The sequence below is a fragment of the Anser brachyrhynchus genome (assembly GCF_964034855.1).
Source record: "Anser brachyrhynchus genome assembly, chromosome: 3".
Taxonomy (NCBI): domain Eukaryota; kingdom Metazoa; phylum Chordata; class Aves; order Anseriformes; family Anatidae; genus Anser; species Anser brachyrhynchus.
The window spans coordinates 112993142-113281499 of NC_137696.1; the positions used below are offsets into that span (position 1 = coordinate 112993142).

Here is a 288358-nt window from a genome sequence, read left to right on the forward strand (position 1 = left end):
TATACATTTCTGGTACCAAAACATACAGAAGGTTTATATGCCACTATGGAAAGGTAAGACTGAAGTAAGTCTGTTTCTCAGGTAATGAAATCATCTTTTATTTCATCTTCTTTTTCATAAGGATAGGTGTTGCCCTGAATCTCTCTAGGCATTTGATGGACAATAAAAAGGAACTTTTTTTCCATAAGCATCAGCACTTCTAACTACTTCATTAAATTAAACATGTTTCTCACAACCCTTCTTTATTTCCCTAACAACCTGTCCAAAGTCATGTAAATCAAGGCCACAGCAATCTGATATGAAAAATAGCTGCTAATTCAGAAGAACTGAGGCAGGTTATTCCCTGCATGTGACACAGCTCGGGGTGTGAGAACATGAGGGCTCTGGCATCAGATTTTAAAAGCTCTGGTTTTAAAAGCCATCCTGTCAAGACAGCACGTACTTGAATAAAAATGACACTCATCCAAGTCTGCAATCAATGTGTCTCCTGTCCTGTCTACTGGGATAGATGATTTGTCCCAGTAAGTCTGAAAAGTTCTCATGGATGTACATGAACTTATGTTACAAATAAGGCTGGGGAAAGGTTGAAGAGAACACATACTGTGTTTCCTTAGCTAACTTATGCAAACCTCTTGTTTCTACCAGGAAAACCTTTTTGAGTGTGGACACTCACTACACAGCCATCCTATCCATTAACATTCTCACCCTGGCTTGGAATTTTCTTCTGTACTAACCATCAAAGAGGTGCAAAGTTGAACTAGCTGTTGTGCTGAGGTGCCCAGTTGACTGGGGAGAAAGCCTGGAGAGTGTCATGTCAAGGAGACAGATAGACATCTGAGGCCGCTGCCTCCTTACCCCCAGATGTGAACACACCACTTGCAGCCATTCAGCACAATCTGCTGTGCTACTCAGCATTTTCTTCCTACTCCACCAAACCAATTAACTAGTAACTGCTTTTGTTCCTCTCGCATCATACATATGGTTCTACAACTATTCCACAATACTCAGTGAGTCCCCGGGGTTTTCGTTTTTGCTATTTTTTTTTAATTATTTTGGTTGTAAGGCTCTGTCACAGCCTGCCTGTGATGAGACCCAGCAGCACATCAGACGCGATCTCTCCATGTAGTGCGAAGTGTGCACACCGTATGCAGAGCATCTTTCCCCCTTTGGCAGAGTATTTACTTCCAATGCTCTGTACACACAACAGGTGACACTATTTTCAGCGTAATAAAAATGAAGTAACCACAGATAACTTGGTAGTGTACATGAGTTCAGAGTGCAGGAAGAGGTGTGTTTGTATCCAATAGTCACAAAGATCCCCAAAGATGCCTGTGACCTCTTTTAGGTAGTTTCATCTCTGACATTGTCAACACCAAAGTCCTTCTTGCCACATTTTTATGTTTCTGATCATATTGAAAAAAACAAATGTAGAAACATGTTCATATAAGGCAAAACCATGACTTGCTTAAAACTATAATTTCTCTAGTTTCCAGCAGAAGGCCTGGATTCTGCAAGCACCGCCAAAAGGGTGCTTTTTTAATCAAAATTCACCTGTAAGAAGCCAAAATCTGAACTGTGACTTCTTGGCCACACAAATTCTAATTGCTCCTTCTTGGAAGATGCAATTTATTCACCAAAAGCGGACTGAGGTTGTAGGGGGAACCAGGAGAGAAGGTGGTATTTATAAAGGGTTAACCACACCAATTTCTTCTGCTTCCTGTGACTCTTTCCAATCTGTTGACAAGCAAAATTAAATAAATGAATAAATAAATAAAATCAAAGGCATGCTCCCCTGCAATATCTGCTTATCTAGTGCTTATGGATTTTTGAGGAAAGAAAAGGGGATATTGAATAGATGTACTGTTTTCTCTTGCAAGTGCTGAACTTTTGAATCCCATATTTTCCACATTGCATGGAGTTGCTCAGATAATAAACCATCATAATTGACATAGGAATATATATACAAATCATGACTGTCCATAATTAGTAAGGGCTTCAGTCTGGCTTCAAAATACTATGTTTAAATTAACTAAATGATTTTCAATGCACTTCAACTACATTGTTCTATAGGGGGGCAGAAATAGAGGCAATATGCAGAAACTTACAGAGCTCCACATAAGTAGAGCAAGAATTAGAATTAAAGGAGCCTGTGTCCAGGTCCTATACTATGTCTACTGCATAATCCCTTAAGAAAAAAAAAAAAAAAAAAAAAAAAAGGATGTTGTGGAAGCTGAGAAAGCTCTAGTGGATCCAAGTTGTCAGTGTTAAGCTATTGCTGGGGGGAAGCGAATCTCACACTACATCTTTCTGAAAACAAAATTAATTTCAGTGAATAAACATAGATTCAAAAAGCAGTCAGACAGATCTATCTCATCAGAATAGCACACAACTCCAACTTTCCAATCAAAAGGGAGTTCAGAGGAATAGTAAGGAAATCCCCAAAAATACAGCAGGGTGTATCTGTGCTATGTTTCCTCTCCTCCAGTCTGTGATCACTCCCCCTTGGGTAACGGCCACCCATCACTAGCTGCAGAGTTCTTTGCACTCCTTGAGCTAAGCCATGCTCACATCCTCAATCTTGGTTATTTATAGCCTCCCAACCTGACAGAAGTTTTCAGTCTACCTCAAACCTGGAAAACTTCTAAATTGGTCACATTTTTTAGACAGTTTTCAGGTTTTCTCCTTTAAACTCCTCTCCACAGACAAGCTCATACAATTTGTTTAGCAAGACTTGTTCACAACAATTGGTTTTCTGTTGTTTTACGCAGATACATCTGAGGATTCCCTCAAAGAGCCTGTGACTACAAAACTGTGTGTTGGAAATGCACAACTAAAACCGTAAAAGCACACAGATTTGTACAATTGAGTTGCTGAATCTTTTTATAGGTCACTGGGTAACATGAGAGGAGAATCAAGTTTGACTTGTGGATACAAGGATGGTTTTGTTGTTGGTGGTGGTGGTGGCTTTTGCTGTTGTTGGTGGTTTGGTTTTTTTTGCTTAGAGGAGAGCAGTAACATTTTTTTTCTCTTTGCTTAGTGAAAATTTCTGAGTTAGATACTGAAGAGATATCTGCCCTCACACACTTTTATGGCATCTCAAAAAAATTGAGTGATGCTAAAGCTGTTAACACTACCTATGCTTCAGCCACTTCCAGTCTTTCGTTTCACTGCTTGCACAAATACAGAAGCATACCTTATTATAAATCGTAACATATTGAATGTTCACAAATGCCAAGCTTATCTTCAGAGAAGGCAAAGGAATTAAAGGGTGTTGGTTTTGTCTTTTTGTTGTTGTTGTTTTGCTTTATTGTTGTTGTTTTTGCTTTTTGCTTTTTGTTTTGTTGTTGTTGTTGCTTTTTTGTTTGTTTGTTTGTTTTTTCTAATTTTTTCCTAAGGAAAGCCCAAGGCATGATGACTATACAATGAAATGTATGGGCGACATTAAAGAACAATTTTTAATGGTCTTATCTGACCTAATAAAAATCAGTTTACTGGTCATCAAAAATCTCAGTAAAAAATGAAGGGAAAAATTCTTGATTCAAAATCATGGCCTCATTCCAACAGGTGGAGAAAAGCAAATTGGAAAACACCAGAAACTTTACTAAATGTTACTTTCATATTAAGAGTGATCAGAATTGATCCCTCAGTCTCACTCACTTTCTTTTAAAGTATGCAGACTCTCATTTCTTCTTGTACAACACATATAAATTCAGTATATTTACAGTTTATAAGAGAAAAAAAAATCTACAAATTTATAAGCATATTTAAAAACTGAGGACTAGTGTTCTTCTCTGTCCCAGATAGTTTTGTGAAGCTAAACAGGAGACAAATTTTAAACAAAAGAAAACAAAAGTTTTTATAAAGCTGTTTGTCTTAATGATAATATTTCACTTGGAGAATTCTTACAGTTTAATGTTGTTGTAAATTCAATCAACATAATTCATTTTGGAAAGTAATTTTTAAGTAAAGCTTATATTCGTTTTAAAGAATTATAATGATTAAAATCATCCAAACAGCCCTTTTCAATGAAAAATTTTCAATTTCAATTAATTAGTATTTCATGCTAGGTTGAAAATGTGGTTCAGCTAGCTTTATCTGGGTCCTGTTTAAATTTCAAAAATCTCCTACTAAGCCATCTTAAAATTTCCAGTTTCCCATGTAGTTTGTCTCTATGGCTTTCTCTTATAACTTGATTCTTCATATTCTGACACCAGGTTTTATGGTATGTTTTTGTTGTTTGGTTGTGTTGTATTTTTTCCTCTTTGTTTGACTGGCAAAAATGTTCCCTGTAGCTAAAATCTACTTTTGATGTTATCGGGGCTACAAATTGTGTGTGCATTTATGTTTCTTTAGTCACATAATTTTATATATTTCATTTTTTGAAATTATAAAACTAGTTACAAATAAAATGTAGAATAGGTTAGTTATGTTTTAATAGTGTCAGCTTTTCTTTTGTATTTTGTCTGTGAAAAATAATGAAACAAACACATATAAACAAGTTGATGCCATGGTCGTCAATGTCCTTACAATACTATGGTTTTGTTGGCAACAATATAATGGGCCTTAATCCACTGGATTTTTACCTCTAGAAACCAAGGGACCTAAGCAGAAGATTTATTTTCTCCTTGAATTCTTACTGGTTATTTCTCTTCATTAGACATTCAGATTCCTCTGTGATGAGAGGCATAAAACTAAGACAGATGAGCAGACAAAGATAACTGTATAATTCAATACAATTTCTGCTCAAAACCTCATCTCAAAGTAATAAGGACTTTACTTTCAGCGAAATAATGGAAGTATTTTAATGGAAGTAGTTAAGAGGTTTAACAGACCACCCTCTATTTGTCTACTCTTAGTTATTTAAACTTTTTATTTACAGGAATAGTTATTTATCAAGTTTCCTGAAAGGCAGAGGAAGAACCAAAGAAATGTGAATGTGCTTAGATCATAAGAAATAATTGGATTATGTTTGAGTTATCACCTAAAGCCTGTAATTGCAAAGATAACAGCAAAGCACAACTAATGAGATGAGATTACTAAATAGTCATAGTTGACTTCTATTTTCTTCCCAGGCAAAGGGACTGGACTTGCACACAAGCACTTTCAAAGCAATTAAATGCTTGTGATATCAGCTGCAAGGTCGCCTCCCCAAACCAGCAGCACTTTTACCAGCATCCAGCAAACCGCTAATAAGAATCAGGAATGAAACAGCTGGGGGCTGCAGAATCATGTTGCCATGGAAACCACTGCAGGTGTGTGGTTCAAGGAATAATAAACCCCAGATTTTTAGAGTTTAGAAAAAAAAAAAAAAAGAAGAAAGAAAGGAAAAGAAGACACAGACTGAAATAAATATCACAAACCAAGGGCATTGCAAGCATTTTTGAAAGGAGGAGAGAATAGCATTGTTAAATGTGATCTGTCAGAAAGAACGTTACAGGAGACAAAGGGATTTAGCTAAAAGATACCTTGGTGTATAAAGTATGCCAGAAAAAGGAAGAAGAGAACAGAACTAAACAAAAGAAGAATACAAACTCCAGAGGTCACTGAAACAGAAGTAGAATCTATTACAGGTCACTGAGTTTAGAAGAAACACCAGAAGGAAAAGAACAGTTCAAAAATTGATGTGGGAATCAGGACCTCTTGGATTTCATAATCTAGTTCTAGTTCTCTTGAGCCAAAAATCACTTGAACATCAAGTCTCTCCCTCGTATAACACACAGAGTATCCTTCCCAGAATTAGCACTCATTCAACTCCACATCTCAACATGTGTTGAGATAAATTCATCTCAACATATGTTGATGGATCCAATTTTCAAAGATATTTGAAGTCCTGAAACTCATTGAATTTGCTCAGCTCCTGTAGCTCTTTGAATTTGCTTAGCTTCTGAGCAGGATGAGCGCTTAGTTCACATTCATATCAGTGGAACCAGGCACCTCATATTCATCTTGCCTGTCTGAGGACTACTGGCACCCTGAATTTTCTTTACAGTCTAGTGAAGGGGACTTGTAGTTCTAAGACTGAGCCAACCAAGATTTGAATTGTTTTCTGTCTCTCAAGTGGCTCTAAAGGATGCAATATCAATGCCATTTTTATTAAGACTGTGTTTATACATGTAGTTTCCTATTTGTAGATTTTATAAATAAAAGGAAAAATGCTGTCCAGAGATGTAGAGCAATCCCACTCCAGGCTCACAATACTCATGCAAAAGAGGAGTAGAATTATCAGAAGATCATGACATTTGCAAAGGAGTTCTAATGCCATGCATAATGATGGACTCTCTACCAGATACCCACATACTGCTTTGCAATAAATTGACCTCCACAGAGCAGGGAGAGATTAAGGTTGTTTGCAAGACTCAAAAAGTGTATGGACAGAGAGATCTGGCTTATATGGACAATTCAGATTCCCTAAAAGCATTTAGCAAGATTATCCGTAAACAGTTCTTAAAAAAAAAAAAAATACAAAAACTAATTTTCTCATTGATTAGCTTCTCAACATAAGGGCTCATCTTTGCAGTTTAGGAACTTATGATAGGATGTTTACTTTTCCCTGAACGATCTAAGCGAGATCATAATAATTATAATTCTGATAATTATAATCAAATAATCAGATTCAGATTACTAACATTATGAATGTTAAAAGCTGCATAAGAACATCATTATATTGAGCAATTGCTGATAAAATGAGTTTTGAGAAATGTAAAGCAATTCGTCCACTCATAGTGATGGAATTTAAGTGAGATATTACTAAACAGGAAAAAAGATTCCATTAGGAAGCAGCAGAACTGGCAATATGAAAAGAAGAGGAAAAAGAAAAAAAGAAAAAAAGAGGGAGAGAGAAAGAAAAAAAGAGAAAAAATAAGAAAAAAAAGGAAAAAGAAAGAAAAGAAAAAAATAAGAAAAAGAAAAGAAAAAAACGACAATCCGAGATACCCCAAGGGCAGAGCTTTGGATTACTTGTGTGACACAGGGAAAAAAAAAAAAAAAAAAGATCAGTAAGTGAAAAGGAAAGTGGGGAGCAAAAAAAGCAAGAGAAGTAATTTTGTGAGACCAAAAAAAAGAAAAAGGAAAAAAGAAAATTAAAAAAAAGGGAAGAAAGAAAACAGAGATAACATTCATTACCAAAGGACAGAAAATCACAGATGATGAAAAGAACTGAAATATTTGGTGTCTTTTTGCTACAATTTTCCTAAGATTAAACATGACTAGATACTCAACACAATTAGCATTTCTAAGTGACAATAGTAAAACAGGCCAAAACAATGAAAGACTTCATTAAAGATAAGTGAGAAACTGAGATACAGTCAAGACAGCTAAGCCTCATGAAAATTTATATTAGGTATTTAAGAAACAAGCCAAAGCAAACTCCAAATCTATATTCAAGAGCCCAAGAAAGATAAGAGATTTTCCAGAGAAAAAGTAATCACAGTAACTAGCTTTAAAAGAAAATAAAAGAAAAAAAAATCCAGCAATCACCAGGGAAGTGAAGATTAAACTCTGGTATCTGAAAGAAAGTTGAAAAAATATTAAATTATTTTGTAAGCTACTTGATATTAACATGGCAAAAAATATAAAAATGGATTGTCCAAAACACATGGCATCGCACTAATCAAATTTACTTCCCTGACAGGGCTATTGGACTAGTGTGAAGTACTTTAACATATATGCCTTGCCTTTAGGAATGCTTCTTAATGCCACTTAACATTTACATAGAAAAACTAGGGAAATATCATTTAGGTGAAGTTAATAATAGGTGCTTGCACAACCAATTGAAAATAATAAGAAAAGAACATATTCTGAGAATAGTTATCAGTAGTTACTTTTAGCCTGGAAAGGTAGGAGATGAAATGGAAGATCTGTCATAGGTCTTGAATTACATTCTTACTTTGCAGTAGCGATATGGTTGATAGACCAGAAACAATTTGTGGATGCTACAATGCTGCAAATGCCTTAAAGATTTTCAAGGACATTCTCTTAAAGCCTCTTATCGAAGAAGTGCCTTGAAATGTTTTTTGTTTGTCTGTTTGTTTGTTTGTTGTTGTTGTTGTTTAAAAAAAAAGGTACATTTGAGAAAAAAAAAAAGGTGCAAATACAAAAATGGGAATAACTGTTTACACAATACTACCGTAGAAATGTAGCTGGGGCTACAATAAACCACAAACAAAATGAGTTGAGAACATGAGATGGTTTTCAAAAGAGCAAAAGTAATTCTGGAATGAAGGTAGAGGAACACTGAATGAAGGCCATGAAAAGTAACTATAACATTCTGCAAAGTACTGACAAGGCCCTAACTATGGTACAATATTTCAAATAAAATTGACAAAATCGAAAGAGGGTGTTCCAAAAAGGAAAAAAAAAAGATAAAAGAACTGAGAAAAAAACAAATATTTTCTTAAGCTGGAGATCTTTTTAAATCATTTTCAAAATGTAAAAGATCATAAGGAAACAAAACTGTGATATTCTCCAAGATGCTAAGAGTTAATTTGAGAAACGGATATTTTTCTATTACATTTTTAGGAAAATTACATAAAACAAAACTTTTCAATAAAATGAGAGTGAAGTAGTAGGACTGATTTTCTGTGGAGAGTGTCAAGATAAGACACTTCTAAGAACAGATTAAAAACTCTGACAGATATCCCTGTCTGGGTATAAATAATGCTGCTTCAACTCTAGGGATAGACAAAATGATTATATTTGCCTTTATTTTGTGCTTTATGTATTCTTAAAATATGTACAGGATTCCATGGATGCTCAGTCATTGAAATCGTCTACAAAATAAATAGGAATTATGTGATCAATAGCATGACATTGCAGCATCTCCACATGCAAAAACATATTCCTTGCAACACTTTCTCATATTCCATGCCGGCTACTCATGTTTTCCAGTGCTGGTGTCACTGGAAAAAGGCCGAAGTAAAGAAGATACGACTGTCAGTCTGAAGCAAATATAGCTTTTGGTATTAACTTGCTGATGGCTGCATCTTAGAACCTGCTACAGCTTATAATTTGGCCACCACTATTATTGTCAAATCACTACTTGAAACAGAATGGCAAGGTAAATATCCCATAATGCAGAGACTGTTTTCTATCTGTTGTCACTGGTTTGACTTTCTTGGTATTGAAGATGTTTGACCTGGCTTCTGCTTCAGGTAACTATTGTGATAAACATGGATTAATTTCTGCTGGGAATCTATTTATTCAATATGTTTGCAATTGCTTGCTTACAAGAGGCTGATAGATATTTTTAAAATAATGATCTTTAAGAGCAAGAATTGGCTATTTGCTAAATGCATCAGACTTTGAGTTCTTCCCACATTAACTCTGAAAATAGCACAGCAGAAGGGTGGCAACAGATACTGTGCATCACTTCTTTTGGAGATAAAAAGAGCATTGTTTAAAACTTGGATTTGAAGTCACAGAAAATAATGTCTCAAAGTCCAGGAGTAGCTATGAAGAAAAAGCTCAATTAGCAGAGACAGATGAATCTTAGAGTTCAGGATACATAAGCATAAACTGATACTTGACAAAACTTGTACTGATTAAAATTTGTAGAAGATATTAAAACAAGTAGCAAAAGATTTTCCCCACATTTTGCAAAAGCAACCAAGGCAAACAGAGGAAACTTTGTACTTGAAATAGGGCTACAGTGTTTCTAGCAAGACAATGATTAAGAATATGCAAGGAATGTAGGATACCTAATAAGATTAGAAAAATGCAGATATATGCATTTGAACCAGACAAAAATGCAGTGAACTCTCTGCCCTGCCCTCATACCAAGGGTCTGGCTTTACTTTCTTCATTGCAGAAACGTGACAGAGCTAGAATGGGCTTTTATATTCAGTATCAAGGTTTTTTAATCATTTCTCCCATGTAAATTAATTCCTTCTTAGGGATAAGCTTTTAGCTGTCTACAAAAACAACAGAGAACTGGTTTAAAATAAAATAAAAATAAAAATCAAGCATGTCAGTTTTGGCTTTCATAGAGTACAGGACTTTGTAACATTTCTGTTTTGGAAGGAATTAACAATTGAAGAGATGGAAGACATAAAAATTGTTTTTATATCAGTAGTTATTTAAGTGAGATTAATGCATTCCTTTGCTGAGTAACAGTTGGACATAAGCAACATAATCTCTAGCCCACTATTGCCATTTCTAGTAACAGCCCACATGTTTTGCACTGACTTTTCAAGGCTTCAGGACTGAGACTTTTTCACTTCCTTTGTTTGAACTTACCTTGACCTGCATGGAGCTTTGTTTAAGTTTGCTTAGCTGTAACAGCATTTTTGTAACAAGCAGCATACCTATATCTAATTTTGTTGTTTTTTTGTTTTGTTTTGCTTTGCTTATCTCTGTACTGTATAACCGTAGTTTTAAATAGATGGTAGAAACAAGCAGTTGTTCTGTGTGAAGTGATACATTTATGACTAAGACAAGGACATAGTGTGGAGGAATATAGGCCTGGTGTGAGAGCAGAGGCCTTGAAAAGCAGGGACATGAGTCGTGGTGAAGCAAATTGGCATGGGATAGTCAAAGATGGGGCACAAGCTGACGGTGGATATGCTTTCTGCCTACTTTTTAGAAAACCAACCAGGTAAGAGGCTGCCTAATCGTGATACTGCAGAGCTAAGCAGGAACTGACTTTAACCAATAAACCACAACAGTGGCCCTACAAAAAATCCTATACCTAAGCATGGGCTGATCCTTCATCCAGGAATCCAGAGGAAGGTCCAAGGTGAAAAAATTGTCAGAGGAGAACTTTTGGAGCCCACCCTTTCCTTTGGAAGACCCCTCCAGCCACACGCTAGCTGCAGATCTAGGTTTTTCTCTCTCCCAGCCTGAACTCAAACCTTAACCCCTACATAGGCAAGGACTGATTCTCTGTCCAAAGAATCTGTTGGCCCAGCTGAAAAATCTCAGTGGAGAAATCTCCCAGCCGTCAACATGTTCCTTCAAAAGCTCCCTGGAGCCTCACTGTTACCAAGCTCCAGGCTTTGTCTCTCTCCTAACCACGCTCTTGACCACCAGCATACCCAAGGCTGGGCTGAGCCTCAGTTGTGGATTCTCAGGTGGTCCAAATGGAGAAGGCCTTGCTGAGGCCCTACTCTCTGCATAGGACCGTTCAGACCTGTGAACGAGAAACTCAAAAAAACATCAGATCTTGGTGGGAAAGAACAAGTCAGGACATTTTGTAAACTTCCACCTACCCACAGGAACAGTGAACACTATGCCCACCCTTTTAAGGGAATGAGCTTTACCTCATCTTTTTTAACATTGGCAACCAATGTAAACAGGGCCGAGCAGGCGCCATCACTTCAAACAGGTCAAGGAAAATCACTGTAAGGATTTAGTTCCAGGCCAGAAAGAAATCATTGCCAAATCAAAACACAGATCTAATGAACCCATGTAAGATCATCTAATTATTGGCAGATTATTTCACAGCATTCTCTCAGGTTGATTCATAAAGTAGTCACAAACACTCCTTAGAATACAAGCCATGAATTCATGGCAGTGGGGTTTGAAGCTCTTTTCAGTAATTTTATTCTAAACAACTGTACTTGGCATTCTTTGCTGCTGTTCACAGTGTTATCTACCTATGTATCCCAGATTCTGATGTTTTTCTATCACTGTTTTGTCTTCCACTTAAAAAAAAAAAAAAAAGCTTTAGTCAGATAGACCAGGAGCAAAACAATAACATGCACTGAAGTGATTAATTAAAAAACAAAACACGACAACAACAAAAAATCTGGCAGCCTAAAAAAAGTAACAGGATTTGATAAGCTGTCTGTAATGGAATGAGGAGAATAAAACTCATGCATAAAAATAGTCACTGAATGTGGTGTTTTTACTCAGGTGGGCGGTCGAGCTCCACCACAACCGCTCCCTCACTCTCCCTCCTCAAAGAGGAACGGGGAGAAAATACGATGAAAAGGGGTCAAGGGTTGAGATAACGATGGGGAGCTCGCACAGTAATTATCGTGATGGGCAAACCAGACTCAGCACAAGGAGATAGTAAGATTTACTGCCTATTACTAACAAGTTAGAGAAGTAAGAAACAAAGGAAAGAAACCAAAAACACCTTCCCCCCATCCACACTCTTCCACCTCCTCCCCCCTGAGTGGCGTGGGGAAGGGGGGAATGGGGGCTATGGTCAGTCTATAGCGCTTCTTCTCTGTTGCTCCTTCTCAGTCACTCTTGTTCCCTGTGCTGTGGGGTCCCTCCCACGGGATGCAGTCCTTGCTGAACTGATCCGGCGTGGGCTGTCCACAGGCAGTAGCTCTTCAAGAACTGCTCCAGATATGGGTCTGTACTGTGGGGTCCATCCCTCAGGAACAAACTGCTCCAACCTGGATCCCCCACGGGCAGCAGCTCCTGCCAGGTCACCTGCTCCTGCGTGGTCTCCTCTCCACAGGCTGCAGGTCCGGCCCGGTATCTGCTCCGGCAGGGGTCTTCCACAGGCCGCAGTCTCCGTCGGTGCAGGTCCACCTGCTCCACCGTGGTCTCCTCCACGGGCTGCAGGGTGGAACTCTGCTCCACCGTGGTACTCCATGGGCTGCAGGGGGACAGCCTGCTTCACCATGGTCCTCACCACAGGCCGCAGGGGACTTCTGCTCCGGCGCCTGGAGCACCTCTCCCCCTCCTTCTGCACTGACCTTGGTGCCTGCAAGGCTGTTCCTCACCCCTCTCACTCTCCCAGCTGTTTGTGTAGCAGCGTGTTTTTTTTTTTTTTTTTTCCCTGTCTTAAATATGCTCTCACAGAGGCGCAAAACAACATCACTTATTGGCTCAGCTCTGGACAGCAGTGGGGCCCTTACCTAACATAGGGCAGCTTCTAGATCCTTCTCACAGAAGCCACCCCTATGGCCCCCTGCTACCAAAACCTTGCCACGTAAACCCACTACACTGAAATATTCCAAATAAGCAAAATCAGTAAAAATCTGAACATGTCTGATACATGGCAATATCTCAAACAGGAAACATTCATCCATTTAATTTTTCATTACAAATGGCTGGAATAGCTCTAAAAAGAGCACTTTATTTCATTTTTTTCAGTCACAAAACATTTGAAGCCCTCAGCCAGTTTACATGGATGCTACAGTTAGAAGACAAAGCAGAACTAGGGTAGGCAGCCAAAAAAAAAAGTAACCATACAACTACTCTGAAATTAAAGGCAATTTTTACACAAAAATAACTTAATTTTCTCCAATCCGTCTTCTCTATGCTTTATGCACTAAATTCTTTAAAAGAGGTAGAAAGACCAGCCAAAGGGGCTGTTCTCTTCTAGCACATCTCTCAAGGGAGCAGTCACATCCTGGCTGAAGGCACATTTCCTAGTGGCTCTGCTCTAAAAGAGAGCAGCAGGCTGGCCCTGCATCAAAGTCCCTGAATATCTGTGGACAGCCACCTTCTTTTTACTTATAAACTCCACAAATAGGAAGATGCATGCATAAATATAGTCTTAAAAAAAAAAAAAAAAAAAAAAAAAGATACTGCATCTTCCAGAGTCCTTGGAGAAAAAGAATATAATTCATATCTTGGTTAGTTCTGCTATTTTTGTTAAAGCTACATATCCCCTTCACTGAAGTGTAGGATTAAGTCCTTTCTCAGATGATATTTCAAAAAGTGACTAACAAAGATAAATTTCCGGTTACAGTTTTGAGAGAGTGACTCTAGTTTACTACCAAAAATTAAGCAATCTGAAATGTCAGAAATTGTGACTGTCCATCTCTGTGGATAAAGGAGTGGTAACAAGTGTTAACATTTTTCAACCCAGTAAGGAAAAATTAGACTGAAAGAGAACCAGCAACCATAATGTCCTCCTTCATTTGCCCCACAGTTTGTTTTTTAAAGTTCACCACACAATCCACTAACTGCAAAGAACAGGCAAGTGAAATTTCATCCCATAAGGTCAACATCTCAAAGTTACAAATGTATTGAGCAATGCAAACTGATTTGCAGCTTTTAAGAGCTAGAAAAGCTGCCGGCTCCAAGAACTGAAAGCTAAGACTCTTGGCATCAAACACCCCCAAAGTGTTATTTCCCATACCAACACTAGTCTCTGGTAGAAGGGAGAGCTCTCAGGTTAAACCAATCTCAACAGCAAAGTAGAGCTTTGAGATGTTGGCTGCCCACCACCACCTCCCATGCAAGGTTGGGCAACTCTTCTCAGTAATCTTCAGTGGCAGCTCTGTAAGCGCCAGAGGATGTGTTATTCAGACTTACCCTAAGAATGCCAGGAATTATACTACTCTTTTCCCTGCAGTTATGGTGCTGTTTTATCAAGGTGTGCTCCTCTGGTTAAGCCTTTGTAGATTTGAAATTTTGTGGAGTTAGAGAAATAGCAGAGAGGTGTTTAGGATTACAAAATCCAGCTTGCTGATTTTTATTCTTCTGCAGATTTAGTCCTTAATTATTGAATTGTGATTAAAACCAGAAGCTGAAAATAGTAGCTGTAATAACTAACATAGTAATGAAAGGAAGCCTTCTCAAATAAATTAGATGTTGGTACCAATTGGTACTCTCTGTGATCTATAGGACAATAGATCAGTGTTATTACGAGACAGGAAGAATATTTACTCCATGCTGTCAAAGGCCTCTCCCAACTGCATAGAACAGTATTTAAACCCTTGCTAAAAATCATATGCCACAAAATGGCATGAAAAATTGACAAGAAGGATGCAGAACATTGCCAGTGTTTTAGGTTACAGCAATAGCAGAGAATTTAACACTGGGAGTTGATTCTGCTCTCTGTTCCGTTCCACTATTAATAAACCTCCGGACCTTGCGCCTTTTCCAAAAGGTGTTGGGTACACTGAGATCAGCGAGCACCTGAATGAACAAGGAAACACTTTGGAAAGTGATTCCTGTATTTCAGGTCTGAAATTTAACAGGTTGAGCTGCAGCTCTGGGTATATAAGAGCCTTTCAGTCTTCAGAGGCATTACTCTACAGTAAAGCCAAAACTGAAACATTGGCACAAGCAAGACCTGTAATCTCTTTCCTTATATCTCTGACATTTTTACTTAAGAGCAAAGAAGAAAAAAAAAAAAAAACTTTCTAAGTGAATAATGCTCGTCACATTTAAAGCAGGATCTTGCAGTACGAAGAAGTTATCACAAACACCAACTATTTTTAGAGGCCTTGTGTGGGCAACTAAATTGTATTTTATTAGCCTTTCATGGAATTAGATGTAAACATGTTGTGTTAAAAAGTTCCTGCAGTTAGAAAAGTGCTAAATGCAAAAGTTATGTTTCTTCACCCTTCTTTTATTCAATGCTACCAATTTTATGTATAAATATGATTACAGAATATTAAGAAGAAGAAAAAAATAAAAATGGAACTACTCTTTCTAGCTTCAGACAGGACTGATGGCTTTAATGGACCTCTGCAAAATACTCTCATGATTCAGAGATAAGTCTCTCTCCTTTTTTTTTTCCTTTTTTTTTTTTTTTTATATGCTTAAAGCTAACAGTGTTAAGCCTCCATTTCTTTTGGATGAAAGAGTCAGATTGCTCAGATCCAGGACATAAGGAGAGCACTGACATTTAATCAGATGTGGTCTGTCCTCCCTAGCTTGTAGTATTTTCCCCTGCTAATTGGCACTTAAGACCAATCTTTTGTTTGAGCAAAGAATCATTAGCTAAAAGTGGTGAAAGAAAGAAACCCAATTTGACAAACAAAATTAAAAGGACATCTTCAGCTTGGTATGGTACATGTTGGTAAGGCCAGGCAAATGCTTGGCAGAATTTATGCAAATGTGATGCATATGTTACTGTGATGTGCTCATTACTTACTTTCTCTAATCACATTGTCTTTAACACATAGTGTTAAAATTATGTTGCAGGGTACAGTGCTTCCCAGTTTGAGTCTTTACTGGGCCTCCAAAGACTACCGCCATAATAAATACTGCCCTCTACATATCAAATTATCTGAAGGAATCAACAGCTTATTTGTAGAGCTGTAATTACAAACAGTTGGTGACTTACAGCCCCTTTAATTCATTTACCTGAATTGCTCTTCTCCATAAGCAGGATACTACTCTCATTCCTCTCCAGACCAAACTCTTCAAATTCCTGAATTGTGTGTGTTATAGTATTTTAGAAAATCCCACAGCTAGAGTGTGATCTGTTTGGTGTGCTTGTACCCATTGTTCTTCCGTCATTATGAGCGAGAAAAAAAAAAGAAAAATTTAAATATTTACCTGGGAGTTTCCTTCCTCTGGAGATCTACCAAGTCATTGAAGAGATGCAGGTTACACCTGGAGATATGAAGTTAACAACAACCTAATACTTAAATCGTCAACCATCTTGAATAATGAACCATCTCAAACTGGACCTTACTTCATGTGTGTCATCTCTCACAATCACTTGGTGTTTGGTTTTTTTTTGGCACTTACGTCCAACAGTGTAATAAATTGCCAAAAACTGACAAAATGCATCTTAAAGAGGAATGTTTTTGCTAAGGAACAGCTGCAGCAATTACAGCTCCAAAGTCCAAATTGGCCTAGGTTAGGTTTTGCTTCACTTTTCTCTACAATGTCTTTATTAGGAATAACGTTTAAAACAGCACTGTGACAAACATTCATTAAGCACTTAAATGAATGGAACCAGTCACATCATCACTTGCAGAATTGTGCCTTAAACTGCAGTCCCAGTCCCCTTTGACAATTACACGGGATACTGCCTATATATCACAGGCATACTGTTGAAAGCTGCGTTCAGATACTGTTGTGCCTTGTTTCCTCTGCTGCCAGAACCAGCGCAGATGGTACTACCAGATTAATTAAAATCACCCCCCGGTTTCATGCGCAGTTTGCGTTCTGTATTGTTCTCCCATTTAGACTAAACTCCTTCTGCTTATTTGTTTTCAAGCATTACTTTTTATTTTTAAACAGCATACATCTGCTTTGCTCATTAGAATAAATATTTTACATGCACATTATGCAGATAAAGACTCTTGCAGGAAGAGACTGCCAAGCAGTTTTCTGTATCTGGATTGCAAATGATGTTGGGCTATAAATCAGAGCTTGTGTAAGGCTGGTTGCACCGCTCCTGTGCCTCGTAAGTGAGGGTAGGCCAGGAGAACATCCAGTGCCACGGTATCAGCACAGCCTGGCAGAAGATGCTGATTTTAGAGGGAGAGGAATATAAGGGAAGTGGACAATGCAGTTTTAATGTAATCACATTTTTTATGCTAAGGTTTATATATACTGACTTTCACTGCTAAGCCTTATTTCCTCAGGTATTGCTACTAATCATTTCCTTCTTTTTCCTCATAAATAGTGCACCAGGACTAATTTCTTTTATTATCTCTGTTTTGAGAAAAGAGCCTGGCTAGCACCAACTACTGCCAAGGAACATTTCGGCATCTTGTGTCTTCAGAAGAATGAATCTGCTCAATACTCAGCTTTGCTGGAGCTAGGCATGCTGATCAGTGACTGAAACAGATATTTCTGCTTCTAAGGCTATTTCAGTAACAACCACATATAAATTGATTGTACATTAAATATATATATATATATATATATCACTGCCATGTATCTGCTATTGATAAGTGGTAAAGGAAGAGGTGTTTGGTGGTGAAGTGGCTGTGCAACATGGAAGCTGTTAGGGTCTCTGACAGCTGCTTCTGTTAGCAGCTTCAGAAAGTACATACAGACTCTTTTTAGGTAGAAATGCTGACCAGCTTGTCGGATCTAGCTATGACTGAGTTGGGCATACCTCAGAGTTTATCTTCTGTTTGCACAGCTTAGTGTATTCTACGAAGGTTCAGTCAATAAGGAAAAATAGCACAGTCATTAGCATGAGGACCAAGCCATCCTCTTTGTTAGCTGATCGCAAAGCTAGTGAAGAAAAAAGACAGATAAAATTTATCACTATAAGAAGAAATCAAAGTAAATAAGATTTTCATGTTTCTGAAGGTCACAGTAGTCAGAGAGATTTAGAGAAGGATTTTTTCCTATGAGTTCTTTGCTGTTTTAATTACCTACTGAAGATACTAGTTGTAGATAAGAAAAACAACTCTACTGAGCTCTAAGGAAAGATGAGGCCCAGCAGCTGCATTGCTAAAGGCTTCCTGCTCTGCCAGCTCATTGACTGGAAACTCTGCACTGCATCTCCACCAAGGGCAACAGAACCACTGAGGACAGGCAGATGAAAGTTTAGGGAAGCGAGCTCTTGTGGAGAATGGAGCCATTTAACCAAGCTAAAAGAGCCTGCCTCTGGCCATCAGTAGGACCTTCATCTCCTCTCCTGCTTTTATACACGTGCCTCATCTTCAGCAAAATGAGCCAGCTGCTTTCAAATACAGGCAGATGTTGAAGAGAATCAGGTTTACTATTTTGTGTCTACAAAAGGGGGCTAATAGTAAAGGTGTCAAAGCGTGCTGATGGAGACATGCTTTTTGAGGAAGAATGACAGCTGGATGAAAACCTGTCGAAAGTCTTTATGAAACCTGCTGGTTGGGTGATACAGTGGTAAATGGTCCCCAGTTTGTAACTGCAGGATAATGTACACAAGTAAAAAATAATCTTAAAATAAGCTGTAAAAACATATAATCTCAGATGACTGTAGAATGAGAGCTCAGGGCCACAATGAACAATCCTATGCAAACTCTACCTCAGATGTTCAGTAACAGTCAATCAGATTGAAAAACATTTTCATGCCACTATATGAAACTTTGGAGTGTCTGTAACATTCAATAAAAATATATATACAAACTGAATATAAAAATTATACAGAAATAAAGAGGAGGACCAAAGGGCATGTAGAAATGAGTTAAGTACACTAGGACAGTACATTGGAAAAGACACAACTGAGTATGTTAGAAGTCTATAAAAACAGGGTGAAGAGCCATTTGGTTTTTCACTTTTTTTTTTCTTTTTTCTTTTTTGAACTAGAGGCATCATTTGGAACAAATGAAAGTGTATAAAAGGAGGTGGCTCTTCCACTAGAGAGGTTTATGACAAGCTGAGTATAGAGATCATGAGACAGTTTTGGGAAAAAAAAAAAGCCATAACACCACGGAAATGAGACAAGCCTCAGGGCTTTACTAAAACTGTGTACGTTCTTTAAAATGCGAGAACGTAGAAACCTGCAAATTTTTAAGCAGCAAGTGTGACACACATGGTGGGCAATGATGCAATAATAAATCTGTTTTTAAAGACAAAACTTCTAGTTTTGTGTTCATTCCCTTCCTTCAGAATCTATCATCAGTCAGTATGATAAACCAGTAAGCTGGTAGATGTTACTTGCTGTGTTTTGCAGCGAAATGTAACCCTAGCAAAATCCTTGCCTTGGCTCCCATTTCTACTTCCTTCAATTGTTGTGGCCCCATTGATGTTGCCCTGCTCCGGATGTGTTCTCCAGCTAGTTTTTTTGCTCAGGTCCTACCCACTGACAGGTGAAAGCAGGCAAAATCTTCATTTCCTATGTGGTTTACCATCATCCTGTGCTTCTGCAAAAGCAACACATTCACACATTCTTTGGGAGACCTGGCAGGCCAGAAATCTGCCTTCATTCCCAGAAACAAATGGCCCAAGGTGTCACCTAGAGCCCTGTTTTGTTGTAATAGTTAACTGCATGCCCCTTTGTGAAACTTGACCTTGCACAGCGTACTTGCCCAGATTGCTGTGTTTTGAAGGGAAAGTAGAGATAAATAAAGCAAGCTTGAAAAATGATCATGTTTTTTAAGTGTACGAGTTTTACCCCTGTGATGAAGGTATCCATATTCTATGGCCATCCTCACAATGTCTTTTCACAGTGCAGAACGCCAAAAACAATAAATCACAGAAGGAAACTAAATGAATCAAATGTGGCCAACCCAGCCACTGAATTGCGCTATTGTTTATAAATACAGAAGTGACCCCTCTGTAGCTGGTTGCAGTGACATAATGGCTCCACTTATGACTTTCAGCAGAGAAAGAAATTGTGAACAGTCATCTTTCTTGAATCTAGTTCTCCTTACACCCAAGGAAGGTGATAGATTTTGCTGCTTTGGTGCAACAAACCAGCAGCAAAAAGCTCCTTGAAGATGCAAACACTATCAGTGCTTTTCAGGGAAAAAAGGATTAATTGCGTTTGAAAGCATTGCTCCTAGAAATACAACTGAACTCTTTATTCACGTATTTTTGTCAGCATAAGCATCTCCAAGTTTAGATTTGCACAAAAATAAAAATTACAAAATAAAACTGACTCTCAAGTGCCAGTTCAACTCTTTTGTGTTGTGTTGGTTTTACTTTGTGTTAAATACAGTTAATACCAAGGTGATTTTCTTAACTAAATGAAAAAATAATCCCCAAAACAAAACAGTATTTGCTAGTGTATCTTGGTCACTCCCAGAGCCTCAAATGTAAAAAATTTGCTCTATCATACAAAAGATATAAAAAAGCTAGCACTGGGATACATGTATCCTTGTTATGTGCCTCTTCTTTCATCTATTTTTTAATTTCTATTTTATTTTGGAAGATATACGAATATAGGCTAATCAGTTTTGGATGTATATACTAAAACTGTTCATTACTGATGCAAGTTTTGAATACAGAATAAGTCAGGAGTAGCTCTGTCTAGAAGGAAAACATTTATCATGGATTTTTAACACCAGCAAAACAGAACACAGACAGAAGATCAATAACACTCATTAGAGCTTTATCTACAGCTCAGCTCTGAAGTGACACTAAACACTAACTTTTCATGATCCTGAAAGAGAATAGTCAGAAAATCCAGCTACAAACTTACTGACTAACCTGAAAACAAAACAGACCAAAAAAGAAAACATCATTAAATATAGAAATATCTTCTGTGGAATAATTCAAGGTTTTCTTGCTGGAGATATGTCTTGCAGTTTGTCTGCATCTGCTGATTTCCGGTTACATTTCATTTTCTAAGTTTTTCCTTTCTTTTCTCTGCAATTCCAATATACTGTGCTGTGCTATTTTGAGGCTCTTGGGACTGTTAGTGTAAGAGAACGAAATTAAAGCAATATACCTGAATTATATACATTTGAATTTAATATATATATATTAGGTACATGGATGAGATAACCTTCCTTAAAACACCGAAGGACAGCTGTGACCAGCAAGTTCAAAAAAGTTAACAATCTCAAGAGTTAAAGCACTATTAAATATCTCATTAGGAATGCTAAAGTAAGGTGGCAAGGCAAACATCTGAGCAATTTTCACAGTCTGTTCACACTGATACAACAAAACAGATCCCAAGTCAAAGATGATGGTAATAAGTGTCGGTTGTGGTTCCACAAATATATCATCATCCATTACTAAATCCTCAAGCCTAGGAGAGAACTCAGTAATATAAATTTGTTACAAAACAGTTACTTTAAGCTCTTAACCCACTCCTTTCCTTTCTTTAATGATTCAAGCTGACATTTAGGAAAAAGAGATTTAGAAACTACTCAGTATAGTCAGCTCATTACTACATTGCACAATGAAGGGCCTGGCTACTCTAAAAATAAGAAAGTTCAGAATCAGATGTTATTGCTGAAACACAGAGCAACCACATCTGAACTGGCTCCTTCTATTACCATTAGGATTTGCTTTAACTCCTGTAGAGTGTTCTGGAACCCAAGAGAGATTATTTATTAGCAGGGTGGCAACCTGACCCTGGGCTCCCTTTGCAGATTACTACAGTCCTATTTGCCAGGATTTAAATCTTTCCACAGCACTGAGTATGGAGACACTCAGGTCATTAGCTGAATGTCAGCCCTGGCCAGCACTGGAGGAGATTAACTCAGTCCTGCCCGAGACCCAGGCAGTGCCAGGCAGGTGGGCATTGGCCGTAACGCTCAATTTTAGTTCTGAGATCCCTCTGCTGGCTTGATCTCTCAGCACTTATCTCCATGTCCTGTGAAGGCCTGGACCTGAGCTAGGCTTGGAAACAGTAAAATATACTGGCACTTTGCATCTACACTGAATTTGGACTACTACAAGTATTAACTGAATTCATCACTAGTGTCTGTAGTGCAGGCGTGGTACATCCATTTAAGTCACCTATGAACTGCAATCTCACTGCACTAAGAGGTGGCTTGTTGTTTTTTTTCCAGTTCTTCTTTTGAATTTTGTTTGTTTTTAGGGGAGCAGGCTATGGAGGACCCCATAGTGGCATTCCAATACCTACAAGAAGGCTATCCAGCCAATGGTGCCAGGCTCATCACAACGTGCATGGTGGGAGGAGAGACAACTGCCAGGTGCTGAAACAAGACAGGTTTAACCAAGAAGGTATTATGTAAAAAGCTTTTCAACATGGGGACACAGCCTGCCTGGGGTAGAGTTGCACAGTTTCCATCCTTAGAGGTTTTCAGACTTGATTGAATAAAGCCCTGAGTGACCTGCTCTGACATTAAACTAACACTCTTTCAATGAGGAGGTCGAACCCCTAGAATGCACTTCCAACGTGTGTTATACTATGATCCTACAGTGTTTAAAGTTTCTGTGCATTATTACATCAAAATTAGATCTGAACACAAAATTAGGGAAAAGATTTACAGATTAATTTTAACAAGAAATTTCTATTAACACATGGAACTTCAAAACCTTCTGATAGTACAGACAATGTAATAAACAGACAATGCCCTTGATTAAAAAAAAAAAAAAAAACAGAAAACAAATCAGAAATCTTTTGACTTACTAAGACAGAAAGGCATTTGGAAATTGTCATGTCTTGGAAATATTTGAAAAGTGCATTCATAATAGGTATAAATAAACATTGAAAATTTGAGATAGGGCTTCCCAATTGTAGAGAAAAATACCTCTGAGTCTAAAACAGTCCACAAGCATAGAAAATTTCTGCTTGTCCCTATGAATAAACATCACTAAGAAGAGAAAGGAATTTCAGAAAAAAAGTGGCTAAAGAAAATATTTAGCTATCTATAAGAAGGAGAAAAAGAGAGACAATAAATGCAAAATATTTTACTGATTGCAAACAAAAGCTGTGGCAACAACATTGCACAATACTAAATTTTAAGGTTTTGAAATTCTCAGAAATTAATTTTCATTCTGATTTTTTGTTCCATATATCTTTGTATTTTTACATTAGTTTTACATTATGACAAAAAGTAAATTACTTACAGAAATTAAGACAAATTGTATATAACCTGTCAGATTATTAATGTTTTATTTACATGTCAATGTAATCATTTAATGTTCTTCTCCTTTATGAAAACTTTAATCATATTCAATGTTTTGCTAGTATGTAACAGAATTACACTGTCCACACCAATATATATATTTTTAAACATTACAAGTATATAGGAATTCACTGTTAGTGTGCTGTTTGAATTTTCTGCAAAATGTAGGTAATGATAGCTAACTTTGTTACTTCACTGGAACAACAAATTCTCCCTTTTGTAGATGATCTCCAGAAGAAAGACAGAAATCTATAAATCCAACATTTTCAGATCCAATGCTGAATAGCCTGGAGAGCAGTAGTAAAAGTCCTGAGTGCAGGATGAGTTCCGCGATGAGACATCAAGAGAGACCCCGCCTCTGCACTGAACCCTGCTTCTTTAAGTTGTTTTGCTATTTCCTCTACATCCCAGCCTCCTTCTTCCTGGTTAGCCAGCAAGTGGTCAATAAGGTGAGGGTAGAAGGCAGTAGATATGCACTTTACCACTAACTTGGCATTGAGGAGCAAGGAAAGTAGTTCAGCATCACAACTGGAATCATCAACCTACGAAGAATGAAAAATCCATAGTAATTAAAAATGAATTACCCGATACATCCATCAACCAGAACATGCCATGACTGGTCTGTCTGCACAGTGTGACCTTGAAAGCAAGATGATATAGTACTTTGAATGGATTAATAACAATGATACATACTTGCTATATTTCAGAATATGTAAAGATGCATCTTTAGCAGTCTCTTGCTTTAGTGTAAATATTTGACCTGCATGAAGTTAAGGAATAAGAATGTTTAATAACGGAGCTAGAATTATATGAAAAGCTTTATCCAGTTTTCACAGGTTCTCAGTCCCCAGTGCTGAATGGACCACACCACTTACCTCCATATCAAAAAGGACACCCTGAGGAAGGTCAGAGCAGAACACGTTTTGGTCATTTTCATTAATACGCTATATTATATTCTATACTGACAACATTCCCAGACTCAAACAGATTTTCCAGAGTTTCAGCACTCACAAGGACTAGATTTTCAGAATACAATCTATTTTAAAGAAGATTTGGTGCACACAGTTGCTATTTCTGTGAGACACCCCAGATGCCTCAGAAGAAAAGGAGGCTATCTGATACATGAGAGCACATATTCTCTTGAAAATCTGGTCTATGGCTTTACAAATAACATTGCAGAACACATTAAATTCTACTTCAGTTCATTTTGGAAGTCTTATATAAATCTTTTCTAGGTTCCTTGAAATGCAGTGCTTTGATCAGTTTAGGTGTCATATCACTTCAAGAAGTACAATAAAACAATGCATGTAACACAAAAAGGGCCAAAGAAGTGGTGGACAGTAGTCAATATGACTGCATCCTATCAACTAACAAATAAAGTAATTAAATCCCTGTTTTACAAAGCAACTCTTCTGTTTTAAAGAAGTCTCTGTCTAGCTTTAGTTTCATTTTCTATAACAATGATGCATTGTCTTACATACATACCAGCAAGTAATAAAAATCCTGTGATTCGGTACCACTCAAAGACCAATTCAGCTAGAGCTGTTGACTAACCACAGGGCACAACACTGACACTTGACAGTTGAATTTAAGCAATTTTCAATCTAATTATTATCACAAAGCACTTAATCCCGATACCTTTCAGGACATGTAAAATTTCCTTGCCTCTATTTCAGTCCAAGCTAAAACAGCACAGAGCTTTGCTTCCTCTTGTTCATGTGTAAGAGGCAGCACCCACCACTTGCCCCCACCTTTACCACGAGCACATTGTAACAGGCACTTCTTGCTTATAACCCAGTTCTCGCTTCCATGAAGTTTTCACTACCATTGCTCAGTGAGATGTAACTATCAATTTGCAATACATTTTGCAGTATTTATTAGAAAGATTAAACATCACTATGATCTACCAGTTCAGAAAACCAAAATTCCTGTTAAATATCTTTCTTACTCAGACGCATACACTGTGAGGTCATGCACACCGGTTAACATGGACTGTCTAATGTGGGAAACTACTCTCTCCAGTTTCCCTATACACGTAGTCAAAGAAACAGGATACTTAAGGCATAAGTCAGAACAGATAGGTAGCTTCCCCTTGAATGATTGGCAATCCCAAGTTTTGGCACTTATTTAGAGGAATCAATATTACATTTACATATGGAGGAACAGCATTTATAAGGAACTATCAGGTAGTTCTTTGTATGAAAGTAGATCTGAATCTGAGAATGAGAAATCTGCCCCTAACTTCAGAAGAAAGAGCTTCCTTTGAAGTAATGACAAATTCTTTTAGAAGAAAGGCCTTTATTGTATCTAAATAATTTTAGACTAATGAATATATGTTTCTATTCTGCGAAAGCATGATGACTGAAAGCATACATGTGATAAGAAACAAAATTATGTGTTGCTCAGTTTTGGAAAAGACAACATTCCACACAACATCAAATATAATTAAAAAAGGAAAAAGACAACACATGAAATACCATAGCATGAAAAAATACTATACTTTATCAAGCACAAAGCCTCAGATAAAAGATGCCAGGTGAGGCTATTCTCCCAAAAACTGTTTATCATCTTTAATTAATGTAATTAATTAATACATGATTATTCCTTATAGTTTACAATTTTCACTTCCTTTCAAACTTCAGAAGTTTTCCAGAAAAACAGAATGGCTTTGTCATGGCTCAAATCTTAAACAATTTCCTCCAAGACTTCAGCATTCTCACGATTAGTTACATAACTCCTTACAGTTTACAAAGCTAAAATGCAATGGCGCACAGCAGTTCTAGAGCCAGTATTCAGAATGGTTCTAACAACTGTAGGGTTGTGCACGCTTCAGGTTGTCCACTCTAAGTCTTTCATTATTTAAAAGTTCCTCTGAATTGTTTCATGTTAATTACTGAGATGCTTTCCTTCTGAAGACAATAAAATTCCTGGCGTTGGCATCATGTAGCAATAAGCAGTTGCAGTAAGTGCAATAGGCCATTATCGAAACAACTCTCATCTCTTCTGAAATGGGAGGCTGGAGGGGTATTCTGCCCCACTTCTGAGCTCCATATGCTCTATTCTTGACCAGCACACAGGATGCAACTTTACCCAGCGCTTTAGTATTTAATTTTATGGACATAAAGCACAAACAATAATTACAGTAATGAGATTAACAGCAGATGGGAGGTCTGATTTAAATTACTTTTTTTTAGGCTATTATTCAGTTAATGAAAAGTCCTATAGATTAGTGCAATTTCATATGCCAAAAACCTACAAATCAGAGAGAGGCAAGTCTGAACCTAATATACCTTTTTCAGCATAAAACCATTAATCGTCTGAGCTACACTATGGATATAAAGATGTCCACGTGCAATGCAGAGGCAGAGCAATGCATCTGTACTCACACATGAACAAGATCATTGTGTCTTTATACACAACAAAAGAGCATACAAAACACTCTCCGTTGTGTCTGGCAGTCCACACTTAAGATTGAATAGTCCAGTAAGTTTAAACTGATTAACATTTACAATCGTCTGACTCTTCAAGGCTGTCTGAAAATCTGGTCTGAAAGGGGAAGCCTTTGCAATGTATTTGTCTCCAGGTGACTGTAAACACAAGAAGGCAACAGCACAGAAAGCCAGCCATAACCTGGGCTGCATCAAAAGCAGCGTGGCCAGCAGGGCAAGGGAGGTGATTCTCCTCCTCTACTCTGCTCTCGTGAAACCCCACCTGGCGTGTTTGGCTCCGGAGTCCCCAGCACAAGAAGGACGTGGACATACTAGAACAAGTCCAGAGGAGAGCCATGAGGATGGTCAGAGGACTGGAGCCTCTCTCCTATGAAGACAGGTTGAGGGATTTGGGGTTGTTCAGCCTGGAGAAGAGAAGGCTCCAGGGAGACCTTCCAATACCTAAAGGGGGCCTACAAGAAAGATGAGGAGGGACTCTGTCGGGGAATGTGGTGATAGGACAAGGGTAATAACTATAAACTAAAAGAGTGGAGATTCAGATTAGGTATTAGGAAGAAATTCTTCACTCTCAGGGCAGTGAGGCACTGGCACAGGTTGCCCAGAGAAGCTGTGGATGCCCCATCCCTGGAGGTGTTCAAGGCCAGGCTGGATGGGGCTTTGGGCAACCTGGTCTGGTGGGAGGTGTCCCTGCCACGGGAGGGGGCTGGAATTAGATGAACTTTAAGGTCCCTTTCAACCCACACCATTCTATGATTTTATGATCCTATGAAATCAGATCCTTTGAACACATTTCCTGGGGCCAAGGCCACTGCCTGTTCTGCACTGCTTTGGTAAATCTAAGCGGTGCCTGACAGGAGTGGGAGGAATGCAGAGAAGCCAAGGTTTAATGAGAAATGTGTATAAAAATAGGCGGCAAAAACTTGACTATATGTTTTTATCACTTTTATAACTCCAGATCATGCCAGTATTTAAATAAAAAAAATGCGCTCATGGAAATTACTTACCAAACCTATGCAAAGACTGTCAGTGAATTAATGTGTATTTTAAAATCTCAATTAATACAGCTTGTATACTGAGCAACCATACTTTGATATAACTATAAAAATATGATTTAAAAAAATCAATTTATATACACTCTATATTTAAAATTATTTTAAATCAGAACAAACACTAATGCAAACATTGCTTTAAAATATAGACACAACATATATTTAAAAGTAAAAATATATTATAGAATCATAGAATCATTAAGGTTGAAAAAGACCTTCAAGATCATCTGATCCAACCATCCCATTACCACCAATATCACCCACTAAACCATGTCCCTAAGCACCATGTTCAACCTTTCCTTAAACACCCCCAGGGACAGTGATGCCACCACCTCCCTGGGCAACCCGTCCCAATGCCTGACTGCTCTTTCTGAGAAGAAATGTATACTAATTTCCAGCCTAAACCTCCCCTGGCACAATTTGAGGCCATTTCCTCTATAGAGTTTATAATATGGTGTTTGCTCAAGAATTCAAAATCTAGGACTCTTCCACCTAAAAAAGCAGCAGCTTAGATGGTATAAGCAGATTATCAACATCATTAGAGTATATGGGGACTGATTAAACATTCCCTCATAAAACAAGAATTATGAAGCATCAAGTGAAGCTAACAGAATCGGATTCAGAGTAAATAAAAGAAAATAGCTTTTTATTACACTGTTGAATTCTTTGGCAAATGATACTGCACAATGTAAAAGCTCATCCATGTTTAAAGGGGAAACTGGGCAAAACTGAGAAAGAAAACCACTAGCAGTTACTTAGCACACAAATACATACAGCCAAAAATAACTGGAAGCTGCGAGAGCAACCCAGAACAAGAAGATGTACGTTTCCCCTATTCTTACTCTTCACTAGACTTGTGATTATTCCCCCTGTTGGAGTCAGGACACTAGTCCCTATGGACTTCTGACTCTCAAAATTTTAAATTTTTACACATAAATTCATAACAACCTTAGAGGCTATTTTTGTTTGCTAACCATTTTGACCGTATCTGAAATGTTCTATGAATTGGCACACATTGGCTGCAAGAAAATACACCTAGAATACACACCAAATATTTGTCTGTGGTAAACACAGAGTCTTAAGTTTTTTACTGTCTTTTCTTTTTCAAACTAACCCTTTTGACAAGACTTGTAAACAAGAGAGTAAACCCAGTTAAGGCAATTACTAAAAAGTAACCTTACCATCCTAATCCTAGTGTTAAAAATCTGTTTTTTGTTTGTTTGTTTGTTTGTTTGTTTGTTTTCTGGACAGTGAGCAAAGGAGGGTCTTATTAATGAATTGCTTCTGATCTGCAGAAAGGCATATGCATGCCCTTACCATCCCAACAACCTAAATTAATCTTAAAACACTGGTTCCAGCCGGTTATAGCCAATTCCCCATAAATGCTATTCCAGTGATGTGGAATGCAGCTGACTGCAGTTTAAGTCTCACAGGTGCAGGCATCTTCTGCAAAATGAATTCACAGCCACTTTCCATCTTGTGTGAGCATGTGAATAAACCATAAACAACAACGATGACAAACTCACAGTATATACGATGGAGAAAAATCACTGCATCTATCTAGACTTCCATGCTGAGGGTGCTAAATTTTTCAGTAACGTAAAATCTTTTACTTTTGGAAGGCTTAAATTGGAGATGTTTTACTTTTTCATATCCATTTCTCCTTCAGCAGGATTTGATGGTGCCGATTTAGTGTGATGCCCACACACACACTGTGCGTATGTACAAGGAAAAGAACTAATGGGGATACTTATGCTAAGGAGAGGAAATCCTGACTTTTTTCCTTGACACGGGTACCTATTTAGGTATTGGCTGATATCTACATTAAAGATGTAGGCATTCAAGTGCTACCTCTGATGACTAGCTCACTTCAGACTGACGATCAATGCAGTTCCCAGCTACAGAGGTGCATATTCATCTAAGAAGCCAGAGACCACATAGAAAGAGGATTGCAACAGATGCACTCATCATTTCTGCCACTGCAGTGCTACAGCAATCTGCTTCGAACAGGGTTTGTACATTTTATCAAATGTCTCTTTAATGCAAAATTTATAAAAGAGTCTGCATCTGCTGATGAAAAATCACATCCCAGCAGGGCTGCCCTCAACAAGCACAGAAGTGAGGACCACGTGCGCTCCTTCCTCCACAAGTCTTAATTTCTTTCTGCATATCCTCAGCAGGAGCGGGAGGAGCCTCATCCCAGACTCTTAGGGAGGACACATTCAAGCTGTTTCTGAAACACCCTTGGCAAATGATCTGAAAAAGAAGCAGTCGTACAACCTGTATTTACCCCCTACGCTGACTGCAGTATTTCTGAATCACAATGTCAGTTTGTGTCTTACGCTGAACTTGGTGTTGTCAGTGTATAATTAGGAAGGTTTAAGCGTGCCTGCCTGGGGCTTTGCCAACAGCACAAATGATGTTACCAACTGCAAATGCGCTCAGGCTCGAGGCCCTCAGCTCCACCAAGACAGCAGCTCCCCTGGGCAAGCAGAGGCAGGGAGTCTGCAAGTTTTAAACAACCTTTTGTGCTAAATAGGTATGTGAAAATCAGCTTTACCAAAGGTGACAGCTCTTTTGACATACTAGGAATAGCAACTTGAGGCATCTAAAGAAGCTTTACTGGTAAATCAGGGAGGATTCTAAAAATTTGAGTGACCATAAATGAAAAACAATAATGTGGCTCCACTCTCCAGGACCAACACTACATCTCATGTAAGTATCCAGTATTTCTACTGGTTGCTATTACAGCGTACATGGATATTGTACCTATATTTGATAGTACGTAGCATATTTGAAAGAAATCTCTCTGTAGTGATGACTTCAGATAAGCAAGAGCAGGTCAGAAGGTTCCCTTTGCCTGCTTCAGTAAAGGACAAGTCAGAGTCTGGGCAATTCCCTGTTCATATTTTTTATGTCTAGAGACATAAAAAGAGTCTAGAGGGTCTGGTACTAGCAACAGGAAATGTGTCATCCATAACTTACGCATTACCAAACCCATGCACTATGAAATATGGATACTAATGGAAAAATAAGAGCTGTTGATAACATAACAGCTAAAAAGAACTGAACTGGCCATTTGCTTGAGTATTAGCTCTACACTACTAGTGGAGGTAAAAATGCTTTTCATTTTGTTCCTGGATGGAGTCTGTATGGCTACAGGACAAATAAGTAAGGGGGTAAGAAAATGAAGAGACCTAAAAACAACTAGACAAGTAAAGGACAGACAGATTACTGTTAGGTTATAAATGCATAATTTTACAAGGTTTCTTTTAAAAGGTAAGCCACACACAGTGAGCAGCCATACATGGAACAAGACTGTGGAGAAATAACTGGAAATTAATTTCACACATTCTTCATGATTTTTCATATTGCATTTTTCAATAAACCATTTTGTAAAGGTAGTCTTAGCACGTCAACATTGAAAATACAGGATATAAACTGAAATAAAATATTATTTTAGATTAACTAAAAATATTTTCTACTCCTACGTCAACTTCCATTTTACCTACCAACAGGTAGCAGAACACTTAGTTTCTCCGTCAGAAGTAAAAATATCAGTCTTGATCTATGAAAGATAATCAAGTGAATCGCCAACCCTTCTCAAAAATAAAAAATAATCTGACTCTTAAGGGCAAAGTCTAAATCCCACTGGCAATAATAAGCTTATTTAAGTAAACTTTTTACATTTTTTTTTAATTTTCACACACCACAGAGAAAAAACAGATACTTCTGTAATCCAAAAGAGGTAAATGGCAGTTTATAAGAAGATGCACAATAAAGAGATGTCTGCAATTTCAAAAAAGCTTACACAAAATCCTGGTTGTTTTATTACAGGCAAAAGCTATACAATTCTTAGTATCAGCACTTCAGCATCATCCTTTTAACTGTAAACATCCATAAAGCTGTCAGCAACATACAACAAATGGCTAACTAATACATCGTATCAGCAAGCAAGTGCTGTATTTTTCTCACAGCCATATCTGTGAGTTGTTTTAACACTATGTCGGGGAATCAATAGCTATGATTTCCCTTTGCCAGATGTTATTTGTCCTTTCCCTGTTTAATGTAACCAGAAATGGGCTTCCTATGAAAAATTTATTAAAAATTCTACAAGAAGCATTAACACTGCTATTACTGTTGCTAAAAAGCAAAAAGTATGCATACAAAATTATACTGAATAAACATTGACATAGCTAAGCAGTATACGCACTTTTAGTTGGTAAACTACCAACTAGCGTAATCATAAGAGATGCATATAAATCAAGGAGTAAGAGATAATTTCTCAACCATCCAAGAAACCACCATGCTCTCAAATGTAGCATGGCACTCTTCTGTGCTAGTTGCTTTTCTAACACTGGTGGTGAATCTCACATTCAAGGTACTGGCTAAACACTATGCCTGACGGAATGAAATCAAGTTACATTTTCATTGACTTAAGATGAAATACTAGACCAAAGCTAAATGCACTGAAAATTCTAGGTTACGGAGCACTGGTGTAGAAGTATATGCTCAAATTAATACTGATTTTGGAAGAAAAAGTAGGAACAGTTTTTCAAACTGCCTCTCACATAAGAAGGCCAAAAAGAACATTATTTTAGGAATGCACAGGTGTAGTAAGTGTTTTATATTAGTAAGAAGTTAATATGGTTCCTGGCCCTAAAACTTCAATATAATATAATCAACCTAGACTGTAGAAAATTAAAAGCCACAACACACTGGAAAGAAAAGGCCAGTTAAGATAGCAATACAATTAGCAGCCATTCAGAAAGTGCTACTGCACAGCACTGGGCTTTAAAAGTAGTTAAATAAAATGTACTTGGACATAAATTCCTGCTGGGAAGCTTGAGAGCTAATCACTAACTCAGCAGCTTTCATCTGTTAACAAAAAAGTCAATTTTAAAAGGTTAACAGAACATATAGATGAGAAAGTGCATGCATATATCAGATCTCCAGCTCCTTTTCTATAAGATCATCTTGTTTAAAAACAGTTACAAAAATTGTTTTGCAGACAAAAATCTACAACTGTAGGTGTAAAAATAAAACTATTGACATGCTAACAATAATCCACTGTTTTGGTGGTTAATATTTAGAAAGGTATCTTTTGTGGAAAAGTCAGAAATGTTGTGTTTCATTTGTATAAAAAACTGGGAATAGGAACACCTTCATAAAAACCTGTGGTTATTTCCTTAGAACAACAGCCTCAACTAGGAAATACTTACAATTTGTACTGGATGTTAATTATGATATTCAGATTTTGAAACAAGAAGACGTGTATTACACGTAACATGCCCTGCTACCTTCCTTGCAAATACTTTGAATGTCCATTTATGTTCCACAAAGCTAGTGCTCCATCCGTTTCAATAACAGTACTTTTGAAGGTAAATTAGCAACATCTGAGATGAAGCCAATACTTCCAGATTCATTGTTTCTCTGACAGGTTCTGAAGGCCCCCTGAAGGGGAAGCAGATAAAACCAAGAGAGGATGAGAGACTTACAGCAGAATCCTGGGAAAATCAGGATCGCTTTTCTTTCCATATCTTTCCTAGGAAAACAGGGGATAGTGTCAAACTACGTGGTTGGACTGCACTGTTTGTTGTAACCAGAGAATCTGAAAAACTTGTTGCAACACATATAACTGGAACAGAGAGCCTGATGGAGAAGGCTCCTTCAGAAACGGAGGAAAGTTTGCATACTTTTAATCTCAGAAAAAAGTTACATTTTCAATCTGCATTCCAACATACTGCATTTTTAAAGCTTTTGCATTTTGAGGATGCTTATTTTTAAAACATGTACAAGTTTTCATTTCTGTTTCTGTAAAGGCAGTTTTATTTTGAAGTAGCATACTGGAAATTTAACCTCAATTATTCGTTTATATTGCAATACGCAACTAAGAGCTCCCTAAGAGACAGTACGGAATTCAAAAATATTAGAGAAGTGGTTTTCCTAAATAAATAAATATTATATGGGGACCTTCGATACAGTTATCCAGCAAGAAAGAAAAGCCATTTATTCTCTTTTGCAGTAAGTAGACAGCTATACTGCACAACCATGGCTAACAAAATCCAAGGAAGTCTTTCAGGTTGTACATAGAATCATAGAACATCCCAAGTTGGAAGGGACCTAGAAGGATCATCAAGTCCAACTCCTGGCACCACACAGGTCTACCCAAAAGTTTAGACCATGTGACTAAGTGCACAGTCCAATTGCTTCTTAAATTCAGACAGGCTTGGTGCAGTGACTGCTTCACTGGGTAGCCTCTTCCAGTGTGCAACCACCGTTTCGGTGAAGAACCTCTTCCTGATGTCCAGCTTAAACTTCCCCTGCCTCAGCTTAACACTGTTCCCGTGGGTCCTGTCACTGGTGATAACGGAGAATAGGTCATCTGCCTCTCCACTCCCCCTCGCAAGGAAGTTGTAGACTGCGATGAGGTCCCCCCTCAGCCTCCTCTTCTCCAGGCTGAACAGGCCAAGTGACCCCAGCCGCTCCTCATATGTCTTCCCCTCTAGGCCCTTCACCATCTTCGTCGCCCTCCTCTGGACACTCTCCAACAGTTTAATGTCCTTTTTGTACTGTGGTGCCCAGAACTGCACACAGGACTCGAGGTGAGGCCGCACCAGCGCAGAGTAGAGCAGGACAATCACTTCCCTCGACCGACTAGCAATGCCGTGCTTGATGCATCCCAGGATACGGTTGGCCCTCCTGGCTGCCAGGGCACACTGCTGGCTCATATTCAACTTGCTGTCAACCACAACACCCAGATCCCTCTCTGCGGGGCTGCTCTCCAGCATCTCGTCACCCAGTCTGTACGTATAGCCAGGGTTGCCCCATCCCACGTGCAGGACCCGGCACTTGCTTTTGTTAAACTTCATGTGGTTGGTGATCGCCCAGCTCTCCAATCTCTCCAGATCTCTCTGCAAGGCCTTTCCACCCTCATCCGAGTCCACAACTCCTCCAAGTTTGGTGTCGTCGGCAAATTTGCTCAAAACACCTTCTAGTCCTACATCCAAATAATTTATAAAGACATTGAAGAGGACTGGCCCTAAAATGGAGCCTTGAGGGACCCCACTAGTGACCATCCGCCAGCCAGATGTGGCCCCATTTACCACAACCCTTTGAGCCCTGCCCGTCAGCCAATTGCTCACCCATCGCATGATGGTTTTGTTTAGCTGTATGCTGGACATTTTGTCCAGTAGGATCCTATGGGAAACCGTGTCAAAAGCTTTGCTGAAGTCCAAAAAGATCACATCAGCTGGTTTCCCTTGATCAACTAGATGGGTGATCTTATCATAAAAGGAAATCAAATTTGTTAGGCAGGACCTACCCCTCATGATCCCCTGTTGGCTGGGACCAATGACTGCATTGTCCCCCAGGTGTACTTCAATAACTTCAAGGATCATCTTCTCCATAATTTTACCAGGCACTGATGTGAGACTGACAGGCCTGTAATTGCTAGGGTCTTCTTTCTTACCCTTCTTGAAAATTGGCACATTTGCCAGCTTCCAGTCCACTGGGACCTCTCCAGATTCCCAAGATCATTGAAAAAGAATTGAGAGAGGTCCCGCGATGACACCAGCCAGCTCTTTAAGCACCCTGGGATGAATCCCATCCGGACCCACGGACTTGTATGGATCCAGGTGGAGCAGCAAATCCCGCACACATTCAGGGTCGGTTGGGAGTTTGTCATTCCCACCGTCATGATCCTCCAGCTCAGGACACCCTGGGTCCCGAAGCCCATCATCAGTGTTGAAGACGGAGGCCAAGAAGGCGTTAAACGTCTCTGCTTTGCCTATGTCATTGTCTGTGAGGAGACCTTCCCCATCTAGTAGTGGACCTATGTTTTCTTTGGTTCTCCTTTTTCTGTTCACATATCTAAAAAAACCTTGTTTACTGTCTCTCACAGACACGGCCAGCTTCAGCTCTAGCTGGGCTTTGGCCACAAGAATTTTCTCCCTACAAACACGAACAGCATCCCTGTATTCCTTCCTCGTCGCCTGACCCTCCTTCCAGCAGCCGTACACTTTCTTTTTTCGCCTAAGCTCCAGTAGAACTTCCCTGGTCAGCCAGACCGGCCTTCTGCCCCGCTTGCCTAACTTCCGATACTTTGGAATCACCTGATCTTGTGCTTTTAGGAGGCAGTGCTTAAAGACTGATCAGCACTGATGGATGCCAATGTCTTCAAAAGCAGTTTCCCAGGGGACCAGTCTGAAGTCTGCCTTCCCCATATCCAGGGCTGAAGTTTTGGTGGCAGTTTTCCTTCTGTCACCGTAAATTCTAAACTCAACCACTTCATGGTCACTATGACCGAGACAGCCGCCAATTGCCACGTCTCCCACAAGACCCTCTCTGTTCTCCAGCAGCAGATCTAGGAGGGCACCTTTCCTAGCTGTCTCTCTTAGCACCTGCACCAAGAAGTTATCATCTAGGTGCTTTATGAACCTCCTGGACTTGCTCGTGTCAGCCATGTGGTGATCCCAGTTGACATCTGGCAAGTTGAAATCCCCCATTAGGACAAGGAGAGTTGATCTTGAGGCATCTCTTAGTTCTGCAAAGAAAAATTCATCGGTGTTGTTGTCCTGGCCAGGTGGTCTATAATGGACTCCCACAACGACATCCCCTTTATTTGTTCGTCCCTTAATCCTTACCCAGAGGCTCTCAATTTTGCCGTCACCAACTTGAAGTTCCACACAGTCCAGCCCATGCTTCACATACATTGCCACCCCGCCACCTCGCCTACCCTGCCTGTCCCTCTTGAAGAGCCTGTAACCATCTATTGCAACACACCAGCCACAGGACTCATCCCACCAGCTTTCGCTTATGCCGATGATGTCGTAGCTGCGGGACTGGGCCAAGACTTCTAGCTCATCCATTTTATTCCTCATACTGTGTGCGTTTGTGTAGAAGCACTTCAAATGCACCTCCCTACATGCAGCACCTTGTGTAGCTGACCGAAGGGTCTCACTAGCACACAGTCCCTCTGATTCTAGCGCACCATCCCTTAGCTCATCACCGGCGTGCCTGGTTTACATGCACAAAAGTTAATTTAAAGTTAGAAGTTTTAAACCCATCTCAGTTTTCACGAGACCAAAAACAAAAACACACACAAAACATGCTAACAAACAAACGAACAAGTGATTTTTCTTTCTAGGAGACTAGCTTTCGTGATTTTAGGCCTTACTTCTTAACTGACAAGTAAATATATGGGGGGGAAAAAAACAGTTGCACTGTTTTTTTTTACTGCATAAAAAACAGTAACTTTCTACAACAATTGAAAATACATAGTAATGTATAGCAGTTCTTGTCCAAATAAGAGATAGTATTTAGCTTTTTTTCCTCCAGAAACTCTGTTGCAGTGTCAAGTAAAAACATGTTTAGAATCACCTAAAATCCCCAAACATACATGTATTTCATCCCTTCTACAAAACAAAAAATTTGTTAGCAGCTTACAATGTGTATATGAACAATGCCAAGTTTGTCAGAAACACGCTAACTCATTTGTACTTTTATCACTTACAAAAAAATAATAAAGTGCAAGAATAGACACACCGAGATAACAATCGACTTCATATAACACAGTCGTTTCTTTTCCATCACATTGACTTACAATAGCACACTAGGTAATTTAAAGAAAATGCTGTCAATTTTAATCACCGCAAGTATATAGAAAAGATCTTACAAGCCCTGTGTTACTGCTCACTGTACACAATAGCTGTGGAAAATCTTAATAATGATAAGGGTCTCGATAGTCTCTGCTTACTAATATGAAGATAAAAGAGCTAATTTATCACCTTAAACTCTGAAAGCTGATTAATTCAACTGCTCATACCTTAGCAACAGTTGTTATCTGCTCCAGTGCCACAGCATGAAGATCTTGATCTTTGCTTTCCACCAGCAGTTTCAGGGATGGCAGCAAGAGGGACTGGTTAAGCAGCAACAGACATAATTCTTTTATACACTGAAAATAAAAGTAAACTCATTCAGCAAGATCTCTGGAGATATTAGCATCATCACTCAAACTAAAATTTATGAAAATTCTGTGTCAAATGAAGAATGAAAACCTAACTTCTAAAACAAATGAAGTCCCTGATGGAAATAAGTCTTTGGAAACTTGAACAGATAAATTTAAAAAAGATGTGGAATACAGGGTTATAAGTCGAGTCTTTGTTACATTAAGATGAGGCACTGAATCACCATTACAACCCAGAGTTTCACTGAAAGAGAAACAAAGCAATCACAGCCCTCTCTGGGACTCATATATTTGTGCTTAGTGAAATACTGCAAAACACGGAAAGAAGTTTAACAGACACCTGTGATACTTCTGTAACTCAGTTATACAATCATAAATGTGGAACAAAACAAAGAGGAAATAACAGTACATACCGAAGTGCAACACCATAAAGCTGTGTTTCAAAACCATTTCAAACTTTATACAAACTTTTACACGTGATGAAAGCATAGTAATTTACCTTTCCCTCTTTCATATAACTTCTCATTTTTATAATAAAGCACAAATTTAGCATCATAAAGCTGATGCAGTAAAAAAGGACATCTTTAAAAAAAAAAAAAAAAACTATGTGTTGCCAAATGGCAATGATTTATTTATACATCAAAAAGCATTTAGACTAACAAACTGTTATACATCAGATGATGACTTCCCCTATCTTTTTTTTTTCCAAGGATTTTGTTCTAACAGCCACTTTCCACTGAGATCCAGCAGACATGTCCTGTGTTCGGGACAACTTACACCAAGTGCTTTGGGTATTATGTAGCACTGTCACCTTGCAAATGGCATCCAAATCTTCCAGGGGCTCTTTGTTTCACTGCAACACTTAGAAAAACATCAATTGCCAAAGGATCTCATCAGCTAAATATTACTTTGAGGGAACGCAAACCACTTTTAGAGATCTTTTGAAATCTAATGGTAAGTATAACAATTTGAAGACTGAAATACAACCACACTTTTAGCAGCATGGTTTTAATTTCCAGGCTTTTAGAGTCACAGCTACTATTCAAAGACGTTAAAGGTTTCGACAGTCATGTACTGCACAATCACCTGGCCTCACTTGGTATAGGAAGCTACCTAGCTGCACTTTGCTCAGCCTCTTCTAAATGTATACCTTCAAGAAACAGCAGTGAGCAGGATAAATTATACTGCACTGAGCTCTGCATCACTCATGCAATGCTTGTTCTCTTACCCAGATTTGTTCCTTTAAACCTATATTCTGCTGCTACTGATGATTAATGTTTTCAGTAAGGGATCAAGGAATAAGAATATAGGATCAAGGAATAAGAAGATTAAATAAATACACTAAAACTTTGATCAGTCACATGCTCATTAAACTTTTGATAATTTCATATTGTACTGTATTTCTTTTGAGCAGTATGCTTGACATACCAGCAAACCTACTGAATACAAAGTTAGAGATCACTCGCTCTACAAGTCTCCTTTTCTTGAAAAGGTGTATCCATGGCAATAAATGCAGCTTATGTTCAGAAAAATAATTTCTGAGTCATAAGATACACAACCTGAACAAAACAGCAATTTTACCATACTTGGTAACATTTTCTGCCTGAAAGCCCCTCAAAACTAAGTGGAGAAGCACTGCCATAAGAAATAAGCCGTAACTATAAAAAGGCTCTAAAAGAACCCCAAATCATATTTTTTGGTTGTGTGAGGAAGGAAAGCAAACTAGGTACAGTACAAGTTTAAAGCAACAGGTCGAGGAGACCAATGGTGCAGATGTTGAATCTATTTGCTATCTCATTGCACTTCTTTAAAATAAAGAAAATTCTACCACTCAGCAAGCAAATGCAATAATACAGATATTAACTTTCTTATTTTCAAAGCAATAACATTTAACTCAGATGACATGCTACTGTTTTGTTTGCTTCTTAGATGCTCCAAGATTATGCCTTAGTACTGGTTATACATTCTAATGGGATATTTTCTAAAGCAATCTGCTTTGTTTGTAACAGAGGCATAAAGGCCTCAACAAAAGAAAATGCTTAGCTATTCAATTAACTTAGGTTTACCTTACACTAGCAGATTTTTAAGCCAAAGGTCATTAGATTTCAGGTAGTTACCAGTCATATGACTTGAGTAACTCTGTGCCTCATAGGAGACAGAAGATATCCAGTCTTACCTACAAAAAATGTTCAAATATAGATAATCCATCATTTCTCTCTAAGGAGAAGTATATTCCAACAATTGTTATGTTTCTTTTTATGCATTTCTTTGTAAATCAAAAGAGCATTTTATTAGCTTCTGTTCCCTCTAAGAATACCCATAGAACACAATCAAATCAGCCTCTCCATCTCTGATAAGGTAATATACTGCACTCTTTCAGTCTTACCCTTTCAGGTTCATCTGTACACTAACTATTGTAAGGCTCTCTCTTTTGCCCCTCTTTTTGCAGCATCCTCTCAAAACGCAGCTATGCTAACAGGGCATTATATACTCACTAGACCACTGGTTGTTTATGTAGACGCCCTTTTTATCCACTAATCTGCACTTGATCTCCCTAACCTTCTGGTAAGACTGCACTGCCTCTGTTTTCCTGGTACTCTTACGACATGACATCATGATTAATGACATACTGCTATGCAAAAGCCAGTAATGAAAAGTCAAAAAAACGAAGCATCTTTCTTGCTTTAATTCTTATTAAAAGATCTCAACCAAATGAACAAAAATAGTTGACAATTACGAAGGGTGAAACTTCAGCATTGAAAATTCAGTCTAGAATTAATAATAAATATTATTTTTTCTGGGACTGAAGAATTCATCCCAAAGGACCTACAGAAATCAAGTTAAGAGATATCACTCTTGAGAAAAAGACTAATTTCAGAAGACTGATAAAGAGAAATGCAGCCTGTCCTTTAGACGTGACATAAAGAATGTACAAAAAAAGATGTACAAGAGGGAAATGAATTGTAGACCTCTCAGACATCAAGTCCATGAAAACCATCAAAACATACAATGAAAAATCAAAGAAAAAATAATGTACACGAAAATCTTCCTACAGGTCCTAGCAACAGGTATCATACTTAGGAATAAAGCAATCACTGTGGTATACTTTGAACTCAGCAAGATTTCAAAAATGTCACATGAAACACTGTCAGAGAACCTAGGGAAATAAGGTGCAGGACAGTGTGGTCCAACTTGCAAACCCTTGCAGTGGCCTTCACCCCTTACTCCAACTGAAGTGACAGAGCAATGTGCCAAACACAGAAAACTGTCCAAATAGTAAAACCATCTCCTCCTATGTCTCACACAAATGACTGCACTGCTGCCTTGGGCAGGAATTGGAAATCCAACCTATGCAGCAAGCCAACACTCTGAGCACTTCTGAAGAGCAACACAAGCAACTTTTATCTCTGCAATAGCACTGGAAAGCGCTCTAGTATCTGTCCGCCTGCCATGAGAGGCTGTGCTTCGAGGTGATGTGATGTTACCTGTGAGAGGGACAAGGAAAGTCCTAAATCAAAATCCGTATTACCATGATGTAGTTGAAACTTCTGTAAAGAAACATTTGCTTCTTAACTAGTTATGCAGCTATTGATGGTTCACTGTAACACAAGTGAGGCATATCAAATGAATTTCATAGCAGTCTGCTTTGGGTCCACTATTATTCAGTGTTTTCATGGATGGCTTGAATGGCTGGATAATGAGTACAAACAGTATTGTGTCAAGAGACTCAAAGGGCAGCATTTAAATTCAAAATTACCTGAACAAAATGATCAGAGACAACTGTGAATGAAGAAAAACATACAAAGTAAATTCACATATAAAAAGCATGAATAACTAGCTGCAAAAATAGAAAAAAAAAAAGAAAATCAACTGACTGCTGCATTATTCTACAAGATAAGCATCTTATGGCCACCAGGACCCCAGAGATTACAAATAAGAGACCAGATGCAGAGACTAGATTCTCCTATTTAAGTGTTTATGTTAACTGACACTTGACCTATAGGTTGACAGAAAAACACGAGATATTCAGAGGAGTTGCACTTTAACACTTACTAGGGGGAAGAAGAATTTGCCCCTTTCTAAAGAGATTTATCAGTCAGTGCAGGAGATGTCAGATAGTCCAAACAGATGTGCATTCCAAGCAAGTAAAACAATGCTTATTTCAACAAAGAGGAATGAAAAAGTCCATCCACTGAATAATGCAAATAAAACCAACCAAACAAAAAATCCACATATATAGATACAAAGATTAAATCTATGCAACTCCCCAGAAAACATTAAAAAAGATCTTGGCTGTAAACAAAACTAGAAAGACCAGCAGGAGGAAAAATAAAGAAAAAAAGAGTGCTTTCTGATGAAATCTACATCTAAGGAAAGTTTTTCTAGGCCATCATGACTTGAAGATAAATGTTATTTTTCCATCACAACTTTTGCATTTCAGAATGGCTAATGTTATCCATGGTAATAAAATGTTTTTAGAATTCCATTATTCTAGGTCTCTCTTAATCGATTTCAATCAATAATCAATTTATTGAAATATGAAGTCATCTAAATAGGTTATTTGTCAGCAATCAGGTTTTCATCTTATTTAGCCACGCAAGGTCAACCCTCTAATTTGTACACTTAAGTATACAGTACTTAAGCACTGTAGCTGTGTGTATAAATAAGTTACTTAATTTACCCATGTCATTCCCCATCTTCCCAAAAAGAGACTTAAACCAGTACAGCCTGTATGTATAGGTAACAGTACAATCAAACATCATGGTGCAACTTCTGTTGCTGTACAACGTTCTAGCCAAAAAAAGCATGTTAAATTGGTAAAGCTAGTCTGGTCCTCAAACATTAAACAACTTCTACTAGTAATAAATCTTTATACTGCATCTGTATATTCACACCCATAGGTAGAATTCTTCCAGCACTCTGTACCTTTAAAAAACAAGGCACCTCCAACTAAAGCTGCCAATCAACATCAAAACAGTGAGTAAATAAGGGTCTTGTTATGGAATTCAGGAAAAAGTTCACTTAATTAAGAAAGGTGAGAAAATCAGAACCCATTCTTGAGCAGAACTCTTGGTAAACTGACTGCTATAAGATGATGACCTTCAGTGAGATTTGTCTTCCTTGTTCACTAATGTCAGTTAGTCTACTTTGGCAAGGGTTGACTACTCCTATGCATGTGTAAGATCATGCTATGATGCAGCATTCAATCCTGTAACGAAAAGCTACGTACGCTTAATGCCAGTCCCAAAGTTATAGAAACCTGTCTTCAACCAAAAGTTTTGGTGAAGTGAGTGAATTAATAAATGCATGCACCCTTTCAGATTACTGACACCTGGAGTTGTGTTTTACACAGATTTTGAACCGAAATCAGTCTAACTATTGAAAAAAAAAGCACAGCCCACACCCATCCACCTATTTTAAACAGAATGTGTCTTTTCTGCTCTGCTTCTGGTCTTAACATCAGCTGTTTTCTACAGCAAAGACTGTGATTGTGTGAAGAAGATTGTAAGCGATTAACGAGCCTACTAAAATATGCACAGGACTACTCTAAAGTTGTGTGAAGTTTATTAAGCATTTCTCAAGCCTGTCTTGATTAGTATACAATATTTATGTACAAAACGCTTCAATAATTGTAGAGATGCTTGTATGGAAGTACACTTACACAGTAGAGCAAGGCAGAATATCACACAGTTATTACAAAGTAATTGCTTATATATAAATTTTTATCGCCAACACATTTTCAAGGATTCCTCACTAAACCTCTATATATTTATAAGAGAGAAAATTACTCACTATTTAATGAACAGCTTTTGCCATACTGATTTCAGTGGCAATGCATTATTAAACCCTTTCTACAAATACTTCAAAGAATTTACACTGGAACAGGCCTCTAAAGGTCATATAATCTAACTAGCTCCTAATTCAAAGCCAGCCTGACAAGATCAAATTGCCCATGACGTGATCCAGCCAAGTTCTGAATATTTCCAAGGATGAAGAATCCATGTCTTCTCTAGGCAATCGCGTATTCCAGTGTTTCACCACTTTAGCAGAGAAAAATTTTTCCTTGTAGATAAACAATTTTGATGTTGCAAGTTGTCTCTCTTGCCTTTTGTTTAATCACTAAAAAGAAATTGGCTCTGTCTCCTCTACATGTTTTCTCTTCCACATACTTAAAAACAGCAATATGATCTCCCGCTGCCATCTCTTCTTAAGATGGAATTCTCTCAGCCTCTCTGTATGTATTGTGTATCAGCACCCTAATCATCCTACTGGCTCTCCACTGGACTTGATCCAGTATGGCAACATTATCTTGCACTAGGACCCCAAAACAGGACTCATATCCATGACAGTCAACATTAAAACTTACCTCAACAGGGAGCATGTGCTTAGTGTCATACAAAGAACGGCAGATTTTCAAAATTTCATTTCCTGTGCTCTCCTTTTCCTCAGCTGGGCATCTCTGTAGCATAGCAGTCCCCAGTTTCACCCAAGGATTACCATCTGTGCACAATCTGCTCACAGAAAAAAAAAAATTGTTTATATGTATATATGTGTGTGTACATATATGAATATACACACAAAATTTTCTGAAGTTTGTGCACATGTATGAGAATTAAAGTATGATCTCATGAAACAGAGAGGAAAAAGTTTTGAGACAAGTTACTATCCTGATGCCATCCTTCTTTCAATGCAACAAAGTTATTAAAAGTATTTTGAATTATGACATACTGTTATCTGAGGAATCACACACCAGATAAAGACTGATTAAAGTGGAACACCACAGGAAAAACATCTCCTTCCTTTGTACAAGCTAATTTCCCAAGCAAAATGGTATTGAGGGAGTGGTGACATGAAACCAGAATTCCTGATTTTCTTAGCTTTGATCATATTCTAACACCATCTGTCTCTCAAGTACCCTTCTAGTTTCTCTGTGGAGAAAAAACTTACAAGACTCAAATTTTAATTTTCAGGTCCAACAAGCACAAACAAAAATAAACATCTAAAAAATACATCTATCTTTTTCTATAAAACCCATTTTATAGCCCGTACAAACAGTGCTGTAGAGAGAAATTATATGCAACTGTACTTCTCCATTAGTAGATACGGATGTAGATACTTTTTATTATGATCATTATTATTATTATATTTAAAGTGTCCTTTCTATTTCATATAGAAGTTAGAATCCTAGAATCACCTGGGTTGGAAAAGGCCTTCAAGACCACGAAGTTCAGCCACCATGACCTATTGAGTCCCATCACTAAACCATGTCCCTTAGTGTCATGTCTACACATCATAAATACCTCCAGGGATGAGGACTCCACCACATACCCTGGGAATCCTATTCTAATGCTTGGTCACTCTCTCCATGAAGAAATCCTTCCTAAATCCAATCTAAACCTCTCCTGGCACAACTTGAGATCACTTCCTCACATCCTATCACTCATCATGTGAGAAAAGAGAACAACACCATCCTTGCTGCAACCTCCTTTCAGGTAGTTGTAGAGAGCAATGAGCTCTCCCCTCAGCCTCCTCTTCTCCAGACTAAACAGTCCCAGTTCCCTCAGCTTCGTTTCTCATCAATGCACATGCTCGATCAACGTAATATCCTTGTAGCAAGGGACCCAAAAATGAATACAGCTTCATCTGCTATCACCATTACATGGTCAGCCTTAAAAAGAAGGCAGACAGTAGGCATACGTAAATTATATCATGCATGCTGGCAAAGGCGACATTTACTATAAAATTTAATTGCTGGAACATTTCTTGGCCTACAGCTGCTATTTGCTACATCATGGAGATGCCTGGCTACTTTTGCTAGTGATAGGTGTACTTGCTAGGACTGGACGTACTGATAGAAATGGGCAGCAGATTGGAGCTTTTAAATGAGAGCGTGAAGTGTAACACTGGAACACATCCACACTGCCATTTTGCTAATTTGAGTTTAGTTAATGCATTTCAATACACTTCTACAATGGGCTAAAATCACACTTAACAGTGTAGATCAAGACCACATAAAGCCACAGTAACACAACCATTATATTCATCTGTGCATACGCAAAGGAAGGCACAAAAGGTGGTTTAAAAAAAGCCTCCATCAATTTCTGGTCATTAATCAACATCCCAAAAAAAGCAGGATATATTTTTATTGTATTTTGTTTGAAGAGGTGAAGAAAAAAATCACTGGAAGAGAAAATCTGGCAGGTTGGTCTTACAGTTCACTGTAAATTAAGATACTTGTCCAGCACAAGTGGAAAGGAGCAGTAAAGTGCTTTGAAAGTGCTGCTTTTCAATGGTATTATTTAGCACCAATTGTTGAAAGTAACATAATAACTACAGCAGCAAATGGAGTCTGTTAAAAAAAATCAGTTGGGCTGACACATAACAAAGAGTAGGTCTGACAATTTGGTAGAGGACAACTGCTAATACCTACTATTTCATACATATATAAGCTCTCTCCTGTTCAGCTTCCACTTTCGAAAGTACATACTGTAAACAAATAAAACCAGCTCCACTGGAAGCTGACATTATATTCTAACACGAACACCAGACAGAGATGCTAAGAGCAGGTAAGTTTGAATGCAAACTAAATAGAAGTTGTGATTTTCATTCTTTTTGACAACTTAATTGAGCCTTTCCATCAGTCACAGTCACTGAACAAACTGCTGCCAGGAGTCTAGCTGGGAGCAGCACAGCTCCTCCTCCTCGCCTTCCAACCTGATGGGTTGGACCCAAAGAAGCCAACTTATCTGACAGGCAAAGCATGATGCACTTGATCTACGAATCCCCAGTAAGGTCAGAGGAAGGAAAAAAAAAACAATATGCAACTCCATCTTTGCCACTGGCTAAATTAATAGCTCCTGCTATGTGATCCATCTTTTGCTTAGAGGCATGGAGAGTCATCATGAATTTCCATTTTTATAGCTGCTGCCTCCAGAGTACATTAAGAAAACCTAGAAGAATTTTCCATTAGAAGAAGAAAACAAAAATCACACTTCAAAGCACATTTAGAAGTAGTTACGAAGAAACAGAACAGTTAGAAAAGTTAGAAATAACCACAAAGACGCAAGGCCATCCAATAAATAAACCTGCAAATGGCACGACTTAAGTTAAGCATCAGATATACACTTTACATATATAAATCTCTTCTGACATATAATTGTGATTTCTGATAATTATAATTTTCCTTATGATTATTTGACCTTCTGTGGTCTGCTAACAAATAGACATCATCTGCCACCTCTACATAAAAACAAGATTCAGTCACCAAAAAATCTGACAACTGTAAGTAGAATTCAGTTTTCTTCTTTCATGAATTTTTATTTTTATTTATGGTTAAATACGTCAATTACTTTTTCCATGCTGAGAACTTTTTCACAGACTTGCAATAAGGGCATTGTTTTCCTGCACCAAACCAAAAATATCTTTAGAGGGACATTTTGCATTAAGAAAAAAAAAAATGAACTAAGCTATTGAGCCCCTAAAATCATGTCTTTTTGAGTTCCAAAACACCTTATCAATATTTAAAATGAATATAAAAAATGCCTTTTGAATGTAGGTAGCAAGTTCCAAAGGACTGCAGAGCTTCAGGTACTGTCAATCTTTTTCTTCCCTTTTTTTTATTGTCTTTATGAAGTGCTTAAAATGACATCTGAATATGAGACACCTAGACAGAAAAGCATGCATGAATAACATGGGTTTAAACACCAATTCTTAAAAAATGTATATGTTTCTGAGTACTGACTGGAACAACCAAGTCATCTTCAGTGGTTCCTCACAGTCAACATGGCATATTATGACATGAAGAGAACCATATCTGCAGGTAAATAATGACTATTCTTCTGTCAGAGTGTTTTGAAATACAATAAATAAATAAATAAATAAACAAAGACTGATCTTTGTCAGTCTTTTTTTAAATTCGAATTTAAAAAAAAAAGAGTAAAGGCTACTAAGAAAAAAAACCCCAAGCTTCAGTTCTTTTACTTCTCCTTCTTTTTGAGCCTTTAAAAAATATTTTTTTTTTCTAGTTTTATATTCAATTATAAGTTTTAGATATTTACTGCTAGGCTGAAAAAAAAAAATTTAAGTATTCAGATGACTAAGAGTAAAATTCCCCCGTTCCTGCACATATCATTACATTCGAAATAAACAATCAGTTAGCATCAAAGGCCTTTTTTTTTGCAGCAGAACAAGAACAAGTAAGTAAAGATTGAACAAAACCCTAATACGTACAGCTAAACAATTGGCTTAATTGCTTATAGTTCTCTCCTTTACTCAACAATTTCTTCATACAATTTGCTTTAAAAAATGGGATTGCTGAATAACTCACTGTTGAAAGAGTTCCTGCTTTATGCCAACTGAGCTACCAAGGTAGGTTTTTCTGCAACACAGTTTCAGGAACATTTATAAAAAGAAAATCTTGTAAGGGTACCTGAACACTACTGACATGAAATATGCAACAGAGATAAAAGAGAGAATTTATGAGTAATGCAAGAAGAGAAGACACCAGAACAGAGCAGAGATTGCTAGCAGCCTTGCCAAAAATGCAGAGATAAGCATATGATAATGACTGTCAATGACAATAGTGAAAGAGAGGAGAGAGGGCTCAGATAAAGAAGGCAGAAAGTAAAGATTTTGTTGTTGCTGGTTTTGATTGCTGCTGAACATCATACTTACAAAACACCCTCTGTTTCTTGGCTGGCATGAATTACCCCAGGATTTAAAAGCAAAATAATTCAAATTAATAAATAAAATTCAAAATAATGAAAATGAAATGTAAGCTATTCCCAGCCGACTATAACAAGGAGTTGCTTGGTAAGAATTCAGAAAATGAATGCCCTCTCATATTGAAGGATACTAAAGAGAGCTGTAGCTGACTTTTTAAAGCCAATCATGCTTGAGGTAGGAGGACTGAGGGTGGAATGAGGACGACACTTCATTTCTGGAGCATTATTAACTATTGATGTGTTGAGTTCACACAAATTCATTCTGATGACAGCGCACTTACTATGAATGCCAAAAATCTGTTTGTTTCTGCACACCAAATATATTATTTCTTCAGACAAAAAGATACACATTTTATACTTTTACTTTTAAAAACTAATTTATTTTTTAGCCTAGATTTTCATTTAGCTTAAGTTCTTGTACTGTTTGTCCATTAGACTTCTTAAAAAACAACACAAATAAACAAAAACACTTCTCCCCTAAAAAACAAAACTCCAAAACATAGATGACTGAGCCTAAACAACTAAGTGGGGGGAAAGATAATTTACAACAATCATAATTATGATCATGCTGACTACTATTAAAATACCAGGCACGTTCCTTGAAAGCACTAGAAATGAGTAAGAAAGGAGGACTTTGAAGCCTGCAGATACAGGATTTCTAAAGCACTTAGCCTTGCAAGTATTGTTAATAACAGAAACAAAACAGATATTAACAGAAAAGCAATGAGAGTATAAACACAAAGACCTCAGGAGAGAGCAAACTGTCCCACCTTTGATAAATTTTTCTACTGGGACAACTTCTAGCAGGAGAGGGAAAATTGAACAAAACCACCACCACAAAGAAACACAAAGAAACTAGAGATACATCATTCCTGATGAGAAAAAAACAAGGAGGGTTAGGAGGGGAGGGGTGGGCAGGAAAACATCATCTCTGTCTCTTCTTTCAAGATGCAACCTCAATTCCCTTCTCCTCAAGAAAAACACTGCTAAAGCAGGGAAGAGAACAGACTGCAAGGTCTTTCCTACTCCTCTAGCTAGCAGAGAAAGCTGAAGAATAAAGCAACAGTGGTAACTGCAACCTGTGACCCCCACCTTTAAAAAAAACAACAACAAAAACCACAACAACCAAACATGAAAAATTTGTTTTCATTACTACTAACATAATCAAATTTATTTTAATTTTTGGTTGTCTAGAGTTTTAGGCAAACTCAAAGAAATCTAGAAATCTGAACTACTCTTTATTTCCCTGTAAACAGTGAAAGCGAATTTAGTGCTGAGCTCAGGAAAACTTCCTGAGCCTGCACTGTAAATCATGTTATGGAATCATGAGTCAGAGATTCTCCATGAAATCAGTAAGGGTAGCTACTACTAGTGAAAGAGAAGGGAGCAATTTCTCCTGAAGGATTTCCAATGCCTCATAGCAAAGACAAAGCAGTGAAGAAAGACACCAAAGTTCAATTGATAACAGAAATTATTTTTAAAAAAGTAAAAATAAAAATGAAAATCTAATCACAGGATAAATTTTCAGTTTGTTCCTTAAGACTTTATGCTAAGACACAAGCCAGTCAGTCTCTCCTCAATCTCTGGTAAAGAGATGAAGCAAATCTTCCTAGAAGCATTTCCAAGAATATGAAGGCAAGCAGGTGACTGAGATTAGTCAACATGGATTTAAAATGTGTAAATCATGCCTGACCAACCTGATAGCCTTCTACAATAAAATGACTGGATGATAGTTGATGTTACATACCTTCATTCAACAATACTTTCAGCCCTCATAATACCATGACTGACAAACTGATGAAGTGTGGGCTAGGTAAGTGGACAGAGAAGTAGACTCAAAACTGGTTTCGATCATCCAGGATCAAAGGGTTGTTATCAGTGGCACAAAGTCCTGTTGGAGACCGGTGACCTGCGGTGCACCCCTGGGGTTGGTACTGGGGCCAATACTCTAACTTCTTCATTGAAGACCAGAATGATGATGAGACAGAGAGAACCCTCCGAAAGCTTGCAGAAAAAAAAATAGTTACTTTTCTAGTTACAAAACTAGAAAATAGTGGGTGATACACAGGTTGGTTGTGCTGCCATTCAGAAGGACCTTAAGAGGAGTAACGAGCTTTCTGTGGTTTATCTCTGTCCAGCAAAGGGAAATCCCAAGTTCCGTACCTTGGGAGGAATAACCAGCAGTACAGGCTGGGCCAACCAGCTGGAAGGGAGCTTGGCAGAAAAGGACTTGAGGGCCCTGATGGACAAGGTGACAATAAGCCAGAAACACACCCTCATACCAAAAAAGGCCACCAGCATCCTGGGCTGCATAAGCATTGCCATCAGGTCAAGGAAAGTGCTCCTTCCTCTCCACTCGTCATTAAGCGAGACAAATCTGGAGTGCTGCATTTAGTTGTGGGCTCCACAGTACAAAAGTGACATGAGCATAGTCGAGGCAAATAACAGAAGTTCTCTTGCCCCTTATCTTAGCTACGTTGATTTCTTTATGTCAGAATTGAGATTATGCATGTGTCTTGTAGCTACATTGCTTTAGATCCTAAGTGACTTACAATACGGGTGTTCAAAGTATTTTGTACAAGTTTTCAGACTTCCAAGATCTCGGAACTAAGATGCATCCTACCTCTGAAATTTAATCCACTGTTAGTTGTGAATACAAATAATATTTAATCATTATTTTGTTTTCTCTTTTTCACTTGACAAAGAGTCTGAAGAAACACAACACCAAGTGGGAGATAAAATTAAATAATTTTTATGTTTTTCTCCTGTCATAGAACAGTAAACAAGAACTGTCTATTTATAAGTGTTCTGCTTTCACAAAATCTTCAGACTGTCTGTTCAGCCCAAGGAGAAAAAATTTTGCTAATCGTTTTGCAGCAATATTTCACTTTACCCTGTGCTCCATAAGTTATGTTTTTTTTGTGTTTTTTTTTTTTTTAATCTAAACAATACCTTGAACAAAGTTTGACAGTTCCCCACACACCGGAAGGCATCAAATTTTTCAGATACAATTAAAAGAAATAAAAAGGAAAAATGGAATATGAATTTGTGACAGATCATACAGCAATGCTTGTAATTCACAATGCACTGAAGAAAATATTTAGTTCATAAAACTGTCATATAGGATTTAGATTAATTTTCATCCAGAAATCACAAACAAAATGCAGGCTTGAAGGTGAATAACCTTTACAGATTAGATTCTAATGGACTCGTTCTCTGTAAGTACAAAAAAAGAATTATTGTTCATAAAAAGCTATGCCCAAACTTTCCTGACAAATCAATGTACATAAACACTTTGGGGAGTGTAGTCCCCAAATTCAAACAGGTTGCAATCAATGCCCTCAAAGCAATCCAAAGAAAGTATAATTTAATGTCTCTAACCTTCATATGGTCAGACAGAACATGCTACACTGCACTGGCTAGCCAGAAAGTATACTAATATTACTGCTGTCCTTGAAGGACGTGTGACTTTTGCCTTAACGTAAGATTGTATGAATCTTTTATCTTAGAAATCAGAGTCTGTTACAGAATGGAACAACTAAAATTGTTACCTTTAAGCGCGTTCAGGAAGTCACAGACAAAAACAAAAGAAATGATAAATAAAATTGTAGTCAAGATATCCCAAATCAAAATTTTCAATAAACAGTTTCAATAAATACCCATTCTGATGGGTGCCATGCTGAAATTTTAAACAATTATTTTCATTTTAAATTGTTGGGCTAGAATCTTCTGGGTATGTCCTGCCATAGTATAAATTCTTTGCTTTCAGATATTTCATTTAGAAACAGAAATGACAGGTATTGGATCGAGAAAATAAAAGCACCATTGCTTGGTACCATTACCTACACAGACCTTCTGCAGCTTGCCTGCCACATATGAACATTAGCTTTCAAAGACTTTTCTGTAAAGCATAACTTGAAGTAGAATTTTAAAAAAAGCAAGCCAGAACTTCCTATTGGATTTTCTACATACTGGCAAAAGTGAGAGTAAAATATGTAACCCTGAATTCAAGTACTTGGAAAAACCTCCTGTGCAATAATTCAGACAATAAAATTGTTCTGTCTTCTGCATGATGCATACTATATATAAATATATATATACCTTCTACCAGAAACTGATTCAATTCTACTTTTAATAAGCCATTTATTTTCCCCAAATGATCTTTTCAAAAGGTCATACTCCTCTTAACCATGTTTGAACTCACTGACTGAAAGTTACATGATATGATCAATCAATAAAACTTTTTTTTGCTTGAAGAAATGCTCACCTGTTGCTCATTTCCATAGGTGGCCATGCTTGAAGGAGTAAAACCAAGTGCTGAAACTCAGACAGGCTGTGACTAGATTCCAGAAGTCCCAGGAAGAGACTGTACCTTTTTTCTTCATTTTCAATATCTGTTATCTCTACCTGAAAGAAAAACAAACATTTTAAAATGACGAATTTAAAAGCAACAAGCTATCTGTAAAAGACATCACTGTTGTAAAACAATGCAGGAATACAGCCAATGTTATTTTCCCAGAAAGCCATTTTCTTACCTCTCATTTTCAATTACATTCAAATAAAACAGGAAAGCACACAAACAATGGGAAATTACTTAGGTGTATGTTCCCAAAATAATATAGCTCCACAAAAGTACATTAATTGATTAGTTGAGTCTTACATCTATATTCTTCAAACATCCAAAAAATCTTTACATTTACTTTTCTCCAAATATATATATACTTTTAAATAATGGGCATGTATAGTACCAATCTTAGAACAGCTTGGGTTGGAAAGGACCTTAAAGATCACCTAGTTCCAAGCCCCCGCCGTAGGCAGGGATGCTACCCAATAGATCAGGTTGCCCATTGCCTCATCCAAACTGGCCTTGAACAACTCCAGGGATGAAGCATCCACAGTTTCTCTAGGCAACCTGTTCCAGCGCCTCACCACTCTCCGAGTCAAGAATTTCCTCCTAACATCTAAATCTCTCCTCTTTTAGTTTAAAATCATTCCCCCTTGTCCATTCCCCCTGTCCCCCTTGTCCTTTGCTGCCCAGGGAGGTGGTGGAGTCACCATCCCTGGAGGTCTTTAAAAGACGTTTAGATGTAGAGCTTAGCGATATGGTTTAGTGGAGTACTTAGAGTTAGGTCGGAGGTTGGACTCGATGATCTTGAGGTCTCTTCCAACCTAGAAATCTGTGATACTGTGATACTGTCCTGCCATTATATCCCTGAAGGTGTTCAAGACCAAGTTAGATGAGGCCCTGAGCAACCAGATCTAGTGGGTGATGTCCCTGCCCAAGGCAGGGGGGGTGGAACTAGATGACCTTTAAGGTCCATTCCAACCCAAGACATTCTATGATGTGATCCTATTATCTGACTGAGCAAAAAGTTGCTCTCCAACTTTATATATGTATTAGTTCTGTAATATATATTACTCAAGCTTACCTCTGAGAATTCAATAGTTTTACCTGAATTTGTACCATCTAATCTTTTCTCCCAGAGGAAAAAGTACTGGAAGTTAATTTAAATTCATTTACTCAACGAAGAACATTTGCTGACAAGCATTGTAGTGTTTCTCTGTATAGGTATTTGAGCTTATGAAAAAGAAAAACCCCATCAGCAAGCTTCCAGACAACTCTGTCTCACGAAAAGTGTCCATCTAAGTTCAAAACACACAGCTGCTGTAAGAACTCAAATACACTTCAGCTGATGACAGGTTCTATTACAGATAATTACTGCCTGCAGTTTGCATGGTAAAAAAGTGAGAAGTCTGACTATTGAAGGAAGGTTGCTATAAATGAAAACCAACTTTCTGCTAAACGAGAAGCAGCTTCTGTTTAAAAGTTTGGGTATCACGCTAGGAGGGCTTTCACAAATGAAATAGCTATTCCTTGTCTGCCTGACACACAAAAGTTCTTGTAGTTTAAAAATAATTTGTTACAATAACAAGGTAGCTTCCTTTCTGTTATTAACACATTCTAACACTGAATTTTTCCTCCAAACTTCGAAAACTTCTGGGATATCAAACACTTCAGTTACATCTTATAATTCAGCTAAAGATACATAGCATTAAATGTTAACATTTTTGTTTAAGCCCAAGTAGTTCTAAGACTTCAAACATGGACAAACTTTTCCTTAGTTCTACAGCTACTTTAAAAGATTAAAGATTGTATTCCCATCTTCTCAAAGTGACTCTGATACATCAAGGGCAAGTTTTCCAAAAGAGGGTGGAAAACAGATTACTGATGCATTTATTGAGTTGCCTACATAACTTGTGACTTTAAAATATTTAGTGTTGAGAAGTTTACTTCTTTCTCCAGGGTATATCTGAACATACAGCATACTACATCATTTTAGATAGAGAAGAAACCTTTCTGAGATCTCTCCATTTAAAATACTTCCATGTACTGCAATGTCACACAGCAGATATCAATTACCCACTTGTAATATCCCTAAATTCCACCTACGCTTGCTGAGATGAAATATGATTATCTTCACTATTTAAATCACACAGCTGAAAAGAGAAGGGAGAACAGGAAAAGGTAAAAGGTTAGGATGTCTTATGTCCCTTTAGGGATCAAAAATATTTAGCAATCTAGCAAATCTAGCATTTAGATGACTTCATCTGTCCCCAAACTCCTTTCACAGACAACTAGTTCTAAGTTTTTAGACCAAACAGCTAGCATTACGGATGGTCCATTAAGTACATTTTAGGATATTTGCACGAACAGCATGTTACTTCAAAACACAGACTGAATGTTTAACTCTTTCTAATGATAGACATAAGAAGGGCAAGAAATGGCACATGAGTGTTTAATACTATTAGTATTAAAAGATGAGAAGAGCTGCCACAGAAATTCAGTTCTTGGCAGTAAAGAGTAGATGACAGTAGATCAGATATCCTATTCAACGTGAACTGAATTTCAGTAACATGACATAATAATGTATCTTTAAAGACTGGTTTACATTTTTATGATGCTAATTAATCTAACATTATAAGGTACTGTTTTGGACAGCTGGATCCTTGCAACATAATTGCTTATAACAAAACACATTAATGTGATCAAGGAGAATTAACTTTCTATTCTTAAACATGCTGTGTATTTCTGAAACGTTTCTTTCTACAATGGCCTCTTTAAAATCGCTTGCATTTCACATTACAAGTAGTAAAAATAAAGTGAATGTTCCACAGTGCTATTTATAGTTTTTAAGAAAGAACTATTCAAAATTCACTTTTCATATGGCATTTTAAATGCACATTGCTTCCATTTATTGTGAACTAGGTGAGACTAAAAGGTAGCAACACAGGCAGCAGCAAGCATGTGTACTTTTAAGGCTGAATATGGGGATCTAAAATGTAGCACTGAGGATAAAGGAAATGCAAGATTAATGAAGGAGTAAAAATGGAAAATACGTAAGTGTTGAAGGACAGATGACAAGTGTATTTACCTTCTTCCCCCACCCCCAAAAAGACTAGCTTTATCCTACCTTAAACTTCCCACTCTTTCATCTTTTTATACCTCATCTTTTTTTCCCTGCTTTACATCATCTTATTATAGAGAATATAGATGCACCACTCTATATTCTACAAACACCTGTGTTTCAAGGAAGTTTTAAGCATTACTTCATTTCTTTGACAACACAGTTATTAAAACTTCTTTTTGGAAAAGAAAAGCCAAGATTCAAAGGTAAACCTACATTTTAGCAGCAAGAATGCATGAGCATTTCCGACAATGGCCACACAGTCAACTGTATCAGGAATATTTTCAAAAGTATTCCTGAGCTGAAAACATCATCAAATACATGCTGATTCTGCAAGGGTTGTGTACACACTTCACATCACATGTTGATAAGTAGTCCCACTGGTTTCAACAAGATCGCACAATGTCTAAAACTGTACCTTCTGTGAAGCGGCTGTATTTAACTTGTGTGTACGTCTTTACAATCAAGATGATTGAAATCTATATATGATTTGCCCACTAGCATGCCTAGAAAAATCCTAAGCAGATCAACACTGTGTAACAGAAACACAGATAACAATAAAACACTTAAAAACTTATTTTCAATACATTGTTATTCTTCTAGAAGAGTAGAGTCCATTTTAAGTTAAAGACCTGTAAGGTATACTATCTGCTATGTAGTAAATCAAGGTAGTTGTTCGAAATAGTTTCCACACAGCTTTCCACTTTGATATGATAACTTATCCTATCTCTAATTCCTTCCTTACAGTTCTCTAAAAATAAAAGTTACCATCAAACCACCAAAAAAACACAAATGAACTGATAGCTCCTTACTACAAGAAAGCACGATCTTGAAGCAAGGCATTGAACTGACTTAATTAATTGTATTAATATATATTAATTTTAATATGCTTTAAAATAAAAATAGATGTATAAAAATACACACGTGTATACATTTATACTAGGAACATTGGTTTTCCTCTGTATTCTCTTCTCTTTCCAAGGCTAAGAGAGAGCATGGAGAGGAAGCAGTCATCTTATGCAGCAGAAATAGGGCATGGTCTGTGTTAAAAGGTAGACATTTCATCTTATAAGAACCAAAAGCTAGCTGAGATGAAGTCAACAAGGTTATAGTTAAGCCTATCACCTTGTTGTAGTACCACAGCAAAAGAGCAGAGACATTAAAAATTCCATTTTAACTGAACATACTCTTTGTAGCAACTCTGAATGATCGATTCAGATGACTCTAAAGGGTGCAACGCAACAAGGCACTGCATTTCTGGTAGTATGGTCATCTTTAAAACCATGGTAGTAGCATACTATAAATCCCTCCTGCTCTCCTCCCCCACCCCCCATCCTTCTAAAACATTCAAGGCTATGCACAGATAACCTGCCACAAACTGCTCAGACCCCTGGTAGCAGAAGGGCCTGAAAAGAAGAGTCTGTCACTAACCAGGTTAATGAGGCCTACAGCAAGCTAGCAAGGAGTACACTTGAACTTCAGATGATCTGAAAGGCCTATGAAAGAGCAAAAATGGAAAAGGAAAAGCAGGACTTTCAGTTTTAAGAACAGATGTGCCCAATTCTGTCTCAACTTCCCCTAGTTTTGTGCCTTCTCTTTGGCAGTAGAAGGCAGAGGGCTTTATGTCTTACATTAAAATAAAATGCTGCACAAATATACAGCACAATGGGAAAGACAACTAGGGGAATTAATTTTAGAAATGATACTTGTGATAGGTTATAAAAAGAAATACAAATTAAATAAAATCTGACCTTATGTTAAATTGTTAAAATACACTATTTAATGGTCAACAAGAGACTACATACGCTTAAAATCAAGAAAACACAAGTATTTGCATAATGCTAATGTTCCTTAAAAGAATAATATTAAAAAAGAAAAATACATGCTACACAAAAGACACAGCGTATGCAGCCATTGTTGAAAACTGCACTAGATCCCACAAGCTGTCTGAACCAAATCCTTTCAATTTTATGTTCTCCTTCTGAGCTCTTCGCTTTTACCTCTTTTCTCAGTTTCTCTTGTAATTAATTGGCAGAGGTTATGATGGCCCATGAAGGAATTGTGACTCATCCCAGATCATCCCTGCTTAATAAAAAAAGCAAAAATCACTCAATCTTGATCAAATACTTACTAAAACATATCTATATTATTAAACGGGGGCGCATTGTTTAGCTACAGCCTTTAGCAGCTATGGCATGCCAGAAGACAAAAGTCAGGCCTTCTTTCGATCTGAGGTACATCTTTGATGGTGACATGGGCAGTGGGACTGACTGCACCCTCTGCAAGTTTACTGATGACACCAAGCTGAGTGGTGCAGTTGACACGCTGGAGAGAAGGGATGCCATCCAGATAGATAGGTTCAAAAGGTGTGCAAACCTCAGGAAGTTCAACAAGGCCAAGTGCAAGGTCCTGCAGATGGTTTGGGGCAATCACAAAGAGAAACACAGGCTGGGTGACAAGTGGATAGTGAGCAACCTTGCGGAGAAGGACTTGGGGGTACTGGTTAAATTTTTAACAGTAGATATATAAAAAAAACCTTGAACAAATATTCAGAGAAAATGATTTGTTTAACCTTTTAGTGTTTTTATAGGACTTCTCTTTCATGGATGATAAACCCTTAGTAAAACCTTTGTTTTACTAAACAAGTTTCTGATGTAAATGCAGGGAGTAACTGGAAAAAGCTTGTTAGAAAAGCAGATCTCCAAAATTCTTTCTTCTGGATCCTAAACCTAATTTAATGTCATCTTAGACTCAGTGTCTTTCTGTGTGTCAGGGTAGATCTACGCACACAAACCTCCTTCTACATTATACCTGCAGATGTTGGTGGATGGAAAACTGAACTTAAAGTCAGCAATGGGCGCTTGCAGCCCAGAAAGTCAACCCTATCCTGGGCTGCATCAAAAGCAGGGTGGCCAGCAGGGCAAGGGAGGTGACTCTCCCCCTCTGCTCTGCTCTCATGAGACCCCACCAGGAGCACTGAGTTCAGCTCTGGCGCTCCCAGCACAAGAAGGACATGGACCTATTACAATGAGTCCAGAGGAGGGCCATGAGGATGATCAAGGGACTGGAGCACCTCTCCTATGAAGACAGGCTGAGGAAGTTGGGGTTATTCAGCCTAAAGAAGAGAAGGCTCTGAGGAGACTTTATAGCAGCCTTCCAGTGCCCAAAGAAGGGGGCCTACAAGAAAGATGAGGAGGGACTGTGTCTCAGGAAGTATAGCAGTATGACAAGAGGCAACATTTTAAAGCTTTAAAGAAAAAGGTAGATTTAGATTAGATATAAGGAAGAAATTCTTTACTATGAGGTTCGTGAGGCACTGGCACAGGTTGCCCAGAGGATGCCCCATCCCTGGAGGTGTTCAAGGCCAGGTTGGATGGGGCTTTGAGCAACCTGGTCTAGTAGAAGGTGTCCCTGCCCACGGCGGGGGGGTGGGTAGGGAGGTGGAACTAGATGATCAGGTCCTTTCCAACCCAAACTGTTCTATGATTCTAATATTTTTGGTGTCTCTGAGTACAGCCACACGATGTACCTTATTGAATTACATGACTTTAGCCATCAAAAGCACTATTTTTTTTTTCCTCAAGTAGCTACAGTCTGCTTGTTAATAGCAGATTCATGAGATTTAACATAGTGCATCTTCAATCATCCATTTTCCTATGGGGAAAGTCATACTGAACTTGCTGTAACCTGTAAACCTTAAGAAAACCAAAACACTTTATGATTTATTTATTTTATTTATTTTCTGGAGTCCAGTTATTTATCAATCGGCCACAATACCTTAGTTCTCACATCACTTTATTACTAGGGCATTATATCAAAGAAGTCTCCTACAAGTTTTTTAAAACATTTTGTTTTATATACCAAATATGAAGTATAGCGGTATGGGTGCTTTTACTGCTGAAGTATAAAAAATAAGAGGCGTCTGGCAGTTGGTGGAGGTACTTGTAATCCCTTCAACAGTACATTATCTGGACACAAACATACCCTTCATCTTACTTCAGGCATTCTGAACAATCCTGGAATGCACATTCTTTATATCCAGTATGGAAAAAAAAAAAAAACAACCACCACCACCTTAATGCACTTACAATCCCTCCTCTAATAAAACATCAAAGTACTCTGCCTGACAATAAAATCTGTCAAAGATTTATATATAGTTCTCTTCCCTTATAGATTAAATGTATTAGCTGTCCAAAATGTTGAAACTTTTACCCATTTTCAGCGCACCAAGTTTTGACTCATCATCTTATTCCATAGATTTGTTACTGCTTTCTAGAGACTCAAGTGCAACACACATGAAAGAGTCCAAATACGAAGAGTTCCCTCAAAGTTTGTTCTACCAGCTTTTGAAAAATCTGGTATTTTGTAAAAACAAACAAAGATGATAGACTTGAAGAATAATAAGGTTAAATAAAGCTGTGGGACATCATGTATGACTGGTAAAGGTAATTTTTGTGTTTGTGAATAACTCAATAACTGAACCATGTGTTCAGTTTAGTTCAGTACATTATCTCACTCTTGAAGTTGGTTTAAATCTGTATTTACAGCAACAGTGATATATTGCTGTATCTAAATTGTGTCCCAGAGGCATAACTATCCCCTATATGTTTTCCTACATTAGGACGACAGACATCTGATAGAGTTGCAATGTAGTTTAAGCAATAAAGCATTTTATTTGAGAATCTGACACCAACCAATTTGGCTGATGACCTAGAGAGTGTTTTAAGCAAACAGAAGTGCTAATAGAAAGATCCAGAAAAAGAATCAGCCAATCCAATCTCCTCCTTCCCCCGAGATAAAATACAAAATGTTGTCTGCTTCCATATGAGAGTGGTGAGCAGGAAAACTAAAGCAAACACACCCCCACCTCCCTGTGCCCAACCAAATCTGTTCAGCATATTATATATTTTACTCTCTATGAGCATGGCAGAGCCATGGTTTTCATCAACAGATTTTATTCAGTACTAATGTTCTAAGGAAATAATTGATAAGGGTGTTTGTAACCAAAGAATATGGGACATAAAAATCAGAAAAAAATATTTTTCTTTGTTTTAACTGATTGTATATTGAGAAAACCTACACTCGTGCTTAAAACCAATTCCTGATATTAAAGGTATATATTTGTGGTTTCCAAGAGCTGCAGCCAACAGCCTATTGCTTTACATGATTATAAAATTCATTTTGTTACATATGCCAGATTGTAAATGTAAGTATCTCAAAACATGTTCGTGTTCATCACGGCAGTGTAAGTTTGAATTAATAAGGCATCAAAAAATAGAAACAATAAACAGGCATTTGAGTAGCCCCTTACTGCTACAATACATTCTCAATTTGTTTGCACTCCCTTGTAGAATGCATTAAAGTTTTTATTTATTCACCCCACCACAGGCTCCAGTGGTAGAGATTTTATCTACATTATATTTTAAAATAATAGGCAGATCTGAGATGAAGGATTTTACTTGGATTCAAGATAGGGAATGCTGATGCTAAGGCTTCTTCCAGTCATTAGGCAGGGCTTAATATGATTTATAAGCAATGACTGAAAGGATTAATAACGACTTGAATTGTGTAATTGGCATCTCTGTACCGCTGACAGCACAAAAATAAAAGTCTTACTTTAAAGACAATATAATCTAAATAGGTAAATCATCAGGGCTGCAAAGTTAAAAGCTTGTTACAAAGGACATAATATTACAAATTAAGATATTTAAGAGATATAACTTATATAATTCATATATATTCATATAAGAGTATGAACACAAATGTTAAAAATCATCAGCTATAAAAAAGGGCAGACATGTACAACTCTTCCTGAAACTGTACAGCTACTGACCCTGCCCAGATAAGATTAGGGGCTTTTAAACACTATTTTTTATTTCACTCTCTTCAGACTGTTTGAAGATGCTAGACATCCCATCAACCTTGATGCTAGACAAGTTACGTACCTGTAAAATAAGGCAAAAAGAAAAGCACATACTGAAACATCTTATTCAAAACCTTCATGTACCAGAGCAACATTAAATTCTTTCAAGGGCAAAACCACAAGTAATATTGTCGCCAGCACACTATCAGCATTCAATTACTTCTAAACATGGGTGGCTCTAAAAAGAAATCTTTTAGGTTGTGATTGAGAGTGAAATATTCAGAGACACAGCTGAGTCAGGCTGGAAAAAGTAGAAAGATGCGAAAAAGAATAATCCACAATTATTCAGCTTCCTGTCTACGGGCAAGAGTGCACGTGCACACACACACACACACACAGAAGTCAAGAGCAACCAGTAGATCAGAGCTGTGCATTAATAGTTTGAGGTACCTGATTAAAGGCAGGTTATGAACCCACAGTCAGACAAAGAGTTTAAAAAAAAAGTAAATTAGTCATCTGTTTTGCAAGACATACACTAGAATACAGAGACCCCTAGAATGAGGAGAAGTGGGGACCTACTTCTGCACAAAATACTATGCACAATTTTATCCAATAACTTTGCAGTAAAATATTACCTTCTGTTTGAACTAGAATGCTTCCTGATAGACTTACTCTTCTGACCTAAGTAAGCAAGTTAAAAATTGCTGACTTGTTTACAACTTAAAGTTAACATATAAACACAAGAATAATATCTTCCTGGTAAATTATCCCCACCTACCACTCAAAAGGTAGCTCTTCCTAATTTCACTTTTTCACTCGCTGTGGTAATACTTGAATTTAGAGCCTGTTGACACATAGAACTGCTTCCACTTCCTACTCCTAATTAAATTCCTGTGACTCTTGTTTAAGGCCAGGTTGGACGGGGCTGTGAGCAACTTGGTATAGTGGGAGGTGTCCCAGCCTCTGGCAGGAGGGGGGTGGGAATGGATGATCTTTAAGGTCCCTTCCAACCCAAACCATTCTGTGATTCTATGACTTCCCAGAGACGAGGGCAATGATGGGGTAAGTTTCATACTTTCCTTATTTTAGCTTCCACATCTGTTTTTTGAACACTGTTAGACACAGAATATTGGGCTAGATTGGACTTTGATATGAACCAGCACTGACATCTTTATGTACTCACATATTAATTAAAATTTTTGTTATGAAAACACACTGGGCCAACAATATTTTGTTATCTGCAGTTTCCAAGCGAAATTGAGGGAAAACAGGGACTCAAGTAAGCCTACCATTTTCATTACATGAACTGTGTACTCTCACAAGGTAGCTGAAAAGAAGTAAAATCCTGAGATGTTACAAAGAAAGCAAAGGCACAACCTTTCCATACATCAGTAATTTTGTAACTGTGTAAAAAACTTATTCTGTGACTAAAACAATGGGTAGTTCTTCTTAAAGGAAGCGTCTTAATACTTCCATTAGTAACATAATCACTTCTGCTACCCTTTCTCTCTATTCATTCTTCACATGAAATAAGAACCTCTCAGGTTTCCTCTTTTTATTCTATTATTTTTTGTTAATTTTCATACTTGTTTGTTCTAAACTGTTTGAGACATTTCACCAGCTCTGGTTCTATTGGCTTCTCTCATATATAACAAAATTCAGTGCTATTGAACTCTAAATAATAAGTTAGCATTGAAATGGCCATGATTTCTAACACTGTGGTCCCTCACTTATTAGTAACTATTGGCAACTGAATGAAACAAAACCAAGATCTTTTAATTCTCTTCACCTGAACTCAAAAGCAGAATGGAGTTGAAATTAGATACCTTTTAATCTACATCAGCTTTGTATTTCTACATCCTTCATTTCTTATACAATAAGGCCCAAACTACTTAACTTTTCTTCTCTAACAGTAGAACTGGAGACAAGTCAGCAGAAATGCAATGCTCAGAGACCTCAAGAGTAGAAAAGATTCACAGTAAAAAGGCGGTTGAACCCAACTATTTTCATAATGCAGAATTCCATCTTAAACTGAGCAGAAATCTGTCCTTGGGAGAGAGGATCAATCTCAATCACATTTGCTAAGCCAATATTTGCTTTTGTAGTTAAACTCACAGGTGATAAACAATTATGTATTAAAATATGTATAAACAATTCCAAATTATTTGCAGATAATGAGGTTAAAGTTTTCTTGTTGATATATTTTATAGACTTCATCTTAAACCTCATATATCCATAAAGTTCTTTCCCCAGTATTTATCAAAACTTTAAACAATAATTTGATATAGTACCTTTTGCTCCATGTCCTAGCACAATACTGCCACATACAGAGTTAAAGGCAGTTAAGAAATACAGTTTAAAGAAAAATTACACAGCACCATGCTTTGTATAATATAAATATTCACGCTATTTTAGAATTAAATTCAAACGACTTCCTAGAAAAAGGAATACTGCCAAATGACTAATGTGAGTCACTGACATACACCATGTCAGCTTCCTCACTGAGCTTCCAGACTTCGTACTACAGTCACTTCCTATTTTTTTGGAAGGGCAAAGACGACTTTTACTTTTTGAAAATACCCACATAAAGCTGTGGTTTAGATTATAAAATGTTTAGTTTATCCATACCACTGTAGAAGAAAAAAATATATATAAAAAATATTCATATATATGTCATTTGAGAAGTCCATCTTTCCTTTTGCATAGATGAGCTTTACCTTCTCAGAAATGTATTCCAGATATATTACCTTCATTGCAAAGGAACATGCCAGTTTTAAATATGATTTTTCCATCTGCCAAGTTCATATGTAGATAATCCTACGTCCAATCCATTTTGGGTTTTGATAAATGGAAACATATTATAAGGTAATGAGTCACAGCTGAGAGATTGGTAGTTTTTTAAAATCTGTTCTACTGGGCTCACAGATGCCCCCATGTAATGACAGGATTTAGTTCTATTTTATGAGAAAACACTGTAGAAAAAAAAAATCTCATTTGGAGCCTGTACAATGTTGTGGATAAAATTCTGTTATTTGAAGGAAACATTTTTGAAGATATGCCTATCGAGTTATCCCATTTAACAAAAACCAACATATTTACTAAGGAAAATCAGTAAATCTGTGTTATTATGTTGTATGGTCCATGTTCTCCACTTAAAGAACAAACAAAAAAATACCAACACCTCACACTCCCCCATTCAAAGTACTTTTCATTTCCATTACTAATGAGAATATAACTTGAGCTAGCAATGCAAAGCAAAGGCCTACTTCACGATCTCCCCTTCATTTAAGACAGCATGTAGACAAGAGCTCTTGATGCAGCATTACCCACGTCCTGAACTCACAAAAAGAACAATGACATCTCAGGACCTAGTCTTTGGATAAACAGCCACTATCTGAAAGACTGAAGCGTATCCTATCAAAACATTAATCTTGCGAGAGCAATCAACATGAAATTAAAGCCAGTCAAGAGTTTTGTGTGACAAACTCAGTGTTCACAAACCAAGTCTCCTACCCCAGTGGTAGGAAAACTCTGAGGTCAGACATTTTGTACTTTCCCCCAAAGCTGGACTCCACAGACTGCACATATTAAAATAGGATTACGAGTGGTGAGCACATCTGAAAGCCTGCTGAAGCCTGCTGCACACAGATACTGAAGGGATGTGCACTATGTCACAGGCCAAATCCTGCTCAAACTAAAGTCACTGATTAGGATAAGCAAGTTATGGGATTCAAGTCTAAAAATAAGCCTACCAAAAAGCCTAATAGTGAGGGCTTAAACAAAGGCTTAGCCACATGTTAAGCTCCCTGTCTTGTAGAAATACCCAAGAACCTTTTTCTTCCAAACTGATTTATATATTGCTTAATTCCTTATCTGCTTGACATGCAGCTCACTAACTTCTAAGAAATGCATATAGATTCAGTAAACACAAGTGTGTTGCCTAATACATAAAAATGCATAACTTGCACAGAAAATAAAATCCATTCATTTATATTCTACAGGAGACTCTGTTGTAATCTGCACAGAGAAAACCTCTGAAGACCGTACACAGATATTGAGAGATAGATAGATAAGGGTGAATAAAGAAAAAAATGCATTTTAAAGATGTATATAGCTAGCTGGCTAGAATTGAAAGACACGAGATTAACATACATATAATTTAAAATGTATATTAACTAAGTGTCAGTTAATATGTAAAAAAAAATGTATCCATGTAAATTATAGCTAAAAATAACAGCTATGCAACACAAGGAACTTGAAAACATGTAAGCCATTTTACTTGCACGTGCCAGCTATTAATCATTGTTTCAAACCTCACAGTCTATGTATGGTAAAGGTACTCTACATTTAAAACTGAAAAGGTGATAGAAGATTCAGCCTGAAAATAACAAGATTTTAATCCTCAAATAATACTTTTAAATATAAGCTGTTAAATTAGCATCAGTATTTTTCCCCATTATGCAAGTGGCTCTTCAGTTTACCTTTTCTGATTATCACTACCATTAAGAGAGCAGTGTATGCACAAGTTCCCAGTATTCAACTGTACGTGTAACTGCTGTCTTGATGATCAAAGTCTGCAATTCTTGCTAATAGAGGAAAAATGATGTTAAAAAAAAACATTCTAATGTAAATGAAAACTTGTCAAAATTGATCCTTCCAAAATGTTGTTCTACATATAGGATAAAATGACAAACAAAGAGGCATTTTTAAAAAGAACAACCCACATTAAATCAAAACACCTGCCTTTAGAAAAACAGGTTGTTGATACTGACTCCAACTCAATGTCATATTTCAGTATCTATCAAAATAAAATAAAGATAAAATAAATGGCAGACTTAATTTTTTTTAATGTAAGATTTCTCTATTATTTATCCATATTTATGACCTAGACCAGGAGCACTGGAAGTGCTAAGTGAATGGATACCACAAAATTACTGTTGCTGTACGAATTTAAATAAATGAGTAAGTCTGTTACAGCCATAAAATGAATCAGAAACAAGTAGGCAATACAATGCAACGGTCATACGGAATGGCATTACGTAAGCACAGCAATTGGTGCTTTTCTTTTTGATTTGATGTAGTCAAAGTCATAGCAGTTAACAGTAGTCACAGATGAGTCTCTAATAATAGTGACAACATATTTAGATTCACAATTCTAAGTAACGGAAAAGAACCTCTAAATGCCACATTCACGTGGAATTTTGGGGTGATACCTACCCAAAACTAGGATTTATTAAAAAAAGCCCTCATAAACATCAGACATTAACATTCTGAAAAGCTAAAAGGACTAGTGTTTATGCACACTGTAAAAGACGTTAAATATGAAGCACTTGCTTTTCTTATGGAAAAAAATCTCTTTCAATGAATATGAACTACTAGAAATGCCTAAGAAGTAAGAACTATTCAATGAATACTTGAGAAGGGATCCTTGGATGATACAGAGTTTACAGACCTCTAAAATAGCATCAGTGTTTGATGGAAAAAACAGTTTAGAACGAAATGGTAAAGAGTAGAATTTCTGATGATTTTCTGACTTCTTTGCTTACACAAATTAATGGATGCTTTTAGAGAATTGCTTTGTCAAGTCAAAAGAGGAACCTGAGCCTCACTGACTGAAATTCAGAGACCTATGGTTAATGTACAGCTGATGTCAAAAGAGCCGTCGAGGTGTTTGGATGCACATACTGTTAATTTCCACAAGGACATCACATTCCTTCTCCAATTATCTCATTTCAGGAGGTATACTGCGTATCACAGTAGGCTCAGATGGAGGTGAGAATGGAAAACAGACAGAAAAAATTTGGGGTGAGATAACAGGACTGGAATTGTTTACTTGGATTAAGTAAGCAACAGGAAAAAAAAAGTGGCAAGGTACACAGAGGAGACTGATTTTCTGAATTTTACTGTCCTTTAAAACATGCAACAACAACATATACAAAATCACAAAGAGAAAAATCTTTCTACAGTGCCAGTATGTCTTGCCCTCAGTGCTGTATGACCAATGCCACAAATTTAGAAAGTCACAACCTAAGGTTGTGTTACTGTTTACCCATACATTTCTTTGCAACATAATAACTCTGAATATCTCACTAGTGAGATCTTAATTTTTCTAAAGCTGTGATAAAAGCACAATATGCAATTGTTTAAACCATTCCCCATTTATACCTTCATTACAAAAGACCTATTACAAAAAGCGATATTCCACATGAATTCACTCCAGAGCACATTTATCTTCCTCTAAAGCAACCGCAGTAGCCATGGAGTATCGTTCTACCCAAGGCTTGCATTGGAAACTGTCATGTTCACTCAAGCTATACTGCTTCTCTCTTCACTTTGTCTTATCCATTTTACTTGTGCAGTTAATGGAAAATTTTTCATTTGCATCGTAAAGTATTTAATCAATCATACACACTACAGCAGTTTATGTTTCCAGAAAAAAAATACAATTTACATGTTTTCATATGGATAAATTGCATCTTCAAGAAATGGAAATTAGTGTTTTAAAATATTAATTAAAACTTACATTTAATTTCTTAAACCTAACTTTTATGCATTACCGGTAGAGAAACAATGTCTCTAGAATTCTAAACATCATCTTAATAAATTATCTCAAAGTTGATGGGACCATAAATCCTTCTTCTAAGTAAGCATGTTTCACAACTAAAAATGGCTGAGGATTAAACAGATACTGTTCCTTCACCTGTATTTTGCCAGATCAAGCTAAATGCAGGTCATTGCTATCAGAAAGCTGATAAATGCCTCAAGCAAAATGACTTGGGAATTCTTGCCTCTTTGCTTTCCATGTACTTGTGCGCCAATCTAGCTGACACAAGTACAAGCAATAGGTAAAAGCTGAAAATCATGTGACACATTGAAACCTTTCTTTATGAAGTCATGGAAAAAAATGTAAACATATTTTTCATACACTGGGGTAGAGGGACAAAAAAGCCAATGGAGACTTGAACACCATAAACAAGTTCTAAGAAAGTCATTATGTTAATGTAGGTATTACAAAGGTTGCTGAGACACGTACAGTTTGCATGCAACATACATAAATGGCCTATATGAAGGAACTGCAAATGGGGGGGCTGCGCATATCAAACACACATTAATCGAGTAATTTTTCAAAGTTAAATTTAAAAAATAACAGATAAAATAAGTAAGGGTCCTAAAGTTACAATCTCAAATTTGTATTAGATATCCCTTAAGAATTTTAAAAAACGTTTAGCCCTCAGCAGCTCTCTGTACCCTCTAGATCACACACACAAAAAAAAAACATAATAGGAGGGGAAAGGCTAAATGAGATTACCTTCTCTAAATGACAAAGCTATTTGCATTTAAGTAGTATGCAAATAGTAATTACATTTTCAATTTGCATAATAATTAAACAATCCTTTAAAGACAAGATGTGTCTTATATAAGCTTCACAATTGCTAACTTCTTGTCTTAAACTAACCCTTGGTTTACCTACAGAACCTTTGCTAATGCCACTGCAACTTTCTGGGGAAAAAAAACCTCTCGTTACTGTAACTGGTCACTGTACTGAATGAGCATGCACACACGTAACCTGCTTGGTGTTATTTTACATATCAGACACTGATGCAAGTCATTACAGACTAGAGTTTTACACGTGATATGAAAACAAATGCATTTCTCATCTTAGATGGATAAAAGCTAAACTTTGATATGAACATTCTAAACCACATTTTTCTCACCTCCCACCCAAGACTTTTTTAATGTACAAAAAAAGTCAGTATTTTGACCCATATTTTTCATGCACCACTTAACTAGAAAATTACAGAACCTGAAGAACTCAGATAAAATTCATCAAGGGTATTAAAACAACACATGCCTCCTCCTTCCGGTAGGATAGGATGCTACTGGAATGTGAATTAAAGACTCTCAAGCCTTTGAAAAATGAGGACCTCTGAATTTTTAATTTTGTTAACTAATCATTAGAGAACTGGAAATTGCTGTGTTTCTGACCGTTTGATAGGTAGCTGCTTCCATAAAGTACATTTTTAATTTTGTAAGAGCTGGCCTGTTTCCCAGCAGCACATTGATTTGTTGGACCACTACTTACAGCACCTACAGCATAATTAAATATTAAGTCTCCCTTTGATGTATGCAAAGCCTGACTAAGAGGATTAGTAGACACTCTGAGGGTGGCTTTCACGCATTTTCTGGTAATTGAACACCACAATATCACTAAACTTATCTTTACTCAATAAGAATTCACATACAACCTTCACAATATTTGGTGTCCCTTTCTGTATGAAGAAATGGTAGAGGAAAAGAGGGATCTTCTAGAAGCATGCCAAAAATGCCAAGCGAGTACAGACAGAACGGTCAGGAAGAGCAAGATCATGAACCCATTTTTGAAATATTTACAACTTAAACTTCATTAATAAAACTTTTAAATATATCCCTCTAGCTAAAAATAGCATTCAGTTGTTCCCCTGACCTCCTTTTTTTTTTTTCTTCAGAATGTGACAAAGGGTTTTACTGCTTTGCTGGATGAGAAAAGATGACCACATTACCAAAGGTGTAGTGATGTTAGAGAAATGGATACCTAACAGACAAAACAGACAGATGACATAGGACTCTGAGCACATTTCTGAAAGATGTAATTCTGTATGTCTACTTTTGACCCTGGTTTACCACAGGTCAAATTGCATTTACCCAGCAATTTGACAGAACTCTTAAACCATGCTTCAACTTCCCTTCACATGGGTGCTTTTATATCCTCACACTCGAAGCACTCACTTGTGTATGAGAAACTTAATTAATGCTTTCCCAAAAGCTGGGATTCAAATCTCTCTCAGTAGTCATTCAGCTACTGAATTATGCAGTGTTACTGTTTTACTCGTATCATGAAGGATTTTGAAATGCATCTAGCAAAAATACAGAGAAAACAGCTTGCAATGTACTGTCTTATTATTCTGTCTCACGTTTGTTAATTCACAGAATGAACAAATTCAATCAAATAAGGTCATCATTTCCCCTTTCTAACACCATCTTCTAGACTAGTGTTTGACATCAGCTGACTAGAAGATAAAAAAAAAAAGTTTAGTTAATCACTTTTTTTTTTTTACTTGGACATAAGTGAAGAGCTCTGAACTTCAATTACTGGTATCTAACAGAGAAACTAATATGACTGTTCTGTTTAAATCACTCATTAGTTATCTAGCACAAGATATTCACTCAAAACAAAGGGTTCCCATCCATCAAATTTAGCTTGAACTGACAAGAAAATGAGAATTATTTTTAGGTGTGTTCCAACAGGACTCTTATGATTGCACTCTGTAGCAGGAACTGGGGTGAAAAAAGAATTATTTTTACAGAAGTATGTATAAGCGTAACTGTCACTATAAAAAACATTTCTGAACTTAGCTAAATACTATATACAAAGAATTTTATATTACAGCATTGTATGGCACATTTTTATATAATTAGCTCTGAAAGGTTTGAGCTTACCTAGCACAGTAGTTACAGTTTTTACTACGTGGCTTCTTGCAATACTTGCTTACTTATCAGGTAAAGAAGTTGAAGTGATCAACTGCTCTTTGTTGTGAGCTAACAGGGTGCTGCTTATTATCAGCACGCTGCTTCCTTCACCAAAACCAGGTGTGTTTTTCTGCTCAAAAGTAGAAATACTCTGAAAATCCACCACTTCAAAAACTAGAAATTACTGACGTATAATATGGAGAGACCTAAGCAGGCTGGAAAATTGGGTCCACAAGAATTGCACTATTTAGCAAAGATACATGTGAAGTCTTGCACTTGGGACAGCACCATCCCATGCAGCACAAGCATGGAAGCAGCACTGCTGGGGGGGCCGTGGGGGTCCTGGAGGGCAGTGAGCTACATGTCAGTCAGCATATGCAATGCATTTGAGTAATTCCTAAAACATCACAAAACAAAAACAAACAGATGCAAGCTTTGTGTTATAAAGTTATACACATTTTTGACTTATCAGATTATGGGAAAAAATAAGTCATCTTACATCTTACATGATTCTCAAACAAGTGTAATGAGTCTCACAAGGTTTCCACCACATACAGGTGATTTTTTTCTTCTACAGATATGTCTGAAGGCTATCTATCTATCTGCTTATTTATTTATTAAAACATATCCTAGTTGAACATTTTGGATTTGAAAGGCTTTTGACTAGGAAAGGGGGTTGCAGGCAACAGAAATTTTGACACAGGACACTGTATATTAACAACAAAAGAAACTGAGGATGAAGAAACCAATCACAGACATCCAAAGAGCTGTTGTGGAGTTAAGTGCTGATATTATTGTGAATGCAAGAGAAAAAGTAATTTCTAAAGGAGCCAAGGGATAAGCATTTTCTTTAAGATTATTATGGTGATTATTCCCTTGGATGGTCTTAGTATAGCAAGTAAAAATTGAGATAGTGTTTTTGTTTTAAATGAACATAAAATGCTTTTGTGCAAAGATTTTTTGGAAGTATTAAAAATATTATAGCTCCACTAGGTTTTAACATTGGAGATAGAAGGGGAAAGGCATTGATAGAATCATAGAAAAATCATTCAGAAAACTGATGAAAATTAACTGATTTGTAATAATTCTATGTGCAGCAAATGATACTCTTATTATTTCAAAATAGCACAAGCTTCAAAGACAAGAATATTTCTTCCCGATAAGCATTTTGTATATTTTCATTGTACCTAGAAGATTAAATGTAGAACCTCTGTAGTAATACGTACTTTCATATTAATCCTTTCACTAAAATGAGTTGTGAAATGTAGCATTTTAAAAAATTTCATGCATACAAGAAGTGTTTATTTTTTTTTGGTTATTCATTAATATTTCCATGTTCTACTTCATAAACTCAAGCAGTTTCATTTATGAAAACTTTCACTGTAAGATCCTTCCTAGTCTTAGATTAAGTTTTACATATGCTTAAGAAAATCAAAGCTTGGCATTTTCTAGCCTTTTAATTCAGAATGAAAATGAATCTGACTTAGAATAGGAAGTCTGGACTAGAAGCACTCTGCCACTCTGAGTGAGGAACAAATAATAAACAGATTAGAACAACTTTTTTCAACAATGATTTACCTTATTTTTCCTGACTTCACACTGAAGAAGACTTAAAATTCTCACTTGGACAGGTTAAGGTATGAGCTTTTTTAAGAAACTACTGCCTTAGGTGCTCTACCTCCTAAAAGAAACAATAGCAGCCTCTATGACCAAATGCATTCCCTAAAGATTGACTCTTTCCAGCTGAGCATGTCCCTAATGTTCTGACTACACATTCATAGAATAGTACATAAAGAGCCCAGAAAAAAAGAAACAGCAGCCAGTATTTCTCACTCTAATTCTGACTATAATGTCATAACAGATAAAAAGGAAAGTAAAAGTGTCAAAATTGTCTGAAAAAAAAGAATATGCAAATGTGGCGCTTAGGGACATGGTTTTAGTGGTAGACTTTGCAGCGCTAGGTTAATGGTTAGACTTGATCTTAGAGGTCTTTTCCAACCTAAAAGATTCTATGATAATATTAAAAATTGAAAAATTTAATGCATGCCATAGAGAAAAATCATTAGTGTTTGATCAAGCTTGGTATTATGTACCTCTGATCCCAAACAAAAGCTGAGGGCTCTATTAACTACTCTGTTTTTCAAAGAATCGCTATTTATTAGAAACCTGATTCAAAAGGAAGGTAGAATTAGTTCTCATACTGACATCCCAACCACGTACTACAAACTCACATTTCAACATATAATCCCTGCGTAAGAACAGTCTCATGCTATTATTTACAGCAGTCAGTTTTAATACCTTTGTTTCAAGCCAGCACGCTCTGAGAACAGCTTGTGTCCTGAAGTACACAAGCAGCTTGCTATCCTCATCACTGAGATGGAAAGCTTGCTCCAGTATTTGCAATACTCTGATGCGAGGTTTCACTGGTAAAGAGTCATCACCACAGAAAGGTCTCAACCACTCCAGGAGGTCATCTGAAGAAACTACTTTCTCCCTGTAATTAAACAATACTGTGTTAAACAGACTTTGGTAATCCTAATCAAAATATTACCTACATGTATTTTCACAGTTATTAACAACTGCATTCAATATATAAAAGAATTCATCAGAAGACTCATAAACCATTCTTGTGTTACACAGAATTAGAACCCAGATGAACTTGTGCAAAAGTGAGATCCCTCAAAATGAAATATGAAATATATTTATGAATTATGAATAGGCATATGTTCTATATGAAATACAGAGAACACCATGAGCAGTATGATCATGCCCTACAGATGCCTCCATAGAAGCAGGACACTCTCTCTCAAAGAGCTCACCTTCGTGAGACAGAATAGAAACCAGCCCTCGTAAACCAGGTGCCTGAAACTAAGTGGTATAGGAATCTTAAAAAAAAAAAAAAAAAAATCAAGTAACTACGTAAAGACCATAGAACTCCATCTATCCAAACAGTAACGTATTGTCTCCTACACTACCTTGACTGCCAATTTTATAACAATAATGCCAAATTTCAGCATTGTCCTGGTTCCAGTTAGGACAGAGTTAATTTTCCTCCTAGTAGCTGGTAGGGTGCTATGGTTTGGATTAGGATGAGAAGAGCGCTGATAACATGCTGATGTTTTAATTGTTGCAGAGCAGTGTTTACACCAAGCCAAGGACTTTTCGGCTTCTCGCTCTGTCCTGCCAGCGAGCAGGCTGGGGGTGCAGCAGGAGCTGGGAGGGGACAGACCCAGGACAGCTGACCCAAACTGGCCAAAGGGGTATTCCATACCATCTGACGTCATGCTAAACAATATATAGGGGTGGCTGGCCGGGGTGGGGGGCCGGCTGCTCGGGGATAGGCTGGGCATCGGTCAGCGGGTGGTGAGCAATTGCATTGTGCATCACTTGTTTCTTACACATTATTATTATTAATAGTATTATCATTATCACTATTATTATTATTGTTATTATTATATTCCTGTCTTAATAACCTGTCTTTATCTCAACTCACCGGCTTCACTTTCCCGTTTCTCTCCCCCATCCCAGAGAGGGAGGGGGGAGGGTGAGCAAACGGCTGTGTGGTGCTTAGCTGCCAGCCGGGTTAAACCACAACAAGCATTTAAAAATAAAAGTTGTTTTATTGTGACTGGTCCTGATCAGTGTCTATACCTGCACACCATCTGACCTTATGTAAAACCAGCCTGACTGCTTGCTTTTCAGGTATGACTTTTTTTTTGTATCCAATGCTCAAATTGCCCTGTATTCTTTCTTTTCTTACATATCCCTTTTTTACTTTCCATATACACAAATTAGAGTCTCCTGTGGGTCTAGCTATTTCTTGTTTATTTTCCTATATCATCATCTTTAGCAAAGTGGATTACTTTATGTCCTAACATGATAATGATTACAAAATGCCATAACTCCTAGAAGGTAAGAAAAAGTGTTAAAAGAAAAAATAATAATTTGTTATTTTCCTGACTTTGAGAAATAAAAAAGCTATTAATAGAATTTTTAATTTTAAAAAGTGTATTATACTGAACACATCCTAACCATGTGAGAGTATTTAAAGCATACAGTTTACCATGAACTCAACCAACCAGCTAGTTGCAGACAGAATAACGTGTTCTGTACTTTACTGGCTCTAAACTACCATGTAACAAATCAGTAAATGCAATTCTGATATTTTTTCAGTAGTATTTCAAAGTAAAGCTTATTTATTTATTTATTTGAAATCAAGAAAGTGGTTCCAGGTGGAGTGTGATTTATAACTAATGTTCTCTTATTTGTCTTAACAAGACAGATGGGAAAGTAATATCAGACAGAAAATACCAATTTAACCTGTCTTGCAGCTCTGAAATAATAAACATTGACAGCTTAGATTTTCAGATTGCAAGGATTTCAATTTTATTTAGTTTTTATATTGTCTGAATTATGTTGTTCAGTGCAGAACTTCAGCTAAATTAGACATGCCTCAGCTAAACAGGTGGCATTCAAACTGTAAATTAGAAGTTAAAATCCAAACTGTAAATTAAGAGGAACTGTTTGAATATTTCTAGAGTTTTGCAGACCTCACACCTGATACTTATACATGTTTTCCTTAGGGGAAGATTTATATTTTGTAAGTTGAATAGCTGAAGTTTAAGATAAGTAAGAACAACTTAAAACAGAATGTAAACAACTTGTGATCACATTGATTTTCGCTCCAGGTTATTGTTTTAACAGTTACGTGTTGATGAAGTACACATCTAAAGACTCCAGCAAGTGCACCTTGGAATAAAATATTACCGATTCTCCCATTCTACCTTATAATACTGTAAATGAGATTTATTGTAGATTTTGACATTAATCTACTTCAGCATCCCATGCCTATATAATGCCAGTGAAGGAACCTCCACACTATAATTTAATTGCTTTTGTTGGCTACTAGAGAGCATGGAGATTTATTTTTTTAATTATTATTATTATATACAAGTTCTTAGTTTGTACAGCTGGAAAGGAAGTTGATTTTTTTTTCTTCCTTGCCTTTTACAGAAATGCAATGGAAAGTACATCAGTAAGACAGACCTTTATATGAACTGAAATAAGGGCATCCATAAAAGAGAATTTAAAAATAAGGATGAGCATTTATGAAATTATTTCTGAACTATACGCTACAAATATTGGTAAGTTTGATATCTAAATTCAGATATTTAAAGTGAGTCAATGTTATTTGCAAGGTATATAATAAACTGAAACAAAAACAACTAAGTACTCTACTTCTAGTATAGTCAGAGCAGAAATATCTTTTCCTCAAATCATCATAATACATAGTTATGTAATTTTTATGTTCAGAGAGTTGCTTTCTTCCAAATGATCAAGTAAAAGCTTCTGTCAGGCCTCAGGTTTTGAACCTTGTAAGTGATAGCCTGTTCCAAATAAAATCCTAGGAAATAAAGTGCAAACACATTATATACATTCATGAAAAAAAAAAAAGATCCATATTCGGTATTGTACCTTCAAGGCTTTCATGAGAAGTATCTTTCAAAGCCTAACCAAAGAATCCGTACAGTAAGTTCTTACCCTTTTTCAACACTTGCATGCACTGCAGAAACGATGCCTTCTAGGATTCCAAGTGGATCTTTCACTGACATAGAAGAACTGCCATTTGTTCTGTTAAAATAAGACAAAATTCACCATAAAAAGTCCCTAACATTGGATCTAAATCTGTACAACTGTAGGATACATATAAATTGTTCAGCAATTATGGAAGTTTTCTGCTTTCCCTGCTTGATTAGTACCCTTATTTTTGTGCCAAAGCAATGCAGGGAGTAACAAGAGAAAAGTGGGAAAGACAAATACTAAAAGACATCAGTGAAATTGGAAAGAAAACAGAGTTAAAATTTAACATTTCTAACACAAATTAGCCTAGCAAAACACACACTTACTGTCTTAAAGATCTCATCAATAATAAGTAAACAAATGACAGGTTACACACAAGCATCAAAATCTTTTCTTTCCAAATAACCTCTTACTGTACCATTATTGGTTTAAACAAACCAACTTGATTGTAACCTGATGTCAAAAGAATCCTTTCTGCTGATTCATGCTTATCAGAAGCAACAAAAGGAAAAAGGAGAGAATGCGTGGTCGAGAACAGTGTGTGGGAAAGGGGAAGAATAGGATGCTGCTCCATGGCTACCTTATTGCGCATGGGTAGGAATAGAAGAGCGTGAATCATACTGCCCATGAGATGTTCCAGTTACTCTATAATGTTCTTCCATGGTGAAAATAAGTATTGTAAAAAATCATCCTGATAGGAGAATGTAGCTTCACTACTAATGCAATGGAAGTGATTTTTTTTCTGCTAACATTTTCAGGGAAACAAATTTGAGATCCAACTCAGTGCTGAGAGAGGAAGAGATTTTACACTGGCATGCCAATAAATTACAGTGTCTCTTCATGCTTCACTTCAGTAGCAATGATGACTGTACTGAACTAGAAAAACAACAGTTTTGCCTATTTTAAGAGCTTGTCAATGCTGCATTGAAGTGGAGAAAGGCAAGCAAATAGTTCCAAAGTCAGTTTACTAAGGATGACTCAAAAACCCAGAGATAAGGTGTATTTTCTCTACTGTTCATCAGCATATCAAAGCTATCCTGCTACTAAAAATGTCAGCCTCTTACTATATCTCTTAAAAAAAAAAGTCCAAAGTCTGTTGATTGTTGTTTAAAGCAAAAATATACTCTGTAGCTGACTGTAATGGGTAAAAAAACCTGCAGTACTTCACAGATTTTGTGTCAAGAGTTATGAGTTTTTAGTTTTCTCATTTATTATTTCAGAAAGGTAAATATTTTGCCTAGAAATGATTATACTGTATGGCATACAAACTTAATTCTTAAAACCTTTAATGTCTTCCTGCATTTAATACTTGTTTTTAAACTTAACAGATGACCAAGCACTTCAGCGAACAGCACTAGATTAAAAAACACGTGACTCCATTCAGAACAGATACCAGATAATTTGTTGCACGATGAAATCTAAACCTCATTTTACCTTACCACTCGTTTTGTGTTATTATAACACACTCGTAAGTATGAAGTAAGACTACAAAGCTCTTAACACCAGTCTTTTTCTCAAAAAATATTGTTACTTGGATGGGATTATCACAGAAGTACTGTTGTTAATACCAATACTGTCACATGGTAGTTCAGAAAATTTTAGAAATGTTAAGTTCAAATCCATATATTTTTAAAGACATCTTCAGAATATTTGGAAGTAATCAGATTATAGTTTATAGTAAAGAAACATCCAGGATTCCAGATTCCCAAAGAGGGAAAATGTCAAATATTTCAGTCTCAGAAAAGTTTGTATTTTTCCACAGAGGAGACACAACAGATCAGAATGCTCCATAAAATGAAACAAACAAAACCTTCTACATTTAAATGCACAAGTGTGCACAGCACTGCGCATATGTGGAAATTATAGAAGGAACAGCAGTATTAAAGTAACCATTCATTGCAAGTAGCTACATGCATTAAAAGGTGGTTTCAAATTTGTTTTAAAATAAAAAAGCCAAGAAAATTTACAATATATTCCCAGAGTGACCAGAGATAAAGTCACTTCATTAATGTCCTCTCTAAAGGCCAGCTTTAAACTTTTCTGTATTATTTTGTTCCTTTTTTTTTAGTAAGTTTGTAATAAAAGGACATCAATAAAGCACGTGAATATTGCGTATCTAAAGAAAACTAGAGGAATGTTTATAAACCTTACATACTAAGAAGAGAATGATAGTTATCTGAAACAGAACATAAATAAGGCTGCAGATAGGGACGGGACATGGAGATCTTAGTAGTTGTACTTACTCAAAATTATATTTAATGTACCCATGTAAATTTCATATGAATGGACCAGCAAACCTTAGCTTCTGTGTTTCTTCAATTTTGCAGACTGATTCTGAACAGTCCTAGCACTTGCTTTACAAAAGCCCTTAATCTCTAATTAGACATGAGAGTCTGTAGCTCCTACGGCAACCAGATTCTGAGCACTTCGAAAAACGTGGGTAAAGAGAAACATATACATAAAAGCTGATGGACATTTCTGAAAACACAAAACCACTCTGTTTCAGACAATACAGCTGTGAAGCCATATCCTGGGTATGATAGATACATTAACATTTACTCAAAGTTTAGAGTTTGTCATCCACGGACAGTTACTATTCTACCGAGAGGGAGGCAAGGAGAAGAAAAGAAAAAGAGGCAAATCTCAAGCAGTAAATTAGAGCTATCTATACTAAAAATGCATGTAAAAGAAATTAAAGCTAGCACTTTTTTAAAGCTTAGTATTGCCTGTACTTCCCAAGAAGTTCCCAAGAATTGTTACAGAAACTAAAGAGAGATTACAGCCCACGAGACAAATATTGTGTCAAGTTTGTTTTGTTCTTAATGATTTAAAATTAACAGCTACTAACAGAATCAAATATAATTAATGAAGGATTATTTTTTATACAGATTATACGCTACTTGATGCATGTTTTAAACAACATACGATTCAGCATTGACCTCAAAACTCCTAGGTATAAGCCTGGTGTAATTACACTGATAACGGCTTATTTTGATTTCAGTTCAGTTTCAGAAAAAGTGATGCATATTTAATCAAGTTCTTCAAATGCAACAAAGTACAAAGAATGCTTGAAAGGAGAATAAATTAAATCCATCTAAGTCTTTTAACCTAATTATACTATTCATCATAAATACTTGATAATCCTTTTCTTTCTCCAGCCTTATTTTTCTCTATTTTGTGTTTCCTTTAAATATCAGGAAAATAAGCAAGTAATACATTGTTGGTGTTATCATTCCAAGCCGGGGAAAAGAAGCCATAATGTCAGTCATTTCTGTCAGAATTATTATCAAATTTTAAGATACCAAGTTGCTAGATTTCCCCGAAGAACCCCTGCTCAAATGGGATGAGATGGTGAAAAATCTGCTTTCTTCCTAAGTTAGGTGCTCAGTCTATTAAATACAAATTCAAAATTTCCACCAAACCTGTCCTGCTCATTGCCTGGTGAATACTTCACGAAATATTTCACGAAACACAAAATCCATCTGAGCACCTAAGATAAGACATTTAAGAGTTTCAAACGAAGGAGGCCATAACGTCTTCAATAGATAAACTGTCTTCCCTGACTACATAGACTCTTAAGTAGAAGATCCTCACTCACGATACAGAACTTCTCGTCATCATCCATGAACATTCCTAAAGTCATGGATCATGGAAAGTTTCCAATACACAACATGAGTGATCTTGGTCATTGAATAAACTGAATCTTAGATAAGTCTAATTAGACTACCAGCATTACCAAAACCTTCTTCAAATCCCATGATTTCTTTTGAAGAACTCATTTCTGTTGACAGTAGCTTTTTCCATAGGCAAACAAGAAAGTGCAAAATACAGTCCTCATACAAAGTTTTCAGATATGCTTTGTTAGAGAGATTTTATACATACCAATGCAAGATTTTCTACTTGAAATTTTGTGCACTAAAATTACAGAATCAAGGAAGATAAAAGCAGTTAACAGAACTGGACAATACTGTGTCTGAAATTACATGGTTAGACAAATAACTATGTTATATTTAACAAGAGTTACTGTTTCTGAGAAGGTATGAGAGATGTTAAGCCTGTAATATTGTACACTATTGAAAAATGAATAGAATAGAATAGTTCAGTTGGAAGGGACCTTCAAGTATCATCTAGTCCAACTGCCTGACCTCTTCAGGGCTAACCATAAATTTAAGTGTGCTATTGAGGGCACTGTCCAAATGACACTGGAATACCAACAGGCATGGGACATCAGCCACCTCTCCAGAAAGCCTGTTCCAGTGTTTGACCACCCTCATGGTAAAGAAATTCTCCTAATGTCCAGCCCAAGCCTCCCCTGGCACAGCTTTGTGCCATTCCCTTACGTCCTATCATTGGTTACCAGGGAGAGGTGACCGGCACCTCCCTCTCTGCCTCCCCACCTCAGGAAGCTGCAGACAGCAATGAGGTGAGGCTGCACCAACGCTAAACACAGGAGGAGAATCACCTCTTTTGACCGGCTGGCTGTGATGGTGTTTGATGCAGCCCAAAATGCAGCTTGTCCTCTTGGCTGTCAGGGCACACCACTGGCTCCTGTTGAGCCTCCTGCTGACCAGCACCCCCAGATCCCCTTCTGCTGAGCTCTCCTCCAGTCTGTACCCATGTCTGGCATTACTCCATCCCAGGTGCAGAACCCAGCACGAAGACAAAAAGTAATTTAATCTTTCACAAAGGCAACATTTTCTTGAAGAATCTTCTGCAGTAGTCAGTCAATACTTTAATAACAGAAGATATTTCACTGTGTTTGAAGGGGGGTTGTAGTTATGAAACTGGAAGGAAGGATGCATATTTTCAGTCAGAGAAGTGGTGTGTCTCTGCTTAAGTTTCAGGTAAATTACAGGCACTACCACATTTTTTCACATCCACACAGGCCTACTTCATTTATGGTCACAGTACTTTAATTACATTCCCTGTCACCATAGCTACGGAAAATCCAGGGAAACTCCAGTTCAGTGTTATAACCCTACAAGCACCACTCTGAATGTTAATTGTCGAAGGAATTTCTTGTAAAACTACTACATAAAATAACTGCACTGTATAACATATCAAAGCTCAGGAAAAAAAAAAAAAGAAGAGTTTTCCCTTGAAATGTTACAATTACTGAAGAATAATTCAGCTTTCCAGGTTCACAGGCAAGACTTTTTCTTTAAACATATCTTTTTGCCCATGAACCCTGAAGTTAAAGTGTTGCACAAAAATGTTGTGGTTAATGCGTTTTGATTTGTGTTATGGTCTAGCTAGAAAGCTAATATCTGAGCATAGGATAGAGATGCATCCAATTTCATTCACAGCAACGGCATCAAAGCCAGCAGCCTTAAGAGATAAGTCACAACCTTTCTTTTAAATGCTCGCTATATTTAAAGAGACTCTACCTTATAATATTATCACCTTGCTGAATTTCATAAGAGGGATGATATTATTTCAAGTATTTTTATTCTACATTGGATTTTACCTTATGCTTTTTACCACTGCAGTAGGCAAACTTTCCATACTTCATTATATGATTACTACCTACCACATGACTTTCCTCTCATCCTGTTGCACAGAGAAAAGTAAATTAACTGGGGCATCTTGTTTTATAACATATTTTTTTTTAACATCAGTTTGTATTTATAAAGAAGAATACTTGTCAAAAGAATGCACATCACACACCAGAGGAAAGTTGTGAATTTTTGAGTTCTTCTGAGGCCTCCAAGTAATTCCTCTGCCTTTCCATTTTTTTCCACTGGAGGGATACGTTTTCCATTCTTTAATGGTTTAATGGTTTTCCATTCTTTAAGTACTGATTAGGAGTTATCGGTTGTGGTCTATATGCAAAAACTTTACTAAATAAATTTTCAGACATTCCAGCTTTGCAATGCATATAAAAAGCAAATACATTAGTATTGAGAAGAGTAAAAAGGAGAAATTCAAGAGGTCCATCCTAGTCTGCATATCAATGAGAATCACTACAGTTGAATTAAATAGACTTTATATCCAGATGTAACACACAGTCCAGATGTATTATTCCAGACAGGAACATCAGGACCTTGATTATCTAAAGCCAAATTATTCCTCACCAAATGGACATGTCCAGACAAGAAAGACAACGCTACTGATGTTGCTATGTAGAAAACTCTACCATCACTGAGGATGCTATGAACACTCAAACTGGGTGAGAGGAGACATTCATTTTCTGTCAAAGAGGGCTGCAAATGCTTTGACGGGCTGCCTTCTTTTTATCTGTGGCTCTTCAATCTGATTATACACATAATCACTAAGGAAAAAAATAGGTAGAGCTATAGATTATTTCCCATGCTATATTTGTTTCTGGTATGTGCATTCAGATCATCCTACCCACGTGTAATTTTTCCACATGCATTTTTCCACATGCAAAAAAAAATCAAATTGCAAAAGCTGGTCTTAAAAGCGATAGAGTTTAACAGCCATCTAACAGTTGAATGCTCTTTAGTCTGTGTTGCATACATCTCTTTGGAACAGAAATATTTCAGAAGAGAGTTCTAGATAAATAGTAAAGTGAGAAATAACTGGTCACTTATGATATAAAATTACCTTCTCCCCTATCCCCCACCCCTACTCCCCCTCAAAAAAAAAAAAAAAAGTTTTCCACTGATCACATTAGGTCATCAATACAGTGGTCTTTCACTTAGAATATTCAGTACATCAAAGACACAGCCAGGCAGAGGTAGCACTCTGCAACATCAAATCCAAGACAGCGCCTACAAATAAAAATCCCTGATGAATTACTGTCAATGGACTACAGAAGAACAAAAAAAAAAACACACAGAGAGTGAGTATTTTTATGTTGCTCTGAAGGAGAAAGAACATAACCAAAAAAAAAGATTTTTAAGAGCTGATTGGTATTCTGTCAACAATGATGAAAAAACAAAAAACACCACCTCACACACACACACAAAAAAAAAAAAAAACCACTTGTGCTCTATTTTTTTCCTGGCAACATGAATAATGATATAGATGTAAAACCCTAGAACTTCATTCTCTGTTTGCTTCCTTCAGAATTTCACATCTCAGCTCTAGTCCAACAGCAATGGAGACTGAACATACTCTTTGGTTAAATTATGTCAGAAAACATCCAGAAAGACACTCTGATTCAGTCACGTTAAGTCATAGGGCTGAACGCTGCTAACTCCTTGACAGGAAAAACGACAGGTTGTTCCTAAGTGGCTACAAAAATTCAGGGACTTTCAAATACCCTAAACCTTGCTAAAGAATAAGGGCATCTTCACAGGCTTATTCAATCCTAACAAACTGTTATCAATGTACACTCACCTTGTAGATTGTCATTTGAGCCCGCAAACCACATTCCCTATTACTTCACTGTCCTAACAAATAACCTATCCTTAGGATAGTGCCTTACACTGTGGTAGGACAAAGGTTGAACATCAAAAGACATACTAACTTAAGTCTCACGTTATGTGCCAAAAGAATTTTGTAGTCACCATGGCTATGAAAGCTGCCAAATCTCTTACCAAACCACAGGAGGTATTACAAATGGCAAGCTCAGCTAGGACTGAGCATTAAACACGATGAACAAAAAGCACCTTATTTCACTGAACAGCTTTTCAATAAACATGCTTTTCTTTCCCTCACTTATGTCCATATTCTTACTATGCTCACACACATGTATTTTTAACAGCCCTATATTCCCAGAGACATTACATTCTCCCAAATGCCAGTTACATTAAAATGGTTTCAGCCTCAGACTCGTCAATGAAAGCAACATCCCTTCTGGGCTAAAAGACATTACATACATTAAATAGAGGCTGCTGCTAACCCAACAGGCAGTATACTCTTCAATGCAGGAATCTTCCTTCCTTCCTTAAGATATGACAAGTACTGAAGAAACATACCATGATTACAGTAGTTCTACAGATTCTTTCTCATAAGCGTTAGAATTCAGAAGCCACACTACAAAGAATCATGCAACTAAAAGATCATTGTAGAGAAGTTAACATAAACTCTGAACTCTCTGATAATGAGATTAAGATGGCCACCATCAACTTATTTCATCTTCCTTTGTATCATTCAGGTCTCACCAACATCTCAACAGAATTATTCAAGGATGCGTAACTATAAACTGTATGGAAATTAGTTATTTTGCATTTTCTCTATATATTTAAAATAAGAGATGACTCAGCTTGCTGGAGTTGTATGAACAGATTGGTTTGGTTTATGTAATACAGTGGAAAGGACAATTGCTGAGGTTTTGGAACTGTGAATTCTAGAAAAAGACAGAAATAAAGCCTTACTTCTGGCAGGGAATGCCTCTGTGATGGCACTATCAGCAGCAATAAACAGTAAGTGTCAACACTGAAAAAGTTGATCAAATAAATGTCCTTCCTCACATCAGAAATCTGTTTCTGTCCAGGAAGTCAGCTAATTGTGTGTTTTGTTTGCTTTTTAATCATTGCTGCTTTTAAATGCTGCAGGAAGCATTGAACAATTCGACTTGCTGTTTAATTTGGGGGTTGGATGTGATACAGAGGGAGGTGGAAGAAGAAGAGCAAAAACTTTAAGAAGTATTCTTTAAGAGAACAAAGATTTATGGCCTATATATTCATGATTTTAAAGTAACACATCTCAAAAGCTTGAAAATTATAAAAAAAGAAAAAATAGAATGTTCCCCAAAATACCCTGGCAAGTTATTCAAAAGATGGAAATTGTACTTCTTCCTGTAGAATTAGCTGTTGTGGCAACAGCTGTTGCTAGACCTCTGCTGCCCAAATACCTGCAGAAGCATGTACACACTATCTCCAACAAACATGCTTTTAATTCTGTTGTTCTTAAAACAAGAATTATGTCCAATCATAAATTTGCCAAAAAATCATAAATGTACAAACACACACATAATGGAACAATATTGTAAAGCCAAGATTTAAAATTTAAAAGCACTTTTCAGTGAACAGGATGAGCTATGTTGCTTGTTTTGTTCAGATTGCCCAGGCTTCCCAAACTCAGAGAAATATAACTGTCTTATCTGAATATAAAATTATAGGTCAGCAAGAGCATAAGAACTCAGTTCTTCTCACTGCCCAATCTTCTGTAAAATCCAGACAATCAAAGCAAGCAAGTGCTCAACATATATATATTTTAAAAAAAAAAAGGGGGGGGGGATTCAATGGTTGTAGTAGATGTAGTAGACTTACCTTAGAGTGCATATAATTTTTTTAATAGCACATTGAACAATGTCCTTAGGAGAAAGACCTAGATCTCCAACAGCAACTTGTATCAACTGTTGTATCATGTCCAGGGGCTGACCATCTATACACATAGTTACTGCTTGGTCATGGATTTTTTCTCTCTCTGATCTTGACAAATCATATAAATAGCCATACTTCTGTAGTACATCCTGTGAACAGGTAATTTTTGAACATGAAACAGTGTACTCTGTATTTACAGGTACATTTCATTCAGGGTCTTTATTTCTACCAAGATAATATATATACTACAAAACAGAAAAGACTGACGGAATAGAATTTTAAAAGACCAGGTCAACAAAAACAAAGCTATAAAACACTAATAAAATATGACAGCAGTTTGATGTGCATCACTGCTAGTTATGGCTACACTCAAAACAAGCATGTGATCAGTAACCGTTACCTGTTCGCTGTTTTTCAAGTAAGTGATAAAACTATGAGTGAGTGTTTCCAGATGAGCAAGAGATTGCTGCAAGTGATTCAGAGTTTTTTCATAAGCAACAGATGGATTTTCAGCATCTTCCATGTCATTCTCGGAAGGTTTTTTTCTTGATTTCTCAGAAAGATGTTTGACTGCCATAATAGCCTTCTTAGTCACTTCTATCCTGGCTTCAACTGTCAGCTGAAAAAGATTGCTCAATATTTAATCATTATTATTATCTGTATGCTACTATTTGTATTACAGCAGTGCTTAGAGTTCAAGTAGCTCCACTTTCCTACATTATTGTACAAAACTACATGAGATATTTTAGGAGAAACAACCATATTTCTTATTAGTCATTTATTCAAAAAAAAATCAGTATTCCATGTACTTTCTTCTGTTGTCCTTTCATTCATTGACATTGAATTTGACTCACAATAGAACATACCAAACTTTCCTTAACAAATAACATTTGTGATTTTTGCAGACTGTCACTTTTTGGGGGTGGTGGTTTTTGTTGTTGGTGTGTTGTTTTTTTTTCTTTTAATTTTGTATTAAGAGATGTCTGGGGATCATTCTACAACATGAACTGAAAAACGCAAACACTGAAAATTAACTTAAGGTTAGTTTTGTTAGGTTTAGATTATGGTTTGAAATGTATTTCTAAGACTATGATCATAAGTAAAGACCGCTTGGAGGTCTACAACTTAGGCCATGTATACTTTGATCTGCTTGCACATTTACCACAGCTACTTCACCGGTGCGCTGCCAGTACATACAACCTACACCATGCTACTACTGCAATGAAGATTTTGCAGCTATCAAGTCTTTTTCAATCTCTCAAAGAATCGTATTACAGTTTCACAATTTTTAAAAAGTGCAGGCTACAACAGATTGGATGTGAGTGAGACACAAACTCCTTTCAAATCGACTTATTTAAAGCACAAGTTATACAGAACAGCAAGTTACTATTTTGAAAGACCTTTACAACTACATGTATCTAGCCATTAAACCAAAACAAGAAAGTCTTTTTTTTTCCATTAAACTTCTCATGGAGATGAATTTCTGGATACAGAGTTATACACACACTGAATGAAGTCTCCCACTATGCCTCCATCAGGCATGAAGGGGTCATTCCTGTGTGTCAGAATGGAACTGAGTATTTTAGAACAGAAGCCAGGCAATGATTATAGTTTTCTAAGCTTCCAGAAACCAGGAGTACTTTGAGAACAGATACAGATAGAAATACTCTTCATACAGACAACACATGCAGCAGACTGCTGTGTTCTTAACCCAGGAGCCTCAGCTGGAAGTCCAAAACAAAGTCTGAAATATCATTTTTAAAATTCATGTATACTTTGCCAATTTTTAATTTCAAGTACCATTTTAAAGATGCTTGCAATATACTTTCTTTCCTCTGCCCATACCCACAGCATTAGATACTTTAACATCAGCTGTTTTAATTACTGGTATACTGGACAAAGACATGCAAACAACTTCAATTTTCAAGTCAAATTACACAATAAATAGAAAACAAAGCTTGAATCTGTATGGTATTGAATAAGAAAGAGGCTGATTTACCATAAAAAGAGGAAAATTAAGCTGCTATAAACATTCTTTTTAAGAAAGTCAATTTGATATTTACATCATGAATTAGACTTATCTACTTGTAAAGCCATAGAAAGCTTTACAAAGAATAGCGAGTGGAATGTTTTACAGCTTTTATATATGCATGCATATTACTTTTCGCTAAAAATACATGGTGAAAAATGTAGGGGTTGCTCTCATGTTTTAGTGCTGTTGCTGTAAACCACAGCAATTATCTACTGCTATTTAATACTAAAAGCAAAATGGGAGGACATTTTGGGAAGAACTAAGGAAATCTTGCCAGTATTAACAGAGTAAATACAAAGGATATCATAAAATCATATGGTTTGGGTTGGAAGACACCTTAAGGATCATCTAGTTCCAACCCCCCTGCCATGGGCAGGGATACCCTCCACTAGACCAGGTTGCTCAAAACCCCACCAAACCTGACATTAAATAATTGCAATGATGACGTTTGCAATGATGAGGCATCCATAAGTTCTGTGGCAACCTGCTCCAGTGTTTCACCACCCACATAATGAAGAATTTCTTCTGAAGATGTTACCTAAAACGTCCCTCTTTCAGATTAAAACCATTACCCCTTGTCCTGTTTCTACATATCCTTGTAAAAAGTCCTTCTCTGTCTTTCTAATTAAGCTCCTTTGTATATTGAAAAGTTGGAAAAAGTTTTAACTGGAACCTTCTCTCATCCAGGCTGAACAACCCCAATTCTCTCAACCGTTCTTCACAGTAGAGGTGCTCCAGCCCTCCGATTGTTTTTGTGGCCCTTCTCTGGACCTTCTCCAATAGGTCCATGTCTTTCTTGTACTGGAGACCCCATAACTGGATGCATTCCTACATGTGGGATCTCATGAGATCAGGACAGAGAAGGAGAACTACCTCCTTCAACCTGCTGGCCACACTTCTATTTATGCAGCCCAGGACACAGTTCAAAAATGAATCATTTCCATTCCCATTAACAGAAATTAGGTATGATTTTGTTACTTTGAACAAGATCTCAACATCAGGTTTTACTATAAGCAGGGAAAAGGTGATACTCTTCAGATCACATTAAAAATTAATTACCACGGATGGATTTATGTATCCATTTTGTAAACCTCATAAAAGATTAAAACATTTACCTTTTTCATTTTTCCTCTTCTACTGTATATTCTAATGTTCAAAATGCAATTAAGAGAGATGCAAAAGGCAAACAATTCAAGTACTCCATCTAACTGTTATATCCTAGAGAACAGTGTGAATATACTGCATGCTTATAAGTCATGATGTTGTCAGCATATACAGAACAAAGCATTAAAAAAAAACAGAATACAGGTTCTTCCCAAGACCATTTTAATTTTGCTTTCATATTTGCATAGAGCTGAACTGTAGCACTACTAACATTTCATTTCTCTGATTATTTTATTCTCAAACATGAATGGCTATCCCTTCATATTTCTAGTCAGTTCAGTAATGAGATTTGGTGTCATACCCTGTGACAAAAAAACAGCTTAGGGGCTAGTTCAATTTTTGTTTGAATGTGAAGTTGAGTTTTCCTTTTAAAAAGTTTTTACAGTTTAAAAACATTTTTAATTTTATAGGCCACGTGTGATAAAAAGTCCTAAAAAGCTGTTTTCATTTTCAAGTAAAGGAATATCACACACTATTTCAGCTCAACAGATTTCACTCTTTAGGGTGAAAACTCATCACAGAAGCCCATTTCCTTAAGAATATCTAAGTATTTCTCAATAAAGTATTGTACAAGTAACATTTACTCATGTATGAAGATCCTGACCCTGCCACTCTTACTGCCAGTGATTAACATTCAACTCTGAGATGACAGAAACAGCTTCCCTTTTAATTCCACAGAAACCTGCAACATAATCACAGAATGGCTGAGGTAGGAAGAGACCTGTGGAGGTAATCTGGTCCAACCCCTTCCCAAGCAGGGACACCCAGGACCAATTCCTAAAAATCCTACTTCCACTATCTCGCTTTAAGCTTCTCCTCAAGGTCCACTTAAAAAAAAAAAAAAAACAAAAAACAAAAAAAAACTTTGCTGTCTCAGTGAGATTAGAGATTACTTCATGGTAATCATTATGCTTTTTTTTTTTTTTTCAGTCCTTTACCTATATTAAGTATCAATACCTCCATGAAATACGGAAATGTACAGAAGTGTTAGGGGAATAAGAAACCAATATAGTATGTCCTTGGCCACAGAACTGGGCTGGGAAGAAAGTGTTGATTTAGAGAGTTAAAATAGCAGTTGCATGACCAGCACTGCTTCAAAACATGATGAAATTTTAAGTAACAACTGCAAACCAAAATACAGCTTTTATGTATGAAGCACTTTTCAGATGAAAGTTAGAGAAAAGAGATCTCTGAAAAATACTTTTTCAAGAACTACTACAATAATTTTTCATCGTACACTTGCACTTGAAAATCATTAACTGTATTCTAAGGGAAGGCTAGTTGCAAGCTGGTCAAATAGCTGTTTCATTCCCAAACCCAGTGCATGGTAGATACTAAATCAGCTGATTTGACCAGCTGCTTCAAACACTTACTGAGTTTGTTTCATGACTTTGAGTTTCATCCAAAAAGCTGGCAGGTTTCTGCTAAAAAGGTCTACTTGGACAGCAACCGCAATAACCTTGAAGGAGTCATCAACAGCTCCTTCCCTTTACTCCTACTCATCTTAAGAGATTAGAGAAACTGTATTAGAATCCTAAACAGAAATAAACAACACATTTTAAAACACATGCACAGGGGAGGCTATCCAACCTTTCCCTGCATCATTCATCCACAGCTAATGAGAAATTTTCCTGAAAGGTACGTTAGCAGAAAGAGTTTTAAGTAGTCACTACCAGCAATCATACATGAAGACGCTATTATCACAGAATCGTCTAGGTTGGAAGAGACCTCCAAGATCATCTAGTCCAACCTCTGCCCTAACACTAACAACTCCTCCACTAAACCATATCACTAAGGGCTACATCTAAACGTCTTTTAAAGACCTCCAGGGACGGCGACTCAACCACCTCCCTGGGCAGCCCATTCCAATGCCTAACAACCCTTTCAGTAAAGAAGTTCCTCCTAACATCCAACCTAAACCTCCCCTGGCACAACTTTAGCCCATTCCCCCTCGTCCTGTCACCAGGCACGTGGGAGAATAGACCAACCCCCACCTCGCTACAGCCTCCTTTAATGTACCTATAGAGAGCGACAACGTCTCCCCTGAGCCTCCTCTTCTCCAGGCTGAACAATCCCAGCTCCCTCAGCCGCTCCTCGTAAGCCTTGTTCTCCAGACCCCTCACCAGCTTCGTTGCCCTTCTCTGGACTCTCTCGAGCACCTCCATGTCCTTCTTGTAGTGAGGGGCCCAAAACTGAACACAGTACTCGAGGTGCGGCACAGTACAAGGGGACAATCACCTCCTTAGACCTGCTGGCCACACTGCTTCTTATGCAAGCCAGGATGCTGTTGGCCTTCTTGGCCACCTGAGCACACTGCTGGCTCATATTCAGGCGACTATCAACCAGTACTCCCAGGTCCTTCTCCGCCAGGCAGCTTTCCAGCCACTCATCTCCCAGCCTGTAGCGCTGCTTGGGGTTGTTACGCCCCAGATGCAGGACGCGGCACTTGGCCTTGTTGAACTTCATGCAGTTCATGCAGTTGACCTCAGCCCATCGGTCCAGCCCATCCAGATCCTCCTGCAGAGCCTTCCTACCCTCGAGCAGATGGACACACGCACCTAACTTGGTGTCATCTGCAAACTTACTGAGGGTGCACTCGATCCCCTCATCCAGGTCATCGATAAAGATATTAAAGAGGACCGGCCCCAGCACTGAGCCCTGGGGGACTTCACTAGTAACCAGCCTCCAACTGGATTTGGCTCCATTCACCACAACTCTTTGGGCCCGGCCATCCAGCCAGTTTTTAACCCAATGAAGCGTACGCCAGTCCAAGCCACGAGCAGCCAGTTTCTCGAGGATAATGTTGTGGGAAACGGTGTCAAAAGCCTTACTGAAGTCAAGGTAGACCACATCCACAGCCTTCCCCTCATCCACTAAGCGTGTCACTTTGTCATAGAAGGAGATCAGGTTCATCAAGCAGGACCTGCCTGTCATAAACCCATGCTGACTGGGCCTGATCGCCTGCTTGCCCTGCAAGTGCCGCGTGATGACACTCAAGATAATCTGCTCCATGAGCTTCCCTGGCACTGAGGTCAAACTAACAGGCCTATAGTTCGCCGGGTCTACCCTCCGGCCCTTCTTGTAGATGGGCGTCATGTTTGCTAGCTGCCAGTCGACTGGAACCTCCCCTGATAGCCAGGACTGCCGATAAATAATGGAAAGCGGGAATGGAAATTATCTTCTCGTTAGAGCACAGTCATCCCCTGGCTACCTCAGCTCAGGGTTCATGTCTGGCAACTGAAACCTCAGCATGACTGTCAGTTTTTCCAGATAGGCATGCAAATCTGAATATTTAGAATCACAGAATATCCCTGTTTGGAAGGGACCCACAAGGATCATCAAGTCCAACTCCTATGTCCACACAGGACGACCCCAAAATCAAACCATATTTTCGAGAGCACATGCTTATTGAATGCTGGCAGGCTCAGTGCTATGACCACTGCCCTGGGGAGCCTGTTGCACTGTCCAACCACTCTCTTCACAGAATTGTAGGGGTTGGAAGGGACCTCCAGAGATCACTGGGTCCAACCCCCCGCGCAAAAGCAGGTTCACTAGAGCAGGTTGCACAGGTAAGAGCAGGTTGCACAGGTAAGAGGTTCTTCTCTTGGTGAAGAACCTTTCCCTAACACCCATCCTGACCCTCCCCTGTTCCAGCTCCATTCCCTCGGGTCCTGTCGCTGTCCCCAGAGAGCAGAGCTCAGCGCCTGCCCCTCCGCTCCCCTCGTGAGGGAGCTGCAGGCCGCCATGAGGCCTCCCCTCAGCCTCCTCTTCTCTCGGCTGAACAAACCAAGGGACTTAGCTGCTCTTCATACACCTTCCCCTCTAGACCTTTCACCCTCTTTGTTGCCCTCCTTTGAACACACTCTGATAGTTTTATGTCCTTGTTTACTTGATACAAAGGATCAAAAACCTAATCACAATGATGGTTCCACTGAAGAGCTGTAAGAGACAGCTGACAGTACTTTATTTCTAACGTAACTTTATGTTAGAAATACCTTTACAAACAGGTTTCACTGGGCAAAAAGAAACTGTAGATCTGGTAGTATATGCTACCGACACAGAAGTACATCCTTTCAATAACAGGCTTTCAGCCAGATGGAAATTACAACAGAGTTTATAATTTACATTATTACAGTGGCTAGAAACCATATGCAGTGGCCCAGAACACCTCTCTGTGGAGTATCCTATTCAGAATGCAAAAGCCTTGTAGTAAACAGAAGCCTGCAGCACAGTGAATTTTAGGATCAGCACAAGTGAAATAAACAAACACATAAGAAAAGCATCTTATTCTCTGCTCAACCACAATACTGGGACTTTGGGGTTCCATGAAAATCCTTCTGATCCTCAGAGCTAACTCCTTTATATATATATATATAGATATAGATATAGATATGTATACGTATATGTACATATGTATGTATATTTTATACAGTGATGGTTATAAAAAGAAGAGAGAGGTTTATAGGAAGGTAGCTTTATGAATTTATCTTTAAAAACTGTAAAATGAAAAATGCAAAGATTTGCTGAAAATTTCTCCCTGACAGTACATCAACCGTGCTTCACCTGAAGTTTGAAATTTTTCAAATGTATCTGCTTACCTTTGTGACAGCTTTTGAAGAAAAGGTAATTTCATCAATAAAAGTGATGATATCATCTGGATCAAGTCTATCAAAGTACTTTGAACACACATCATATGCATGTAGCCACTCATCCATAGTTTCTGGTATTTTTTTAATAAGATGGTTATCACCATTCCAAAAAAGTTTTTGTAACCAGACAGCATAAAGAGAGCTTGGTGACAGCATACTGCCATCTTTTTTAGGAATTTTGGGAGCCAGTTTGGAAATAGATAAGATATTTTGACTTGTAAGTATGGGCTCTAGCGTTCCCAGAGGGTTTTCGTTTTCATCTATTAGCTTTTTGTAATTAAGACCTATTGACAGAAGGAGAAAAAGACAAATGAAATAAAAGTTATTCATTATTTTCAAAGTTATTTAGTTATTTAAATAAATCTACTCAAACTCTTCACATTTCTGTGCAATCCAGTCAGAACTAGAAAAACTCTTTGTTCCACTTCCATTTTCAATCATGCATATTGACAGACTGGGGAGGAAGACAGGTTTGCATGCAGATAACACCAGGATTTTATGCTGACCTCACATATGAGGTCCCTCAGTCCCTGGAACATATTTTGACTTCATATGCTGATACACACACACACACAAAACACACAGTTTTTCAAATGTGCAAGGATATTTTTAGTATGTAGAATCATGAGACCATTTTAAAAAAAATAAATCCTATAAAAGCTCATCTTAACAGTATCTTATCAATACTTTACTTTATAAGCAAATTGAAAATGGTATTCAAAGTTCCAAAATACTTTCCAGCAGTTCTCTTTCATATGTATTGTCTAATAATGTAAGAGGAATAAATAATGTATTTCTGCAAAGGCAAAAAGTAACATCAAAGAAAAAATACAAAATAAAATTACCCTCTTTACAAAAATCCTTAAAGTTCTTGATATATTATGTAACTTAGACTTTTGAAAGATAAATTAATATTCTCAAATGACTTAGACAGTTAATGTTGAACTTGCAGGCTTAAAAATTATGCTCCAGGATGTCTGTATTTTTTCTTTAAAAATTCATTATACATCATTGCTAGTAATTCTGACTTGCATTACCAGCAGAAATCTGTTTTTAATCTATCACAGTAGGCAAAAAAAATTTCAGTTAAATTTCCGGTAATACAAAGAGAAGGAACTTCTCTCTTCCTACAATGCATGACTAACCCACCAAATTGCTTGCAGGCATCTGATACGCTCATTGAAAAAAAAAAAAATTGCCTGGCAAGTATAAATTAGATAAACATAACCATGTCAACACTCATAACAGAATAATAAATACACCTAGGAAAAAAAGCATTAACTCTCCTACCTGGTGCAACAGCTTTGAATTTTTTCAGGAGTCGAATGTGAGTTTCAGGTTTCACAGCATGCTTCACAAATTCTGAGCAACCACAATTTTCAAGGAGTGTGAAATAATAAAGCAACCGCTGATGATCTCTACCTTCAATACTTGGGTAAACATATTTAACCATGTGTTCATGTAAGGTTTCAGGACTTGTTTTCAAAGTCTCAAAAAGACCAAGACTTTGTGCTCTTTCTTCTATTTCCAGCGTAGATAATCTGCATTTAGAAAGAGTTTTGCTTTAAAGGCATGAACATGCCATTAATGCCTTTTCAGTTCAACACTTCTGGAGACAGAACGATACTTTTCTCAGTTTGAGTAGTAAGGTTCAACTTTGTAAGAGATTCTGAAAGAGTAAACACTCATTCATAAATGTTTAGATAGCTTCTCTTTATGGAGAATTGAAACTAAGGAGTTCCTTCATTTCCTGATCATATTATTTGTTTACTTGGACGTGCAGATTAAGGGTGACAAATACTGAAGTGTGATTCAAGGCAGCATTTCAAATCCCTAATTACAGAAATATGTAAAAGTAGACATGTCCACTGCATGTGTATAGGAATATTAAAACAAAAAGCAACCAAACAAAATAAAAGCCATCACCAATATAAATAAATAAATTAATTAATTAATTAGAAAATATATATCCACACAGCACTTGTGGCTGAGATGTAAGAAAAATCTTACAGCCCAATCCGTTCTCTCATTCTATTACATTTTATTTTCTGTAGTAAATGAGCACCTGTGCATTCTTTTACAGAATCACTGAAAATTGGCTCTTGCCCAGTAGTTTATCTATTTGACACTATCACTCATACTTAGCATATTTAATTTGACAGTTTTACTACGCTACCTTTCAAATTGTCATCCATGAAAACTTAAGAAAATACCAACAAATCTCAGGTTGACCTCAGCCAGTCTCACTGCTGGAAATTTTTTTCTTGACCCCTTTGAAATGAACACATTAGTTCATTCACAGCATGAATTCAGACACTTCCAACAGACTACATAAAAGACAGCTGAACGCAATCACTCCTTTTTTCCCCCTCAACAGGGATAAAAATGGATGTATATCAATGAAGTCTCATCTTGAGTTTATACATTTCTCAACAGAAAATTTTACCTAAAATCTAAGGAAAGAAGTCATCTATGGATGAGCATCAAACCGACTCTTCCCAGCATCCAGTCATAGGCCACCTTAGGTAGGTATGTTTCAATTTGAGATTTGATGTCTTCTAATCACATTTGACTTTCTTGTACCTTTACAATTGATTAAATTAGAATTTTGACATCATTCTTCCCTCAGCATATATGCCACAAGTAAGGTACTGTTTCTTTTTGATATCCAAGTAAAGTAAGTCTAAGTTTCATTCTTAAAGATGAATTTCATACAGCAAATACTACAGACAACCGTCTCTTAGTTTAAAATTAATCTTCGATTTCTAAGGGAGAAGTTATTTCTGAGTTATTTTTTATGGCTAGAACTTAGCCCACAGGCTAGAAACCTAACCTTGTAAGCTTTAATTTAGGTTTCTAGATTCTAGCTGTTTGCTAAGTGTAATGGTTCTACCATATTAAGGAAAAAATGTCTGCTACTAATAGAAACAGAATGTCATTCACTCTTAATACTCTTAATGTAAGACAAAACTGACACTTGAAACTGATTTATATCAAGAAAGAGATTTGAAAGCTCTGAATACACTTTTCTTTCCATACCATCCAGCCTATAGTTTGAACTTTGAGATATTAAATTTTAAATTGACAGATTTTGCTGTGTGCTTTTTGTTTCTCTTTTGTTTTGTTGAGGGAGTGGGATGGATGCAGGAGAGAACAAGAAAGGTTCATTATGCTGTTCAGAAAGATTGTGGAATAGAATCCATGGAGGATGAACATAAAATTTCTTGTTGCTGAAATTATAAAAAGCATTTTATACACTTTGGCAATCAAATTTGACCAGATCCTCCAAAAGAAACAATTAAGTTTTCAATTAATTAAAAAACAGTAATTATATGCAATTTTAATCAAGTTCAAATTCACAGCACAACAGAAAAACATGTTTGTTACCAACTAATCAAGGAAATAGTTAATAAAACCTTGTAAGTGCTTTTTTTGAGCTTCTCTGTACATAAAGTGGCTTATAGAAATAATCTCTTTAACCAAATGTGCAGTAGGTCTTAGAATAAACTTCTTTTCATTTCAGAATGAGTGCATAACGAGGCATGCATTATTAATGCCATAATCCCAAGAGTAAAATATATTGTAATGGCCATATGCTGTCAATCAACTTTAAAATGAGATTATGATACAACAAAAACATACTCAGCAGCATATTATGCTATTATATATCAATTTTCAAGACTTTTTTGAATTTCATTAGGGAAAAGGTCGTTACTTCGTACTTCGGTGATTTCAGAATTCTATGAATACTAACAGAGGACAGAACAAAAAGTGACAGAAAACTGGTGCAAAACACCTTCGGTAGAATTTTAGTCCCAGAGAAGTGATCTGGTTCTTTCATATTCACCCCAGTATTGCCAGGTTTACACCCCAACTGTCTATTTTGTTTAAAGAACTAATTCATTCAGTAGCATCAAAACTTCAAAGATACAACTTTTCTGTTTTCTGAAGGAAGCAAAGGGAATCCCAGAATGTTATTTCACCTTCTCAGACCATGTACCAAAATCTATCAGGCTTTGTTTTTTATGCCTCATGTTCTATAAAACATTTTAATGCTTTTTAATTAATAGTTAATGTTAAGAGAGGTAGAAGTACTGCTGCAAGCTACAGCTGCTTTCGCAATTTAAAATTTGAAACCAACTAATTTCATCATATCTGTCAGAACAGTAGATAAGAGCTGCTATATTACACATGGGGCTCTACATCACTGTCACCTGAATGCACTATTCAGGCTAGTAGCTTAGGCTTTCATTGAAAGGGTTTATTTCTCTTTCAATTTGCTAAAAGTACTCGTCTGACTGACAAGATGTCAAAGTCTGAAAAGAAAAAAGAAAAAAAAGGCTCTTGAACCAACTCTGGAATGCAAAAGAAAAGAATCCCCCTTGCCATCAATGCCAAGTCTGATCTGCCACAATCCTGTAGTCTAGAAAAGTTCCAAAGAACTCTTGTAGAAAAGTGCTTCCTTAAAAAAAAAAAAAAAACCAACACACACACACAGATGATTAACACAACTAAGAAGCTCTAATACAGTTATTTCCTTTGCTACTATTTAGAAGAGAGGTCAATAAATACCAAAGTGTATTTTAAAATAAACAAACATTATCACAATTCGCAACCTATTCCAAAGGACTGTAAAAGTAAATAAAAGATATTTTGCTATCAAGGACTCAATAGCTGTGGAAAGGACATTCAAAGCTTTGGAAACCTAAACACTGAAACAAAGTCCCAGGATATTTACAAGAACAGTAAGATGCACATGGACTTTTATGTTTGCTTGTAACACATTTTCATGGCTGGTTACAAAAACACCACATGCAAGAAATATGAAAACACAAACCTAAATCTGCCCCAAGTATAATGCCATTCTCTCTCAGATTAGAACATATTTCTGTGTAATAGAATCGGAAGTGAATTTGCAAAACTTACCCACTGTCAGTGAATAAAAATTCCAGATGGGTCATATAAACTTCCCAAAGGGGGACGTTGTATCGCTGAGCCAAAGAAACAGAAATCTTGTATACATTTTCTTCAAGTGTTCTTGTAGAAAAGAGCCATGAAATAGAACAAGGAAAAGTTACACTAAGTCCCTAGAGTCAGGACAGTAAGTATTACAAATAGAAGAGCAATGATTTCTTGTTAATCTTATTCTTTTAAACCAAGAAACTAGATTTAATTCACTAGTTTTAAACCACAGTTAAATAAAAATACACGAAGTGTGCCTTCTTGCATTTTCTATATTCAGTGGTCCATTAGGGGAAAATTTTGAAATAAAATCAAAATACAGAGATATTTCAAAGACAAATACCTGTTCCACATACACCTTGGTTCTCAGTAACAGTTGGGTTTCTGCTTAACCTTTTTGCTATAGAAAAAAATCATTTTTCCTTAAAGTTACAAAATGATAACCAATGTGAACCAATGCATCACAGCACTTACTAGATGCAGCAATTCTGAAGCCTTTGGTAAGTAGATTGGTATGTAGATACTCAAAGCTTTTCCTAGAAGTTCACAACCAGAAACATTCCTAGTCTTTGCAGGCTGAAAAAACTGTGAAGGTGTCCAGCTACACTTTGTAAGTGCACTACAAATAGTAAAAACTGTTTGTGTTACTGCCCTTTAACAGCTTGTTCTGTTAAGTGATGAAAGCCTGAAGTTAACCTCATATTATTTTCTATTAACCCACTGAAGCTAGTACAGCTCAAAGATTGGTGCAAAAGAAAGCAAAGAAAGGAGCAGTTCTTCTGAATGGTTCTTAGCCATGTCTCGTCTGTGTGCTAGCATGCATTGCTGAAGTACCTGAAAATATGCCTGTGCAGCGCTGCTCAGCTGGAATTTTGATGATCATCTCCAAGCTCCCAGAAAAAGGCATTTGGAAAATCAGGGTGTTTTTTTTTTCCCCCAGTGTTATTATGTTAAACCTCTTTTGTATTATACAAATGCACGTGTGCACTCACAATCGTTGTACACATCAGTTAGCTACAAAGCACTACAACCAGGACTGAGTTCAATTATAATGAAAAGAAATGAGATTGACGTTTCCAGTCATCCATCCTCAGAAGACTTAAAACAAAACAAAAAACAAACAAAGGAGAAGTGAAATGAAGATTTAAGCTAAGAGTCTTTAAGTCTCATGTTTGAAAGAGGAAAACAAAATGGAAGGCTACAGCTGTTTGTGTTCTGTAAAGCATCGGGAAGAAAGAGAGATGTCTGCACCAGAAAAAAGACCAAAGCAGTATACCAAAAGCATACAAAGTGTTTCAGAAACTAATGCCACTATTAAGAGCTACAGTACATTGGAAGAGGTTTTATACAGGATATTCTGGTTTAGTCTTCTGGAAAGGGACCTATTTCACATGCATCAAAATCATTCTGAGAACCCAATAATCACCAACTAAATTATGGAAATTCCAATTGCTCCACAATTGCACAAATTTTCTAATCCAGATCACTCAGGCACAAAAAAAAAAAAATAACAAAAGTATTTCAGCTCAGTTACATAAGACAAGGAAAAAACAGATATTCATTAAAATCAGCTTCCAATTAAAATATTTAAGCAGAAGCAGTGATAGGTTGAAAACCTCAGAGTAGTTGAGTTGGGAGCAGGGGGGAGGAACTTGTCACAAGTGAAAAGTAATTTGGAAAGTTTATACACTATGGTTGGCCTAAAGCTGTGTGGAACTTCAGCTGATTACTCAGGAATTCGAATTCAGTCTTGCTCTAGTTTCCTTTATTACTGCCCAGATATATTCTTGCTTTATTTTGCCCAAACCGAAAACTGCTTAAGAACTAGCCTTGATTAAGTCTGTGAGGCACCTCAATCTTTAAATGTTTGATAAATGATGTGTAATAAGCTCTAATGAGAATACACCAAAATATGGAAGATAATATTGACATAAATTGTTAAGTAGTTTTAGCAAACAAATTCTTCATTCTAGTACAAAGATTTTTTTCGTAAATAAGATACCATCTCTTCCAGGTTTTGTTCCTGCAAACGGCACTTCATAAAAGATTCAAAACATGAGCCATTTAATGATAATTCAAATGCAAGCAAGAAAAAAATATGCTACATAATTATATTAAATTTGCACATTGTTTTCATCAGAAAATGCAGATTAGGAGTCAACTGAGAAGATTAAAACAAGGAAGCTGTGAGCTGAACAAGCAATTAATTGGATCTTTGCAACTGTCTAATACAGCACTACCACTCAACTACATGCTATGAAGTCTCATTTTTACTATCCCTTTGACAGTCTAGTGACAATTCAACTGGGATTACCTTCAAAACATATAGAGTTCAATATATTTGTTCACACCGTAGAGTGGTTGCATGCAAATGTTAATAAAATGTATTTTTAAAATGAAGAGACATTACTATCCTACAGCTTACCTTTTTTTTTTTTTTTCCTATTCTGGAGAACTTAAAGGTGAGAGAAAACATTCTAAATATCACAATATGTGCAGTGGAGGCTTCAGTCATTCCAAGTGATTACAAAAAATATATTGTAATATAGAGTAGTTTTAACTTAATTATTAACAAATAAAATAGTTTTATTTACAGTTTAAAATCAGTAACAAGAAGCTGGGGTTTTGAGATTTGTTAATTTGTTTTGCTGTAGTTCATTATAAACTGACTCTTGTGCATACCCTAATAGATTTCAAGGGCAGGCATACAGAAGATGAAAGGAAGAGAACACACCTCCACCTGTGCCCTGATTTCATACATCCCTGATTTTACTTTATGTTTATTAACTGTTAATATTGAATTTAGAGTTCTATCTTCCATTAAAAGTTATCAACCCAAATGTTTGAGTAACGTTTCATTTAAGTGGAATAGTCGAATTGCAAAGGCCCCAGTTGTAGCAGTGTTACTGTGTAAATATCTGAAGGAACTTGCAACTTATCATTGCTTCTAAAGGTCAGCACTACTTTCAATTTGCTTTCCTGCCTTGAAGCTTAAACTAATTCCATTTAAAAATAATGAAAACTTAATAGATCTTACTTACTCTGCCAGTCCTAGTATTGTTTCTCTCTTGTACTGTCCATCTGCTGTAAACCTCTGCACATCTACTCCTTTGCCAAGTCCTTGCAGAACCTGAGCTTGAGTGAAATCCAGCAGTCGTTCATTGTAGTAATGCAACTGATTTATCAAAGTTGCAATTTCTTCAGGCCACTCTTTATAGCCATACTGAGTAACATGCTGCGTGACCATCTTAATCAGCTCTTTTGGATCAGCCTGTAAAAATAATTGGAAAACAAATTTGAAAACATCCTACATGTTCCTTAAAAAAAATTACCATTTAATAATCAATTCCGGTGTTCAAAATTGAAATATTTTTCTATTTTTCAGAAATCTTAAGTACGCAAATATTGCAATATGTAGAGAGTATGCATGATGACTTTAAAACCTGTCCTTTTGGAAAGTTTTAGAGTTATGCCATATGCTACAAGAACTCACACAAACTTACCTAAACATACTAAGATTAAAAGTATGTCATTGTGACTGAATTTGTTTTTAAAACACTTATTTTTATTACTATTAAGCTAGGCAACTGATTTATAAAACTTATAAAGTTTATTTTTATTTGTAAAATTTATAAAGAAAACTTTGAAAATCTCTCAGTCACAAAACTACAAATAAGTTTATTCATAAATACAGACTACCTCAAAAAAAATGTAAGTGATACTCTAAAATAGGATTATTTTTTTGGTTTGGTTTGGTTTAAATTGCTGATTTTCTGATATACTTTTATTTTGCAGAATTGACAAAAGGCAGCATTTTAAATATCAAGCACTGGTACTTTCAAAGACCAAGAAGTGTTGCAAGATCTGCAAATTACACACAAGACATATTGCCTACACACGTTCATTTTGTACATTAAACACTGAAATCTTCAAGTAATTAAATATTGATCACCTACTGGTTAGGATAACCTATGTTTACAGAATAACTTTCATCACAAGGAAAACTTACTTTTCTGCATCAAGTGCATATTTAATCCATCACTTAACTTCTGTAGTCAAAAGCCCACACAGAGAATTAGAACATGACGCAAATACAGTAAAAATGTTTGAAACAGAAAAGGAATACATGCGAGTTTCCAATTACCTCAAAATCTGGGCAGTGGCTATGTCTAAGCCCCTTCACTAGAACAAAGCTGTGTCTGATACATCACTCAGCATGATCAAAGCCTTCTCTCTTCCACGACGCCGCGATGCCCACAAGGCAGCACCATGACTTGTGTCAAACCCACTGAGGATGGAGTGCTGCCTACAGTGTCCCAGCACCTAATACTGAACTGCACTACTTTACAGTGAACAGCCACCAAGAAATAGCTTGGGATGCCAACAGTAGCTACAAAATTTTCTAAAATAACTGATTTAACTGCTGTGATCTTAAATATTTTGAATATATTGGACAAATATACTTTGTTTTTATTATTACAGAACAGCTCTGTTAAATTAGAAGCTAAAACTTACAAACATTAACTACAGTATACAGCAAATTAAAAATGTATAAAACATCTGAACCTTGAGACATGCTTGAAGTTCTCTGTGGCTTGATGGTCATTCTAAATTGATTTATTTTTTCCCCCCTTTTCAAGTCTTAGCTGACACGCTGCTCACAAAGTCATATTAAATGCTACAGGGCATCCTTTTTCCTCTCCACATGATATTTTTGTGAAGCCCTCTAAACATTGCAAACTCATTGATTTTATAAACAACATCAGTAGTTCTTTCAAGGTTGTTTAAGAGATTGGTAACAGAATAATAAAACCTCAGAAAAGAGATAGGCCGGCAGAGCAGTGCCTCTACAATGCAATTACACTGGCTGGAAACCAATACACTGCTGCTTATTATATACCCTGGTATCTAATTTTAGGTGATACACTAGAAAACAGAGCACTGGAGACAAGGAAAATCAGAGCAAGATGAGGAAAACTGTTTAACATAATTGCCTCAATCCTCTGTACAATCCACTAAGAAAGGCAGGTGCCTCTGACAACCTCTGTGGGTAAGTTTGGTCTCTTTAGCTAGGTTCCCCTTCTCTCCATGAAGAAAAACAGAGTCCAATGTCAGCAGTCTTCTTCCTTTGCACAGCACATGGGATTATTCATGAAGTACGCAAAGACAATCTTGAAAATATTTTCAAACACATCTGTCAGAACAATTCCTTGAGAAATTGCTTCTGAAGATGAGAAGACAACACTTTTTATTAAGTTTCCTGCACAGCACCAAGTTTTTCACAGTGAGGCTGAATATAACTTGAATATTTACAACAGTAACTTATAAATAATATTAAGGCAGGTTCAAAACAGTTTACTTTTGTTCCACCTTTATCTTCAACACACTGGCCAAACACAGGCTATAAATTTGAAATTCCTTTTTTAAAAGCAAATTCTGCCACCTGACTTCCAAACATATTATTCTGACCAAGTTGCAGCCTCTCATCTGACATCTGTCATTGATGCCAACCTTCATTCTTCATGTGTCACATCTCCCTAAAGGCATCTTTGTGCTATCCTCCACATTGCCTGTTTATGCTTCAAAGGAGCACCTTAAGGCTATCTAATCAGCTTATCATTCTCCTGCTAGTACTTTTGCCAAATAATACCTACAAATAAGCCTGCAGTTCTGCCAAGACTGCCGTATATCAAACTAGTAAATACTTTTTCACGGTTTTTCTTATCTGAACCTCTTCTACCTTGTTTCAATATCAAGTTGTAATAAAAGTAAAATAAGAAACCCGGATCAAGGAGCACTTTGTGGCATACTGCTACTACAATACAAAACAACACTGACAGACTATTACAAGGACTGAGCTTCCTAATGACGTAATTAAAGATCGATATGATTGTTCCCTGTACGAATACCCATGTATGTGTATCTTTACATGTGTAATAGAAAAAAGTTCATCACACTCCTCTAGCTAAGCAACGTATGAAATCTAATAGCTGGTAAGTTACGAGATACACATTAAAGCGGAAGAAAACAATTGTTTTCATTGTTTTCTTTATTAATTAAGATCCTTTGCTAAGGATTGTGTTGAACTCTCTCTACCACCAGAAATCTTTCAATCAAGTGTTGCCCCCTTCCGTCCCTTACAAGACTTAGACCCTGAACTATCCAAATATGGGAAATCAAAAATTAGAGAAATCCCACAGCCTGCTTCATGCAACAGCCTATACTGATATCAGTGTGAGGTTTTCTTTTTTTTTTAATCCATTATAACTTTTTTCCTGAGTTGCAGTTGTTTGCAAAACTCACACACAGTTTAAGTGAATCATACAGATTTTCTTCTCTCCGATTTGTCATCTTTGTCACAGTTTTAAAATGCTTTCTTAAATAACGATGTTGCTTGTGCAGCAATTATTAGGCATCCAAGACAAGCTCACAGAGAAAACACAGCTGAAGCGTTCAGTATTGACCTGTTCAGAACTTGCATTTCATAATCTTAAATAATCGTTAACATCTCCACATTTTAATAATATAACTTCATGAAAAGGCAAGCACAAATACTTCTGCATCCATTAGATACCTAGTTCAAATAGACATAAGGCAGTATTGGGCTTACGTGGTAAGGCTTTGGTAGCAGTGAGCTGCAGGGGTGGCTTCTGTGAGCAGAGCCCAGCAGCTGCCCAGTGTTACAGAATCACAGGATCATAGCATGGCTTGGGTGGCAAAGGAACCTTAAAGATATCTAACTCCAATCCCCCTGCCACCCACTAGAGATCAGGGTGCCCAAAGCCTCGTCCAACCTGGTCTTGAACACTGCCACGGATGGGGCATCCACAGCTTCTCCGGGCAGCCTATTCCAGTGCCCCACCACCCTCTTGACTGAAGAATTCCCTCTTAACCTCTAACCTAAATCTCCCCTTTTTAGTTTAAAATCATTCCCCCTTGTCCTATCACTACACTCCCTGACAGAGTCCCTCCCCAGCTTTCCTGTAACATACACTCCCTGAATGTGACCATCCAGCCAATTCCTTAGCCACCAAGTGGTCCATCCATCAAATCCATGTCTCTCCAATTTAGAGACAAGGATATCATGGGGGACAGGGTCAAGTGCCTTGCACAAGTCCAGGTAGAGGATGTCAGTTGCTCTTCCCCTCTCCACCAACGCTGTAACCCTGTGGTAGAAGGCCAGCAGATTTGTCAGGCACGATCTGCCCTTAGTGAAGCCATGTTGGCTGTCACTGATCACCTTTTTCTTTCACATCCCTTTAAAATGCTTCATTCAGCCATATACATTAAGAAAAAAAAGGGGAATATGAGTCAGTCTTTCTGCTGTTCTCCTGAAGTGGCAACAATTTTACAGCTACGGAAAAAATAATGATAATGATAATAAAAAAGATAGCTTTAATGTAAGTACGTCATTGATGACATTAGATCATGATAAGCTATGTAGCCTGTTTACTTATTTTAAGACCAATAATCTTTCAAAATGTTCTAAAAAGGAGTATTGTTTGTTTGTTTTTAATGTAAATGATCTTCAGATTGCAATACAGAAATGACTAGGAACATTGATGAGAAAAGCTGCCAAGATCATCTAGGCTAATCTGCTCATAATCACCATGAACACACAACTGATTTTGCAGACCTTTCTGGAGTAATATAATGATTACAAGTTAACGATCAAAAGCTGCAAACATACCGAGCCATACGAATCTGAATAGAAAGACAGAGAATGTCTTAGTTGTGGCGGATCCTTGTAATACCAGATTTGTTTTAAAACGTTTTAAGTGATCTGAAGAAAAAGAACATGCTACAGAGGAAGCTACATACACCACCCAAAACCCTAATGGTTAACACAACTAGGAGATGGCGGCACATGAGAAAAACAAGAGATACCAGAGTGCAGGGTGTAAAATTCCTGCTACAGACACTGATGCACACCGATCATCATCCTGCCTCTAGTTTCTGTCAATGTGCAATGCTTCTAAGCAAACCACACCTCTGGAAAGCACTGATACATTTCAGGGAGGAGAGGAGAGTTCTTCCTTAATCCTTGCTTGCGGCAAAAGCCACAATCCCTGTAGCAAGAGATTCAATGTGCTACAAATCTGATCCAAGCAAATATAAAAGAAAAAAAGAGTCACAAGCAAAATATATATATATTTTTTTTTTTCAAGTACTGAAGCTGAGAAAGAAAAAAAAAGGTTTATGGGAAAGAAATAGTTTATACATGCATGTTTACTCAAGAAGTAAAATCCATCCCTCCACAGGATCCCTTTTTATTAATTACATCATTAACACTTGTCTTTAACAAAGCCTGCTGTGCTGTGAATCAAAAATATATTACCACGATGACACAGCATCATATTAATTTGGGGTGGCCCGTCTTTCAGATCATGGCTGTCTCACATTTGATATGCTCAAAGCAAAAGCTAAAGTTCATGACTGGGAGCCCAGAACACCTCAGAACTAGAAGCTGTATTATCAGGATTCAGATGCAAGGATGCCTCATGTTTCTTTGTCCTCTAGCTACATATACTGTTGGGTAACACAACAGAACACTCATGCATCAGGATCAGGAGGCAGCAAATCTCATCATCCACCAGCGAAACCACATCAAGTCAACATACAAGGATACCTACTAGAATACCTTTTATAAGCTACAAGATGCTTCAGAATAATGTGTTTACTGTACAAAATAACATAAAACAAAGTAGAGACGAAATGAGCCATTAATCCTCAATTATCAAAGCCATAGGTGTGTCTACTTATACATACAGACAATATTAAATTTCAATTTCAGGTTTTTAGAATCTTAAATGATCCATCAGACACTTCTGTAGCATAGTTGAACGTCTCAGCTGTATTTACTTACAAAGATTTTGAAACCTGTTCATGCTCTTAAAAAAAAATGCTTGTCAGCACAGTACTTCACATGTGTAATACAACCCTGCTATTTCATACTGTACTCAAAAATGTTGATCTGGCTGTTATTATACATATGGGAGTGGAGCTGTGGACTCAAATTCCCTAACTTCCCTCCTTGCATTTGCCACAGATTGTATCCAAATTTCTTTTTTCCTCCCATATACTGAAATAGAACATTTTAAAATTTTACTGAAGATCAATGTATGTATAAAACAAATGCTCCCAGGTCACAGTTTAAAAGCCAGTGCTTTTTGAAGCTCTCATTTTAAAATGGCCAAGTTTAAACAACTCCCAAACATCTTGCCTACAACTCATATAACATCATACAAAATGTAGATCACACACTTGAAGTACACAGGTGACTGAGGATTCCACAGTCCTGATGTGCTTAAGTCCTGATGGGTTTAAGACTAACACTAATTTGAATGACTTATTTCAATTTCCACAGATTTTTTTTTTTAAACGTACATTTGCAGTGAAATTGCTGTAAACTAATTCATGAAGAAAAAAAACGGCGAAAACCAAAGGAGCTGGTGAACTGTGAGAGCAACACGAAAGCACAGGTAAACAGTTTGCAGGAAACAGTTTGCAATTGCACTTTCACAGGAAATGGAAGAAATTTTTATTTCCAAAGTCCTGCTTCTCTCCATTACCAGGCAATGTGGACATCCAGTAACAACTCAAATTGCAAACATATTGTAGGGAATGAAATTTCACACAAACACTGTAATTTTATAACTAGAAATAAGTTGTGAAAACAAAATCTAGAAAAGATTTGGAAATTATAGTACTTCAAAACTAGACTAAAAAAAGAGCAAATTTTTTTTTTTTTTTTAGTTTTTGTTTAATAGAAGGAATGTGTTGTGTATTCAATAAGCAATGCTGAAGTGTCATGTTAGAAAGCTGAAACACTTGGAATAGGAAGGCAGGCAGTATACTCCACTGTTGCTTCAAGATCACTATGTGGGGATCTTATAAGGAGATAAGGTTGCCCAAGATGCTGGTACACGTAAAGATGACAGGGAAGTGGAATCCCAGGAATCTTTTCTGCAGGCAAATCCCCCAGAAGAGACTGAATAAAAAGAACTGAGTTAAGTTGTTAGCTTTGAATTATGCATCAGATCTTGCTTGCACACAACCTTGGAAATATATTACCTGTTGATTTTAATTCTGTTTCAGAAATGACACTAAAGCTGGTAGAGTTGGGCTAAGGAATGCACAACACCTATTAAAAGGAATCAGGTTCTACAAGATTTTTTTTTCAACTCTCTGCAGAGGTAGCAAAATCACAGACTAGAATCATCAGAATAAAAAAAAAAAAGAATAAAATGCTGGTACAAATTTTATTTCATGCATACATCATATTTTAAGGTAAAACAGCTATCCATGGCAAAATGAAGTCATGAATGCCAAAAAGGATAACCGCTGTATTTGTAGACAATAATGTAAATACCTGCATGCCATTGTAATTATTGCCCTGAACTTTTACTGAATATATTTTATGATAAATTCCTAGCAGATAAAACTTGGCTATAGAAGTAACATATGATCCTTTAAGAGCCAGCAGCAGACAAAATAATGACAAAAAAAAGTTATTTTTAAAGTGCAAGCAAAACCTCTAAATTAAATCAACATAGTTTCTAATACAGAAGCCAGTACTGCTGCAGGAAAAAAATGCAAGTGGCTGCTGTTGCTAATAACATATAAAAATAATTTTAAAAGTTAAGGCAGTTGCTTCCACAGTTATGTTAAATGACTTGTGTCTGAAGAGTCGAACAAATTGCTCTAGTGCTGTTTTAAATGCTTTTTTGCTTTGTTTTCAATCAGCTCTTCCAGCAAGAGTGAAGAATAATCTGTCCCAAGAGAAAATGTTTTGATAGTTTCTCTTCTCTCATGTTCTCTTGCAGACTCTCTCATATTGGGTAGGATACTGACAAGTCAGACTTAAGTAGAAAAACCCATCTTGTCATTTCAACTGAAAGCTGCTTTAGGGGAACTAACACATGATAAATGCAAGGTTAAAATGTCAAATAAAAGAACATCTCTGAAAATAGAAAATTACTACACAGTTTTGGGTCAACTACTGAATTCATAGCACATAGTTCTTTTCCCATTTGCAGTCAGCATTATTCTCACTAAATAATGTCCCAATTTTGGTAATTATCCTAACCTTCTGAACATCCCCCTTTTCTCTAAAAAAAAATGTATTTATTTTAATAATAAATGACGTTATGGATGTTCCTTTAGAATATGTCTTTACTCTTGATCTACATGGCCGCAGCTTCAGTCATACACAGACTTTGAAGTAAGCATACATTCCTAGGATAAAATCTGTGTATAACATGATATCGTTTTAGTTTCCTGTGTACAATACCATATGCTTTTAACTGTAGTTGCCTGACTAGGTACATGCAAATATTTCTATATTTTACTAATTTCAAGCTTGAAAACTATTCCATGAGCTACATAACAGAATAAAACACCTATTTTTTTTCAGTGAGTGTCTCAGTGACCACCTTCCCTTACTGTGCTATTTTTCTGAAAAGCTTCTTCGGCTAAATTCATCCAGACCAAACCAACATTTGTCCTCAACTCTCCAAACTGGGGAGGTGGGGCGGAAAGAAAAAGAGAGAGACAGAAGAGGCAACTCTCTTACTCAGGAACTGAAGACTGCCTGTAGCTCCAAACTTACTTATATTGACAATCCAGATGAATAACACTTTGCTAAAGTATTTTATATTCTAAAAACAATGTCACATAAAATTTCAATCAGGCTGCGTGCAAAAATTAATTTTGTTGACAGCTTTACATTCATCTGTAAATTATGAAGCAGTATCATGTTCAAAGCGGAAAATGCTGAACCCTTTAGTTCATTGAAATAGCTGTCTAGCTGTTTTTGTTGGTGGTAATTTTTTGTTTGTTTGTTCAGTGCTAATTTTTCAAGCAAACTTGAAAAACCATACCACCATCTGAAGAGGAAAGTAAAAGAGAACATAAAGTGAACTGACTACAAAAAGACTGCTTCAAAAAGCTGGCAGTCACCTTTATACTCTCAGAAAGGAACAAAACCCCTTGCAAGAGAGAAAGCAGAAGTTATCCCAACTCCCTGGCATGAAAATCCATAAGTAACTCTCCAGAGGAACACAGGCAAGCTAGAACTCAAACTTCCATGAAAATTCAAGGTTTGAAGATCTTCTGTTCTAAAAGAGTATTTCTGAACAGCTGGCTTAAGAACATTTGCTCTGCTTTCAGAAGTGGGATTTAACAGCATAGCTTATACAGTCCTCGCAAAATAAAAATGAGCAACATTGCAATAATCTTTTTTCTTTTTTTTTAAGTATAATTTACCTTGAAGAAATAAAATGATGCTTTGTAGTGTTTTGTGCTTAACAGACAAAGAAATATGAAGATATGCAAAACACCGGCTTATCTATATCAAACACACTTCAACCAAAGGAACACAGTTGTCACGCTGTGACTGCAATGTCACTAATTGCTGGCTTACTATTTCAGGAATGATACCAGAAGACGTTAAAAAACCTCCACAGGGACTGCTAGTTCAGGAGAGCTTACTTGAGTCTTAAGCCTTTGAATGTAGTAGCATTTAGTGAGCTCGGGGAAAGACTGGGAAAGAGGAAGCATTTTTGTTGATACATCACTAAGGAATAAACAAATAAATGAGAAAAAAAAAACAGGAAAACTAACAAAATGTGACAGGTCAAAGAGGTAATTAAAAGGTAAAAAAAAAAAAAAACAACTGAGATTCATCCTGTAAAGAATGGTTAAGCTGACAGCAACAAGTTCTGAAAAGTAGCTCAAAATCAGGAGACCGGCTAGAGAATTGGCAGGATCACTTGGTGACAAGGTCTGAAAGGAGCAGGGATGGATAACCCTATAGCAGAGGAAGTCAATGAGCTAGCATGACACTATGACCAGATGGTATTCACCTTGAGTTCGAGAAACACAAACGTGAAATTACACTAAATGACAGGCTTAGGTGCATCAACACGTTATAACCACCGTGCCAGAGTACAAGACCCATTTAAAAAATGGACTTCAAGAGGATCATCAAAGGGATGACAGACCAGTGAGTCTGATTTCCATCCCTGGTAAGATCACAGGCTCCATAATAAAGAATAAGGCCACTGAACACATGCATAAATTATTTGGTGGGAGTCAGCATGGCCTCTGTAAAGAGAAATCTGCCTCATTAACTTGCTGGAGTGCTATGAGGATGTCAACGAGCACATTGGTAAAGGACATCCTGTAGACAACAAGCATAAAGACCTTCCAAAATTCCTTGGTAGGTTTTCCCACCAAAGTCCAGGCAAGAAAAAGTTGTCATGAGATTTGAACAAAGGTCTTTTTAAGAACTGAAACCTGGTGAAAAGAAAGGTGAAAGCTTAGTGATCGCTTTTCAGGATAGGGAAGAGCTAGCAGCAAATCCTCCAAGGCCAGATTCTGACAGCATTTTTATCCAGAATTTCTTATCAACGATCTGGAGAAAGGATGAACAATAAACATTTAAGTTTTCTAATAATGCTACATTCTTTGAATTATTCGAATGCTATACAGTAAGTCAATATGGTGCTTTGCCTACTTTAGAATTAAAAACAAAACTGAAAAACAGCAGCACAACTCTCACACAAGTTCAGTTCTTAAACTGCCAGTTGAAGTCTCATTTATGGTGCCTTCCCTCAATGATCTCCCTCCTCCTTGGCTCTCCTCCCAGTCACAGACTCTACACATATGTAGGAAGGTCAATGGGAGAAAGAATAGAGCGGCATAGATTCAAGGAGTTACACTCTTGTCTCTCCCAATTTTGTCTTCAGAACCATCAGATATACACTGGACTTAGAAACAGAAGCATATGCCAAATGAGATAAATAGATGCACAGATACTTAGTTATTTTTTCTTCCCACATATTAATGGATAACAGTACCTTACAATGTACATGCAAGCAGCACAGCATATAAAAAGATGATAAGTGGCCAAAAACAGCAGCAAGAGAAGGAAGTGCATAGAAACTTGAAATTGATGCACAACATAAAACAGATAATTCAAGCAGCGAAGTAAACAGGAGATGATATATTGCCAAAGGAAATTTTCTAGTTTTCAGCATCACTAACTGAACAGAAAGAAGGGCAAAGAGGAGGCAAGGTCTTGAATCAGGACTCAAAACAGCAATAGAAGAAGGCATATTTTAAGCCAATAATAAAGGGCACCACCATTTAACCATCTGCTTCATGCTAGCTTGTGGAAAAAAAGCTGTGTTAAGAAGGAATGAAACAAGACTGACTCAGTTTGTTGGTTCTGCATGCAATGTTAATAGGCTCCAGTAAAACTTCATGTACAGTAATCCACTTCGAGACTAAAAAAGCATACATTATGTCTACTGAGTTACGTTCACAATTTAGGAATGTGATATTATTATTATTATTATCGTTAAACACAAACATGAAATCATTCATTATCATTTGATTTCCAATTAAAGGTTACCTCATCTGTACAGACTTACCTTCTAGCTGCACTACAGTGCCATGTAATACAGTTTTAAGCCATTAGAACCAATAGAACACAAGTAGTACATTTCATAGCTCATAACATCTGCCTCTCTGCCTCCTCTATATAGCTTTCTTACATGATATTTATTAGAGTTCAAAGTAAGTCTGTATTTTCAATATCCTAGACTGAGAATAATACCTAAAATTGTAGTGTAAGGACCATGAATGGGAATTCTGCCTCTCTAACTTAACACAAGTGTATCTATAATTAGGGTCACTCTAATACAAAAAAATGACAAAATCATCTTGGGGCCTAGGTCAAGCCTGGAGTATGAACTCCCATGAAATCTGTACAAACTTCTGTGTATTCAGTGCCACGTTCAAAGCACGCTCCTTTTGACCTTGCTTTCATTAATGAAAAAAATGTGTATGTAAACACATATCAGCATGCAACAATGTAAAAAGTGCTCCACATGCTGTTTTTTTCCCTATGGGAAAGGAGATGAGAGAGAATAAGCCACGCGACATATTTGTCACAGCCACTCAATGCATTTAAAGACTACAGATGTCACGGTGATGAGGGCAGTATGGTGAGCCTGAGCACAGATCTACAAAGAAAGATGTGAGCAGACAGAAACAACAGTCTGACAATGACAGCAGAAAAAAAAAAAAAGAAAAAAAATGAAAAAGCAGAGGAACTAAAGTACACAAAGGTTGTTATACAAACAAGGAGAGAAAACAGAAAGACAAAACTAGAGAAAAGCTGTTTTGTAGGCAAGGTATTTATTTGAGGTGAAAACAGACTTAATTCTGCCTCTTATGGAGAGTTGGATAGAGGCTTACCTAAGCGGTAAGCAACAGAAAAGGGATCAGGTTAAGTGTATACAGGCCATTTGTCATTGTATACATGCACACTTTCACATAGTAACTCACAAACCAGTTAAATCAAGCTACTGTGGAACAGAAGTCCCAACTTCTTAGCCAGCTCTAGGCTACATCAAAAGCATCACTGAGGTTACCACTTCAACATGCTGAATTTCACTCCTGTCCTTTTGTGCATTTCAACTGGTATTTTCTTGAATGAAAATAACAGGTAAGTTAGTAAAACAAATATCTAAGAATTGCTAAAAGAATATCTAAGAATATGCTAAAAGAATTTTTCCTCATCTCACATTAATTGCAGAATTCCTCTGCAGTTTAGCAGTATTTGTCAGAATTGTTGCTTGATGCTCCAAGAAAAAGCACAGCCTCCCAGCTAAGGTCAGGAAAATACTCTTCTCCCAAACCATAGAAACACTTCAATATTAAATTGTTAGCATGGAGACAGGAACATAATAAAACAATTAACCTTAGGGTAATTAAACTTTTCACTCCTTTTTAGAGAAAACACATGCCTGTATATATGTATGCTGGTCACTTATCAGATCACCAGAAAAGGACAAACGAGGAGATAAGCTGTTAACAGAAATAAAATTATCCAGGAAATTTCTTGCTCAGTTCTACAGCTTCTCCTCTCATCATGAGCAAGAATTTGTGAGTGGCAAATCAGAGTGGCGGTTGGGAGGAATGCTCAATAAAACTTTATATTCTTAGATGATATATCTTAGTCTATACAAGACTAAACTTTTGACATATAATGCAAGAAAGATGCAAAACCAAGCAGCATTTTCCAAACAAACTGATTTTGGTTAGCAAGACTCAGAAACACTGCTGGCTAACAAGTAGCTGGCTACAGGGAGTAGTGAATTCTGCCAAGCAAGACACTGGAGTGAGCTAGATCCAACCTAACCTAGTTAGGAAGGTTTGAAATTAATCTCAAAGGGAATGGAGACCAAACCCCAACGAGAAGTCAAGGAACAATGGCTGGAGGAAAGCTGGCCTACTACAGGACAAACAGGAGAAAAGATGACAGTGAATGTGGTGTAAGGACAAAGCTGCTTGAATGCATCGAGCCTTTCTGTGAAAGAGGCGATAGTGAAAAACATGTGGGTCGTGATTAGAGGAAGAGCAACACTGTAGTCAATTAAGGGCTACAGACGACTCGATTGAGAAGAAATTAATAAAATCCGAAGAACTGTAACATCAAGGGTCCTGGTTCCCATGGAAAATATTACTCTGGAAAACAAAACCTGCTGGAAAGGCAACAAGGAAGAATACAACAGTCCAGGAGATTTCTGGAATGTCAGGTACATGTGGAGGAAAAAAGTTGGAGAATGTGATATTCAGTATCAGATTTCACTGCTGGGACCAAAACACGGTAGTTTCAGATTTTAAGGGAAGGCAAACAGCAAGATAAAGACGCTGGACTTTATGAGGTTGGACTTTGCCTTTAAGGTAGCCTCCCATGAGATTTTCACTTGTCCGTTTTCTGAAAAGCCAAACTGGCCAAGGTGAGCTGATTGAAGTTAGAATCACAGAATAACTCGGAGACAACTTCCACAAGGCACATGCAAAAAGCAGGTGCAAGAGCAGCTTTACTCAGCCATGGTGACACGTTGCCAACTGCTAAGCTCAAAAAAGCAAAAGAGAACATACGAAAAAGGAAGATGAGGATGAATTTCATTCAAACATAATGTCATTAAGATAGAAGAAGAATATAGAAATCTTGCCTAGAGACGAAGAGTTGGAATTAAGTAGACTCTGCTGAAGCCAGAGCTGAAAACCGATATAAAGAATATTGAGAAGGGTTTCTACAGTTACCCCAGCAGCAAAATATTTTTCACACCCAGTCTGTTTTTCAAAATTTTATTCTCTGGCTGGCATGATTCTTACAGATCTTGATCAGTGGTTTTATTTAGTTCTAGAACTCTATTAATGTCTCCCTCAGGGTAAGAAATTAATATAGCTCAGATGCCCTAAACTCTCACTATTATGTCTAAATTATAACAACTAACCTTCAAAATATAATTGTCTTGGGTACAAAAATACAGTAGTACTTTACCCCAAATTCCTTTGTTTCTCCTTATTAAAAAGTAATAACTTCATCAGAAATAGATACTCTCCATCTGATTTTCTTTTGGACATCAACAGTATAAAGAAGATAATGAGAATTTCTGGCAACCTATGATTCTGTTTTGATGTGCAGGTATTAACAGTATTTCAGGTGTCAGGAAGAAGTCAAGCCCTCCTCCAGCAGAACTACAGATTCCTTCAAAATGTGTTTTCTTGATTAACTAGCAATTCTTGCCACAAAATTGCAATTTTCATTCTGAGAACATTTCTGCTATTATTCTGGAGATACTCATGTATTGTTTTGAAAGACTTATACAATGTCACTTTAAAGCAGACATAGGAAGTGTAGATTTCTCCATGCTTCTATACAGCTTCCTAAAAAATTAGGAAGAGTTGTTAGGATATTAGATTCAGTGGACTAGAGGAATCATTCAGACGCTGTTACACAGAAGTATGCACTCTGTGATCTTGAAGATCCACCTTCTCAGCATGTGGCTCAAGTGCCAGATTCATTCGGATCTTTACTGTGTATAAAGGCTTACAATGGGGGGAAGAGAGAAACTGGTTATACTTCTTCATCCACAAAGCCTACTCAGTTACCTTGCAAGAATAGCCCATCGCTCAGAATTACATAGTTAAAGGACTTAGGGACCCATTTCTCTTTTGAGAAACAGAAAATAAAGGTGATGCAAGATACCAGCTGCATGTGCTGGGAGACAATCTACTATGGAATGACATAAATAATTGAGTTTATCATCTTCATAAAAGTTTGTACCACAAAGCTTAAGAACAATCCTCCTCCTGCTGTGTCCTTAGTTTTAAAGGAAAGACAAATTTAAAAGGCAAGAGCATATCTATTCCCATGGATAGCATCGGTGACATTGAGGAAAACAACTTGCAAGCTGAGCCATTCTTTATTACCAGCTCATTTAAACAAATGTCTGTTATGCTGTGGAAATTGTCTTTTTTTTTTTTCCTTTGCGTGTGTGCGGCTGGAAAAAAGATTTCTTTGCTCAAAAACGTCAGTTACTATTTCTTTTCAACTTCAGAAACTGTCCCACACTGGATACTTTACCATTGGTAACAATAAATGTCTTCTCCCATGTTCTTTTCTTACTGAGTACTCAAGGACAATCTTTTTTTTTTTATTTTTTATTTTTAGCAAACAACTTAGAAGCTACTGTTTATCCACACTTAGAATCCAATCACATACATTATTTCAGCAAGATGGAATAATAGATTTAGCTGAAGATCATATTGGTAAGAGATAAACTACATGGTGTTATTGATATGATTTTATTTATTAAATGACAACTGGAGTAGAAAATAGCTTAAGCTTTAACATCTGTCCTCATTCTTTCAAAATGAGGACATTTGACGTATTTTTTTCAAAAGGCTTCATAGCTTCTTTCATAAAATCAAACTGTCCATCTTTGCTTGTAAGACAGAAGCTAAGATAAATATATATATATATATTTTTTTTTTCTATCAGAGGGGCCTAACAGCATGCTCAAAAGAAAGCTATTTAAACATGAACGAATTCCTCTAACCAACATATTTTGCTAGTGCCACAAATTTCAGCTTTGGGCTAAGTTTTTCCTTTAGTTTCTAAACAGGATATCAGGATGCTAATGTCTGCAGGAGCATGACAGGTTGCCAAACTGCAGAACTGGGCTAGTATCAAAACAGACTTTTTCTGAACATAGAGGAAAAAGGAGCTGTTCTGAATAGAGAAAATACCTCCTCTTTTCCAGCTATGATGGTGCTTAGTGATCTCTCTCTTCAGAAAATTTGGAGTGGTCTTTTAGCTGTAAAGCAGAGACAACCTGAAAACAGTCCAGAGAGCTTCAGGACAGGAGGAAAGAACTTTCTGAATTCTGTGAATACACTCTTGGAGTGGCAAAAAAGAGTTTACATTAGCCTGACTTTTGCACCAATTCTAATTCCTACTAAGAAAGCTGGGTTTTTACCAAACGTGTATGTCACCTCACATATTTAGTTCAAGTTTATCATTAAACTCCCTTAATCACAGGCGATGAGTAAGAAGCAGAGCTGTGCCATTTCAAAAACAACGAAGAGAGACAGTTGTCACAGGAAATGAACAATTTCATCAATGAACGAGGATGAACTTTAAAAACATCATACATGAACTAAAATACAGAACAATAAACGTCAAGAAAGGCTATGGGAAACTTCTGAACAGTCCTGTTCTTGCTTAAATGGACACTTGACTCATCCTAGGAAGTCCTTTATCAGTACTGCAAGATGACAGAATAGGCTATACACATTATTGCTCAGTGTTTATAAGCTACTTTGAAGATGGCTAGTGCTACTACAAATGACACTTTATATTGCACTTCAAGAACACACAATATACTCTTCCAGAAAATTTCAAGTACTTGCCTGTTTACAGCACTGTGCAAGAATAATTATGCATAACTCAGCGGGCTGTTCACAGTGTAAGTCAGATCAGCTCCTTAACAGGCTTAAACTCATGTACTGGCTATTTAGAATAGCTTTAATGCTGCACATTAATGAATACGGTTTTAAAAAGAAAAAGTACTAACCCTGTAGAGAGGGTGGCACTTGTCCTTGAAACATGGTGCCAAACGAGCATAGATCTGCAGGCTGTAGTAATAACTTGCCAGCTGGAGAGATAACGCAGAATGCAATTGCTTTTCAAAGCATTTGTTGGCATCTACCACCTAGGAGAAAGAGAGCATTAATTTAGATGAAAGAATTAGCAAGCATACAATGTTAAGTGCACAAACTTTCTAAAAGCTCCTTGCTGTGATTTAGAAATAACTCTGACTATGCTTTTTTGGCACAGAAATAAGTCACTAACCTCCTCCCCCCCCCCGCCCCAAAGATAATTCTGTATTGTGATGTTTTTCTCCCCTTGCACAAACACTTAACCAAAATGATTTCCAAACTATGTCTTTCCTTCTTCTACACAATAAAGTTATTACCTGCATTTCTGAGCTACACTGGAATTGTCAGTCAGGCAGTCTAACTTCTATCAAATGTGTCATTTCACCAGTACCATGCTCATAAAGCAGTCCAACAGCATTTGTTTAGAGCTACCTTTAAATGCATCAGCCCAAACCTTTCTATTTATATTTAATTGATCTCAAAGACAAATTTTAAAGCCCTACAGAAATTACGTTTTCTTATGGAATTCTGAAATCCAGAATAATCTTTTCTGGCAAAAGCACATATATATAAAATCACTACCAACATACCTGTGGCAGTGCAAGTAGATAGGCAAGAGACAAGGCCGTATCATTTGGTAAAGCATCACTTGCCAGTTGTAGCAGAACTGCAACAATAGGGAACGGAAATAAAGCTTTGATTACTGACCCATCCAGCCTTGACAGTTATCAAATGAAATGTTTTCAGTTTAACTTTATTTTATTAGACACTAGCTTGAAGCACCCTATACATACTTAATTAAACACTAATCAGTGCAATCCAGAAGCAGATAATATGTAATTAAACTGCAGCGCAGCTTTACCTTGACTTCCAGGCAAAGTGTTCCATGCATTAACCAAACAAGATTGAGACAGTGCAGTAACAGATGCTAAACAAAGCCACTGAAATATCATCTGAAGTGATTCAAAACAAGTAGACACGCTGCTTGTAAAGTCAAGGCAGTGGTATGCTGTGAACATTACAAAATACCAGCCAGAGGAGTGTCACAAAATGTCTTTTCTTCAAGCCTGAGCTCTAATTCACTTATCACTGAACACAAAAATCTATATTAAAAACTTTTGTCTTAAAAAATAAAGAGCAACAAGTAGCATACATTTTTAAGTAAGATTATTGAAACTAAGCAAAAAGAATAAGCAAGGGATTTCCCAGAAACTTCAGAGAAAGAAACAAGCTGATCTGGATCATGCATATTGTAAAATGTCACTAAGAAATCATCTAACTCTATCACTGACAGTTATACCTAAAATACATTATCCAAGGGACAAGTTACAAATAGTAACTTGGTACAGTTAAGTTGATCTAAGGTTTGGATAACTGTGTCAATGGAAAGGTATTACTAATTAAAATGAGTTCATTTAGTAAACAGCACACAGATAATGAAGAGAGAAGTTCCCTTAATTGAATGTTCATGTTAATTTTAATAAATTCTAAAGCTAAGCTCAGAAAGAAAGCAGCTGAGGAAAATGAACAGTTATTATGAACGAAGTTAAGAAACTTTGAAAGATGGGAAAATTCAGATCTTTTTACTGAAGCAGACACCGTAATTCTTATATCTGCTTTTCACTTCTGGTTTTAGGAAAAGAGAAGAAAAACAACAACAACCTTGAATACAGTGATTCAAATCAGATTAGCTAGCATTCTTCTAGGATATTTACATTTCAATTGAAACTCAACAAAAAGTTAAAGGAAAAATAAAAGTAAGTGCACACACACACAAAACCACCTCCAAACAATAACCTCCCATCTCCTGCCACATATTGCAAACAGAAATTTCAGCACAAGAATGTAGTAGAAATGAATACAAAGAATAATGATTCTAAAAAATATATACTTCCAGTACAACTGACAAAAAATTATCTGCTTTTCCTAAGTTTGAGATACTGAGGGCTATTTTTGTTTAAAAATAGAAACCACTATGTTTTACTTTACACAAATAGGCGAATCAACATGGCACAGACACAATGTGAGTGCCCAAGATTTGTTGATTAATAACAGGAACTCTCATTTATGTATTTTTCTGCACTAAATTAAAGTGTCACCATGGTTATTATGGAAGCTTCAACAAACAATTACAAAATAATGATTCTGATGATACACTCAACATTTAGTTTTAGGGGTACAGAATACAAATTATTAATTCCAGAAGCAACTTCAAAAATCTTAGGAAAACTGGATCAGAAATTGCTTAAGGAATTTTAAATATACAAGGAAAAAAAACAAATATTGTTTTCATTTTTCATAGATTTTTTTCTATTCCAAGCAGCAGAACCCCTCTTTCCACAGCTTAGCTCTTTGCATATTTTAAGAAAGTCTCAAATGCCTTTATTTTCACATTGCATAAACTACTCTTAAAGACATGCTGGCAAGAAACATTTTTATTTTACACACACAGACCCCCCAGTGAATTCTTTGTTCCAAAGAATAAGTTATAAAAGGCTTGAATGATCACTTACAATTTTCAGATTATCATTAATTTGCCACCAGACCGATTTAGTGGATTTACATGCTGGCCCTCTGCCACACACAACAAGCAAATTCCTACGTGACAAGGCATCGCAGAGGTTGCCTGGATGGCAGCATTAAAGTTACTGTGAATACAAGCCTGTCCATCAGGAACTATGCTTCAAATAGCTTCTACCAATAGTTTCTTGCTGCTGACAGCTTGTTTCTGCTGCATTCAAAATAACCTGGATGCTGTCCAAGCAAAAATAATAGAACTCTGGAAATATCTAATATTAAAATCTTTATGAGTTAGTTTGCAAAAACTGGTATACTGTATTGTGAGCACAAGCTAAACTATTTTAAACTTTCTTACAACCATCGCTAGTCGAACAGAAAAAGATGGGAGGAGAAAAGAAGAACCAGGGCTCCGCCGTCTTTTCCCTTTCTCTGGAAAATTCATGACAACAAAACCTCAGGAATAACACAAACTCCACGTTTTCTTTGAACTTAACATCTCCAACAAGACAACTGCCCAGCTAACAAACATTTATCTTCACCCTTCACACAGCAATCATGACCAACAACATAGCACCAATACAAGGCCAGAACATGACTTCATACACGCTCTTGTATTTGTATGAAGCTTATCCCAAAGGTACCCCAATTGGCAAAATGTACCTGAGAGTTGGAACTGCTTCCGTTGTCATCCCTTCTGAGAAAAAGAATCCTCTGTATTGAATAAATATGTGTGTTTTATATATATATATATATATATATATATATATATATATATAAATACACACACATGCTTTCTTTGTGCTTATGTGCCGGTATGTGTTCATGTATCCATATATATATATATATATATATATATCCTCCTACTTATACATATACACACCTATGTGTAGACAAAGACTAAATTCATACAGTTTTACATCTCTGAGCAAAGCCCTACAGGAATTCTCTGATGTATGATACAGCTGAGTTTAAATCACAGACTATGGGTATTAGCAGGATGCCACTCTGTCCCAACGCACATCTTAACAAAACTTGCAGGGACTTAAACCACTTCCAAATTTGAAGCTTGCCAAAGTGACTAGACATTACAGGGCTTGCGAAACATATATATATAGAGAGAGAGATTAGAAGAAAGACTGAAAACCTGAAATCAGAAAAAAAATGGATGATAGTATACAACTACACACATTTTAAGGATGAGGTCAGAACCTCATGGGGTAGTTAGGCTAGTAGTAACATCTCTCAAAGCACACAGCACACCTCACAAGATTACAAAAAGAGATCAGTCACTTTTCTTATCATCACAAAATGAGTACTAGTAATAATTCATAAAATCTGCTCACCTATTCAAGACAAAGTTTTACACTAATACATGTATTTAGTGTATTACAGCAATCATTCAAGTTCTCCAAGTGACCACTGCCTCCTTCACTATAGTGAGTTGTAGCACAGCTTATATCGCTGAAGGCTTAACTACTACATTCTAAAACTCTAGAAACCACCACAAAGAGCAGTACCAGATCAGAACGCATTTTGTTACTACTGAGCCATTCCTAGTTGCTATCACCAGCTGGAAAGAAAAGAAGTCTACTTCAGTTTTCTGTAAGTTACATATTTTGTTCATCTACTTAAAACTGAAATCATGCATATTTGGCAAAATACACAATGTACCTTTTCTTTAGAAGTTCTCTTATTGATATGAGCTGATAGACAACCCTTCCTCTAAATAAAATGTATTTCAGAGAATCAGAGAACAAATTCATTTAATCTTTTCTATGCCTTTTCTAAAACAGTTTTTTCCTTCGCTCCCCTTGACACAAATTCCCATATAAATCTTCGGAGATAGAACTGATGTTTAATAGCCCAGTTTCCGGTAGGAAGGTAGCAGTTCAAAAACTAAACCTGGAATCTAAAATTTCTTTTCTTCAAGTCCCCAAACCTGAAATTTTGATCTCAGAGGCACCCACTGAACTGTAATCAAACAGTTCCAATTACTCAAGTTGGAGCAGGAAGCATTACCAAAGATTTGTCAATTAACATCATTTGCCGTAAGAAAGTAATGAATGTGTTTTACTCTTTGCCTCCCTCTCCCCTTTAAGACACAGGCATCACAGGCTTTCAGAATGTAAGATAAGAGATCATCTGTACAGACTTAAAATTATTTTTGCATTGAGAAAGTTTGAAAGGTACAAAATATAAATAAATGCATCCTCATTTAAACTTGCTGATACCGACCTTCTCTGATTCACAATGTCATTATATTAAAACAGTACCATTTACCTGTAGAAACATCACATACCTAAAAATAGAGAACTGTATACCTGTAAAACAGATATGCTGTTTTTCACTAAACAGTTGAAATGAAACGGTATGGATTACAAAGCAAGCCTCACTTGAAACTTTGCAAGTGATTTAATAAACTCATTTTTCATGGCAGAACTTCCCATAGAGTAAAATATAACACAGATCGCTTCAAAAGACAGTAACAGCATGTAAATATTTAAATAGTTCATTTCTTACACCAGCAGGAGAGAGCAAAAAGAAAAAACAAACAACTGGAGTTGTTTTGTTTTGCTTCTAAAAAGTGAAACTGTTTCAGTTAACAAATTACCAAGTATAATCTATAAAATCTAGAAATTTTGAAAGAAAACAGAGTTCTACCAATCCCAGAAACTGAAGGTGAACAGTTACATATCAAAAAACTCTCATGATCCTGTAATACTAACTGCTGTATAAATAATGGCACAGGATCTGAACAAATGAATATATAGGGATATTAACACTGGGTTGCAAGTGTCCTTTTAAATATGTTATTTGATAATATACAAGAAACCTGCAATATTTTTTCCTTTACAATGTTCATATCCCTGTCGGCCCTCAAATAACAATTTCTGGTTATTTACAGCCAACTTTCGGATTTTAGATTTCTATTCTCTACTGAGCAGCTCCTTTTAGAAATACCACTTTTCTTGAAAACTGCAGCTACTTCTATCAAGGCTACTTACCTACATAGGAATACTTAAAGCATTATGTACTATTCTCCACTTTTAAACCTAACTATAGCTTCTTCTAAAGTTACTATATAAAGTAAATCCAGAAATAAATACACATATACCCATACCTTCTGTAGTTGGAAGTAGGTTTTTTCCTTCACTCTTGGTCTCTGTCAGTTTCTCTGTTCTCAACAATACTTCTGCAAAGCTTTCCACAGAATTGTTCTGGTATGTGCCATAGCTGCTTTCAGACTAGAAGTAAAATAAGGTAACTGATGCATGAGCACTACAGTCTACAGTTATGTTTAGTTCACTTACATCAGATACGCTTATTAACCTGTGTTCCTGCATTTGCTTTCATTTCTGTTTAATTATTTTTTCCTACTATTGCACAAAATTTCAAGTCCTTGCAAGTCAAACAAACAATATGAAACCCATATTTTTACTTAGCTAGAATATCTCAACAGAAAAAAAAAATCACAATTCTGTAACAGAAACTTACTTCTGCAACATATGGATCAGCAATTAGAGACTCATAAAATGGATGACAGCCTTGCTTTTCCACAGTGGCATTTTCTCCAGGCCCACTTTTTAACACATCTCCAAACTCTTGGCCCTGGGAAAAACAAGTATAGGTGTGCTGTAACAAAAAAAGCTCATTACAAAGTCTTTAACTGCAATTCAGAAGGGAAGCACCTGTAAATGGAAAGATCCCTGAATTCAACTGGGATCAAGACAAGAGTCATCCTAAATAAAGCAATGTTGAATCAAGCTCAGTATTGAGAGAGAATCACGCTCAAAAGCAGTATTAGAGCTTTGAATACAAATAGACAGTATGTAAAGAGTTGACTTCACTGTGCTTTATTCCCCAAAGTTCTGAAGTTCTGCGAAATTTAAACTATGCCTTCACACTACGCTAAAAAAATATAAAAAAAAAAAAACAGATTAGAAAACAGAAACAGGAAACACCTTTAGATGGATTCTTTCATTGTGATTTGCTTGAAAACAGTCCCTTGTCATCTCTAGCTAACATCAATTTGAGGTCTTCATTTGTCAGGTGTGTCTACAAAGGAGCCTTGTTTTTATTCTAACATAGCAGTGAATGTGTAAGCATCTCGAGACATAGCAGCAATCCCTTACATGTAACGGTCGAAGATAAGTTAGTGATCTTTTCCACCACTGTCCATCACTGACAGCATGCAGCATGGCTTTTGTAGTCATAGTTGTGTTAGACAACACCTTCATGGTTTTTGTTGTTGTCCAGTACAACAAATCGGCAGACTGGCTAGAGGAGACGGCAGTTTCATCCTGTGAGCATATCCAACACACAATGGCAAGCGTTAGACTCATGCTTTAATTAGATTAAAGACCTAAAAGCCAAAACACATTAGTATACACACACTATGTTAATAACTTATTTTAATGTTCATTAATTTAGGCAACAGATGTTGTAAAAAAAAAAAAAAAAAAGAAAAGTTAAAGTGACTTAAGTCTCAATCTGCAGTGAATAGCATGATCAGTAGAACATTGTGCCCCTTGTATAATCTCATGTGTCCACAGATACCAGCTGTGTATAATTCCAAAGTTTATAATGGTAATGTTATACATAATTGTTGAGTACTTCTATTAAAATAACAAATCTATCTATAATACATGAGGAGACTGAGCATGCTAAAATGAATCATCACTAATTCAAGAAAGCTGACAGAAGAGACAATCTTGTATTAATAGAGGTAGTGTTTATTGAGATGAGTTCTCAGTATATGCTTTCATCACACAGCCTTCACAAACTTCACTTACAACAGCAAACAAAGCTCAACACACTTAAGTCAAAATAGCATCCTCACAAGACAAAGGTGGACAATGTAGACACACTCCACCCCTTGTCCCTTCATATCACAACAAAAAATCCTCACAGTTCAGTGGGGAAAAGACGAAGAGATGTAAACATTCATCTCCAGACCAAGAGACTAAGTATTAAGATTTGAAATTCTGCAGTGAGCACTTCCAAGGTACAAATCTAGCAAGCCTAACAGACTGCAAAAAAGAATCCAAGATCCTAGCCTAGCCTATTCTCAAGCCTGAGCTGCTTCTGCAGCATATGCACGTTGTCCTGCAAAATGTGTTCACTCAGCCTCAGCAGACTCACATTAAAATCAGTTAAAGTAGAGGACGTTCTGCAAATGGAGGTTTCCGCACCAGCTCTTCCTCTTGTAAAGCATTTAATTAATACTCAAAATACCCATTTTGGTTGATCTGTGCTAACTATTCCAGCCATGAAAGGTTCATGTCCATGGCATGCTTTACAAAACCTGCACATTAGAATAGAACCATAGCATTAGCATGCTAATGTAAATACTGCCTTCAGCAATATAAAATATAAATATTCCCCTACATACAGTAAATTTCAATAGCTTTACCTCCAATGCTTCTTCATAACAGTTCAATTATTCATTTCCCCATACACCAAAGTTTACAGAAATAGGAGAATTCTACCTGCATAACTAATAAGTGAGTGGGAAATATTAATTCACAGCTTACTAACTTGTGACAAAATTTCAGACATCAAAGCAAAAGGATACCAAGTTATGCTCAAGTGAGCGATGCCCCACAGGAACTTAATTGACAAAACATCTGTTAGCTTCAAAGTAAAATTTCACTGAAGACACCCTTATTTTTAGTACCCATAATTGTATTATTCACTGATTGTAATTGTATTATTCACTGCCTTAACCTGGTCATTAAAGTAGCAGGCCCATTTTACGTCTTTCTTTCCTCTAAGACTTCAGCATTTTATTTATTTATTTTTCAATTTTCTCTGAAATTATTTTCTAAATTTCACAGGAACACCACTAGCCAACTAGACGGGAAATTTCAGCTCTTCACCAAATGAACAAAGAGCAATATGATGCTCTGAACTCTGATGCTCTCTATATATGAGCATATATATATATATATATATATATTTTCTGGTGTATTGCGCTTAGTTCATTTGGTTCAGAGCATCATATATATATATATATATAAGCATATATATGTATAAGCGTCTATATATGATGCTCTGAACCAAATGAACTAAGCCCAATACACCAGAATTTTTACTCCTCTGAAAAGTAAACAGCAATATAATAGCCTAGGTCTGGTGACTTTTTTTGAGGGGTGGGGAGGGGGAAACAATTAACAGTTCTTGTTAATCAACATTGTGTTTTTTTGTTTAGTTGGTTTAATTGTTTTTAACAAATCATTTTTGTTACTTGCACTAACTAAAGGTTTTTGCTTCATATTTTAAATGTTATATAGAGAACACTAGTTTCTGGTTGCTTCAGGACTCTTAACTTATTCTGAGGATTAACTGAGGAAAAACAAACAAACAACTCAAAACAATTTTTTCCCTTCCAAGTTTTCAATTGCATTTGAGAAAATCATTTTTAAAAATAAACCTCCTTCAGTAGAGTGTGTGCTGGTATAGTTCAACCATTATCAGAAAAACTCTGGTAGTGATTTATTGATTTTACTAAATGGAACTTTAACCATCATTACAATATTTTCTGCACAAATAAAGAATTGTGTCATCTGAAAAGCCATTCCTTCGTGTACCTAGAACAGCAACATTTACCATAACTCTCTGCTATCCTGAATAAACCTCTGATAAACTAAGTTTCTTAAAGATTATTGAAGATCTCATTTAATAGGATAACTTTAATTGTATCCTTTAATTATGACTTCAGTATGGTATTATAGCTTGGGGATTTTGAGGGAAATTATTTTCTTATAGCAGCTAAAAAAAAAGGAAGGAATTTAACTATGTAAAAAAGACTCCGCCAACAAATGGTAAATTATCAAGATAATGTAAAAAAAACAGCTAAAATACTAAAATATAGCTCCAAACAGTCTAACCGAGGGACAAGAAAGCAAAGCTAACTGTTTTTGTTTTTAAATAAGCCACAGAACAGTGATAAATTAAAACACCTGCAACATAGTTTTTGTCTGTTTTGTTTTTAATGACAGTTAGCCAAGGTGCAAGGGTCAAAACATGCAGAAACCATACTCTTAACACACCTTATGAGTTAATAGTCTTGTGAAGAATCACAGAATCATAGAACTGTTCAGGTTGGAAAAGACCTCTAAGATCATCTAGCCCAATCTTTAACCTAGGACTAAAGCCCACCACTAAACCATGCTACCAAGTTCTACATCTACACATTTCTTGAAGACCTCCAGGGATGGTGACTCAGCCACTTCCCTGGGCAGCCTATGCCAACGCTGCACAACCCTTTCAGTAAAGAAATTTTTCCTAATATCCAACCTAAACCTCCCTGGTGCAACTTGAGGCCACTTCGCCTCGTCTTATCACTTGGTGCTTGGGGGAAGAGCCCAATCCCCACCTCGCTAAAAGGAAACAGATGTTAACATTAAAATCTGTTATTGTTAAAGAAAACCTGCACAGGCTGACTACATAAAAGGTTACCTAAAGGTTTTGTACTTACACAAAACGAGGTGGAACAAACTCTACTTATTAGACAAAACATCAAGTCTTAGCTTTCCTTTTCATCTTTCACTTTCTAGTACTCCCATCAGAAAGCAGGAATTTAAATATTTTTACATATGCATCCATGTATACTGTACATTCCTGTTTTGTGTCTTGAAATGTGTTTTTTGTGTTTTTTTTCCATTTTTGTACAACACCTCTATCATGAACCTGTCTACATCAAAACTCCTGTCCAGTTCAGATAAATTAAAACATAGATGAGAAACTACAGAAAGGATTCAGCTCAAGATTATAACCTTCTGGTGTCACTGGATGTCTACGGTCTCACTAAGTCTATTACTGTCATTGCAAACTAGAAAGTAATTCAGCCTTAAGCAGAGACAATGGATTACATTCAGCTACTTAAACACAGGCTTTGATGACTGTCTGCGATACATGGCAGTAATTAAGATACCTGCCTAACACTCATAGATCTGACAAGAGGACCTAGACTTTTTGGGTCAGTAGCTAAAGGACAGGAAAGATGCCTTAGGACATCTCAAATTGTTGGTATCTGTAATTAAGTAAGTGAATCAAGCACCTAATGGCTGGTTAGTTGCATTATTCTCTGTGCCTCATTGATTAAATTGCCAGCAGCAGTTTACACAGTACAAGCATGGAGTTCCACCTTGAGATCTTCTCTTCCTCAGCACAAGAGTTCGGTGACACTAAATGAACTTAATGAATAAAATACCTTCAAGAATTACAGCTACCTCTTTCTATGAGCATTCTAATTTAGTTGATACAGAATTAAAACCAGTATATTTACTAAGCCACAAAACAGAGCTCCAGTTAATCTCATGCATATAAATGTGTGTATATATAAAGATTTATGTATCATAACTATTTGAAACTGCAACTATTTTTGCCCTGAAGTTCCACAGATTCCAGGTGGAACATTTCCCTGAGTACACTACAGAAGTAAAACATTCCCTTATCATTGCTAATCAGCAATGATAACAGCAATGATAAGGATGCATGACACACCAATTTAACGTACGCGAGTATTTAAAAAGATTCCAGATCCATTGCATGGGTCCAAAAAGAAAAGATGCTAATTCTCAGTTAGTAGGAACTTTTTTTTTCTTTTAAGCAGCATTTAAGAAAAAAATTCCTATAATTTCTAGAGAAGAGTATCTTCAAATCATTTCTGCTCTCCTATCAAAACTTCCTTTCCAATGAAATTTGAAACTATTAATTTATCTTGTGCTACTGTGACAGTATACAGTAATTAAACTTTCACATTCAGATATGTAAAAGATAATGATTTTATTTATAATGGACATAACGTGTGTTTTAAGTATTAAGCAGATCAAGCACAAAGTCAGAGCTCATTTAGAAGGCAAGATTTACAGCGGTTATTGTTTTTACTGCTTATATAAAACACAGCATCTCACAACTAAGAACTATATTTTAATCTAATAATGTTAGCAATAATATTTTGAAGTGCTTTTAATGAGTCAAGACCTTATTTTTTCTCACTGAGATAGTTTGAGCAGCACAAGATGAATTGTTGAGGCACTTGAAGCACACTACAAAGAGAACAAATGGTAAGCATGGAGGAAACTTAATAAGCAAAATATTCTGCTACATTGGAGTCATTGTAGCTTCAAAAGGATAATTTCTCCAGTGGTTCCACTGAGTTCCATCACAAGTGACAAGCTGGGTGCTTTGGTCACGAAGTACATACTAGTGTAAACGCATTAGTTCCTACAGAATAATTACATGCATCTTTACTGTAGCAGTCAGGAATTTCCTACAAAGACTTACTTAAATCAATATGACAGCTATGTTATGTGACACATTTGCACATAACTTGTGAAGATACGTAGCCAGCTGCTATCAAGATTCCTGCAAGTTTCATGAGGAAAAAAAAGGTTTGGAAAAAAAAGAAAAAACCTTAAAACAACAAAGATAAATGAGTTTAGACATTAATAGGGAGTTCTTCCTCTACATCCAAAAAAAAAAAAAAAAGAATAATTGAAAAGTATAACCAGCAGGTGATGTGGGCTGGTATCCCAGGAAAATGGCAGTGGCAACTAACGATCAGTATGAGAAGAGGCAGAAAAAAGATCTCTAAAGCTATTATAAAAAAGGTTGATCGATTAACAGATAGGTATTTTCAAAGTAACAGAGAAAGGGATGTCCAAAAACATATACCTTAATTAACCTTAGTTAAAAGGAAAATTATGTTTTGAGCACTAATTTGAAAAGTTATCGGTAAGTAAGAAAGAAGAACATTTGTGAAGTCCTTGAGAAAAGGATGTTTTAAGTCAAAACGTAAGTAAAGAAAGGAGTAAAAAGAAAGGGCAAAAAGATGTTATAGTTTGAAATTGTGTGCGAGGCAATGAAGGTAAGAAGAAGGAAGAATTACCTGACGTGCAACTACAGCGATTGCAGTTATGGGATTCAGTTACGTCAGAGACAGAGTTTTTGAACATACTGCACTTCTAACATTTCATATGTCTATAAAAAAGGTAAGTTTATACAGTGCCTAAATATTATTGGCTATGTTTCCTCTTGTGTCATTGCAAACTACTGTAAGAAATGAAAGAAGCTATAATTCCCATATAAATCAACTGGGAGAAGACAATAAGTTAAAATTAGCAAATACACAGAACTCATTTCATAGTGTAACATTTTGACTAGAAAACAAAGCTGTATTACAAAAAACAACAAAAACTCTCAATGCTGCACCATACACATTTGCCCAGTCTGTGTGCAGACTTCCAACTGTAGACAACTAACCACAACAAAGAGGAAAAAAACAGAAGAATGTATATCGGATGAAATAAGAGTGAAAAATTTTCTAAATGCAAATTCCTCACTATAGTTAAAATTGCTTCAGATATATAAATTGAACTGATAATGAAGCTAATTAGTGAGTTTACTCAAGACTGATAAAACCTTAAGTGTATTTCTGAATTCATTTATATGCACATACAATTGTTCTGTCACAACAAACATTTGATAGTACTACAGCATATTAAAGCTGATGTGTGACAGATTTGTCATGTTACAATTTGTTAAAATATGCGTCCATGCCCTAATCAAAAGGCTCCACAATTTTATTAACATTTATTTGACAATCTTGCTCTCAGATAAATGTATTTACCAATTCCCAGAAAATAAAATGTGTTCATGCTAATAAACAGACCTCTTCTTCATGGCAATGATTCTAGATATCTAGATACATAAGGTAAAGGTTTACCTCACTTACTCTGAATGCTGTTTTCAGTGCTGTTTCACTTTCCTGCCTGTTTTGTTACTTTTATATATATATGGAAATATGTATATGTATGCGTTTACATATACATTTTTATGAAACATGCATGTATGTATACACAAAAATATGCAAACACAAAATACATACATACACAGAACTTATGTTCCCATTCCAATAACATGGCAGGGACTTATTTATTATTTAGCTACACGGTGTTCAATACACCAAATGAAAAGACTAACATGTTCCATCTACAGCTATCATTGGAAAAACTCCTTTAATGGAACAATGACAATAAATGGGCTGCAATTTAAATATTCTGCTCAAAAAGCCAAGCTATACAACATGAACCTACTTCCTACTCTTCCTACCTTCTTCCTACTCTTCTCTACTCTTCTTCCTACTTTAAGGTTAACATTTCTCCCCTCCCACCCTGAGATTTGTTTATCATCTACAGGAAAACTTGAACAGAAAAGATTAAAGGGAAAAATAAAGGGTCTAAACTACATTAAATACCTATTTTTTCAAAATAACTTTTTAATTAAACTTAGAATTTCCAACTCTGTAGAGACTGAAAGAGACGTTCGTTTCTTTCAGAAACAGTAAATAGCGTCATCTTTGAAGAGAAAAAATTAGCCCCAATCGTACATGTACAAAATTAGATTTCTTAAAATTATAAACATGAAAAGTAAAAAAAGAATAGTAAACCTTTTCCTTCCCCCTGCGCCTCTATTCTCCACAAAGCTCTAAGTGTTGATGTACCTTCTAATCTTGCACATAATAATTATTTCACCTGCAATACCTGAAAGTCAAAAAATGGTGAAGACACCATATACACCATGATGCACAGTAAAAAAAAGTTTAACTCAAGATGTTTTTGAATTAAATGCATAGCCCAGGATAATTTTCAAATGTTTTGCTTCCCCCCCCCCATGTTACTGCGAAGATTGCCTGAGAAGAAGCAACAAAAATCAGAACAGACTATGCAAAAATATATAAGCAAAGGTAAACCTAAAATAATCTAAGACTGGAAATTAGTAGCCTTTAATTAGTAGCCTTTAATGCTGCATATTTTTTGTATTAAACAGGTAGATGATACTCACACTCAGATTCAGCTCTTCAACATAATACAAAACACAATTGTTATTACTTTAAAAACTCTTTAAAGCTTACCTCTGTATCCTTACTGATCAGCGAAGAAGGTATGGAGGTATTTACATTCTCATCTGCTTCTGAAGGAAGCAACTGGTAATTCACAGCTTGATAAAGAATCTACAGAGACAGAATAAATATAATCCCTTACCAGACAAATAATCATTAAGAATTATAATTCCAATGTCATAGGAAAGTCAAGAAATTCTGATGCAAAAACTTCCACGACAGAAAAACAAGAAGTGAGGGGATAGAGGAGGCAGGGAGAAGAAGAAAACATTTATTTAACATCCTCTCACTCTTGTAGTCCTTAGGCAAAATGACCTTCCCTTCTGTGTTTTTTGTGCAACATTTTTCCGCACAATGTAAGAATTGTATTTTTTTGTTTGATGGATTGTTATAGTTGTTTTGTTTGTTTGTTTTAAACTACCTATAAGTTTCTGTACAATGTCAGCTAAGAATTTTCATGAAAAATACTCATTATTGGAACTATGCCTCTAAGGTGATGGGCAAGTGGAGAGAAAAGTGTCACATGAACAGAATTTCTGCAGGTCACAGACTAATGAAGTTCCACAAAAGACAGTTACAGTCTTTTAGTATCACCTGTTTACCACGAACTTCTGATAAAGATTTTTTGCATTTATCTACCTACATACATGGAATGGTTTGGATTGCAAGGGACCTGAAAGATCATCTTATTCCAACCTTCCTGCCATGGGCAGGGACACCTCCCACTGGATCAGGTTGCTCAGTAAGACACGTACATTGGACAGAACACAAGGTCATTAATGACGAGTGCTGAAAAAATTGTAATTTGCTTTTGGAGAAAGTAATTGCAGAATAAACTGATTATGCATTCTTTGATGGAAATCATGACTTGGGCTTGGCTTCCTTGGGCGAGTACCAAATAAATTATCACTGAATGTTTGTGACAAATCCTATTGCACTAACAGAGAAACCTCAGCAAGCAATTCAGTATCAAGTTTTGTGAATAAAGAAGAGAAAATCTTTTCCCTTGGAAAAGTACGATGCAAGAGGGTAATAATCAGTGGTTGAGCAGCTGTACTGCATTACAACTAACAGGAAAAGAGGCTTTTAGAAGGAACAAGACAGCAATACAGGGGCAATGAACTGAGAGAAAGTTTAACACATTTTTACTTATACAGCACCAGAAGTTTATGTAACTTCAAATTCTAATTCTGCGTATAGGTACATAAGAGAGGGAAACAAGCTTTTATTTCTATATTGTACAAGTATCGATTCTGGAAAGAGTCCACTTGTATTAAAACGAGTAATTATACCTACCTGCTTCAAACTGGAGTGCTTACATGATGAAAAAAATAAATAGTAAAAAACAAGTAGGTAAAATTAAATAGTTCACAGGAGCTAGACTTCATTTCAAACTGTTTGTAGCATTTAATTCTGACATTATCCTGTTACTGAGGCTGCAAAGACTGCCTTTATGTTTCCCATATTTCTCATGTGCTCTGCTACACCAGAAATTTTGTAAAGAAAAAGGATATGCACTTGGAGTTACCTTTATTAGACTGCATAAGTGCTGTATCTATTACTACCCTCTCCTCCGTGTCTGGAGATACAGAACACGAGCCCTTTAAGATTTTTATATTGTACAGAGAAAGCTGTCTAAGAGTTCAAAGTGATTTAAGAAAAATTCAGACTTAGACATAGCATGTAGGCCAAACTACAACTAAACTGAACAGAAATGTAACTTTTTGATAACCTGAATTACTGCACTGCAGTTTCAAAATAAGACCTTTAAATAGGTTTGCTATGTCACCTTGCCATAACTTGCACTTAAACGTCACAGTAATCATTCTCATGGACATAATATGATCTGATGAGCATTTAAGAGCTGATTCTGCTAAGAGTCATTCATTGCAAGGTTCATAAAGATGGCTCAGACAAAAACGGTGTTATATTTGTTAGAATTATCAAATGGTTGAAATCAGTGAGAAAAGAATTTCATCACATATTTGGTAGTGATCATAAGAAATAAGAATAGATGTTTAATGAACTTTTAATTGGACATTTAATTAAGTTAGATTATACGGTATAAACAGGTGACAGAACCTGGAAAACTTCAGAAAAAAGATTTAAATCTATTTGCAAATAGAACGTTTAACAAGGCAATAAATTAAGACATTAAAAGTACTAAAGATAGATATAATTGCACTTCTACTTGAGCAGCCATCATATAAAAACGGTTAAAAAAGACCTTGTGCTGAATTACAACAGCAAAAGTTGAAAAATGAGTAGTAAAAGTATAAACTTGCTGGGGCTGGAGGTGTCAGGCAGACAAATTTAAGGAAACAAAAATTAGAAGAATTCCCCTTTAAAGTGTTGGTAAGCATTGAACTGCATGAAAGAAGTTTCAGAAATACCTACCTGGGTTTGCAATGAGCTGCTAACTCCCAGCAATGCCTCTATGGCATTTGGGGGACAGTGTGTCAGAGCAAAAGCCATGAGTTCCTGACGCATACGCAAGTCATGGAAGCCTTCTGATTGCCCAAGCTGACTGCATACTTCCCAGCTTTTAGAATAACCTACAAGAGAACACAAAACTTACTTCTCAGTTAAGCAAGCCTCACAAGTGACAGGAGGAACCCACATAATTCTTACTGGATGAGACAAGAGCGTGGCATGTGGCATTACTGCCAACACAGCCCCTGAGAAAGGGGCCATAAAAGCTCCATAAAATAGATGTAACTCAACTTTAGACTGAAATATGTAGAAGATTCATTGCCACCATATTGTAGATATCACTATAATAGGAATCTGTAAGCCTACATGCTATATTTTTACATACTACAATAAAAAAATCAGAATGTACTTCAGTGCATAATATTAAATACATTACAGGAGTGGCTTTAATATACATACAATTACTTGATACATTAAAAGAACCTCAATTCATCTGTTTCCACACATAATCTCAATCCTGAGGCAGAAAAAAGAGCCAGAGAAGCAAAACCCATGCTCCTTAGCATCTTGACATAAAAGTGTCATTTAATTTCATTCATAACCTCACATATAAGACTTACATAAATAGCACAAATATTTTAAGAGCTTTGATAGAAGTCTATCTAAAAGACCTGCACATTAGCCTACTTTGAATACTTTAATGAAGATTCATTGGAGGGCAAGTTTTGGTGACTCCTGACAACCTCCAACCAATTGCACGCCCCTGTGGCAGCAATGAGCCATTTGAACGCTTGCCCTACCGACTTTCAGTGGTACTGTCTGGGTCTACCACAGTGACCGCAGGTAACAGGCAATCGGGTTTCTGTGATATTTAGTAAGAAACATAAGTCAGCACTTACCACTACAGCCAATTATACTATAAGCCTATTTTGGATGGAACACTAAGAGCCATATTCCTACCCAGCTGCCTAACAAACTTTTATTTCTTGTCATTATTTCAAGAGATAATGAAGTGGGATAGTAACTGCACAGTAAGATTTTATAGTATATGAATGAACTTTTGCAAGCTGAAACACAAGGATATTGAAATACATTTCCATACAGAAGTTTACAGAAAGGCATGACTGTGTATAAATGATACTGAATGCATACATACCAATATACATGTTTAATTTCAATGGCGTTTCATGTGACCGTTCACAAAAACATAATACCAGAACATAGCAAGTAAGGGACTTAAACAACAAGACAAATTATAATTTTTCCAATATGACTTACATAAAAAAACTTATCAACTTCATGTATAAAACTTGTAACTCTGTTTTCTTACAAGAAAAAAAAGCACTGAAAAGACAATTAAAACTGGAATCCCTGATGGGATATATTTTTGAGCTTCTGGCACAAAAAATAAGGGATTATCTGAATCACATTATGTTATATTGCTTGAGAGATCTCAGTAAAACAAATTTTAAAAGACAGTGCTGTTCCAGAAGATACTGTGGCTGATTTTGTAGGTCCATGACATACATGGGAGTTACCGTATTACATACCACATGCCTTCTACACCTGACATACTGCTGATTTGCACAATGAAGTTGATTTTTGAATGAAATGGACCAGTTTGAAGTGACATACTTCAGAATGAGCTGAGAGTCAGAACTCAGATTTCCAACCACCATCACCCCACGTAGTCCCCATTTATTTACTTCACCTGCAGTCATGAGCTCTTGGCAATGCATACTAGCTGCTTTGTAGTCCTGGAAACTGAGAGCTTGTTCCACTAAAAGGATTAAAACTTGACCTTTTCTCTCCGTCTGGTCATCTCCTGTACAAAAAATTGAACATTTTTATTAGTTGGAACAAATAATCAACATAAGCTTCTTACTTTATTTCTTAAGAAAATTATATGCCACAACATGAAAACATCACCTTCTGGAAATAAAATTATCATTTTATTTTTCCTAAAAATGAAACAACAGATAAATATTTAAAAATAGGAAAAGAAAAGTGGCATTATAGGTGGCTAAAGAAATTACATAACATGTTAAGTCTAGGTTAAAAAGGAGTTTAAAAGAAAAGAAAATGCAGTCTTATTTATGTGACAGCCAACAGACTAAAGAGATAAAAACTGATATTAAAACGAGGGATGTATAGAACCAAATACTGACTTTTTTGTGTGTGAATTGCAATAGAAAAAGAATATTATATTTAATATTCTTTTATATTATATTTATATTATATTTATATTATATTTAATATAAATATATTTCTATTAAATCTAAATATATTTCTATTATATTTAATATAAAAGAAAATTATATTTATAATTATACTGCTACAGTAAGCAAAGCCCCTAACTTAAACTGCCACTTCATGTGGACAAAGATTCCTAAGATGTGAAAGACATTAGCATTTAAAATCCCTTCCCTGCTAAATTTAGAGAGTAGAACTGAAACTACTTTCTCACATCATACATGGATCTTGATCACCAGATCCCCTGGACAATGTCTACTCCCCAAAGTATGAGTCAAAAGTAACACATCAGATACTACTGATGTGTTCTGACTGAAGTTTCAGTAACAACCTCTGTGGACAAATGTCTTAACCTTAATTTTAAGAAATCAGCATTCGCAAATGAAAATCTAATCAGACAACTCATCTCTTTTTCAAAGTCAGTTACAATCAATACAAATAACATTTATTCCTGTCACCCTTTATCAGCTATCTATATTTATTATTTTTTAAAAGCTTTTTCCAATTTAGAATGAACATGAGAAATTAGGAATTATTTACTTTACTGAAACCAGTTGGTCCAGTCTCATGCTAAAACAGAGTCCACATATCCATGTACTATATGAACAGATGACTGAACATACACAGGAAAAATAATTCCACACTATTGATTTTAATTTAGGAAGGAGGGGTGGCAAGAAACTAATAAAAGTGAGTGGATTTTTCAATGCAAACTTCTTGGTCATGTTTCTCTCCTATTACTAGAAGTGATTTTATGGAGTCACTGCTGACAGTCATTTGAAAAGGGCACTGGTTTATGAAACTGTATTACTACAACTTATGAAATGCAAATATTTCAGAAGGTTAAACAGAGCCAGTTTCAAAAACTACTTAAAGAGTACACGTTCTTAAATTACATAGTTGTTATTTTTATTTTGCAGAATCATCAACATCGGCAAACCAAATTTGTTTTTAAAGCCTTCTCGAAAGATAAGACGTAGCAGTTGTGCTAGAATGACATTCAAGGAAGTGAAGTAACTCTAATTATTTAGCTCAATTAAGATTCCCTTAATCCCAGCACATCACAACTAACTCAGCTGGGAGAGCACTTTGGCTTCCCATCATTCCCATCTCTTGGCCTCTCGCCCTATATACTGCCAACACATGGTGTTGCAAATTAATCACATCCAAGACTCTTGTGCTGCAAATTTTGCCCTCTGGAACCTGGGAACTTCTTATCCAGGCAAAAGCAATTACAGATGACAAAGAGGTGTTTCTGTCTACAAAAGCTAGACATGAACTGTCATTTTGTAAGCAAAAGATTTGTAATTGCCACTCACCTTCTGATGCCCACCACTTCACCCTGACAGCATTACTACTTATGGAGAGATTTGTCTAAGTAGCAGACAAAAGCAAAAGGCAATAGAAATAATGAAACTATTGTTAGTCAGATTTCTGCTAAACCAAATAATTACTGCTATTTATTATTACTTAAAAATCAGTGGGATTGTAGGAAAGAGTGAAGGAACACTTGGAGCAAGGAACTGCTTTCTTCCTAGATGTGCTTGAGCAGCCATACATTGCCAAGTCCCCCCCCACCATTTTAGCTAATTAATTTTGATACAGCAGATACATCTCTGCGTGCTTTTGCAAAAGCAAAAGCATAAAACATAAGGATTGTTTTCCTGCTAGTCCATGGCTATACTTTTTCATCTCATCTCCATTTTTCTCTCATTTAAAGTTCCATTATCTTGATGCACACTGTTGTGCTGGGGATTAACTGTCAGCTCCGCCACGACCAGTGAATACCCCACAACGCACAGCTCGAATCCTTTTTCATGTGGCTTTCACTGCCTCAACAGTGCAGTCACTTAAAATACGACCCACTGCAGATTAGCAGCATGTTCTCAGTCATCTATTCAGACATGAAAAAATTCACTGCTTCAGCTTCACGACTCCTCATTTGAAGAGATTTTTAATAATAAAGCCTTATAAAAGTGAAAGGTTTTGAATCTAAATTGTTGCCCTTGCCACTCTGATAGACATCCAAGATGTAAAAAAGGTCCCTTCCATAAGGGAGACCATTAAAGTGATAACATTATTTTAATACAGAGTAATTCTGCATTAAGCCTTAACGTTAATGTCTGACATCCAGACTCAAACTAATCAAGTTCAGAAACTAGAAAGGACATGTTAGTTTTTATTTCCCCTTTATTATTTGCAAAACTGCGTGTGCGTGTTCTGCTGCTTAGGACTAATGCTTCCTTATGTCATAAGAAATACGCACTTATATTCTAAAGGTTACTTTGCTCAGTAAGATTTAGGTCTCTTCTAGGTACAAAGTTTTTTCTACATCCTTTTGTTACAGCATTTAAATTTCAGACAGAAGTTGATAAAAGTAGAAATGGCATTACAAATGAGAGGAAAAATATGGAAGCTCAGAAATGACAGAAAATCATTGGGGGGGCAGGGAATAAAGCATGTTCAAATATTTTTTTTTTTAACATTTAAATCTAATTTGGGTCTAATTAAAAAAGCCAATTGAGACATTTTGCGTAAGATGCATGTTGTATTTGTGAATGGATAAAACAAAGAACATTAACCACATCAGAAAACTTAAAAGTAAAATGAAATCAAAATGGTATACATATACTCCAGAAACTCCACGTGAGATACATTTACAAGACCACAGATCATCTGTATGGTTACTTCTACATACATCAGGCAAGAAAGTCAGTGTTAAGAAGATAGATTTCAAAAATACAGTGTTAGCCGACTTAGGGATCTGAGCAAAGCTTAAAATTACTAGATATTACAGATATTAAAAGGAACTACATTACCACAAGGAAATTGTGAGAAAAGAGCACGATGAATAGAAGATATTTCCAGGGATCTTGAATCAAAAATTGTCACAATAAATAGCAATGCTCCCTAGCTCTTCTTGATATGCAGTAACAGTAGAGAAGATGCTAATTTCTGATGCATAAGCTATGTTTTTTTACCCCTTTTTTCACTCCTCTATTTTGTAAGCAAGTAATTACATAACATGAATTCTCTCATGCTCTTTCTTAAGTGTGTGGATTAGGAAAGGAGCATGAGACTTAGGACACCTCCAGATCCCTAACCAGGTGCAGGTTTGCTGGTTGTCATGCTGAGCACATTCTCATTCTCTCACTTTGCCCACCTGCAAAATTAAGATAACACTTGTGTGCCTAATTTAGAGGAGATAGTGATGTGAGGCTTAAATAGTTTACTCTCATTGATCAAATACCTTAAAGCAATTAAGAAACTTGTTGATATATCACTACCTAAGCAATATTTTAGAATTTATTTTTGTACTTCTCAATGCATTACTTGCTTTCAATGCTGTTCTCTAAAATAAACCGTACATAGCTCCTGAAGCTCCTTCAGATGACTACATGCACTCTCTTGTCTGCATAGCAGATGCATTCTTTTTGAGTTGAAATTAAAATATTGAGTTGAATATTGAGCTTTGAGTTGAAATTAGAAACTTGTATTTTTTAGGCTATGTGATATATGTAGTGCAATATACCATACACTATATACTCTCTCTGTACACACGTTTAAAATTTATATAGCTATGAATGGCTGTATCAAGCAGGTCTTTCCAAATACATAATCAGATAGGATGGGGGCAAAGGGGAAAAAATCTGACAAAGCAAGAGAAAGTACTCTACAATGGTGGGTTGGGAATGGAAGGGATGACAGATTTGAGAAAGCATAACTGATACAGGTATGTTCCACAAGATAAAATTACATCTTTCACAGCAAAGTTGGCTCATAAATCAGGGCAATTCTTTTTGTCCCTAATTGGTTTTCACTATTTTTCCAATTCTTTCTTCCAGCAGTGCTTTATGTAATTCTTCAGTAAGCAGGTCCATAAAGTTCAATCTCTAGATTCTTTTTCCAGTATCCAGACTTATCCCTGTATCTCTCCATTAAACCATTCCCTTTCATCAGAACCTGTTAAAAATCATGTTGCCCTTTCCCAGCAATTCTAAACCTGGTGTCTTAAAACTGCAACAAAGGCTTAGGATTTTGTTCACAAATCTTAAAATCTGTGTGCGTGCAAACTGCTTTTTTGGCAACAAACTGATTTATAGAATAATATTAATGGGTGTTATCATTCTTACAGCTAAAGTCGTAAAGTAAGTCTTCAACTCAGTAAAACTGAAATTATGAATTGAAAGATACAGAAATGCCCTTTTTAAATGTCTTGCTTTATTTAATTTTTATACTGCCTATTAAATTTTAAGAGTATCTTCATTTGCGGATTATGAGTAAGGCTATGTCAGCATTCTACTTAATATCAGTTTTTAAGGAGATTATTAGCCTAGCCATTAAAATCATATGCAGCCTTCAACCCTATGTCAAGTTATCTGTTCCAGTGCTCACTGAAGATACATACGGCAGCAATAGAGGACTGTAGAGCGAAGCTCTACCTCTTTCTTTAATATGATGGAAAAATACTGCATTTGTATGCAAGAGTTTTTATATAACGATGACAGTCACGTATCCTCTGTATGCTTATTGAAAGCTTTTGACCCTCTTCTGGATACCAGTCAATGGGATGGAATACCAAGCACAACAGCTCTGCAATAACAGTGGTATGCAGTTTATGGCTTTCACATCTCAGGAAAACTAAAAAAAGATTAAAGAAATATTGAATTTCTTAAAATGAAAGAAACCAATGTTTTCCACAGCCTATGTCATAGAAGAAATAAGTTCAGATAACAATCACAACTTTGCCAGTCTCATGCTGAATCCTTGTCTTGCTTATAAATTAATATCCTGTATAGAAAAGAATATTTCTAGATAAGTAGTATGACTAGTCACTCCTCAGAAACAGTGAAATGTTTTCTAATCACAGAAGCATAAAACTACTTATTTAAAACAAAACAAAACCAACACTACACAAAAAAATACACCCACACCTACCATCACAGAAAGTCACTACAAGAAACGTTTTCTTGCTATTTTTGCTTTCAAAGAAATGCTACTCTATAAAAAAAATAAAAGCATGGAACTCAAGAAAATCAACTCATGGACTCAAGAAAATCAAGTTTTCAAAGCAGCTTTTTCCTTACCAAGATGAATTCCTGAAATATACACTTACCAGTACAATTCCATACTTAGTACAAGAAAAACCATCAGCATTAAAGTCAGATAACCCAATACTTGTAGAATAAATACGTAATCTGTAACATCAGTAGTAGTTTTTAAACCATTTACCTGAGTCAAAATTAACCACCTCACACATTCAGCTTCTATTTTTTTCCAGTCCAGAGATAATCAGGGTCTATTTTGTCATCTGGCTTTAAATCTTTTATAAAACTTTATAATCATTTAGAAACTTACTGAGACACCAATGAAAAGGAAAGCTGGCACACAGGCATTGCCATCTCAACAAGCACTACATGTACTCCCTAAAGTTCTCTACTTAATTTATGTTGTCCCTCATCCTTCAGCCTCTGGAGATGGGAGCTACAAGTTTATTCCATATTCAAAGATGCATACCAGGGCACAGGAGGTGCTAATCCGTGACTAAAACACTAACACTACTGGACAAAATAACTTGTGCTTTTAAGCTTCATAGAATCACACTGGATTTTGCTTTCTTTCTCTCATACAGGAGAGAATCATTTAGATTCAAAAAGAAGGTAAAACAGAAAACAGCTGCATTAGTCTAAAGAACCCAACATATTTAGAGGATAAATTAACAGACTCTAACCTGACATGGGTAGAAGAAGACACGAGAAGGGAAGAGTTGTACAGTAATCTTGTCTTATGAATCACTATGGAGATTTTTTTTTCTAAAAGTCTTACAAGTAACAAACAAAGAAAAGTTCTGATTGTCTTTCTAATTTTTCCACAGAACAAGAGATTTGCATGTAAAATGAACAATTACATAAATTGGATCCAACTACTTAATACGGTACTATGCCCTCCCCTGTACCATCCTTCAAGTAGTAGGGCTCCACTGCAGGAGCTTACCATAGAGGAACAATTATGTTTCCACTGATTTCTTTCTTTAGGACCCAGTTATCAGAGGAGATCAAAGTCCTAACTTCTATATCTCTAATAATATCACACCCAACCCTCCCTATATATAATACTATGCAATGATTGTCACTGCTAAGATTCCCAAAATACAGGAAATAAAAAACCTTAGAAAAATGAACAAATGGAACAGTAAGTCATTAAAAAAAAAAAGATAGTATACTAAAGATTTAATCCTTCAAGATGTTCAGCTTCTCAAATGAATATTAAGCTAACACATTAGCTTTAGTGCACAAAGAATATACACACAGCATAAACAAATGTATAAATTTCAATTGTTAGACAGACAGAGATGACTTTTTTCCTCCAACTTAAATGGGACTATTATTAAATCAAACTACTTTATTTGACAGACTCAAGAAGGTTTACTGGAATTTTAGTACTGCCAGTTGTCTATAGAACAAAATATTCTCACCCGCAACTCCTCTAGTCTGAAACGAGCTTTTACTCAAAATCTATATGAGACAAGGCTTTTCTTAGGTATTAACAGAAGGTCAGAAAAGCTGTCTTCAAGACCAGCTTGAAGGTAAAATATTTCATTAATGTAAAATATTCCATTCTGACCCAATGACTGCTTTTCGAGATTACTTTCTAGTGGTATCCTTGAAAACACATTCTAATGATCAGCTCAAACGTCCTAGAGCATAACACAAATCTATGTTTTATTGCAGCTCAGTGCCTTCTAACAGCTTACCTGCAACCCTCAGCAAATTTGCAAGTCCCAGGAGCTTAGCAGACTGCTTATAGTTTGTTGACAACTGAGAAAGACAGTCCTTGATGAGACTGAGTCGATCTGAACACAAACGCACTGTTGGAAGAAGAACCAGTGTTAAAGACTGTATAAATGAATCTCACTGCCGTATTTCTTGTTCAACAGTGTAGACAAAGAAAGAGAGCTTGGAAGTATATCTATAAACAGAAAGTTAAATAACAGTAGAACATATCCAGCCACAATCACAGACATCTTACCACACATCACCTGTATTTATTTATTTTAATTATTTTAAGGTATGTGTCTGGAAGCTGTTTGGAGGGACCCTTTATTTTACTCATGCAACACTCACAAAATAACAAATTATTTCCCATTCACATTTTTGCACGTGATTCAAGCAATCAAATAAAGAATAAAAATATGCAGTACCTTGCAATGGTAAAATTTTCACACCAAATTCTTCAAGGTAGCCAAGAGCACGAATGAGATCTAGCTCCTCCTGAATAGCACTTGGACAGTCTACAATAAGTTGCAGACAGGACCTAGGTAGGAAGGAAACAAATTTTTGTAAAAGCAGTTGAATAAATTCAAATTCTAAATTTCTGGGAAGAGACAACCCCTGCATTCTTGAGTAAAAAAGAGTAACTTGCTGTGCTTATGAAATGTCAAAATACTTGCTGGTCCTGCACATTATAAATATTTGGCACTATGTTATGGCCAATTAAACATTTTAAACAAATTCTACTCTTGGATAGCGATACTCTTTTTTCACCTATTTTTAATAAGAACAATGCCTAAATCGTCTTGAATTTAGAGTTGTAACTGATTTAATGAATGAAAGACATTTGAGACATATGTATTTACATACATAATTACTTAGGGAAATATTTCATAACCATTACTGGGTTTCAGCTTTGTCATATCCCAGAAGATAAAAGTAAAATGTTGATTGGAAACGAAATTTAAGGTCCTTTGTCACAAATTCAGCTTCCTCAGCTAGATTCAGATAATGAGAACAAAGCTGATAAAAATAAATATACAACATTATTCTGAAGATGAATGACTTTATGCAATTATTATTACTATGTAACTTTAAATAAAACTTTAAATAAAATATGCATGTATTTTATGAATATTATATGGACATAATCATCTTTTATTTAAAACTTTCACTGGTATACTATGTTCATATGTAGTTTTTAGTAATACATGTTTAAGTAAAAATGGTTTTCAACAAAAATGTATAAATAGAGCTAGAATTATATAATTGATACTGTGAAAGTGAATGCCTTCCAACTTTGACCTAAGGCAATAATGCCTTTACTTATGTGTGTGCATGTGCTCACGTGTGTCCATTTGGGATGGGAGGGAGCACACGCTGTGAATGAATAGGAAAAAATGCATTTTCTGTCACTTTCTGATTAAGTTATATAGAACATAACCCTCTAACTCAAGGTAAACAGCAAAAACATTCTTTTAAATCTTAATGGAAAATACATGATTGGTCAATCTATAAAGCAATGTTCTACTGAGGAAAACTTCCTAATATGGAAAAGGATAACTAGTCACAAACTATTTGACTGCCTTACTTGCTTAAAGGCTGGTTTGCTGAAGATCTCCCCAAAATGTGCTAACATGCATACATAAATATCATTGAAGGTCAAGAAGATGAATTTATATCTTGAGGGGAAGAAAAATACTTTAATCTCTCTTGCAATTACTAGGTTAAATGTACTTATGTCAAAGGGAAAGTAGTATTTAAAAGACACATCTACCTTAGTAAATAAAATATAAATATTTTTCTTTGGTTATGTGTTTGTATGTTTTAAATAAGTGCCTCAAGGAAAAAGTGAAACTCATTTGGATTAACGTGAAACAACAAGAACAATGAAAAAGCAAATTTCTAGAATAAAAGGGAAAGGCTATCAATATTAAGACATACCTTTATTTAAAATATTTAGGATAAGCCAAGGCATCAAGCTTTGACACAGGTAATATTTGACCATTTTACCTATTTGCATTCACATTGCTAAATACTTCCATACCTAAATTAACACAAGAACGAACACCCACACTGCAACCTCTACATGTAAAACTATAAGCGCTGCAGTCTCTTCATAGAAAGCTCTGTGCCTGAATTCCTTTCTAAAGAACTGTTTGGATTATTTCTTGATCACAGAATCATAAAATCTTTCAGGTTGGAAAAGACCATCTAAGAAGATCTAAAAGACCACCTAGTCCAACTTTTAGCCTATTCCAATGCCGCACAACCCTTTCAGTAAAGAAATTTCTCCTAATATCCAACCTACACCTCCCCTGGTGCAACTTGAAGCCATTTCACCTTGTCTTATCGCTTGGTGCTTTGGAGAACAGCCCTATCCCTACCTTGTTATAACTTCCTTTCGGGTAATTGTAAAGTACAGTAAGGTCTCCCCAGAGCCTTCTCTTCTCCAAGCTAAACAACCCCAGCTCCTTCTGCCACTTCTCATACGACTTGTTTTCTAGAACCTTCACCAACTTCATATGCCCTTCTCTGGGCACAGTCCAACACCTCAATGTCCTTCTCGTAGTGCGGGGCCCAAAACTTAAAGTATTCAAGGTGCAGCCTCACCAGAGCCAAGTACAGAGGGACAATCACTTCCCTAGCCCCGCTGGCCATGCTATTTCTGATACAAGCTGTTAGACTTCTTGGCCCCCTGAGCACACTGCTGGCTCATATTTATCTGGCTACCAACCAATACCAATGTAACACAGAAATACACATAGCCTCAGAGGAAGTCTCAGAATAGGGGAAGACCAATATGAAAGAAATTAAAGAATCCACAAAATGCAATTTTCCATTGCAGTAGTAACTGGCGGCGACAACTGCAGTCCAATGCTGTAACATGGAAAAGGTTCCAGTGACACACAAAATTTTTATCCTTGGTGAGACCTGCATGTTTCTTCTTCAACCTGAATTCTGTAACAGATCATTCCAGCAACCAAGGGACAGAAACGGTGTGCACACACAAAGCAAGGTGTGTATGTGTGGGGGGGAATCTTACAGAAGCCAAAGATACTGTTTCCATTTACCACATAACTTTACACAAAGAGAACAGAGAAAACAAGTGTCAAGTTTCAACTGAAAGAGAAGTATGTATTTACATATATGATAATTGTAAATATACCTGGCCAAATCCATACAGCTATCAGTCAGACTGGTTGAAGAATTGAAATATTCTCTGCCAGCAGCCAGAACTAGTTCGATACTTCTCATGTAGCTGACTCTGTACTGTGGCTTCCCTTTTGATGAAACTGGTTGATCCACTGACCAAATACTGCAATGCATCATTTGCCCAGCCAGATGGATATTGTCTATACTGCTTGAGCATAAAAGACTTTCTGTGAATATCTAAAAGGAAGAATGGTAATTTAATAATCTGTAGCAACAACTTCAAGTAAGCATATTTTCATTGTATGGAACCAACCCCTTTGAATAAAAGCATCTTTGAAGCCCAAAGAATACATTCAGTCCAAGCAGAAAATAAATTGTGTGAATATTCTCCTTGGTAGAAGTCATGTTTTTTAAATAAAGCTAAAAATAACTATTATCTAGTTAGTTCTACTTTCTGCAAGAAAAAAAAAAAAAGAAAAAAGCTCATTAACTGCCTATTTACAGTATGAGTTCAGAAAATATGAGATCAGAAATTTACACCTATGTTCTGAGGTGTTAATGGGATGCAAGTAGCTGAAAAGGCAGTTCAGTATTAGGACACTGAAAACATACAAGAACAAATCCTATACTCCAGAAGAAACTCAAAGTATTTAGAACTGAGTATATAACTTGTCTTTAATTTTGAATCAAGACTATCTTCAAATAACATATATATTAATACGCTGCTATATCTGCCACAAAACATTTAATTTTATGTCAAAGTTTTGCCCACTGTAAGAGGCTCAATCTCAGTTCCTTATGATTTTTATTTTTTTTAAAAAGTGCTCAATATAGTTCTAATGAATAGCAACATATGTACTTAGTCATTTCAGAAAATACTGCAGCTGCAACAATATGGCCTTTGCCAAAGGTTTTTAATTTCCTAACAAATTAGAGTATTTCTTCGCTATGATGAACATCACCAAGCCATCTCATGCTCTACATTTGAACACCAAAGGAACATAGTTCAGTGCTTTATAAATATTATACAATTTGGATCAGCTTCCATTTAATCCTCAAGGAACATCGAAAGATGCAAAGTAATTATTAAAATTTCAAATCTTGGAAATTAAAATTGCCAGAGATAGAAATGGCTTATTTAATCTAGTGTTAGATTCCCCAACACTTTTTACAAGTTATTTCCCTAGCAATTCAACATGCAGATGAATGATCTAAATGCAAGTCATCAAGAGTTGATCCTCCTTCTTCCTTAACATTCACATACATACAACAATTTACCTCAAGATTTTTAGATATTAAATTCTTCTTCAAGAGGACAGGGCTCATTCTGCATACAAGTAAAATATAATAATCATCATGCTAACAGATGCCAATACAAACTTCAATGTGATAGCAAACCCTTACTGCCCAATCAATTTCTCCGTTTTGAAGTTATCAAAGTATAATAGCATATAACACTACATTTCAAAGCATTTTCAATATCCTAGATCATTTTTGAGAAAACTTTCATTGTCCTTTTTTTAATCATATGGTCCAGAGGTTAAAAAAATTATTAAAAAATTACATTAAGATCATGGCAAAGGAAAAGCTAATATTTTCACTTTCAGTGTGCTGTATTACTCTATTTTTTAATGCACTTCAAAATTCTAAGTACACTAAGCCTTAGCCTATCACGAAACCATGAACGTCAAATACATCGCAGATCTTGGTACAACTTCAAAGTTCAAACTGCAGAGAAAGAGTCAAATTTTATGTACAGGTTAAACCCCGTTTGCTTTTTTCCTTCATTATTTCTTTCTAATTTGCTTCAAAAACTCTTCCCAAGGGCTAATCAGATTGGCAGCCATAAGCAATTAAATCTGAAAACTGTAATAAAAAAAACTTGTATTAAACTTAAAAGATGCCAAGATTTAAACAGATTTTAGTGGGTATGGAACTGTTTCTGTAATAAACCAGTACAGTGAAGCAAAAATGGAAATAAACGGTACATTCCATAGAAAATTCTACATCAGTCTAATAGCTCTCGTCCTTTGCAAATAACAATGACATAGTTTTGGGGTTTATGTACATGGCAGGTTTGTGGGTTTGTGTTTTGTTGTGTTTTTTTTTTCTTTCCCCTTAAAGAAATTAGATTTCCCTTCTCATGGTATTTTACTTCAATTGCATAGAGTAAAAAGCCCCAAATTATACATGGGTCTTGGGTGATATTAACAAACTAGAACTTTGTGTTTAAGAAATGATTACTTGAAAATAACTTTTAGCTAAAGACTGATTACTTTCCATTAAAGTATTTGTAAACGCATCGGTAAATGACATTACGAAGGTTCAAAAAGTTGACACAATTTAGAAAACAGAAACAATTCTAGTAAAAGATATTTTACAGGATATTTATTAGAGGGGCTTTTGATTAAATGTATTAACACAGGAAGTTTGCACTGACTAAAAATACCATTAAAAACAGTAGACAAACAAGTAATAACACATGAAAATGTATTTACATTTGTAAGCAACAATATGAAATGAGAATTTGTAGCTTACTTGGGACATAAATCAATGAGAAAATATAAAACTCACCTCATAGCAAGTATCTGATTGCAAGCATGTGTATACTTTCTGCTGCATGTCTAACATATCCTGGAGCAATTCCTTCCATTGTGTCTCACTGACTGATGGTTGCCTACAAACATTTTCAAAATTAAATATTCTGTTTCTCAATAAACGTAAAGAAAAGCAGTAGATAATACTACAATTTCATCACAAAATATATGCTTTCTCAAAAGCTATTTCAATCCTTAATTGGACTGAACGGATTTATGAAGACTGAAGACTTTTAATATTAATTACAATTTAAACAATGTATGTGGGTTAAAATTGTTTGACAATAATCTAGTAACCAAACTGTTTTTGCTGTTCTGTGGAGTAAGATAGGGATCTTTAGAAATCTTTATCAAAATCCCCCAGTTAGTTTTGGTAACTTCCAACAAACATCAGAAAGCTCGAAGTGCTATCTTCCCGCTGACTCAACCGCAACAGGGTAAAAAGAAGTTTGAAACATCAGCTGAGGATCACTGAAGTGCTGTTTACTGTAGGCCAACTCAAAGGACTAACCGACTTTGTGCAATTGTAGGACAACAGCACTGCAGTTGTTTTTCCTAAAATTAGAATAGTATTGAGCTTCTTGACCCTCTGGAATCATGGGTCTTCGTTAAACACAATATTTCCTACAAAATTTCCTGTGTACCATCAAAACTTTTACTAATAAAAACACTGTGAAGGTTTTTGGACATTACCTTAAGATTGAAAAATCAGTGCTTTCAGCTACACAAACTATTTCAGCTAGTAGTGATTTTCTCAAGTGATATTAGCTTTCACTTTTACAAAGCAAAGTGTCTCTACAAGGAAGTAGAAATATCAACATTTTTCCTACAGAGATCCTACTTGATCTTTCTAAAAAAAGATTTCTAAAAGTCTTAAAAAGCTTTCAGCATGCCCAAGCTAAGTACTACCCTATCACCACCAATGAAACATTGTGCATGTTCAAGCAGGAAAAAAAACAGTGATGGCTGTTTTAACCAGGATTCATTCTTTTTGTCTGTTTATGCCAAGAGCTGTGTAATAATTTATGCACACTTAGAAGACCAGTTAAATAGGGTAGTTCTTATACAGAAAAATGTAAAAATTATACTGAAAATAAGAGGTATAATCAATACATAAAAGCAATAAATTACCCTGTTACAACAGCTCCTGAGAAAGCAAAACAAAAAAAAATTACAAATCCTACACTTTCCATACAATTAAATAGGTCCTTAAGAACATCATTTACAACACGTTAACTTTACTGTCCATCATTTTGCTGTGTTTTGCAGCAGCCAGCAAGCCTTTTAGGCTTGTTTACTTGAACACAAACACACTGAAACAAGTCTGAAGCAAGACAGACATTTTCATATGTGGAGAATGCAGCAAAAACACTAATCACGTTAATCACCAGTTTAACAAATGTGTTTTATGTACTCTGTGTTCAATTTAAACAGCACAGTTCCCTATCATAAAAAAAAAAACAGTTAGGTACACTCCCTGAAATTAAGCACTGTTCCCCTTACTGTCATAACCCCCTTTATCTCCAGTTCCCCTTTGAATACTAACTTGCGACCTGTGTGCCTTGTCAGCCTAATCATCAGTTTCCGTGCCTCCTCGGCATTGTCTTTTGTGTCTTTCACAAAGGAAACAGGTTTCTGAAGTCCATGCTTCTCCAACAGCTCTGACACACTGCAAATAAATGGTAAATATTTTTCATTTCTGTACAGCTGCACAACTACCTCTGCTGCTGCAGTCTTATAGCTGTTATCAAACAATGTATTGCAAATGCAAACAAACAGCGTAAAGTCTGATTAGCCACAGTAACACTATTTACTTAAAAAAAACTGCAGGGCTAATGCACAACACAATGTGATGAAATATCTTCACAGTTTTCATTTTTTCACCAAAGTATTACAGGACGTTACAATAAAAAAAAAAATCCCCAGATATTTTAGAAATAACCTTCCTACCCCTCCAGAAAAACTTATTCCAAGCAAACTGTTTGTGTATTTTTATAATATTCAAACATCAAAAACCACTCAAAAGTTTAAAGTTCTGTATATAAACATCTTACAGATGACCATGTTGACATCTCTAAAAACAAAATAAATATTCTTGCTGCCTTCTTTTTTTTTTTTTGCCGTAATAAGGTTTTTGGCTATACCCAGTGACATATTTCAGAATACATTACGTTGGCAAAATCAAATACCTCAGAATTTGTTCCAGTTCATCTACCGCATCATGAAGAGTGTTAGTTATATCTGTTTCAGGCCTGCAAAGATATACAAGAAAAAAAAAAAAGATTTTAATATCTTCATGTCTATGTAAAAAGAATATACCAAGATAAGCAGTACAAAGTTTGAAACATTCCTTGATGAGAATCAAATACACATCTTTGCTTGAAAAGATTAAAACTGCCGGCTTCTTACTAGAAGGATAACTAAAATTGAAAGAGTCCCTCAGTCTCCAGAAATAACATCCTTAGACTTTTCACAGGATCTCCACTTCCTACATGTCAAAGAAACTGGGAGAATACCCTGTATCTCCTCATACCTTCATTTCCTCGACAATTACCTGTCTTTCATACAGGTCTTCCATATGACAACCTTTCTCACATGCTGATAAGTAGCAATATGACTGTAAGTGCAAGACATCACTAATTGTAACAAGACCAGCAAGACTAGTAAGATAACATTATCATTTGGTCTCAATTCACCAAAATATAAAAGCCTAAAGAACTAATACAGAAGGAGCTTTGGTCTGCACTGCTTTAAATCATGTATTGTTACATTATTTACTAGTAGACATACAGAGCACACACACATATGTATATACATACGGCCAATACAATCCAGATAGGAACAGAATATTCCAGTAAAATTACATACCCTCTAAGGATGTAGCAATTATTATTAAAGTATTACTTCACAACAACATTTAATATCTAAAATATTTACAAATAACTAGCTGAAAATGCTTACCCATATCCTCTTTGTGGAAGGCATTCCAAAATATCGTAACAGAGAGCAAGCTGGTCATCTCGTTCACAACTATAAATACATTCCAATGCTGTAATCATAAGCTGGTCTTGCTCAGGTATAATTTTTTGCTGACACTAACAGGAAAAGAAAGCATTCCACTGTATGTAATTTTTTGTTTCTAATTAAGCAGTTAAGTTTCTTCTGAATATAGAAAATACCTACTCTAAGTAAATAAATCGTCTCCTGGTTGTAATCAGTAAGTCCTAGACAACAACTTAGTGAAGTTCCTTTTGAAGTTACAAGATCTAAAACATAACCCAGCTAGTCTCCCACAGTGCAGATATCTGAAATAACGCTGGTCCTTCATTATTTCATTATACGCTGCTTGAATCTAAGAGGTAGAGAGGGTACAGGTCAGAAGAAGGGAACTGCTGCAAACATTTGTCAGATCTGTTTAACATGTACAACAGCAGCAACATATAAAAGAGATGTGTTTTTCCTTCACTGGTTGATTTCTGTCCAGACACTTAGAATGTTCAAAAGTATGCAAAAATATATGGTATATGCACTAAAATAATTTTTTAAATTGTACAAGCAGCTTGAAATGATGACAACGTAACTTCCACCCTTGCTCACTCAACTGTTCTCTGTGGCTCCCACTGTATTCTTTCCATTTGCTGGGGAAAGAGAAAAAGGGTTGCAGGGGGAAATCATCTGAAATCTACTGCTAGTAAAATTCATTAGGAAAAAAATCTTAGTGAAAACATAAAACTCTCTCATACCCAATTTTTAAGAAACGCTTATGCCAAAAAATTATTTTAAACATCACCAGGAAATTACTTCAAGAGCCTTTACAATAACTTTTAGCTCTAGTAGGTCAAAAGAGTAATTACATTAGCTTGACAGTTTCATCAAGGACACTTTTGATTAATGCTTTCTAAAACGCAACAAATGTTGAGTCCAAAAAGAAGAGAAAGAGCATAGAGATGATCTATCTCCTCTAGAAAATGTACTAATCCTAGTTTTGAGTTCACCTCTTCAGTACAAGAATTTCCCAAGAAACCAGTAAAGTCATCAGGATTCTATACTTACAGCAGGTTTTGAACTCTGAAAAATCTTCAGAGGCAGAGTCAGGTCTTCCTTTGCTAATGTTACTAAATATTCTTTAAAGAGTGAATTTGCCAGACCAGGGGACTGATTTTCACAGCGGTGGAGAAAAGGGATCATCCACTGATAAACATTCTTCACATATTTTTCATCAGAGGACTGTAAAGCACAATGAGTTACATGGATTGGAAAAAAGAACAAAGTCAGTTTTGTTTCCCAAAACAAATGAACAAAAAAAAAACACAGAACATTTTGGTCAACAAAACTGAAACAGTATCTCCACCTATCACAAAATACAGCTGAAGCCACTGCTGCACAGGGTACTGCGTCATGAAGTACTGAAACAATTCATCATCTTACTGATAACAATGGTGTGAGAAGACCAAGCTATACATGAGTAAAGCCCATTAGCTGACAAATGCCAAGCTCTCCTCCTTTTCCTACAGTTTCAGGACGAATGGAAGACTGGCTTGCATCCCCATCAAACTAGTATTACTGTCAGTATTTAAGAATAGCTACATGAGCTCCTCTAGAGCTTACACATTCTTTAACTATTTCAGACCCCTGTTCTATTTGTAGGTATTTTCCAGCCTTTCCAAAAAGATGCGACTTCACCTATTCTGAAATGCCATGCACAGGCTGAATACACAGATGAAAACCACACGTGCTGCAGAGGCAAATATTAAGAATTTTTTGCCAACATTTACAGATATCAAAAAACATCCAAAGAAAACATTTAATGCCTATCTCCAGCATCACTGACAGCTACATTGAAGATCCTATAGAAAGGGACAATGAAAAAGCAATTCACAGCTTTAACAAGCTTTAACTTTTAATAGATTTATTAATGTTTGATCCTGTGCCTAGGAGAGAGGAACAATTTTTTAAGAAAACTAAACCATTGACACTTTTTTTTTAAAGAAAATGAACAAAAAAACCACTAAGTGTTAGATTCGTGTTGAATTAAAGGTGGAGGTTCATTAGAAAAATGTCAGCCCTTAGCACTCTCTTTAAACACATGGGATTCTAGGGTAACTTGAACTACTGGAAATCAAGGTATACTGAGTGATCTGTACAAAATACTTACGTTTTTCATCAACAGTCTCAGCTTTTCAATGTCCTTCATCTCTACTAGTTCCTTTAAAGTTAAAGTTCGATCACCATCAGTCTCATAAACTACTGTCTCAAGAGTGATCAGATTGTCACAAAGCACCTGCAGACCAGGGATATTCCTCTCCATGCCAAGACGAACAAGGGACAGAGCACAGTCCACCTGAAAAATAATTAAAAAAAATCCTGTTGTGCAATTGTTTGCCAAAAAACAGCTTCAAAAGTCCAGTCTGTGTCCTGTTTGTGTAACTATCTCCTTTCCTTGTTCCCCTTGCTCAATAGGGGATTCTATATTCCTAGAAGTTTTTGTTGCCTATTTCTATATGGATTGCTGTTCTCAGCTTTATAAAGACCAAATAAAATGCTTACCCTTGGTGGATGATACTATTATAAGCCTTTTGGCCCAGGTGTGCCCTACAAATGCACATAAACTAGAAAAATACCTTTTTTGATTCCTTCTGTAGGTCATACAGAAATAGGGCACCTCATCTCTCTCCATGCATTATAAAGGATTGCTTGAAACTAAATTTATCAGTTAACTGACTGAAGTTATGCGTATATCTGTGTGTAATGTGACTTTTCTAGCTGTCCACGAATTACTGACTTTAATTAGTGCATTTCATTCCACAGAATATAATCAGTCAGTGACTTAAGATACCTTTATGTGAAAGATTCTGCTTTGATTTCTAAGAACGCAATATTGACTGTACATATCCAGCGAGGCAGACATAAGTCTGGAACAGTAGAGCACAATCTCATTTATGTTATTAATTTAATTGATCCTTGGAAGTTGCTTTTATTTCCATAGCTACTGATAGGCTGTTAATCACAGGGAATTAAGATTAAAGATGCCTGAAAAACTGCAAATTTGAAAAATGAAAGAACTAGACCAGAACTAACCTATATTGATACTTCCATCCAACCTTCTTTTCATGCAGCTAGATGGGCTTGAGAAGCAATAAAATAACAGAGCACGAGCTCTATTTGCACTGCTTATCTTTACCACACAGAACTTCACACATTTTTAAAAATGAAGAAAATAATAATGCAGAAATAAGCTGTCTGATAGTTCCACAACCATACAATACACCTGCCAAGAAGCAATTGTGACAGTACTACATAGAATCGTAGAATGGTTTGGGTTGGAAGGGACCTTAAACATCCCCTAGTTCCAATCACCCTAGCATAGGCAGGGACACTTCCCACTAGACCAGGTTGCTCAAAGCCCCATCCAACCTGGCCTTGAACACCTCCAGGGATGGGACATCCACAGCTTCTCTGGGCAACCTGTGCCAGTGCCTCACCACCCTCATAGTGAAGAATTTCTTCCTAACGTCTAACCTAAATCTACAGTTTTTTCAGTTTAAAATGATTATCCCTTGTCCTATTACTATACCCCCAATAGAGTCCCTCCCCAGGTTTCCTGTAGCCCCCTTTAGGTACTGGAAGGCTGCTGTAAGGTCTCCCTGGGGCCTTCTCTTCTCCAGGCTGAACCACCCCAATTCTCCTCAGCCTGTCTTCATAGGAGAGATGCTCCAGACCCTTGATCATCCTTGTGGCCCTCCTATGGACTCGTTCTAGTATGTCCACATCCTTCCTGTGCTGGGCGCCTCAGAGCCAAACACTCTAGGTAGAGTCTCACGAGAGCAGAGTAGAAGGGGAGAATCACGTCCCTCGACCTGCTGGCCATGCTGCTTTTGATGCAGCTCAGGATGCAGTTGTCTTTCTGGGCTGGAACCCTGCATTGCTGGCTCATGTTGAGCGTCTTGTCAACCAACACCCCCAGGTCCTTCTCAGGGCTGCTCTCAGTAATTAGCATTTGACAGTGACATTTCTGAATGCCACATATTGGTATACGACCTAATACTATGTGACACCATAAACCATGTTTCCTGATACACATTCACAACATTCCCTCCCTTTACTTAATTACAAACACAAGACGCAATGGTAAGCAGATTGCTTTGACTACAAGGGTTGTCTGCTATGGTAAGTCAAGTGAAAAGGAATCTACAGGCTTCCTGTTCATTCCTATGGATTAATTATTTACCTGACTGAACTTCAGAGCAATCACGAGTACCCTAAAGTACTTGGGAAAAAGCATCCCATTAATACCCATTAAGATAGGCTTCTACTGAAGAATACTGATCAGCCTGAAACAGCCATCATCATATCCTCGCTGCTATTCTCACCTGCATGGAATATTTTTCAATTTCCTGTGCTCTGCTCAAATACCAATCAGTCACAAGCTCTACTGAAAGTTCAGTAGTCCTGTACTTCAGTAACTCTGGTTGTGTTTCATAGAGAAATTCGCCTTCATCTTGTAAAGTTGGTTCAACAATCATCCTTAAAAAAAAAAAAGTATGTTTAAGTATAAGCATACATTTACTCATATTTTTTCACATTAGTCTTCTTCGTAAAACTTTAGGTCGTTCTGAAGAACAGTACAAATCAACCCATCATTGTACCTGTAATTTGAGGGGACTCAAAATGCCAATCCCAGTATTTATTTTTATCAGCAAAGTAACTAACTGGACATACCAAACGTAAGACGGATCACAAAAGATAGATTCCTCTCTACTAAAGACACAGGTATGCCTAATTCGTGCTTTCCATCTGTTATTCCCACAAAAAGGCAGTTACGTGATCCATTAATACTGCTATGATAATGTTACGGTTTACAACTTCCAGTAAGATACTCTTCACAAAATCACAGTGAACTTAACAGTGTAACGTGAAAGACTGCTTGGTCTTCCAATCTCATTAAGAAACCTCAAAACAACTAGTGTGCACGAAAGTGAGAAATTAGTCTTACTATTTACTGCATTCTAACTTACCTGCATTCTGTTTTTTCGCACCAGTCTTCTTCACGATGTTTCTGTTCATTCCAAGGAACAATTTTCAATGCTCCCTGCTTGTAACTGGTATAACAGAAAATGGAATGCAAATTTATTAAAAAAAAAGAATGAAAAAAAATGATGACATTCAATTAATGGAATACAAAGCACATGCAAGTATTTCAGTGAATTCATGATAAGCATGTCATTCGATTACAGTGCCCGTTCCTTAAATTTATCACTTCTTAATGCAGCTATACAAGTACTATTTCACCTGTAGGATATTATCTGTACAAATATATTCTACCTATACCATTTAAGGTACACTAAAAAATTCAGTATCATCTTCTTACTGATCATGTCTTTAAAAGAAGAAAGTCACTACAAAAGAATCTTTACCACTTCATGGTTAGTATCCTGACTTCATACACTACCACGGAAGACTGAATGTGTGAAAACCTACAATCTTCACAGTTTAAAAAAAAAGTAATTTTCCAAATTTTAACACAAATCCTCGTATTGAACCAAAATAAGATATGCCCTGCTGTACTGATCTTCTCAATTAAGTTTAACATGGTTTTCTGACTACTAACACCTGCAGACAAACATTTTCTACATACTGAGGTTGAAGAAAAAAGTCCATTTGAGACAGAGATTAAGAACAACACAAGTTATTACTAGAACGATTAGTTATGGCTTGCTATTGTAGGCTAGTTGTTTAAGCAGCATGAAACCTGAGAAAACCATGGTGAGACATGCGGAACATAAACTAAGGAGAAAGGGAAGAACCTTATAGGCTCCGGCACTTGTAGAAATACGAAACAAAATACATACAAAGCAAAGGCATTAAAGTCTCAGCACACTGGAGTAATGAGCTATTTTAAATCTCATTCATTTTCTCCTGACCCTGATAATAGAAAGAAATAGTGAAACTGCATGGACAATCCTTATTTACAAGTTAACTGATAGCCTTCTCCGCCACTGCAGAGCAGTGTAGTAATACAGTAGCTTAAAAAGAAAATTTTCCAATACACAAATCAATTTCACAACGTAAGAATCAAAACAAAAAACTATAAACCACTAACTCCATCTCAGTTAGCAAGTCACTAAATGCATATATAGATGTTTAACAAAGCATCTAACTGCCCTTCCCTGTATACACAAGCATTTTTCCAAGGTCGCCCATCCTTCCTTTCTCTACTTTATGCACAATAATATTCTGTGTTTTATCCGTTGTGATTCCAACCTTCCACGTGATACATGCAGTAGAAGTAGAGCAATAAATTGGCCTGCAGGCTGCTAAAGTGAAAAGAGAAGAGGTAAAAAGATGGAAAACAGCTAATTCTTCTGTCTTAGACATAGTAACATCTCCATTTCAACTCTAGCTCAGCCACGTGAACTTGGACAAAGGCCTCCACAATTATGTTTTAAATCAGAAAAATGCATCGTATCAGAAAACATGCACATACTTCAGGTGTTTTTTAATGTCTTCAATAACAAATTTTGCTTTAATTAAATATTAATATTTAAAACAGGGTTCATAAACTAAATGAATAAGGCACACATGAGAACGTTATTATGGAAGGCACAGTTTGTAGAGAACAAGGTCGCCCAAGCTGAAACATCAAAGAAAAGAAAAGCCAAAGTGTGATAACATTCCCTTCCAAAATATAAAATCAAGACTGTATGAGCAGGTCTTTCTATTGTAACCAATAATGCTCTCCTTTCCTATGTCCCATTAAACAGATAAGGAAATTGTACAAAATTTCACTGTCCAAGACTACTACTTTTCATAAGCTTTCTAGTAACATTTTTCTGTCCACTTCCCAGTAGGTTTGAGAAGATGTTTCAGGCTGGGTTGTGTTTTCTGTCTTAACACAGCTTATTAAGGCGGGGGGAAAGACAGCAGAAAACACACAAGATTTGCATTTTAGAAGCCATTGAGAAGCTGTTTTGCAGCTTTCCCTGCAAAATTGTCACCTAAGGTCTAATACCAGCTATCCTTCAGCCATAGACAACTCTAACCCCAAGTATTACAACTACCCTTGCAAAACAACAAGAGGAGATTTCTGGACAGCAGCTCTGATTTCATGTTATAGACAACCTTTTCTCCCAAACTTTGCTACATGTACTAATACTGTAACTGTTGTTCTGCCTCCAAGAATTGTAGTGCAAAGACTTCTCAAAATTCTGACTTTTTGAGGGCTAAGTATGCTGCTGCTATCCCTCAATATGAGATGTGAAGAAATAAAATAGCAACTTGCTGAGGAAGATCTCACTCTATTACTATTCCCAGACTTTTCCCTTTGACAATTCCTGTTTCCCTTCGCCTTACCTCCAAAATCCATCAAGTGAGGAAGCAATGTACAATTCGGCCTCCCTACTGAAAAGGATGTGATACAGAAAAAGTGGTAAAGTGCAGAGACAAACTATTTGAATGACCACGGGTAAGAAATGCGTGATCATTCCTTTTATGAAAGCCTGAGCAGATTGAGAAGTGCTGGAGGAAAGAAAACAACCAATGTGCTAATTTAATTTTTTTTTTAACGAAGTTGCTTACTTTTTCCATGTCACTTAAATAGAAAATGGCATTTCACTGTTTTTACTTCCTACAACATCGCAAGTATCGACAAGACTAGCAGGGCCTCATTCAAAATGAAAAAGAGTAGATACTACTCTATACCATGTACATGTAAGCTCTTAACTACCTACTGCCCAGTAGAGGATAAAAAAATGAGTACTTGGTTTCACAAATATAAAGTCTTAGAATAAAGTATCATAAAGTCTGTTATATGTCTAGAAAATACCTAGTTCAGGAATATTTGAGCCATATATTAAAGTTTCTTCAGAAACTTCTGGTAAATGTGGCAATGTGCTTGCCCATACCACTTTTTTTTTTCCCTCCCCTTTCACATTGCCTATTGGCCATTTGCCTTCTAGCCAAATCTAGCAAGACCAATCTCATGTTTCGCCAAAGGGTTTTTGCAGGACTGAAACCTACAGTTGCCCATACACATCAATTCAAGAAGTTCTATAAGCTTACTTCAAAAGTTTTTCATAAAAGCTTATTCGGAGACTTCACCACAAAATACTGAAGAGTAGACTTTTTGATTTATATGAAAAAATCATCATGCAGTGCAATCTTGAATGGAAACTTTTATTCCATCTTTTTCCCCTTCTCACAGCAGAAAAAGTTAAATACTTTGAGTCAGGTGTATGTAAAAGCGACCAAAAATTCTTTCAAAACTATTTTCTGTTCTGGCTTGATTTGCCATTTTAAAAGTATTCAGGTTCATCATAGGAATACATTGAGAAAGTAATTTCAGATTTTTAGCATTCTCACCAAGAAGCAAACAGCAATCAGCACCTATGTTCTCTAAATGCTTAAAGAAAACAACATTAAAAAAAATATGTAACTGTAAATTATCTTATCCTAGTAGAATTAAGCAATTATAAAAAAAACAGTTTTAACAGACATGTTTCTTTCCAAGCTAAATTCACAAAGCGCACACACACGGGGCTAACTGCTTATTTCAGTCACCTCCTCAACAATTCTAAAAAATTCTCAACACCCTCCTGCCCCCTATTTGACTGCATTCTCCCTTCCTTGCTTTCTCTCCTCATTCTGAAGAGTTTAGAAAATCTCATTGTAACACAAGGACTGAAATAAAGCAGTCTTGCCACTAGCAAAGGATAGATCAAGGTACCTAAGCATTTCACAAACTCAAAAAAAATCAGTTCTTTAATTGTGTTTTTTTGTGTTTTTTTTTTAATCTCAACACTTATCACAAGGCTTTTTCTTTTTCTTAACTGATTGTTATGTTTTAGCACAGATTCCCCTCTTCCCCCCCCCAGAAAATAAAAAAAAAACTGTATCAGTAACTACAACAACACATGCAGATATGAGTAACTCTGGAATAGTAACTGCTATCAGTTGAGAAACAGTAAGTTTAGAAAGATTTCAGGCATTAAAACACCACAGCATTCTGCAAACCCAAAAGCACTGAATGCAAATGAGACTGAGAAGAGGAAGAGATAGGAACGTAAGTAAGTATATGCTAAGAGGCAGGGTTTCCATTTTTCTACCGTTATTTTGTTTACAATACAGATGCAGCAAACCTAGCACCACTGGAACACATCAGAACTACCGCACAGAATACATAAGCCTGCCTGGTCTGGAAGGAAATTCAGCATGCACAAGTAGCTTGCTGTATGGGGAACACACAGTCTATGCTACTGCATCCAGCATTCATCAGGCTCTCCGCCTATGCTACGCAATTTTACAGCTTTGATCTAGAAACTGAAATTCCACAGAGGTCAAAGACTGTACTTAAAAACAGAGTGGGCACCTGAAATTCCAGATGCTGGAACAGATCTCTATAGTCACTAAGGCAGGTGTCCTTTTCCAATTAAAAGAAATTTATCAGGTGCAACATACCTAACTCCACACAAAGATTACCTAGGAGTTTCTTTTTGTAGAGCCTTTTTTCTTCTTCTCTCAGCAACTGTTTCTCCCATCCTCGCCTCCCCCGTCTATTTTTGGTTGTGTTTTTTTTTTAACATTAGAGTAAATATGATTAGTGCTCAGGAAATTGACAAATGAGGGAGGTATTCAACTCTATTTCTGCAAAAAGAGCTGATTTTTCCTTTATTGCTCTTTCCACTCTATTGTTTGCATTGGGTTGCCAACTCTTCGCATTCTTTGCTTTGATAAAAGAGGCCCATGCTATTGTAGCTTCTGTGCCTTACCAACTGCATTCATTCAAACCTGCAGATTATTTTTCTCTCCAAGGACAATTCTTTCTATTGCCAATGGCAACTTTGTGTTTGTTTGGTTAGTTGTTTTTTTTTTCCCTTCTTCTTTCTTTCAAGCATTTCATTCAGGGGAACTGTCTGAGATTCTTTCAGCCAAGGATTTCATTTATTTTAGTTTTCCTTTGTAAAACTGGGCAAATTGATCCAGACTGGAAAACAAACATCAGTTCACCCCAACACACTTATGAAACAGTATATTTTTGCTGAAAGACATGTACATTTTTAAAAGAGTGGATTTTTTTCTTCAAAATATTTGGGGAGCAGATGAATCTTTGCCTTTTTTAAATTTATCTCTCATTGCCTGAAAAAAAAGAGAAAATACTAATTTTGTATTTGAAAGCTTACATGTTACATACTGAATAGAACATAATGCATTTAACAAGTACTGACTGATACGTTAAGAGAAAAGCTATATAGGAAAGATGCTGAACAGCAAAATAAGGTAGTATTTCCATCAAATGGTTTTGTTATCCACTCAAAAATTGTTTGAAGAATGTACTTGATTCTGATTTTATTAAATTTTATTTTTAAATAATCTCCAATATGTTTTGTGATAAGCAATATAAAACACTGAACCTTCAAATATTCTTTTACCCCTGGTGACACTTGTACGCTTACCAGAATTAACAGCTTTCGTATTTTACTGTATGTACACTGTAAAGCAGTTTAGACTTCATATTAAAATTATTTCTATAATCCCACTATTTACAGATATGAAGGCATCAAAAGTAGGCTAAATAATACAGGATCTGCAAGGGAAATTTTATAAAGTACTCTTTTTCAGTTTAACTCAGAAACTCATTTGGCCAAAGCCTGTCTTCTCAGAAAGCAATCATGGAATCACAGAATATCCCATGTTGGAAGGGACCCACAAGGATCATCGAGTCCAACTCCTGGCTCCACACAGGACCACACAAAAATCAGACCATGTTTCCGAGAATGTTGTCCAAACACTTCTTGAACTTCATCAGGCTCAGTGCCGTGATCACTGCCCTGGGGAGCCTGTCCCAGTGCCCAACCACTCTCTGTGAAGATCCTTCTAACAACCAGCCTGACCCTCCCCTGTCCCAGCTCCATGCCGTTCCCTCAGGTCCTGTTGCTGTCCCCAGAGAGCAGAGCTCAGCGCCTGCCTCTCTGCTCCCCTTGTGAGGGAGCTGCAGGCTGCCATGAGGCCTTCCCTCAGCCTGCTGTCCTCTGGGCTGAACAAACCAAGGGACCTCTGCTTCTCCTCTTACATCTTCCTCTCCAGACCCTTTGCCACCTTCACAGCTCTCCTTTGGACACTCCAATAGTTTTATGTCTTTCTTATATTGTGATGCCCTAAACTGCACACAGTACTGGAAGTGAGACTGCACCAGCACAGAGAGGAGCAGGACAATCCCTTCCCTCAACCAGCTGGCAGTGCTGTGCCTGATGAACCCCAGGGCACGGTTGGCCCTTTTAGCAGCCATGGCTCACTGTTGACTCTGATTCATCTTGCCATTGACCAAAGCCCTCAGATCTTTTTGTAGGGCTGCTCTCCAGTCTCTCATTCACCTGTCCATAAATCCAGGTGCAGAATCTAGTATTTGCTCGTTAAATTTCATACATTCCCTGTTTTCAATGGGAAAATCAATTCCAGTTTCTGTTGCTCTGCAATTCTTATGGCTCTGAAAATTTTATGATATTATAATTATTCTAGAACTGCAGATGAAATACAGTAAGAAATGCATCCCAGATACATTGTCTGAAACAGCTATGATATGTATGCATTTGTGTTTTTCATACTGCATGAAGACATGGGGTAGTTTAGTAATGAATTAGCAGATGCAACTACAGAATCGATCACGGGTATTTTTAGGTTTCCCATTACTCAACATATTACGTGACACAAAAGCAGTAGGCAGAGAGAGAGGCATTTCATTTTCAGAGTATCCATATGATGTGAAAAATTAAGCAGCAGTGAAGCACAGCTAGTGCCTAAAACAAAGTGCCAAAAGCATCAAACATTTTGGGAAAACTGATCCACATTAAATAGTGGAAAAGGTATCCCAGCAGCTTTTGGCTGCCACGGTTAGCTACACTTCAGAATTCCTACCGTGCACGTTTCAGTGACAGGTCTTTTGAAGCAATTCTGCCACCAGAGAAAAACGTGCCATCTGATTTTGCATAAACAAATCAATTTACTTTTTAATGATTTGGTTATCCTCTTATACAATCTGGAAAGAGAAGAAACTTTCCCCCTAAAGCAACCTGGACTGAATAATCTAAAAATCAGAAATGTCAATCAACACTATTCAACCACACTTTAGAAGCTTGCTGTGTTTGGTCTTTTGGTGGTGGTGGTGGCAGTGGTGGTGTTTTTCCTTGATATATACAACTGAAATTGTGAGGCAACAGCTTTCACAAAATCAAAATGGGCTACTTTACAGACACAGCTGAAGTCCCAGTCTGCCACCTCATAGTGAAAATACTTCTTTAGAACTGTAAATTTATAAAGCGCATAATAAATGTTTGTGGAAGAAATTTGATCCTAAACTTTGTAAAAAAAGGGCTACAAACAAGACAATAACAGCAATATAATTTCAGAGAATAACACAGAAGCCAAGTTGAGGTACAGTTCAGGAGTATGCATGCAAAACAGCATGCATCATGGCAGATGAAACTAGGACAAGTTAGGCACAAACACACCAGAACGAAAAAGAAAATCGTGTTAAGTCTAGAAACAAACAGCCACAGTTCAGCCCACATCCTATAGAGTAAAGCATTAGAAAACTGCTGCTGGGCAACCCTGAGACCCTCTCCCAGCTGAACGTACCCAGCCTTTAAGATCCCCAAACATCTTGATGTCCCTCTTCTGAACTTGCTCCAGTTCACTGATATCTTTCCTGTACTGGGTGCCCAGTATCCTAGATGCAGCTGAACGAGTGCTGTAGTCTGACTGCTCCATCTCCTGGCTGTGCTTCTGTTCATGCAGACCAGGACACTTCTGGCCTTCTCTGCTGCCACGACGTGCTGCTGGCTCATAAACTGCTTGTGTCCACCAGAACCTCAAGGTCCTTTTCAGCAGAGCTGCTGCCCAGCCAGTCAGTCTCCAGCCTTCATTGTTGCAATGGTTTCTTCACTTGGAAAAGCAGGGCTTTCCTTTTGCCTTTGTTGAATTCCCCAGAGCTCTTGCTGGTCCATTCCTCCAGTTTGCCTAGGTCCCTCTGAATGGCAGCTCTGCCTAAGCATAGCAGTTCTTATAAAACTTCCCATCTCCCTTGTCAACAGCTCATGTTGTCCATAGCCCCTTCATAGCCTCAAGTTCTTTCTCATCTTTAAAAAAAATCTGAAAGACTAATACCTACAATAATTCACCAGCTTACTTTCTGCAGCATCCTTTTAGCCAAAGCGAGCTGTACTTGAAGATCCACAGATCCCCACATAGGCCAGTTTTCAGAAGAGCTTCTCTTCCTCCAAACCACTGCTTTAATTTTTACACAGACCCCAAGAACTTTCTGCACTCCTACCAGAAGTCAGTCCAAAGAGGAGACTGAATGCTGTCATGTAAATTTAATCTTCCCCTCAAAACCTGATTTTTCTAATTCTCAGTAGAAGGTGAGATTTGTGGGGTTTTTTTGTTGTTTTGTGGTTTTTTTTTTTAAGTATATCCTTGAAATTAATATTAACTACATTGACCCTCTACTTCTGAACCACTTTGTGTTTTCTTTTCCCCTCTTTCCCTCAGTATAAAGGAGTGCATATAAATAAGAAGGGCAGAAGTTTTATCTCATGGTAGTGCTATACAGATGAATACAAACAAAAAGAAGAAAACTGACCATGGGATGAATTTTTTTAAAGATGAACACTTCTGAACTACTTTAAAAACAAAAGCAGTTCATCAGAAGAGAAGAAAAACTAATATGAGATAACTAGTAGTATATGTTCAACAGTTCTGTAGATGTTCAGTCATCAAACTGATTACGTACTAAGAAAAGAAGACATGAAGATAGAATCACTTTGTTGAAACTGCAGAGCCACAGGCAATAACTAAAGACCTCATTCAGGAGAGGATACCACTCTGCAAAGGCAAAGTTAACTGCTTACAAACCTCCCAGTTTAATTACATAGTATTTTACTGTTCACAGATGAGAGTCTACTGCATGGAATTTTTCAGCGTTTAAAAGCTTCACTTCAAGTTTTTAAAAGATATTTCCATTCCTATCCCAGAGCATCAGCCAAATGGAGCTCATTCACAACTCTCCATTAAAAATTCACTGTAAGCCATGACTGAAAAACAATATTTGTAGAAGCTCAGAGTAAAAAAGTGACTTCTATATGTTTCTCCTATCTTAAAGTGAAGGTTTTTACTACTGGTGAAATGTGCAATATACAAGAGTTATGGCTACTGAGGGAACCATACATTTGAATTTCCCAACTTCTGTGAGTTTAAAGTGTGAACTGTAATGTTACAGTATAACAGTTAAATGTAATAAGGATAAGAAAATTAAAAGAAAAGGAAAAAACTCAGGTTATGTATTTACAATGGCAGTAAAGCATTGTATTCCTACGAGATCACCTTTAAAAACCTGAGGGCAATAGCCTTAACCATAAACTGAGAATGCTAGCTACAGTTATTAAATAGAGATTAGAAAGAGTTATCAACTGCTCTGAATACCTAAACTTTTATAACCTTCACACTAGTTGTCTTAACTGATAAAGACTCTGCACCTGATGGATCTTTGTGAAGGAGCATGAATCCCAATGACCCAGACCTATTACAGATACAAGAGTCATCATTATACAAGAAGCTGAGAAATAACATGAAAAGTGAAAGAAGTAGAAAAACATTAGAATCATTATTCTGCAAAAACACATTACTAGGTAACTTCAGTCCATCACAATGTCAGTTTGAAGTTGACAGGCATGTAGAGCCATGGGTGCATCTTACTATTTCAGATTCCTTCTCAGCTTCAGGGAGCTGTTGCGGTTACATAACTCCCAGTCCTTTTAAACATTCTCATGAATGCATAAATCAGTCACTATAAACCTGAACAGTTCCGAGAGTGATCACCAAAAGGTGCTAAGCTACAAAACATGCAGCAAAAATTAGGAAAAAAAAGACATCTATAACCTGAGATGTTTTACAAGCAGACAAGGAAAAAAAATACACATTTCCTAACAACCTAGCCCAGAAGACAAAAAAAAAAATCTTCTACATCTTTTTAGCTTTGTTATGCCAACTTCTTTTTGACTGATTGAGCCTTAAAGTTTTTTGGGACACCAGACTCTAACGCCACCCTAACGTAGATAATGTGCCAGTAACAAGACAAAAACCTGCTTTATGCTCTATAGGATGCGCTAGCAAAACAAGCATTTCTTTCCCTGAGTACTGAGTTTACTACCTACAGCTTAACTCGAGGCACCAGACAAAAATGAAATGACAGTCATAATGCAATCTTTACAAAAATATTTCTCATAGGTAATGCGTTCTTCAGATGCAGCACTTCTATGTGCATTCACGTTGGCAGTGTCGTGCAGCAAACAATTATACACGAATGCCTTTCTGTTGTCAAAAGCTAGAGGTGCTTACTTGCCCCATCTCACTTGTCTCATGCTCAGATAAGGCAGCACCTACTAGCATTCTCAAGTTTTTCCTCATCTGGATTCCCCTAGAGATGAAGGAACTAACTGTAGGAACACAGAACAAAGTGGTGAATTTCCGAAAGGAGGAGCTACCTCAGAAGACTAACTCGTAACCAACCCTCTTATCTTTTATCGTGCTCCATAAACACAGGATATAGGAAAAACTCCCAGCAGTACTTCATTCCTCCTGCTTCCCTTTTGCAATATTTTCGTTTTGTTCACATGCTTATTATACTTGAAAGTTTTTAATATTATGTGGGAATGAAATAATTTCATAAATTGAATCACAACCTTGTTCAATCAGTTCATTTAAGACAAATTTTATCTGCATGCTCTGTTCTACAGAGAAGTAAAGCTACACAGCACATTCTTCTAAACCAGAATTCACAGCAAAAACTGCATATCTACAGACCGCCAGCAATTCTGTTCATACTAGTTTCCCACTTTAAAAAAAATGCATGAAATAAAAGACCTAATAAACTCATTTACAATCACCAAGAACTTAAGTTATGTTTGATTCACATGGATGCATTTTGATTCATGTGAATTCTCAGAAGCTGACTGGAAGAAAAAAAAATAAACTTACTCCATTTAAGAAAAAACTAAAATTAATATGAAATCAAGTCTAGACTTAAGCAAACTTAGGTCTATTTCATTAGTAGATTATTCTCAATCACAGATACTTTCATTAGTAAATATTTCATACTATGACATTAATATAATAGAGCTTTTGTGTGTCTAGCAATACTGTTAGTAATCAGCTTTGCAACAGGGTTAACAATTTTAGAAACAAGGTTAGATCAGATACATAAAAATGTAATGAGTATTTCCTGTGTACATGCTATTTGCTCTCATTTACATTTTGCACTTGTACAGTGTTATCTACTCTGCAACTTGCAGAAAAGCACAAACCTGAACATATCTGCTGATCCTAGCACTGCCAAGTTCTCTCCAATCTGTCAGTGGTATAAAGATTCAAACTACATACTTCCATTCTTCAGCAGTAGACAAAACTAAGTTTTTAACTCATAACTTCACATCTTCACTACTAGAGCAATGGTGAAATATTTTAATATTTAAACCTTAACATTTTACCCGCTAGCACATAAGTCAGTTTCTTAAGCAAACCAACCAAGCAACCACAGCAACAAAACAAAAAAGAGAACCTTTCAGAGAAAAGGAAAGCCTGTTTGCAAATATCAACAAAAAAATCACAACATTTCAGAAAAGCCTTCCTCCCTCCCTCTCAGACGATAAATCTTGTTAAAACAAAAGAGAAAATTTAGAATCTATCATCCCAATTTTATAAACATTGCAGTAATTTCTTCTTGCGATTTTGTCACCTTACAGAAAAAGATAAAACAAGTGTTTTCACACCATAAATAATGCATTCTCAATATTACCAAAATGATAAAAAGGGCACTAAAAAAGTACTTGATATCAAGAAATAAAGGCTAATTTCTACTCAGAAAAGGTAGAAGTGATAAGTACTATAAACCAGGAAAAATGTCAGGGGAATAAATATATGAATAAAAACTCTTCTGCATGAAGAATTACTCAAATGGCACAGTTAAAACTTCAAAGTGAAAATTCTAACTATAATGTTGGAAGACTACAAATAAAAAATAAGTATCTATTAGCTACTCCAAAAAAAGTATCTTTCAAAAAAAAAAGTCTTCAAAGTCCTATTGCAAAATATTAAATAATGAAATCTCCCCAATTCCTTATAAGCACTGAGCAATGTATTTCAAAACTAATTTTGTAACTGAAGTGTTTGAAAGAAACACCCTAGAAGCAAAATTTTAATTAATACACAGAACATTATTACAATGTTCAAGAAAGACACTTACGAAGATTTATATGAATAATTAACATGAAATTGACAGTAAACTAACATTTATAACTCAAGTGAATGAATAGAAAAGTCTGGATATAAGACTTCTCCTAATTCTACCTTTGTAAGGAGAGTAACAATCAGTGACAAGAAGATTAATGATTTTAAGTTATTGCCTCCTTAAAGGTTAAATTGCATTTAGAAACAAATCCAGAAGAGTATAATATTTAAGTTCCTTCCAGGGAGCTAAACACTTGTATTTTTAGCCTCTTAATGCTGGCTGTTACTACAAACCACTTACAGACTTAGATTTTTACAGGTGTAAATACAGGTAGTTCCAGGTCAGAAAAGGACATGCTTCCTCTTTTGGGTAATGGAGAAAAGTAAATCTAGTTTCCCTGCTTTCTCATAAATAACCAGAAGAGATAAAAAAAAAGCTTCCATAAATGGCACAAAATAAAACAGAAAACAAAGACAAAACTGCTCTCTTGATTCCAGAAAATAACTAACAGCAGATCACCACAAATGGAAACCAATTTATGTATAGAGCTAATTTTTTTTTTTTAAAGTTAATATCCACTGATGTATTCTTACCAAGCTTCAGGCAACAAGAAAGCATATTCATGTGGTGAAGTAGTCTCTGGGAAATTGGAGAGAATTGCTTGTCTGTGTGGAAGCAAAGCTGATCCATGGAAAGTGAACAAGATTTCCAGGGCTCTGACATTGCTTTCCTAAAGAGAAAAACAAGATGTCGTGAAACTAATTTAGGACTGATACAGACTGAAACTGAGCAAGTAATGTAAGTTTAGATCACACAACACTTAATTCTAAGATTTTCCTCAGCAATAAGGAGAATTAGATCAGGGTCACTGATTGTAAATAAATAAACGCAAATAAATACACCCTCCAATTCTTCAGTTTCCATGCACATAAGTCAAAGAGGCAAAAAAAGTATATTATAGTAAAATATTAATACCCGAGCATAAGTTCTTGCTGAAAGCACAATATTCTGATTTCTGAACTTCTTGAAGAATTCACCATCATAGTGCTGTTTAGCTGCATGAGGTCCTCCAAGGATTTCCTTTAAGAAATATTAGAGAAGACTGTTTTTTTATACAAGATTTACAAAAGCATGAAAAGTGTGTTTCTTTATCATACAATGATGAAGCATCCGTTATACCTGGAAAACATGGGAGGGGGTTAGTTTTTGTTTTTCTTTCCTTTTTTTTTTTTAATTTATCTCTAAATGAAAAACTTTTTTTTTTTTTCAATTCTCTGCATTATTTGAATTAGGGTGTAGACAACATCAGTTACAAAGGGATTTGGTAAAAATCACAACTTAAATCGTACCAACTACAAAGTTCAGTTTAAAAAAACTAAGCAAAACACAGTTTTCAATTCCAAAAAGTTTCACTTCTGTAACTCATGAAAGAAAAATAAGATTTACTAGAGAATGTGAATAGAACTTCCTAATTAGACTGATTGAGGGAGCTTCAAAGCATTAATAATCCTGCATCAATTCCACCTTCCATGTTGTTGTGTAAGTTATTTCCTACACTCAAAACTGTTCAATTATTCAAGACACATCAGATTTCCCCTCTGACATTTTACTTTAATGTCATATTCATGTGTAAATGCCAAGTGCACTTAATACCAGCTAACATGCACTTTATGCTGTACATGACTATTCCTGAAAAAAGGGAAAACAGTCTGTGTTTTGCTGGCAGACAGCCACAGTATGTTCAAAACAGGCTTCTGCCCAGCTATGCTTCTCAAAGCTAAAAGCTAGCCATCTGCAACCTTGAAGCACAAGAAATGAGGTAGCCTGAACAGAAAACAGCTTACATTTCTCAAGTGAGAGACCTACATTTCAACAAGACTATGAATGTTAACACTATAACATACAAAAAAATACAATGATGTGACAAAAATGTTACAGGAGTACCTGGGTAATGAGAATTCAAAAGAACTTAAGTCAGTTACCAAGTTCCCTTACCTCATAGGTTTCAAGGCGATCAAGATAAATTAACAGCTTCAGCCTGCTACGGCAGAGTTCTTTTTGTTCCAGTGTTAGCCTGTTACCAAAGCAAGAATTTTCACATTTATAATTGATACTGTATATCATATACATATGAAGACAACAGCCATATATTCGAATGATTTGGTGCACTGGAGAATATTGAGAAGTGAAGTAAATTGAGAACTTTGATAAAATATAACACCAAATAAAACTCTGCACCACTTTTCTATCACGAATAACGTACATAAGAGTAACTATGTTCTTGCAACTCTGTAGTTATAAGTCTACAAGTCTGAATAGAACATGGCTTAACACTGCATTTACTTTGAGAAGTTTACTGATAACAGCAGTTCTCGATGCTTCCTGGCCTCTTTTTCCTTTCTAGCATCTGTTTCTTCATCTGCTGACAAGAAGTCTTCATAGGGAATTTCGATGTCCACCTCCCCTGGTAAGATAAATCTGGAGGACATAACAACCAAATCAACAGTGATACAAACAAAAAAAAGATATGAAGAACATATTGCTGAAAAAGCATATTGACACAGTTTTCTATTTGTCTTGACTAAAAATCTAAACTTTCATAGAAAATTATAACACTGAATTTTGCTATTGTAAGCAGACACTCAGCACAATCAAACAAAAGGCATCGAAAAGCAACTCTTCTACTCCCCCACCTCCAAAAAAAATACCCACAACTATGATGGTAAAAGCTTCTAAAGTCTACAGGTAACACTGAAATTGGCAATGTTTCTACAACTTACAATTGTAATAGATGACTGGATGAAGAGAGAACATCCTATTCCTCCATCATGAACTGAATGCCAAAGAGAATTGTCTCTGCATACATTTATCTACTGACCCAATCCTGCCACTGCATTTTGCTTTGCTCCCCTCCCCACTTAAACAACAAAATATTATCACAACAATCAAGACATACAATAAAACATCTTCATTAGGAGTAGCTGCAGCTACCAGAAGAGACAGCAGAAACAGTCTCTCAGAAAAATCAAGACATCAGAAGTTCTTTGTAATGGAAAAGATAACGGGCATCCAGACATAAGAGAAAATTCATTATAGAAGTACTTTATCAAAGGTAAAATGGGAATAAACACCAATAAACACCTGTAGACATCTATAGAATAGTTTGATTCAGAGCACTGAATTTTTCAATGCCCTGCAAAAGCATCTTAATATTTTCACTATTAGTTCATTTAGGAGGAAAAAGAAAAAAACACTCTTCCCAAACCTGCCGCCATCTTCTCCTTTTCCTATGGCCACAAGAGCCTCCAAGTCTGTGCCTTTCAAGCCATACTGTAGTAACTTCTTCGCAGCATCCACATTCTCTGGAACTCTTTCCAAGCACTCGTGAAGAACCCATGCACGCTTCTTAATTTTGCTCTGTCCAAGACAAAAGCATAGGCCTAGTGTTATATGTTTCAATCCAGAGCAATGAAAACAGAAATGTTAAGTAGAAGAAACACATTAGAAGACTTTAAAAAAACATCAAGTTAATCTGGTAACTGGCAATATGAACAAAAAAGAAAGTGAGATGAGGAAAATACCCCACAAACGATAATCTACAGTTCTGTTCAATCAGTATGTGGTCTTCGTTTTGTTCAGTTAATGCAATGAAGTTAATTCTCTTTGCAGGGCTCTCCACACGACTTTGTTTACTAGCTAAAGAAAAGCCTCCAGCACAAGAAACTGCATCCTGAAGGAAATCAATGGTCACTGAATATAGCCCACCAATAGAAAAAGAAGCTAAGAATGCAAAATACATAATTCCCTCCGAGTTTACATGGAGGAAGAGGGCACAAATGCCAAATGATCATATCAGACCATTCACAACAACAGGAACAGAAATTGTTATTTCTGCTCCCTCATTATTATCACTCCTGATTATACTGTATCAAATGTGATGTTTTGGGGCCAAAGATACAGCTGTTATAGATTTCGTGTATTCCCCAACGGGGCTTGAGTTATTCTCAGTATCTGTCTCTTCTGTCACAGAAGACCATAGACACAGAGAGGTCACAAAGTATTATTGGCTCTATATGCCAATCTTTAGTTGAGATTACATAGTATATGGAGAATGGTTACTTAGAAAATCTTATTTTGACATTTAATTAATATATGACTTGAAATAAATAAAACTACATGACATTTCTCTTGATCTCATAGAAGATTTTACATCATTGCACGATTAGGTTGTGCATCTTTGATGACGCCTGTCTGCTGAGTTAGGTAACTCTCTTTAAAACAAACAAAACCCATGTTGGATTCTACTGAAACAGTCCAGTCACAGGTTGGATTTAATATCAATTTTGTTATTCAACCTTTGCAATACCTATGGATACCAACCTAACCTTCCCGCATGATTTTCTAAAATACCTGGAAGTTATTTAAATGTATTCCATTTCTAATTATTATTCATTTGCCGTGAAACAATCTACCGCTACATGTGGGAAAGAGATTACATTAGAGAGAGCTATTAACTGAAATTAGAAGATATTCCAAAGGAAAGATTTCCATTAACTTTTAAGGTCTCTGAATCAAGCCTTCAGTTAAATTAACAAGATCACTCTCTCTCACATGGAATTTGCAGGACAGCTCTCCAAACTGCCACCGATTTATGTTGCATAAATGAGAACACAATTCAACTTCTGTGAAGATAACACAGACATTCTGAAAAGAAAGCCTAAAAGTCACAAAAACAAACTCACCAAATAGTCTTGAATTGAAGCAACGTTAACAGCCGATTTCCTCCACTGTCTTTGATAGACAAGATCAGAATCAAGGCCATATGCTTGAGCCAAAGACAGAGCTTCCCCATATTCTTCATTATCAATCTGAAAAGTAAACACATGAAAATGAAAGTCCACATTAAACGATCAATTATTAAGTCTCTGTGTTGAAACAGGTAGAGGGATAATTACTATGGGTATGCTTAAGCAGGTAGGAAAGTGAATGGCTTATAAGATAAGAATGAATAAGACCCAGATCTGACAGAAGCCTTTAAGAAAAACAGAGACTTTTCCTCAATAAAAAGGAAGAAGTTCAGGCAACCAGTATGACATTAGCACCCCCTGGAAACTCTAATAGCTATTAGGCTTGACTGCTTTGCCATCAGAACAACCGAAATGTCCTAAACAAAGTACTGCCTAGAGAAGTCTTCAAGAAAAAGAAGCATCTCTTCCATGATAAAAATGTGTCATAGGACTACTTTTTATGTACATTATATGTGAAAAAAATATGCACGTCAATTACATTAATATCAGAGTATAAGTTAACCCATTCTCTAGACAATAACAAACCGAACTAATTTCTTTCAACATATCTGCTTAGCCTCCCCATTATTTGTAAACACTCACATGAGCACAATTCCAACACTAATGAAGCATAGTTACCTGCAAACATCTTATTTGAATTATCATCGTTTATAAACAATGGTCACCTACATCAGATAACATAGCCCACTTTCAGCTATGAAACCCCCTATAAATATGTGCCTAAGTTCTACTGTTAATAATAACAACTATTTTTAAAAGTATTTTTTTAAGTATGTCTAAATAAAGCTCATTATCAGATACAACCTTCCCTTCAGTACTCACTTTTCTCTGGTAAAGCTCCTCTGGAGTTGTGGACCTCAAGCTAACAAGGCGGAAATTCTTTGTAATAGTACGCGGACGTTTTCGTGGTGGAGCAAATCGTTCCATTTCTGTCACAAAGTACAGGCCTTGCTTCAGGTAGCTGAAGTATCTGTCCTTAGCAGAATTTTCATCATCAGAGTCAGAGTCATCTTCTCCCTCATCTTCATCACCAGGTCTGCTCTCCAAGCGTAATCTTTTTGGAACAAGTTTTATCTCACACTGCACAGAAAACAATTCTTAGGGGTAGAATACAAAGCTTCCACCTAGCATATCTCATCTAGCTTGGTGACAATAGAGTACACCTCCACTTCCAGAACTTCAGATTTCTGGATCAACGTTATTCCTCCTTTAAACCCTTTACTTCTCAGCTTGATTAATATTCTCCTTGATTTGAGACTTCATCCTTTACCTACTAAAGCAAGGGCAAAGGTTTGTTAATAGTAACCCGCTATTGCACTAGATACACTATCCTACACCACCCCAGACAGTACAGAACTATGGAGACATATTTAAATCTCAGCACACTGTTACATTGCTTACTTCCGTGTATGAGAATGTTTTCAACTCTTAGGTAAGCACAGGTATCTATTTCTTTTCAATACAAATGTAATCTCCAACTATTCTTCCCCATGTTCTTCTTCCTACAACATGCAAGTCACTGGCTGTATCTGATTTCTAGAATAACAAACCTTTCAAAAAACATACATGCAAGCTTTGGTACACAGTGAGATATTCTGACTTTTTTTTTTTTCGTTTAAGATGTTTTAAGACCTATTTCAATGCACGTCTTAGGAAACAATCGGTTTCTTTGTTTCAGAGAAAACTTCTGGTTAACTTCACTACCAAAGTAATGTCCTACTCCTGTCTGGAATCCTACTAAGGATTAACAAAAAAATAGATCCCTTGCACAACTTGGTCTTAATTTCAATTTGTTCCTTATTTCTTTTAAATATACTCAAGAGGCACCTGTTTCAAAATGGGAGAGGGGTGCAGCATTCTTGTGGTATTCTTCAAATGCATTAACAAACGAAGCAGTGAAAACTGACTGTTGACACAAACTGCTTCCTGCAGAATTTCCTTTCCTTTCATTCAGACTCAGGCTTCTACAAGTTTTTTTTTATCTGCTGTCTACATAACAACTGAATTGCCAAGTAACTTAAAGACAGTTGAAGTGCAGGATGTTCAGAATCGCCTGCCTAGAGATAAAGGAGGCAGAATCACTTTTCCTATTAATGATAATAAACATACATATGCACGCAACATCCTTAGGATTACATGTACAAAAGCAAATTATTTCTATTGCTTTCCAGAATGATGTGTATTCCTCACCTCCAGGCTTAGAAATCCTCCATCATGAGCTGAAGTGACCTGAGGAGAACTCTCAAACCATTCACATGACTTTCCCAGCAAGTTTCTTAATGTCTTGACTGATGACACAGTTAACGCACCAGAGCAACGAGCCAAAATCACAGAATTATCTGCCCACCAATTTACATCTATCAGTGGGTAATAGGATTCTTTATCTAAAATAAAGAAATAAGAAAGCATCTCATAAGGAAAGATAATTTTAAACACCAGATAAGAACTGAAGTGGCTTCAATTAAAAGATTTCATCTGATGGCCTAATTTAACTAACATTTTATTATTTTATATGCATCCTTACTTCATTAAGTTTGCATTCTGGGCCAACTGCAGTTTACTGAAATCACTTCTGCATTAACTAAAGTCGTTATGGGGGGGAAAAAATAAATCAATTTTTGACTTAACCTAAGTATTTTTCTTTAATATTATTTAGAAAAAAGTTCACAGTAAACTGATTTACTTGCAAAAAACATGACAGAATTTAGATATTTGATAAAGAACTCCTTTATACTTTACCTCCCAGTCCATCCTTGATCAAGTAAGTCTCCCTGGCAAGGAATGTTATATTGATGAAACTCAGAAAAGGTTACATTGCTTTTGAGGACAAGTGACAACTGTGAACAAGGCTCCTGAGACAGCCTACAAGATGTGGTTGTTAAGAAAATTTAAGCACCAACAAGAAAAAAAAATCACCACAGATGAGGATGGAAGCCATGTCACTTCTAAGATTATTTGTATTATAATAACTGGGTATTGGAACAAAAATGTTCATCTCAAAGAGTTAGCTCAATTTAATACATTATCATTACCCACCTCTCTAATAAAAGCCAACCATTATCCAAAAAGGACAGAGAAATAGATCAGCTTATTACTTTTCTGCTACTTCAGTGCTTAGTTAGCAGGCTACCCATAAAGATCAGAAGAATTAACCGAAAAAAAAGGATCACCAAGAGAAACAGCGCAAAAAAGCAGAGAGCTTTTAGTAGTATAGACATATAGAAGCACCAGCAAATGGATCAGAAACAGCTATTGATGTCTGCACTCTTGTAAGAGCCATGCAGTATCTCGGGGATAGATGGCTGCATGCGATGGCTTGAATTTTGGGAAAAGAATAGAATACTGACATAAGGTAAAACAAGCCACAGGACAGAAAGCCCTTTTATTTCAGAGTTTTGAAGTAATCTCTCTATATTACATTAGCATTCAAGATTTATTAGACATACATAGACAGAAGAGGTAAAGGTAAGTTCAGATTTTAGACTGTGGACTCTAAAAATGTATTATAATGATTATAATTTCATCATTATATTATGATGTAGTAGCTTCTGATACAACCTAAGACAACTGCTTGACTGTTCAGCATTCTAGTCAAAATTACATGATTAATAATAAATGAAGTCCTGTACTAGATGAAATACCCTCTTATTTATGATTATGGCTACAAGAATATTCCTAGGAGAGGATTTTTAAAAACTATACTATGACACTCGTTTAGCTATGTCATGCTACAAATTCAAATTGTACATACAATCTTGTCAACCACCCTAATTATGATTTAATTAAGCTATTTCATATCTTTGTACATTTGTATAAATACTTTTAACCACACCATAACTTGAAACAACAATTCAACTGCAACACATACCTTTTATTTTCTTTCTTTTTTCACTAGAGAGACTCCAGTCTGGGTTGATTTCATCATAACCTGGCTACATAAACGTGAGAGGAAACAAGAAGGATTAATATGCAAGCAAATCTTTATAACACAGACAATCTGCTTATTTACTTCACTGCCGACCCACTCATTTTTCAGTGAAAATACTCACAGATAAGTTCAAACCTTTCCTGATCATAAAACATACACATGCTGAAGTTAAACTTTTTTCCAAACAGTTAAATTAAAGAAGGGGAGAGAGGAGAAGTAAAAAGGAAAAAAAATACACTACTGGTTTCCTTAATACAAACTATACAGTTTAACTGTATTAACTGCTTAACTACAGTTAAGCTACAGTTACCCACCCTGTTCCCCAGGGGTCAGTGTTGGGGCCCATCCTCTTTAATATCTTTATCGATGATTTGGATGAGGGAATTGAGTGCACTCTCAGTAAGTTTGCAGATGACACCAAGCTGGGGGAAAGTGTCAATATGCTGGACGGTAGGAAAGCCCTGCAGTGGGACCTGGACAAGATTGGTCAATGGACAGAGGCCAATGGGATGAGGTTCAACATGGCTAAGTGCCAGGTCCTGCATGCACTTCGGCCACAACAACCCCAAACAGTGCTACAGGCTCAGGGCAGACTGGCTCAAAAGCTGTGCAGAGGAAAAGGATCTGGGGGTGCTGATTGATGCTCGCCTGAACATGAGCCAGCAGTGTGCCCAGGTGGCCAAGAAAGCCAACAGGATCCTGGCTTGTATCAGGAATAGTGTAGCCAGCAGGACCAGCGAGGTGATCATCCCCGTTCTCTGCTCTGGTGAGGTCGCACCTCGAGTACTGTGTTCAGCTTTGGGCCCCTCACTACGGGAAGGACATAGAGGTGCTCAAGGGTGTCCAGAGAAGGGCTATGAAGCTGGTAAAGGGCCTGGAACACAAGCCCTACGAGGAACGTCTGAGGAAACTGGGGTTGTTTAGTCTGGAGAAGAGGAGGCTCAGGGGAGACCTTATTGCTCTCTACAGCTACCTGAAAAGAAGGTGTGGGGAGCTGGGGGTCAGCCTCTTCTCACAAGTAACTAGTGATAGGACTAGAGGGAATGGCCTCAAGTTGCGCCACAGGAGGTTTAGGTTAGAAATTAGGAGACATTTCTTCCCAGAGAGTAGTCAGGCATTGGAACGGGTTGCCTAGGGAAGCGGTGGTGTCACTGTCCCTGGCGGTGTTTAAGGAAATGTTGGATGGGGTGCTCTAGGGATATGGTTTAGTGGGTGATATCAGTGGTATGGTTGGACCAGATGATCTTGGAGATCAGAATACAAGGCTCCTGAGTTTACTGGAATGACAGTATGCAGTTAAAGCACAGTCATCTGAACTTCTCTCATCTCCTAGGGAAACACATCTCCAGAGGATTAAAACATACACTGCAAGTTTGTAAACACGTATGTCCCTCTTACCTGATCAGCTTGGTCCCATTCTCCTTGTTGTCTGAGAGATGGAATAGACCAGATGGTCAGTTTTCCTGAGAAATGAATAGCTGCCAGAAGAGCTCCATCAGGGGAAAGATTCATCTTGAAAATTCCATCCTGCCAAACATTGTCAGCAAAACCAAAAATCTCTTATCTTTTCAGAAAAAAAAAAAGTCAACCTGAAAACTTAACATGCTTTAAAAGTTTAAAAAATAGAGTTAAAATGAAGGCAAAACAACAATTGTGGTATGGAAAAGTAAAAACAACCTATATATATAATAAATGAAGAATACTGCAACTACTAACAAAACTCTGAGACGATGAACTTTTTTATCACATTCTATACAATAAATAAAACCTGAGAATACAGGAGAACATCTGCAGGCTGTTCTTAAACCATCTGTTTAGAGAAATCATTTAGCAGCCTCAGTTTTCTATTGTCCTGCCTCCATAGTCACCTTCCAAGAAAGATGGCTACCCAAATGCAGCTTAGCACGCAGCTCTCTCCCCCTGGTAGCAGACTTTTGGTTGGGTAACAACAGAGGAAGCAGCAATAGGCCAAACATCAGATTAAGGCCATAATGAAGAAATAATTCAACAATTGTAAGTAAACCTTATCAAAGCTACAAAACATTACATTACTTCTCCTGGATGAAGTTTTTCTTACAGGCAAAATGTAGTGGCCTTGCTCCTACAAACAAAATATTTCCTTAATATTAAGGATTCATGAACTCCTCTACAATTACAGCTGCGTCTCTACATTATTCCCATGAGACAAAATATACACTTGAGTTTTTAAGCCAAACTTAGTGCCCTGGCAATGCATAACTGTCTCTGAAAACAGGATTTAGATTCGTTTGTGCATGCCATCATCAGGTTCTCAGAGTCTAGTCTTCACTGAAAAACAGAAGTATGTAGATTTCCAAAGCTTGATATTGATCATGGAATCTCATTTTGTTAGTGTAGCTCACTTTTAAAAGCTTTCTAATAAGCATTCATCCTATATAACACTAAATACTTAGTATCTAGGATTTAGAACTATCCAAGTCTGACACTAATCAATTTTTAAGCAACACCCTCCCCTCTTGGAAAATATCTCAACATAAGTGAACTATAGATGAGTTACTAGACTTCAATATGATTATGAAGTTTTAATACAAAATCTACAGCAAATTAAGAACAGATATCATTTGAAGATGACTCCTTTTTGTAGTTTTATTTGGGTTAGTTATTTTGGCTTTTAATTATTTCATTTCTTTGGCTGTTTTAAGTTCTAGCTATGCCATAGAAACAATTATGATCAAGCAATCTGCTCATTGTTCTCACACTGTTGACTGGTTTGCAACTTATTGAGAGCACTGCTTAAATTCAAGCTTTCAATGTGCTTTTACACAAAATGGAAGGCATATTAAGATTTTTTTTAAGCAAATTATGATTTTTTTCTAATATTCATAACTCTTAAGTGTTCTCCAATTATGTTCTTAAGTACCTAGAGTGTAAATTTGTATTTGTAATTTGTGCAATTTGTATTCTAGTTTCTCAAGGATAGTGCATGCCTACTAAAGGTAGTTCTCTTTTTACAAATCAAGTTGCATGCACAGAGTGCTAAGAACAAGAGACTGTTAAAGGACTTAGAAAGATATACCTAAAATATTTAACCCATTCAGATGAACGGTCAGTGGTACATAACATAGATTTTAAACACAGGTTAAATAACTACTTAGTATTGGTAACCACCCTTTTGCTGTTTAAAAAACAGCCATGTGGCTGCTAATATGTTCAAATTTACAACCCAGTCATTGTTATCTATAGAGATTAATCAGTCCTTTGGCAAAGTAGTCAATGCTGCCTTGGAAAACAACTTGTCAACTTCAGGGAACTGCAGAATAAGACAGTGAGAGTTTCAGTAGGTTGGCACTTCCCATTTTAAAACTGACATTTAAGTTACCAACTCTAACAATCTAATCCAAATACAGGTAGTTCTTATAACCAAGTCCCCTAGCTGCTGTGCCTGTCACATTGTAATACTGTTGTCAATTTCCTACTAAGAATGTAAAATATAGCTCACAGATTTAAACTATAAGCTCAGAAATTGGATTAAAACAATCAATAACAACAATTTCTGTTTTCCTTTGTGAATTTGGTACTGGCAAGTGCACTGATGATGAAGTGTAGCACAATTATACTCAGTACTAGCCTTCCAGTAGACTTCCACTTTAGTTCAGTCTTCTCTTTCATATTTTCAGTGAAGGAAATAAAATCTCTTCCCATTCTACCCTTGAGAGAGTTTCAAAAAGATCTGTTTTCCCCCTCCAACCAAGCATCCAATTTCTTCTTTTAACCAGTCACCTAAACATCCCAAAAATCTATTAAGGTTATTTCCCAAGTCCATATAACTTCATACAAGCCGTTTTTCTCTCCACAGGACACAGTGAAGGGTGGGAGGTAAATTCTTCACTGCTCCTTCCTTGTAAACCACAAGGGGAAAACTTTAAAAAAAAAAATACAAGGAGGGAAAGGGGAAGGAATCAAACAAAGGCTATAGACATGTACAAAAAAGGAGACAGAAGAATGTGGTGCAGATACCACATGGGTAGCCCCAAATGCATGCAGAAGAAAGCTGAAACTGCTATGCATAAAACCTTAGAAACACAGAAAGCATACACCAGCACTTCAATCTGATGAGACTTACCACTCACTCTGTCAAGGGTGAAAAGAATACAAGACATATACCCAGGGTTTGTTTAAGAACAAATTGCTTCTGATCAGCAGTTTTGCTAGTTTCACATGCATCCTGCTTGTAGAAGTTTGACTCATCATAAACTTTTGCAGCTATTTAAGAAAACATTTCCATAGTATCTCATAACAGACAGCAACAATTAAGTCTCCATTTTCCCTATCCAAGACATGAATGATTGATTTGAACTTAATGTATGAAAATTTAGGGCTCTAAGGGAAGAGGGTTTTTGTTTGTTTTCAGGTAGGAGTAAGGTAGTGCAAGAGGCTGGTTTGGGATATTCCTTCTCTCCCCCTCAAGGCATATATTTGAGGAATACCAGCACAACAACCAAGTCTCTTTTAGAGCGTACACATGCTACGTTCATTATATTCATTAACAAATAACTAAGTAGCTTTTTGCATCTCCCTTTTTGAATGAAGGTTTACATTCTATTTGAGATTGAACTCTACTTCACTAAAACTGTTCCTGTCATTATGCTGGAAACACCAACATTCAAGCTTCAGGAGATGAACTAATAGGATTTTCAAAAAAGCCACAGAAGCTACTCCATTTAAAATTAAAAGCTTACTATTTTGATAAGCTTTATAGAAATGTAAATTCTTTAGTTGCTTGAACTAAAAACTCCTTTCAAATCAGTCTCCCAGGCAATCATTAATGGACAATTATGCTAGTAGAATACATTTCTGAGGTAGACCTACACCTTAATACCTGTTCTGTTCCTCGTCTGCTGTAAAATCTTAAATTCATAATCCTTAATAATCCTCTTCTCTGTGCCTGTAAGAACAGAAATATACCATGAAATGAAAGAATCCCATACATCATTTTATGCACCAAAAGCTAAGTCAAATTTAAAGTAGCAAAACAACTTTTCAAAATTCTTAAGCTTCCCTAAGGCTACCTATCTTAAAATAATGCAAGGATAACTTTGCCTATTTTGTTGGGTATGTATGTATCGTATGACGGAAAAGCATTGCTCACTGCAATGAAATGAAGACCATGAAGACCTCGCTTTTGTATAAAGCGATCACTATAGAAGAATAAATATTGGAATTTTTCATAGCACTGTAAGCTGATTTCAGTGTATCCTTTTATTTATACAATAGTCCAGTTGGAATGGACTTACAAAGATCATCTAGTCCAACCGTCTGACCTCTCCAGGGCTAACCAGAAGTTAGCATATTCTTGAGGACATTATTCAAATGCTGCTTGAATATTGACAGGCACAGGGCATCAACAACCTCCCCAGGAAGCCTGTTTGACCACCCTCACAGTAAAGATATTTTTCCTCATGTTCAGTCTGAACCTTCCCTGGTGCAGTTCCTTGCCATTCCCTCACAAACTACCACGTGGTAGCTGTTACCAAATCAAACATTTATTTCTACTAGAAGCCAATAAAGTCAAGAGTCAGAAAACAGAAATATTACAGTTCTGCTGCTTTTTCTTATTAAGTAATAAAACAGACAAAAATACTTTTTTCCAGTAAAAAAAGGTGACGTATCCCAGTACAAACCGTATTTCACATATTTACAGGGTACAAACTGGGGAGAAGGAGGAGCATTTGGTTCGCGGCTTTTTTTTTTTGTTTGTCACACCCTCCCCATTAAAAAAAAAGAAATCCACAAGTCATAATCAAAAACTTAAAAGTTCAGATCATACTACAGAAAAAAGCAAACAGATGCTTGAAGGGAAGAGAAACTTTTAAAAATTCACACCATAACTTACTTATAAAATAGCAGAACATTGCATTAAGGTTTTACAGTTCAAAAAGAGATGCATACAGAACTTCCCATTAGATAATTCTACTAATTACAATAATCATCCAACAAAATGAGAAAATATACTTACTGTTCTAATGTCATCTTCGTAACTAGTGACTTGTTTATAATAGGGAGATCCTGATAGAACTCTCCAAGCAGAGATCCCACAACCGGTTGCTTTAGATACTCCATCTTCATCTGTTTCACAGCCTCCTACAAGCAAAAGTCTATAAAATGTAAAAAGGCACATTATTGGTTTCATATATTGACACACAAATATGTTGTTGTCATTGCTTTTTAATTTTAAGTCAGAAGTACAGCAGTTTGCCTGTAGTAATGAAAAAAACTTTCAGTACATTATAACAACTTACAGTCCCAGTAAACTTTAAACATCAGGCTGTTCATTCACAGACAAAAAGATCTAAATATTTTTTGATTAACACTTATTTGTGGCATTTATCCCTATCATCTTCGGCTTTCCAAATAAGGCACAACTCCCAACATTTAAAATAAAATACATCTGGCTACAAACCTGAGATTCTCCCCTGCTCTCAAAGAACAATAAAAATTACAACTTAAGCTTATGAACGCCTCAAGACTGCCTCCACCAAGAAAGACAGAAGGGTAATCGTTGTGGGCAACTCCCTTCTCAGGGGAACAGAGGGCCCTATTTGTCGGCCTGACCCTACCCATAGAGAAGTCTGCTGCCTCCCTGGGGCCAGGGTCAGGGATGTTGCCAGAAATCTTCCCAACCTGGTTCACCCCTCTGATTACTATCCTCTATTGATAGTCCAGGCTGGCAGTGATAATATTGAAGAGAGAAGCCTGAAGTCTATCAAACGGGACTTTAGGGGACTGGGACGGTTAGTGGATGGAGCGGGAGTACAGGTGGTGTTTTCGTCTATCCCTACAGTGGCAGGGAGGGGTACCGAGAGGACACGGAAAGCCCACCTGATTAACGCGTGGCTCAGAGGCTGGTGCCAACACAGAAATTTGTTTTTTTTTGGCCATGGGGCGCTTTACTCGGCACCCGGCCTGATGGCCGCAGACGGGTCCCTATCTCTAAGGGGAAAATGGATCCTAGCCCAGGAGCTGGCAGAGCTCATTGAGAGGGCTTTAAACTGGGTAAGAATGGGGAAAAGGCTGAAATAAGGCTTGTTGGAGCTGTGCCAGGGGGAACAATGGCAAGGCCTGGGGAAAAGGCAATGGCCCAACTGAAGTGCATCTACACTAATGCACGCAGCATGGATAACAAACAAGAGGAGCTGGAAGCCATCGTGCAGCAGGCAGGCTATGACTTGGTTGCAATCACGGAAACGTGGTGGGACCACTCTCATGACTGGAGTGCTGCAATGACTGGCTATAGGCTCTTCAGAAGGGACAGGCAGCACAGAAGGGGTGGTGGTGTGGCTCTCTGTATTAGAGATTGTTTTGATGTTGTGGAACTTGAGGCTGGGAATGATAAGGTTGAGTCCCTATGGGTTAGGATCAGTGGGAAGGCCAACAAGGCAAACATCCTGGTGGGGGTCTGTTATAGACCGCCAAATCAGGATGAGGAGACGGATGAGGAGTTCTACAGGCAGCTGGCAGAAGTTGCGGAATTGTCAGTGCTTGTTCTCGTGGGGGACTTCAACTTCCCAGACATATCCTGGAAGCACAACACAGCCCAGAGAAAGCAGTCTAGGAGGTTTCTGGAGAGCGTGGAAGATAGCTTCCTGACGCAGCTGGTTAGAGAGCCTACCAGAGGAGGTGCCCCGCTATACCTTCTGTTTACAAACAGTGATGGACTGGTGGGAGATGTGGTGGTCGGGAGCTGTCTTGGGCAGAGTGACCAGAAAATGGTAGAGTTCTCTATTCTTGGCGAGGTCAGGATGGGGACCAGTAAAACCGCTGTCTTGGACTTCCGGAGGGCTGACTTTGAGCTGTTCAGGACACTGGTTGGCAGAGTCCCTTGGGAGGTGGTTCTGAAGGGCAGAGGAGTCCAGGAAGGCTGGGCACTCTTCAAGAAGGAAATCTTAATGGCTCAGGAGTGGTATGTCCCCATGTGCCCAAAGATGAGCCGGCACAGAAGAAGACCGGCCTGGCTGAAGAGAGTTGTGGCTCAAGCTTAGGAGAAAAAAGAGGGTTTATAATCTTTGGAAAAGAGGCAGGCCACTCAGGACTACTATAAGGCTGTTGCGAGGCTGCGCAGGGACAAAATTAGAAAGGCCAAAGCTCATCTGGAGCTCAGTCTGGCTACTGCCGTTAAAGATAACAAAAAGTGTTTTTACAAATACATCAACACCAAAAGGAGGACTAAGGAGAATCTCCATCCTTTACTGGATGCGGGGGGAAACTTAGTTACAAGAGATGAGGAAAAGGCTGAGGTGCTCAATGCCTTCTTTGCCTCAGTCTTTAGTGGCAAAACCAGTTGTTCTCTGGATACCCAGTACCCTGAGCTGGTGGAAGGGGATGGGGAGCAGGATGTGGCCCTCGCTATCCATGAGGAAATGGTTGGCGACCTGCTACGACACTTCGATGTATGCAAGTCGATGGGGCCGGATGGGATCCACCCGAGGGTACTGAGAGAACTGGCAGAGGAGCTGGCCAAGCCACTTTCCATCATTTATCAGCAGTCCTGGCTATCAGGGGAGGTCCCAGTTGGCTGGCGGCTAGCAAATGTGACTCACATCTACAAGCAGGGCCCGAGGGTAGACCCAGGGAACTATAGGCCTGTTAGCCTGACCTCAGTGACAGGGAAGCTCATGGAGCAGATTGTCTTGAGTGTCATCACGCGGCACTTGCAGGGCAACCAGGCGATCAGGCCCAGCCAGCATGGGTTTATGAAAGGCAGGTCCTGCTTGACGAACCTGATCTCCTTCTATGACAAAGTGACATGCTTAGTGGATGAGGGGAAGGCTGTGGATGTGGTCTACCTTGACTTCAGTAAGGCTTTTGACACCGTTTCCCACAACATTCTCCTCAAGAAACTGGCTGCTCGTGGCTTGGACTGGCGTACGCTTTGTTGGGTTAAAAACTGGCTGGATGGCCGGGCCCAAAGAGTTGTGGTGAACGGAGCCAAATTCAGTTGGAGGCCGGTTACTAGTGAAGTCCCCCAGGGCTCAGTACTGGGGCCGGTCCTCTTTAATATCTTTATCGATGATCTGGATGAGGGGATCGAGTGCACCCTCGGTAAATTTGCAGATGACACCAAGTTAGGTGCATGTGTCGATCTGCTCGAGGGTAGGAAGGCTCTGCAGGAGGATCTGGATAGGCTGGAGCGATGGGCTGAGGTCAACTGTATGAAGTTCAACAAGGCCAAGTGCCAGGTCCTGCACCTGGGCTGCAACAACCCCAAGCAGAGCTACAGGCTGGGAGATGAGTGGCTGGAAAGCTGCCTGGCAGAGAAGGACCTGGGAATACTGGTTGATAGTCAGCTGAATATGAGCCAGCAGTGTGCTCAGGTGGCCAAGAAGGCCAAGAGCATCCTGGCCTGTATAAGAAGCAGTGTGGCCAGCAGGTCTAGGGACGTGATTGTCCCCCTGTACTCAGCCCTGGTGAGGCCGCACCTTGAGTACTGTGTTCAGTTTTAGGCCCTTCGCTACAAGAAGGACATGGAGGTGCTCAAGAGAGTCCAGAGAAGGGCAACGAAGCTGGTGAGGGGTTGGGAGAACAAGGCTTACAAGGAGCAGCTGAGGGAGCTGGGATTGTTCAGCCTGGAGAAGAGGAGGCTAAGAGTAACCTTATCACTCTCTATAGGTACCTTAAAGGAGGCTGTAGAGAGGTAGGGGTTGGTCTATTCTCCCACGTGCCTGGTGACAGGACGAGGGGGAATGGGCTAAAGTTGCACCAGGGGACGTTTAAGTTGGATATTAGGAGGAGCTTCTTTACTGAAAGGGTTGTTAAGCATTGGAATGGGCTGCCCAGGGAAGTGGTTGAGTCACCATCCCTGGAGGTCTTTAAGAGATGTTTAGATGTAGAGCTTAGTGATATGGTTTAGTGGAGGACTTGTTAGTGTTAGGTCAGAGGTTGGACCAAGTGATCTTAGAGGTCTCTTCCAACCTAGATGATTCTGTGAACAGTTCTGGTCATTCTGCTGAAGCATGAAAAAATGGAAGCCTAGTAAGTGGTACAGAAGATATTTCTCCTTTAACTGAAGATCAAAGCAGAAACAGACTTTTCAATTTTGTTTTCTAAAGCCACACTATCAGTTATAATATGCACACAGTAATTTCATTACACACATTAGATTCTACTTACAAAAAAAAATTGAGGTACACTCGATACTATTGTTGATTACCACTAAAATGTATCAAAACATTTTCCCTTGGAGCCCTTTGACCTTATTAACAGGCAGTTTTAGCATTATCTTATGATCACTTTGATGAAAACTTTGAGAACAGAGGTCTATGTTTGTTTGGGAGCATCATTTTATTGAAAAACCCATCAAAAAGTAAAATATCTGCAAACAAAGGCATAGATCGAAGTCATAAGTTGAGCCTGCAGAACATTTATCCGTCTTCAAAGTTCGTGTTAATATTGAAATATTCTACCACCTAGCGGCTGAAGCTCATATAGCAGTCATCTGCCATTTGAGCGTATTTCCAAAAAATTCATTGCTGCATCTCACTAACAAAAACCTCTGCTGTAACTACATAACAAACAGTAATTTATTTAACATTACTGTATAAAAACATCTTAACCAGTTTTAGCTACCCAGACAGCCGAGTAATAGCTTGTATAGAAGTGAAGAAGCCCTCTGTATTTTTTTATGACTAGACACGCAATTTAAATAAGTCTCTTCATAACATACTCCTCAGAATAGGTATTGATTTAATGGATACGTACAATATGAACTGAGTAGTTCTAGTGGACTAAAACTGATTACTGGGGAAAAGTGCCCTTAGAAAAGAGAAAGAAATCACAGATTAAATGTCATACACTTAATAATCCATTCATTTTTCTTCTGCACGTATTTTGTTTCCCTTCTCCCCTGTGTTTCCCTAGTGCAACTTTCCTGTGCTTCCCACCACTTTATCACTGAAGTTTGACACACTGCCACTGATCAAGGAACGTAAGAACTGTCCCCAACTTGTACAAAAGCCATCTTTTAGTCACAATACGTAGCTCTTCTGAAGAACAGCAGTTAAAAAATAAGGAAGAAACAAGTTTCCAAATACCTTACAGCACATAAATACAAAATCTATACAAATAAATCAATCTTTTGACTAAGACACTGAGACATGGCACATCACATGAAACTCCTCCTAACAGCTTTAAGTTTTAGGACAAGAGACTCGATATACCCTATTGTGCATGATGTCATGCCCATTCTAGCTGACCACAAATAAACATGTCTGGATACTCACATCTGAGCACACAGTCTAGCATCAGTGAACACAAAATTACATCTGACATCTCTGAAAGATGTTGGCAAAAATCAGTGTTACATAGATTATGCATGAAGTGATAAAAAAATCACTGGAAGCAAGTCTCGTATCCATCTCTTTCACAACTTGACTATTATGATTTTTTTTTTTTAAAAAACAATTCAATCAGTAAACACAAACTTCATGAGCTCACCACAGCACAGTTGTCAACACCTAATAACCAAAAGACAGCAGGCATAATCCTCTGGAAAATTAATTTTTCTGTAGTCTTGTCCATCCACAGGCATTTACATTCTTCTGTGAGCTCCAACTTCCATTGCAACATGCCACTGAGTTAAAAATTTCAACAGCAATAGTGACTAAAATTCAATTACAATTGACGGCACTGTGCCAGAGTTGACTCAGAGACAAACAGTAGCACAAAGACCAAGAGAAGAGTTGTCAATAGTAGTGACAACAGTAGCGCCAAAACTGCCTGAACTAGCTCTCAAAAACTCCATCAAGATAAATCTTTTCAAAGAAATTTTGGAAAGAACTGTCATATGCAGTGCAACATATTTATAATTCAGAAGTATCTTTTAGGATAAATGAAACTCAATGACAGCTGGAATGAAGATGTCATATCAGTTTAGACATACACAAAACACAAAGCCTCAAGACAAAAAGCCTTCTCCCAGGACTGCAGAGAAATTCATCATGGCAGCACGTACTTAAAATTTTAAAAAGCTTTTCAGAGAGCAAAATGCAACAGCGGGGGCAGAAACTATTATGATGAATAACACAACTGGTATCAAAAGAAAATGAAAGGTACTCCTGAGAGCCTCAGCAAAGATCCAGCCTTGTTTACCAATTATTTTTTCAGCACTAGACAGGAGATGACTCCAAAATAACACAAGTTGACAGGTAGCCTGGGAATAGCAACAAGAGAGGTTTGTTGTTTTTTTTTAAAGTTAGTCTTGGTGTAAAGAAAATACTGTGCTGACAATTCCCCCAACATCCACCCTCCCCAAAATGTGAAGATATTTTTTCCTAGACAAATATTTGGGTTCTTAAATCACACCATACCAGCTGTAGGTTTATGTGACTCCATATGGGCCACAAAGTAACAATTTAATAAATGACACTTACCAGTAACTCTCTGGAAGGGGAAGTTTTATCTACCATGCTGATATTGACATAAGGATCAATGCAAAATCCTTTAGTACTTAATACTGTAAGATCTGTGTTAATTTTTATTCTTGCAGATGCTTTCTGCATACAGCATAGCAAGCGTGCAGCAGTTTCTGGGCTCCATTTCTAAACCCCCCCTAATCTTCTACATACTTCTGGGATCAGCAGACAACTCCTGGGAAATCTTTAAAGAACTTCATGGTGCCTGACATCACTGGAAAGAGCTACTTATAAGCGGCCTCACTTCTAGCAAGCTCTGGCAGCTTTCAACAAGTTCTAACATCTGCTCCTGACCAAAGGGTGCTTTGAGCTTTTGTTCCAGCTGTCTCCTGACTAGGGAGGGTCAGGAACCTTTTTGCTAAGTGCTAGAAAAAGGCCTGTGTAAGCACCACACCTAGCAAACAGCCAACAGATGCTGCAGTGACTTGTGCAGCAGTTTGTGGAAAAGGGGGGCCAGAAACTATTTGTACACGTTTTTAGCAACTGTGGTGATGAAGCCCGGGGCACAGGCCTAGCACCCACCTTGCCTCAGACCATGCTCCCTCAGGGGGATGCAGACAGGCCTTTGGGTCTCGGACCAAGGCCTCTTCCAGAGGTTGGGGCATGGACAGCAGGTGCTCCTTGCCTCTGGAGGTGTGTGCTTGGTGATGGTCTGTCTCAGCAGGCAACAGGTGCTTCAGAAAGAAGGCAGCAGGTTGTTGCAGCATCAGAGATGACCAGAAAAGGAGACTGGCTGGATCCTCTGACACTCTGCTCTGAGGATACAGGATTATCCTAAACTCACAGACGTACTGAAGTGGGGGGCACGCATCCCCCATGTATATCAGACTGGGAAACGGAGACTTCCCCTAATGGAAGAGGCTGGAAAGCTAGCAACTTCTGGCACCAACAGAGGCTCCTGCTTCACCTGAAGATCTGCAGCTACAGATTAGGTTCAGCATCCTTGCAGCAGATTAGGGGCTGGGAGTACCTCAGAGCTCCAAGCCCAGCTGGAGGCCAGTCACTAGTGGTGTACCCCAGAGGTTCATACCAGGGCCCATACTGTTTAACAGCTTCATTAACAAGATGAACTATGAGGCAAAGTTTGCAGATAATACAAAACTGGGTAAGCGGTTGATGAAATGCTAGACTGTGCTATCATTCAGAGGGACCACAGCAGGCTGGAGAGACAGGCCAGTAGGAACCTCACGAAGTTCAACAACAGGAAGCACAGAGTCCTGTGCTTGGGAAGGAATAACCACATACACCAGTATGAACTGGATGTCATCCTTACAGTCTACTCAGCGCAGGTGAAACATCTGAGTTGCTGCATCCAGCTCTGGGCCCCCCAGTATAGGGGACGTGAACGTAATAGTGGAGCAAATCCATCAAAGGGCAATGAAGGTGAAGGTTTTGGAGCATCTGCCATACCAGGAAAAGCAAAGAGAGCTAGGACTGCTCAGCCTGATGATGAAAAGTCTGAGGGTAGATTCTATGAACATGTATAGTTATCTTGAGGAGAAGGAGTGTGGGAAGCATGGCTCCAAGCAAACTGCTCTGGTTGACCCTGCTGGAAGGGGAATGGGCTAGATGATTTCTAGAGGTTCCTTTCAGCCTCAAAAAGCTGGCTGCCCCTGCAGTATCTCAATTATATTCTGCTTTCAAGGGTTCTATAAAGTTGGGCTAAAGATAATTAGTATACTACTGGTCTCAAGGACAGCAAGTTCAATTAAGGTATCCAAAAATAAGTCTTGAGACTTCTACACAATTTTTCACACATCAATTCGGGTACGATAACAAGCAAGATTTCAAGTGAACCTAAAACCTTCATCTCCCAAAGCCATCACACATTTTAGGCTCTAACATCAGACTCCTTCTGAAGCAACTGCAGATAACCCTGAAATAAGGCATTCAGCTCCAGATTAAAGTACACAAAATAAGTGAGGTGTTGAAACTTCCATTAGAGCCTACAGAGAGCTCACACTGAAGCAAACATTTAAGTTTTATCAACTGAAGTTGATAAATTCCATCACAGATGAAAGCTGGAATGCATGGAAACGCAAGCATTTAAGCATCTAAATTAAGATTTTTTTCCAACAGCAGTAAAACTCAAGATTATACTTTTTCCCCAAAGCTACCATTTCATGTTTTCCTACAGATTCAGATACATTCCCTACTGAAAGATTTTCTTTGCAATTATCATATGCTTACTTTCGTTTTTTTCAATTAGATATATTAAGTTCTTGATTGCCATTTTATTGCAGTTTAATAGGTAACTGGCAAATACATAGCAATACAGTGTGGTAAGTCAAGGCCTACAAGCTATAGAGACAGATCTGTAAAACTGCACCATCTAAAACTAAATGAAATGCAAAAAAAAAAACAAAGTTGAACTTAAGTGATCAAAGTTCACGTTAATGAAAATGGAAACTTTGAAGGATTCATATTTATCTAAAATTTTCTTCAACACACAATTTAAGACAACTGCCTCCCTCAAGCTCCTGTTTTTCAGATAAAACAACTTAATTTCAACAAGTGATTCTGCTCATGAATTTACAGGTCTCTAATGTCAGTTCTTTAAAGTATCAATTTTCAACTTTATTAAGCAAGTCAACTAATTACATATACCAGGAGATACTACAATCATGGAGGACTCTATATGATTTTTTTTTTCCATGGGTCATAATATTTCCTGCTAAAAACAAGTAATTGCTGAATGTGCAATACACACACATTACAGAAATTATTGCTTTAGCAGCAGATATAACCACATATTTTCATGTCAGGAAAGGGCATTTCCCAAGATAGAAAATTTTAGAATATTGGCAAAAGAATATGCTGACCATAAGCTTCCACTGAAATTAATTTTATTTACTAATATTCTGAATAAACTGTTCTAAGAACAAAAGAACAGGAGACAATGCTGCTTTTACTTCATACTAATAATAAGATTTTAAAATGTAAACCCATAATCATAAAAGAACAGTGGGAAAACAAAAACTATTAGTTGGAGGTGAGATGAAAGAAAACACAAAACTTGAATTCTTTTTTCTCCTCCCTATTATATACTTCTGTGGCAAGAAGCTGTCACTGGCACACACAAAGCGATGTCCAGACTACATCAGCTGATTTTCTATTTCATTTATTTACTTATTGATGGATTCATCTATTTTAACAGTTTAACTGTTCTGATATCATTTGCCCAGAAATGCACAGAAAATCAAACACAAGCATATCTATATATTAATACAATGAGAATAATTATTTGACCATAGTTTGATTCTAACAGCACAGTTGCAAAGAATATTGGTTAATATTCAATCTACTTCATTCCTCATATTAGGAGCAGAAAAGGCAGATTTGGAAGCAAGTGTCAAGAACCCTTGTCTGATTAAAGGAAAGAATGAATTGTTTCTGCTGCCTGGTCAGAGTGCTACCAAAGCTCCATCATCCAGACTTACTATTTCAAAACTCTAGATTTAGTATATTACGTATGAAATATGCGGAATTACTAATTAAATATTAAGCAGTTAGAAAGAGAAAACCACTACTTTAAGAGGTTAATTTTCAGTATAAGCTAGGAGAACATTAGTTCTCATCAACAACCAGTTTTTCCTTAAGATAGCTATCTCAATATTGAAGGATGAGAACAAGTTTCTAACAGAGTTTATTCTAGTATTCTATATCCAAACTGAATTTCTGTTTAAAACAATGCAGTAAATTGTGTTGACAAATTTAATCCTAGTAGCTATAATAGAATAAAAATATCTAGAAAGGGAGTTCTCACAATTTAAAAGAAATCAAAGAGTAAGTTGCCAAGTTTATCTTGCCATATGACCAGTAGATATAAAAATGGCAGATAACATTTTCAACAGAGGAATTGCCTAACCAGGACCTATTCCAACCACATCTGCTGCAAGACCAGGTAGCCAATCAGTCCCCCTTTCAAATCTGGTATCTGTGCCCAACATGTTACTAATTAAGGAAAAAGCATCACAAGACAACTCCAAATACCAAAGCCTGGCCGTTCCAGCCAGAACAGTAGGGAAAAGTCCAGGAAACAAATCCAGAGCGGGAAGGAAAAAAGAAAAAAAAAAAAAACAAGCAAACTATAACCAGCCCTTAAACCCATCAAATTCAGAAATATCTTTTGAAGCTATTTCTGACATTCTAAAAATGCTGCTAATGCAACATACTCAGACAGTAAATGATGCAACAAGTAAACAATTTTCTGTATTTATCAAATACAGCACTTAAAGCTAAGTGTTGCATTTGATAAATAAAAATCATGTGTTCTTGAAGAATCAAAAACATACAGATAAACTGACCCAGGCTGCCAAGGCAAATACCTCAGACGTGTTCTCACTGCTGTTTTCTCTATACCTAAGCTACAGTTTCATTGAAGAAGCATACAACAAGCCTTTCTGAAAGAGTGCTTAAGGTACTCTCCAGTACACATGCTAAGAATACATCTTCCAAAAACCAGAAATTACTGAAATTAAGGCATACTACATGACTAAACAGCCCGTGACCACCACATCTCCCTCTCACCAGCATCAGTATTAACTGCAAATAAACAGAAAATAAACGTTTATTTCAAAGAAACTGAGATCAAGTCCTGTGTTTGTTACAAAGAAAAGTTAGTCTTCTCAAGTTAAGGCACTTGATAGGTCAAGAAAAAAAAGCATTTCTCTTAAAGAACTTAAGGAAACTTAAACAACTCTTAAAGAAAAATTAGTCAAATAGCCAACAAGTACCATAGCTTGAGGCTAAAAAAAATCCAACTTCAGAAAAACAGAAACTCTAAAAAGTTATGCAAAAAGAAAAGCTTTCTTTAATTTACATTTCTAGAGGCAATAAAATCTACTTAGATCTTAACCCTAGTGAAGGCTCTTTAATACTAAAGACATGATACCCTATTCACAGGATATACATGTCTATAAGGAACTCTTCTGGAGTTCACAAGTGTGCTAGTTGTCATTTGTTCTGGTGTTTGAGTGTACCAACTGTCTCACTCAAGAAGCTGAACTTCCCTCAATATCTTTACTCATTATTAGTAAAGTGAGACCACCAACTAGGCCTTGTTTCATACGTACAGCAATATGTGACTTGTTATTGCTGACTTATTAAATACCAAGATTAAATTAGATACCTCCTCCCCTCCTTTTTAAACATGTTCAACACACTGCGTTTTATTTTGCCACCTTCGTTCATCATTTCGATATTACTGGCAGATAGCAAACAAAATGCTTACCTGTGACCAGGATGGTAAATGACAGTTGTTATTCCATGTGCATAATGGCTACTAAAGCTGAAACTGTGACTTTCTTGAAAGCTTTGATTTGTTCCAACACTAAGTATGGGTGTAAAAAAAAAAATTAAATTAGATTTATTTTCTTTAAATAGTGGGAAAGAATTCCTTTGAAGTTCATGGTATCTTCTCCAAGTAAGACAAAACTTGTGCTTACCTTACAAGATAACTTCTCAGCTCTCCACGATAATTAACGACAAGCAATTCAGCTGACCACTGGGCACTTGCTTTATATTCTAGGAAGATTAATCCAGCAACAGCATAACTCAGATCTCCCGGAAAACTTGCTGCCTTTACTCAAAAATGCAGAAAAATATCGAGAGAGAAAGGCGGGGAAAGAAAGAAGAAGGAAAAAAAAATGTATCTTGGTTACTTTTAAGAAATTCAAAATTTACTACTTTTATGAAAGTGTTTTTAAAAAACTAATGTTTCATAGTTTCTAATAGTAACAAAATACACTTCTTTGATCTTGATCTTAAAGAAAGCTTATTAATAAAAAGTCCACAAAAACAACATGCTAAGGAAATAGACTTTAAAACCACTCCCAAATTAGCTTAGTGCAACCTTTGAATACAGAAAACAAAACATGTAATTGTAAACAAAACATGTAATAGTTTGCCTAGCACAACATGTTCTCATACCTACCAATGAAAAAATTCTCATATTGCTTTATTAGCAATATTTCCTCAATTTATAACACAATCTGCCCATGAACTGCAGATTTCTCATCTGCTATTACAAACCATAACCATTTGCACACACACACCAAGTAGAAGATTCTGTATTTCCACAATCTGATGTACCTGCTGATCTACCACAGTTCTGACCAAGATGAAAACTCTGCCTAGATAAAACAGCACAAAGGATATGTTCTGCATATGCTACATATGACTTAAACTTAGTTAACTTTAATGTAACTGTTATATGATAAATACTTCATAGCATATCCATGCATGGTATTCATATTGTAAGCCTTAATACCAAAGTATGCCACGATTTACAAAAAAAAAAAAATTACCCTTTATCCTTACAAGAAGTTAAATTTGTACAAATTTAATCAGAGACAGCACTTACCGGTGAAATGACCAAAAGCTCGCTACCCACTAGGTCAAAAACTCTCACAGTTCCAGTACTCTCAGCATAAGCAAGTAACGTACAGTCATGGCTCCAAGCCACTCGTCTCCACTGCGGGTTAGGATCTTTTGGCACTACAGAAAAGGAAAACATTCTTAAAATAAAAGTTTCTTTCACCAGTCAATGGCCACAGTCTGAGTCACAACAAAGTGAACTGTGTTGGACCATCTGACAACCTCCAACTCATCCAGTGTTGGAAAAACAGCACATAAGAATTTAAGTGAGCTTTAAACTGATTTGTACAGAGTAACTTTCATGGTTTGGAACCTCTAGTTCTATAGATGGTCACTGCCCGACAGACAATCGTTCATCTACTTACTTCTGAAAATAATATTTGCCGTGTCAGGAGGTAGAGATAAGGACAAGAAAAAGAGAACTATAATCTCTTAAACAAAATTAAAAAAAAAAAGACATCTGCATCAAAAATTGCATGATTCCTGTCATCATTATAAACTTACCTTCCAAAACAAAAACAAACATGAAAAATAAAAAAACTCCAACATCCACTATGCCTTCAAAATCCATTCATTCCACTATCACTTCATTTCAGGTACTGTATGTTAATCAATGCGAAAAGAATCAGCAGGGGGAAAAATGGAGCTAATCACAGAGCAAAAATACTAAGAGACTCCTCACGATACTTTTAAGAAGTTAGTAAACCAATACCACCACTTAGCAACACATGAATAAATAACAACAGCCACATCAAGTAACTATATAGAGGTTGCCACATTACCTTGGCATTTTCCAACTATGGATCCAAAGTCATCTTTTGCAGACCTGCAGATTAAGATTCACGGATTTAGACTACACACACATTCACTTATTCAATTTTCCAGAATAAACTCAGAGCTATAAAAATACTTTAAGTGCACAATCCAAAGGCCTGAATGTATTTGACTACTTGTTCAGAAAGACAGATAGCAGCCTTCACCCTCAGGCAGCTAGTCTTGGTAACAATAGAATTTTAGAAACCCTCCATATAACCCATAAAAAAATAATACCCCAGATTTAGCAGTAATGTTGTTCAAAATTCTTCCTGAAGTTCTGAAATGCTGGGTAAGTCTTTTTTTCCTTAAACTAGCCAGTATTCTCTGTTACAATTTAGAAACAATGCAAGAATATAGTTACATTAATACAGTTGAAACACAAGATTTATTCTATAGTTTATAAGCTGACATTTATGGTGTTCACATCACTTGTGATTGAAAATTTTCATACACTTGCTTCTTTTACATACAAATGGAAGGTCTGACCTTCTAGCAAATGGATTTTTGTGAAACAAGTAAACATACTCAATCAAGATCTGTTCTACTGCTAAATGTGTTCTTGAACTGGCAAAGGAAAACTTGTTGTTAGAGAACAGAAGAAAAAGGAAAATGTGAGTCTTTATGGCAATTCGTATCACTTGTAAAATAAAGTGAAGTATTATACATGCCACCTATTATACAGAGAAGTGTAATACTAGCTCCTTGTCTCACTTCTTCTCACTTTAAGGGGGAATGGAAAGGCAAAGGTTAGAAAGACCATGAATTGGAGTTTAGCACTTGCTTTTCTTTCACATCTTAAAAAAATTAAAAAAATAAGACACACACAAACACATCCCAACATGGAGGGAAATACAGATAAGTGTTTATATATAAATCCATAGCATTTATAATTGTTTTTTGGGTGTGAGTTGTTTTTAAAATGGTGAGTGGGCGAGACCTAAAAAGAAATAGAAGGCTTTTGCTTTCTAAGTGATAACACATTTTAAGATTATCCCATAGACTAATTTCAGGATATATGTAGCATTCTAAAAGAATAAAAAAAGCATTTAAAACCATGGTTAGCAAGTCACTAGAAACACTCTCTCGTAACTCTACAACTGTGGTTATGAAACAACACATAATCATAAGTTACCTGATTTCTACACATTGGTCTTGCACAACTGCCAACAATTTACCATTGCTGAAAGAGGAAAATAACGGAATGAAAGTTAGTTAAAGTCCAGTCCTTTCAGAGTGTGGAAGAGAGCTCTGTGCACTTTTCTGCATGGTTAAACATAACGTCCCAATTTGTTATGAAAGAGAAAATATCACTTCTTATACAAAAAAAGTGTTTTAATAGAATTCCCCTTATGTCACTGAAACATATCTGTCACAGTCTCTAACAGCAGCACTAAGAAAACAGAAGCAGTGCCTAAAAATGTTACTGCTGGGCAAGTCAAAAATCAGACGTTTTTTATGGATAAGTTTATACCAGCAATACTTGAAGACTTTGTATTGCTTTATCTGAACCACATAGCTACCATACTTCAGGAAGTCAGGCCATCTCCTTAGCAGCAGGCCTCCCACAGAATCACAGAATTGTCTACGTTGGAAGAGACCTCCAAGATCACCTAGTCTAACCTCTGACCTAACACTAACAAGTCCTCCACTAAACCATATCACTAAGCTCAACATCTAAACGTCTCTTAAAGACCTCCAGGGATGGTGACTCAACCACCTCTCTGGGCAGTCCATTCCAATGCCTAACAACCCTTTCAGTAAAGAAGTTCTTCCTAATATCCAACCTAAACCTCCCCTGGCACAACTTTAGCCCATTCCCCTTCGTCCTGTCACCAGGCACGTGGGAGAATAGACCAACCCCTACCTTGCTACAGCCTCCTTTAAGGTACCTGTAGAGAACAATAAGGTTGCCCCTGAGCCTCCTCTTCTCCAGGCTGAACAATCCCAGCTCCCTCAGCTGCTCCTCGTAAGACTTGTAAGACAAAGACTCCCGTCTTTGTACTTAACATACAACATTGCAGCTGGCATGTCACACATCAAAAGGATCACCACTTCCCTCAAAGAATCACCACCTCTTTCAACACAAAACTCTTGCTAAACCACTGATCGTACTTAGTGATAATAAGCTAAAATATTCCATACTACTTTCATGTTTCTTTACATACGTTTATGCTTACTTTTAAAAGCCAATGATTTCAATGATGCTTCTAAAATTACTATAGAACAGCTGTTTCTAGCCTTGGAATTCTTGTTTCTTCCTTCAACAAAGGAAACAGTAGACGGCTTGAGGGTACACATTCACTTTCCACAAATTTAAAAATAAACAATTTATATTACATATTCTGTAAGTTATAGGTCTTTAGCTGATCAAACTCAAGTTCTGAATACAGTCCCAGCAGAAGTATTACACTACAAGCTACTTTTGCTAAAATGCTAAAAGTATACACAGACATGCATGAAAGATGCCTTAAAATGGAAATGCTGTGGAAGCCCCTAGATAGCAGACTGACCTTTCTTTCCCAAGGCTACCTCTGAATGCCCCCTGTAGTTCTCTTGACCAAGAAGAGTAACATTACTTTAGCATGTTATTAATTCAACATTGCTATCAATGTGGGCAGGACGGAAAGTATTAATACATTTGCTATTACCAAATACTGAAAGCATATAAATACATAAGCTGGTTACCTTGCAAGTACTAGCTGCCAGTTTATCTGCTTATTAACTAGACGAACCAGTCCATTTGGCAGACAAAACTTCGCAGGGCTGAAAAAGATAAATAAATAAGTATTAGCCCAAATCAGAACATATGCCTAGCAATACATGAGATATACACGCCAGGTGACTTAGCTTTAAGATAGCCAATCACCTGGGAAGTTTTAGCAACTACAACTAAACGTGAATCAGCAATGCACCCTGCCAACAGCACAGGTTAACAACATCCTCATTTGAATTAATAGAATCATAGCTACATTTTAAGAGATCTAATTATTTACTCATCATTCTTCAGACTCTGGTCAGCAGCCAGTTTGAGGTACCCTACCACAAGGACACCAGTAAACCGGTGTGCTACCAAGATGGTCCGGGGACTGGAGCACTTGCCCTACAAGGACAAGGTGAGGGAATCGGAGCCTGGAGAAGCGAAGGCTTCAGACAGAGCTAACCAAAGCCCTCTGGAACCTACAAGGTTCCAAGAAGAGTCACTGAGGTGCATGGCAGGAATGCTGATCAGTTTAAAACAGAGGAGATTCCAAGCTGACATAAGGAAAAGAATTCTTCACCATAAATACAGTCATGCCCTGGAAAAGGCTGTCCAGAAGCTCTGGGATCTCTATCCTTAAACATTTTCAATACCTAGCTGGATCCTAAGGAACCTGGTCTGAGATTGATATTCATCTTGTTTCCTTCCTCCTTTGTTTCTAACCTTATGTTATAAATACATGAAAATGGCAGCTAGAATCAATTTTAAAAGCTAGAAAACAGACCATCAATATGACTACTGATATAAAGAAAATTAAATAAGTTCATTCTGTTTGCAGCTGAATCCTTACAACCTGGCTTATATGATGGCATGGATCCCGCAAACACAAACAAAAAAGGCAGAAAATAAAGTAGACCACCAGAAATAGGGAAAACAGCAATGACTGCTGACTTACTGCTATAGTACTATTTCACAGTGAGCAACACCATAGCCCATTTTCATACCTCAAAAATAACAGAATACCTCTAAAGAGGGAGAACTCATATCTTCAAACACACGAAGAGCTTCAACAGAGTGGTATAATCAGAGTTGAAATTCTCCAGGAACACTGTATTTATTCCAGTATGTTTCAGTGATCATTTTAGTGTTTTCTGAATCAGAATTACTTACAAAGCATTTTATACAACAGTTTGATTATTAAAAAAAATAATAATAGTACAAATTATAGCCTCAATAGAAACAAACCCTGCCATGCCACCATACCTGTCATTGAGGCTTAAAAGAAAACAGATTCACTGGAAGTATCTCAACTAGGAGTGGAGAGGAAAAACAAATGTTTTGAGAAAGAGGATGTTCCAACTGCAAGTTTACTTAGACTTCTTATAAAACCAAAAAGTCAAACTAGCATACACTACTTTTTTTCTAGATAGGTTTCGGCTGCAACTCAAGTGGTTTCAGCCTCAGTTGATGAAAAGATAATATTCTACGCAGTGTTCAGTTTTATTGTCATTAACAATAACTTTATATTAAAAAGGTATCAAAATATTACCAAATAAAAAGATTAAACATTATTTTCAAACCTACCTGTACCAGATATATCGAAGCAGAAACAATGCAGGACCTACAAAAATGAATAAGCAAGCAAAAATTAAATCCCTAGCTGTTTTAAAACACTCTTCAGCTTACTGTACATAGAATTTCAAAAGTTCTCACAAAACAAAAAGTTGTACAGGGAAAAAGCCTCTACTCTTGGTCAGTGAATCCTTATATTAAAGTAAATGCAAATGTCAAATTAAAAAAATCAGAAATGAGTATTGATTTTTTCTAAGAGAAATGCCTAAGGAAAGCACAACTCAGTTAATGCATAAACCAAGAGCTGAATTTGCAACGATCATAATATCATAAAGCTTCCTCACAGAGTTGTCTAAATAGCAAGTAGCCCAATTGTAAGAACTGAGAAACAGAAAAACAACATCTTGCAAAGTACAACAGGACTTCCAAACTTTTTAGATGTTTTATTATTTTGTCCCAATAACCTAACAGAGGCAAGAGAGCTCACAAAAATGAAATACAGTAACACAGTAATAGTGATAATCAGAAAGCATCTTTCTAAAAATACATCTTCTGCTCTATTTCCATTATACTAGCCACCCTAAAGAGGAGAAAGTGTAAATTTTACTGGCAATCTACACATGATTCTTATGAGTCAGGAACATAAAAACAAGTCATATTTACCTGTAATTGCTCTAGTGATGATAAACGATGCACCATGTTTTCTGTTGCCTCTTGGCTGCAATTAAAACAATAACGGTCAAACACTATGGTACACATTTTAACTTAAATATTGCATCCATACTATATCCAATCAGCATTCACTGATTGAATGTAAGCTGCCTGCTGGCCAGAAGTTCCTTACTTATTTTTGATCACTCACTACTTTATTTAGTGAGTAATTTAGCCACATAAGTTAAAGCAGGCTATAGAACCAAATAAATTCAGTAAGTGTCAACCTATAACAAACAAAATTTACTACAAATTACGTATCGATTCAACTTTGCCTTGGTCTATGGGTAGTAAAAAAAAAAAAAGAAGAAAAGATTGCCTTCTGATGAGGTTCTCCTGTAAGGTGTTACAAATCATTCTTTCTATGCCAAATGAATGCCAAATTGAACTGTAATCCCCAGAAAAAGGTCAAAGCAATTGGTGTTCAACATACTATCCCAATATATAACTGCTAAGCTACATAACGACTGCTTATGAAAGTTCCAGAAAAACATTTTTAGAAAAAAAGACCACTGAAGTAAAACTTATGTCAATCTGTACTGGTTACCACAGCCATCCAATTCACTGCATCTACTCAACAGCCTTGTACAGCCTTTCCAGCATTCTTGCTCTACTTTCATACGTGGGAGGACCAAACTACTGCATAAATAAAAGCACTCTTCAAACACAGAAAAATGAAGCAAAACATAGGATTTATATTCCTAGCTATAAAAAAGGTAAAGTTTTCAGAAGGCAGCAAGAAGTTAGGAAAAACAGATTACACAAAGAAGATAATAAATAAGGAAGACATCACACACAAAATGAACTTATACTTTCCTACTCAAAATATGAGAACATCACAAACTGAGCACTAAAGTAGCTAATAAATGAATTACCTCTTCCCTTCAGTATATAATGCATAGGGCATATCATTACTTGTTATCTAAGATAGTCAGACCTCTTATTCCAAGTTATATGGCAGCAAGCACCAAAGGACACACTAACATGAAAATTCAGGAGTACTTGCATGTTTAAAAATATATTTGGGCTCCCAAATTTAAAATACTGAAGTAAATATTAGCAGTTTTCTATGTAAAACTTGCAATCCAGAAACAGTGTTTGAAATAATCAGGCTACTTTCTCACAGCATATGAGAAGTCAACACATGTACTAATAGATAATGTCCAAAATTCAGGTTGATCAATCAGTAAATAACAAGACATTAAAGTAAAAGAAGTGAGACTACAAATTATTTGTCACAGCTATCATAGTACCTTGGGGTACTGCAATTGTTCCTAAGGAATTTGAAAACCAGAACCTGATAAGATTTTTTTGGATTAAGAAAAGCCTTTTTGAAAAATATTTCCAAATATTGCTTATACATATTACTATGTATATTACTATACTCTCCAGACGTTTTTCCCCAAGTATTCTTAATGCTCACTCCTGAGACTAAACTGCATTATTATTCCACGCATCTTAACCCTTCACAAAGCTGATTTACTCCTACTCTCTGAAGACTGGAATTTTATATTTTGAAGTAACAGCCCTATCGCCCCAGATACAGTAATGGCTACCAGATCTGTAAAAGCATTTCCCTGTCCAATGTATTTATTTTTTAATTCATTCCTGCCTGTAAGAACAAGTTTGTCAGAGAATTCCAGAAATAAAATCCAAGTAACTTCCTCATTGACTAGATACCTAATTCAGTTCAGATTTTGTTGTAAGCATGCTGAGTTTAAGGAAAAAAATAAAGAACTTTAAAGAATGTCAAAACATTTGGTGATAATGAGAAAAAAAACACCACAGAATCAAGTGATATAGCCAAGAAGACAGACAGAACATGTTTAGTGTAGAAGAGTTGTCTACCTGTACTTCCATGGTTCAAATGATTCTTTGAGTCCTCTGCTGCAAACTCCCCCACAGAACCACTGTCTCATTCAGTTTTCAATGATGAATTACTCAATAATTCCTTTCATTCTTGTTAGGTATTTCTGGATTCCCAGGAAAGATGTTATACATGATCATATCACTGCACTGAATACAGGTTGCTCAATTTCCATACCAGTCTCTTTGTGGGCACTGTCAGTTTCTTGCACTCATTTTTTACAAATGTCTGTTAATTTCCCCCAGAAAACGCAATACAGACAAATTAGAATACCAACAAGAACTAAAATTAAAACTAATTTGGGGTTCCAACTTACGAAAAAAAAAAAAATCCATGCAAGATCTATTGCTGTATTGAACAGAACTTTACACTTTCATCACAGGATCTATCTTCCATCTTCCAGTGGGTGTAATCACAGTTACAAGAGCTCAGAATTTCTGCAATCAAAAATGAATCACCCCAAAGGAGATAACAGAAAAATAAAGCAAAATCAATAGAGAAAAGTTTGGTTTAAGGCCTTGCTTTGGATCCCAGATGACTGCATAGAAAGAAATCTAATTTGATTTCCCAATGCAGCTTTCAACTTCCTTTCCCTTTCTACTTTCACTCACTCATTCCTAACCAAACAGTTCTACAAGAAATACAGCAGGGATCCTTTTGTGACTTTTTTTCTGAACAGCATGAATAAGCCATGATTAAAGAAACAAACGTTAAAAAGTCCAAGTCACAATCACCTAAAGAATGAGGTTTTACTCCATAAGACCATAACACCATAAAAAAAAGTTTGTTCCCTCATGTAAGTATGTATGTGGAAGAATGTAACTTGTTATGAACAAATACAGTCTTCCACCTGCAATATTTTTATATCTCCTCTGTTCAGAGGTTCCCATTAAACATAAAACCTTGTTAAAATACTTCGATAATCTGTTTTTTGTGGTAAATGCATTAACATCTGCACTGGACTTGAAAGTCTAATACAAGAAACAGATAAAATCACATGGCTTGCAACTTCTATGATCAAATCAGACAACAGTTGAGCTAGAGATAGGCTAGCTCAGCAAGTTTATATTGGGTTTACGTGGCAAGGTTTTGGTGATGGGGGGGAGGCTGCAGGGGTGGCCTCTGTGAGCAGAGCCCAGCAGCTGCCCCATGTCAGATCAGAGCCAGCTGCAGCCAGCTCCAAAAGGGACCTGCTGTTGGCCAGAGTTGAGCCAGTGAGCAATGCTGGTCGGGCCTCTCGGAGACCAGACTGAAGAAAGCGGAAAAAAAAAATTAAAAAAACTGCTGTGCAGCTGCAGCTGGGAGAATGACAAGTGAGAAAGTGTGAGAGAAGCAGCCCTGCAGATGCCAAGGTCAGCGCAGACAGAGGGCAGGAGGTGCTCCAGGCACGCAGCACAAGTTCCCCTGCGGCCTGTGGAGAGGCCCCTGGTGGAGCAGGCTGTCCCCCTGCAGCCCATGGGTCCCACACGGAGCAGATCTCCACGCTGCAGCCCGTGGAGGAGCCCCCGGTGGAGCAGGTGGATGTGGCCTGGAGGAGGCTGCGGCCCATGGAGAGCCCACACGGGTTCCTGGCAGGAACTGCTGCTTGTGGAAAGGAGCCACACCAGAGCAGTTTGATCCTGAAGGACTGCACCCTATGGAAGAGACACATGCTGGAGCAGTTCATGAAGGACTGTATCCCATGGGAGGAATGCCACATTGCATCAGGGAAGAGTGTGAGAAGGAAGGAGCAGCAGAGCTACAGACAAAGCGTTACAAACTGACTGCAGTCCCCATTCCCCCGCCCCGCATGGGACAGAGAAACAAGACAGAAAAGCCGACACCAAAGCTCACCCATGGAAGAAGGGGGACGGAAGTACGATGTTTTTAGTTCTCACCACCCTACTCTGTTATCAGTCGCACACAAATTAAACTGGCTTTACCCAAGCCAAGTCTGTTTTGTCTGTGAGGGTAATTGGTCAGCGATCTCCCTGTTCTTATCTCAACTCATGAATTTGTCATCGGATTGTCTCCCCCATGTCTTGCTGAGGAGAGGGAGCGGTGTGGTGGGCACCTGGCAGCCAGCTCAGATCAAACCACCACAAAAAGAAATAATAAAGATAAATGAACATCTCAGCTTTTCCACTGACCCATAGTGAAAAAAAAGGTAGAACGTCAGTAAAAACTTATAAAACAGCGGCTTGCCATCTTTTGAGCTCTGACATCTATTTGCGCACCTTGCAGACACAAAATGATGCAAACTTTCCTTTTCACTCATGAGGGGAAATCCCGACGTAACCCTTCTGTCCTGCAAATCGGGACAGGGAGCCGATTTGCCTCGTGCCAGGTAACCTTAACAACGGTCCCACTTCCACCCGCACTGCTTCCATAGCTGTCAGCACAGCTGCTTCTGGGGATGACAGAGGCAGAGCAGGAACGAAGCACCACGGAAAACCGGGCAGGGCACCGTGACGGGGGCACGGGGCAGGAGCTGGGGGCTCGCCCCGTTACTGCGCCCGTCCATGCAGCGCCCGCCTTCCTCCTCCTCCTCCTCACACCCGCTGACGTGGCCGGTCCCCTCCCCCAGCCCCGCGGCGGCCACCTCACCTGCACCTCCGTTTCGGGAGGCCACTCGGCGTTGAGCAGCAGGTCGTACAGCACGTTCTCCTCCTCCGCCCCGCCGCCACCCTCCTCCGCCCCGCTCCCGGCCGCCATGCCCGCCGCCCTCCGCGCCCCTTCCCTGCCGGCAGCGGCGGTGGCGGCCATGTTCGCCCAGGCCCCACCCACAGCCAGAACGACGACGGTGGCTGGCGGAACCCAAAGTGCTGGCGTCCGGCGGCTCCGCGGACGGACTTTAACTCCTTCATAGAACTGTTAGGGTTGGAAAAGACCTCCAAGTTCACCTGGTCCAACCATCCCCCTACCACCAATGTTCCGCAATAAACCATGTCCCTAAGCACCACGTCCAACCCTTGCTTAAACACCTCCAGGGACGGTGTCGCCACCACCTCCATGGGCAACCTGTCCCAATGCCTGACTGCTCTTTCTGAGAAGGAATGTCTCCTCATTTCCAACCTAAACCTTCCCCGGCACAACTTGAGGCCATTCCCTCTAGTCCTATCACTAGTTACCTGTGAGAAGAGTCCAACCCCCAGCTCCCCACACCTTCCTTTCAGGTAGTTGTAGAGCACAATAAGGTCTCCCCTGAGCCTCCTCTTCTCCAGACTAAACAACCCCAGTTTCCTCAGACGCTCCTGTTAGGACTTGTGTTCCAGGCCCTTCACCAGCTTCGTAGCCCTTCTCTGGACATGCTCCAGGGCCTCAACATCCTTCCTGTACTGAAGGGCCCAAAACTGAACACAGTACTCCAGGTGCAGTCTCAGCAGAACAGGCTTGCTGTGGCCTTTGCTGCAAGGGGGGCTCTGGAGAGGTGCCTCTTGCTGAGGGAGAGAGAGGGAACCCCAGGGAAAATACCTGGGACTGCAGCCTGATGCTGCTTGTCCAAAATCCGATAGTGAGATTTAACATAGTAGTCTTTAAGGTCCCTTCCAACCCCACCCATTCTATGATTCTATGAAGAAACAAAGAACGTAGTCAAGGGCAAAATGGGTTAATTAAACCCTTGCTGAACATGAAAAATAAACAAACAAAAAATGAGCAACTTAAAAAATAGCAAAAACTATATATTTCTTGCAAATTTCCTCTGGCTTTAATGATAAATGCAGAAATCTGTTACACAGAGCTTATCTTAAATACTTTAGCCCCGGAAACTTCTTTTGCACTCACAGAGTTCTACTATCTCAGGCAAATAAAGATGAACATGTTTATAAATTACTGTGAAAGAACTAAGGCTTCAGTCTGTTTCATAAAGCTTTCTTAATACTAAAATAAAATCACAAGCTGCCGCTTTTGCTCCCATACTCTAGTTTTAACTGGCGTTTAGTAACCTCTTTGTAGATTTTTCATATCTTTGTGTTTAAAAATGATTGGATTTGTCATGTATCCAAAACCAGGCAAAATTATGATCAACATACAGGGAATAGTGAAAGAAAGGAAACATATCAAATTAAGATATTCCCAAAGGAATTATTGTTAAATGAAAAAGCTGTCATGATATAAAATACCTGTTGTGTTTTTCTCTGCAACACATTTTCTACATTATAAATTAACAATAAACAGGGCTCGGTGAACATTTTTTTAAAAAGGTTCTGAAATAAAACTTCACACAAAAAGAGTAATCAGATTGCAACACATGTAGTCAAGAGAACTACATTGTCAGAGGTGCTCTCATTTATTTGTTCTTTAAACCAAATGTATTTTTCAGAGGACTGCCTTAGAAGACTGCTCACAATTGAAAATGGTAGGTAATATTTTATTCTTTGCCTTCCACTTAGCACGTACAAAGTAGATAAATACACTATTGTTTTGTAGTAGACAAATGCACTATTGTTTTGCGTTGTAATGGTACAAGCTACAGTTTTTAATTTGGAATCTAATTTTATTTTGACAGTAACAACCCAAAGATTCTTGCCTTTAACTTCTCTAGAAGTTATCCTGGCAAAAGACTGTGAAGAATGTGTGGAAACTTTTGTAAAAACTGTAGAAGAATGTATCCTTGTAAGTCTATAAAATAAACCCATGTGATATCTGTGTGAAGATACACGTTATCTATGTGTGAAGATACTTCTGTACACATAAAACTCAGAATGCTTTGTACCATCTATGTTTATTACAGAAAACTGTGCAAATGTGAATTACAACAAAAGTCACTGAAGATTACAATGCTGTATGTAAATGTAAAACAGATTCTTATTGTAAACGGGCACTTTATGGTTTAATATGTGTACACCTCTAGATACCAGGCCTGGTATCACAAACATAGCTGAGATTTTATGTGAAGGGGGAAAAAAAAAAAAAAGGCAGGCTTTCAGAAAGGTGAGAAAGCCGTGAGCAGGCGACCTGAGTATGCCTTAAAAACTTAAAATCCACAGACAACGAATATAATTCTCCCTTCCTTCCTTCCCCACGTAGCAGCCCGGACCCATATGCGCGATGCACACAGAAGCGGCCGGGGCCGGAACGCGCGGCGCGGCGCTCCCTGCTGCCCCCCGGCGCCATAAAGCGGCAGCCCTGTGCTGCGCCTGCGCTCTGCGGACGGGGACACTGACGGTGCAAAGATGGCGGCGTTCTCGGGTATGTGGTGAGGGGTAGGGCCGGGGGCGGCCAAGCGCTGGGACGCAACTCAGGGGTCTGGGTCTGACGGGGCCTTGTGGGGGTGGAGGGGAGGAGGTGGTTCCCCGTGGGCGATTGGGGCTCGCTGCAGTACGTGCCTTGCTACGCAGCAGGCCTGTGGAGGCGCAGGTGCTCTTCTGGCTGCCTGGGCTTTGGCAGGCCCGCAGGCGTTCTCGCCCTAATGGGTTTGCTGGGTTTTGTGGGTCTGTGGCATGGGTGCACCTGGTAAATGGGGCTGTTTGGAAGTTAAGGCTGGTTCCTTAATCTGGGTCGTTTCTATGATAGGAGGCTTATGACAAGTGTTCTGTGCATTGCAGTGATTCCAAACGTTTTAGGAACAACCCCATCCTGTGTTAGGTAGTTGTGGAAAGCAATAAGATCTCCCCTGAGCCTCCTCTTCCCCAGACTAAACAACCACAGTGTCTTGTCATGATTAAAATATCTGTTTAAACCGTAATGTAAGAAGTTATTCCTGAAGCAGTACACATCACTATTGGTGCTGTCTATTCGCTCCCCCCCCATATACACACTCAGACAACCAATCACTGTACATCATGATCAAAGAAAATGCTGAAGTTCCTTCTTTAGACCTGGAGATGAGTTTGGGTGGTGGATAGGTTTATTTTTATTGTATAGTGGAGGAAAACTTACATAGCATCATTGCTAGTTGTTTTATTTCAGTACACCCTAGAAAAACTTAATCAGCATAAATGGGAAGTGTATTAAAAGTGGAAAGAATTTTAAGGGATTTATCTTTAATTTGCAATTAATAGTAATTTTTGTTGCTAAGAAAAAGCTTTTTGATTATGTGGGTTGTCTGAGGCTTTAGGAGTAAAAACTAATACTTGAAAACTGAAGCTTTCTGAAAATAATACAAATAAAACATTCCCCCACTTCTTAATGATATTCCTATTACTATAGCAAATGTAAGAATGATTTTTGGCTGCATACATCTGTGTATGTCAACCAAGTTCTTGGTGTGTATGTATACACACTGTCATGTGCTGGCTTTCTGCATGTGTGTACAACGGGTGTGGAAAGCTAGCATGTGACAGTGTGAAGACTAGCATGTAAAAATTTGCTTAAAGAACATTATATATATATATATTTTTTTTTGTTTGTAGTTGAAAATTTCCGAGTGTAAACACTTTCTTCTGGGCTATGTTGATGTAACTAACACTGCTTGTTATTTTTTTTTTTAATTATTTTTGTCTTACAGAAATGGGTGTTATGCCTGAGATAGCTCAAGCAGTGGAGGAGATGGATTGGCTGTAAGTAGGCTTACCTTTGGGCCTGGCAAAATCTAATTTGCTTTTCAGTAATGTATCACATGCTTCTTAAAATACCCACTTTTTTTGTAATGTGACAGCAGAGATATATGTTTCCTTTTAGCATTGCTGCATCTCTTGTATTTCCTCATAGTGTGAGTGGCTGAAGATCACAAACTGTAACTGCGGTGGTAACACATAAGCTTGGACGAGCAAATTATGACAGCTTATCCTTCAGTGTCATTTCTTTGATAAAAGTCCCTGTGCTTCTGGTTTATTTACTATATATTGTGGGATTGCTATATGAAATTACTGTCACTTAAATGATGCGTTTTCAGTAAGTGTTCTCCAAACTGTGGGCTGAATTTGTGTTTTTTCAGGGTTGATGACTGAGTGTGTTATTTTACCAGAGTAACACCTTCCTGGTGTTACTTGCTTATTTGGTTGAAGTTCAGTATTTTAAAGCTTGTTTTCAGTTGTCATTTGGAATGAATGTTATCTGTATGGACAGTCTAAATTTATGTAATTCTTTTCCTGTATACATGGCATTAATTTGCTGAGATGGTTTCAAAATGCTAGTTACGTTTATTTCTTTAATTTATTTTCCAGTATTAAGTAGGAATTGTCTAAATGAGGGCTATGTAAATGGCTTTAAAAGTGAACCATACTGGAAGGGAGGAAATCTGGGAATCAATAATTAATCTTTTCCTTTTGTCATTAGCATAGTGAGGTAAGATACAGACCTCTTGTCAGGGTGCAATTGAATTCACTGCATGCACTTGTCACTTCCTGTCAAAGTGCATCACCTACTCCAAACCCTCCATGTAAATTTGTACCTCTTCACTTCCTTAGCAGCAAACCAGGAAGAATAACTTTCACCTTGTGTGACTGATACATTGAAGTGATGTCTATTAAGTTCTTGTGTAAGCAAAAATATTTTTTTTTATTCTGATAACTTCTATTTGTATTAATGTGTTCTTTCCTGTAGTCTTCCTACAGATATTCAAGCAGAATCTATCCCATTGATCCTGGGAGGTGGTGATGTGCTGATGGTATGTATGCAGGACAGCCCTGTTCCAAGGAAGCCTGTGTCTTTTGCCTGAATGTTCTTTGTGCATTGTTTCCAGAGGGCTCTGTAGTTATGCTAGCTCTTTTGTCCTTCTTAAGTGGAAAAATACATCCTTGAACTAAAAAACATTGAGTTTCTGGTCTGTTTCCACCTGTTCTTGCAGATGGAATTCATTCTTCTTAGGCTTTAGTTTTTGACAACTTGACAGTTTGACAGGCACTGCTACATGATAGTGAAAGCTAACTGATACCATCTACTCTACTCTTCACTTGACACAGAACTGCATGGAACATGACAAGTACCATCTCAACAAGTGCTTCAGTCTCAATAGCCTTAAAGATATCTGATTTTATCATGCCTTCTGCAGATCTGTTCTCAATTCCATAATCAGAGTAATGCCTCCTATAATCTTCTGTAGCACCTTGAGAACTCAGACATATATAGATAGCTCTCCTGGTGAATTCTGGGAGCTTTTATGTTCCAAGTCCATTGGAAAGGTTTTGTGTTTAAAAAAAAGTAAAAGGTAAAAGTAACCTTAATTTATAGTTTCATTAAATAGAACTGTAGAACAATCCTTACTGTGAAAGTTGTAACTGATTAAGCTGTTAATTTTTTCTTCCTGTAGGCTGCAGAAACAGGCAGTGGAAAAACTGGTGTAAGTAATCAAATTTAATTCTAATAGAAAGTAGTAGATAGTAAAAGTATTTATGTGGTGAGAGACATAGTATATATTTGTGTATGCATACAGAGAGAATATGTATACATTTGAATATGTTTTTAAGCATATGCTTAGGTATGTCTTAAAGTGTTTCTAACCCGTGTATGTTGCAACTGAAAACTAGACTGTCTGCTTATATGGAAATACCTATATAGATTGTGGAAGGAAAATAACATTATATTTTAGGCTTTTAGCATTCCAGTTATCCAGATTGTGTATGAAACACTGAAGGACCAGATGGAAGGGAAGAAAGGGAAAGCAACTATTAAAACTGGCGGAGCAGGTAAGCTTTCATCTATCCCACTTCTAAAGTTTAGACTGCTGTTAATTCATGTAAATTCCATAACACCACAAAGTAAAGGTAGCCTGCCTTGCCATTAAACAGATACTTTTTTTTTTTAATTTGGGGTAATATGAATAGAATACAATTACTTCAGATAATATAAAATTACAAGTATAAATTTAATGATGTTCATGGAAAGAACTGGGATGCATTGGACTACACAGATTTGAATTCGGAAATGTTGAACTGAGATGGCAATATGCAGGGCCAGAACCTGCTGATACAGTATGGATTGTAATCATGGTGTTATTCTCACAGTATGCAAGTGTCTAATACATATGTCCTTTTAAACAGATTTGCGACTTGAAAGCTGGTAAATGTGTTCAGTCCATAGTAGTTATAGATTGAGACTTGTCACCAACAATAACTGTAATAACGAAATTCTGAAAATGTTAATGGAAGTTCTAGTCTTTCATCTTAGTTATAATGACTGCTGCAGTGTTGACAGTGCAGTTGATTTACACTCTGGCTTACCTTATAAGTGTCTTTATTGTTTTCAGTTGTATTTTTAAGCAATTTAATCTGTGCTGTATTTAATGGAATAATTCAAACTTGCATAGAGTAGCTTTGCATTAGGCTTCTCTACCTAAGTTTTTAGGCCTTTGCTGACCTAGAGGGTTTGAATTGATTTGGAATAAGGCTGTCTTCCCAAAATATTAAGCTAGATAGCAGAGACAATGTGAAATTTGAATTTGAGTTCCCCAGGCTTACCTTGTTGCTCTAAAGAATTTTCTGTTTCTGTCTTTCAAACTTAGTGCTCAATAAATGGCAGATGAACCCATATGATAGAGGATCAGCCTTTGGTGAGTTGTCTTAATGCTGATTTAATTGTTCTTGTATTTGAGATGTTCACATTGTGAAAAAAAAATAAAATAAAATGTACAAAGCTTTCTTTAAAAAGCTGTTAAAAAAGCATTTTCTTTAACTCAAACTGTCTTGTCATTTTCAGCAATTGGATCAGATGGTCTGTGTTGTCAAAGCAGAGAAGTGAAAGAATGGCATGGATGCAGAGCAACTAGAGGCGTGACTAAAGGTAGCTATAAAACAATGTATTTCAGAGGCTCCTAAAAATCTCAGCTGAAACACCCACTTATCTCCTGTTGTTAATGTAGACAGTTGCGTTTAAAATTTACAGTCTATCTAAGCAAATGTGCCGTTACTCAATTTACTGCTAGCTGAAGACTTTGGAAAGGCAAATAAAATATTTTAGTTTATTTTTCTCTCCTTATCTTGTAAATTGCATTTTCCTGATAGGGGATTGAGTCAGAGGTGATGCATTCATAACTGGCGTTCATTAGAACATATTTTATTAAGATGCTATAAATAGGAAATAGCTATCCACACAGTACTTCTGATTATTTCCCCCATAGGAACGTGCATGCACAGATTTCATGCATATCTGGTTGGAGTAACAGTTGGGAGGCCAATCCTAATTGTTTAGTTGGAAGCAGAGAGTCATACTGACTCCAGTAATTCTAGGTGGGTGTTCAGAAAGACCCTTGAGTGGTCGGATTTTATCAGGTGTACACACAGTCCTGTAGTCTGTCTATACGTGGCAACCAACTGAACACGGTTCAAGTTACACAGCAAGTTGTCAGTGCTAGTGCATGCTGGTGGTCTTTCACTGATTTGGCAGACCTCTGGGGTTTTGAGTTTAATCAAATGCTGTGGATTCTGGAGAACCACAGGTATCTCACTAGCTTACCAGTTCTGTGAAGACTTTCACACGCTACCTCTGAGCACATACTTTTTTCCTCTCTTAGGCCTGCTGTTTTCCAATGCCTGTTTCTCCATCCAGATACATAGGTACCTACAGAACCCTTTCACCCTAACACAGTAGGAACTTTTATGACTTACAGCAGAGGTTGGATATGTTAGACATTTGGTGATTCTGGACTGCCAAACTGAACCACCTCAATGAAATTGAAATTAAGGTGTTTTTTGATCTCTTTTCTCTTAAAGGAAAATACTACTATGAAGTGTCTTGTCATGATCAAGGCTTGTGCAGAGTTGGTTGGTCAACTATGCAGGCATCACTAGATTTGGGTGAGTTTCCTCATAAGGTGGATCTACTGGAATCCTATAGACACTATGGAATGGCTGGAATCCTGCTCTCTTCTTGCAGAGAAGGGACTCCTTGGGAAGATCAGCGATATCAGTGAATTCAAAACTTGTACAAATTTTCTTCTGCTTGTAAGAAGTCTGTATAGATGGTGATTATGGTTATTGTGACTTTCTTGCTTTTATTTCAGTCTTTTTATGAAGATGACTAGAGACCAGTAAAATCAATCAGTATTCTGGTACAAAGATTACTTTAGAATACATCAAAACTAGGAGTCTTCAGTTAGCACTGAGTATTATTTACATCGTAAATGTTTCAGTTGGCAATATAAATGATAATGGACAAAGAAGAGCTGGAGGGAGGTGGGGGGAGGGATTGTAAACTGTCAGCCAAACAATAAAAGGTCATACTGTGCCTTGTTTTCAGGCACTGATAAATTTGGCTTTGGATTTGGTGGCACTGGTAAGAAATCTCACAACAAGCAATTTGACAGCTATGGTGAGGTAAGGTTGAATTACTTACTGATAAAAACATTGCAATTCATTTCTCAAATTTCTTCATGTTGTTTTTTTTATAAGAGTTTTTTTGTCTTGGTTACGTGCTATAGCAATCAATTGTCTTTCCTAGCAGTGCTAACTTTTTAAGGTAAAGTTGCTAAGCAAAAATACCATAAAACCTCAAAGCATTTTTGGACAAAAGCACATTAACCAGATCTAACAAAAGCAGTTAGTATGTTGGATTTATGATAGTGGCTAGACCACAACGATGTTGATTTACTTAGAAGATAAAGCTCTTCTGTGTGTTACAGGTTAGTGGTTAACTGATCTCTTGGATTTATTTCTTGACTTATTTTAGTGTTAACTTGAATAACAACATCCCATCTATATGCGTTGGTGAATGTCAAAGTAAGGGCGTTGAAGCCTGTATACTGGCAATTGAAGTCTCTAAAAACCTCAAAATACATACTTCAGTGCCAGTAAGGTGTAGTTAGTCAGGCTCTATTTCTGCCAGTTAGTTGGATATATCATGAAAATTGTGATCTTGATGTAATCTTCTGAAAACGTCTACCACGAATATCTGCAGTGTTTTTTGTGTGCTATGCATTCTTTGTTAATGAATGTTTAAGCGTGGCTTACATAAATATGAAGAACGCAGTAGAAATGTCTTTTTATGGTATTAGCAAATTGTCAATACTGTAAAACTTGCTGCTTTTACAGCTATTGCAGTTTTTTATAAGTGACTTATGATCTGCTGAACTTGAAAAGCACTTCACAGTATATAAACTTTCATTAAATACCATTACAATGAAAAAATTTTAAACAATTTAAATGAAGTATTTAAATATGTAACATACATTTAGTACCTCCTATGTGAGTTAATCTTTTCAGTAGTCAGAAGATAGATTTCTACTAGTGTTTGATGCTCTAAACTTGGTTTTACATTGGCTACTAAACTCATGATTAATGCACGTCTTCATAATACAGAATTCTTCCAGGTAAATGACTTGAATTTATCATTGTCAAGGCATTTGAGCAAATCTAAAGCTGCAATAAAAGTTTTAATATCTAAGATAAATTGGGCACTTTACTGAAGATGTGTAATCAAAAATGTGAATGTTGTTTATGATAGTAGTATTGGGATAAAAATAGAACTTGCTTCTCCTGAAAGTAAGTGTTTAGTAGAGAGAAATATGAAGACTGTAAAAGCTGGCAGAATGCAAGCACTGTTTTCTTAATACACTAAATAACCCCCAAAATTTGTTAGTTTCACAAACTTCTTTTCATTATAGGAATTCACTATGCATGATACAATTGGATGTTATCTAGATATAGATAAAGGACAAATAAAATTTTCCAAAAATGGTAAGTTTTCTTCACTTTATTCTTTGGAATTTAACTTGAATGCTCACATGGCTGGGGAGGGAGGATGTGCATATGTGCAGAGTCTGACTGAACAACCCCCCTACTTTCAGGGAAAGACCTTGGCCTTGCGTTTGAAATCCCACCACACATAAGGAACCAGGCACTCTTTGCAGCTTGTGTACTGAAGGTAACTTAAGAATATCACAGATGTGCAAGTTCCAGAAAACTGCTCTATTTCTGGTAGAGCAGTTACTGTACAATTACCGTAGTTACACTTTTACTCTGTTTCCTTCTGTGCACTAGTAATCAACTACTGTAGTGATCATCAGTGTGTTAGCTTTGAGGACTGCTCAAGCTAAATACTGAATATCTTAATTAAATGAAATACCAAAACTTGAACATAAGGGTAGAATAGCTTGGAGCAAGAATTATCTTACCTTTATTAAACTTCAGTATAGTGTGATTCCACAGAGATAAGAAAGTAACTTAAAAGTGCTAAAGTTATAAGTGGTCTGCCTAAACCCTTAAGTTTCCTGTTTCATTTGCTCTTAATATTCTGTAAATCTAGTAGCGTCTTTGTTTTTTTCAGTCTCTCTGGAATGATGAGCAAAGGGCTCACCACATGTTTTTGGTGGTCAGAGAAATGTACAAACCTAAAAATTATTTTGGCTTGTTTTTTAGTTATGCTTAGTCATCAAATATGAATAAAACAAAAATCATAAAAATGTTTCAGCATATCTGTAAGTGTTAGAATATTTTGATGTAGAATAAAAGAGTTTTAAGAACTAGAACAAAGCACAAACTGTCTGACAGGCTTTGGACTTCTTGGGGAAGGGGAATGTGAAGGGAGGGGAAAACACACCACTTTCCCTATCTCCATGCACACCTCTTTGTCTAGCTGGTTTCTCATGGGGGAAGATACTTGTGAAATTGTCTTTCGTTTTACGTAGTCTCTTGAATCTGTATGACACGATTTTGTTGAAATCTAGAATGCTGAGTTAAAGTTCAATTTTGGTGAAGAAGACTTCAAGTTTCCACCAAAAGATGGCTATATTGGTCTCTGCAAGGCTCCCGATGGTAGTGTTGTTAAATCACAACATGCAGGTAAGGTTTGACCTTTTAAATTTTTCCATTGTGTATTCAGGTTGTCTGAATATGCATTTTGATCACTTTAATTTCTTAATTTCTGCTGTACTCAGGGTCTTAGAATACTAACACCGTAGTGGTAGCAAAACTAGAGCTTTTTCAATAGTCTTCAGAGTTGTCTTCAATTTAAATTGCAAGTAGTCTTAAGCTTGGAATTTAGAAATGCATCAGATAGGTAAACTTCTCTTAAATGAGTTACTTGAGGGGAAAAAAAGAAGTGTTTGGTTTTTAAGCTCTGAGATAAAAATCACGTTGCATGACCAGTATACCATTGTAATGGCAAGACCTATTTGTAGTTTCTGAATATTAATCTAAAACAATAACATTTCCCTTTTATGGAATATTTAGAATTACAAGTTTGTTTGCAATAATAAATTCTCTATTACAATAATAAATGTCTCTAATTGCTTTTTTTTAATCTTAGGAAATGCACAAGTGGTTCAAACACAGAACCTTCCAAACGCTCCAAAAGCGTTGATTGTTGAACCATCGAGAGAGCTAGCAGAACAAACTTTGAACAATGTGAAGCAGTTCAAAAAATATGTTGATAATCCCAAATTAAGGTAACAGTGCATCTGATACTTAGGTTGTGTTCATGACATTGTCCATGGACATGACTTGGTGGTGGGTGGTGTTCCACTTCATTGCTACGTGGACCTTAATCTGCAGTGCTACTGATAATAGTCTCAGCAATACCTGCTACCAGTCAACCTTCTAATTCTTATGCTGTAGTCTGACTCCAACAGATGGCTATATACAGGGTCTGCTCTGCTCACATTACACTGTTCACAGGACAAATGTTGCACTTACTAGCATGGGATTGCAATCCAAACAAAAAAAAAGTTTGTCTACAGGATGCTTTAGTCTAAAGTTGTTCCTGTTTAAACTGTGCTTATTAAAAAAAAAATTAAGAAGTGTCTACGTATTGAAGTACAGTCAGTTTACAAGAGTGCGATTAATGGTATTGCGTGTTAGTAGTAATAGGGAGAGAGGGAGAGACAAGTTATGATGTAAGATTAATTTAGCTTGGGTATTTGCATTGCTAGCTTTCAAGAATACAAGGAACTTACTAAGTGAATTTTTGCTTAAGATTTTAAGGAACAGATCCTTTTTCGAACGGTGAAATTAGTTGAGTGTTTAATACAACAACAATGAAATAACTGAATTAAAATACAACTTAAAACTTTCTCTTCTCAAATTGAAGTACCATATGCTATATAAGAGGAATAATTTTCGGTTTTTTACTGTTTTGCTCCTAATTACTGTTCAGAAATGTTAATCACTGTCTATTAATAGTGGAATCAATTTTCAGCCTGATACTTTCTCTCCTGAATATAACAAAAAATTACCAAATGTCAAAATAAGTTGATGTAATGTTTGTTTCAGAGAACTGCTGATTATTGGTGGGGTTGCTGCAAGAGATCAACTCTCTGTGCTGGAACAAGGAGTAAGTTGTATTATTTTTGTTCATATGACTTAATAGTTTAGGTTCTAAATAACTCATGGTGAACAGTAATAATGCTTCCTGCAACTTCTGTAAACCTGCTAAAAAGAGACCGTGCAGCTGATAGCAAACTCATATTGTGCTGTTCTAGCTTTTTTCACTTCATTTCCATGGCAACTCTCACTACAAATGCTTATGGTATTTGATCAAGTTCTGTTAGGTCTTGAGTACTGCTGAAAATTTTAAAATAGAAGTGTAACTTAATATTTGTTGTAAATTATCAGGATAGAGACAGATTTCTTACTAACTTCTTCACATGTATGCAAATAAAACTGGTCTGCAATTGTCCAGTTCAAGCTACACCAAAAAACAATCCTACACAGGAGGAACCAGCTTAGTTTCTGCAGCATGGAATGTACAGTCCATTCATTTGTCCCTTAGGGACAGCTGTGCCTTTATTCAAGGCACAAAAGTGAGACTCCATCACTGTTATGAAGTTTTTTCAATGTCTCTAGCTGCCAAAATCAGAAGTTTATCTCCTAAGCAGGCTTGAACTAGAAGATTGCTAGACTTCGATATGAATCATAGTGATACGGCTTAGTGGAGGACTTGTTAGTGTTAGGTCATGGGTTGAACTAGGTGATCTTGAAGGTCTCTTCCAACCTAAATGATTATATGATAAATTTGTGATGGTGAACCCTTCCATCTTGCAAAATCTTAAGTCTATTTCGATGGTTGGTAGACTTTAACTGTCTTACTATGGAAATATACTTGAATTTATTTTATTCCTATTTAAAATCAGATCTGTTGCCTGGAGAGCTTGTGGAATCTCTGCCCTTGAAGATGTCAAAATTTTACTGGGCAGGGTCCTAAGAGTTCTAAAGCGAATTGGAAGTTGTCCTTTGCTTGTGATACATGTCATATGGGGACCAGATGACCACAAGATGTCCCTCTAGTACAAATTATTCTAGCAATCTGTGGTTATAATTCATGGAAAATAGGACATCACCCTGCTGATTGTCTCACATACTGAAGTTTAAGCAAAGCTGGTGGTGCCTCCAAGTTAGCTATGGGATCAGTTAATTCTCTTCTGTATTTCATAGGTGGATATTGTCGTTGGAACTCCTGGAAGACTGGATGACCTGGTCTCAACAGGAAAACTTAACTTATCTCAAGTTAGATTCCTCGTTCTGGATGAAGCTGTATGTAGAGAACTAAATGATACTCAAGTTCTGCTCTCAAATGCAGCATAACATACATTAAAAGATATAATGAAACAACATTCCTCTGTAGCATTTGGTGCTTAAGTTAGCTACTTCTAGAGTAGTCCAGGTTAATCTCCTTGCTAAGTGTAGTAACCCACACACCTTTCTCTTGTTGCCTCTCTGTAAAGCTGCTTGAATTTTATACAATAGAGAAATATATTTCAGGCTGTATTTATAAGATTAGTGAAGTCAGTCCCTGTCTCTGTCCAGCAACAGCGTTCAGGAAACTTGAAAGGACAAAGACTAGATAAGCGTTTTTGATTACCCAGCAGGTCTTGAAGCCAGTATATGTCCTGCTCAATATGCTGTGGAATGAGTGCCTCTTTCTTGCTTTGATCCTTTGTAGTATAACTGAGTGTTCACATAGATAAAGTGCCCGGGAGTATTAGCTAGGAGAAGCAGCTGAAGCAGATGTTTAATTTCTTCTGAAGCATAGCAGCTGTGCCTGTAAATACTCCTTTTTTTTCCTCCTTAGTAGTAGTAATGTCCTGGATAGACATTGACCTGTTCAGCTAATTAAATGAGTAGAACTCTGAGACTACAAGTGTGTTGGTTATTTGACTGAGGTATGTAGGCTGGCAAATAAGAACTGCAGTTTTTTCTCTCATTTTATTTCTGTGTAGGATGGCCTTCTTCTCCAAGGTTATTCAGACTTCATAAACAGGATCCATAGTCAGATTCCTCAGATAACTTCAGATGGAAAGCGACTTCAGGTATAGAGTTTGTTCTTGTTTTTTTGTGGTCTGCGCTGCTTTCAGTTGTTGACTGTTGCATGTTATGGAACATTTCTTCTTTGAAGTAGTTTATTCTTTGTTACACTTCTTGTCCACAAGTAGCACTTGTTCACTGGGTTCAGTAATTGCTTGCAAGCGCACGTTTTTAGGATCCTAGATCAGAAGTCCAGTGTCTATCAGTATTTGGGTTACATGATACAAATGTATCTGAAAAATGAGTGGCTACTTACACTCCTTCTAATGCTCTAATAATCATCTCTTAGTAATTTTGCTTTCTTCCTCTTAAATGATTGTGTTTCTTTAAGAGAATAGTTGAGTAACTTTGTCTTGACTCATCAGCAGAGTAGATGCTGTGATGAGGAAAGCCAGTTTGGGAGACACTGTTGTGCTGCAGTATGCTGTTCAGCTACCACATAACATTCTTCCAGTTTTACTCATTTTTTTTGTTGTTGTTGTTCTAGGAGAATCTGATCTTCATTGGTATTCATGTGGCTTTTTTTCTTCTCAGGTGATCGTGTGTTCTGCAACACTGCATTCTTTTGATGTGAAAAAGCTGTCTGAAAAGATCATGCATTTTCCCACCTGGGTTGATCTAAAAGGAGAAGATTCTGTCCCTGAAACTGTACACCATGTAGTTGTGCCTGTTAATCCAAAAGCTGATAAACTCTGGGAAAGACTTGGCAAGAATCATATCAGAGTAAGTGGTTTATAAGTGGAACTTAGATTACTTGTTTGCGAGTGTTTACTTATTTAATGTGCAGAGTTGAGGCCCAGTGTTGCAGGATCTTTGCCAGCTATTGAAAGTTCAGTGTTTCTGAAATGTTTGTTCCATGTTAGTTAGCAGCCTGATGTTTGTAATGTCACAACGCTGTTTTTTAATGGTACAGTCTTATGAACATGATTGGGGAAAATCCTGATGGAGTAGCGTTACCTTTTTGAGGTAGAGAGCAATGGCACCACACTGCTTATTCAGTCATTTCACAGCTAATGGTCTGTAGCTTCACTAGTTCTTCTCATCATGCACAAGAGACAGGTAAACTTCCCAACATAGGTTTGAGAGGAAGAAAAAAAAAAAGCACTTTACAGAAAGATGTATGTGAAATGAGCAATTTTTAGAGGAATGGATTTAATCTCAAACTACATTTGAATCTTGGGTTTAAATTCTGCATTCAACTGATACCTGTTCAGATGGGAAGCTTGTTGTTGAAGCCTTTGGTTTTCAAGTTCTTGATAACCTGGAGTTATATTTCATTTTTAGCAACTCATGTGTGCTTAGGATCCATAGGCTTTCTTAACACCTTTCTGTCTCTGGAACTTTCCTTTGTCAGGTCTATTAGAGTGTTTTGGTAAAGTCTTAACATGAGTTTACTTCACTTGGATTTTAGGTTTATATCTGATTCTAATATAGGGAAAAATATAGGAACAACCATTTTCTTATGATTTAGCAATGATTATTCCATTGCTTTCAGATCTAGATCTACATGAAGAATTTTACTACTTTTTATTATATGAACAAGCTTTGTGTTTATATTCAAAACTTTAGTTCAAGGTAGATTAACTTGTCTGGTGGTAGAACAGAATGCTTAGATTAGCATGAAATTATGTAAGGTTGAAAAGTAATTTTTTAACTTAAATGGAGTTCAGTATTTCCTCCATGAAGTGTAGTCTAATGACTTGGTTTTGCTTAGTATGTTGTTGGACCTTATCCAAGTGAGGATTTCTTGTCCCATAAAGCTAGAATGATTTTCATTGTCTGAGGTACTCAAAGGCAGTTGACCTTAAAAGAAAAATTCAGTCTTGTCTGCCATGGGAGGTACATACACATTTTGTGCCTTGCCCCCCTCTTCTGAGGTTATTATTTTAAGGTGAGACAGAACTCTACCAGAGAGGGTTGTGAAGTCTCCTTCTCTGGAGATAGTCAAAATCTGCCTAGATGTGATCCTGTGTAACGTGCATTAGGTGACCCTGTTTGAGCAGGGGCGTTGGACTAGGTGATCTCTGGAGGTCCCTTCCAACCTCACCCGTTCTGTGATTCTGTTTTGTGAGGTTTTGGTTCTTCAAGGTACTCTTTGTGGATTTAAATCTGTTTGTCTTGATGAATTAATTGGAGTTTGAAGTGAAAACAAATATTTAAGAAAACTATTTTAGGTAATATGTCTTGTAAATACCGGAAGGATTTCAAGTAACTGAAATTTTCATGTGACTTAAAAATTTTGCATGTAACAGCAGAAAACCAATTTGTCTAATGATCTCCCCTGAACTCATTCTAAAGAGGTAGGGATTTTTCCATTCCATGCATGAATTTATTCATAAATTGAAGAACTTCATAGGCATGTACAAAAATCCAGGATAGCGCTACTACTTGTTTCTGTTTTTTTTTAATTAAAATTTATTTAGGTAACACATGCTACATTTCAAATTAATCTTTTAGCTCTTAGTTGCTTAACTAAAAAAGGGTGAAGTATCTTTGCCATGTTTATTGGTTTGTTTCTGCTGTCTTATCCACAAAACAGTTAGTTGAAAGGATATTTTATTTTAAATTCAAGGTTCTTTGATGTTTACGTTCTTAGGTTATAGTATTGTGAACAGCATATTTAATGCTTGAATATTTTTCTTAACTTATAGTGGAAGTTTAGTGTGAACTTTGGAATCTGAGTTATCTCTATGTAATGGAGCCAGTCGTGCTGTCTTAAGCATTTTAGATGATTAAGAACAACATCAATTTGATTATTTTATTTAAAAAGAAATCTAGGATATTAAATTTCACTTAGAATTATTTCTTAGCTAGAAGCAGTCACAATACCTGAAATTTCAGGACTGAGTGTAAACAATTGATTCCATTCAAAAGGATAAATGAATTGCAGCTGGTCTTGGGTCTGGAATTTGGTTCTTAAGTCCTGCAGATGAACAGAAGGAGGATTTTTAGTGACTAATGGGTTGATCGAGGAAAGTCTTTTGCAGAGCTGAGAGGCTGATGCAGGTTTTTATAAAAACATTGAGTAAATTCTAAGTAGTTAGTGGTAGGTTTTCTTCCCCCTGTTCTTGTGATCGAATGTGGTTTAGCTACTGCTACAATCAAGTGGCTGAAGGTTGTTTGTTTTTTTCCTAGACTGATGAAGTACATGCAAAAGATAACACACGTCCTGGTGCTAACACTCCAGGTAACCTGCAACGCATGTTAAATAATGGCTTGTGAAATGATCCTTTGTAGTTGTTGTGAAATAAAGCTAAATTATATTAGATAATTGTCTTGAGGCATGCTCCTCAATCTTCATTTCTAGGTTTATGCAGTAGACTTAAATACATGTTTTTCAGATGGGTAAACTAGAAATGTTTGTTTATAAATCACCTTCAATGGAGTGGTTTTGTTCTTTCTGTATTATATTACCTTGGAGCAGGGGTACGTGGACAAGGGAGGGGAAAAAACTGAAGGTGTAGCTCACCTGCTCTGCTAATAAATGTTTACCTGTCTACTTAAAGGCTAGAGGATCTTTAAATGCATGCTGTTCGATGGCTCTTTGTATTTCTAAATAATTGAATTGAAATATCTTCTTTACTTTAACTTAGAAATGTGGTCTGAAGCTATCAAAATTCTAAAAGGAGAGTACACTGTTCGGGCAATCAAAGAACACAAGATGGACCAAGCCATTATTTTCTGCAGGACAAAAATAGATTGTGATAATATGGAGCAATACTTCATCCAACAGGGCGGAGGTAGTATTTTCACCAGAACTCTATTCTATTCCCTTTCCTGCTTATTTTAAAGACACCTTTTATGATAAGGTCACTGATATTCAGATACTACACCAGTAAGACTGCGCCCAAGTTTTTTAACATAGGGCCTAGCCCAGTGTGGGAGGAGGCCATGAATACCAGTTCTGGGCAGCTTTGAAATGGACAGAAACAACCCATGGTGCACCAAAATTTGAACCAATAAGAGAGGTGTATGGGGCCTCTACTGAAATGTAAGAATGAGAGGTAGTTGCTGTAGACACAGGAGGAAATGTGAGGACGCACAGAAGTACAAACATGAGGAGACATAGAAGGAGAAATATGAGAGAGCACACAGGAGGATTGAAATAGGACAAACAAGGAGAAAGGTAGAGAGATGTATCTGGGGAAAAAAGACAGACTAGAAAGGGGTGAGGAAGTGTCTGCACAAAACCCTTCTGGTGAGGGAGGAGGAAAGGTGTTTAATTATTTTGTTTTTACCAATGCCTGTATCAGTAACTGAAAGTTTGTTTTATGATGATAAATCAAGTGAAATTCCCCCAAGCTGAGACTTTTCCCCATGTGTACTTCTTTCCTTGCTATATCGTGTTGTGCCATACCTTATATATGATGTTATTAATGCACAGTAACTCTTTCAGGCCCTGATAGGAAGGGACATCAGTTCTCATGTGTGTGTCTGCATGGTGACAGAAAACCTCAAGAAAGAAAACAGAACCTGGAAAGATTTAAGGTGATGCAGCAGACTCTAGCAGGCTTTTCCCTCATTTCCTAATATCTCAAGTCATACCTTGTACATTAATATGTCCCCTCAGTTTAAATTAAATTGGGTTTGGATGTTTTATAACTCACTTCCTAAAATTATAAGATGCAGTTTCTTTAGGTGAAAATCTATATTCAGTTAACATGACCTCTGAGTTTTCATTGATATTTTCATTGATAGGGTAGAGGTATGTTTACTTCTAAATAGACTTAAATTTAAGCTCTGTAACAGATTGTTATTTTCTTAAATTAATGGATCTTGAATATTAAAAACCAAATCAAATGATAGTTTAAATATTAAACTGGGTTTGATTTTTTTAAGCCATTTATTGATTTATATTTGCCTTATCTTGCTGGGAAAAATGAAGATGTAAACTGGACAAGCCATTCATGTTCAAAAAGAACTATTGTACTACAGAAGAGCTTTATTTGGAGTATTCTGTAAATGTATAGATGTGCCTTCAACCTTCAAGGTGCAGTAAACAGGAAGAGCTGCTGTTTTAGTGCTTGGATTTTGATTCGGTTTTAGTTCACTGCTTGTTATAACTGTTTTCAGAGGGGAGATGTCCGTTTCTTGATCTGCACAGACGTTGCAGCTAGAGGAATTGATATTCATGGTGTTCCCTATGGTAAGACATAACTTTTAAACTAAGCTATTGAATTCCCATGTGGCTTTAATATATTTTCAGTCCTTTCAACTAATTAAAACGGGTACATGGCTGGTAAGTAATTATGGGGAAGAAATTTTATGGTGGAAGCCTTAAATGTAGGTGGTACAGGTGAGTAATGACACCTGTAACTCCTGTAACAGAATGTTAAGTTCACATTTGATAGTGTGTATACGGGCTAAGGAGAAGAAGTGCAGTGATCAAAAGCATATTTACTGTAGTTATGTGGTCTGTGACATTAGCTCATGTATTTAAAATGTGTGTATGTATGCATACACATGCACACACATTACATGGATCATGTCTTCTACAGTTATCAATGTCACACTCCCTGATGAAAAACAGAACTATGTTCACCGAATTGGGAGAGTAGGCAGAGCTGAAAGGTATGTATGTGTTCGGAGTAGACGCAGTACATTTTTGTGCTTTTTGCTTTTAATAAGTTGGCAATAGTTGTTGAAACACATTTTTCTCTTTCTTCCCCCCATTATTTCAGGATGGGTCTGGCAATCTCCCTTGTGGCAAAAGAAAAAGAAAAGGTAATTATACTCCAAAGTAAAATTGAACAGATGCTATTTACTGAAGTTCCATCCACAGCTGATGCCTGACTTTAACAGCCTGCATTGAAAAATTTCTGCTTCTTTCCTTTTTAACTGAAAGGGACTCTGGAAAGATATCTGGATTATTTTCCATGCTAGAACTATAAAAATGAATATGCTAAACTATTTCTCAAAGCTTAAAAGTTTGTTTTCCCTTGTTTCTAGGTTTGGTATCATGTATGCAGTAGTCGTGGAAAAGGATGCTACAATACTAGACTGAAGGAAGAAGGAGGTTGTACTATATGGTACAATGAGATGCAGGTAAAACTTCTGCTTGACCATAATGTTCTTCCAGTACCTTAAGGGGGCTTCCAAAAACTGGGGAGGAACACTTTATCAGGGATTGTATTGATGGGACAAGGTGTAATGGTTTTACACTCAAAGGGTAGATTTAGATATTGGGAAGAAGTGCTTTAGTATGAGGATGGTGAGGCACTGGAACAGGTTGCCCAGAGAAGCTGTGGATGCCCTATTCCTGACAGTGTTCAAGGCTAAGTTGGATGGGGTTTGAGCAACCTGGTATAGAGAGAGGTGTCCCTGTCCATGGCAGCGCAGTTGGAATTAAATGATCTCTAAGAACCCTCCCAGTCCAAACCTTTCTGTGATTGACTCTGATTTCCTCTAAAAGACTGTGGATTATAGTCCCTGTCTTAACTGTTCAGTTGAAGTACAAATCTGTCTTCGGAGTGTTTATAACTTTAGTTCAATTTGAAGGAGAAATTAGAAAACTTTGCAAATTATACTTTCAGTAATTTATTGAATTTGGAAAAAAAAATTAGTCTTCAGTCTCCACGCCCACTTTGTTTCCTATATACTGTTTTTGTTGAAGCTATTTGAATAGCATTCAAAAAAAAAAACTATTATAACTGGAGTCTTAGAGCATAAGTGTAATTTAATTTATTTTTTCTTTTAGTTGCTGGGGGAGATTGAAGAACACTTAAACTGCACTATTGCCCAAATTGAACCAGACATAAAAGTGCCAGTAGATGACTTTGACGGGAAAGTTACATATGGGCAGAAAAGAGCCCTTGGTGGTAAGCAATAAAAAACTTTTGAGTTACACTGCTATACAGTATTTAGGTTTTTGGTTTTCCGCTTCATAATGACAAATTGATAGATTAAAAAAAAATGTTAATTCTTTGCTGTCTTGTGCATTTGTTACATACAGCCTATGGGTTGCAAGCAGGCAAAGTGTGTTTAAAAACAATATAAAAACAGGCATAAACTTTTTTTGAATTTTCTGAATGACTGTTGGTGAATATTACTAGTTCTGCTGACAAATGGCTTTGAACACATCACTTAGACTAGGTCTTTTTTTTGGCAGGTGGACTCTATAAAGGCCATGTGGATATTCTGGCACCTACAGTACAAGAGTTGGCTGCCCTTGAAAAGGAGGCTCAGACATCTTTCTTGCATCTTGGCTATCTTCCTAACCAGCTGTTCAGAACATTCTGATTGTGTCACACTTGAGACAAGGCTTGAGTTAATAAATGTTCTACCCTACAAATACAAAAATCTTGTACTGTCTCTTGAGTAGCAGTAGTAAGAAAAGGATTAAAATTCAATACACTTCTTGCATGATAAAACAGCTTGTTCAGTGTTGTTAACTCTGTATTAGCTGTTGTCTTGATAAAATAAAAGAAATCAAAGACAGAATGGTTTCTGTTGATTTTCTTTTGTCTTTCCTCAAGAGTTAATTTGCAGAATCATTCTTTCCATAGCTTTTTGATTTATTGATAATACAAGTATAGTTAAGTGAATCTTTAAGACAGTTTAATTCTTTACGGAGTATATGTAAAAAATAATTTCATTAATTCTGTACTGTCATTTTTAATGCTGTGCTATTTAAAAGTGCATTCAATTGTAGATTGCTGCTTATATTTAAGATATTGAAGTAAAAAAAAATAAAAATAAAAACAAAAACAACTTCCTGAAGTATACATTTGAAACTGAATTATCCCAAAGCCAAAATATTGGCTGAGAGTTTTGATTCTCTAAGATTGGATTTCTCTGAGTTGATGTCTTAAATTTGTATGGCTGATCTTGTACAAAGAACTCTACGTTATTTTGAGTTTATACAGAAGGAACGCACTAGTATCAAAGCAGTTTATAAGTCTGCATGAAAATCTGTCATGAAGTAGTATAGGTTAAAGTACTCAGTGCCTCTCACACTGTTTTCACGTAGCTTTTATTTGTTCAGATGAAGTTGTTGTCTAATTTGATTTTTTTAACTTATGTTTTTCTCGAGTGATTTCCCCCAGATCATAGCTAAGAAAACTTCAGTGACTTTACCTGCAAATTCTGTCACTTAAAACATCAAAGGTCATTGGGAATGCCTGATAACCAGGAAGAGAATTAACGTTTTGCATTCTTCGTGAAGAGTTCTAGTCGCAAAAGTCAAAAAACCTATAATCTGCTTTCAGGAAACTGTAAAAAACAGATTAAGTTCCCGTTGAGTAAAGAAATGCCCCCATCCCCCTAGTGTTATTTGGAGAAGATAGACTGAGAGTCCTAGCTAGCTTAATAAAATACACAGATTTCTCACTAAGTTGAGTAAATTTCAATATGGAATGTGCTGTGACTGGTGTCACCTGATCATAAATTGGTAATGGTGAAGTCCTTCCTTTAACGCCTTTAATATATTTTTAAAAAAGGGGGTGGTGGTGGCGAACTTAGCATTTGAATTTGGGACTAACTTTTGTTATGTTAGTCCTTTCTCATCAGGCCAATGTAATTAAATCTATTGATCATATGTGAACCACAATTTATTGCAGTGTTAAATAATTTCAAATACAGGAGAAAACAGGTGATGCATGCTTGCAGATTGAAATGGTGTGAAAATGAGTTTTGCCTAATTTACCTAGTTCAATTAAAGTGCACTTTAATTCAGATAACTTTCAAATTTGGGAAGAGGATGGGGTTGGGGGGGGAGGTACATGGAGTCAAAATCTTACCAGCATTGATCTTTTTATTAGGGAGTAATATTTATAACAAACATGCAAAATGTTCAGTGCTGATATGCTTCAAGCTGGCTATTGAGTATTCAGACTTAAGCATATGATGTCACTGATTATTTAGGACTGCTTTATTTAGTTTTATCTTTTTCACTCAAAATTGAAAGTGGCTTTAGGTGTATGCCAGTGTCTATTTAAAACTTGTATTTCGTTGGTGTAGAAGCTGAAATAACTGAAGTACCCTAATCCATACTTTTTTTTTTTTTGCCCTTCTCCAGGAGGGTTTTGCTGATGTTCTTTCAAGGGCTGTAGCACGAGAAGGAAGAAGAGAGGGAAAGAGTTTCTGGTTGAGAAACTTCAAATTGAGATCGAGAATGTAACTTGTGCTCAACAGAAAATCCAGTCTGCCCTAAGAAAAGTATTTAGATGAGATGTCTAAATTTTGAGGGATATAGCTTGTTCTGTTATTTTCAGTTACTGCTATCATAAACTACTACAGGGGAAATAACGAGTTTTTGGGAAAGCATAACTTCCTCAGATTTTTTTTAAATGAAACATTTAGACAGCCAAATGGAATTCTACTAAAATAATTTGAGACAACGGTCCCTGTCATGAAATACTGGCATGTTTGTCTTTTAATTTTATCTCAGAATACATACGCCTTACCACCTAGTAACAGTAAGCAATAAGCCATTTGTAGCTAGAGTAGCTAAAATGTAGGTACTTGCCTATTGAAGCTGAGTGCCTTATTGTGTGTCTTTGTACTGGCATATCTGTGTATATATATAAATGTAGGCTGCTTTAGATTTGTAGAAGTTCGGGGGGAGGGAGGGGTTTCAATGTTTTTTTGCTAACTTTTTTGTTAACTAACCATTGACTACCTCTTGGTGGTGCTGGTGTTTCATGTATGGCTAGAGAAGCCGCAAGTATAGCAGCCTACTGCTTCCAGTTGGGTCAATTATATTCCCCCTTTTCTGTTTTCCGTAGAAACAAACAAACTCCTAAACAAAAAAGAACTTAAAGCTATTAGAGCTGCTTGTATGGAGTACAAACTGGCAATGAAGGGCTCTTGCTTCACTGACTGACTTCTTGTTTCAGCTTGAATAAACATGCATTTTAAGCTGCTAGCATGGTTAATCCACTAACTTCTGGTTTAAATAGCTCATTCCTTGTCTGGATACAACACTAATTCTTGCTACTGTACATGCTAGAGCTATGTTTATTTTTCTTCTCAGTGTTGATTTCTAGGGCTGTCTAACTGAAAACAGCATGGAAAGATAGGCTTTCATAAGTGCTCCATGGAAGTATTTGTCACAATTTACTGGCTCTGGAGCTCTAAAATAATCCCATGTAGGTATGCTTGCTGTGCTCTGGCATTTCTGACCAAAAGGGGGAAATATGTGAAATTAAATATTAGTCTAAGAAAAATAAGAAGCTATTGTTTTTAAGGTCTATCTTTTTGTTTGTGGGGGTTTGTTTTTCCCTTAGGTATATTTTAATAACATCTGAAAATTGGGATAGTGTGAGCTTTTTCTTTGTCTTTTTTAGTTTATTATTTACTTATTGGAGCACCCTTGTTCAATAGCTTTGTATTTTTGACTGATTTGCTTCAGCACAATGTCTTGAGAGTTCACATTCTTATAGGATGATTAACTATCTGAGTATTTATAACTACTGGTAGTAATCTTTCTTTGTTTTCCTTTACACTCCTATAAAGGTTCCTTTTATGGAAGGGAAAAGGATACAGATGGTGTTTGCCACTCAGCGTCCAAATTGCTGAGCTGGGGCCCCCTTTTAGTATACTCCAAAGGCAGGAGTTCACTGGTCTCTTACACTTTAAGTATGGTTCTATTTTGCTACTGTGAAAGCAGGCAAAATTGCTTCTGGCAATACAAACTTATACTCCAGTGGTCTCATGTTTATGGAATCACACATACAAATAAATGTGCCTAGTCTATTTGAAGAGGTAATTGGCCTGTGGTCACTTCCATATGTGAATATCTGTATAATGCAATAAGCTGGGCTCCTACTTAAGCCAGTTAGCAAAACAACTGCATCTCAAGTAGATTAGATAAATATAAGAAAGGGGGAAAATGGGGTGGTGAGTTCAAAGGGTGAACTCTTCATTGAGGAGTGCATACCCTTCTGTTTGTAGATAGGGAAAAGTGTAAAAGCTAGGGACATTTAAATAAACTTTTTGTAACTACTATTAACACCAGCACTTGCTAGTGGACAAAATGAAGATATTCAAGGGGTGTAGAGAAGAAAACCTATGGCTTTTATAAGAGCTTCTCTTAACAGTCAAACTTCTTTGACAACTTGCTGGGAAGCAAAGCTGCTACCAATCCATTTAGTGAATGATGGGAGAGCTCTTAATCAGTTTTTATTAAAATAATTTTTAACTTTACAACTTTTCATGCTCTTTATCCATATTTCCTGGTTTCTTGCAAATGTGTTGAGATCCACAGATGGAGAAAATGAAGTAAAAGGATGCAGTAATCTGCTACATGTCAGCGGAGGTTGGCAAGAATTTGCATAACTTCTTTGCAGCAGTGATATATTAAAGACTAATGCACTGAATATCATGAAACTACTACACAGTTTTTCATAATGATTGTTGGTACTGGAAAACTCAGCATATTCTTCATGAATGTACCTTTTGCCTGTTGAGCACAGTTGCTTACCAGACTGTTAAGGTATGTAGCAGAATATTTCTTGTCCTGAAAACTTGGTTGGTCTAAGATTTGGCAGAAAAATTGAAAGGGCAAATGGCTATCAGATTGCTGGAATTCAGTTGATTCTAGTTAATGCTAAGTTGAAGACATTGTAGATAGCTCAGGATACATTGCTACGAATTTCCCTCCTATAGGTGCTGTGTTGTACTTGCTTGTGCTGTACAGGTGATTCAAGTAGCCTGAAGCATCTAAACAGCATCACAACCTTAGGATAGTTCCAATTGCCTAAACCTATCTATTTAACAGTTTAATTGAAAAATTCTAACATATGCAGAAATATCATACTATGCATACTTCATAAAACTTCATAAACTGTCTTACTATTGCAGTAACACTTCATTTGTTATCCTATAACGGAGTGAAATGTACTGAAGTATTGCAGAATCTTCAAGTATCAACTTTCCTCTGCTGATGCTTTTTGCAATATATGAAGGTTAAAAGGAATGATTTGGAAGGTATTGGTCAGACGAATTTGGGAACCAGCATCCTTTTAATCAAAGCAGTAATTGTGTTAGTTCAATGTATTGTATGGGTTACAAAAAACAATTTGAAGGAAAAAAAATCAAAATTATTTTGTTGGTATTTGTATCTAGCGTGTTATCAGCATTATGGTGATTTATGTCTGTTATGTAGATTTTAAGTAATTTAGTTCTATTGTAATATTGTTTTTGTGAACTTTTGGCTATGAAATTTAATTTTTCTAAACAACTCTATTTTTAAGTGTTTCAAAATAGGGAGCAAAAAGTTTGCCATATAATAGTAGCATACAGCTGTGCTTCAAGCAGACCTGTGCCAAATGGAATACTAATGTATTCATATTGAGTTTTAACCTTTTTGGAAAAACACTCAGATGGCTCTTCATTCTCTTATAAGTTTAAGCAGTGTTTGGAAATAGGAACCAAGATTTACAGAAAGAATGTGGAAGCAGAGATCTCTGGTAGTATTTGTAATGTCCTAAAACAATGAAAAGGTGACATTTTAAGATCAAGTTTAGTAAAGGTTTTGTAAGTTTTCTATCAGTATCACAAATTGTGATTAAGAGTTTTACAGCTCTTCTACGCTAGTGTCTTCATTTAGTCAATGGTTATAAAACGCATTATTTCTCAGTACGTGGAAAGTACACTCAATTTTCAGTGATCTCTAACTAAGCTTTAACTCTTCTGTTATGTATGTACAAACAACTTTTCCTAGTGACTTAAAAACAGTCTTTATAGCTAAAAGTGGGAAAAGGTTGTTGTTAATCTCTTCCCCATTAAACTTATCTTTTCCAATGTAATGCCTGTTCTATTAGAAGCTTCTTCCCCATGTTTTACTTGACTTAAATGAGTTATGTAAATCCTATGTTCAGGATGCGGTCTCTTTAGTAAAGCAGGAAATCCCTTGGAAACTGTCTAAATAAACACTGCACAGGCTACTGAAACAATCAGAAATATGAGTTTGTGTATGAAATGTTTTCATCAAGCCCATATAATACCCCCTTAAAAGTCTTCTTTTTCTTTTCTGAAAAGAGATCCAATAAAGTAACTGCTACTTGTCAGCCGTGTGTGTATTCAGCTGCCTATCCTGTTACTCTGCTGCTGAGTTAACTTTCACCTCTCTATCTCTGGCATGACTTCATGGCTCCCTTCAGTTTGCAGCTATTGAAAATCAAGCAGGCCAAGGGAGTAAAAGTACTGGGATAGGATGGGGAAGAAATGAAAGTTTCCTAAAATCAATATATATATATATGTATACACACATATATACATATATATTATAAATATTATATATATATATCATAGATCATCCCGAGTTGGAAGGGACCAATAAGGATCATCTAGTCCAACTCTTGGCACCGCACAGGTCTGCCCAAAGTTTAGACTATGTGACTAAGTGTACAGTCCAATCGTTTTTTAAATTCAGACAGGGTTGGTGCAGTGACTACGTCCCTGGGGAGCCTGTTCCAGTGTGCGACCACCCTCTCGGTGAAGAACCTCTTCCTGATGTCCAGCCTAAACTTCCCCCGCCTCAGCTTAACACCGTTCCCGTGGGTCCTGTCACTGGTGCTTACAGTGAATAGGTCACCTGCCTCTCCAATAAAAAATCTTGACTGAGGTTTAAATTACCAGTTTGAAAATCATCTTCTAAACAAGAGTGTCTCTGTAAGTGACATGACTGAAGTCCTCAATGCCCACCGAAGCAATGGATTCAAGGTTACGAGACCTTCAGGGCTGTGTCAGGCACTGTCTTTGGGGGAGTAGGGAGTGATGAGGAGAGGCAGAGAAGCTCTGCTTTTGTGTTTTCTGGTTGGTGTCTTAAAATCTTAAACGTGTGTGATATTCTTGACTATGCAAATTGGTGTGCACCAAATAAAAATTCTCTTTACTGATTTGCATACTGCTATCATCTAGAGCAAATTAAAGTGCTGTGGCTTGATGTGCCATTATAAAATCCTCTCACTGAAGCATCTGTATCTCAGTGAGGTGTCAGGCTGTAGCTCATTCAGAAATCCCAACTTCAGATATATTCTGATTCACGTTAGGTTTGTAGTGAACAAAATAGTAATAAATGTCCCAGGGAATAATTCCACCTCCCTCCCAATAAATGGAGCCAGTCGGGCTCCAAATATTTGTAAATATTTAATAAGATACTTAACAAGTTGCCAGCTCAGGTAGAAGCTTTGGTGTGTACTCTGCTGTGATAGAGATGCTCTGGTGTGCAGAGCGTTGCCTCCACCAGCCACACCTTCTCAGAGAATATTTACCAAACTCAAGTCTCACTCGTTTATTTGAAGAAGAAATCCCAAAGTCCACAAGGTTATTTCCTGCGTTAAACCAATTAACCTTCATACTGAAACTAGGTCTTGCAAAGGTGGCTATGTTTCCTAAGAGAGCAGCTGCAGCACTCCCAGCAATTGATGCAGAGAAAGTTTTTTAAGAGTGAGTTAATTTCCAAAGGTGCTGCTGATATGAGAAACAATTTCCAGTGTTACAAGTGCTCCTTGCTTATCTCCGCTTTATAGAGGAATGCTTCTTGTTCTATCAGCAGCAAGCACTCATGTTAAGTTTGCCAGACAGACTTTAAAAGGTATTTTTAATGCAAAATTTTTATAGCAAAATGTATAATCCATGAGTCATTTTAGGGAACCAATATCACAAATTGGCTTTAGTGTGCAAGGAAGGAGAAACTGTGGATTAACGCAGCGGAGGTACAGTAGAGCAGTGCTCCTCTGAGGCAGTGTGGAAATGTGAGATCTAATAAGGGAGTGAAATCAGGAGCAGCAGCAGGCTGCTGAAAGCCGTTCTGGACTTGACATGGGCAGAAAAATCGGAACCACATGGCAGAGTCTGTCACTTCCTTGCAAAATCCTTGTGTTGTCGTTGAGGTGTGCAAGTGCTTTCCCAAAGCAAACTGATGCCTTCTCATACCTGTCTGGAATGGCTAATGATCCTCACGGCCTCTCCAAGGAGGGAATTATACGTGCTCTTATGCTCAAAAGCATTCTTTTTAAATGAATAAGCAGGCAGGCTAAGATACACAAGTAGTGAATTTAAGGAAAGAAGCCATGAATTTAAGGTGATCCCAGACAGATTTCAGCAATCACTCTATACACCACAGGAATAGACCAGAAATGCCAGTGGAAATTATTCTTGTTTTAGGCAGGAGAGAGATGTATTTCTGTCTGTGCCAAACAAACTGTCCTTTAGATGCGATGTCGTTTTTTGTTTTGTTTTGTTTTTGTTCTTTTAGTTTCGTTTGTTTGCTTTGTTTTGTTTTGAGAAACCAAGTAGTGGTTCAAGATGCCGAATGTAATCACTTTTTAATGGAGTCCTTAACTTAAAGAATTAGTGGTTTTACAGTTTACCTGTGTAGAAGAACAAACTTTCCTAGCCTAGAATTTGCTGGGAGTGAGTATAAACAGATTTTGTGCCCTGAGAGGTAATTCCTTAATGGTAGCAAGGATGTGTAATTACTCCTAAATTTACCAACATGATTGAAGTCCTGCAGTCAATTATGGGTGATAGCACTACATGTGTACGCTATCGAGGACTTATGTGAATACCGAAATTGCAGGGCAAGGGGGCTGGTTGTGTGTGCAGTCTCAGCCAACGGAGGTTGCACTGTGTTTGAAAGGCACACTGTATAACTCCTTGTGCTAAGGACGGATCTGCCAACAGTGAAGGACTAACCTGAGGACTGTGCTTTGTTTTCTGTCTTACAGCACAGGTCAGATTCACACAGCCAGTACTTTGTGCAAGGATCTAGGAAAAAGAAAAAAAAAAAGTTGCAAGGTTGATCTGTTCCTTTACTTATTTATTTTCTTCTCCAAAAGATCTTGTGTTCTGAAGTGTGTATGTCTATTTTAGAGACCTTAAAACTTGCTTTTTTAATCAATGACAATGGTGCTGGTAAAAATTTGTTTTTCTGTTCCTTTCTTCTTGGACCATGGCTTAATTAGAATATGTATGCAGGTGTCATGAAAGAAATACATGCGTAAGAACAAAGGAAAATAATGTTTTCAAACTCAAAATAAAATTTTCCAGACCAATTTTGATTAATAAGATGTTCTAGCCATGGACTGAAGCTTATTGCTATTCAAGTGCTGAAGCAGAAATCAAAACAAGAAGCTGCAGGCAACTGCATTCAGAACCTGATGGCTTTGACTTCTGCTCTTGATGGTGTTAGCAGTCTAGGAAATATTATCTCTCTCACTTACTGACAATTTTCCACACTTTCCTTTGGTCTGTGGTTCAAAAGCAACAGCTGAGGCCAGGGCAAGCAGAGGTGCTTTATTTCTTATCCACACTGATAGCTTAGAAACTAGGGAGGGATCAGCCTGCATTGGACTGAACCGGACCGATCATGCTTCATGCCAAATAAAAATTCTCCTCGACAGCTGGAGTGGAACTGAAGGAATGCTGATTTTTATTAACTAAGTGCCCACTGATATGTCCTTAAAGAAGAGTGGGAGGATGTAGCGTGTTTGTATTGCCAGTGAGACTCCCAGATAGATTACATGCTTGACTGCTACCATATGTTAGCTGGGAATGACATTACAGCATTTCTGGGAGAGGGACCCTCATGAAGAATTATAGCCAGCACTCTTCTTTAGGCACCACTTTCTGCTGTTGTATAGGATTAAACTTTTAATTATAGCCATACATATTTGCAACTATTTTCAAAATGGTAAATTTCAAATGTTGCCTTCGGAAGTAAACAATTTAATTGGCCTCAACATTAAGTTGCTGTCATTTTATTTGAGCTAAATTATTCCATAGTTAAGGAATTGTAGCAGCATAAAATCCTACTCTTGCTAATATATTAGGACCATGGGAGGTACCCTAAAAGGGCGGTGTAATCCTATTGGATTGTATTGTTCGTGTCTCTACAAATATAGGGGACTTTTTAGAGATAGTTATGCCAATCAATTTTATACATATATATCTTTAGCAGTGCAGTTTTTAATGGAAGGTTTAACTCACAGAAGTCTAGAACATAATATGCTGTTGACCAAAAATCTTCATTCTTGAACTTTTCTGTTTTCTGTTTCTGTCTGAAGCTTTCTGTTTTGCTAAACAGCTATCTTAAATGCTTAGTTCTGTAGCATGCACTGCAACTTTCTGAGCCAGCACAGACAAGACCAGACTCTCAACCTCTCAACTGCAAAAATTAAATGCTAACATTATATATATATATATATATATATATATATATATATAAATCCTGCAGGTAATACTTTCCAATGATCTCAATCTTGAAATCTAATTTGAAAAGGTGATACTAGGACCACACATACCTCATGTTCCTATGTTAAGCTCATATGAAGTTGAAACTGGATGAGGGATTTTCCCTATCTGTAAATTTGGACTGTCCATGAAATGTGAGTTCATAGAATACCAAAAAATTCAATTTGTACATATGTCCTCCTGTATGTCAAGAGAGCTATTACTTCCATATGCTTTTATGCTTCTAACAGCGTAGGATAATGGTACTGTATATATTAAAACTTAAATATTTTATAGATGCAATCAAAAATGTATTTAAATAAAGTTAAGTGTCTGACTAAAATGTAAACGCAAAGAAATTTAAAGCTCAGGTTGGAAATTTTGGTCTGTTATATTCTTCAAATTTTCAAGACGTCCTCTGAGCACTACTGATTAGTCTGCTTTGCCTAATCTCACACTGGCCTAGGAAGAACAAAATGTAAGTTCCATTTATGATTATTTTTTTTTTAAGAGCAAAATGGAAATCTAGATTTAAAACTTGTATTTTGAGGTTTGCAGGAAGCTACCTACCAGATACAAGTATATTTATGTAATGAGGCAAAATTACATATTTTTACATAATATTGTACGGTTATTTTATTATATACATTTGGGGGGAAGAGGGAGAGGAGCAGGGGGGATCATATGCACATCAGAGAAGCCAATATTCAAATTCATATGCATAATACATACTTTTATTTTCTTGAATTTCCTTGCTTCCAGGTGCACTTCTGAACTGATTGCAAGGTATGACTGTATTTGCCCTTTGGAGCAGAGAATCATAATGGAAAATTGAGCTCAGCTGTTAATTCACTGATACTTCTCTTTCCTTCTCTCTCTCTCTTTTTTTTTTTTTTTTTTTTATTCCAAATACTGTTTGAGGTTGTATCCTAGAACAGGAGATTATTCTTCAAGGTACTAGTACACATGTGGCCATATTTAAGATTGAAGTGCTTGTTTATAGTTAGGTTATGAAGTGGCTTGTACCACTTTGTAGTTCTCTTATTAGTTACTAATGCTGATGGATTCATATACATATATGAGTATGGGTATATACTTAGTACATACATTTTAGATTAGTGATACAAATTACTGGTGGGATTCAGAGAAAAAACAACAACAACAACTAACAACAACAAATAAAAAAACACCCCACATTCTGGATGATTCCTGTCTATTTGCAATTAAGTCTGGAGACTCATAGGATAGTTTTATTGATGTCTACAATGCTGTATTTATATCACCATTATTTCTTAGCTAATGAATACATAACTAAATCAGAGCACCAAATTAATGCCATTAAGAGGTCTAAATATATGAATTTTCTATTGTTCCCTTTTTAACTAAACTTATAATTTCATCATAAAAGATACCAGTTTAGCTTGACACAAACCCATGTTGATTGGCATTAATTATACTAAACTTCCTTAATTTATTAATCAAGTCCTGTATCAGCTAGCTATTTTGCTTAGGATCAATGTCAGTGTGACAGGCCTATAATTACCCAGGTCATCGTATTTGCCCTTTTAAAATATTGGCACAACATTAGCTGTCTTTCAGCTCTCTACAATGTCCCTTGTGTTGCAGGGAAAATATTGAACATAAACATTAATGTATCAAAGACTCCCTTTGCAAGTTGTCTTTGAAACCTTTGAATGTAAGTTATTTGAACACACCTGTTTTTAAACTGTCTAATTTTAGTAGCTACCTTTTAGTATCTTCTTGAATTACTATTGAAAAGTATCTGTCTTGGTTTCTGTCAAAGTTCATTTTTCATTAATCTGGGTGATTCTTATTTTAAAACCATTGCTATGGCATATAGTAACCATGGCAGTGATGACATACAGCATTCTGTAGCGATTAACGTACAGTTCAAATCATGGGCTATTCTCACCCAACATCAAATCCCCTTGAGGTACACATCAGATTTCCCCGTTCCTCCACATTACCCACTGAGTGTACCCAGGTCCTTGAGCAAAAGCAGTCCCATGGAGGGGTTTGCCTTTGTCTATAAAACTGTCTTCCCCAGCAGGTTCTTTATGTGTACTACAGGTATTTTATCCCCTTCTACAGTACATAAGAGTTTTGATTGGGAAAAATTGGCAGATCCCCTAGTGATGACTAACCAGGTGGCCTTTGCTAAATGCGTATCCCAATGTTTGAATATCCCAAAACCCATTGCCTTCAGTGTAGTCTTTAACAATCCATTGTATTGCTCGATTTTCCTGAAGGCTGGTGCATGATAGGGGATGTGATACACCCACTCAATACCATGTTCTTTGGCCCAAGTGTCTATAAGGTTGTTTCAGAAATGAGTCTTTCCTTTAGCTGTCAACCTTTAGTTGACGTTTATTTATATCAGGCTAAAATGACCTCTAAATATTTACAGTATTTTGCCTGTAAAAATGACTTCATAAGCCAGTCTGTTGATTGGTCTTTTCACACCACACAGCTTTGACAGGTTGTTTTTCATGCTGTAATATATATATATATATATTCTTATATTCTTATAACATTTTTCTGATTCCTGGTCTCATTTCCTCTCAGGATCAAGAAGAAAAATCCCATTCCTGTGTTTGACACCCATCTGCCATGGAAAAGGTTGTAACATCCCTGGCTTAGCACTAAGCTGCAGTGTCAGAGGAGAAGAGCGGAGGAGGATGAAGTTTTGAGGTAAGCATATTTATGGTGCTATAATCTCACCTGGAAGCCACAAACAAGAATGTCTCTGTATGGGTTCAGCTTCAGATAACAGGCAAAGTATAAGATAAGGCACTCCTAATAGAGCTAAAAATGCAACACAAAGTGACACAATAGCTGTTTTTTTTGTCTGTGTAACAAGGAGGACAAACATGTTTGTCAGTCTGTGGTATAGCATTTTGTAAGCCTTGTAACCCAGTTTTAACACAAACATAACCAGTGAACTTTTGGACCCACTGATGTCAGTTGAACCTGATGTTGTTTTTGCTGAGCAAGAAAAATATCAGAAAAGCCAGTCTTGCAGTTAAATTCTCAGGGATAAAAAAAGACCTCTTTAAAACTGAGTAATGAGCAATAAACATGATAGAGAGGATGTTTGATGGAGTCGCAGCCTGGGTGCTGTGAACAAGCTCCATTGTCAGTTGTACCAATTCCTCTTAACATCGCTTCTGGTGTTCCAGGGCGGCGGGCCTCCTCGCCGGTGGGGTCCAGCAATGCATAAACACCATCAAGCTGCTGCTCAGTAGTGGTAAAATCAGGAAACGCTTCCTGCGCTGCTTCAGAGGCTGATGGCCTGGAAAAGGAATGCCTTTGAAATCGGCTGCATGAGCTGCTCCACTTGATTGTTTCCATCACGGCATCAATCCACGTTTCAACACAGTGTGAGCAAGCTCTGGGTGAAGGTGGGTGTCAGTTTAAAAAACAATGAAAAGAAAACCTTATGCCATCTTTCATACAGAACAAACTCTGATTTATTTTTTAAAATTTATTTTCCAAAGTGAAAGCACAGGTTGAATGCACCTAGCTTCAGACAAGATATTACTTGCACCTTTTATCACTCCCTGGCAGTGACTTTCTCTGTTGGCTACATCTACGCAGCTGGATTAACAGCTCTTTTTTTCAGTCTTTTCCCGAGTCTCCTTTTGTTGCAACTGTGGAGTCCCATTCAGTTAAAGATGAACCTAAGAAGCCACTGCATCCTATTGCTCAACTTCTAGTAGTAATCCCTGTAAAAAACACTATAAAAAGTTGGGTTGAAATAAAGTCATAAGAGGTTCAGATTTCACCAAAAATACATGATATTTGGTATCTAGCATCTGTAACTTCATAATGAAATTAATCCCCATTATTCCATAATTCCCCTTCCATAAGGGGCTAGATCCAAATCTTGCTATGGCCAGGAGATGACAAAGGAGACATTTCTTATTCTGGCAGTAAAACCTCCATAGACCACAATACTTACTTTCTGTTCACCTAAGTCAACGTGGAAAGCTCAATTCCAATACAAGAAACAAACAAACAAAAACCCAAACACTGCTTATGCAGTGGTTTTCGTAAAGTAAAAGTGCATTATAAACCACAGAGAAATTAATGTTATCAGGGAAAGACCTTATAAGAGAAAATCCACTTCCTTTACAAAACTATAAAAATCATTTTTAAGATATTAAACTTTCCATGTTTACACAACTTTCAATCTCACACTAATTTTTAAAGGATGTATAAATTAAATGTAGAAATAACAGATCACAAAGTTTTTCTTCCTTGTCTTCTAACACAGGAATAAAATGACTTCAACTGAAAATGAACTTGCATCCTGCCATTCTGTGTCCTACTAATGTATAAATCCTGTTGTCCTAGGTGGTGTACAGGTCCCGAACAGAGTCAACCCCATGTATGGAGAGTTTTGATTTGATCACAGTAATGTAGATAATTACAGGTAATTTATCTGTAGATAACAGACAATGTAAGACAAATAAAAATCAGAGGAACAGTAGCAAAGTGTTAGCAGTGATAATGCTGGAGGGGCATTCTAGCTGTTGCTGTTGATATTAGGTAATATAATTCATCACCATAGAAAATAGAGTATAATGCAAGATATCGTAAAGAGGATATAGAGATATATAGCATATCTGTATAACACACATGATAAACACACATTCAGGGATGTGATTGTTAATAACAAAAGCATTCTGATAGATACCAATATTTCTGCTTTATTTTGAACTACAAGGGTTTGCTAGTTTGATCATACAAAGCAGTGACAGTACTCGTATCTGTGCCATTGTGGAAAACAGACTGCTCATTTGGGGAAGCTCATGAAAAAAACAGAACTGAGCTGATAGGGCTGTTGTATGTTTCTTGCAAAGGCTTAAAAAAGAAAGGTAATGAAAGGTAAAGGAAACACAGGAAACAATTCAGCAGGAAAGGCATCTGACCACCAATAAAATTCTGTATACAGTAAGGGTTGCTGCCTTTTATCCACGAAGCCCTAAATCTAGTCTTCTCTCAAATAGTCTCTCTCTTGTGCGTTATCACCACATTTGCAAATGCCAGTGAAGCTTGAATTGTAACCTTAATATGAAAGAGAGTAAATTTACAAATCTTTGTACTAAATAGTCTGTTATCGGTTAAATGTCAGGGCATGTTGTGGAGCACATCTGTTTTTCTGTATATCTGGGAGGTAGAGGGTGAGAAAGTATGGGATGGATAGAGTCTGATATACAGTGGACTATTGGTATTCCTTAATAACCAATAAATATTTTAAAATTAAAAGTTTGTGACAGCTTGTATAGAAGGTGGCATCAGATCTTTTTGTTTTATTATTGAAATACAATATTAATAAACATTAGCAATTTTTTCCACCTTGTTGTAGTTAGAGCTAATAAGCCCACACTGTTCCTCTGTCATTTTTTTCTGCATACTTCCTCAAAGCAACTGATACTTATTTATTTCTTTCCAAGTTTTTAAGTCCAATGAGAAACTAGCAATTTTCACATGCTTCTGTAAGTTTATGAACTGTAAAACTATGGTTAGCACGTCACTGGTTTGAAACCAGCCTTTTGCTTTCCAAGGATTTCATGAAGTACTAAATTTAACCCTTTCATTAATAACATATCCTCGTTCTGTAAACCACATAGACTCTGCACATGCACAGGGAGTCACCACTGGAACTCTGGTTATTTTGTTCCAAAACCATACACTGCTAGTATCTCAAAATTTCCCACTGATAACAGTAATAGCCATATAATTCTATGACTTCATCTTTGTTCTTTAACTTTGTTTTATAATACTATCAAACCATTTGACTTGATCAGATTCCCTCCTCACCTTCCAAACAATTAGGTGATAGTAAGCAGAGAGTCATTAATCTTCTGGTATATTTAAAAAATGCAGCCATTTGGCATGAATTCCATATCTCAGTTAACCGGATCATAATAGCCAAATTTTCATGGCTTATTGTTGGATGCTTAATGTGCTCTTTGATTACTGATGTACTTCACACTACCAGAATTCACGTGTTGTGATCAGCATTTTTGAATGGCTTAAATTATAGCCCTGAATTCTGTTTTCTACACTGGACTGAGAAAAAAAAAATCAAGGAAATAGGAAACAAATTCTCTCTTACAGCGTGATTGGTGTTTCCTGAGCTGGGAAATAATGATGCCAATTAACTTTTCTTCTTCTTCTTTTTCTTCCTAATTTAAAGTATCCAAATGCACAAACAGGAGTCATGCCAGGTTAACCAATTGGCTGTTAATGAAACCTCCGTGTGAAGACCCTCCCTAATCTACTCAACCCTCCAGAGATCAAACAGAGAGTTAACAGAGCAGAGCAGGTTATATGTGATGGATGTGTGTGTATAAATCACTTCCTCAAAGCTAAATTGTTCCAATTCACTCACTGGCAACAAACTGCAAAGGTTCTCACAGACATGTAACACTCCCTCCTCCTCCTCCTCAGTAAGGATTATTGGCTGAGTGTTAGAAAACTCCTGGGAATCCAGGTAATATAGGAGCAGGGCAGAAAACAGCAAGCATGTAAAAGAAATAATCATGATTTTTGTCTTCCTATAAGCATTTTGTTGGCACCAAGGGAATTCCTGTTGCTTCAGCTTGTGGTGTTGTGCAGATAGGTTTGCTTAGATTTCTTAAAGAAGGTAATATTAAAAGAGGCATAATGGCAAAAGTCATGATTATTTAAGGAATTATCTGTAAAATCATGGAATAAAATTCATCTGTGAATCACAAGATCTAAAAGGACATTTCTGTAAACTACTGCCAATAATTCATAGTTTTTCTGGTTTGTTTTTCCTCATATTCCAAATATTTTTGGCTTTCTTCATGCTAAAGGAAGAGACTCCTGACAAAAAACAATCACTTTTATCACTTTTACTTATGAGTACACTGGTATTATATATATTTGTTTCTTAGCTGGTCTCCATTAGGAGTTTACGTGAGTGCACGTTATAAAGTAAAGCAAGGTTGAGTGGATCAGGAATGTAAGTATGTGGAGAGCTTATTTTGTAAAAGTATTTTGAAAAAAAAGAGTAGCAGAGTGAAAGGCTCATACACATACCCTTCTTTGGTATTTTATGCTTATTATTCCCACTGAAGACAATTAAGGTCAATATGCACACTTCAAGATCATCCAAATGTGGTAAATTCCATCTTTGTATAGAGACAGAATATGTGTAGGAAAGATTGGTGGAGATTAAATTCCTTGACTATTAAAATAAATGTCATTAACAATGGAAAAAAATCCTAAACACATAATTATTAGGATAAAAGAAATACCTTCAGAGCATTAAGATTCAGGTCATTCCAGTCTACCATACTGGCTGAAATTCATCTCATTTCACTTTAGATGAGTACAACTTGGTCAGTTTTAATTCCCTTCTTAAAGGTACTCTGATGAGTGGCTATGACATCGTTTATCACTTTAGATATCTTATGTCTTTGGGTTAAAATGAATCATGCCTCTTTTCTTCCTTGACTATGTAGGGCATGTGATTAACTGAAATATTGACATCTACATACTGGTGTCTACATATGTCTACAAAAGGCATATACATACATATTGACATATAGATATATATGTTCAAATAAATCTTGCCGAAAGCAGTATATTCATCAGTCCCACCCTTTCCCTGAAGCTACCCATGTGCAAATTTCTAAGTACATTCGAAGTATAAGGTTTCAATTTCAGAGCAGCCTGTACTAGCTGACAAGCTTTGAGACTTCACTCAAATATCATTTGTAACAGCTGAGCTTAGCAACAAAGAGCCCCAGTCTTGATTTTATAATGGACATACTGACAAATCCTCTGTGTTTTAATAAGTGTATGAATAAGTGTATAAGTGGATGAATATGATAAATTACAATTGAAAGCCAACCAATGTCATTTCCTTCTCTACATTGTGGAAAACATAAGTGTGCCTTTGTGCATGAGACAAGAATTTGTTTGGCTCAATTTATTGTGTGGGTAAATTCAAATCTTTAATCAAATCCCTGCTTAGTCCTAATGCCAACTTTTGCTCCTAACTTTGAAGATTTTATTCCAGAGGTTCAGACAAGTCAGTAAAGAGTGCACTCCACCAGCCGGGTCATCTATATCTAGAGGAAAGGGTGGTGGTGCTGGGAAGTCAAACAACAGTGTAAAATAATTGCTCTTTCTCTTTTTATATATGAAAAAAGAATTTTGTTGAAACAGCTAAGTCTTCAAAAGGCCATTTTGCAAAACAGAAATACACTTAAAAGCATATAATCTTTAGCTGGAGGCCAGACTGAGTATGTTTCTGATTATGCTAGTGACCCTCACCCTAAAATCCCTTTGTAGAAATGCCTTTATTCTAGACAACATACTGACTAGCAAATGATCTAACAGATTTCACAGCACATAAATTAAGACCTAATAAATTATTTCAAATTCAGACTCCCTAATTACAGAATCAGTCAAGTATTCCATTTACAATTGTAATTATCTAAATAATTTATAAATACAACTAAAATGTGGCATCACAGAAAATTATCTGACAGCTATTTACTGTGGAAAAAAAAATCTGGTTAAATTTTTAGCACTGGCTAAAGCTGATGAGGACTAGTTAAAACATATTATTCATGGTTTGTCTAGATACCAGAATAGGAACATTTCATTATGTTGGCTTAGCTGAGTGTAAATGCTCAGAAATTAACCTCTGTTACTGCTTAATTTTTACACTCATTTAGAAATACCCAAACATCCTACTGGTTTTCCAGTGCAATAGCATACTTACCTTAACAGGAAAGCATTTGGAAATATATAAGTATTATGCATATAGAAATATATAATTCCAATATATTTCTTGGAATCTATAAATATAAAAAGAATAGTTGTACAATTACAAAATGTACTTTGTTTATAGGTATGGTTATGACTGGGTGTATATGGCTCCAATATATATGAAGGTGAAGGATGTAGATATATTTTCTATCCTCTCTGATCTAAATCTAGTAGTGGGAATGCATGTCACATGAAAAACAATAAAGACCATCTTTCCCTTTGCACATAATACTTTTTTTAAAAAATGCCCTTCTTTTGTCCATTTTTAACCTGTGACCAGATCAAACAGAATGAAAAACTAAGGAAAATATCAGTTGCTGCTATCAATTAATTAATTTCAGGTGTTGAGATATCTGCAATGAGAAAATTAAGATAAGCTATAGACAGATGACAAAGGAATCTATATAACCCGTAGATATAAACTGCTGCTGTCCCAGTGTTCTGCGTTTTCTCAAACACTGTTAGCAAAGAACATGAGCACCACTGCCCCTGAAATCCATGCCTCAGTGCTTTCTCAGTATTTCATTGCATCCATTGCAGTGGGACTTCATTTATTTCTGCACTGCCATTAGGACAAAACACATGAAGATGTTGAAATGTGGTACTGAGCTTGTAAGAGAGATCCCTGCTGCTCACCCGTGACCCAGGTCAGCAGAAGGCTATTTGTCAGAGGTGGAACTTGAATGTTGCTCTCTTCTCGATGACCATGCCAAAAAAAGGGAAGGTGGAAACAAGAATATATCTGCTGCTGTTTTTTGGCAGACAAGTGTAGGATTCTTCAGAGCCAGATGATACATTAATTTGAAAAATGTTGCTGGGACCTCAGGAACTGTGGAGTTAGTTGTTTTGAAAACAGATATGGTGAGGTCTCATTTCAGAGGGTTTAGGAGCACTTAAGATTTCTGTTCAGTCTGCTCAAGCTCCATCAAGGAACTAATCTCGTCTAGATCACTGAAATAGTCATCTCATGGCACTGAATTATTCCTTAGGAGAAAGTTTTTCAATTATGTTAATTGGTATTGGCTGAGAGGAAAACTCAGTCCTTTCCAGAAGATGTAGCTTAAGTTTCAGATAATATATGAGCACTATGAGTTAATTATGAGCCTGTTACAGAGTTTTCAGGGTTTAATTAAAGAACTGGGACTGGTGCGAAAGGTTCTACCTTCCTTTGTTATTTCTGTATGTAGGGCTAAAACAGATCATGTGGATTAGGGCAGTCCAGGGTTTTATGTGACAAATAAAAGACTTCTATCTTTTGTTTGTGTTTGATGTAACTGACTGGATAGCAATGATGAACACTGCTGCAAGAAAGCACAACTAAATCTAAATGGTAAATAAAACTTTTGATGAACATTCCAGAAAGTCAACTTTTTTTTTTTTACTTTTTTTTTTTTTTCCCGATCTCTCCAGACTGGTCACCTCTTTCCCAGATTCTTGGGATTTTTGGAAATCATGGACTTCTGATTCTGATAGGGGATTGTCAACTGAGTGAAACAGTGAAAATGTCTCTCTCATTTAAATAAGTGGTAGTCCAGCAGAGTAATCTTCCACGTCTCAAAGTCTCAAATACAGCATCTTTGTTCATGCATAGTCTGCATCTTTTTGTAGGCATAGTTTGCTCCATATAAAACATGAAATAACAAATTTTCTTTGTAACATAGATAGCATATTATACATTACACATTACTCTTTGGCATGGTCCCTAACTATGTTAAGCCATGTGCTATGTACCAATCACAACTGAAAGATTCCATAGGAATATTAGAAATCCCTTACTGTTCAGACTAATGGCTCACAGAGCCTCATACAATGCCTCTGACAGTGGCAACGGGACACTGCACATGGGCTGTGTCCACCCACCTTCTGTTCATCAGACATCCCAGATTCCCTCCCTCACACTCTTTTGTAGGTGTAGATTTCTCTTATCGGTGAATTTAGTGCTGCTTACTACAAGGGCAGAAAAATTTCTTTGGAGCATTTACAGGAAAAGGACTTAGACACATGAATTTTGCAGTACAACACATTTTCAACAAAACAAACAAACAAACAAAAAACACCTTCCACTGGATTAACATCGATGCTTTCCTGTAGACCACATTCCCTTCAAAGTTCACTTGATTCGTTACATTTAAATAGTGCTTTTCCTCATGTAGCTGAATATATTTTTTATTCCACATAACAGCAAATCATAATCACATCATCTCTTTCTAGAGTGGAAATTTAGCTTCAGTAATAACAGAGCAGGTCTGAGGTTTGCCCTTTTGTGAAGTAATTTGTAGTTTTCTCTTATTGCTGTAATACACATTCCTTTCCTTTTTTACCCTTAGACTACATTGGAAGCAGTTTATATATTTGTATGGAATGCCAAGAAAACAACCCCAAGTTATCTATTAGCAATTGGATTACACAGTCTTCTGAAGCTGGTTATATTTTCTTTGCCAATTATACTCAACTTCTTTTAATTCCACTTGATAGAAAAAAAATCATAATCAAGCTGCTATACATGTTGCTTTTTCATTTTAATTTCTGGCATTTTATAAGGAATGCACACAGGTCTTAATTTGCACAAAGAACTTACTGTACATTCATTCCCAATATCAAATTTCATGTCTTGGTGGAAATGGTATTTGCAATAATGTGTTGTGTCATAAAACTGCAGCATATTATTTATTATACAGTCTTAATCTTATTACATTCTGTTGTTGAACTCAGTTTTAGCAGACTGAAACAGGAAGAGAAGCATTCATTCTAAAAGTCAAGGGGAATCAGGGTTATTTGGCAGGGAGAATTCTTTCCTTGTTCAAGCCTTCAGTGGAAGGTGGACACTCTCCTGAATTGCACCTGGGGAAAGTGAGCAAGAACCTTATTTTTGATTGAATCCAACAAAACTTTCTTGAATAGGCTAATATCAGTAGGAACAAGGGCTGTTCAGCACCTCTGAAAATTGATTCTTCAGACATCCAGTTATGAATTCAGGCTAGAGGCACAAAAATATTGGCTTCCACATCTGGTACTTTAGGCCTTTGGGAGCAGTTTGGATCCTGCGTGGATTCTTCCATCACTGGAGAGCTGAAACAGGTAAAGTTGCAACACAAAACTTCTTGTCTGAGAGTCAGCGATATCTCTGGAAGATCGATTGCTGCTGTTTTAATTGATGGCCATTTGCAGAAAGGTAACAAAAATGCAATGGATTTTCTTCATGTTGTCAGAAAAATTATTTTGAGTACTATATACTATTACTATCTCTTTCACACCAATTAAAATCTTGAGGCTTATTTTTGCTGCAGCACCTGCTCATTTCTTCCTAGGAGCATAATTTGGTTTTCAGTGAGATAACCAGAAAGGTTATAAAATAAGAGAAAATCAAAATCAATCTTAAGACGCAATTCTATCTGAGTTGCTAAGCAATCTAGTACACTGAGTAAGAAAATGGAATGATGAACCTAAAAACCAAACTACTGACCTAAAATCCTCTGATGTTTCTATGTTACAGAATCTTTAGTTGAATTTTACATCTCTATTTCATTCCAGTAGAACATACTGTGAACCAGACACTGTCTCTGAATCAAAAAGATCTGTAAGAAAGATGAGGGGAAGCTATTTATGACATACTTAATCAAGCACACAAACAGATTGAGGTGTTGAATATGGACCTGTTTGTTTTGAAAACGTAATGGCTAAATCTGCTTTGCCATTTTATGTAACAATGTAATTGAGCAGAAAAGTTTGTCCATTTAAAAACAGCATCTCCACTAGAAAAATTTTATGTTGTTAGACTGACTATGCATCTAACTGTTCTGTAACTAATGAACCATGTTTCCTTGTTTTAAAATGGCATTCACAGGTACGATTATGATATTAAAGATCTGATCCTACATTCTTCACACATCTGAAAGACCTAGGGAAAATATCAAGAGCTTTATATTTGCAAGGAATGCAGGTACCCGGACTTTGTTATTGTTGTTCTTTTTTTCATACATAAAATGTGTGTTAGTAGGGTTGCTCTACAATCAGTTGACTTTATGATTTGTATGTATTCTTTTCCACTGAAGGCATCTGTATCAAAATAACAAAAATGCCCAGATAAATACATTGGCTGCATTAACTTCACTGTTTTTAATAGAGTTAAACGAAGAAGAAAATCAAGTATAAATTTTCTTTGTAATCAGATTTTATAATTATAAAACTGTAGAAAACAAAAGCAAACCTAATGTAAGCTACTAGAAATACCTAACATAAAATTTGATCTTCTATTTGTGTTATTTTGCTTGAGTTCACAATAAAGTAACATTTCTGCTTCACTAGCACCTGCTGTGTATCGCTGCAAATAATTGCCTGTAGCAGCACAGGTGCCTTGAGGAAAGGAGAATATACTGTTCAGAACATACAAACAACTATATTTGAATTTATAAAAATCATAATTCCTTCTGAAAAAAAAATGTGAATTGTTAAAAAAAAATCTATTTTTAAGTATTTATTCTACAAAAAAATACTCTTTTCCCGCAGAAAATTGCATGCAGTAATGACTGACATCACTAGTGATTTGTCAAGCATGGTATTCAAAGATATGAGAATTTAGGTTTTTCCGTATAGAAACTAGAAAGAAAAAATAAAAGGCTCTCGTACCCAATTAGAAAGTGCTTGTGAAAACAATCTGAAAAGAAAATAAATGAATACCTACTGCAGTGTATATTTTAAGGTTAACCTTAAAATCATTTAGACTGTTGTATGTGATGTTTGCCTCCAGCCACCCTGTTGTTGAGACACCAGGAGTAGGTGGTTTCATCTCTTCATCTCTTCATTTGGACATCTAAGTAGCTCAGTGCATCAGAAGTGCTGTGCATAAAATCTACAATTAAGAAAAAGAAAAGGAATTTGCTCAACCCACTCAGGTTCGCCAAAGTCCTGTTCATAAAGGCACTAAGCGTATTGCTATTGCCTAGTTTGCTTTCAACAACCCAACTTAGACATCATAATTCAAAGTACAGTGAATGGGAGGAAATAGGTTTCAATGCTCAACACACCCAGCTGACCAGAGTCCTGTGAAATAGTTGTTCTGCTGGCAGTGGAATTTTTGACAATGTGAGACATCCAAGAGATGTGGAAAAGAGAGATGCCTGTGAAGTTTGGTGTTTCATCTTGGGTTTAGATGGCTACTTGGAGCCTTGACTTAGATGATACATCTTAGAAAAAACGGCAGTTTTTTTTTTTCTTATATATATTAGGCACGGACAGAAGAAGTAGAGCTGCTGAGCATCTGAGATGGATGTAAGAGGCAGCTTAGGTCTGCAAGCGATTAGGTTACTCTGTTGATGGACAGTTTTGAGGTTCTATTAATTCCCTCGGTATTTGTTTTTATCCTATGCATGTTTAATGTAAACAGCTAAGGAACTTGCAAGTTCTTATCTGGTTGAGTGGCCAAATGTGGATTTTGTGGTTCAATCCCCTAAACTGCAGTTCCCATGGTTTACACTTTGTGCCTGCAAGAGATCTCTTTTAGTGTGCACCTGACTTACTGTGCATAATAACAAAGCCTTAACTGCACTTCTGTATGGGCTATCTAGTTTGTAGGGGTGCAACCATGGTCGTAATGGTACACGGCAGAGGTACAACCATGGTGAGGTATGGTTTTAATAATCTACCACCAAGCAACCATAGAGTTAAATGCACGAGAATATGTTTCTTTTTTTCTTTTTCTTTTTCTTTTTCTTTTTTTTCTTTTTCTTTTTTTTTCTTTTCTTTTTCTTTTTCTTTTTCTTTTTCTTTTTCTTTTTCTTTTTCTTTTTCTTTTTCTTTTTCTTTTTCTTTTTCTTTTTCTTTTTCTTTTTCTTTTTCTTTTTCTTTTTCTTTTTCTTTTTCTTTTTCTTTTTCTTTTTCTTTTTCTTTTTCTTTTTCTTTTTCTTTTTCTTTTTCTTTTTCTTTTTCTTTTTCTTTTTCTTTTTCTTTTTCTTTTTCTTTTTCTTTTTCTTTTTCTTTTTCTTTTTCTTTTTCTTTTTCTTTTTTTTTCTTTTTTCTTTTTTTCTTTTTTCTTTTTTCTTTTTCTTTTCTTTTTTTTTTTCTTTTTTCTTTTCTTTTTTTCCTTTCTTCTTCTTTCTTTTTCCTTTTTTTCTCTGCTGTCTGTCCCAGCAGGACTTTCCTGGGCTGTTAGCACTTTGTTAGCACTTACATTTGAGCAAGCGTTTCATGGCTTTCTAACCTTTAGGTGAATCCTAAGATTTTTTATTATCTGACTGGCTCAGGTGTAAATGTCCATGTTTGGCCAGTGGGTTCCCACCCTTTTGTGCCTAGCTGAAGTGACAGCTTCAAATGACTGCTGAGCAAATGACTGCTATCACCCCATGTACATTTGGAGGGAGAGGTGGTAAGGAGAAGGGGCTGTGGGCCTTTTCCTCTCTGTCAACATCCTGAGATGCTATATGAATGCTCAGGATCATCTGAAAACAGTAAAGACTGTGCTGCCCTCCCAGCCAGTTATCATCCAAATCCACATCATTATACTGGCAACTATTATGTCATATGAAAAATATGCAGAATACTGTTCTTTTGAGATGTTTCGATACCATCTGCATCTTTATAACTTGGTCGTCAGCCTTCACAGCTCTGGGTTATCTGTATACAGTTCCAGCTTTTTGTCTGTATCAAAAGTCTGCTTGTGGCACCTAAAGAGGTGGCAAATTTTGCAAAAAAAAGGGGGGTGGGGGGCAGTGGTGAAGGAAAATCAAACAAAAAAGAGCTCTCTGGGTCACCTTCTCCAAACATATCCAAAGTTTTTTTCTAAATGTGTTGTTCTGTTCTGCAGTGTTGAAATCAGTTTAAATCCTAAATAAATCTCTTATCCAACACCACCTGGGCTGTGCGTTGCTCCTGGTGTACTCATATGTATGCATTTTGAGAGTAAAGGAAATAGTTAAATGGTTCTGGAATGGCATTAGTTAAAACAGCTGTTTGCTTTCTCTATCTGTCTCTTTTTGAGTGCGGTTCAATATTGATGCTGTCACTTAATACAGCAAGTCACATAAGCAACTGGATAAGAGTTCTTCACAAATAATGGCACTATTTCAAAGAGTGACCCTTGTAATCTACATAGATTGTTTTCTGCTTTGATATATTTTTATTGCAAAACCAGATAATTTTCCCTCAGCATTTGTTAAACAATAGGCTACTCATAATGTAAAATTACCAAAAGGCAAATATTTATATATTGCCACTCTTTAAAATCACATAATTAACATTTACATCTGCAGGTTTATACTGACCTTTTTTTTTTTTTTTCCTAAATGAAACCATCATAATTACATAATTTGAAGCACTTTCTTTAAATTGCTGCTTGTTACCTATCTTCCACAATAACATGATTTTAAATTATAGTGATTCAGTGCTTTTAAATCTGATACTCTCTGCTCTGCTACCACAAGGTCTCTATGCTAGGTGTCAGTGGCATTCCACATAGGCACAGGAATCTTTATTGATGAACCTGAGGCAGACAGGGTTCATCGTTAATGTTTGACTGTGTATTTACAGAGGGCGGTTTGGTGGGGAGTATGGGCAAACGTAATACATCTCCCAAGTGGCTTGTGTTTGGTTATGCACTTATTTAGATGGATTTCGGTCAAGATAATCACCAAATATCACTTAATTTCCACAAACACAAGACATTTTTTTTTCTTTTCTTTCCTGAATAATGTTTCCTTTGAACCTGATGCAGCACAAATTGGATCACATGTCATGCTTGTGACAGACAGCAAGAAAAGAGTATTTCTCACAGACTGGTAACTGAAAGGGCATATTCATGTGAATTCTGCAGGAAAGAGTGTGGGCAGCCCAGCAAGAATGACCACAATGCTGCCGTCATAAGTATCTATCAGCATAACCAAATTTCAAAGGACAGGGAATCAGTCCAGTGACTTCAGCTGGCTTTAGATCAGTTCCACCTCCTTGCTACAAATCCACAAAAACATCACAAGAAGTTTTAAAATGTCTTGCTGGATATCCCATTTCCACATTGTGCAGAAGGGCAATTATTTGGCAAAGCAATTGCCAGTTTAGTATTACTTCTGTAAAACAGCTCTCCATAGCTTCAGTGTCCTCTACGGTCTGTCTTATAGTGTTTTTGTAAAAGGGTGATTCAAAGATGTTCGATGGAACTGCTACTACTGCTACTGGCAGTAGGTCACTTCTGAGGACACTTGAAGATTTGTATTTTTTTCCTACTGGATATTATTGCTTCTGAAATTAGTCTTTATTTACGCTGGATAAAAACAAACATGCCATACAGCACAGGACTGGACATCAAGGCGAAAAGGTGCTTGAATCCCACCTACACTTTATTTGTCATCGTGAGTGCCAACAGTTAAGTTGGATGATGGAGAAGTGTGTCAGTGCAGACACTGGCACAAGGAATTCACATATAAATGCTGTAGGTTTCATCTGGTAGTGGTGAGCACTGAGCTGGGGGTGAGGGGGTTGGACATGACTGTGTGTGTTCATGGGGTTGGAAGGGCCATTGTGTTTCACAGATTCCAAACAACAAATCCTGACAAGTGAAAAATGTTTGATTTTTAAAAGTCACACAGCTAGCCTTTTTTAAACACTTTCAGTATTTATTTAACCTAGTAAATAGGTTTATTAGCAAGGTTCCATTCTTTGTAGTTTAGGTAATGGATTTACCATATGTTTATGCTTTAAGGACTTGTGTAAGACTGCTAACACCTATTTCTCCACCTCCTGTCTCAGGGGTTAAGACCTTGGTATGCTGCCAGTTTACTGCTGTGGTCCTTTCCCCTTGTATAATTACAGTCATTCCCAGAGTGAAGGAAATTCCCTGAGCTTTTGCTCTAACTAGCCACAATGTTTCACTACAAAAATGCACTTCTTTAAAAGGAGAAAAGTAATAAAACTTTCACATTATTAACTTTTTCCCTTTTAAAAGAGGCTGAAAAATGCCATTGTACCACATTAAAGGCCTTTACATAAGACTCACCATTGGCTAATGAGCCTTGTTGTACAATCTACCACATGCAACTGCCTTCAAGTGCTGCTTTTAACTTAACCTTGATGTAGTGCCAGGAATGTGCAAAGGATATACTTTGATGGTGGGGGCAGTCTACTTCTCTCCCTCTCTCTTTTCTCATTTTTTTTTCCTTTTCCATATTGATACACTTAAAAATATATGTAAGATTTAAATTTTACTGTTGTTTAACAGAGCGATTAGATTATATTCCATAAAAGAAGAATGAGGAATTATCTGTGTTATGGAAATGAGCAAATAGATCAGTTATTTATAATAGAAATGATAATAAGTTGTTGATACTTTGTACTTATGCAGTGACTTTCTTCCTGCAGATACAAAGAACTTCATAAGCATCCTCACAACTCCCCTGTGAAGCAAGTATCAGAATCTCTGCTTTATCATTAATAAAACTAGTTCAGTGACTTTCCAGAAGATGACACAAAATATCAGTATCAGAAGGAGGATCTGAAGAATTTTTACTTGCAGTTCCCTCTTTGATTATAAACCATTTCCTCCCATCACTAGAGTGAATTATTTTGGTAGCAGTGCTACTGGAATTTGTTCAAATTTCATGTTATAGCCAGATGTGTTCTCCATAGAAATTTATTTATGTTTAATTTATAAAATAAAATGTATAAGATAAGTAATATTCTGAAGATGATTTTAGGGGCACTTATCTGACATTAATCTTTTCCTGAATAAAATTAGTATGATATTGAAGCTGAGTCACATATTTTCCATGAAGGCTATTTATAGAAATATTATTTTTCTTGAGATTTATGGAGCTGATTGATTTAATTTTTATTTGTTGTTTCCTTGATTGCATACTCAAAGCATACCAGAGCTTATATCCAATTGTTTTCATTTTCCAGCATTTGAGAATTTTGTGAATTAAAAGATTGTCAGATATTTTTGAAACTAGACATGTAAGGTTATTCACAAAACATGTATGCAGGGGTGAAATGACTGACAGAATGGGGAAAATGAATATCAAGGGGCCAACTGTAAGTTTGCCCACATGCATCCCAAAAGTACAGACAAAAAGTATTCTCTTGACTTCAGTATGAAATGCTTGGAAAGTCTTCATGAGAAAATTCAGAGTCTGTTGGAGGTGCAAATTGAAGTTCCTTTTATTTTCTGTCAAGTTTTCTGCACCCATTGTGCCATAACAGTCAATTTACCATTTTCTTTAGGACTGAACACAAAAATCTGAAGTGATAGCTTGAGTAGGTGAAGTCTTAAGAGAAGCAAAATTGCGGCCATGTCATAGCTTCTGAAAATATCACTCAAAGTGTACAAAAACAATCAAAATATCTGGGAAACAGTGAGGATGTCCAGAACATTTAATCAGGGTCTTCTCTGAGAATACCTAATGAATTTTCAAGTTAATGGGACATGATGACTGATGGGATTACTAAAACTGACTGCAAATTGTCTCCTTTAAGTAATGACCAAATTAACTCTTTAAAATAAATAAATAAGTAACAAAATTAGTTAAAATGGAAGCTTCTATTTCTTGCTCTTAAAAATTAGGAAGGAAAGTATTTTCCACATGCCAGCTTCTGACACGGTGGGTGGAGAACTGATGCTCAATTTTGCAAATTACCAGGTGGCATGCGTGAAATAACAGAGTTGAATCAAATTGAAATGAAAAACAAAGGATTACAAAAGGACATTTGTAGCTTTCTCTCTCTCTTTTTTTTTTCTTCTTATATTTGTATATTAACAACTCACTGTCATTGCTTAGAGAGTTTGTCAGTCCAGTTCTCTCTCTCCAGAATAGCCTTCTAAAGGAGTAAATTTCATTTTCCAAATGTAATTTTAATTTTCTCTTTAAAATCTTGCAAGTAGTTATGAGCAATTTTGATCAGGTCACCATACAGGGGACTGACTAGAATTGGTTGAGATATGTAAAGATTTTTTTTCAATAAATGCATCGAAATAATTTTAATTTCTTAATTTAAAAATAAATATTATTTCAAGTTTTCTAAATATTTATGAAATGTTTTAATTTTAAAAAAATAATGAAAGCCACATGGTCAGAATTTTATTCCCTGTTAATCAAACTTTTTGTTTCCGTTGCAAAGGCAAAAAGAAAGAAAAAAATCACAGTTAAGAAAAAGGATAAATTTTTGAAAAAAAAGTTGTGGTTTTTTGTGTTTGTTTTTTACTTTCTGAAAGAAAAATACACAGCATCTTAAAATATATATATTTAAAAAAACCTGCTATGTGATAATTTGTGATTTAAAATTGAAGTTCTCTGTTCAATGGATAATTACAGTAGATGTACATTGAAAGTTATGAAGATGAGTCATGAGAGAAGCACGTACAGGCTGAAGGGATGAAGATGAGTCATGAGAGAAGCACGTACAGGTTGAAGGGAGGGCTGCAGAAGTAAAGGTAAAAACTGAGAAACCTGAGAGTCAGGCAGGATAAGACTTAAAAAATATAAAATGAACAATTTCCCTGACCAATTTGTCTTCACCTAGGACAGAAATTCCTACAGTTATTATAAACACCTGGACAGTTTAGATAATCATGGAAAACAAATATGTAGAAAGCAAACAATTTGGTGTTATTAGTAGCAGAAACCCTTATAAAACAGAAATGTATATAAATAAAGCAGAGAACACAACACTGTCATTTCCTGAAAAATTAGCTGTATGTGCACGAAATGTGATTTTGACTGGAACTTGGTTAAGAACCCATATGAGCTCTGCCTATGTTGCATACAGTATGCTTACACAGGCAGAATTGTTTTATCTCCTCTGATTGACCTCAAAGGGACATAAAATCTCTGTAACATTCTCTGCACCATTTGCTAATTAACTCACTCATTAATTAAATACACTGGTATGAGTTAGATTTTAAGTCAAACACAATTTGTTTTGTTAATATTTTTATGGAGACGACATCAGATATTTTCTTGTAATCATACTATCTTTCTGAGGCATCACTTCATGTCATTCAATTTATGATATATTAAAAATAGAGATGTTTTGTTACTGAATGAGGAATTCTGAGATTTCCCAGAATACTGTGATTTTCAGTGAACTTCAGTCAAAAAGTAGAATTGTTGATTTTGCTTTTCAAGTCACATCTTTGCAATTAGAAATTGGTGGTTTTGTTTTGCGAGGAAAAAAGACAGAAATGTATGCTGTTCTTACCCCTACATAAGGGAACAGAAACATGCATTGAAGTGCCACTATACAGTTTATTTTAGCTATGGACATGCAGGTAAAAGTGCTTGTATGTGCATGCAAAGAAGGTCATACAGTGATCAACAAATTGCTATTTTTGAGAGTGAAAAAAAAAATTAGTTACTTTCTAATAGCCGATGTGAGTAAGATGTGGATATTATCATCCAACGAATCAGGCTCATGAGTTTATGGATTAAGCACACTTTAACAAAACTTAGATCTTCCCAAATTTTGACTTACTTGTGTTTGTAGGAGTGGCCATATCTCCACAGTTTGTTATAGCTCTCTGAACTTATTCAAGTCGTTTCAGTGATGAACAGTGACATAGTAAATAATTTGCCTGGAAAGTGTGTTACTGCTGCATGGATGGTAACTCTGGAGACTAATGAATGATTAATAATTTTTTTTTTATTATTATTTTTATTTTCAGGATGCTATTTCTGTGTAAGGAATCTCAAGCTGAAAAGATGGATAAAAGTGAAATGGAACTTAGATACCAATGTGGTTCACCAAAGCTATTTTCATGTATTTGGAAATTTCTTACTTAAAAATTTCTTCTTCCATGATTTTATTAAAACAAAACATTAAAAGTGCCACAACTTTATATGTGACGTTGGTGTCTGGTGAGATTTTACAACTGTAATGAATCACTTTGTAAATATAATCCTGAACAGAATGACTCACCTTTGCACTGTACTGCGGAGTACCACCATAGCGCACTGAGTGGCAACTGTGACAGTGAATGTTAAAGTAAAAAAATGGAAAATAGTTGGTCTGTGATATGCAGCATAAGCTGATAGTGTAGGAAGAGACTGAGAAAATTTGAAGTTAGAAGGAACCTCTGGAGATAGTCTAGTCCAAGCTGCCTGCTCAGAGCAGAGTCAATAGAGCAGTTTGCTAAGGGCCATATCTGTTTGCTTTCTGAATATGTCAAAGAATCAAGGCATCACAACCTCTCTGAACAATCTGTACCTGTTTCTTATCAACCCCACGCTAAAAATATTTTTTGTAATGTTTAAGCATGAATAATGCAGTTTGGGCCCCTTGCTGCTTGTCCTGTCACTGGGCACCTCTGAGAAGACTTTGGCTGTGTCCTCTTACTCCTCCCACAACATATTCAGACACAGCAACAAGATATACCCCAAGGCCTTCTCTTCTCCAGGCTGAAGAATACCAGTGCTCCCAACACTGGCTGGGAGCAGACAACAGATGTTTCAGTCTCTTAATCATCTTTGTGGCCCGTTCTCGTACTTGCTCCAGTATGTCCATGTCTGTCTTGCACTGGGAAGCCCAGAACTGGACCAAGCACTCTCGATGTGTTTCACCTCCCTCAACGTGCTGGCAATGCTTTTCCTCATGCAGTCCAAGATCCTTTTGGCTTTCTTTGTTGCAAGGACACACTGCAGTCTCATGGTCATCTTGTTGTGCACCCCAAGGTCCTTTTCTTTAAATCTGCCTTCTGTCCAGTCAGCCTGCAGCTTGGTGCTTGTGGGTTTTCCTCCCTTGGTGCACTACTCTGCACTTCCCTTTGCTGAATCCCATGATATTCCTTTTTGCATATTTTTCCACCCTGCTGAGATAAATATGGTGTATCAGCCACTTGTCCCAGTTCTGTATCATTTGCAAACTCTATTTGATGCTCCAGGCCATTAATGAGCATGTTAAACAACACTGGCCCTGGTATCTACCTCTGGGACACACCACTGGTGACTGGCCACAAGCTGGATGTTGTGCCCTTGATCGAAACCTTAAACAGCATTGGAAGCACACTGCAGATGCCAAATTTGAAAGAAAGAATCCTTGTACAATGGGCACAGACAAAGAAAGGTAGAAATATGACTTTAAAATACCAGCCATCCTACCTGCAATGACAATCTGATGCTGAAATATTTTGACAGCATCCCGAAAGTGTGTTCATGATCTACAGGCAATCACAGACATCTTTGGAGTTAATGGGTGTGCTTAGCACATTAGGTGGGAACAAATCATGGAACAAGTAAATATGCACTGGACTGTAAAGGAAGTTGTGATTCAGATCAAACTAAGAAAGGACAGGAGGGCTGATTCGGTGGCTGAGTTCACTGGCCTGAATACACACTGGTAGAGCCGTGCACAACTGTATGTGACAGAAGGATGCGACTGGAGTCACACATCACAAGAAAATGTGGAAAGCCAAAGGAGAAGAGAACAGTGCATCTGGAACTATAAGGAATCCAAGAGTGAAAGAGTTTATTATTATTATTTATTTATTTATTTATTTACTTATTTACTTATTTATTTATTTATTTTCCTTTGGGAAAAGCAGGTAGAAGGGAGTATGACTATCAAGAAAGCAAGTATGGATTTTTGAATATGGAAATTGAATAGTGTTATTTGCTCCTGTTGTATTCAAGGAACAGGAATGGTCTATTTTTTTTTACAAACAATTTTTGCTCAATGTCTTTGGCAATTTTACCAGTTGCTTGCACTGAAAAGAGCCATGCCTGGCCAGAAAGGAAGGATGGAATCATTTTTCCAGTAATACAGGGATACTTTACATAATCTTACTGGATTTTTCCTCCTCCTGTCTGGGCAATCTTTAGCTTTTGGCATGAGTAAGGGTCACTCACTGCTGGCCGAAAATCAACAAGTCTCAAAGGAAAATAGGTTCAGTCTGTGTGCTCAGAATTGGACCAGAGCACAAAGGCAGGCAGGATCTGCCTCTCATTGTGTATTTTACAACTTTAAGAATAAACTGCTGATAGCTACTAAAAATCCATCAAACCTTAAAGCCTTTAGGGACGACAGCCTGGATGAGAATGCACATTAAAAACTGTATCATTGCAATGTCTGTAGTATCAGGATTATCTCAATAATTCATGTCCTTATACTCTGTATCCTATTATAAATACATACAAAAAATCTATTTAATCCCATGTTTACCTTTTGCTTTACCTTTTTTCTTTTGTCATAATTCTGTGGATTAATGCTCACACAGTTGTCTTGCGTGCACAAGCTCCGTAGATTTTCTATTATACACAAAGATAACTTATTTACACAGTGTTTTCTAATCCACTTTTACACTATGTCAGCAGACTGAATTCTCGTCTCTTGGCTCCTGCCAGCAGAATTGGAATTTAATTATCAGGTAAAAGGTAAAGGTGCAGTGATTTTATATCTCTTTACTTTTGGGGCCACCAAAGAGGATGTGAAGGAATCCATGCACCTTTTCAGTTAGCCAGACTGTCTGCTCATAGGTGATTTTACAGGTAATGACAGTAACAGCTCACATGGCACATTTGTATGTATGTTTAAGAGCTATGGAAAGCAGTTTGAGCTGCTACACAAAGCCAAATGCTCTCCCTAACCCACAGTTTCTCCCATCATAATCTGAGATCTTCAGGTCCTTGCAGTTACAGACAGTATGAGTACAGCTAAGAGACTGTAACTAGGACTGATACAAAAAGGATTGATCTCTTACATGGTGTAGATAAATTAGCCAGAGGAATTATATCCCCTTGGGTTTTGTCATTGTCTGATCTCAGACTTCATTACTGTTGTCAGCCAGGTTACCCCAGGATTTGCGCATCGCTTTACAATTCACCGGAGAGCCATGTTCAGTACGAGGATGATTTCCTCCCATTCCCCACAGAACTTCCTTGCACAGAGCACGCTGCGCTGTGTGTGATAGAGGTGTCATATCTGTCAGTGTTTTAGCTTCTAATATCAGATAGAAGCAGATCGTCTGAGATTCATGATGATAAGATCATGTTCTGAGATCTTGAACACTCACTCCAGGCAGCTCACTGGAGGGCTTAGTGCAGAGCATGTTTGAGAAATTTTGAAATTCTATTCAAAAATGGATTTTCTGCGAAAGCTAGTTTGAAAGATCTACTCCTGCCTTACATAATGGGTCTTGTCGCTGAGTCTTCTCTCTTTTCTGCAGTCTACAAAACCCAAACTTCATTTTATATGAAAGTGCAGTCCTATAAAGCAGGTGGTGGAAGACAGAATTAGTGCATGGGAATTTTGAAAGGGATTGTACTTCGGGGGGTCATACTTCTCTGTCAGCTCACTGAGGGATTCGAAATCATCCTGTAAGTATAATATTAATAGTAAGCATTGTTCATATAGATTTTGATGTTCCACTTCATGCTTTCTAACTATTGTGCTACTTAAAGCATTATGGGTGAACAGGAGTTTGAAATACTTCAAATAACAGCTATTTCACACCATTTTCAACTGACAGTCAAAGAAAAATGTCTTGCAAAAGTATCCTGGCAACAGGGCTTATAGCATCAGTGTAATTCTTGTACATGTATTAGCATGCTGTGGAACATCACTGTGTTCAGAGAGGAGCTGCAAATACATTTTTTTTTCATCCTGAAGTGGCAGTTTTCCTGAACTAGAGCAGTAACAATTAACTAACCATCCAAACCAGGGTATTAGTGTAGAAAAGACAATAGAAGTCTAATACCATCAGGCTGCATAGGCACTTTCTAATATTTCCTAAGATTTTTTCCTAAGATTTTAACATTCTTTAATAGAGGAAGCCCTTCATCTATTTCAGATTCAGCAATTCTCAGTCACATAGCTGTTAGTCTGAATCCTCTGCATCCAGACAGATATTCATGTAATGCTACAGATCTTTAAATGTTTATTAGTGATTTGGAAGTACTTACAGGAAACATTCAGTGGTGAAACCTGCAGCTTTGTGAGAGGGTTGGTAATCTTCACAAAGCCCTTCCACTGGAAAAGAATAATAATTTGAACCCAACCAACAGTGCTTATTTAGTCACAGGCAAAATAAACAGTAGCCTACAGTGGCAGACTGCCTGAGATGGCAGATGAGGACATGTAGTGCACTGCTTGAATAAGCAGTCTCTGCCTCCTATCTGCACAGCCTTCTGCTCTTTCTGTGCTGTCACTGAGCAAAGGATCGTGTTTTTGCAGCAACGAGAGTGAAGCAGTGGGAGTGGAAAGCTTAACTTGCCTGGAATCTTCCCAGATTTTTGGCCTTGTCCTGCTCCTTCCCTTCAAAATACCTCATCCCCATTTCTGCAGCCAAAATGTCAATTTTGAGTACACTGTCAGAAAGCCTTGAAACCAAGAAAGAAAGTGCCCCAAACCACTCCAAATGTGCTATGAGTTCCAAAAAGCAGACTGCCAGGGATTTTTATTTTTATTTTTATTTTTTGAGGAGGTGGAAGCATCACACATTACCCATAACCTACATAAGCCTCTTACTTCAGTCACATCAAGTATAAACTGTTTTTATATACCCAAGACAAAACCAATATAACCATTATATCATATTTTCTCGATAATTCATCATTCTGTGATGATGCATCATTTGAGCTGAATTTGTAAGCGCTCAGATCCAGTATTAGCAAATGTAGGCTCACACAAACTTCACAGCCAGAAAACTTGAGCTATACAGCCTACTGGATTAAAACCTGAGATTTCTGGGGCAGAGTGAGTGAACTAGAATAACGCCTTCCATGAAGTGCTTCATTGGTTTAACTTATTAATCAAAAACTCACTTTCTACCTCCACAGAAAGAAGTATCTGCTGATAGCTGCTTTGTGCTTTTGTATCTGTAGCTACAAAAGATGTTATGATAAGTAAGATTACGAACCTTGCAAAATCTCAGAAACTTTAGCTAAACTTTTAGATTTTGACTGACTCTCTGTGTGACTTGGGCATCTCTGGATTTCTCTTCTCCCTCAGTAAAACAGGGATCATTATATATCATATAGGAAGAATTTGAACATAAAGGTGTCAAGGCTTGTGCAGATATGCAGAAAGCATCCGAGGGGGATAGATCTTTTGAATTTTCACTTAGTGTAAGTAACAGAATTTATTGATGAAAAAAAGAATTTATATAGGGCTAATGGACAGCTGTTGATGAAAACAACAAGAAGAAAACCCTGAGATCCTGTCATTAATTAGCCCCAAGCATTTTATCTGTAATAACCTTATAAAGTTTCAGATGGAGTAAATATGTCCTAGCTCTTTAAAATCCCTCTAAGTGCAGTTGGTTAAAATGTTGTTCTTCCCACCCTGCCCTGTAATAACACATAATTTTAAATAGCTGCAGCACAGGGTGCTGCAGGTGGTGGCAGCATTTCAGTGACTGATGAACTTCTTCATACTGAACTGGATTCTCAGGTGAGTCAGAATTCCTGGTGACTCAAGGCTTTTGGAGTTTCATGTTCCACTGTGTTTTGATAAGATTCTTGTATGTGAAGAATGCTTGAAAAAAAAAGAAAGAGATAGAAAAGAGGAAATTATGCTGTACTTATGCATTGATTCGTCAGGCATTTCTACACTGTAGCTGTGAATGAGAAATGGGAACAGTAACATAGGTCTGAGTACCTAATGATCTTTAAAATGTCTCCTAATATAGAGCAGTAGCATTAATTTAATATATCATAGAAGTTTGCTTTAGCTATACATTTGCCTGATTTTGTAACATAAAAAGGCTACAGATTGCCTTTTACATAAAAACGAAAATGATTCAAAACAGTTCTGTCTAGCTCAATCTAATGTTAAAAGCAGAAACTAAAGATACTGTGGGAAAAAGAAAAAGAAGAAACAGGATTTAGGTATACAGATACACATTTATATTTTTGAAAATATTTGTTTTCCTGTTTTCTGTATGAGTAAGAAATTAGATAATTGTCTTAACAGCACAAGGAAATCATACGGTGCTCAGCAAGCTGAGCAACTCTACTGCCACCCCCCATCTTCATGTTGTGTTATTGTGACGCCTCAGCAAAAAGGGACAAAAGAAGCTGTCAACAACAACAACAAAAAGATGTATTCCCACTAACACCTGAAACACTTTTATGGTAGACAAAGACAGATGAAAGAGGGAGACAGATAAGGATGAATGCTAGGAAGAGACCTTTGCTGAAAACCTGCTTAAAATAGGGTGAAATGTGTGAAAACAAAGGATTAGAGGGCAAGATGGAGGATGACAACTGTCAACAGCAGGTCAACTTGTTTCAGGAGTTTTCATATTCTAAATAGGACTACAGGAAATTTCCTGAAGGCAGATGTAGCAAAATACTGAAAAGCAGTTACAGTTGTTTTAACTGGACAGAGCTCCTCCAGGACCACATGAATTACATCCTCAACTCTGAAGAGGAAGTGGTAAGAGAAGAAATAGGAAAAACCTTGGCAAGAGTTTTGAAATCTTGCCAAAGACGGCAGTGACCCCAGAGAAAGGAACAGATGGCTAATTCAATTCCTGACACTAAGAAATTAATAGAAGTAACATGCCCATAAAGTTGACTTGTGCTATGAGGAAGATTTTGGGATAAGCAGCAAAATTTTTCAATAATTTTCATTCATGTTGTGTACATATTCTTATGCTTCCTAGAAAGTGAGATGGACTAGGTGATCTCCTGGCATCTTCTGAACTTCTGCATTTTTAATTTCTCTGATTTAAAATAAATTGGCAATATCAGCTCTACTGTTAGAAGAAAAGGAATATAAAATTAAATTAAATTTTTCTTCATTCTGATAAGATGACTATACAAAACAACTCCATTAGGGGGAAAAATCTGAAAAGCAGATGATACAAAATATGAGTTATCGTGCTGTAAGTAGCAAAGACAAGATAATGGTATATTTTAAGTCATTCAGGTGGACTTTGAAGCCTGCTGGGAGGGTGGAGGCAGAGAGGTCCAGCAGTCTGTTTGACATTTTTTCTACATTCTGCTATTAGCTGTTGCTTCCTTTGTGTTTCTGTTTTGAAAGACATCTAACAAGGTGCTTAATTCATAAACAAATTATTACTCCTTCAGATTCAGCTGAAAATACAGTTTAGTTTATATTCTGGTATTTAGCATCACTAAAATGAATAATATTCAAGATAGGGTATGAGAACTTTGTAAAAACCTCTTCTTGTCAATGAATTGCTCTCAAGTATCAAAGAAGATTCCTTTCACTTAATAGAATGAAATATTCCTTTCACTGTGTCTGACAAATCATCCTGCAAAAACTGCTTCTGAAGATTGTGTTTGATCACTGTATCTCATGGTTCCCTTACAATGAAAGAAGAAATAGACTTTAAAAAGAAAGACTAGAGAGTAAAGATACAGAATAAAATCAACAGTTATTGACTGGACAAGTGTAAATGTTACAACTCACAAAAGATTACGCTTCCCAAAATACTTTTATATATGCACTCTCTTAGTTCAGTTATGGGCAATTGATTTTCAGTAATAATTTTTGGAAGGCTTTGTAGTAATGGTCTCATTAAAATGTGGAAGCAGGAAAACACACTGAACTTCATCTTCCTGCATTAATATATAGTGAGGTTATTTAGTGTTAATATACAGACGACAATGAATATTCCTGCAGGAGAGAAATTAATACCTCACAACTGGGATTTCTTCATTACATTTTTTTCTGACATTATGTCATAGTAATGTTGTTGAATCAAGTCATTCATGCTAAATATGCATTTAAATATGTATGTTCCAGATTTTTTTTCCTTGCAAAGGGAAAAAGTCCTGCTAAACTTATCTTCTTTTCTAGGCAATGACCTAACTTCACCAGTTGCCCAATGTCATTTCTAACCAGCGAAGTGTTAGAATAACTGTTTCTTTCCAGGAGGAAACTGCCTACTGAGGTGGAAGCTATAAATTTAGAACTTTTCAGACTGAGAAGAACAGAATCTGGCTCTTGCACTTCCCCTTGTCTGAATACTATAATCACTTTTTTTGTTACAGAAAACCTCAGTAGCAACACCTCATCATGTGTTAAAGGGCTGTGATCAGTTACTTTGGATGGTACCTGGTATTTCTCCAGAGACAATCCTTGTCTCTGGTTTCAGATATATAGAGGGATCTCTTGGAGGTGGCCTAGAGCTTGAAATGGGCTGGAGTTTCAGAAAGTGGGATTTCTAAGTAGCTTCTGGCTACTGGCATGTAGGATTTCTCATTGTCCTTCTGAGGTGTGTGACCCTTCTCAGTCACACATAAAGAGGGAAAGGAATCTAATCCTGTGTCCTTATTTCAACAAATTGGATGGTGCAATGCCTAACTTGTATCATTCTAAGTTTCTTTTATTTGAATTACCCTTTAGCTGTGGAAAGAAGTACATGAAATCATCTGTGAACAAAAATTCTGCAATACTCCTAGCTTTTTAATTCTGACAGCAGTCTGTCTATATCCATCAGTCTTCCTTGTAACTGTACTTGTAAGTACAGAACAAACAGGGACTGTTTTTTTTTTTTGTTTGTTTGTTTGTTTTTTTAACTTTGCCTTGCGCTTCCATCTCTGTAAGATTTTTCCTCGCTTCATTGCACATACTTATGCACAGAGTCTGACTGATAGGCAATAAAATTATCCGCAGGAAATATAAATCCCAAATCCCAGAAAAATGTTAAAATCCTAGTGAAATTATTGGTGCAAAATTGGTTAGGATTAAGTCTCCCTTGAAAATAAGAGAAGGTTGAGTGCAGGTAATTTACCATTCAGATTCTTTGTCTGGCACTTGCAACCTTGAGATCATATGCCTGTCCCTGACTAAACAAAATTCAAATCCAATTTGTAACAACTATGACTTTGAATGGATCAATCACAATTGGTTCTATTTGTTACTTTAATTGAACTACCTTGCAATTACTGAAGTATTTATTTTTAATTATCTGTTCTCATTTGTTCTGAATGAGTACATCTGCTTCATTCCTCCAAGAACAATTTAGAAATATAATATGGAAACCTCAGTAGGTTCCATTGTGGAAAAACAATAATGAATTTTAAAAGTGAATAAAAGATTATGATAATCCCAAAGACATAGCTGTTAAAATATCAGGGAAAATTATATTTCCAAAATAAAGCATTACTTTTCACCCATTAATAAAAGTGTCACCATCACATCATGAATATGCTTAGTAGTATTAATGCACCAACGCTCTCCTCTGGCTTCATCTGTCCTGATTTTAGAGTCAAATGTATTGCTCTATTCCTAACCTGACACCTAAGGTCTCTTATTCCTCTGTGTATACAGGTCAGTGACTATTTCAGAAGTGAGTCAGTTATCCATTTCATTTAAGTTTCACTAATGTTTTTAGTGTTTGTTTAATGAAACAAAAGAGAGAAAACTTTGGTTAGGCACTGCAGTAAATTTCAGAGTATTATGAGCTTAGCTAAATTTACAATATGGAAAACTTATCTCGGATTTTACCACATCTCAGAATATGTTCCTGACTATCCACTTCCCAAGCAAGGAAAGAAATGTGTCTAGAAGAGATGTGTTTTCTCAGCAAAGGATTTAGTGATATATCCAACTCCTTCTGCTCCGTTTTTGTAGAAATGTCTGTCACTAGGCAGAATAGTTTATTCCTCTGAAAGGTGTTCACAATGAATAGATGAGCATAAATATTTTCAGATGTTATTCTGTGCTAAGCAGTGTCTTCAATAGTCATTTGACGCATTATAGTCTTCATCAGAGCATTCAGTTTCCCACAGCTGTATGCTGATGCCCATTAGCTGCTTGGCTACCCTGATGGGCACCACCAGTTGCTATGCTCTGGCAAATCCAAAGTGTCTGCTTCTGTCACTGGTTAAAATGAGACATCAGGAATCACCACGTGAAATGTAAGAAGGACCAGTTTGGGAGGAAAAAATACTGCTGTGTTGTTCTTTCATCTAATGTTCTGCCTATGGAAATTGCCAAAACACCTCTCTGAAATTTTGGTAAGTCACACATGGCTGTTCCACTGCCTTCATCAAAACAGGGGATTGACAAACTTTGACTCAGTACTCAGCCATGGTAATTCTTTATTTATTTGTGACTTTTGGAGAAAACACACTTTACAATACACATTCTTTTGTTACGAGACTGACTTATTTTTTTATCTTTTTTCACAGGCACAAAAATTAAAGCAAAGTTGTGGCTTTTGTAATGCTCTAATGTTCCTCACTGTGACCACTCTAAAGTAGTCTGACCTGCTAGGAAATCTTTTTCCTTCTTGGAGCATCATTTACTGCTTGCCTTCCCTCTGCCACAGTTAAGTGCACAAGTAACTGCCCATGCATTTTCTGAGCAGAGGAAGCAGTTCTCCTTCTGGCAAAGTTGCACATCAGGAAAACATTTCTTGACAGTCATGGTAATTAGCTGCCAGTGATAAGGCTCTGAAGGCATTTGGTTCACTGTCACTGAAGATCTCAAAGGGTAACTAATGCACGGAGCCTGAGACAAACATAGATACAATACCTCTGTCCTGCAGAGGGCAGAGAGAGATGATCCAAGTCCATCAGGTCTTTTCCATTGCTGTTATGTATAATTAATTCAGGAAAATAATTTTCCTCCCCTCTACAGCTAGCTTGTTTTCTGGGGGCCCTGTGTTTCCCCTTCTCTCAGTTAGGTCATTAACTGTTTGTTTTCCTTTCCCTATGTACATGTTTAAATTCCATTGATGCTAATGGAAAATACACGTGCAAGGGATAATAAACATCTAAATATTTGGATTCTGCTAGCACTTCTCCCTAGGGCATAACAGTAAAAATGTTATAGGAAAATATATTTGTGCAGTAACACTAGAAGAACAGAAAGAGCAAAGTTGATGTCTCCTTTTTCCCACCCCAGTGAGATAAAGAACCAGTTCTTCTTAGTTCTGTTCAGATAAAAAGAAATAGACATTTTAGTATTTCTCCAGCAATTGTGTTTGAGGAGGATGGCTTAGTTCTGCCTAGCAGGGGTAGACATAACTGTGTTACATTTGTTAGCTTCTTGGAAGGAGGGAAATGCTCTTCATTAAAATGTGGCAGAGCTAACATGCACAGAGATATGGATGCAAGTACCACATGGCCACTTTTTGCTTCATTTCTCACCAGTGGTGAATGAGATAATCATGACTTTGGGGTGATTGAGAACACAGGTGAGATGAATCCTGGCTGTGGGGTGGGTGGTGTGTGTGCGTATCTTAAAGTGTTTGTTTTTGTTTTTTTTTGCTTTTATATATAACATCTTAAAAGCTAACACGTTTAAGTTGTTGTTTTTTTTTTTTCTCTTCTATATATAACATAATTCTGCTACTGCACCACAACATGTAAATTTCATCATTAATATTTCAAGTTTGGGCCTTTTCTTCTAATTTCATTGCACTGGGACTGAAAGGAACTATGTCAACAAGTCCTGACATTAACAGCTATAGGAAACCATGCATGAGATGGCTTAGTTAGGAAGACCTTGCTCAGGGTACGTCTGCAAACCATTCTCCAGCACCTTACAGCAGATGGTGAAGATCTGTGGTAAGAGAGCAAAGCTGCAATGATGAAGTGGAATAGAAAGTGGAGATTGAGTGGAGACTGCCACTGCCTGGGAAAGTGCTGGAACTCATTAAACCTTGTAGATGATTCTGGATAGAACATAGTGACCCATACTGCAGAGAGGTAAAGTACAACCACAAGTCCTTGCTCGTATGACCCAGGGAAACAAATATGCACTCAAACCTGGTAATCTCTGAGCATTAAGTGTGGAAGCAAGCTACATACATTTCTCTATATGACTGAACCACTGGAGAATGTAACACCCCAGGGACACCTGAAAAATCTGCCCAGCCCTGGCCAATCTGCATCTTGGAAGAAGGTGAATCTGTCTTCACGTCCCTTATCAATGTCTTTGAAGCAAAATTCAGAGCCAGAAACATGGAAATGGGAGTGTATAAATGACAGCCAGCCACTCTCTTTTCCAGCTCCTGTGCATGCAGCAAAATATTAACTAGCTAGGTTTCATAAGGGGAGCCAATCTAAAGGCAGTTGCTCTGCTGCCCTATGGGTTGTTTGGGAAAAGGGTTTGCATAAATGTGTCAGGGGAACGAAGAGGATTTGTCGAGGGCAGGGAGGCATATGATGGTATTCTGACACACTAATCTCTCAACGGGGCAGCAGCCATTAAGGAGCCTACACCACATGGGTCCATCTGGCAGCTGGGCCTGGGTGCCCTGGGCACTCTGGTACACGCCAGCCAACAGCGAGCGTGGAAGAGCTGCAGTGAGCCTTCCAGCAGGGGCACAGGGGAAGCCCCAGCCCGACAGCCCTCATCGTGCACGGCAGAACAGAAATCTGTCGGTAGAAATCTCGTTGGGCTGCATTTTTTTGGCTGGGGAATTTCAATCTAGCATGAATGTAAAGATTTGTAGCAGCATGTAGCACATTTGTTTTGCATCCACTGAAGCCTCTGGGGTACCTCGCTGAGTGAGGCAAAAACACTTTTTAAATCCAGGGATCTCTTACATGACCAAAGCTCTAACTACCAATATGCCTGTCTCCCCTAGGGCTAGCTACTGGCAGCAAAACTATAAAAATAAGGTAACATTTCACTCCCTTTTATCATTTCCTTAACCCCACCCTTCTGCTAACCAGCCAGTTGGGAGAGGAAAGTCCTAACACTCCTTTTCCTGGAGGGACAAAAACAGGCATAGGAAATAGCTGTGCAACTTTGTACTTCTTTGGTGACTACAATTCTCCAGAATATATGCAGCTATTGTAGTGATGATCAACAAACTATGAATGTACACATTTCATTTCTTTCTTTATTTTTTATTAAATTTGTGGATTTTTCCCCCTAGTAAAGTGGCAGATGTGTGAAATTGGGAACAAACTGACTGAAAATTGCAGAACAATTTAATCAGCCAGGACATTCAGACAGCTATGTAAATGACAGACAGCTTTCTGGATAACATTATTTAAATCCCTTCAGCAGTGTATGATCCCTTTTGAGAAAGGAACACAGGATTCCTTGAGTGTCCTAAAGTATTATTACAGCTATCACTGTTGTTATGAACTTGCATGATTTCAAAACATTTTTAGTGATATTTAAAGTATATCCTATACAGTCAAAGATATAGTCAACCTTAGGAAAATGGTGTTTCAGAAACAATGTGGTGAACACAATCCTAAAGCAAGAAAAATGTCAGGGGAAAACCAGTATATTTGAATATTCGTGATCAGGTTCCTAATGATTAAAAGGGGTAATTTCCCATTTTCTCTGTAGTGGCACTTTCAGCTTGTGTTTTAAAGAATGATATGCTTTTAAAAATGAAACATTAGCTTGACAATGTTCACCTAGAAACTGTGCCTTGTTTTCATGAAATGAAAGTTCAGTGAGTATTTTATGGGGTAAGAACTACGGGCAAACAGGAAATCTGTATACAAGCTACTTGACCCAGTACATCCATAAAGACTGAAGATATAGTTAGTTATTTTTTCCTGAGAAAGTTCACTGCTAAAGCAAGCAAATTAGAAACAGTTTTTATCATATTTTTTTTCTAATAAATATATATACTCATATGTTCCATGTCCTTCCAGAAGACCCTTACTTTTTATGATAATGTCACTTCTTGGTTCTGGGAGAGGAAATTAAGAGGGTAGGAAAAGATTGGCAAAAGGTAAATAAAGCTTAGGTAAAATGGATGCTTTTCACACAGAAAACAAGATTTTCTCAAAATATGTTTTCCCTCCCCCAGAATCACTTCTGTGACAAGTTTTAAACCTCCCTAGTAATAACAAATACACAAAGACAAAATGCTTGTGCATATGGATCTCTCTTCCAAGTTGCTCTAGTTGGTTAGTGTAATTCTTTCTGGCCTTTAACAAACATAATCTCCTTTAATTGTGAGCCTTCCTTAATGAAGACTATTCTAGAAACTGTCATTTAACATAAGTCATTAATTGTTTTCCACCCCCCATTAAATATAATAGGAAGTTATACCATTAATTCTATCACTGCTAAATTCCCACATTGCCAGATGCTGAAGCAGAATGGGACTATGGATTACAAAACATATGGATTTATTTACACTAGGTAACTTCTTTATTAAAATATCTTAACACAGTCTTTACAGAGACTTCTTTCCCAAGCCCCTGCTGTCACACTCTGCTCTGCTCAGGAACACACACCACATCTGCTTTTCACATATGCTCTCCAGCCCCAGTCCACCCACATGGGCCCCATTCACAGCAGTATGTGCCTCTCCCAAGCCTCAGATGCTCACACACAACAGGGCTGTAGCACTAACAGGAGCATGATGGGTTCAAATCAGCCTTGCCAGGCTTTAAGAGTGTGCCTAGACTCTCTACATGTTCCAGTACAAAGCTTGCAGACTTGGTCTTCAGCCATGGGCTTTCCAGCTCACCCTGACTATGCAGGGCCTTCCGTGATAACGGCATACCCCAGAAGCAATGCAGTTTATCCAGCATGAAATGGTTGAGACAAGATATTTCACTGGTCATGCCATGACTTGGAACTCACAGGAGTGTGTAACTCAATCATGGAAAATGATAATAATAATTGGAAAAAAAAAATCCTACACCTTGCTCTCTCCTTTCCCTTAAGCCACAAATTCCCAAACTGAAGGCTGATGCTAAAATCAATCTCTTGCTGCTGGGGATTAGAAAAGAGTAACACTTTGGGATGAAATGCCCTTTTCTCTTTCCTTGAGAGTTGCTCAGACACCCTTCTGAGCAGTATAAGAAAGATGCCTGTTAAAACAGACAGATTGATTATACTGAAGCATTCAGTTTGTGTTTAGTTTGCATAGATCTAATTTCCTAACTGCAAGAGCTTTTGAACAGTAATGTCCTTCCCCTCCCTATGCAGTTTGTTCTGATTCTGTAAATAGATAACCAGGAAAAAGTGGAAACTATTTGAAAAATGTGGACTCTTGTTTCCTACCTGTCTCTTCTTTCCTTCGTTACAGACTGTTTTTTCCCTATGGGCAATGTGCTTTTCCCTGACTTTCTAATTCTCCACCCCTTCAGTGATTTTTTTTCCTCTGGGTTATCATCTTTGAGCCAAAACTGTGTGACTTTTTTCTTTTTATTATTATTATTAATAGCAGAAAACACATATTCTAACAAAGGACTTTTGAAACTGCCTCCATAGCAACCATGGATTCTTTATAAAAAAGGATGTTTAAAATCTCAATGCTTAACAATATGTTGCAAACCACAGCACCCATTCTAATGAATTACACTTACAGTGTGCCTCTCGCTGCCATCAATCCCACATAAAAATGCTAAAGATGCGAAGTAATGCACAATAAATAAATAAATAAGACTTTTTACTAAAGCAAGTCTATTTGTTTTCCCCCACATTCACCCACTTCTCAGTGGTACCAGGTTCCTAGTACCAGTCCCATCTTCATATCTGATCAGTCAGTATGATTTTCTTCTCCCTATTGTGTTTCTTCTGAATCCTTTTGGTCCAGCCATTCCCACGGGGTAAGCATACATCCATTCTCACTTTCTACTCACAAATGCTCCACTTAACCTCAACTCATCCAAGTTTTCTCTCACCTGGTTCCCAGCCCCATCTGGGACTTAAGCCAAGAATACACCACTTCCTCCACTCCCAATCTCTTAACTTGCCCCTTATCAAACTCCTCTTTTAACTCCTTGTTCATCCTCAATTTTCTGTCTCCCTTGACTCCTGCTCCCTTTCTCTGTCTTCTCTCGTCCAAGTTCATGAGCTATCCCCAGTCTTAATCTTTTCATTTTCTGTCTCTTTTTCTTTGTCCAGTCAATTCCAGTTGTCCAGATAGAAAATTATTCCAGACTAACTGTTCCTAACTTGTTTTTTTCTTTCATGATTGTTCTCTCTATCGGATTAGCCATTTCCTCTATCAGGCTCTTCAGTCTGGCCTTTTTTTACTTAAACTGTTCCGTTAATTTGTTTTATCAATTATGTTTACTATTGCTTGAAATATCAAAATATTCTAACATTTTATCATTTTTAGCATCACTTGCATGGATTCCAATACAGTTTTATTTACAAAAATCTGGTAAATTTCAACTCCTTCCTTACTATCTAATAAATAAGAAATAATCATTTTATACTCAAATTCTAGCAGCAAAGGGCAGAAAAATCAGCAAGAACGAGGCATTAGTGGAACTGCCTTCCAAATAAAGGCTTTGTAAGCAAGCACTGAACCTTCAAAAGTGTGGATATTTCTTTTTGCTCTACTCCCTTTATATCTGTGATTTGGACCACCAAGACTTAGTTTAACATTTTATTTTATTTTATTTTTTTTCTGGGGATGTTGAGGAAGTCTTCTCTTTATGTACTCCTGTTACCACATCTTGGAAGATTTGAGCACCAAACACAGGTCTAATAGTGGTGGTGTGTTTCAAATGGGAACATTTAAGAGAATCAAACAGGGCTTAAACAAGAAAGTAGATATTAATGATGTGGATCTTTACAAGCCTTACCAACATGATGAAATAAGTAGAATTAATGAATTATTACAAAATAAATGTACTTTACATACATCAAAACAAAGCTTTGCAGAACACACAGGTAATATCAATAAATTGCCAACAGTAGCAGTGTCCAAAAATATTGACTGAGAATTAGAATTAACATCTAACACAGACCAGATGTTAGCCCACAAGAGCATTGGACATATTAACATCAATAGGCTTCCGCATGGAACAGTAACCATTTTTCATTAACAACAAAGTGAGTTGTCACTGAGCTGTGCTTATGGTGCTAACTGATACTTCCACATTGGGCCTTCTTCATAGGGGGTTAAAGCAGGATACAGGATACAACAGATTTCCAGAGGAAATTAATTAATTCAAACCATTTACAGCATGTTGACGAGGTTAGGTTTACAATGTGGTCACTCAGCTTAGATAAAAGCACACACAGGTTTGGCTGATCCTGGGATTTAGGAAAAGAGGGAGAAAAAAACAAGAATTAAAGACCTTCTAATGCCAGCCGTTTTACCTCCATCCCCACCCCCTTCAACCCACAGCAAGTAAACACATTGTTCTTCTCCTTGCACACATAGTTGAATATCATCAAGTTTTAGTGTGGCTTTTGCAAATCTTCCTAGGACTATTTTTCTCAAACGTCACGAATTATACTGTGAGGGAATAGCAGTCCCCTTATATCACTCCACAATGTTCGAAGTTCTTCAAATTTTGAAGGTCGGAATCTTTGAATTCTGCTTCCTGCATTTGATTTCTTAAGTAAACCTTAATGAAGATAATCTCATATCATATGTAAAGCCACTTCAGCTGATGGAGAGAAGATAGTACTAACTGTACCATCACACGTCCTTCTCCAGATTAAGATAGCTAATGAGTGCTGTGAAGATGGAAGTAGCTTTTCCTTTTCAGTATTTTAGAGATCTTTTAAAGGTGTTTTGGTTTTTTTTGATGGCAAAAACAGAAATTGACAGTATTTTCTGAGTGTCAGATGCTGCCTGAACAGATATTGGTCTCTCTAAAGAAGAAACTACATGTACAAGTAGGTGATTATTTCTGCTATTTTCATTCTGTGAGTGATGTCTCAGATATGTCTTCTTTTAGTCCAGTACCACACACACCTAGGACATCACTTCAGCAATGGCTACAGGGCCACATTGGCACAATGAATGGTCATTATCTCTTCTCACATTTTGTCCCTGAGAGCTTTGGACTGGACTTAGTCACAGTAACAAAGCTTTTAATCTTTTCCCTCTTCATGCTTTGTCTTCCCATTATGTTCTTTATTGCTGTCTTTGTGCTGGTCTAAATAATTAATTGTATATCCATGCATTCATACAGCTGAGTTGCTTTCCATTACTACGCCATTTAAACAAATATCAACAGTGAAATAATTACTGAAGTTTTAAGAGACTGTGTTCAAACTGCAGAAATGGACTTTTGGTTGAGGGAAAAATCATGAATGAGGAATTTTTATGACTTATGAGTGTCAAGTAAAAGCTGTTAAGAAGTGAAGTTTTGTGACATTTCCTAAGCTCCTCATCTCTCAGTCAAACAAGGGATGTCTATTCTCAGAAATCACTTCCTTCCTCCTAGAATTCATCAGCAGTACAGCTGTTGTTGTGTTACATAGAGTGAAGAACTGATCCACTTCAAGGACCAAGGCCATCATTTGACATGAAACCTAGCAAGTGGAGAGATTGGATGTATCCACAGTAGCTGAGTCATGAAAACACAGACCACTGTTTAAAGCTTCACGGCTCCATTCATTTTTTCTGTAATGAGATTTAGAGACCCTGAGGTGTGTTATGCCAGTCTGTACGGATATAATGCAATCGCTGAGTGTCAGATCTCATTAGAAGAAATAAGGAAGAAAGGGGGAATGGAAAGGAACAAAAGAAAGGAATTCTGGAAGCTGACTACAGCTGGTTGCTTTCTTCATTTTCTGATTAGTATCAACTGTATTCAGGCTGATCTTTAAAAATCTCCATGGTGTTCTTCAGCTGGATTTTCAGGAACTTTGGTCTGCAGCTGTCTGCCACAAACAGTCAGAAAAGAGAAGCCACCTGGCATGGTAGAATCTAGATTATGGAATCTTTAAGAGACAAATAGAAGTGCTGCAAGGAACAGCTGGATGAGAAAATGCCACGACTTTGGTATGTGTGTAGAGATTGCTAAGCACAAGGTGATCGGAGAGAGAAAACCACAGTGGCGTCAGCAACCGAAAAATGATTAAATACTCTTTAGAGTCTGATGGTCTCTATTTAAGGCAAAGTGTCTACCTCCATGAAATATCTTGTTGCAATCTGATACCAGAGTTTGCTCTGAGAGTGAGTCAAGAATAATCCCAGTGGTGAAAAAGCAACAGGTCATGAAATGCAGTGTAAAACTCCAAAGAAGATGGAATTAGCTGATTCTTGAGAGAGTTGAAGTGTTCCATGAAGCTACTGGACTTGATGTCTCGAGATATATGCCTTGCCAGCACTCTAAATCCAAGGCGGTATGTTGCTGAGACTCATATGACCCAGTGGCTACTACTTCATGCTGCTCATCTATGTAGGAACCAACAGCTGTGTCAGGAATAATGCCAAAAAGATGGGAAGTCATTATCTACCTCTGGGACTGAGGGTGAAAGAGTAGGACTCAGGCAGTGTTTTGGTCAGACCTTCCATTCAAGCGTAAAAGTCTGGGGAAAGCTCACACATATCCTGAAGATGAAGCCAGTGCTGAACATACAGTGTCATTGGGAAGGTTTCAGACTCATTACAGTTTTGTCTAACTTGTGATGAATGGGTGGGGTACTGCAAGTCCTATTACATGGGAGTTACCTTGCTTGATGTGTGTTTTATCAGTGGTTCATCGTTTATCTAGAAGAACGGGACTCAGGGGTCTGTGATGAATTAGAAGCCATGCAAAGACTTTTGTAATAACCAGAACGAAAGTATAGAGTAAACTAATTAATGTTGCAAATGACACAGTCTGAGGAACTTTTAAGTACACTAGAGAAAAGAATTCAAATTCAACATTTTCTCAGAAACATAGAATGATTTAAATTGAAAAAGGTTTGAGGAATTCACCTGTCCAATCTCTGGCTCATTGTAGGGCTAACTTTAACATTAGATCAAGCTGATGAGGGCCTTGCAAAAGCTAGAGAGAAAAGATGCAATTCCACAAGGACACATACAAAATTCTTCTATGCAAGTACAAATTGAAAAATGTCTGGCTAAACAAAAAAGATCTGGGAGTTACTGTGGCTCACAAGCTGGACATAAATCAAGAATGTTATGCATTTCTGAAAAAAAAAGTAAATAGGAGCATTATCTCTAATTCAGCTGAAATATTTGCTGTATTTGGCATTAGTAAGGTGTCAGCTGGAGTACTAGTGTCTGATTTTGCGTACAGTTCAAGAGGGATGTAGACCAGCTGAATAATGCATTGTGATTAGAACAAGGATTTCTAATTAGCACAAGGAAGATTACATCAGAGGACAGGAAAAAACTTCTAAGTGAAAGATCAGTGAAGCAATGGAATGCATTGCCTGGGCAAGATGAGTTTCCTTCACTGGAAGCTATTGAAATAGAAGTTAGACAAGAACCTGTCAGGATTGACATTGAAATATCAGACTTTTTCTGTGGGAATAAAAGGGGAAGAGATGGTCTCTTAAGATCTTCTCCAGGCCTCTTATCTATAATTTCTAAACTGGTCATCCAAATTTAGTGAAGAATCAAAGTCTATGAGACTGCATTGCTTAGCTGTATGCCTTGGAGATGAAAACCATGTTATTTCTCTCTGCTCCAGATGCAGTTGCTGTTCATATGTGAATCCTGCCTATTCTGCTAAAGTCCCAATGAGCTGGATTTGCCAAAATATTTCAGCTCACCCCCATGTCCCCTTACTTTAGAAGATTGAAAGTGCTCAAATGAGCATTTCTGCTAGCATGTTAAAGTGGAGGTAATAACATTTGAGAAAGGGGCACTGATGATCAGCTGGATGGCTAATATATGGCAACCTCCTTTATGGACATATCTGTTTGAATAGTCCACATCTGTATACACTGTTAATGATGGCTTCCAACTCTTATGTACACTTCAGCACATTGGTACAAAGTAATTTGGTGTTCCATAATGAAAAATGTACTTACTCTTTTCCAATAGTGGTTAAAATTTGCTTCATTTAAAATCAAACAGCAGTAAAGTATTACGACATTTAATGCATAAGAACTAGAATTAGAACTGATATATAAAAAAAATGCAGAACACATTTCTTTGGGTTTGCATGACAAAGTGAAACATTTCTTTCCAAAATTTAGAAGCGTAGGCTTCTTTTTTCTTGCTTATATTCTTTTAAAGTTCGTGTGAAGAAATTATATTTCCCAGCAGCTGGCATAGTCCTTTGAGAATTGGGAATTCAGGGTTCAATTCTAGATGCAGTAGTTGACCTAGTCTGGGATTTGGGCCAAGTGACCTAATATTTCTTTGCCTGTTCCACAGCTTTAAAATCTTCAATACACTTTATTCATTCAGAGAGAAGATGATAGGACTTATCTGAGAAAGCAGATGCTGCTTGTACTATTTTCCTTCTCAAACACAGCAGTAAGCACCACTCCTTACTGAAATCTTAATTTCAGTTCACCAGTGCCATCCACCATCTCCAGCTATGCTGCTACCCTAGTCTCCTAGATCACCACTAATGCATGTTTGTTATTTTTTAGGACCTTGTCCTCAATTAGATGAACATGAATAAAATTCCTTACACTGATTTTATCTGGTTCACCTTTTGGTTTCTGTGACCTCAAACTACCTGTCTGAACTTGGAAAAACAAAGGATAACTGAAAATAAGAGAGAGAAAATCAATGTAGGAAGCAGTGATACAACTGAGACCACGATAATACATACATTTTTACTGCTTTTATTATGATCAAAGTTGTTATTGAAATTATTAATAACACTTCAATACCATTACTCTTAACACCTATAACCAGACCTAGAAAACATACTATGTGACAGTAGCAATATAAGAACCTTTACTTATATTTTATTGATGTGACTTTGTTTGTTAAAAGATTGTCTTAAAATTGTTTCTACAGTAATAAATAACTGACTTTAGTTTCCTGAGTTTATTCATTTTATAAAATGTAACTCTAATCCCCATTAAACATAAATAAGCAAAATTATGTTGACAAAAATTATCTTAAACAAGACACATAGAATCAATTACATGACATACTGCAGATGTTTTATATTTACAGAATGGTCTATTCAACTTTATTGAGGTTAAGGACTATTTTTCTCAGGAACAAAGGTGGAACATTTTACTGGGTCCAGTGTTGTTCAACTTATTCATCAGTGACCTAGACAATGGAACAGAGTGTAACCTCAGCAAGTTTGCTGATGACACAAAGCTGTGAGGAGTGGCTGGTACCCCAGAGGGCTGTGCTGCCTTTCAGAGGGACCTGGACAGGCTGGAGGGTTGGGCAGAGAGGAACCTCATGAAGTTCAACAAAGGCAAGTGCTGGGTCCTGCACCTAGGGAGGAATAACACCAGGCACCAGTACAGGCTGGGGGCTGATCTGCTGGAGAGCAGCTCTGCAGAGAGGGACGTGGGAGTCTTGGTGGGCAGCAGGCTAGCCACAAGTCAGCATTGTGGCCTTGTGGCCAAGAAGGCCAACGGTATCCTGGGCTGCGTTTGGAAGAGTGTTGCCAGCAGGTCGAGGGAGGTGATCCTGCCCCTCTACTCAGCCCTGGTGAGGCCAGACATGGAGTATTGTGTCCAGTTCTGGGCTCCCCAGTACAAGAGGGACATGGAAGTACTGGAGCGAGTCCAGAGGAGGGCTACAAAGACGATGAGAGGACTGGAACACGTGTTGTACTAGGAAAGGGTTGTTAGGCATTGGAATAGGCTGCCCAGGGAAATGACTGAGTCACCATCCCTGGAGGTCTTTAAAAGACATTTAGATGTAGAGCTTAGTGATATGGTTTAGTGTAGGGCTTGTTAGTGTTAGGACAGAGGTTGGACTAGATGATCTTGGAGGTCTCTTCCAACCTAGGTGATTCATTCTGTGATTCTGTGACAGGCTGAGAGAGCTGGGTTTGTTTAGCCTGGAAAAGAGAAGACTGAGGGGAAACCTTATCAAAGTGTATAAATATCTGAGGGGAGGTTGCCAAGAGGATTGGGCTGATCTCTTTTCAGTTGTACCCAGCGACAGAACAAGAGGCAACGGGCACAAACTGAAGCACAGGAGGTTTCACCTGAATATGAGAGGGCATTTCTTTACTGTGAGGGTGACAGAGCACTGGAACAGGTTGCCCAGAGAGGTTGTGGAGTCTTCTTCTGGAAATATTCAAAACCTGCCTGGATGCCATCCTGCGCAATGTGCTCTAGGTGATCCTGCTCAGCAGGGGCACTGAACTAGATGATCTTCAGAGGTCCCTTTGAACTTCAGCCTTTCTGTGATTCTGTGAATAAAACTATGTTCCAGTAAATAGAGGTATGGAAAAGCCAAAAAAAAAAAAAATGTAAATCTCCCTTCTCTTTTACATTATGATGAAATCTTTATATGAATAGACTGCATCCAACATCCAAGCCTGGTAAAATTGTAACTATGAATGAAAAAACTGCACTTTTTCTGTTACAGTGAAAAATAACACTGAAGTATATTAACAGCTTTTCAGAATAACAGTGGCCAATGAATACATGCATTTAATATAATGCAAGTAAATGTTGACAGTGTTCATAATAATGAAAGTTTTCTAAAAACTCCCCACCTACAAGAACAAGTAGAATTTCTTGATTTTTTGGTGGTCCTTTAGGGACCAAGGAATTGGACTCGATGATCCTTGCAGGTCCCTTCCAACTCAGATACTTTATGACTCCATGATTCTTTTGCCAATACCTCCTGTGTTGTTTGGATATAAGGTTGGAAAATTAGTGGGTCATAATGCCATGTTCCCTGTTGTTATAAGCAACTAAAACCTGTTTATAAATGTTGCAAGGCTCATTATAGAACAGGTTAAAATTTCTCATCTCCTGTTTCTGTTTGAAGGCTGTTCCAGAACTCATTCTTCCTGTGATTAGAAATCTTCTAATTTCCATTTTAAAAGTATTTGTGACCATTTTACACATTTTTATTACTGTGCCAACAGTATCTTTTAGCTTAATAGCTCTTATTTCTCCCTGATGGTTTTCACCATATGTGCTTACAGATATTTGTGATTTTTCATACATATTATCTACACATTTGTTTTGCAGATATGCATAAAGGTTATTTTCCAAGTTCATTCTAGTTTAAATTCACAATTTTTGAACTGGATCCAGTATTACAGGGGAGAATTTTCTAGCACCTTATATAATGGCATCAACACTTCTCTATTTCTATCACTTTGCCTGAAGCACACTAGGATTATTTTTGCCTGCTTATAGTCATGTGACATTACTTGATTGAATAAGGATATTCAGGTCTTTTTTGCCTTTTGTTATTTCAAGTAGATGAAACCTTACTTTATAGAGGAATTTATTTTAGATCCTAGCTTTTGATGTTAAAATTACAACCCATCTCTTGTTCTTCTCTGGGACTACTGTGGTTACTGACAGAAGTGACAGTCATGAGTGATAGGCCTTAAGTAATGGCCCTTACTCAGATGTATGAGGTAATCAAAGTAACCAATGTGATGTCAGTGATGGAGGTGCCTCAGATAACCGAGATGACCTGTGCAACACAAATTGACCTCTCGCTGTGTTTTGAAGAACCACCTAGCACAAATATCTGTGTTTTTCATAGGTAGGCCCAGTTAGTTTATTAGCCATGTGCACAAACTCTTTTATATAGAATAAATAAAATTAGCCACAGAGTGGAACTTTGAGAAAATTTGTCACAAAGCTCATTCCATCCCAGAAGTTATTATAAGCAATATTTCTGTGTCTTTCAGCCATTCTAGTTTTGTTCATCTTCAGTTCTTCCAATAATGTCCATACTATTCCATGATAATTTCACATACCGTGCCATACAAAAGGTTTGTTTCCTCATCTTAAACATACCCTGAAAACTGGATTCATTTTGGGTCTTAAGTACAAAGCTGTATGCTATCTACATCTTTTAAATGTGTTGAGGAAGGATACATGCATACATCACCAATATCATCCCAAATGTTTTGTTTACAGACATGTTCAGGTGCCCTTAGTAGTTGCTGTTTGAGATCTCTGGTTTGAGATTATCAGCTAATTTAATTAGCTAGGATGTAAACATGTATGTTTCGGCTGATCAGATTTACTCCCTTTATAGTCACTGAGAGAAACTGACACACTTACGATGTTTAATCTCTGTGTAAACTAACTTTAAAATAGACCAGATGACTTATACCCTTACATCCCTCCATTGGCTATAAAGAGAGAATGACTAGCTAAGGTGTAGGTATCTCCATTTGTTTAAAGTTAGTAGTGGTGACTTACAGGATATTTAGGATCTCTCAGTCATCTAAATAGGATGAGTTTTCCTGCATTGTTCTTCTGCTCTTCTGAATTGTATCCTAAATTACACCAACCCAACCAGACAACCCAAGTGTCCTCAACCTCTCCACACAGGACATGCCTTCCAGCCCTCTTACCAGTTTAGTTGCCGTCTTCTGTATGCATTCAAGGATCTTAACATCCTTTTTATATTGTGGAGCCCAGAACTGCACAAAATACTCAACAAGAGTACTAAATGTAGCATTGTAATCCCCTCTTTTGACTGGGTGTTGAAGCACTGATTTAATGTACCTCAAAATGTAGTTTTCTGTTTTGGCTGCTAGGGCACACTGCTGACTCATATTGAGCCTACTGTCAACCAGGGAATAATTACAAAATTATGTCCACAGTTGATTCCATCCTTGTTTTATGGGCAGAACAGACCACCCTTACACATAACTCTCCCTTTATACTCAACTCACATACTAATAATATATAGGTTTATATGTGTAATTATGTACAACAAGAGAGGATTAGTTGATATCTCCAAATCAATGACAACGAAAGAGATGAAGATAGACCCTCACTCTTAATTAAATTTTGTAACTGTTGAAATTGACAGGTTTACATTAACAGAAGATGGGTATAGTAGATGAATGATTAGCTCTTCTGTCAATAACAACACATTATGTGATGTTTACCAAATAATTTTTCATTAAGTTTTACTGGGTAGTTAGAGGTAAATGAGAGAAAGTTTGGGAATTATAAAGAACAATTAAGGATTTTTATACAATAAAAGCTGAGGTTTTTCAAAGCTTGTAGAAAGAATTCAATAATAAATACTTGTAAATTGATCTTTGTAAATATATAAAATTAAGGTAAGACCTTCTTTAATATTGATTTCATAGCTTTTAGAACTTAACCTGTTTGATATTTTGGAGGTATATTTTTATAAGAGGACAAGAAAATAAAGAAAACAAACTGAAAGAGATATCCATGGGGCTGCTCATACACCTGTGAGTGCGGGGCATGAGAATCTTATAAAATATGCTGTATTATGTTCATAGGAACAAGATGGTAGCTGATACGGTTTTCAGACAGTTTTGAAATAGCTGATATTTTATTCCCCAATGTTCCATTTGTTCTAGAATTACATTTTCTAAGACAATCTTCTCCACTTCTCAGCCCTGTGAGTTGATCATACCCAATCTTTTGCACAGAAGTGGTGAATACCATTTTTTATTTTATATTTTATTTTATTTTATTTTATTTTATTTTATTTTATTTTATTTTATTTTATTTTATTTTATTTTATTTTATTTTATTTTATTTTATTTATTTTATTTTATTTTTATTTTTATTTTTATTTTATTTTAAAGTTTTTTACTTTGTATTCAGCTTACCTTGAATTTTCCAGAAGTGAAGTGGGTAAACTT

At 37.0% G+C, this 288358-nt stretch overlaps 2 protein-coding genes and 1 long non-coding RNA gene across 5 annotated transcripts in view; 1 reads left to right on the forward strand and 2 right to left on the reverse strand.

Moving 5' to 3' along the window:
• Window positions 1-22903: 22903 nt before the first annotated feature.
• NBAS (NBAS subunit of NRZ tethering complex) lies at window positions 22904-208731 on the reverse strand. 3 transcript variants are annotated; one of them, XM_080583780.1, is made up of 52 exons: window positions 208531-208726; window positions 204030-204084; window positions 203379-203415; window positions 201782-201859; window positions 200229-200276; window positions 199063-199106; window positions 198267-198400; window positions 197350-197483; window positions 197136-197234; window positions 185452-185590; window positions 184315-184380; window positions 180855-180983; window positions 179397-179460; window positions 177719-177912; window positions 176351-176608; window positions 175463-175588; window positions 173986-174137; window positions 173064-173198; window positions 172716-172794; window positions 171696-171800; window positions 171314-171450; window positions 158464-158547; window positions 157819-157972; window positions 155604-155789; window positions 154502-154675; window positions 153410-153543; window positions 152638-152700; window positions 151995-152117; window positions 150426-150528; window positions 147865-148088; window positions 145127-145239; window positions 144680-144793; window positions 137384-137497; window positions 135637-135794; window positions 133252-133350; window positions 125465-125632; window positions 124827-124940; window positions 124453-124576; window positions 119402-119478; window positions 118727-118864; window positions 101825-102054; window positions 98748-98858; window positions 95112-95362; window positions 93771-94105; window positions 86377-86595; window positions 85923-86125; window positions 76702-76791; window positions 73459-73654; window positions 52592-52731; window positions 43968-44112; window positions 37460-37588; window positions 22904-23677 (listed from the first exon to the last, which is right to left on the reverse strand). In XM_080583780.1, exons 1-52 carry the CDS (start codon window positions 208687-208689, stop codon window positions 23402-23404), a joined length of 7161 nt encoding a protein of 2386 aa, XP_080439906.1. In that variant the 5' UTR covers window positions 208690-208726; the 3' UTR covers window positions 22904-23401. The 3 variants fall into 3 exon arrangements, with proteins under 3 accessions (XP_080439906.1, XP_080439907.1, XP_080439908.1); XM_080583781.1 differs by lacking the exon at window positions 208531-208726 and adding an exon at window positions 205926-208477; XM_080583782.1 differs by lacking the exons at window positions 22904-23677; window positions 37460-37588; window positions 43968-44112; window positions 52592-52731 and adding an exon at window positions 57575-61735 and having other exon boundaries at window positions 208531-208731.
• Window positions 208732-211013: 2282 nt separating this feature from the next.
• On the forward strand, window positions 211014-230477 carry DDX1 (DEAD-box helicase 1). Its single transcript, XM_080583783.1, has 26 exons — window positions 211014-211116; window positions 212375-212426; window positions 213412-213475; window positions 214118-214147; window positions 214397-214493; window positions 215309-215356; window positions 215503-215586; window positions 216516-216599; window positions 217042-217118; window positions 218405-218477; window positions 218588-218664; window positions 219467-219581; window positions 220048-220186; window positions 221010-221070; window positions 222171-222269; window positions 222956-223045; window positions 223575-223763; window positions 226176-226227; window positions 226634-226780; window positions 227437-227528; window positions 228114-228186; window positions 228539-228611; window positions 228722-228764; window positions 228990-229085; window positions 229738-229858; window positions 230149-230477. The coding sequence occupies exons 1-26, from the start codon at window positions 211101-211103 to the stop codon at window positions 230277-230279; spliced, it is 2223 nt and encodes a 740-aa protein (XP_080439909.1). The 5' UTR covers window positions 211014-211100; the 3' UTR covers window positions 230280-230477.
• Window positions 230478-283374: 52897 nt separating this feature from the next.
• The window catches only part of LOC308191414, a 110984-nt gene continuing 106000 nt past the window's right edge, over window positions 283375-288358 (reverse strand). Inside the window, exon 5 of the long non-coding RNA XR_013947961.1 lies at window positions 283375-284935. This is a non-coding gene — a long non-coding RNA (uncharacterized lncRNA). The remainder of the gene's footprint in view (window positions 284936-288358) is intronic.

What these genes read in the sequence shown, in the direction of transcription:
- DDX1 (XM_080583783.1), top strand. An exon ending in GTTGATAATCCCAAATTAAG is followed by an intron (nt 220,187 to 221,009) that starts GTAACAGTGCAT and finishes TGTTTGTTTCAG; the next exon opens with AGAACTGCTGATTATTGGTG. An exon ending in CAGATGGAAAGCGACTTCAG is followed by an intron (nt 223,046 to 223,574) that starts GTATAGAGTTTG and finishes TTTTCTTCTCAG; the next exon opens with GTGATCGTGTGTTCTGCAAC.
- NBAS (XM_080583780.1), bottom strand. Translation starts at nt 208,689, where the DNA reads ATGGCCGCCACCGCCGCTGCCGGCAGGGAAGGGGCGCGGAGGGCGGCG. An exon ending in AAAATTATATGCACTCTAAG is followed by an intron (nt 76,792 to 85,922) that starts GTAAGTCTACTA and finishes TTATTTTAACAG; the next exon opens with AACAAATGGCAGTTCTTCTA. An exon ending in CGTGCTGGCTTGAAACAAAG is followed by an intron (nt 52,732 to 73,458) that starts GTATTAAAACTG and finishes TTTTTCTTTCAG; the next exon opens with GTAGAGATAACAGATATTGA.